General features: G+C 44.7%; 1 protein-coding gene across 1 annotated transcript; it reads left to right on the top strand.

The window, feature by feature from the left end:
• Positions 1–63,051: 63,051 nt before the first annotated feature.
• PIPOX (pipecolic acid and sarcosine oxidase) lies at positions 63,052–218,649 on the top strand. Its single transcript, XM_056559050.1, has 8 exons — positions 63,052–63,208; positions 92,231–92,379; positions 163,543–163,756; positions 175,027–175,209; positions 188,686–188,838; positions 196,717–196,875; positions 213,431–213,506; positions 218,343–218,649. The coding sequence occupies exons 1-8, from the start codon at positions 63,092–63,094 to the stop codon at positions 218,477–218,479; spliced, it is 1,188 nt and encodes a 395-aa protein (XP_056415025.1). The 5' UTR covers positions 63,052–63,091; the 3' UTR covers positions 218,480–218,649.
• Positions 218,650–288,358: the final 69,709 nt, after the last annotated feature.

Here is a 288,358-nt window from a genome sequence, read left to right as displayed (position 1 = left end):
AGGGGCAACGGCAGGAGGTCTGGAACACAGGCTAGGAACACACAAGGGAACGCTTTCACTAGGCACAAGGGCAACAAGATCCGGCGAGGGAGTGCAGGGGAAGTGAGGCATACATAGGGAGTGCACAGGTGAAGACACTAATTGGAACCACTGCGCCAATCAGTGGCGCAGTGGCCCTTTAAATCGCAGAGACCCGGCGCGCGCGCGCCCTAGGGAGCGGGGCCGCGCGCGCCGGGACAGGACCGAGGGAGAGCGAGTCAGGTACGGAAGCCGGGGTGCGCATCGCGAGCGGGCGCCACCCGCATCGCGAATCGCATCCCGGCTGGAGGCGGTATCGCAGCGCACCCGGTCAGTGGATCTGACCGGGGCGCTGCCGTAGCGAGGATGTTGCGAGCGCTCCGGGGAGGAGCGGGGACCCGGAGCGCTCGGCGTAACATTCACATATTTAATTCAGCCATGCGCCCTATGCAAATAGTTTTATTGTCATCTGTACATGAGGTTCTGTGTTTAACATCAATATAACCAAGGGAACTATGACAATAAATACATAAAAATTGCCCTTATGCATTAGGGAGGACTATTAGGTATACAGTGAGTCAATGTGCATATTAACCCTGTACTGTGAGTCACTGTATAGGGTTAATATACAAAATGATGTCACAGTACAGATAATACAAAGCGACGTCACAGTACAAGGATAATACACAGTGATGTAATAGTACAGGGACAGGACTCAGGAAACAGTATGTGGGGAACAGAGTCTCAATAAAAAGGACAAAGGGGTCTGGAGAAAGGGACAGTGGGGTGATGAGGATCTCTGGAAGAGGACTGAGGGGTTGAAAAAGGAGGGAAGAGAGGGGTCTGGAGGAGGATGGGCAATGGCGTAGGGGTCTGGGGTGACTGAGGGATCTGTAGGAGGACTGAGAAGTCTGGGGGTGACTGAGGGGTTGGTGGAGGAAGGGAAAGAGCGGTCTTGAGGAGGACTGGGGGTGACTGAGGGATCTGTAGAAGGACTGGGGGGTCTGGGGGTGATTGAGGGGTTGGGGAGGAGGGGTCATAGGGGTCTGGAGGAGGACTACGGCATTTCAGGTGACTGAAGGGTCTGGGGGTGACTGAGGGCTCAGGGAGGAGAAGACAGGGGTCTGGAGGAGGGAACAAAGGGGTCTGGAGAAGGACAGTAAAGGGGTGGGATTCAGCCAAACTGAAAAGAAACACTGTGTTGCAGTATTTTCAGGGGCATTGTGTTTGGCAGGGTTATATTCATCGGGCACAGTGTCTAACAGGCTCATATTGATTATTTTTTCATATACGGGATAAGGGTCTGCTGACAAAGTGAGGAACCAATGATATCTGGGCATCGAACTCTGCAGAGGAAGATGTAGCTGGACGCCGCCACCCCATCTGGACTAGTTGAAGGAGAAAATGGAGGATAACAGGGAAAACGTAACCTGTGAGCCATTATATTATTGTGTATTCTTTCTGATGAGTTAAACTGTACCCCAATCTGTGGCTTTCCAACTGTTGCAAAACTACAACTTCTATGATGCCTAAGGCTCTAGTAGGTGGAAAGCCACTGGAACTGAGGTAATTGATGGGGGTCCCAGCAGATGGACCCCAACCAAAAAATGGGCTGCATGGTCTAAAATGTCCAGGCCTATGTGAAGGCTTGTTAATTGTCATCATTGAAAACATGCACAGAAAGGTTGAGGTTTAGGGATGTGCCTGTGTCGGCATTGGTTTATTTTCCGGAAAGGGGGGCCCCATCATACTAAAATGCTCCATCCTCCAAGCAGCCATAATCTGGCCCTGGTGATGTCACAGCCCTATATATTTGGCAGCCATTTTGCGGCTCATCATATCATTCATTACACTGCATACAGATAGGACGGATATCGCTGCGTGTGTGTTACACAGAAAAGCTCATTCCAGCAGCATTTCACATCCTAGTCACATCAGCGTTCTGGTGGACAGAGAGCAGTGTTTTTTTCACTGAAAATTATTTTTACTGCAGCCATAAAACTCCCAGTTACTTGCTTTAGCATTGTATTACAGAGAGGGGCCGATAGCTGTTTGTTGCCTCATACATTTCAACAAGCTGCCTCAAAAAATAAATAAATAAATAAATAAATAAACCTTAACAGAGGAGGCAAGAATAATTTTTCAGCGCAATTCTGTGTCTTTGTTCCACAACAAATCATCTGCTGGTTATACTAATCTGTAGACGGTATAATACCCAGCAGTCCATTCCTAATAGTCTTTGACAGAGTGAAATTTTGTGTTTAGTACACAGCTTTTTTGTGCTACAGCACTATTGTGTTGTGTTGTGTTGTGCAAAAATATGTTTTTTTAAGCATACTGTAGCGCATTTTTCTGCTCTCATAAGTGCATATCACATACCCACATCTCTAAGTAGTGTACTATTTGTTACCTGCTAATCTGTCGTGGGCCTACATACTGTTAAAGTCCAGGGGAAAGTAATCACTGACTGGTGTTTTACAAAAATACGTATTTTTAAGCGTACTGTAGCGCATTTTTCTGCCCTCAGAAGTGCATACTACATACCAACATCTCTAAGTAGTGTACTATTTTTTTACCTGCTAATCTGTCATGGGCCTACATACTGTGAAAGTCCAGACAAAAGTAATCACCAGCTGGTATTTTACTAAAATACGTTTTTTTAAGCGAACTGTGCCGCATTTTTCTGCCCTCATAAGTGCATACCTGATACCACATACCTACATCTAAGTAGTGTACTATTTTGTACCTGTTAATCTGTCAAGGGCCTACATACTGTGAAAGTCCAAGCAAAAGTACTCACCAACTGGTGTTGTACTCAGATTCTTTTTTAAAGGGAACCTCTCATCAAAAAAAACTTTTGATATATTATAGATTAATGTATGCAGAATAACTTTACAATTGCATGTTATTAAAAAATATGCTTCTTTCTATTAAATTTTCCACTTTGAAGAAATGACCACTAGGGGTCTCCCTACCAGTCCTGGCAGCAAGCATTTCAGACTCATGCTGGAGTCCTAAACACTACGAGCTGCCTGTCTGCTTTGTTCACAAAGGAGAACACTCAGAGCTGCCAGCCTGCTTTGTTCACAGCCTGTTTGGCTGTGAACAAAGCAGGCTGGCAGCTCTGATTGTTTAGGACTCCAGCATGAGTCAGAAATGCTTGCTGACAGGACTGATCTTGAAAAATACAATAGAAAGAAGCATATTTTTCATTAACATGCTATTTCCCGACCGCAGGCAAAAACGTGGTCGACCACGTTTTTGCCTGCGGTCGGGAAACCGCATACAGCCGAAAAAGCAGCCGACCGGAGGCTGCGGTTCACTCCGGTCGGCTCATAGACATACATTAACTACGGTTCCCAAATACGGCTGAGAAATGCATAATAGAAATTATCTTACCTGTCTTCCAATGTTCCGATCTCTGCGGCTGCCCTCTTTTCCTGCACACACACGCTCCCGCTTAAAAAAGATTTACCCGAATGCACCCGAATACTAAATGTATCCGAAAGAAAATAAAACCCCGAATACCGAATGTATCCGAAAAATCAAACCGAACACCCGAATACCGAATGTATCCGAAAAATCTAAACCGAAAATGTTACCGAACCGAAAATTTTATCCAAAACGAAACGAAAATTTTTCTTGTGCGCAAGTCTATCATCCAATATATGGTTTACTGATGCTTCAGCCACCTCCAGGCTGTGCCATTCAGACACTATATGGTCTCCTAATGCTTCAGCTACCTCCAGGCTGTGCCATTCAACCACTATATGGTCTCTTCCTGCTGCCATAAACTCTAGGCTGTGCCATTCAGCCACTTTATGGTCTCCTAGTGCTTCAGCCACCTCAAGGCTGTGCCATTCAGCCACTATATGGTCTCCTCATACTGCCACAAACTCCAGGCTGTGCCATTCAGCCACTATATGGTCTCCTCATGCTTCAGCCAAATCCAGGCTGTGCCATTCAACCACTATATGGTCTCTTCCTGCTGCCATGAACTCTAGGCTGTGCCATTCAGCCACTTTATGGTCTCCTAGTGCTTCAGTCACCTCAAGGCTGTGCCATTCAGCCACTATATAGTCTCCTCATACTGCCACAAACTTCAAGCTGTGCCATTCAGCCACTATATGGTCTCCTCATACTGCCACAAACTCCAGGCTGTGCCATTCAGCCACTATATGGTCTCCTCATGCTTCAGCCAAATCCAGGCTGTGCCATTCAGACACTATATGGTCTCCCCATGCTGCCACAAACTCCAGGCAGTCATTCAGCCACTATATGGTCTATTCATGTTGCCACAAACTCCAGGCTGTGCCATTCAGCCACTATATGGTCTCTTCATGCTGCCACAAACTCCAGACTGTGCCATTCAGCCACTATATGGTCTCTTCTCATGCTTCAGCCAACTCCAGGCTGTGCCATTTAGCCACTATATGGTCTCCTCATACTGAAGCCACCTCCAGGCTCTGTCATTGTGCTGCCATGTGACATGTGACTCCTTGTTAGATTTGTTCCTTTGTACCCAAATGCCGTGGCCCGGGACACTAAAAAATGGGAGTTAAAATTTCAATTTCAAAATCCTCAATTTCAATTTAAAGATCCTAAATTTCTATTAAAAAAATCTTAAATTTCTCTCATGCTTCTGCCAACTCCAGGCTGTGCCATTCAGACACTATATGGTATTCTCATGCTTCAGCCACCTCCAGGCTGTGCCAGTCATCCAATATATGTTTTACTGATGCTTCAGCCACCTCCAGGCTGTGCCATTCATCCAATATATGGTTTACTGATGCTTCAGCCAGCTCCAGTCTGTGTCATTTAGCAACTACATGGTTTAGTGATGCTGCTGGGCCTATGACATTACCAGAACAGAAGAACAATTGCATTTCTATGGATCAAAAAATCTTTATTGACACAAAATACACAAATGGTACAAACAGAATCAGAAAAGCAATTAAAAAATACACAGATTGGAAGGTAATCCGGAGTTGGTGGTTCGGTGGACCACAATAGACAGGTGGTGACTGGGATCAGGAGTAAATATATGTAATCCAAATCAAAACCTGATCTTTAATGTAAAAAACACCAGGGAAATACAAATAAAGTTCATTAACTGCTCATGCATAGACAAAATTCACATGGGCGTAGTGAGATGAAGTGCATATATCATAAATATCAAAAAGCCCCTTTGCTATTTATTTATTTTTAGTGTCTAGTTTAATCTTACTGTAAAGGAGGGGTGTGAAGGCAATCTGACCATTAAAACAATAACTACTATACCTTTAATTTAATCACATCTGATATCCCTCACTGCAAATGTCATGACTTGTTATAGTTAATTTGTAATCATTTATATATATGCTGTTGTATTTTATCAGCATGGAAATTTACTTGTTTTATTCTATTGTATAACATATTATACTTCCTAGTTTCCTTGAGCTTGATATATTATTCACCTTTTACTTTAATGTTTAATCTAAAATGTATTGTTTATTGTATAATGTAATGTTTGTTGTAAAATGTAATAAAAATATGAATTCGAGTAGAATACAGACATAGCGCACATCTACAATCTTGTATAATGATCTGATTGCTTCTCAGCATAATATCAAAAACTAACAGGTTGTTAGTATACATTTTTGATCAAAAAGTACAAGCCCACTCGCCACGTCAAGGCCACCTATTCAGAGTGGGTCCCTAACGTCCCTAGCATAAAATGGCGCAGCACCAGGCGGCGACCACCACCGCCGCGACACAGGTGCCCTCGGGGGGGGAGCGACCCACTGGCAGAGCGGCCCCAATGCCTCTCAAACCAGTCTATAGGCCGCACCCGCCCGCAGACACAGCACCACGGCAGCAACAGACGCCGCCCCGCACCACACCAGTGTGAACAAGGTGTAATGGCTCACTTACCTTGCTCTCCCAGTCAGACTGGGAGGCTGCTAGGAGTGAAATGGCCCTATTGTGGTTAATTACCACCTATATAGGTTTAGGCTGTGTGGGGTGGGGAAGAGTGCAGCACATGTTCAAAAAAACAAAAAAAAGGGGGGAAGATAGAAATCACAATATGAATTCGAGTAGAATACAGACATAGAGCACATCTACAATCTTGTATAATGATCTGATTGCTTCTCAGCATAATATCAAAAACTAACAGGTTGTTAGTATACATTTTTGATCAAAAAGTACAAGCCCACTCGCCACGTCAAGGCCACCTATTCAGAGTGGGTCCCTAACGTCCCTAGCATAAAATGGCGCAGCACCAGGCGGCGACCACCACCGCCGCGACACAGGTGCCCACGGGGGGGGGGGAGCGACCCACTGGCAGAGCGGCCCCAATGCCTCTCAAACCAGTCTATAGGCCGCACCCGCCCGCAGACACAGCACCACGGCAGCAACAGACGCCGCCCCGCACCACACCAGTGTGAACAAGGTGTAATGGCTCACTTACCTTGCTCTCCCAGTCAGACTGGGAGGCTGCTAGGAGTGAAATGGCCCTATTGTGGTTAATTACCACCTATATAGGTTTAGGCTGTGGGGGGTGGGGAAGAGTGCAGCACATGTTCAAAAAAACAAAAAAAAGGGGGAAGATAGAAATCACAATATGAATTCGAGTAGAATACAGACATAGCGCACATCTACAATCTTGCATAATGATCTGGTTGCTTCTCAGCACAATATCAAAAACTAACAGGTTGTTAGTATACATTTTTGATCAAAAAGTACAAGCCCACCCGCCCGCAGACACAGCACCACGGCAGCAACAGATCAAAAATGTATACTAACAACCTGTTAGTTTTTGATATTGTGCTGAGAAGCAACCAGATCATTATGCAAGATTGTAGATGTGCGCTATGTCTGTATTCTACTCGAATTCATATTGTGATTTCTATCCTTTCTTTTTTTTTTTTTTTTTTGAACATGTGCTGCACTCTTCCCCACCCCCTCAGCCCAAACCTATATAGGTGGTAATTAGCCACACTAGGGCCTTTTCACTCCTAGCAGCCTCCCAGTCTGACTGGGAGAGCAAGGTAAGTGAGCCTTTACACCTTGTTCACACTGGTGTGGTGCGGGGCGGCGTCCGTTGCTGCCGTGGCGCTGTGTCTGCGGGCGGATGCGGCCCATAGACTGGTTTGAGAGGCATTGGGGCCGCTCTGCCAGTGGGTCCCTCCCCCCCCGTGGGCATCTGTGTCTCGGCGGTGGTGGTCGCTGCCCGGTGCTACGCCATTTTATGCTAGGGACGTTAGGGACCCACTCTGAATAGGTGGCCTTGACGTGGCGAGTGGGCTTGTACTTTTTGATCAAAAATGTATACTAACAACCTGTTAGTTTTTGATATTGTGCTGAGAAGCAACCAGATCATTATACAAGATTGTAGATGTGCGCTATGTCTGTATTCTACTCGAATTCATATTGTGATTTCTATCCTTTCTTTTTTTTTTTTTTTTGAACATGTGCTGCACTCTTCCCCACCCCCTCAGCCCAAACCTATATAGGTGGTAATTAGCCACACTAGGGCCTTTTCACTCCTAGCAGCCTCCCAGTCTGACTGGGAGAGCAAGGTAAGTGAGCCTTTACACCTTGTTCACACTGGTGTGGTGCGGGGCGGCGTCCGTTGCTGCCGTGGCGCTGTGTCTGCGGGCGGATGCGGCCCATAGACTGGTTTGAGAGGCATTGGGGCCGCTCTGCCAGTGGGTCCCTCCCCCCCCGTGGGCATCTGTGTCTCGGCGGTGGTGGTCGCTGCCCGGTGCTACGCCATTTTATGCTAGGGACGTTAGGGACCCACTCTGAATAGGTGGCCTTGACGTGGCGAGTGGGCTTGTACTTTTTGATCAAAAATGTATACTAACAACCTGTTAGTTTTTGATATTGTGCTGAGAAGCAACCAGATCATTATACAAGATTGTAGATGTGCGCTATGTCTGTATTCTACTCGAATTCATATTGTGATTTCTATCCTTTCTTTTTTTTTTTTTTTTTTTTTTTGAACATGTGCTGCACTCTTCCCCACCCCCTCAGCCCAAACCTATATAGGTGGTAATTAGCCACACTAGGGCCTTTTCACTCCTAGCAGCCTCCCAGTCTGACTGGGAGAGCAAGGTAAGTGAGCCTTTACACCTTGTTCACACTGGTGTGGTGCGGGGCGGCGTCCGTTGCTGCCGTGGCGCTGTGTCTGCGGGCGGATGCGGCCCATAGACTGGTTTGAGAGGCATTGGGGCCGCTCTGCCAGTGGGTCCCTCCCCCCCCCCGTGGGCATCTGTGTCTCGGCGGTGGTGGTCGCTGCCCGGTGCTACGCCATTTTATGCTAGGGACGTTAGGGACCCACTCTGAATAGGTGGCCTTGACGTGGCGAGTGGGCTTGTACTTTTTGATCAAAAATGTATACTAACAACCTGTTAGTTTTTGATATTGTGCTGAGAAGCAACCAGATCATTATACAAGATTGTAGGTGTGCGCTATATCTGTATTCTACTCGAATTCATATTGTGATTTCTATCCTTTCTTTTTTTTTTTTTTTTGAACATGTGCTGCACTCTTCCCCACCCCCTCAGCCCAAACCTATATAGGTGGTAATTAGCCACACTAGGGCCTTTTCACTCCTAGCAGCCTCCCAGTCTGACTGGGAGAGCAAGGTAAGTGAGCCTTTACACCTTGTTCACACTGGTGTGGTGCGGGGCGGCGTCCGTTGCTGCCGTGGCACTGTGTCTGCGGGCGGATGCGGCCCATAGATTGGTTTGAGAGGCATTGGGGCCGCTCTGCCAGTGGGTCCCTCCCCCCCCCCGTGGGCATCTGTGTCTCGGCGGTGGTGGTCGCTGCCCGGTGCTACGCCATTTTATGCTAGGGACGTTAGGGACCCACTCTGAATAGGTGGCCTTGACGTGGCGAGTGGGCTTGTACTTTTTGATCAAAAATGTATACTAACAACCTGTTAGTTTTTGATATTGTGCTGAGAAGCAACCAGATCATTATACAAGATTGTAGATGTGCGCTATGTCTGTATTCTACTCGAATTCATATTGTGATTTCTATCCTTTCTTTTTTTTTTTTTTTTTTTTTGAACATGTGCTGCACTCTTCCCCACCCCCTCAGCCCAAACCTATATAGGTGGTAATTAGCCACACTAGGGCCTTTTCACTCCTAGCAGCCTCCCAGTCTGACTGGGAGAGCAAGGTAAGTGAGCCTTTACACCTTGTTCACACTGGTGTGGTGCGGCGTCCGTTGCTGCCGTGGCGCTGTGTCTGCGGGCGGATGCGGCCCATAGACTGGTTTGAGAGGCATTGGGGCCGCTCTGCCAGTGGGTCCCTCCCCCCCCGTGGGCATCTGTGTCTCGGCGGTGGTGGTCGCTGCCCGGTGCTACGCCATTTTATGCTAGGGACGTTAGGAACCCACTCTGAATAGGTGGCCTTGACGTGGCGAGTGGGCTTGTACTTTTTGATCAAAAATGTATACTAACAACCTGTTAGTTTTTGATATTGTGCTGAGAAGCAACCAGATCATTATACAAGATTGTAGATGTGCGCTATGTCTGTATTCTACTCGAATTCATATTGTAATAAAAATATATTTGCAAAAAAAAAAAGCCCCTTTGCTTTTCCTCTGAGTTACCAAGGTAAATGTGTACAGTGCTGCCGCGGCAATCCGATCATCCAGCATGGTGGCCGGAGGTCCCCTCACCTTGCTCCGGCCGTCTCCCGGGGTCTTCTGCTCTGATCCGAGATCGAGCAGACCAGAGCAGAAGATCATCGATAATACTGAGCAGTGCTATGTCCTATAAATAGCACTGAACAGTATTAGCAATCAAAGGATTGCTATAGATAGTCCCCTAAAAATAAAAAGTAAAAAAAGTGAAAAATCCCCTCCCCCAATAAAAATGAAAATGGTCTGTTTTTCACATTTTACCCCCAAAAAGCGTAATTTTTTTTAATGAACATATTTGGTATCGCCGCATGCGTAAATGTCCGTACTATCAAAATATAATGTTAATTATCCTGTATGGTGAATGGCGTAAATGTAAAAAAAAAAAAATTCCAAAAATGCAGCTTTTTTGTCACATTTTATTTAAAAAAAAATTCATAAAAAATTATCTAAAAGTTTTATATATGCAAATGTAGTATTGATAAAAAGTGCAGATGATGGCGCAAAAAATGATCCCTCATACCCCCTATATATGGAAAAATGAAAAGTTATAGGTGGTCAAAAGAGGGGGATTTTGGATTACTGATTTTGTACAAAAAGTTTTCGATTTTTTTAAGCGGAACAAAAATATAAAAGTATCTAGCCATGGGTATCATTTTAATCATATTGACCCACAGAATAAAGAACACATGTCATTTTTACCGTAAAGTGTATAGTGTGAAAACAAAACCCTCCAAATTTTGCAAAATTGTGGTTTTCATTTAAATTTCCTCCCTAAATTTGTTTTTTGGGTTTGCCGTACATCTTATGGTAAAATGAGAGGTTTCATTACAAAGTACAATTTGTCACACAAAAAACAAGCCCTTATATGGGTCTGTAGATGGAAATATAAAGGAGTTATGGATTATAGAAGGCGAGGAGGAAAAAACGAAAACGCAAAAATAAAATTGGCCTGGTCCTTAAGGTTAAACTGGGCTTGGTCCTTAAGGGGTTAATCTTAGGGATTGTGAAGCCCTAGTGTCTACTCATGCTGCTGCCAACTCCAGGCTGTGTCATTCAGCCAATATATGGTTTACTGATGCTGCTGGACCTGGGCCTAAACATTTTTTATGGTAGCACTAGTTGCCCTAAATCTTCAATTTAAATTTCAAAATGCATCTTTTAATCTTAGGGATTGCAAAGCCCTAGTGTCTACTCATGCTGCTGCCAGTTCCAGGCTGTGTCATTCAGCAACTATATGGTCTCCTCCTGCTGCCAACTCCAGGCTGTGTCTTTCAGACACTATACGGTCTCCTCATGCTTCAGCCACATCCAAGCTGTGTCATTCAGCCACTATATGGTCTCCTCATGCTGCCAACTCCAGGCTGTGTCATTCAGCCAATATATGGTTTACTGATGCTGCTGGACCTGGGCCTAAACATTTTTTAGGGTAGCACTAGTTACCCTAAATCTTCAATTTAAATTTCAAAATTCATCTTTTAATCTTAGGGATTGCAAAGCCCTAGTGTCTACTCATGCTGCTGCCAGTTCCAGGCTGTGTCATTCAGCAACTATATGGTCTCCTCCTGCTGCCAACTCCAGGCTGTGTCTTTCAGACACTATACGGTCTCCTCATGCTTCAGCCACATCCAAGCTGTGTCATTCAGCCACTATATGGTCTCCTCATGCTGCCAACTCCAGGCTGTGTCATTCAGACACTATATGGTCTCCTCATGCTTCAGCCACATCCAAGCTGTGTTATTCAGCCACTATATAGTCTCCTCATGCTGTCAACACCTCCACGCTGTGTCATTCAGCCACTATATGGTCTCATCATGCTGCCAACACCTCCACACTGTGTCATTCAGCCACTGTATGGTTTCTTCATGCTACCAACACCTCCACGCTGTGTCATTCAGCCACTATATGGTCTCCTCATGCTTCAGCCACATGCAAGCTATGTCATTCAGCCACTATATGGTCTCTTCATGCTGTCAACACCTCCACGCTGTGTCATTTAGCCACTGTATGGTTTCTTCCTGCTGACAACACCTCCACGCTTTGTCATTCAGCCACTATATGGTCTCCTCATGCTTCAGCCACATGCAAGCTGTGTCATTCAGCCACTATATGGTCTCCTCATGCTGTCAACACCTCCACGCTGTGTCATTTAGCCACTGTATGGTTTCTTCATGCTGCCAACACCTCCATGCTGTGTCATTCAGCCACTATATGGTCTCCTCATACTGATTCCACCTCCAGGCTCTGTCATTGTGCCGCTCCACGGCAGTGATTCTAAAAGTGATGCCTCTATTCTGCATGTAATTATGAATTACTGTATTATTTCGTTACCCCAGCGCACTCCATATGCGTGTTAGAACAAAGCAAAGTGTTCTACACCACTATTGAGGCTCTTTGTAGTCCGGAAATGGCCATTTTTAATATAGATTTTGAAAAATTTGTCGAATTGGCTGAATCAAATTTTTCAAAGGTTTGCTCTTCTCTAGTATTTACCACCACCACCCCTTCCTCCATATGTAGTTTTCTCCCTCTAGGTAAGACCACTTTGTATGTAATTTAAGATGGTTTATGTAGTTTGCTTCATGCAGACCGCCTTACAGGAAGATTACGGACCATATAGGTAGTTGTCCCCTGAAGATAGTTTGCCCCTTGTGTGTAGTTTTTCCCCTGTAGGAAGTTTGCCCCCTTTATGTAATCTTCCACTTTGTAGGACCATCTGTAGGAAGTTTGGCAGTACACCCTTTACGTAGGACTTCTCTTTAGTTCCCTCTAGGTAAGATTCCCTGTGGATAGTTTGTGCCACCACAGATAGAACCTTCCTGAAGGTAGTTTGCCCCATGTAGGTAGTTGGTCCCCCTTATGTAGTTTGCCCACTGAAGATAGGACTCACTGGAGGTAGTTTTTCTCCTGTAGGTTGGGCTTTTCTGTATGTAGTCCCCCCCCCATAAGTAGGACCCCCAGTAGGTAATTTGTCCCACTGTAAATAGGACTGCCCTGAAGGAAGTTTGCCCCTTTAGGTAGGACCCCCTGAAGGTTGTTTGCCCCTGTTCGATGCTTCCCCTGTTGGTAGGACCCTCTGAAGATCATTTGGACCCACTGTCCTAGGGACATGTTACTGCAGTGTTTAGTAAGTGTTTGAATGGTTAACCGATCATTTGAATGAGCGGGGGAAGAAGTGCACAACTGCATGCTTCTCTCCCCACTCTCTGTCTATGTGAGCTGGATAGTTTCAATAGACTAACATTAGGAGACCATTCTGATCACATGACACAGAATTTTACTGATTAGCCATGGTCTCAAGAGTCAGAACCTGACCAATCAAAACTTTTTATATGTCTCTATTTGCCCAGAAAAAAAATCTTTAAGAAATAAGAAATATTTGCGATAAAGGAAAATTATTTCTTGACGCTGAAACTATTGAATTAGAGTTGGCCAATGGTTGGTTACATAAACCTATTACATGTGCATATTTGTGCAAGTCCCAGCCTGATCATGGGTCTGAAGACCTCCCACTTTTGCAGTATGTGGTCTAAAATTGACTATATTCAGCACATTTGTGAGCCTATACTATACTCTTTTATTGGAGCATCAAAATATGGTTATCCACACTTTTAAGTTCCACAAACAGACAGTATATATTGGCAATTATGCCTGATACACATACAAATAAATGGATCAGGCAGGGACACACTGTGGTATATGTCAACATCCTCTTTTTCCTTGGTTACCCCTGTATGCCACAGAACTTATCCTTAGCCATTTTTCTGACATATTTTATAATTGTAGTATGGTGTGTGAGATGCAGTGCAGATGGAATTACCCTAGGGGCAGATGGCATTAACCCCTTGTATTTGTGATGCCAGGGCATGGTTTATCCGCAATACCACTTGAAGGTATACCGCTGGATCCTGGGCTAGGCATGGGGGCAATAATGACTCCGATGCCAAGTTACAGAAAACGGTAGCTTTACTGAGTGACAGCTGGTACAGTCTCTACAGTGTAGCCAGGCCCACGGAGGTGACCAATGACTTCAGAGACCTTAAGGGCTTGCAGGGACTTTAGCTTACTTGTACACTTGTAGCTTGTGGCTGCAGACTTGATTTGAGGCCTCCTATGACTCCATACACACTATTCGTCTTGACTGCACCTCAGCAAAGTCTCAGGGACTAAGAGTGATAAGGTACTCCTCCCAGGGCTTTTATGGGGGAGATACAGGTGGGGTCCTATTGGTCACCCTTAAGTCACCTGGTCACTGATACTTCCTGGGTAACAATCACATGACAACTCAGGGCAGCAAGGGTACGGGGGAACAACTCTCGTACTGGGCCACCACATAATACTGTGTATTATGCCTATACTATGATATCACTTTGCAAAAATTTTTGTACTATGACATCATTATGTGTATTAATTCTGTGCTGTGGAGGAATCACTTGTTTCATTATGTGTTCTGTGATATCACTGTATTTTGCCTGAACTGCAATATTTTCCTTGTACTGTGACATTAATTGGTCTTTACCATGACATCACTATGTATTTCCCCATACTGTGACATCACTTTGTGCATTATTGACAATAATAATAATTTTCTTCATATTATTAACTAATTTGCTGTTGAAGGTGACCATAATAGTCTTTGCTATTGGCCCAATATTACTTTCTCATAATGATCGATCTATACAGTCAAATGTGTCTAGCTTAAAATAGTTTATTTTTTCCCTCATAGTCAGTCTTTTCTGAAGTATTCCTTAAAAATTTTGTATCCAACTTTTAGAATATTTTATATGCTACAGAACTATCTTTTAAGTGACACAACTACTATTTTATCCATGGGTGTTGCTACGACCTATAAAGATCAGGGAGAGAGGCAAATGTTTTACCCACATGAAAAGATCTCCTGCACTTGCTTTATAACTTCACTGCACTCCATGATGTACATGGTGCGTTAAGTACCAGACAACAATGCCAAAATCATGGGTCATCTGGGGGTTAAAATAACATTTACTTACCTCTCTGATCCCATGTTGATTCCTTCAATCATGCTCCTGTCAGTCTTTTTTATGAAGCACATGACTGTATTAGTAGGTATCACTGCTCATTGATGGGGGAAATGATGCCCGCAGTAGGGCCTGTGATCTCCAAGGCTGTTGATTGGCTGCCGTGGTCATGTGATGTTCACTACAAAAAGAAGACTGGAGCTTAAAATGGGGGATAAGCTCAGGATCAGAGAGTTAACTATTGGTTTGTTATTTTAATGCATTTTAAAAGTAATATCAGGAAGTATTACTTTACTGAGAGAGTAGTGGATGCATGGAATAGCCTTCCTGCAGAAGTGGTCGTTGCAAATACAGTGAAGGAGTTTAAACATGCATGGGATAAGCATAAGGCTATCCTTCATATAAGATAGGGCCATGGACTTTTGATAGGATTCAGATGATTGGGCAGACTAGATGGGCCAAAGGGTTATTATATGCCAACACATTCTATGTTTCTATGTTATGTTTCTATGTAGGCCCGTAAAAAATAAATAAAATCTAGATAACCCCAAATGATTTAAATATAATGTAAAGAACAATGTCTGTGGCATAAATGTAAGTATCACTTAAACTTCACACGGCTGCGAATAATGTAATTGTTTTGTAATCTAAACAATACAAGATGAAGAATGTTCGACTTGAGTACAGTATAAAACACCATCACTATGTCAAAAATTTAACATCTTGCCACACTTAATGAGAAATGGATTTTCAGCAGATAGATTATTCTTACAATATATGTGCACACATCAGCAACATCCACAGTTCTCTACATAGGTGACTTTCTATAGTGTTAAATAAGTGAGACAATGATGTGAGATAAGACAGCTCAGCACATGGATTTAATGTGCTGGGTTTAGTAATAAGACCCCAGTAAGTGTGCAGCGGAGCTCCTCCAGACGTCTAATTACATCCCGCAGGATGTGACTCTCTCCAGGGTGCTGAATCCGCGCTACCTGTTCCCAGTTCTAGCTGCAGCTGTTCTATTGCTGTGAATACAGTACACCGGAAAGGGTGAGAGTAAGTGTAGAAATGCTGTGTCTAGTGTATGAAACCAAATGTTGTGCTGCACTCTAGATCAATGCCATATGTACCATCTTTTAGTTTTCACTCATTTTCCAATAACTGCAGGTTACTGAGTACATTTGTCACTAGTAAATGTCCCATTAAAGTGACAATTGGCCATAAAGTGTTGTTTCACCCATAAAGTTCTTGTTTCAGGAAAGCCCTCTCGGCATTTATGACAGTCTAAGAGGTTTGGTCTGAATTGAGAATCCTCCCATCTCACCCATCAGCATCATATTAAGTCCCTGGCACAAAACAGCATATGCAGAGATTACAATAGAATTAAAAGCACATGTACCTATCCTTTATAGCTGGACTTGCTACCAATTTTACCCTTTATGATCGAAAACTAACTTGCAATGAGTACAAAAAGAAAGGGTGCACCAATCCCTTAAAAAAGTACTCCCACCCTAGACATCTTATCCCCTACCCAAAGATTAGGGGATAAGATGTCTGATCGTGGGGATCTTGCCGCAGGGGACTTCCGTTACAGCATCGGGTGCAGCGCTGGAGGCTGGTGATGTCACGACCACACCCGGCTTGTCATGTCACGGCCAGCCCCCTCAATTCAAGTATATGGGAGGGGGCATGATGGTCATCATGCCCCCTCTCATAGGCTTGCATTGAGGGGGCGTGGCTGTAATGTCACAAGCGGGGCGTGACTATGACATCACAAGCCTCGGCCCCCGCATCGCCAGATCTTCTGGGTTATAGTGCGGCTGGACAGCATTAAAATGAGGGGTCACCTACATGAATTAATGAAGTATCACCTGGGTTTTGCATCTTAATCTTTCTAGTTGTATTGCACAGCTCTGCTTAATGGAGGTGGGGAGCAGGCTCGCCTTGCTCCTCTGCCTCCTCAATATTTCCCACTCTGCCTGCCCCTCTTATGAATATGCAAAAGTATTCACTTTCACATTTTTTGGACATGAGAGTTTGCTGACGCCTGTACTTTGCTCAGAGCAGAGCACAGACGCAGGGTCTCACATTCTAGTGACATGAGAATGAATACTTTTGCATATTCATATTAATTGTAGGAATATTGAGGGGGCAGGGGAGTAGGGCGAGGCGACTCCCTGCCTCCACTGCGCAGAGCTGCGCAATACAACTAGAAAAATGAAGATGCATAACTCTGTCAAAAACTCTACCTCATTTAGTCACGTAGGTGACTCCTTATTTTAATGCTGTCCCACCTGCACTACAGTTCCGCTTTAATATAGAAAAAAGCAATGACTGCAGCAGGGAACTGCACAGGCACATAAGTCTGCAGGTTCCCATACTTGGTTCAGCACTGCTTTTTCCTGAGCAGCTGAAGTAGGAAGACAGGTATTGCTTGGCTCAACTGAGTGTTTGTCTGACTCTGACAGCAGCTTAGCTCCCCATGAACCTATGAAGACATATTTATTGGAGATAGCATATCTACAAGACAATTGATGGGGAGGAGCCTAAGTTGAGATAGGGGCCCATGAACCTTTCACTACCCCCTGTTTCAGCTCTATCAAGTGCCAATGCATTCCTAACCACCACATCTGTACTTAGATGTCCATTAGAGATGAGCGAATCGAATCTGATGAATCCAAATTAGTTACAAATTTAAGGAAAATTTTTATTCGCAATGAATGCGAATGATGCCTCGATTCTATAGTGTAAATTGCTTCATTAAACTCCATTTAGTGTGGTCCAGGCTCCAGGGCACCTAAAATGGGGGATCTACATGTGACGACATGGGGCAAGGAATCCTGGGAAGGCGGGAACAAGGGTAGGGGGGATGACCCTGAATCACATACAGGATGCAGCCTATCAGCAGCCAGTCATCACTGTGATGTCACAGCCCTATATAATCGGAAGCCATATTGCGGCTCGTCACTTCATCCTTACACTGCAGAGAGATCGATAGGGACAGAAAGCCTGTGTGTTACACAGAAAAGCTTTTTCCAGCAGCGATTTACCTCCTAGTCAAGTCAGCGTTCTGTTGGGCAGTTTGCATGTCACAGAAAAGCATTCTTACTGCAGCGATCCACCTACCAGTCACTGTCTACAGCGTTCTATTATAGAGAGGATCAGAGAGCAGTGTGTTGCACAGAAGAGCAGCAGCTATTCAGCTCAAGCACAAATCCTACCTAGAAGCACTGATAAGGAAGGGAGTGAGAGTGAGAAATTGCAATTTTGGCTGTAGTACACACCAACTGTGTGCTGCAGCACTGGTGTCTACTGCTGGTGTTGGGCACAAAAACTTTTTTAAGCGTACTGTAGCGCATTTTGTGCCCTCATAAGTGCATACCACATACGTACATCTTAGTGTTGTACCATTTTGTTCCTGATAAAGTCTCAAGGGCATAGATACTTTGAAAGGACAGTCAAAAGTGCTCACGTCTGATGTTGTACACATATTTTTTAAGCGTACTGTAGCGCATTTTTCTGCTCACATAAGTGCATACCACATACGTGCATCTAAGTGTTGTACCATTTTGTTCCTAATAAAGTCTTAAGGGCCTAGACACCGTACAAGGCCAGCTAAAAGTATAAACCTGCTGCTGTTCTAGACAAATACTGTTTTAAGCTTAGTGAATCGTATTGTACTCCCCTCATATACGCACTAAGTATGTCAGAAGTTCCAGGACATGCACAGAGAAGTGGTAGAGGCCTAAATTCCTCAGGCTCAGGCAGAGGTCGCAGCAGACTAGTGGCAGCAGGAATCGCAGCAAGATGCCTGATCTCCAGGTATCAGCTAGCGGTCGTTTTTTGACCAGCAACCCATCTGCTGTCATCGATTGGTTAACATGGTAATCCACTTCATCACAAGTGACATCTGATATCCCCAGTCAACAGTTGGTGGGTTTCTCAGACACAACCCTCAGTTGGCATGGCCTGGGAGCAGTCCCTGTCCTCCCATTGCTCCATAAGGCAGCAGTTGAGCCAGCAAGGTGGTTGGCAGTCAGCATGGTGGCAGAAGTGGAAATTCTGGACCCAAACATGCCTGGGGGAGACCACCTGCTTCGCGGCAGCCTACCTTCCCGGGAGGTAGTTGAACAGGGGTTCCTGGAGACGGCAGCAGTAGCAGTCAATTAGTGCCGACTGTTGGTAGGAAAAACAACTACTCGGCGGTGTGGCAGTTTTTCATCCAGAGGAGGTTCACCTGGCCACATGCAAGATGTGTCGGTAGAAAGTAAAGCGTGGCCAGGGTCACAATGTTGGGACCATGGCCCTGTGTCAACATATGCTGCGCCACCATAAAGCGGCCTGGGAGAACCGTGGCACCGATGTGGTGGTCCAGCATGCTGCATCACCCTGTGGCACGACGCTCCCTCTTTCAGCCAACCAAGGCTCCACCACCTCAGCCAAAGGGAGCTATGTGTCATACCATCCTTCTGTCGCTCCAGATGTTTCCGCTCCTCCTACTTTTAGTCAGTCATTCCGCCAGCAATCCATCGGCGAAGCCATGTCCAAGAGACAACAGTATTCGCCCACTCATCCAATGGCACAGAAGCTGAATGTTCTCCTGTCCAAGTTGCTGGTGCTGCAGTCCCTCCCTTTTCAAAGTGGAGGACTCTCACTTTTGAGAGGAATGATGGCTTGTGCCGAGCCGAGGTGGAGAGTGCCAAGCAGTCATTTCTTTGCGAAGAAGGCAGTACCAGCCCTGCACAATTTTGTGGAAGAGAAGGTGGGCTAGTCCTTGAGCCTGTCGGTGTTTACCAAAGTGCACGGCAGTGCCGACATCTGGAGCTGTAACTATGGTCTGGGACAATACATGTCCTTTACGGCACACTGGGTGAAGGTGGTTCCTGCACAGCTACAACAGCAACTTGGACAGGTCATGCCGCTTCCTTCTCCACGCTCTCAGGCCATTGGTCCTGTGACAGTGTGCGCCTCCTCATCCTCCACCGTGTCCTCAGCCTCCACTGCACGGACAAGTCTCAGTGCCCCTTCAGCATACCATGTGTGCAGGGCACGGCGGTGTCACGCTGTTCTTCACATGGTTTGCTAAATGTAATTCATCAAGAAATCAAATCATGGCTTACTCCACGAAAACTGGAAATGGGAACCATGGGGACTGACAACAGGAAGAACATCTTGTCTGCGCGTCGACAAGGAAGGCTGAGCCATGCGTCCTGCATGGCACACATGTTCAATCTGGTTGTCAAGAGGTTCCTGAAGTGTTCTCCCCAAAGACATCTTAACAATGGGATGGAAACTTTGCATGCACTTCACCTGCATGCCGCAAAGCACACCCTCCTTGAGCAGGAGCAGCGAGAGGAGCTAGAGGGTTATGAGAAAGGCGAGACAGAGGACCAAGACACACGGTGGCAGTATGCAGGGGAGATGGAGGCAGGGAGTCCCTCTGAGTCACTTGCACAAATGGCATGATGCATACTCACTTGCTTGCCTAGTGACAGCCAAATTGTCACCATTCCGCAGTGGGATGACTTCTGGCTCTCCACCTTATTGGACCCTCGCTTCCGGCACAAAATGAGGGCCTTTTTTTAACACCCACTGAGAGGGAGGACAAACTGACCTACTACAGAGACATCCTACGTAGTCAGTTGGTCGATGCCTATCGGCGCCATCGTCCATCCTCTCACAGGTCTGACTTGGGTGCCCTCTGCACTCACCTTCCACTGCCATGGTTGCTGGGGAGGGGTGCGGTGGCACGAGCAGTACCAGCTCTATCAGCAGCAGCCCGAGTCTACAGTCGCTGTTGAGTACCTTTCTTAACCCGCACAGTGAAGCAACTCATCAGCAGCAGGTATACCTGGAGCAGGACGTGAACCAGCATGTGGTGGCATACCTTGACATGCCCATGCCAAAACACCTTGAAGATCCACTGGACTTCTGGGCAGCCAAACTTGATTTGTGGCCGCAACTAGCAGAGTTTGCCCTGGAAAAGCTGTCCTGCCCATCCATTAGTGTGCCATCAGAGCGGGTGTTTAGTGCGGTGAGGGCCATAGTCACCCTAAGGAGAACTTGTTTGTCCACGAAAAATGTGGAGAGACTAAGCTTTGTGAAGATGAATCAGGCATGGATCAGCCAGGATTTCCACCCACCAGTGCCTGATGCATCAGAGTAGATTGACCCTGGTGCCACACCAACACTTCACAAATATGGATAGCTCAAAACATATTTAAGAAAAATAGAGAATAAAACAGGGAGTGCTGCTATCAAAACAACCAGATTTTATGGACAGTAAAAATCAGGGATAGGGAAAAGAAGGTTCTAGGATGTGACTTACCTGGTGTAGGTGGTGATCTCTGTTTTAGGGAAATTACCACAAACACCTCCAGAGCCACGTCCGCGTATAATCAATCAATTTTCACTTCTCCACCGAATTGGTATCCAAAAGAGGAGATCGCAGGGGTGTCCAGATATACCACAGGTAGATCCGTAGTAAGTTAGCATATATAAAAGAGAAAAAATTCCCAAGCGCTCAGAGAAGTACTAGGATTCTCAATTACAGTATCTTAAAAGTAAGAACTTACTCCACTGTGGGAGGATTATCAATTACAATATCACTTCCCCCCACTGTGGAGTAAGTCCTTACTTTTAAGATACTGTAATTGATAACCCTAGTGTCACGATTCGGCAGGCTGGAGGTGGATCCTCTGTGTCAGAGAGTGATTGGCGTGGACCGTGTCGGTGGACCGGTTCTAAGTAGCTACTGGTTTTCACCAGAGCCCGCCGCAAAGCGGGATGGTCTTGCAGCGGCGGTAGCAACCAGGTCGTATCCACCGGCAACGGCTCAACCTCTCTGACTGCTGAGATAGGCATGGTACAAGGGATAAGGCAAGAGCAAGGTCGGACGTAGCAGAAGGTCAGGGCAGGCAGCAAGGATCGCAGTCAGGGGCAACGGCAGGAGGTCTGGAACACAGGCTAGGAACACTCAAGGAAAGGCTTTCTCTGGCACAAGGGCAACAAGATCCGGCAAGGGAGTGCAGGGGAAGTGAGGTATAAGTAGGGCAAGGAACAGGTGCAAGCTAATCAGGGTGATTGGACCAGGCACCATCATTGGTGCACTGGTCCTTTAAATCTCAGAGCGCTGGCGCGCGCGCGCCCTAGAGAGCGGAGCCGCGCGCGCCAGAGCATGACAGCCGGGGACCGGGACAGGTAAGTGACCTGGGATGCGATTCACGAGCGGGCGCGTCCCGCTATGCGAATCGCCTCTCCGCCGGCAATGTCAGTGCAGCGCTCCCGGTCAGCGGGTCTGACCGGGGCGCTGCAAGGAGAGAAACGCCGCGAGCGCTTCGGGGAGGAGCAGGGACCCGGAGCGCTCGGCGTAACAGTACCCCTCCCTTAGGTCTCCCCCTCTTTTTGTCGGGATATCGCTCCACCTGGGACGAGGACATTGGGAGCGATAGTAGAGTCTCCTTCTGGGGGACAGTGAAGTCCTGGGTATACTCATGAATGGCAGACCGGTCAGAAGGAGTGGGAATGAGGGGGGGGCAGAGGGTGAGGCTTGGCACGGAGCAGAGTGTCACCAGGACGGGGACTATGAGGAGGCACGGCACAGTCCTGACAGGCCTTGGGGAGAGCAGGCACAGGAGGAGACACTGAGGACCGACAGACGGGGCTGGGAGCTGACGTGAGGCACTCCTTGCGGCAAGCAGGACCCCAATTCTTGATCTCCCCGGTGGTCCAGTCAAGGGTGGGAGAATGGTGCTGGAGCCATGGCAAACCGAGGAGGATTTCAGAGGTACAGCCGGGAAAGACCAAAAATTCAATTTCCTCGAGATGCGGTCCAATGTTCATAAGCAGGGGCACTGTGCGATAACGCACAGTGCAGTGCAGCTTGACCCCGTTGACCGAAGAAATGTAGAGCGGCTTGATGAGACGGGTCACCGGGATGCAGTACCTATCAAGCAAAGAGGCCAGAATAAAATTTCCAGAAGATCCAGAGTCCAAGACGGCCACAGCAGAGAAGGAGGAGTTGGCAGAAGGAGAAATCCGTACGGGCACAGAGAGAGATGGAGAAGCAGACTCCGTACCCAGAGACGCCAGGCCCACATGAGCAGGTTGCGTGCGTGCATTTTCCAGACGTGGAGGACGAATAGGGCAATCCACCAAGAAATGTTCGGTACTAGCACAGTAAAGACATAGATTTTTATCCCTACGGCGAGACCTCTCTTCAATAGTCAGGCGAGACCGATCTACTTGTATAGGCTCCTCGGTGGGAGGCACAGGGGAGGATTGCAAAGGATATTGTGAGAGAGGTGCTCCGAGCGGTGTGGCACATGGCAGGGCCTTCCCAGGCAGGAGACCACGGCAGAGTCTAGAGTCCCCATCAAATTTGTCCGGCAGGGACAAGCGGGGGTTAGGAGCGGCCGGTCGCTGCGGAGGAGTTGCAGGAGCCGGCGGAGGAGATGGTTGTTGCTGTTGCAGCTGCTGTGTCTGTGACTGAAGTTGCTGTATCTGCGGCAGCAGCTGCTGTATCTGTGACTGAAGTTGCTGTGTCACGGTGGTCAAGTATGACAGCTGGTGATTTCGTTGGGTGATCATTAGGGATTGTTGGGCGATCACCGTGGAAATGTCGGCAAGACTTGACAGCGGCACCTCAGCGGAATCCATGGCCGGATCTACTGTCACGATTCGGCAGGCTGGAGGTGGATCCTCTGTGTCAGAGAGTGATTGGCGTGGACCGTGTCGGTGGACCGGTTCTAAGTAGTTACTGGTTTTCACCAGAGCCCACCGCAAAGCGGGATGGTCTTGCAGCGGCGGTAGCAACCAGGTCGTATCCACCGGCAACGGCTCAACCTCTCTGACTGCTGAGATAGGCATGGTACAAGGGATAAGGCAAGAGCAAGGTCGGACGTAGCAGAAGGTCAGGGCAGGCAGCAAGGATCGTAGTCAGGGGCAACGGCAGGAGGTCTGGAACACAGGCTAGGAACACTCAAGGAAAGGCTTTCTCTGGCACAAGGGCAACAAGATCCGGCAAGGGAGTGCAGGGGAAGTGAGGTATAAGTAGGGCAAGGAACAGGTGCAAGCTAATCAGGGTGATTGGACCAGGCACCATCATTGGTGCACTGGTCCTTTAAATCTCAGAGCGCTGGCGCGCGCGCGCCCTAGAGAGCGGAGCCGCGCGCGCCAGAGCATGACAGCCGGGGACCGGGACAGGTAAGTGACCTGGGATGCGATTCGCGAGCGGGCGCGTCACGTTATGCGAATCGCATCTCCGCCGGCAATGTCAGTGCAGCGCTCCCGGTCAGCGGGTCTGACCGGGGCGCTGCAAGGAGAGAAACGCCGCGAGCGCTTCGGGGAGGAGCAGGGACCCGGAGCGCTCGGCGTAACACCTAGTACTTCTCTGAGCGCTTGGGAATTTTTTCTCTGTTATATATGCAAAACATATTTAAGGCGCTGCTCCCCAGTTACAAACAATCCTCCACATTAGACCTTTTTTCACCCACCTTCGTCACCGGGAACTGGTATTGCCACCCATAGCACCACTCTCTCAGCGGGTCTCTTTCAAGACTCATGACGCTACTGCTGCCACCTCCAGGCTGTCTCATTCTGACAATATATGGTCTCTTCATGCTGCCGCCAGCTCCAGGCTGTGTCATTCAGCCACTATATGGTCTCCTCTTGCTGCTGAAAACTCCAGGCTGTGCCATTCAGCCACTATATGTTCTTCTCATGCTGCTGCCAACTCCAGGCTGTGCCATTCAGTCACTATATGTTCTCCTCATGCTACCGGCACCTCCAGGCTGTGTCATTCAGCCACTATATGGTCTCCTCTTGCTGCCGCAAACTCCAGGCTGTGCCATTCAGCCACTATATGGTCTCCTCATGCTTCTGACACCTCCCGGCTGTGTCATTCAGCCACTATATGGTCTCCTCATGCTGCCACAAACTCCAGGCTGTATCATTCAGCCACTATATGGTCTCCTCATTCTTCTGCCACCTTCAGGCTGTGTCATTCAGCCACTATATGGTTTACTCATGCTCCTGGGCCTGGGACAGCACTAGCTACCATAAATCTTCAGTAAAATTTGAAAATTCATCTTTTAATCTTAGGGATTGTGAGGTCCTATTGTCTCCTCATGCTGCCGCCAACTCCAAGCTGTGTCATTCAGCCACTATATGGTATCCTCTTGCTGCCGCCAATTCCAGGCTGTGTCACTTTGCCAGATTGTGGTCTCCTCATGCTGCTGCCACCTCTAGGCTCTGTCATTGTGGCACCATGTGACTCCTTGTTAGTTTGAGTTTTTGGTCATACAGTATTAGTTCAAAGTAAAGGGTGTGACATTAATCTTGGAATCTAATATAAATCTTAAATTTAAAAAAATCAATGTAATCTTTTCAAGACTGAAGCCCTATGGTCATCTACGTCATATTACCTGTTGAATTATTCCAAGAATCCAATGAAACAGCTTGGAGCGATAACAATGAACCATAACTGATTAAATGAAACATTCACACTTTCACAGTAAGGGGGGCGCTGGGAGGCAGGGGCTGGAACAGGTGGTATCTCGCCTGATGGAGGACCGCCAGCTCGATGCTCACCAGAATGGGTATTCAACAAATTCAAATTAAATTAAATAAAAATTACATAAAGAATCTGCCAGATCGAGATGCTCTGCGGCAGTTATTCTAATAGCGATGCCTGTAATCTGCATGTCATACTGAATAACAATATTATTTCACTAACACAGCACACTCCCTATGCGTTTTAGGACAAGGCAAAGTGTTCTACACCCCTATCGAGCCTCTCTTTAGGCCAAAAATAGCTGTTTTTAATAGTGATTAGCCTCGAATAAATTCGGACCGAACCAAATTTTCGGAAACTCCACCATCTCTAGTGTCCATAACAGCTTCTGTTTTAATGTCAGATACCCTATAAAGTTGTAGTTTGCATTAAGTACCATTAGTGGATACAATGTTTTTGAGAGATATTTGCAAATCCTGATAAAATAAATGCCCCAAGCAGCATAAAATACATTTTCAAAATCCATTAACATCTTTTATTTCAAAAAGCCAAATAGTTTCCCCCAGTCATTTCGTGTAAAATGTACCTTTATTTCTCCTGCTTCAAGATTACAAACATTTGGGCGCTGAACTTTGTGATTTGGGGTGACATAATGCTTAGCTATGGTTTAAATACTAAATGGAGCTACTGAATTGCAATGTGTTGTATTGCTAGCAAACTTCTAGATAATGTGTAAATCCAGCAGACCAGGCCTCCATTTAGTCTAGGACACATGAAAAATGCATGGAGCAAGGCTGTGCAGAATACATTTTTCATAAGCGTCCTACATTAAAGTAGAGGTCTGGTCACTTTAAGCATGCTTGACCAAGTGCTACTTTTAACTCCTGCAGCATTTGTTTTCTTATGTATCGAGCTAATGCCTTGCAAATCATTACAGTACCAGCAGTTTGCTCAGCAGAGTATTGGAGAACAACGCTCTGCTCACAAGCAGAAACTGATATATAAATAATGCCACACTTATTATGATTGTGCAAGAAGCTTTACAATGTTTATATTTACTCTGAGACAGTCAATATCATACAATCCTTTGAGGATGCAGCACTCATATTGGCTCTGGCAACAAATGAATTAAGAGACCTGGATCAGATGTTTTCTTCAATTGTAGCCGGATACCATGGGCTCCACTGCTGTGTCTACACACTCAGTCTGCGTTAATGTATGATGGGGCGCCATAAGTGTATAAATGTGAAATTTTGATATCTTCACATAGTAACAATTGGGGGCAAAAATCTGCACCATTATGGAGGTTGTCCCATCATGTATCTGTGGTGGCCCAGTACAGGATGGTGTTGCCTCGTACCTTTCCTGCCCTGTCAGGCAGTGTCCCTCAGTGTCCCCAGGGCCCCCTATGGTTGTTTCCCCATTTGTATATATGATGTATATTAAAAGATGTGTTATGCCTTTAATAAAATGTACCATGTGATTGTTACCCAGGAGGTACCAGTAACCAGCTGACCCCAAAGGTGACCAATGGGCTCCCTGCTAGTCTCCCTCATATAATCCCTGGGTGGAGCTAGCTTCTCTCTCTTGCTCTAATAAAGTCGTGCCTAGTGCGTGTCCAGAGTAGTGGAAGCCTCAAGTCAAGTCCTGCAGCCATAAGTCAAGTGCAATAAGCTAAAGTCACCATCCTGTCAGTCACAAGTCAGTCAAGTCAAGTAATCTGTCTACCCAGCATGGCCTGCATTAAAGTCTCCTGTCCAACTACAAGTCCCAGCAAGCTTGCAAGGTCTCTGTGTCACTGGTCACCTCATTTGGCCCTGGCTGTACTGCATAGACTATTCCAACTGTCTATCCTCAGTAAAGCTACCGTTGTCCGTAACTTGGTGTCAGTGTCTTCATTGCCCCCGTGTCTAGCCCAGGATCCAGCGGTATACTTAGGGTGGTTAAGGCTAAACACCGCCCTGGCGTCATGAACACAAGGGGTTAAAACCATCTACCCCTAGGGTAGCAATATCTGCCATGTACCTCACATCCCGCCATACCACATATCTCCTATTCACAATACAAAGGATAAGTGTATGATTGTGGGGGGTTTGAATGCTAAGGGCCCCCACAATCGATAGAACAAAAGTCCCAAGGCTGCCATTGGAATAAGGTAACAATTTTGCATATACATTGCTGCTCCTTCATTGTCTAAGAGATTGCTGGGGATAGCAGAATACTGTGTTCATTATTATTATTATTTTTTTTGGCAGCCCCTTAGATAATAAATGAAGCCACAGTATGTACCACCATTCTGTTCTGACAGGAGACTTGGGATCCCCATTCTCCTGTTAATAAGGAATAAATATTTTTGGTGTGATGTCTCCTTAGACACCCTAGAAGTGAAATGTAGGTCGGGTCCCATCTGGCTTCATTGTGGTCAGTAGTTACATTTTTGAGGTAATATTTTTTTACTTGGTCTAGCTAGTATGTAAGATTATTGGTATCAGTTTATTAGTGATAGGTATTTTAGGATTATAGGTAATTAATGGGCATATTTGACAGCTGAGATTGCTTCATAGAGGGGGAGTGCTGGCTGCTATCAGCAGTCAACGTCAGACATCAAAGATCATGCTGATACCATTATTTGATCAGTCAATATTGATCACCATATTGAAAAGACTAAATGACAAAGTAACTGATCAATGCTATGCAAACAGAAAAAGAGAGAAAAACAAAAAATTATTTTCTGGACAATTGTAACTTAAAACCATACTAAACATACAATGTTACAGACAGTCCAGATCTGTGAAACGTGTCAATGGTTTTAAGGACTGACCAATCATTTCAAAGGTAAAACCCCTGTATTACTGAAGTGCATGCACTGACTGTCTGTCTGGTAGCACTTAGCTGCAGTACAGGGAGGTACTACATGTTCTGTACTACTCTTTACCAGTGCTGGGGTTAGCTGCTCCTTTGTATTTTTACCTTTTTAAAGGCTAATGTCATGAAAAAAAAACTTTTGACATAGTCATGCAAACATGATTGGTTGTGGTCTCTGTGATAAAAAAAAAAAGCCAGATGAAGCATAGAGCAGCATGCTTCAATCCCCGGCTTGGTACTGATTGCATTCCACTATAGTCTATGAAGCCGTCACCTGCAAATTGAGGGATTGAGCGACAAGCCGGTGAGTAAAGTGCTCTGCCATGCATTTCACCCAGCTGTGTGTAGCAATTGGGAGACATCTTAGATCTAAGACCCTGGCCAATGAAAACATTTGAGATTTCTGCAAGACTATTCCAAAAGTTTTTTTGTTTTTTGTTAATGACATTAATCCTTTGAAGTGGACCTGTCAGTAGGAAAATAGAGTTATAAATGAGCACATGGCTAGATAGGGCTAGTTTTCATAATTCAGGGCATACCTTTTTTAATCTCCAGAATTCTTAGATGTATTCTTTAGATGTATGCCATTTTATTAATATATAAATGAGGTTCAAAAGCCCAAGGGGCATTCCCCAACACAGTAAGAGCCCAGGAAAGTTCAGCTTATGTCCTCTATATCTGAATAGTGGACACGCTTCAGAGAAAGGAGCGCAGGATTTCCGGGCACTGAACAGTCAACACAGGAGTAGGTAACAAAAGTAGTTTAATAGACCATCATAGCATCACAGTTTCACAGCACAAAGGCTGCTTCCTCAGGCATCATGCAAATCCTGCATTCTCTTCTCTGAAGCTTTTCCACTATTCATCCACTATCCCTTGGCAGTAGGGGTGGAGAAGGATTGAAATAGTTTGACATCCTCTTTTCTATTGTTTACGGGCTACACAACATGCTGGGGTAAGCGCAAACTACATTATGTAGTAAACTACCTATTACCTTGCTGGTTTACACTATGGAGCATTCTCTCAATACGGAACGTCTGTATATCTAGTGGCTGTCAGTCAAATGAAATAGGTGGATGCAAACAGGCCAGTGGGTTGTAATATAAAGGACATGGATTAGTCTTGCCCCTGGGCCTTTGATCATTGGATCATTAATGCAACCCTGCACTGACATAACCGAGTCATGCAAAATGTTACTCTAACAAGTGCCAATCTACTAGATAAGACACATCTATAAGGACGCTGCGTTCACACATTGCTGCTAATTAGCGGTACCACAACAAATTACTGCAAGTTAGCTGCAACATGTGAACACAGTCTTTAGCAGCAAGAGTTAGGAATATTGATTAATAGGAGCAGAGTGCTCATTTCTAGCAGTGCAATCCCTCCCCTCATCCCTTTAATCAGCCTTTTCCCGGTTTGGCATGTACTATAAAATGGGATGTCCACACCAGTCAAACTCATCGTAAAATAACTGTAGAATTTCATGATTGAAAAATGTTATAAAGTATCTGGCCGACTGCTTATTGGAAGGTCAGGATGAGCTGGAGAAAAAGATTTGACTTTTTCAAGCACTTAATGAATACTGATTAGATTGTGACAGATCCTTGTTATGCATTATGTATGGGATCCTATATACCCAACAATAAATTATAGAAAAGATCCAAGTCACCAAGGATTCTGTGATTATATAAATTCAGAATACTAAAAAACTAGTGTATATACAGAAAGCTTAGGTCATTTTTAATATGTCAGATATGAAAATAGTGGTGCAGTATCTTTCATCATATGAAAGCTTTACAAAAGTGCATAATTTACAGTTTTTACAATGACGTACATAGAGGAGAAGGGGCCCCATCTAGTTCCACTTTCCATGTTGTTTGGGTTGCTTTCCCTCCCTAGTTTTTTATTATTTAACTTCCCATGGGGATATGGTTGATCAATGGTTCTGAAAACATATTAAAATAAGAGATATGGCCAATCAATGCTGAGCCATCTACCAGGAGACTGTATAGGAGATGCCTCTATGGTATTTACACGGTATAACACGGTATAAATAATATATAACATGGTTTATATGTATTTTAGAAAGTAAAAGGATCGGGCATTGTTTTATATGATATTGTAACACTGGCAGTTGGTAACTGCTGGAGTGTGGCTTGTCCCACCACTCATGACCGCTAGGCTCCAGGCTCCATCTCCACACCAGTTGGTCTGGGCTTCCTCCTTTGTCCTCTCTCCTGCTTCCTCCTACTTGGTTGCAATTCCTAGTCTTCATAATAGGGGCCATACTTGTGCATTGACTGCAACTGGCAGCGCTGGAAGCTCTAAAGTTTCCTCCACCTATTACTGCCTTGCAATATCTATTTTGCTATGCCCGCTCCCCTGAAAAATATTGTGGTTCTGCCGTAGCAAAGGTGTGTTTCTGAACTGTCCCTGACATGTGCCTGTTTACCTGACATATCCTGTCCCTGACATGTGCCTGTTTACCTGACATTGCCACGGCCTGAACCTTGTGTACCATGCTTACCCTCCTATGCATGCCTGTTTTACACCAGCTATTTATGCTTCTGCTAACAAAACACATTCAGCTCTGCTACATCACACCATGAGGCTGCTTAATCCTCACTGGGCTGAATCTCTTGCTGCTGACCAGCACCATCTATTGAAGCTTCTTTCAGCTACTGACTGTTTAACCCACACTGTACTGGTCTGTGTCTCCTGCTATTACTACCAGGCTGTTGACTTTCTGCATTAGCCTCACCACTGTCTGTATCCCAGATGCCTAGAATTAGGGCTAGCTGGTCTTCCTGGCCAACCTCTACCCATGCCTGAACCACTCATGGGGCAAAAATCTGGTATTCTGTAGTCCAACTTCCACATCTTGTATAAAGGGTGAAGATAAAAGTGAAGACCTAGGGGATACTTAGATTCTGGTCCCAAGTTTGGCCTGAAAAGGTAGCACAGCGAGTCAACACCCATAGTGGCCTTACAGTTATAAAGATGACATGCCTGCCATAGGCCAGTGTACAGCAGAGAGTTTAAAGGTGTACTCCTCCCCTAGATATCTTATCCCCTATCCAAAGGACAGGGGAAAAGATGTCTGATTGTGGGGGTTCCGCCGCTGGGGGATCTCCCTGCTGCACCCAGCGCTGGTGCAGCACCGCAGGCTCGTGACATCATGGCTGCGCCCCGCTCATGATGTCACGTCCACGCCCCCTCAATGCAAGTCCATCACACCCCCTCCCATAGACTTGCCTTGAGGGGGCACTGGATACACCGGATGTTGGGGTGCCACAGCCGAGATCGCTGGGGTCCCCAGCGGTGGGATAGGGGATAAGATGTCTAGGGGTGGAGTACCCCTTTAAGGCATATTTCATTTTACACATGAGCAGGCGGATTGTTATATAGTATATTCTGATCTCTCCTTTCAGTACGGTTTAGAGGATGATATTGGATGGCACATGGCACTAGTGACTATCTCATTATGAATACAAATCCCTAATCTCTTCCTCTGTAAATCTGTCATGTTTGGGAATCCACAAATGCTCCTTTGAAGAGATATCAGGCTGGAGAGCTGCCTGTACAGACTTATTCTTTCAAACACAAATGAGATGCACAGTGAGAATGCAGGTGTATTCCTTCTTTCAGATGGGTTCCAGCGAGCTGTCATTAATGCTCCTACATAGACAGGACACTGCAAGCACAATAAAATGCTGCTTAGAAAAAGTAAATGGTGTGTCAGTACTTTATCAGATATAGGCAACAATGGAACAAAAACAGAGGCTGCTTCTAACATGTCGTAATCAACCATCTGTGGACAATTACGGCATTGGTGTCATGAATATTATTTCATTGTTGACTCAAAAGTGTCCCAGGAAATTATCAAACAAACAGACAATTGGTAATTCACACTATTAAATTATCCTGAATCATGGCAAATCTATAATTGCTGCATTAGGGGATGAGGAAAACAACAGTACACAATGGATGGCCTTTGTCAGCAAAGCACAATGCAGAATTGTATGAAACTACTAGTGGCCAGTAAGTGGAAAAATTTGGCCTGATTCTTAGCATTCTTGCCTTGCAGCGCTGGTATCCTGGGTTTAAATCCAAACAATGGCAACATCTGCAGTGAGATTGTATGTTCTCCTTGTGTTTGCATGAGTCTCCTCCCAAAACAAACTGACATAATTTACTGAATAATTTGGCACCCAAATGGAGACAGGAATAGATGTGACTTGATATGATCTGGATAAGTTAGTGTTTTACAATGGATTCAAACATTTTGAGAATAAATGAATTTACACACAATAGCTAAGTAAATATAGAAAGTACACTCATAAGATAAAGACATATACAAAGTAGCAAGATACAAAGAAGTGTGCTGTACTACTGGGGTGATGCACAGTTTGGGATGCCAGGGTAGTGTTAACCACCACGCTCCAAGGTTAGACAGTTCTCTGGGGCCAAGTGCTGGGGACAATAATGACCACAGATGCAGGGTTAGAGAAAACTATATTTTACATAGTAACATAGTTCATAACATCAGGATCACATGGTTTACTCTACAATAGCTCCCTTAAAGGCAAGTTTGACATTTATTAAAGACAACATAACAAACACATTAGATATCAACAGACAATAAACCAGAGTACATTACAATGCAGCACTTTGAGCAGTAGGCCCAGCACAGGCACCCGAGGCAGCATTTACCGGACAGGGCCACATCCTGTATTGGGACACCACAAAAGTAAACAGGGATAAAGCAACGCAATAAAGTTAGCTATAAAGCAAAAATGTGACAACAATCTGGTGGGCCCTCCATTGAATATTCAACACCAAACACTTAGTTGCACAATGATGTTCCACAGGACCCCTGAGAATCATTTGCCTCGAGATGTTATATTTCCTAAACTTAATGCATCCCTGAGGGCTAAGAAAAATAATCAATCTGTGTATTGTGTCAAAAAGTATAATAAAGCAACTTACTAATATAATGTTATTAGCCAGAGTGCACAGATCTTCCTTTATCTGTTCTGCTCTCTCTTGCAGCTGTGAAAGCAGGCTGTGAAAGCAGTCTATTAATTCCCTGCTCCCCCTTCCCCTCCTGTATGCTCAGGATGAGAACAGTGACGTGAAGAGGGGGATCTCATATTACTGCTCATTACATTTATGACTCCTTAGATCAGACAGCAGTAAGCATGTTCTGACGGAAACTACTATAACTGAAACTGTCTTCTTGCTGTCTTATCTAATGAGTCATAAATCTAATGAGTAGCAATATGAGTTCCCCTTCACATCACTGGTGTCGTCCAGAGCAGACAAGAGGGGAAGGGAAACAGACTGACCAGCCTGTGATATCAAAGCAACAAGGAAAAGAACTCAGCTTACATGGAAAGATCTGTGCCCTATGGCTAATAATGTTATATTAGTAAGTTGCTTTATTATGCTTTTTGACCTTACTCAAGTTGTTTTCTTTGCTGGACAATCCCTTTAGGGGCAATCCCTGTCCCCAGCTGTTTGTTTGACAATTATAATTATTGGAGACTGTGTCCCCCTTTGTCATGGAATATTTTCTTTTCAAGGACTGATTTATAGTTCTTATACATCTGTGTCTGGTTCACTGTCTGCAATTACAACATTGAGGGCACCACAAATTCAATAAGGAGTGCCCATGGGGAATTACGACCTACAGTATATCAAAACTGTGCAGCTAATCTTTTATTGTGCCAGCTCACAGAGCATGGAACAATGCTAAAGAAGCTGTATGATAACAACTGTGACAGGCTTAGAACCACAGGTCCCAGCCATCCCACAGACTTTGCCACCTTCTGGTATTAGGTGGTCATAGCCTAATGTATAGAAAATGATTGGCTCAAGTGCCATGGAAAAAAGGGGAAGCACACAGCCCCTCTGCTCTAAGTGGCAACATTTGCCACAATAGTGAGCTACCCATATTTTTAAAGGGGTTATCCAGGAATAGAAAAACAGAGCTAATTTCTTTCAAAAACTGCTTCTTGTCTGTTCCCAGGTTGGGTGTGGTTCTGCAGCTCAGTTCCATTGAAGTGAGTGGAGCCAAGTTGTAATACCACACCCAACCTAAAGACAGACGGGGGGCGGTTTTGAAAGAAATTAGCTTTATTTTTCTATTCCTGGATAACCCCTTCAATAACCATTTCCCTTGATTATTATTGGTCAAATTAATAATATATATATATATATATATATATATATATATATATATATATATAACTGAAATATTATACATAACATTGAATACTAATAATAACCTAAGTGATATATAGCAGTCTTTTAAAATAAATAAGAATCCGATCCATCCAGCCTTACCTCGAAAGAATAAAATGTAGAGTTCAAACTAAACATGGCTGGCTATGAAAACAGATTATAAAGCCAACAGTAGATAATTCAAATATTTGCAAAGAAAAATCCTACAGGCTGGTACAACCCGCAGCTGTATATTAGAGAGTCTATTAAAATGTGCTCAGTAGCTCTCCCATAAAACATGTCTTCAGATATTTATGGCGACAAAATATTATGTGGCAATTGCAATAAATTATAAACATGCTACCGGAGATTTCATTTGTTATTTTTTTTTTAAATTCCTTGACTGGTTATTTCTTTTGAGATGAATTACGGTCAAGCAATTTAATGCAACGTGCATAATATACAGTAGCTATAGACATAATGGTCATAGGTGTGACTGTCCCCATCAGTGTGTGCTGTCATCCGGAATGACCGATTTACTGTAGTATATCATGGTGCCATTGCAATCTGAAAAAAATATATATTGATGTGGATTTCCCCGCAATTGTGATAGAACCACTTTTAGTCTCAGTACATGGTATTTCTTCCAGTTTTAAGTATGATAAGCAGATAAAATGCAAATGAGTGCTGCAGTGCATTGTGCAGAACAGATCATGTAAAGGAGGATTCCTGCATGTGCTTATCTGTGGGAACAAACCATTCAAGCCATTACATATCGTTGTGCCTACATTTATGTGCAGTGATTAAACATCTTTTGAACATGTACAACTGAGTTATAAGGAGGGTCCTATGATTATTTCAATGAATGGATAGAGATTGTACTTTTTTTTTGTATCCCCCTATCACCTACCACACTTTACACTCTGTAAATGGTATTTTATACATTTTTGACTGTTTTATACAGTTCTACTTACTACAAATTCTACTTACTCCTAGTATAGTGCTGTTATGCTGTATATCTTATCTTATTGTAGTATTCTATAAATCAGTGATCTCAAAAATGTGCCCCTCCAGATGTTGTAAAACTTCAATTCCCAGCATGCACAGGTTGACTAGAAAGGGGGCTTGAGCCCCTGTCCTTATGATGTTCCTCCTAAAAGTTCCCTGGGATGTGCTGTGAAGTCTGGCATCATAAGAGTATGTTCACACTGCGGAGTGTGAACGGAATCGCCGCTCACAGAATTCCGCGAGCAGAGATTCCATTCTGGCATCTGCTGCCGGTGGTAGGACCATTGACGGCTATGCAGTGTTCGCGGACTTCCGCGCAAAGAATGAACATGTTCTTTCTTTGCGCAGAACAATTTCAGCTGCGGAATTGTCCGCCGCTGAAATTCTGCAGTGTGAACGGGTCTCGCGGAAGATCCATTCGCACTGATGGTAATGTTCATTGTTCACAGCGCGTAATTCCAATCGCGGAATGCCGCGGGAATTACGTAGTGTGAACATACCCTTATGTGGCCATTTCTATGAATAATCATGAGAAGTGCCCTTTTTTTCGAGTTCAGCCCCTGCCCCCCAAAATGTCTGTTCACATCCCTGGTCTGGTGCATTGATGCCACTATAGATCTCATTTTTACAGCATGCTGTATTCTCTATACACACCAGCAGCAACATAATGTACAACCCATCGGAAGGTCATGCCATTCTGTGTCTGCATTGTAGTGACAGAATACAGCTTTCTGTAAATGGTGCTTGTAACCTACAGATAGACTCTACAGGACAACGGTGGAGAATTAGATTCCTCTAGCTTGTTTAGAGAATTTTTCTTTTCGTTTGTTGGCCTCATTTCCAACTCAGTATGTAAAGGGGCCACAGTGAGTGATGCCAGTAACAATGTATCAAAACTGGACTAAAAAAAACTATTTACTGTTGTTGGTTTTATTGGTCACTAGTGATGAGCGAAGCTACTCAATTTTGGCCTATAAAGTTAGTTCACATTTGTCAGCCAATTTGTATTGTGCATAACAGTCGCTGAGCCAGTTGCAAAGCGCCTATCCAGTTGAGTGTACAGAGTTAAGTGGCAAAGCAAAGAATCATCATATTTTCCTTTGGTACATAAAGTAAGCAGTGATGCATAGTGCATTGCTACTTACTGTACAGAAGTTGAGACTTCTTTCAAAATGAGAGGAGTCCCTGCTTCTCTACATAGTTTCCTTGGTGCTCTACCCTAGAGCACCATGGAAACTATGTACTAAGCAGAGAGGATTACAGACATGCATACATACACAGTTTGCGGTTAATTAAAAGAAGAAATGGGGAATGGGCTGATTCATAATACAGATATCTGCTCCTTCGGCCTCTCCAGGTGACAAATCTCCAGATGACAGGTGACAAATCCTTGGTCCCCAGGTTACTTAAGCAATCAGGTACAGCTCTATTACACTGGATTTACTGCTGGTCATGTTTCTTCCTCAATTGTCCCCAAATTGTGTATCTAAGGCATACAGCATATGATTAGTGTACAGGAGCAGGGAATCCTTGCTCCGTGCCGCTACATAATTTCTATAAAAGCCAAAGTAAATCACAAAAACTTTAGATAAGGACAAATCCATTTTTTTTTTTTTTTTATGAACTGGTTCATTACAAATGAATTCATAAAAATATAAATATAACTCTAGTCACAATAATCAATAATAACCTACTTCTACTAAACATTGTCAGGCACCACTTAAATCTACACCCGTGCTACAGCTATAGACCATATAGTGCATGCAAACCACCAAATATTCTGTGTACATAGATCTTAATTAATTACCACAAAATAGTGTGATAATAAAAAGACATTAAAACAATTTAAAAACACAACTATATATATATATATATATATATATATATATATATATATATATATCCAAGATGAAGCTGCAGCACTCAAAGTTTGAGTGCTGCAGCTTCTTCTTGGATGTGTTACCTGCCTTGACCTAGGATCTTTCATCACTGCTTGCACCATCTACTATCTACTTGGGCGCTGCTCTACATTCTGTTTGCTATATATATATATATATATATATATATATATATATATATATATCCAATACATGTTGTTTCTCAGACTTTGATCCTAAATATTTAGACATATTGTCCTGTCTCAAGATGACTTTATGCTCAAGTATTTTTTCTTATGTCATATAAAAATCTATATAACTAAACAAAGAATTGTGTACAAAGTGCTGCATTAACAATGACAAATAAGAAATAAACCAAACTAAAGTGCTATAATGCAACAGCACACAGACAAATATAGAAAATGTATCACTGTTTGCATTCTTAAAATGTGACTTTTTCAGGGATAACATATAATGCGTATGTCCTATGTGTTTAAATTATTTTTAATGTGTACGTCAGGATATGCCTGTAATGTGATGTGGATGTACTGTACTATCTTAATGGAACGAATAGCCATTTTTTTTTTATTTTTTTTACCAATGGTGAATTCTGGGAAGCTAATCATATGCCCTTGACCATTCTTTGGGTTTCAGGAATAGTTACACTCACTAAGTGCCAAATATCTCACCATGTAAAACCCATAGTACAATTAGGCTATCCTGAACCAGTTTTCCACAATTAATTCATATATAATGGTACATGATCAAGCAATCTGATGCTATCAGTGCAGTAGCTGACCTCATGAGGACAACTGGAAAGTCCATATACAGTCTATTACATAATCAGAATAGTAAGGATGGTTATGGTTACAAATAAAACCTAATGTTTCCTAGTTAGATATTGTAAGCAAACAGTGGCTCATAGTGCTAGTAACATCTTTAGCTTAAGCTACATCTCATGTCTGTGTGTAAGACCTATCACTTGCCTCCATCTTGATGCACAGCTTATTGTACCCATCTTTAAATGTCTATAAAGCATATATAAGAAAAAACATGTGTAAGAAAGGCTCATAGAGTAGAAATGTTGTATCCACAAATGAATAAAAGGACATGTTGGATTTGATACAGAGGAGTGTTATATACAGTATGTAAATAAATAAAGAAAATAGAAATGGGAGACAAAACTAAAACCCCTAAACTTCAGCCATAACTGTAACAAAATGGGAGTACCGGTGAAACATAGTCCAAATAATATATTGTGGAAATGCAGAGGTACTCGGAGATAAGGAACAGTCCCAAAATATATTGTAAAGAAGAAAAATCCAGCAACTCATCGCATCTTCAAACCACAGCACATGGAGACCAGTCTCACTCCCAGTCCTTCATGTTGGTGTCCTGTGGCTTGAAGATACGGTGAGTTGCTGGATTTTTCTTCAGTACATTCCTTTCAAGTTATGGGTTCATATTAGTTAGTTTTTTTACACATGGAGTATGCAAAGTTTTTCATCCAATATTAAACAAAGGTTATGGCTTATCTTTGGCCTGCATTGCTCTTGGTGTCCATGGAATGTTATGAAGCAAGGGACTTCAGCAGCTGTCGAACAGAGAGGATCATCTATATGTGCATTTGCGCCTGTGGCATGTTTTACAATAGTAAAACAAACAAGAAATTTTGAAAACGGATTTTGTAATGCCGATAAAGCAGATGAATGAAGCCAAGGCACTCACCATTAATGCCTCCAGGCTTTATTTTCTATATTGCAGTTGTAGACACAAGTGCATAGAAAAAAGAGAGATGCATGTTTTACACAGCTGTGTGCGTCGCTCTCTTTTACTTTTCACTTATGTCTGTACCTGCAATGTTGAAAATAAAGCCTTGAAGCATTAATGGTGAGTGCTGCTGTCTTCAATCATCTGCTTTATCTGAATAGGAGACTATTAACCTGCATAACTGAGCACCACCACTAGAGGCAATAACACAATGACTGTAAATATTAACTTAGCTAAAGGCAAAGACTAGATAAGAGAAAACAGTGGTGCTAGCTTTTGCCTCTGAATGGAGGATTTTGTAATGTTATTTTAATGTCAATAGCTAGAGAGAAGAATCTGTGTCACATCATATACTGAAGGTAGAGATGAGCGAATTTTAGAAAAAATTTGGTTCGGCTATTTTTGGTCTACAGAGAGTCTCAATAGGGGTGTAGAACACTTTGCCTTGCTGTAACGATCATAGGGTGTGTGCTGGCTTAGTGAAATAATACTGTTATTTAGTATGACATGCAGATCAGGGGCATTGCTATTTGAATCACTGTCGCAGAGTGGCACAATGACAGAGCCTGGAGGTGGCATCAGTATGAGTAGACCATTGTAATGTCTGTTTATTTGTTTTTGCATTTTTCTGTTCTGGTGTGTATTCACACACTAGTTTGTTCAAAGCAGTTGGCTAGTCCACCTGGATAGGCAATGGTGAATGCTCTGGACAAATGGTAACTAGAGTGTGCCTATTTTAAGCCAGACTTCTCTGCAGTTTGGGGGAGGTTATTGAATACCTCAGTCTATAATGTCTGTGTGTGCAATATACTTCCAAGTCTGCTTGAGCATTTATCTTGTCTTTTTATCTGGGTTTTTAGCCATAGTTATATAGCATGCTCCTTGTATTTTAGTCTGTGTTACTTTAGTCGGTTTTAGTATTATGTCTGTTCAGCTTTTCAGTTCAAGTCTTGCTTGTTACCTGTGCTCTGTATTTTATATTCCTGTTTGGTAACCTGGTTCTGTGTCCCAGTGTGAACAGTGTCTTATATTTATATCCTGTTTGGTTGATCCTATCCTTTGTACTTGTACCTACTTGTGATAGTTCTTAGTAACTTACCTGTTGAGTTTAGTGTCTTTGCTCTCAGTTCTTCCGCTATCCCCTTCATCTCCTGGATTCTGCTGTATACTCCTATCATGCCTAGTCTTGTTAATTTTATCATGTCTGCCGTTTCTGATATCTAATTTAGTGAGCTGTTTGTTAATTCACTATATTCTGTTTGTGAGTTTATATTCTGCCCTGTTAGTATTTGTATTGTCTAGTAGGTTTCTGGCCTGTGACTGACTGTTTATTATTTGTTTTTACGCCACTGCACTTTAGCGCAGGAAGGGACCGGCTCCCAGTTGTCGACTCACCATTTAGGGTGAGTGGGCAAGTAGGCAGGGAGAGATGTTTTAGGGTCAGTTTAGGGCTCACTCTCCCTGTCCCCCCGATCGATCCCTGACAACCATATAGTGGCTGAATGACACAGCGTGGAGATGGCGGCAGCATGACGAGACCACATAGTGGCTGAATGACACAGCGTGGAGGTGGCGGTAGCATTATGAGAACATATAGTGGCAGAATGACACAGCCTGGAGGTGGCGGCAGCATGAGGAGACCATATACTGGCTGAATGACACAGCCTGGAGGTGTCAGAAGCATGAGTAGACCATATAGTGCCTTGATGACACATCATGGAGGTGGCAGCAGCATGTGGAGTACATATAGTGGCTGAATGACACAGCCTGGCGTTGGCGGCAGCATGTAGTGGCTGAAGGACACAGCCTGGAGTTTGCAGTAGCATGAGGAGACCATATAGTGGCTGAATGACAAAGCCTGGAGGTGGCGGAAGCATGAGGAGACCATATAGAGACTGAATGATACAGCGTGGAGGTGGCGGCTGCATGAGGAGACCACATAGTGGCTGAATGACACAGCCTGGAGGTGGCATATAGACCATATAGCCTAAATAGGGGTGTAGAAGGGGTGTTTCTAGCATCGCACTGGCGGTCCTCTGCCAGACGAGACACCACCTGTTCCAGCTCCTGCCTCTCAGCGCCCCCCTGACTGTGAAAGTGCGAATGTTTCATTTAATCAGTTATGGTTCATTGTTATCGCTCCATCCTGTTTCATTGGATTCTTATGGTAATTCCGCAGGTAATATATGACGTTGACGACCATAGGGCCTCAGTCTTGAAAAGATGACATTGATTTTTTAAATTTTTATTTAAGATTTATATTAGGTTCCCAAGTTAAATGTTCCGGCATTTACTTTGAACTAATACAGTATGACCACAAAACCCAATCTAACAAGGAGTCACATGACGGCACAATGACAGAGCCTAGAGGTGGCAGCAACCCGATGAGACCATAGGGCCTTACAATAGAAAAGATTAAAGATATTTTGTAAAATTTTAATTGAAGATTTTAGATACATGAATTTTTTTTAAGTTTAATCTAAGGTGCCAAGAGCATAAGGAGATCATATGGTGGCACAATGACACAGCCTGGAGGTGGCAGCAGCATGACTAGACCATAGGGCCTCACAATTCCAAAGATTAAAAGATACGTTTTCAAATTTTAATTGAAGATTTATGGTAGCTAGTGCTACCATAACATTTTTTTGTCAATGTCCCAGCAGCATGATGAGACCATACACCCTCAAAATCCCTAAGATTAAAAGATAAATGTTCACATTTTAATTGAATATTTATGGTAGCTAGTGCTACCATAGTTTTTTTTAGGTAATGCCACAGCAGCATCATGAGACCATAGGGCCTCACAATCCCTAAGATTAAAAGAGACATTTTCAAGTTTTAATTGAAGATTTATGGTAGCTTGTGCTACCATAAACATTTTTAGGTAATGTCCCAGCAGCATTAGGAGACCACATGGTGGCAAAATGACACAGCCTAGAGGTAGCACCAGCATGAGGACACCAAAATGTGGCAGAATGGCCAAGCCTGGAGGTGGCAGCAGCAAGAGTAAACCATGTGGTGACAGAATGATACAGCCTGGAGGTGGTGGCAGCCTGACCAGACCAAAGGGCCTGACAATTTAAAAGATTAAAGATATTTTTTTTTATTGCATGTGGCCATGTTAACATCCTCCGGATACTTGATGAAAAACTGCCACACCACAGAGTAGCTGATTTTCCCCCCAACAGTCCGCACTGACTGACTGCTACTGCCGCCTACTCCAGGGACCCCTGTTCCACTACCTCCCAGGCAGGTAGGCTGCCACGCAGCAGGTGGTCTACCCAAGGCACATTTGGCTCCAGACTTCCCATTGCTGCCACCATGCTGACTCCCAACCATGCTACCTCCTTGTTGGCTCAACTGCTGCCACCCTCTTTTCCTAGTGATGAAGCACCTTCTGCACCTGGCTCCCAAGGTCGATCAACTACATCATCATCGAGTTGTGTCAGCAGGTCACTGATGTCCTCCTCAGGTTCCTCAACAATGTGTGCTTAAGGAGCCTGAATGCTCGCAATACCACCTACCAAGCCACTCTCCTCATCACTACTTGCCCGCCTAGCAAAGGAAGCGGGGGATGTCTCCTCCACTTCTTGGCTGGGCTGCTGACTCTCCTCTAGCAGATCGTCCTGACTAAAAAGTGGAGCTGAACCCACAGCATAGGATACTTCCATGAGGGTGGGAACAGCAATTGGAGGACAGGGCCTGTTCCCGGGCCATGCCAACTGATGGTTGTCTGAGGAACCCACTGACTGTTGACTGGAGGTGTCAGATGTCACTTGTGATAAAGTGGATGACAGAGTTAACCAGTCAATGACAGCAGATGGGTAGCAGATGAGAAACGACCGCTAGCTGATACCAGGAGCTCAGGCCTCTAGCTGCGACTCCTGCTGCATCTCACCCCTAGTCTGCTGCGACTTCGGCCTGCACCTGATGAATTTAGGCCTCTACCACTCCTCTGTTCGCGTCCTGGCTCTTCTCTGCCTAACATACTTAGTGCCGATATGAGGGGAGTACAATACGCTTCACTACACTTAAAACAGTATTTGTCTAGAACAGCAGCAGGTGTATACTTTTGGCTGTCCTTTCACACTTACTAGGCCCTTAAGACTTTAACAGGAACAAAATGGTACTACACTCAGATGTACATATGTGGTATGCACTTATAAGGGGAGAACAATGCGCTCCAGTACGCTTAAAAAAGTATTTGTGTACAACACCAGCCGGTGTGTACTTTTCCCTGGCCTTTCACAGTATCTAGGCCCTTGAGACTTTAACAGGAACAAAATAGTTCACCACTTAGATGAACATATGTGGTATGCACTTATGATGGGAGGACAATGTGCTCCAGTACGCTTAAAAAAGTATTTGTGTACAACACAGTAGTAAACACGAGTGCTGCAGCACACAGTCGCTGTGTTCTACACCCAACATTGCCCTCTCTCAATCTTACTCCCTTCCCATCAGTGCTTCTAGGCAGGATTTGTGCTTGAACTGAGCTGAATTGCTGCTGTTCTATGCAACACACTGCTCTCTGCCCCTCTGTGTAATATAACGCTGTAGTGACTGAGAGGTGAATCGCTGCAGTAAGAATGCTTTTTTGTGCAACACACACTGCTCTCTTTCCCTCTTTGCAACAGAATGCTGACTTGACTAGGAGGTGAAGCGCTGCTGGAAAAAAGCTTTTCTGGCCAACTCACAGCGCTCTCGGTCCCTATCTATCTCTGCAATGAAAGGCTGAAGTGACTAGCCGCAGTATGACTGGAGATTATATAGGGCGGTGACACCACAGGGGTGACTGGCTGCTGATAGGCTGCATGTTGCATGTGATTCAAGGTCATCCCACCTACCCTTGTTCCCTCCTTCCCAGGATTCCTTGCCCCATGCCCTCACATGTGGATCCGCCATTTTAGATGCCCTGGAGCCTGGACCGCACTAAATGGAGTTTAATGAAGTGATTCATGCAATCGAATCATGATGATATTCACATTCGTTGCAAATCGAATTTTGCCCAAAATTCGTAACAAATTCGGATTTAGATTCGATTCGCTCATCCCTTACTGAAGGCACATAAAAGAAATCCTGAGGATTTACTGTAGTTTTGTTATGTTCAAAATGGTTAGGGGTTAAACATGTAAAGGGGATCTAAACCAAAAAAAATTTGAATATATAAAATGTATATAATTCACCCAGTGGGTTACATGATCATCTAGTATTCCCTATATTATGTGTACCAGCTGTTATCAAGAGGAAGTAATGTTGATCCTTAGTTTATGTGTATGGATTCTCTAAAAGTTTATAGACTTTCTTCACCTTTAGGCTACTTGCCCTCCTGGGCAAGTATATCATTTGGTATATAATTTTATTCAAAAGCATAATGTTATTGTAAATGACCATGATAATCAATTATATATTGTACAGTATATCAGTAATGTTTACTTTTATTTTAATTGTATGAGTTCTACCGGTTCCACTATTTGATGAACAGCAAGTATGACTTGGCCTTCTGCGCTTTTGAGCCTTGGTGCTTTGGTGGCCATCAGTAAATTCTTTGGGATTGCGAGCATTTGTGTTGAGTATAATTTTATATTCACTTAGGTGCCTTAAGGGGATTTCATTTTTAGGAGTTCTACTATATAACATTGCCTAATAAAGCCTTATCAAAAACATTCAGCAGAGAAAATAAACAATTGAGGAATATTATTGGTTTCAGATGTGCATAATTAACATTACAGAATCTCCTTTTATTTCCTTTTCACACATTATTTTTCAGTCTGTGCTGTTTACATTGCAGTTGAAGATTGCTGTGCGCCACAACACCCACACACATATGAAACACTACATTCTTTCCTAGCCAGCTGCAGAACCCAGTAAAAATGGCTTACTGCATGAATGTGCTAAGTTGGTGCACATTGAATGAACTTTATTATGTCATGCAGTGATCGGATGAGAAAAAGAATCCTTTCTCTGGCTTTTCTGTGGGAAAACTGAAGTAAAGAAGAGCTACATAAGGGAAATGGAGGGGGAGATAAAAGGCAACTAGATAACCCAGGAGGGGTAACTTCTAAGGGGAGAGATATTGGAACTACTTAACATAGAAATATACATGAAATAGTGTTCAGTGGATGAGTTGAAGGCAGTAAGGGATCTTCAAAGATCAACTCTTTTCTCCCACTTTGCAGCCAGAGTTGTTTTATCTTGGTAGGTCTATGTTTGTAAGTCCTCTTAGATTAATTCTTCATTCTACTTTAAAAGTGTTTTATAAATCCCATAATGCCCAGAAACTCTAGCAAAGGCACGAAAGTCCCTTATGTACTCTCCTTACCACCAGCGAGAACATACACAGGGAGATGTCTACACATAATATGTTATCATAATATCCTATCAAAGTATTCTTACTGATATTTACAGAACTGAGCAAATTTTTCAGAATATTTTACTCAGTTGGCATTAAATATTAACCGGGATGATATATTTCTAATAAAGATAAAAAGATAGTAATGAAGTTTAACTATAACTTTGTCGTGGAACTCCAGGTTTTAAATGTATGTTTAATGGGGTACCGGAGATGACATTTATAGTAAATAAGAGTGTGTGCGGACACCTATTGCAGCAATTATAAAAGTCCATGGGCACATAGAGGTCCTCTGTGTAACGGGACAAGATACATTGGATTTCGTCTTAAGCTATTCTCCACTAATGGTTAGCTCCAAAATCAAGAACTGTAAGGCACACGATGTGGCGGCACACAGTGTGATTATATATGGATTTATATACGTGGCTCTACCATCCACATAAGCCCTCAAAACTTATCCCTGATGGCTGCTTTATGGGATTGCAATTGCCAAAACAACTAACTACTATTTGTGATAGACAACATGTTTTTTTAACTAGGTATACATTTTAAGCATAGGTGGACTTCTGTTTTGCATTTTTTAATTTTTATGCCTTTTTCAATTATTTTTTTTTACTCCTAAATGAGCTGATACTTTTTTTTGGCATGATTTATGCTGGTTTTCCAGGCCTTACTTCTGTATTTTATATTTTGCCACAAACATACAGTATAGGGCTATTTTTCAAAGAAAAGTAAATAATAATAATACTGTAATTGTTTTCTTTCTTATTTTTAACAGAAGTGTGCAAAAAAGGGGAATACATTATAATGTTTTCACTTATAAGTATGCAAATTCACATTCAAATACACTAAAATAAGGTTTGCTCTAGTTTGTATATATGTATTTATTTATTGATTTATGCATATTGATCTGAGCTATGTTGTGTGCCAGTATGTAGCACTTTGTCAAGGCTCATGTATAAATGTTATCAAATATATTTAAATAGTAAAAGTAAAGCATTTACCCATTAGTTGAATAGTCAAGCTTTGGCCTGGAGACTGGAGCCAGTCAGCTGCGAAAGACTGCAATTTTGACAGCTCCAAGAGACCTTCTGCTTCCGAGAGTCCTTTGTAAATACAGGGGCTCTCTTACTTTATTTCAGATGTCATTATATGGGCAATCATCAATGTAATATGTGGGAGTTCTGTGTATTAGGCATTAGGAGGAAGAGTAAGAAAAATAGCAGTTACAGAGGTAAACTTTCCTTTCAGTAAGATCTCTATGCTAAGTGTGCTTTGGTTGCAGGCTAGATGTGTGTTTGTGAGGTATTCAAATTAACCACTTACAAGAAGCTATGTGCTTCTCTGTCAAAATAACTCATTACAGGCTGCTGTGTCCTAGTCTAGCAGATTATCCCTTTACATGTAACTATGTCCTACCCTTGAAGATTTACCTTTTACATGGAGCTATGTCCTTCCCTTAAAGATTTACCCTTTACATGCAGCTATGTCCTACCCTTAAAGCCTACCTGTCATAGTTCCCAAAAAAAAGTGATATGTTACTCAGTACCTAATCCTGATCATGTACATATATGTTTTATGTCTCTAGGATCTTCATATTCAGAGATAAAAGCATTTATCTGCTGCTCAGTTACTTTTCCATCTTGCAGGCTGAAGGGGGTGTGTCTGTCTGTCTCCCTCACAGTGATGACTCATCTGCTCTGAGTCTGGGGAGAGCCTGAGCTGTCATCCAATCACTGCACTCTATTCTGTAACCCTTTCCTCTCTGGTTTTATGCTGTACATGTTACACAGAGGAAGATGCTTGGAGCTTGCCTGCAGTATTCCTAAGACATAATGACGAGTTCATAACAGGATAAAATGAATAAATATAAGATTAGATCTTTACAAAATTAGTGCAAGGATTTTATAGATAAAAGTACTGCATTTTTATCAATATGTTTTCTTTCCTTTTTTTCTTTTCCTAGTGAAGTTGGATGCTAATCAACATAGCTGTCACTGGCTGGCACCAGAGTTCCCCCACAATAGGTACAGGCACCGGAGTTCCCCCACAGTAGCTACAGGCACCCGAGTTCCCCCACAGTAGCTACAGGCACCCAAGTTCCCCCACAGTAGATACAGGCACTTGAGTTCCCCAACAGTGGCTTCAGGCACCCAAGTTCCCCCACAGCAGCTGCAGGCATCGGAGTTCCCCCACAGCAGCTGCAGGCATCGGAGTTCCCCCACAGTATGCGCAGGCACCTGAGTTCCCCCACAGCAGGGGGGTGTAGGGTGAATAGAGTGTGGCTGTGCAATGATGAAAAGGTGTTGCATTAACCCTTAACTGTCATGATGCCAGGGTGCGGGTTCCTCCTCATATATATATATATACCCTACCACCACCCGTCCCAGGAACGATAGGGAGGAATAAAGGATTGTCCACAACCAGGATTGTAGTAAACTGGAATTAACTTTACTGCAGATTTTATGCAGGATGAAATCAGCAAACAGTCTATACAGAGGACCGGTACTTAGGCTCCTCACAGGTTGGTTGGGACCTTGTAGGGAATAAGCTTTGAGGCTTGTTTTACGCTGTTCCACTGAATTTAGGGATTTGATTTAGGTTCAGTAGTCATGTAGGATTTTAGGAGAGAGTTGGATAAACTCACGGTTAGCAAGATGCTGAAGAGATAGGCTTCAGGCCTAGATTTGTCTTGTAGGTATGCACGGAGATGTGTTCTGTTAGTCCGGAACCCAAGAGAGAGATCATTGGAAACAGCGCCCTTATATGGCAAGGGGGCAGGCTCAAAGTTTATTGGATCCCTAAACCTGTCAGTCCTATTACAAAGGATTGTCATACATCAGGTGGCACAATCACTTGACCTGGAAGGTCCTTAACCTTAGCAACACATTTACTGTAGATCCCATGACCTAAGGTCCTGGAAGTAACTTTTATAAAATAAAACATATACAATATACACATTAAATTAAAGAAGGAAGAGGCGACTAGGGGTTATTCCATTAAGAGACTCCTATTAGGACGAAGGAACTCTGACTATGGGGACTTACGACACGAGGTACAGGACCATGTCCAGTACCAGGACACCACACAGGCATCAGAGTTCCCCCACAGCAGCTACAGGCATCAGAGTTCCCCTACAATAGCTACAGGCATCAGAGTTCCCCCACAGTAGCTACAGGCATCAGAGTTCCCCCACAGTAGGTACAGGCATCGGAGTTCCCCCACAGCAGCTACAGGCATCAGAGTTCCCCCACAGTAGGTACAGGCATCGGAGTTCCCCCACAGTAGGTACAGGCATCGGAGTTCCCCCACAGTAGCTACAGGCATCAGAGTTCCCCCACAGTAGCTACAGGCATCAGAGTTCCCCCACATCAGCTACAGGCATCAGAGTTCCCCCACAGTAGCTACAGGCATCAGAGTTCCCCCACAGTAGCTACAGGCATCAGAGTTCCCCCACATCAGCTACAGGCATCAGAGTTCCCCCACAGTAGGCACAGGCATCAGAATTCCCCCACAGTAGGTAAAGGCATCAGAGTTAACCCACAGTACATACAGGCACCGGAGTTCCCCCACAGTAGCACAGTTTTCCCACATTAGGTAGCAGTTCCCCTACATTAGGTAGAAGCTCAATCACAAAAGCAGTTCCCCCACATTAGGTAGCCGTTCCACCACATTAACAGTTCCCCCACATTAGGTAGCAGTTCCCCCTCATTAGGTAGAAGCTCAACCACAAAAGCAGTTCCCCCACATTAGGTAGCCGTTCCACCACATTAACAGTTCCCCCACATTAGGTAGCAGTTTCCCCACATTAGGTAGCAGTCCCCCCAACAAACAGACATATACAGAGACACACACAGAGACACACACACAGAAAGATATACAGACACACACACAGACAAGCTCACCTGTCCTGCACAGCTGGGGGGGTTGTTTGCGGTGGGCTCCCAGAGGCAGCTGGGGGGGGTTGTTTGCGGTTGGTTCCCAGAGGCAGCTGGGGGGGGGGGTTGTTTGCGGTGGGCTCCCGGAGGCAGCTGTGGGGGGTTGTTTGCGGTGGGCTCTCGGAGGCACCGTGAGTGAGGCACCTGTAAGTGGTTTGCCTGCTCCCCTTCTTTATTCACACTGCAGGATTACTCCGCACTGCCTGTGTATGCATGCTTCCTGCACTTGTTCACAGGCAGTACATGCCCGCACATAAGCTGTATGGCATACAGCAGAAATCTCCTATACTGGATACCAGCATGCATTACGGACATTATCTGGTATGCTGCAAAATCAAAACTAGTCTGTCTGGCTAAAGACAGATGACCTCTAGTGGTGGCTATTTTTAAATGTAATTTCTGGGGAAAATTTGCATTTTTTTAAATAAATTTATATTGCAAAAAGCCATCATAGGATTAGTTCTATAACATATAAAAAGTTTTCAACAATGACAGTGCCTCTTTAATTTACTCTCCACATGCAGCTATGTCCTCCCCTAAAACATTTACCCTTTACAAGCAGCTGCATAGTTCTTTAGTTGGGATGTATATTGCACAGGAAAATCTTATTACATGACCAATAAACAATATTCTGTATTAAGTAAAGTTTAGGTTTCTGGTTGCTGGTGATGCTAACTTTTGCTTGATTTACTTTCACTGGATTACTTCACCAGGTATTTAATTTGCTTTTGACAAAAATAGTTGTGAAAATAGGCATATTGATTCTTCCAATTTATTCTATGCACCAACAACTCCATAAAACTTAAAACCGGTACTTAGATTTGTTCATTCCAAACCATGGCCTGATCTGAGAACAAGGCTATTCTGCTATTCAAGTGCCATGTCGGCTTCTCCCCCTTACAGTTGGTATCTCCCGGAGAAGAAAAGAATCAAGAGTTTTTGATCTTCCCTGATTTCAAAAATGGGCCATTATCTCTAGTAGCAGCCTTTTCAAAATATGTTATAAATCTCATTGGAGCTTAGTGTGGTGTTTCGGTACCATATTGCATACCGTACCTAGTGTAGAGGTCCCCAAAGTCAGAGTAGGGTTCCTCATGTGGGACAGCCCATAGTCGCCTCTGCTCAAGTCTATCTTTAATAATAATAAATGTATATATTTAATAATTATATATATTCTATAGTAATACATAGTACTTACCTTGTTCGGCGTCGCAGGACCTTCGGTCATGTGACCATGCTAGTAACCTCTATGGTATGTTGTAGGACCGTAGGAGGTCCTTGGGTCACGTGTTACCCACAAATCTCTGTAATGGTGATTGACATCAGTATGGACCAATTAGCGTTAGTCCAGCCCCTGCCCATATAAGGGAGCTGCGTCTAATTATCACTCTCTTGGGTTGCTGCTCTTGTGGATGCCGGACTAACAGGACGGTGCTACGCAACTTTCAAAGACACGCTAGGCCTCAAAAACCTGCCGGCCTCCGCGGAACCAAAACAGTGAGTTCACATCTAAATCCCCGCTAATGCTAGCGTGACTACTGGACCGCAATTAACCCCTAAATCCAGTGGAACAATGCATAGTACTAAAAGACTCTAAATGCTAAAGTCCCAACCTTTGTCAATCTCCAAGGAAAGCCATTGTTATGCTTAGAGACTGTTGTATTATTGAAGCTTGCAGAAAACATTCAGTAAAAGTTAATACTGTTTCAGAAAACTCTCCGGTTGTGGACAATCTTATTATCTACCTCCCTATCGCTCTTGGGAAGGGTAGCGGTAGGACAAGCATTTCTGAGGAGCCCTCACCCTGGCGTCACGAATAGCAAGGGTTAACAAGCACCCTTTAATTACTGTACAGCTACACTCCCCATACCCTACATCCCCCAGGCTGTCCCATTAGTTTTTCTTATATAAAGCTCAAACACTAAGGGGAGCTTAGTGCATACTGGTAATACATTAAGCTAAATAATTAGCAAAAAGCATTAAAGGAGAACTTCAGCCAAAATGAACTTTTCCTCTACTGTTCAGCTGATCTTGGGAATGGGACCCGGCTCCCAGTGAGTACAGCATTTGGGCATCATAGGCGCTTTGTTAGAGATGAATGAAGCATGTGACGTCTACCAGTAGATGGCAACACCCCTTAGGAAATCACTATGGAGTGATGGAAAATGTGGGGTTTTGGTTGTCCTGTCCTGCACCTGTATCTACCTGTATTAATATTATTTATTCTTTTGCTAAACCATTGTTCATGTGCAGTGTCCTGGTACAGGACATGGTCCTGTACCCTCCCTAAGTCCCCTCAGGAAGAGTCCCTGCAGTCCATAGGGTTCTCCTGCAGGGTTCACCCCTTTGCTCACCTTCTATTGTCTCATATAAATGCATTGTATATATTGTGTATGCATTGTCAATATGTATAAAGTTTGTACAAATGTGTACAGAAGTGTTAGTCATGCGAAACATTGTCATGTGACATACCCAGAGTTCCTTGGGTACAGGACCCACAGGCTTTTCAACCAATGGGCTTTAGTCCAGCCTCCTTAGTATATAAGGGGCTGTAGTCTCTAAACTCTCTCTCTTATCTCCTGGATTTCAGCCAAGCACAATACCTGTACTATCTAAATTCATCTTATCTAGGCCAAAGCCTAAAGAACCTGCAGCCACTTAAAAACGTGAGTTATCAAGCTCTACCTACAATTCTAGTGACTACTACTCAACTCAAGAATAATAATAGTAGCACAGGGGCCTGCCTAAATATTCTCAATACTACAAGTCCCAGCAAGCCTGCGAGGTATCCTGTGTCCTGGTTGCCTCTAGAGAAACTGCATAACTGTAAAGACTGTTTCTTAAGAATTACAAGTAAAAGTTCCTGCTGTGGACATTCCTTTATTACGAAACCGTCATTGGGTTGGTTGACGGCGGTTACCATACCGGAAGAACCACACCCTGGCTTCACGAATAATCAGGGGTTAATAACACCTTACCCCACAGGATTAATACCACCAGACCCTCACCGCACATGCTCAAGGGTATTTATTATTAATGTTCAATTACATATCTGTATTGCTTTTAATGTGCAAACTTGTAGTAACAGGCTTATTTTTGTTATCTTTGCAGGACAGGTTAGAGAAGGGGGTTCATGGCCCCTTCCCATGTTGTGGTTTGCTCATTTGTGAGCCTTTTGTTTTTAGATGTCTATGTTGTCTCATCTAATTTTGTATCTATGTTTATGCATTAAAGATTTTTTTGCATATTTAATATTCAAAATATTAAATATATTTAATATTTTTTTCTGGGTGTGCACTTTATGCAGTGATCTCTTTTTTCCTTTTGTGCTGTATCGGTAGATGGCACATACTCCTCACTGAGACAGTCAGGGTCCCAGTGGTCGGACCCCCCCCCCCCCTCCCCGGCGATCAGCTACTTATCCCCTTTCCTGTGAATAGGGAATAGGTTAATTTTGCCTGGAATTCTCCTTTAAGCTTCTAAACTGCTTAGTGCCTACCGGAGGCAGCCTAAACATTATGTTTTATTTCTATCTATGCAAGGGATTTTGGTCTCCGCAATCGATAAACAAAATCTCCTACCACTATAAAGACGTAATCATAAGTTTATCAGAACAGATTGCTGGACCTAAAAACAGCATTTTGTTAACAGGTGGACATTCAATTTTAAGCATCAACCCTATGGAAAGCGAATTTCAATTGACTTCATAGCATGTGGCTAGTATGACAATTTAATAGTTTGCTTATTTGTCTTTATTTGTGAAATGTTTAGAACTAAGCCAAATTTTGAAAAGCAATTGTTGCTTTCATAACATTGTTCCATTGTTGCTCTGCAGTGTGAGGGGAAATTTGCATATTTATTCAACTGAACAAAAATTTTATTTTATTTAAAAGAATAAGAAAAACATCAAAAGAAATTTGTAAATACACTTAGCACAATTTTCTTGCACAAACAGAATGTTTTGTCATGGAAAGAATGCAAAACAAATTCTAGTACACTGCAAAAATAAATAAATAAATAAGATTTAGAGAACTGAAACACAATTATAAAAACTTACAGACAGAAATTAGTTTTTTATGCATATATCGTGTTGTGAAAAAGAATTTGCTCCCTTCCTGAATTCTTCAATTTTTACTAATTTGTCACCCTTCAGTTTTTCAGCTTCCCAAACTATGTTTCATATTAGACAAAGAAATAGACAAGGAAACAACAAAATGCTGCTTTAAAATAATAGTTTCATATACTGTCTGTTTGTAGGAGGTCCGGTCGCTGGGAACCCTGCTATCTCCATGCTGGTGCCTGGGGCTTCCGTGATGTCACACCACGGCCCTACATTCATGTCTATGGGAGGGGCGTGATGGCTATTACACAACTGTCACGCTTCCTTCCATAGACATGAATGGAGGGGATAGCCAGACAATCGTCATGGAGTGGAGTTTGCTCCCTGCACCGGATAACTGGGGTGCCACACCGGAGGTGGGGTACTCCGATGTAACATAAATATTTTCAAATCAACTGGTGCCAGAAAGTTATACTGATTTGTAAATTACTTCTTTTTAAGCTACTGTATACTACAGAGGAAGTTGTGTAGTTCTTTCCAGTCTGACCACAGTGCTCTCTTCTGCCACCTCTGTCCATGTCAGAAACTCTCCAGAGTAGGAGCAAATCCCCATAGCACTGTGGTCAGGCTGGAAAGAACCACACAAGGATGCATAAGAATTCCCACACCCCCTTCCCCCAAATCAGTATGGTAGAACCACCTTTTGCTGCAATTACAGTTGTACAGGGTGGGCCATTTATGTGGATACACCTTAATAAAATGGGAATGGTTGGTGATATTAACTTCCTGTTTGTGGCAGATTAGTATATGTGAGGGGGGAAACTTTTCAAGATGGGTGGTGACCATGGCGGCCATTTTGAAGTCGGCCATTTTGAATCCAACTTTTGTTTTTTCAATAGGAAGAGGGTCATGTGACACATCAACTCTCTTCTCCCACTCTTCACACACTGATAGCAACACTGCAATAGAAATGCTAGCACAAGCTTCCAGTATCCGTAGTTTCAGGTGCTGCAGAATGGGCACACCAAAAATTGGAACAGGACCCTCAGGTTACACAGAAGATTTTGTTCAGTGATGAGGCAAACTTTTATGTGAATGGTGTAGTTAACAAACAAAACCACCGCTATTGGTCTGACACTAACCCACATTGGATAGATCCCTCCAAGACTGTTGGAACACAAAAAATGATGGTATGGTGTGGTATATGGGGTACAAAGATAGTGGGGCCATTCTTCATTAATGGAAACCTCAAGGCCACTGGATATGTGAAATTGTTACATGATGATGTGTTTCCCTCTTTATGCACTGAAGCTGGCACGTTCCCTGAGTTTTTCCAGCAAGATGGTGCACCACCACATTATGGGTGTCAGGTCCGAGCTTTCCTAGATGAACAGTTTTCTGGAAAGTGGATTGGTCGTCATGGGCCAGTTGAACGACCCCCAAGGTCTCCCGATCTGACCCCCTTAAACTTTTATCTTTGGGGTCATCTGAAGGCAATTGTCTATGCTGTGAAGAAACGAGATGTGCAGCACCTGAAACTACGGATACTGGAAGCCTGTGCTAGCATTTCTTCTGCGGTGTTGCTATCAGTGTGTGAAGAGTGGGAGAAGAGGGTTGCATTGACAATCCAACACAATGGGCAGCACATTGAACATATTTTATAAGTGGTCAGAAACTTGTAAATAACTCATGAAAGAATAAAGTTACGTTAAAACCAAGCACATCATTGTTTTTCTTGTGAAATTCCCAGTAAGTTTGATGTGTCACATGCCCCTCTTCCTATTGAAAAGTTGGATTCAAAATGGCCACCTTCAAAATGGCCACCATGGTCACCACCCATCTTGAAAAGTTTCCCCCCCTCACATATACTAATGTGCCACAAATAGGAAGTTAATATCACCAACCATTCCCATTTTATTAAGGTGTATTCATATAAATGGCCCACCCTGTATATCTCTACTAGCTTTGCACATGTAGAGATAGAAATGTCTGTCTATTTTTCTTTGCTGAAGCTCAGTCTCATTGGATGGACACCGTCTGTCAACAGCAATTTTTAAGTCTTGCCATAGATTCTACATTGGGTTCAGGTCTAACTTTGACTGGGCCATTTAAGGAGATGGCCCATGCCTTGATCTAAATCATTGTCCTGCTGAAAGATGAAACCCTGTCCCAGTCTCAAGTCTTTTTGCCCTGTATTTGGTTCAATTTCCCTCAATTCTGACCAGTTCCTTGTACCTGTTGAAGAGAAGTATGCCCACAGCATGATGGGCTGTGTTGAGTTTCCACCACACAGAGTTTTGCACTGAAGCCAAAAAGTTACATTTTGGTCTCATTCGACCAGAGCACCTTCTTTTCACTCTTCCACAAAGTTCTGACAAATTTTTCCACCTCAGTTGTTGATCTTTGCAATTTTTCCAGAGTTACCAAGAGCCTAAAGAAAACAATAATCTAAAAAAGTTAACTCAAGTTATGATGTTACCAAAGGGTTAAATGGGCACTGTCATGAAATCAAAAAATTGATATGTTGTAGTACTTAACCCCTTAAGGACCAAGGACGTACCGGTACGTCCTTGGTCCTGCTCTCCTGATATAACGCGGGGTTACACAGTAACCCCGCGTCATATCACGGCGGGCCCAGCGTCATAGTGAAGCCGGGACCCGCCTCTAATAGCGCGCAGCTCCGATCGCTATTAACCCTTTAGCTATGAAAGTGAAAGTTGCCAGCTAGCTCAGTCGGGCTGTTCGGGATAGCCACGGCTAATCGCGGCATCCTGAACAGCTTACAGGACAGCGGGAGGGCCCCTACCTGCCTCCTCGCTGTCCGATCGCCGAATGACTGCTCAGTGCCTGAGATCCAGGCATGAGCAGTCATGCGGCAAAATTATCGATCACTGGTATCCTATGAGAAACCAGTGATCAATTATGAAGATAACACTGCAAAAAAAAAGTGAAAAAAAAGTGAATAAAGATCATTTAACTCCTCCCCTATTAAAAGTTTGAATCACCCCCCTTTTCCAATAAAAAAAAAACACAGTGTAAATAAAAATAAACATATATGGTATCACCGCGTGCGGAAATGTCCGAATTCTAAAAATATATCATCAATTAAACCGCTCAGTCAATGGCGTGCGCGCAAAAAAATTCCAAAGTCCAAAATAGTGCATTTTTGGTCACTTTTTATATCATTTAAAAATGAATAAAAAGCGATCAATAAGTCCTATCAATGCAAAAATGGTACTGTTAAAAACTTCAGATCACGGCGCAAAAAATGAGCCCTCATACCACCCCATATACGGAAAAATTAAAAAGTTATAGGGGTCAGAAGATGACGATTTTAAACGTATTAATTTTCCTGCATGTAGTTAGGATTTTTTCCAGAAGTCCGACAAAATCAAACCTATATAAGTAGGGTATCATTTTAATCGTATGGACCTACAGAATAAAGATAAGGTGTCATTTTTACTGAAAAAATGTACTACGTAGAAACGGAAACCCCCAAAAATTACAAAACGGCGTTTTTTTTTTCAATTTTGTCGCATAATGATTTTTTTTTCCGTTTCACCATAGATTTTTGGGCAAAATTGGTGGCGAAAAATTGGTGGCGCAAAAAATAAGCCATCATATGGATTTTTAGGTGCAAAATTGAAAGAGTTATGATTTTTTAAAGGCAAGGAGCAAAAAACGAAAATGCAAAAACGGAAAAAACCCCGGTCCTTAAGGGGTTAAGTACTACAACATATCTCTAATATACTTTAATTAAAAAAAGTGATTTTAAACCAGTTTAAAATCACTTTTAAATTCGGCCACTAGGGTTGCCCTCCTAGTGGCCGAATGCACTACAGAATTTTGACTCATTTAAGCCTGGCAATGAGTCGAATTTCAGTCACTGCAGTGCTCGCTCCCACCTGTCAATCAGACAGGCGGGAGCGAGCGCTTTGAAGGAAGTGGATGCGCGCAGGCTCCCGGGGACAAGGTAAAGTATTATGCCGGGGGGGAGGTTGCGTGTTCACCTATACAATATGCCTCCAGTTTCCCCACTACAACTCCCAGCATGCCCTGACAGCCAATAGATGTCAGGGCAAGCTGGGAGTTGTAGTGGGGAAACAGCTGGAGGGACACTGAATAGGTGAACTATCTCAGTCTGTGAGAAACAAGACTCTCTGGTTTGATGAAACCAAAACTTTCTGGCCTTATTTCTAAGCATCATGTCTGGAGGAAACTAGGAAATGCTCATCAAGTAAAAAAAAAATATAGTGGGAGGAGGCTTGAATATAGCTAATTTTGGCACAAGGCTACAACGTAACAAAATATGAAAAAAGTTAAAGTGTTTTCAAGACAGCTCATAGTGGAAACACAGACATAGCATCCAAGAAAAGCATCCAAAAAATGTGGAGTGAAATCTTAGCTCCAATATAGAAACATGTCATTTTTTTTTTATTATTATTATTATTATTTTTTATTTTTTTTTATCAATTAAGAGTTTATTGATTTTCAACAGAAGTCCCATGCAAATCAATGGGAAATGTATGTTCCCACATAACTTCCGTACAGCTGGAGATATTTCAATAATACCTGGTACACATATTACTTATATGTCAAATAAAAAGATATGATAGTTAAATTAACCCTTATCTACACCCTTATATAAATGATGGTTTTTTGCAAGTATATGGGACTTCCAGTACCTTACTCCACAAGCTCCGCTCTGCATCTCCTGGTGAATGTGTCAATCCAGCTTGCAAGCCACGCCCCATCTCACAAAGACATGCCCGCATTTTAAGCCCGACCCTTTTATTCTCTACCCTTTTTGTCCATCGGTCTGGCTTGCAAATCATGCCCAGTCCCACAAAGCCACGCCCCCTTCTAGTTTCAGCTTACAATATCTTCATCACAAATCAGTCCCACCTGAGGACAGGATATGACGATGGGACATAAGGACGGGATATGAGGTCGGGATATGAGGATGGGATTTAAGGGCGGTATATGAGGTCGGGATATGAGGACAAGATATGAGGATGGGATATAAGGGCGGTATATGAGATCGGGATATGAGGACAGGATATGAGGATGGGATATGAGGACGGAATATGAGGACGGGATAGGAGGTCAAGATATGAGGACGGGATAAGAGTAGTGATATCGGTTCGCGAACAGCAAATGCGAACTTCCGCAAATGTTCGCGAACCGGCGAACCGCCATTGACTTCAATGGGCAGGCGAATTTTAAAACCCACAGGGACTCTTTCTAGTGATTTAAAATTTGTTTCAAGGGGACTAATACCTGGCGTGCTGGAGGGGGATCCATGGCAAAACTCCCATGGAAAATTAAATAGTTGATGCAGAGTCTGGTTTTAATCCATAAAGGGCATAAATCACCTATTATTCCTAAATTCTTTGGAATAACGTGCTTTAGCCCCCTTTAGGCAGCACATAGAGCCCCCCTTTAGGCATCACATAGTTTGATCCCCCCTTTAGGCAGCACATAGATTCCCCCATATTAGGCAGCACATAGTTAGAGCACCCCTTTAGGCAGCACATAGGTAGAGCCTCCCTTTAGGCAGCACATAGATCCCCCTTTAGTCATCACATAGTTAGATCCCCCCTTTTTTAGCACATAGATCTCCCCATGTTAGGCAGCACATATTAAGATCCCCCCTTTAGGCGGCACATAGATTCCCCCATATTTGGCAGCACATAGTTAGAGCCCCTTTAGTTAGCACTGGTTTTATTTCACAGCCAAAAAAGTATTTATTTTTATTTTTTATTTGAACAACTATCACACCAAATGTGATTTGCACTAGTGTGACAATGAGTAAAAAAGGTTGCCAGCGGAGTTCCCCTTTTAAGCAGAGGTCCCCAACCAGGGTGCCTCCAGCAGTAGCAAGACACATGGACTGAACTTATTGCCCTTTTAATACTGTAGTTAGTTGCTTGAAGGAAATTAAGTTTTACACTGGAGTGCCCCTTTTAACCAGCGGTTCCCTCCCAACCAGGGTGCCTCCAGCTGTTGCAAGACACACGGACTGATATTTGAGCCCTAAAAAGGGCTTTTTTGGGTGCTGTCTTTAAAGCAGATGTTAGTCTAGTGCTTTAGGAGTAAAGTGGACCCTGAATACACCACCTAGCAACAACCTAGCTATCGCTTTCCCTATTACAGCAGGAGCAGCTTCTCTGTCCCTCCACTTTCTAAGCCTGCAGCATGCCGAATGAAGGTAAAATGGCGTCCGTGCAGGAGGTAGGAGGGTCTGGAAGGGAGGGACTGCTGCTCATTGGCTGTAATGTGTCTGCTGACTCTGACTCACAGGGTCAAAGTTTACCGCAATGATAAAGTATAGGGGGCGAATCGAACTTCACATATGTTCGCCCGGCGATGCGAACGCGAACATGCTAAGTTCGCCGGGAACTGTTCGCAGGCGAACAGTTCGCTACATCTCTAGATATGAGGTCTGGATAGGAGGACAGGCTATGAGATCAAGATAGGAGGACGGGACAGGAGGTCAGGATAAGAGGACAGGATATGAGGTCAGGATATGAGGTCGACATAGGAGGTCTGGATATGAGGATGGGATATGAAGTTAAGGAAAAACCGGGCAATGCCGGGTACTCAGCTAGTTGTATTTAAAATAAGCGAAAGATATAATATCATAATTAATAATTAAAGTATGGCATAGGAAAAGTGTATGTATATCAATACTACAAGGAAATACCACCCATGAAAAACAGATGTATAATACCAAACACTAAAGCATGGAGGTACTCTATCTACCACACAAAAATCTGACCGAGAATTTAGCCAAGGAGTGATACCCTCTCAGCACTCCAGAAAATAGTATAAATAGACAATCAGTGGTTTGGCTTCTTCTCCAGGCCTAGATATGCTACGAGTGTGTTGGGCTGTATTGGGTGGGTGTATGTATTTATGAGTATGTCAATGTGTATGTATATAAATGTGTGAATGAGTGAGAAGAGAATGAATGAGAGTGACAATATAGTTAATCTGCTTGTGGTTTAGAGGATGGTGGTTGAAAATGTATTGTGGGTTAGTTAGAATGTGACTATGCAGAGGTGTGAAACTATGGAGGTGAAAGATGTGGTGTGACTCTGTATCAAATAAATCAATGTCTATGTCCAAGATATGAAAAATAATAATTTTATTGAGCTACAGTATAAAATTACATAAAATGGGAGTGCAGGATCCTTGCACTCACTAAGGCAATTACACTAATCAGATACAGTAAGTTGCCCAAGTTAGAATTAATAAAACATATGCGGCAAGTGTGATATATGTCCAGATAATAATTAGTACCAGTGGAGTGTGGTAAGAGCGCCTTCCTTGCACTTGCAGGCGCTGGAGGCCCCCTATTTGGAGCCCACTGTTCGTGCAAAGAGCAACTCAGTTCAATAGACAAGTATAGTCAATAGGTTTAGCTGAATCCACCGACCCTCTGGGTCACAACAGAGTGGCGGCTGTATGATAAGGTGAATATAGGCAGCATGGCAGCTGTCAATGACAAATCACAGCACGGCGGCTGTCATGAGATGAAGTCCGGCCGGTACACAGTACCGCTTACCCTTAGATGGAGGATGTGGCGGTCCTCAGTGTTGGAGTCGAGTACAGCGGTGCAGGGTCAGGTTCCAGCGGTCCTGGAGCTGGGCAGTAGTGGAGTCGGAGGATATGGCAGTCCTCAAAGATGGTGTCGGGCGCAACGATGCAGAGTCCGGTTGCAGCGCTGCTGGGGTCAGAGGATATGGCAGTCCTCGGTGGTAATGTCGAGCCCAGCGGCGCAGGGTCCGGGTGCAAGGGAGCACGGTCCGGAGTCCAGATGTAGGTCTTAAGTGGGAACGCCCGCTCCTAGGTCTGGTGCCTATGTGGAGGAGCGGTGCGTGCGGTGGAAATACAGCTGTGATGCTGGTCTGGGTCCCGGTGCAGTAGGGTGAGTTGCAGGGTGCTTCGCTGATGGTGCTAATATTATCTGTGTATGGATCAGACGCGTTTCGGTCCGCCCAGGACCTTCCTCAGTGATCAACTGTATAATACCAACTAAGATCAGTGAAATAAGATACATGTACACTAATCGTGGATTCCAACCAGAAAAATATAATGCAATGTATAAAAAGCAGTACATAAACAATCCATATATACCAAACCACAAATAAATAAGATTACTATATAAACCTTGGAGTCCATCACACATGAAACCAGCCAAAAGATATCTTAGACAAGAAACAAATCAGTCTGACAAGCAGGGCCATATGAAATACTACTTATCCAAGAAGGACAGTAGAAGCTACAATGAAAAAAAATAAGAAAAAATTGAAATGATAAAAACCTGGGACTGGATCGGAAGATACAGAGAAATATAACAGTGAACCAGAGCACTGAGCGGGGACAGGTAAGTATGGTTGTCATCAGTGTCCCCTGCGCCACCTGTCTGTACCGACAGGTTACTGCAGGTGACACTGATGACAGATTTCCTTTAAAACACATGGGCACATGGCAGTGTAGATCAATACTTTTGTGGTACAGTTAATGGGCTCTTATACTTCAAAAATGTTGCTTACTCTGTACTCTATATTGGAGCAAACTTTATACTCCCTCATTTTGGTCCCTTGGAACAAAAATATATGTTGGAGGGTCACTTCTGTAGTGACTGTGAACCAACATATCTCTCATGTTCTTGGATCTTCTGAACATGACTGATGAATACGTTGGTAAAACTCTAGTATAGGCCAATAACATAGTAGAATAGTAATCACTTGGGGACTTCTTGAATAATGATCCAAAATATCTCTTACCTGATTTAATGCCTTTTAATTTGATGTCCATAGGAGTGAGGTTTAGTACTGTGCATGACTAGTTGGTACGCTCGATTAATGGACCTCCTACTATAGCCTCCTTTAACCACTCAAGTATTTTGAAATGAATGTAAAAATTGATCTTTTATACAATGAACTATATAGGTCTCTCTTTTATTTTACAAAAAGGTGGGAGTTAAAGGGGTACTCTGCCCCTAGACATCTTATCCTCTATTCAAAGGATAGGGGATAAGATGTCTGATCGCAGGGGTCCCACCACTGGGGACCCCCATGATCTCCCTGCTGCACCCAGCGTTCATTTAGAGCATTGGATGCAGCGCTGGAGGCTCATGACGTCACAGCCATGCCCCGCTCGTAACGTCAGGGCCACGCTCCCTCAATGTAAGTCTATGGGACGTCACGTCACAACTCTCCACCTCGCATAGCCAGTCATCCGGCATGGAGCGAAGTTTGCTCCGTGCACGGATGTCTGGTGTGCCGCAGCCAAGATCACGGGGGTCCCGCCTTTGGATAGGGGATAAGATGTGTAGGGGCAAAGTACCCATTTAAGACAGTAAAGTAATTAATAGTTATCTGGATTTATAGACAGTTCCATGGAGTATACTAATAAAGGTGCCAATTTAGCTCACGGGGACCACTACAAAATCAATCATGTCCAATTGACAAAGATTGAATAAAGTTGCTTGAAAAGAACATTGGCCTGACAGATATAAAACTTTATTTTAGCATTTAGCAACTGCGAGTAAATATTTACATTTACAAGAAACATTTGGAATAATCATTAATAGAAGAGTTAACAATTCTTTGCAATAGCAGAAAGTGTGAAAGGTAAAAAATACTGTATCTGCAAGACTGTGACAAGGTATTTAGTGCATGCAAACAGTGTTTCAGCAGTAATTGGATATTTCTGCTTTAAGGAATGAGTCCATGATCCCTCCTCCTGGTGGAGTCAGTGTGGGGGCTTGTGGCCTCCTGTTCTCTACACGTTCATTGTGAAGAAGCAAGTAAACATGGCTGTTCCCAGCAGCGCAGTGTTTGACTGTATTGTATTAGGAGCAGGAATCCAAGGCTCCTTCACTGCCTATCACTTAGCTAAAAACCACAAGAAGACCTTACTACTGGAACAGGTAAAATGAAAGGGGGAGGCTGAACACTGAGCCGTCATTTAACCGTGTACTGTGTGTGGGGATAAGTAGCCATTCACTAGAGTTCACAGTAGGAATAAATACAGTGGATTATTTCTAAGGCTTTACCAAATCTTACTTATAAAAAGAATAACAAGAAAAACTCTGACCTTTTCTCAGTTTATTTTGTGTTTACCCGGAATGTTGAACTTTGAAAGATTGGCGCAATTCATCAAACAGTCCTGACCTGCCCCAGTTTGCAGGATAAAACCTTTTGTTTATAAAGTAAGACAACATAGTAAAATTCTTATATATTTATATGACATGCTGCTATCTATGTCCTCTTCATTTATAGCTATAGTTAGTTATAGACTTTTATATGTTACAGGCACGTAATTGATTGCAGCGTAAATCTGAGGATTTTTGTAGGAAATTAATTGTCGGCCTTCATTATACTGTATATCACGTGTCTATTAAATTAACGTAGCAGTGATGTATGTGACGATTTTATAATGGTCACAGTAGATATTCATATTAAATCAGAGGACAATATATTTCTCATTAGGGCTGAATTATTACATTATATTACAACCAGCACATCCAGACGGAATTAAAATATGGATTTTAATAATAAATTATATGTAAATGTTGAGAACGAAAAACTGACAAGCAGCAGACAGCCACTGCTCCCATATTTATCTGTTTCTCATTTCCAGTACTCAATTTGAGAAACTGAAATGAAACTGAAGTTAAAAGATCCCATTGATTTCAATGGACGATTGTTATCCTTGCTATCCTTAGTTATCATCGGTTCCACTCAATTTCCGTTATATTTAACGTACTAATGTACGTTAGTAATTTAACGTTGAATTCTATGGTCAAAAAGGATGGAATGGAAATGGTTAAAAAATAACTGACGTTAAAGTGTACCTGTCATTAGACAGAAACTATTTTAGATAATGTAGATAATGCCATTACATGTATATTTGTAATATACATTGGTTAAAAATGTGTATATTTTGTCCCTGCAGCGATTGTCTGTGTGTCTCTGTGAGGAGGCCAAATACAGGAAGTGTGGGTGGACAAGCAGGGATCTGTACACTGAGGACAAGCAGGGCTCTGTACACTGAGGACAAGCAGGGCTCTGTACACTGAGGACAAGCAGGGCTCTGTACACTGAGGACAAGCAGGGCTCTGTGCACTGAGGACAAGCGGGGCTCTGTACACTGAGGCTCTATGACACACTCCGGCTCACACAGCAGGATGGTTGACAAGCCAGGAGCCCACACAGAGTCCTGCTTCTCCTGCCCTCACTTCCTGTATTTGGACTCCTCATAGAAACTCACAGGCAACAGCTACAGGGATAGCATTTTTTCACCCAAGAATATACACATTTTTTAACCAATGTATATTATTTATGTAATGTTATTATCTACATTAAAGGAGAAGTCTCATAGTAACATAGTTCATAAGGTTGTAGAAAGAGAAGAGTCTATCAAGTTCAATCTATAACCCTAATGAGTCCCTACTGAGTTGATCAAGAGGAAGGCAAAAATACCCTCATACTCGAGGTAAAAATTCCTTCTCAACTCCAATTATAGCAATCAGAATAGATCCCTGGATCAATCTCCTGTCCCTATAGAGCTAGAATCCCTAACCTGTAATGTTATTATTCTTCAAAAATGCATCCAGTCCCATTTTAAATTATTTTACCGAGTTAACCATGACCAACTCCTCAGGCAGAGAATTACACAGTCTCACTGCTCTTACAGTAAAGAACCCCCATCTGTGCTGGTGTATAAACCTTAGTTTCACTAAACGTAGAGGATGCCCCCTTGTTATAGATACAGTCCTGGGTATAAATAGATCATGGGAGGGATCTCTGTAAGGTCCCCTGATATATTTATACATAGTTATTAGGTCTCCCCTAAGCCTTCTTTTTTCTAAACTAAATAACCCTAATTCTGATAATCTTTCTGGGTACTGTAGTCCTCCCATTCCCCGTATTACCCTGGTTGCCCGTCTTTCAACCCTCTCCAGCTCCACTATATCTTTCTTGTACACTGGTTGCCAGTACTGTACACAGTATTCTATGTGTGGTCTGCCTAGTGATTTGTACAGTGGTAGAATTATTTCCTTGTCGTGGGCATCTATGCCCCTATTGATGCTCCCCATGATTTTATTTGCCTTGCCACTTCCCAGTCCAAGCCGCCAACCTATCCAGATCCATTTGTAACAGTGCACTGTCCTCTATTGTGTTTACTGCTTTACAGAGTTTAGTATCATCTGCAAAGATTGCTACTTTACTATTCAACCCCTCTACAAGGTCATTAATAAATATATTAAATAGAACAGGTAACAAGTCGGACCCCTGTGGTACCCCAGTAGTAACAGTCACCCAATCAGAATAAGTACCACCAGAATAAGAGTAACCACCCTCTGTTTCCTATCGCTGAGCCAGTTACTTATCCACTTACAGACATTCCCCCCCAGCCCAATCCTTCTCATTTTATGCACCAACCTTTTATGTGGCACCGTATCAAATGCTTTGGAAAAATTTAGATACATGACATCCAGTGATTCCCCCTGGTCCAGCCTGGAGCTCACCTCCTCATAAAGGCTGATCAGGTTAGTTTGACAGGACCGATCCCCCATAAACCCATACTGATACGGGGTCATACATTTATTTTTATCATGATGCTCCAAAATAGCATTTCTTAGAAAACCGTCAAACAATTTACATACAATCGAGGTTAAACCTACATTCCTATCATTCCTGGGGTCACCTTTTGACCCCTTTTTAAATATTGGCACCACATTTGCCATGCACCTGTCCTGGGGAACAGTCCCTGTTACTATAGTGTCCCTGAATATTAAAAATAGAGGTCTCTCTATTACATAACTTAATTCCTTTAGAACACGGGAGTGAATGCCATCTGGAACTGGTGATTTGAACTTCTGTACTTCTTCCTGGGTTAGACAGGTGACCTGTACTGGGGAGTTTACCTTATCTCGCTGTATTTCACCTGGCATTTCATTTTCCTTGGTGAATACAGTGGAGAAGAATTGGTTTATATATATTTGCTTTTTCCTGATCCCCATTTATAATTTCTTCCTCATCGTTTTTTAAAGGGCCTACACTTTCATTTTTAACCTTTTTGCTATTTAAATTGTTAATGAACATTTTGGGGTTAGTTTTACTCTTTTACAATGAGTTTTACTTTTACTCTTTGGCAATGAGTCTTTCTGTCTCTATTTTTTCAGCTTTTATCTGTTTTTTATATATTTTACATTTTTATCTATAGCTTTTTAATGCTTCGTCACTGCCATTCTGTTTTAGCAGTTTAAATGCTTTATTTTTGTCATGTATTGCCCCTTTAACGTTCTTATTCATCCATATTGGTTTTCTTTTATTTCTGACCCTTTTATTCCCATAAGGTATATACATCTTGTAGCGGGCAGGAGATGTGCAGCGCGGGCGGGTGCGAGACAAGGGGGGGATGTAAAGCAGTGTCCCCATCCCCTCATTAAGTTAGATAGAGTATTGGGGATGGCATCAGATGGAGCTCGGGCGGCTGCAGAGTGATGCCAGCCCAGGCTCCTTTTAACATATGATGGAGCCGCAGAGTTTCTATATCCCATACTGTAATATCAAATTTCCCGCCGTGTTCCGTGATTGGCTGCTCGGTCCTGGCCAATCACGGGACTCAGCGGGAATGTGAAATTACAGTAGAGACTAGAAAAACTCTGCGGCACCGAGGTAGGTTAAAAGGAGCCCGAACTGGCATTACTCTGCAGCAGCTCGGGCTCCGTAATATTTTCTCCCTGCTACCCTAACTTAATGACGAGGACACTGATTTACATTTCCCCCCTTGTCTCCCACCCGCCCGCACCGCACATCTTTTGCATGCTACCTACTACAAGACTACAACTCCCAGCATGTGCTCACTGTAAGGGCATGCTGGGAGTTGTAGTCTTGCAACAGTTAGCAGAAAGATGGGAGATGTGCAGCGTGGGCGGGTGGTAGACAAGTGGGGGGATGTAAATCCGTGTCCTCGTCATTAAGTTAGGGTAGCGGGGAGAAAATATGATGGAGCCCAAGCGGCTGCAGAGTAATGCCAGCCCGGGCTCCTTTGTACAGTTGTTATATCACATTTCCCGCTGGAGCTGTGATTACGGCTGCCAGCGGGAAATATAAAAATTTGCTCTGAAAAGCTGTTTTGTAAGCCAGCTCCGAGCTGGCTTACATTTACAGAGTTTTTGAGGTGTTGCAACTTTTTGCGCGGCTTCCGCACTTGATAAATCCCTGACCACTGCAAAGTGCAAAATTAAATTCACTTTATAAGCTCTTTTGTAGCTTTTTGCTTACAGCCAAAAGTTGCTCAAAAATTTGTTTAGGTGCACATGCGACTTTTTGTGCGACTTTTGTAAGCAAAAAAAGAGCTCTAAATCCCTTGATAAATCCCCCCCATATTCCCAAATGCATACAGAGGTAGATATTAGCTGTGCACAGGAATAATCTGAACACCATGTAAAAGATTATATACAGGACCATATAGAGGTATATTCCAGCTGTACACTAGATCTGCTTACCATAAAGGGTATGTTCACATGTGTGTACTTTCTGCTGCAGATTTTCTGTAGCAGATTTTGCTACCGCTAGTGGTCAGTTAGTGGGCAGCAAAATATAATGAAGCAAATCACAGTAGAAAATATTTACATGTGAATGTAGTCATGTAGTTACATCTAAGGACTCACAGATTACGTCTTTTCTCATCAGCGGTGGCATCTTTCCTTTTCTTCTCCATTTGGATCAGACCGCCATGTCGACTTTTCCCAGCCAAAACTTCATCTTTTCAGCATCTTCAGGAAAACATGTTAGATGTTGCATTTTTCCAGTGCCCTCCTCTTCACAATCTACCCACCTATAAGCCTCCACACTATAAAAATGCCCCCTTGGTGTCCCACTTAAGTAGCTAACTAGGTAGTTAAGTAGTCAGGTATGTAGGTAGGTAACTAGCCAGGTAGTTAACATCCAAACAAAAGTTGGTCACAGCACAGACAAAGGCTAACCTGTAGCCGAAACATTGCACTGCTGATAACCAATAAAAGACCACAGCTTTCTTTATATATTGGAGTCTGCTGTTTCTGTGCTGTGACCAACTTTTGTTTGGATGTTGACATACTGGACTGGTTATCCGGACAATCACTTGCACAACAGCTGGGACCAAGTGTTGTCCTCCACCCTAGCTGCGGAACAACCAAGGTGCCTCCAGATATTGCAAAACTACAACCCTCAGTAGGCCCAGTCTGGGCATGCTGAGAGTTGTAGTTTTTGCATCATCTACAGAGATGGCGGTGAGGAGGTGTGGTTGTGGTGTGGCCTACACCTCTACCCCACCTTCTCACCATGTGGGTCAATTACCTGTGTGATGGCCCTTCTTACACCCACCCCTGACAGATGTTGGGGAAAGAACAGTCAGACATGTTGGATTTCAATCTACTACCATAAGCGGGGTCTGGAAATAGCTTTCTCCCCTCTCCACATTCAGAATGTAATCACACTCGACCAATCTAAATGCCAATCTCAATGTATGGCCAGCCTAAAACCCAGGTGCCAGCTGCATTTGGAAATGTTCAAAAGTCTGTTTACTGACCTAATCCTCCCCCTATTAAAGCAAAACGGTCATCCTATTCATTTACACTAAACCCAATACACTGCGTTATAGTGCGGGTGAACAGGAGATCAATACGGGGTCTCTGACTAATATACATACCTTTAGTGCCTCTGAAGATCAGCTTCTATCTTACTGCGATAGATACCTACTGAGCGCTTACGTGACCAGCGGCCATGAATATTCAAATTCCCCCGGCGGGCCAGCCTCCAGTGCGCAATTCAGCAAAGATATAAGCTGATCTTCAGAGGGACCAGGCGCCGGACTGAAGGTATGTATATTAGTCAGAGACCCCGCATTGGTCTCCTGTTCACTCGCACTATAACCCAGTATTTTGGGTTTAGTGTGGGTGAACTGGATGACTGTTTTCCTTTAAAGTGTTTTTTGAAACAGTGTATGTCCAGCTGTTGCAAAACTACAACTACTAGCATGTCCGAACAGCCATGCTGGAAGTTGTCGTTTTGCAACAGCAGTAGATACACTGTTTGAAAAAAATAAATAAATAACATTGCTCTACTGGCACACAAACATTTGGCTTGACCATGTTTTCATTTTAATAGCTATATGGATTAACACTAAAATGGTTTCCTGTAAGCCTAATACACTTTATTTAATTTGTATATTTTATTTTTACTACTGAATTCACACAATGGTGCCCAAGGACGCCTGCCTGCCATGTGTCATTTACAGTACTGGGATCTTCTTATATGGAAGAGGGGCTTTGATTCCCTGGGCCACAGGGCCCAAGTACAAAGCCGACAAGTGACATCACCAAGGGGGAAGCAATCATCTCACGGTGGTGTCACCCCAGCCCCCGTATCTGCCTCCTTCTCCAGGAACAGATTAAGGCAAAGCAGAATGGTGGAGCCACAGGACCTGTCATTTCCCGCTCCCCATTCACTGCCATAGGCTGCAGCTGCTGGCACTTCCGCTCTGCAGCCTATGGTCATGTTCATATGGTCGATATGTGCAGAATGTTAGCCAGAAAATATAGGCAGACATTCCGCACATTTACTTAATGCGGCGGCACCAGGACCACTCGGAAATGTGCAGTCTCCATAGATGAGCAGAATCCACAGCAACGGATTCAATGTTTCTGTGGATGCCAGAATCAGGCTTTCCATGGCAGAAATTTCGCAGTGCGCACAGTGCAGCAGAATCCTATTGAAATCATAGAAATTCTGCGGTGTGAACATAGCCTATGAGCCGCTCTGATGCGATCCCCTTGCAGGCCAGTGCAATGATGTGACTTATACACTGAAGAGAAGAGCTGCTCCATACATCTTAGGAACATGGACTAGGTAAGTATTATTGGTTTTACTTTTTCTATTAAGACACAATGGGGGTACTATGAGCATATGGGGGGCACAGGGAGGCCTTATATTAAGGTATATTAAGGGGGCACAAGGGGCATTTATTAAATGGGCACTGTCAGATCCCAAAAAAATGTATATGTTGTTACTGATTTTACAATTTTTTCAATATTTAATAATGAACACGGCTCCTTAAAATCCCACCATTAAAGGGGTACTCCGGCGCTTAGACATCTTATCCCCTATCCAAAGGATAGGGGATAAGATGCCTGATCGTGGGGGTCCCGCCTCTGGGGACCCCCGTGATCTTGCACGCAGCACCCCAGTTAAAATCAGTCCCCGAGCATGTTCGCTCTGGGTCTGATTACTGGCGACCACAGGTCCCATAGGTTTGCATTGAGGGGCGGAGCGTGACGTCACACGGGGGCGGAGGCGTGACGTTACACGCCGCCGGCACTGTGGTCGCCAGTAATCAGACCCGGAGCGAACATGCTCCGGGGACTGATTTTAACTGGGGTGCTGCGTGCAAGATCACGGGGGTCCCCAGTGGCAGGACCCCCGTGATCAGGCATCTTATCCCCTATCCTTTGGATAGGGGATAAGATGTCTAAGCACCGGAGTACCCCTTTAAGGGTCCCCATATCTACTGGGACACTAACCAGTCCTGCAACAACATTAGGCTTGTCCATGAGTTATTCATGACGGACCAATCACCTACCACCACCACAAGGAGGGACTCACCCTCTTCCCCTGAGAGGATTTCTAACACTGTGAGCTATTGTAAAGAAGGATTTTTATAATAAATATAGGTGATAGGTGCATACAAATTAGATGTATATGCTCAGTATTAGGTACTGAGTAACATATTCGTTTTTTGTTTTTTTTTGTGAAGTCTGACAGGTACACTTTAAGGTAAAAGGGGGCATGGGGGCATTATATAAATGAATAAAGAGGCACATAGGGCATTATATTAATTTATAAGAGGGCACAGGGCATTATATTAAGGTATAAGGGGGCACAGGGGGCATTAATAATGTATGAGGGGGCACAGGGGGCATTATAATAAGGTATAAGATGGCACAGTGGGGCATTATACTAAGGTATAGAGGGGCACAGAGGAGGCATTACTAATGTATAAGGGGGTACAGGGGGTGTTATATTAAGATATTAGGGGGCACAGGGGGAATTATATCCCTTGGCACTGCTGTTCTTATATCTCCCCTTCTGTTGACCCTGCAGGAAATGCCTCCTCAGCCATTTACTAGCTAAGGAAGGTCACCACTGCATGATGCCACTCACTGAGCAGTGGGAAGCAGGAGCCATTAGAACAGCATTGCAGGGGATTGGAACAGGTGAGTATGGCTACTATTTTACTAACTAAGCGACAAACCCAATTCTAGAAAGAAACATCAAATAAGACCAAAATGGTGCCTCTGCGAGTAGAAAAATATAACCACAGGTTAAAACACTCTTTCAACTTTCAAAAACTCTATCATACTTACTAGCAAGAAAGGTTACCATGTTAATATAAAGCAATTCAATGTAGAATGATGAAATCACATTACATGAATGTATGTATCATATCTAATGAAATAATCTCATTGACTGAATTACGCTTTACTATAATCAAACACTGCTGCGCTGTATTTCAAGGAAGTCCTTCAAAATGTTACTTTTTAATTCTTTTTCTTCTTCAGTGTTCATAGTCTTTTTATAAGTTCCTGTGAGCAAGGGATCGGATATTTTTAGATTCCCATTTTCTAAAGATTAATTACAATAGCGCTTCAAGAGCAAAAGTGAGGAATAATTTTTCAAGTGTATTTTCATAGTTAATATAAAAAGTGTAATGGTCCTTAGCAAGCATTAGAGATTAATGTATATTCAAACCTGCCTATTTCGGAGATATAAGACTTCCCTGAAATCATTTTTAGGGACCAATTCCTTACATTTCTATTTTAATGTTTAGTTTTATTTGCTTTTAATGAGTTGACTAGAAGGTAAATGACAAACATATTCTGTTCCCTAAACAGCATAATCCATGGTGTTCCCTAATCTGGTTTGGGACCTAACCAGGGCTCAAGTCCTGCAGGAACTCATGGGAACGGAGTTCCTGCACTATTTCCACAGCTGGAACGCAGTTCCCATTAGCAGGAGTCATGCCCTTAAAGGGGTACTTTGCCCCTAGACATCGGATCCCCTATCCAAAGTATGTCCAGCAGCAGGACCCCTGCGATCTCGGCTGCGGCACCCTAGACATCCGGTGCACAGAGCGAGCTTTGCTCCATGCCAGATGACTGGTGATGTTGGGCAGAGGCTCATGATGTCACAGTAATGCCCCCTCAATACAATACAATGGAAGGGGGCATGAGACTTACATTGAGGGGCCATGACGTCACAAGTCTCTGGCGCTGCACCCAAACTCTCTAAATGAACGCCGGGTGCAGCAGGGAGAACGTGGTGGTCCCCAGCAGCAGATAGGGTATAAGAGGTCTAGTACCCCTTTAAGTGGAAATCTTGGGTGAGTTCCCACACTTTTTTTCCCAGGACTTGCCGCCTGGACCTAACTATAGGGTTGCTGAGAAAGGAAACAGTTGCACCTGGACCAGGGCCGCCATCAGGGCAGTACAGGCAGAACTGCTGTCAGGGGCCAGGACCTGGAGCGCTGTGTACAGGGGCCCGCTGCTGCAGCTCTGTCACCCTTCTCCTGCACTCCACACTGCATGTCAGTAAAAAGCTCTCCCTGCCCTGCATGGACTCTGCAGAACTTACCTGCTTGGAAACACCCAGGCTCAGCATTTCCTCACACACAGACAGGAAGAGGTACCCAGCCCCTCACCTCTCTCCAGGGCCCATTCCCCTCCCCAGCCTCCTGCTGTATACAGCTCTGCAGTCGGGGAAAGGAGGAGGGAAGGGCTGCAGGCTGGACAGTAAAACTGCCTAATTCTGCATAAAAAGTAAGTGTGTATGTGTGTAAATGTCCTGTGCCTAATTGTTCTTGCATGTCTGTTAGTATTGTAATTGTATACAGGTAATGTGTGTGTATGTATATGTGTATCCACTGTGTGGGTCACTATATGGGTATATGCACTCATCAGGAGACAGGGAAAGCTGGGTGACTGGCAGTACACAGTGCAGGGCTCACACTATTTCCCCAGCTTTATGTGTACTGCCTTTCACTCAGCTTTACCAGTCTCCTGAAGGGAGTATCTGTCTGGTGAAGCAGCCATATTGGAGAGGAGACATGGAGTAAAGTACCACAAATGTCACACTAATACAGTGATTCCCAACCGCGGTGCCGCGGCACACGTGTGTGCCGTTCAGCACTGCCCGTGGTGCCGCGGGATTTTGCCGTGATTTTTTTATTTTTTACTATTATTTTTTTTTAAATGTCCCGCCCCGGCCTGACGGCGCAGGGGGGACGGGAAGTCTGCGTGCGCACTGCGCACACAGCGTCCCCCTGCATCTCCTGTGTTCCCCTCCGTCTGCCGCGTGACCCGTGTTCCCCTCCTTCCCCCTCTGTTCCCTGTGTCCCCCGCGTCCCCCTCCTTCACTCTCCGTCTCCTGCGTCCCCCTCTCCCTTGCGGCGCAGTGAGCCGGATATGGTGCCCTGGGGCGGAACGAGCTGCACCTGCGCCGGACTCCAGTGCCTCCTGTGGAACTGCAAGATGCGCGGGCCGGCTTGATTAAGGTACCGTACCCTTTCCACCCCTCTGTTCACCTTCTCAACCCTGTCTAAATCCCCCCACCGTCACCCAGGTCCACCCTCTACCCCCCCCCGACCCCGTCACTCATGTCCACCCCCCCCTGTCTGCCATGTCTGCCTTGTCTACCTCCCTGTCCATCTCTATCACCCATGTCCACCCCCCTGTCACCCATGTAATCCCTCCCTGTCACCCATGTAATCCCTCCCTGTCACCCATGTAATCCCTCCCTGTCACCCATGTCCACCCCCCCGTCACCCATGTCCACCCCCCCCAGTCACCCATGTCCACCCCCCCCAGTCACCCATGTCCACCCCCCCCAGTCACCCATGTCCACCCCTCCCCAGTCACCCATGTCCACCCCCCCAGTCACCCATGTCCACCCCCCCAGTCACCCATATCCACCCCCCCAGTCACCCATGTCCACCCCCCCCTGTCACCCATGTCCACCCCCCCCCCTGTCAGCCATGTCCGCCTGGTCCACCTCCCTGTCCATCTCTATCACCCATGTCCACCCCCCCCCCTGTCACCCATGTAATCCCCCCCTGTCACCCATGTCCACCCCCCTGTCACCCATGTCCACCCCCCCTGTCACCCATGTCCACCCCCCCCTGTCAGCCATGACCGCCTGGTCCACCTCCCTGTCCATCTCTATCACCCATGTCCACCCCCCCTGTAACCCATGTCCACCCCCCCCGTCACCCATGTCCACCCCCTCAGTCACCCATGTCCACCCCCCCTGTCAGCCATGTCCGCCTTGTCCACCTCCCTGTCCATCTCTATCACCCATGTCCACCCCCCCTGTCACCCATGTAATCCCTCCCTGTCACCCATGTCCACCCCCCCAGTCACCCATGTCCACACACCCCCAGTCACCCATGTCCACACACCCCCAGTCACCCATGTCCACACACCCCCAGTCACCCATGTCCACACCCCCCAGTCACCCATGTCCACCCCCCCCAGTCACCCATGTCCACACACCCCCAGTCACCCATGTCCACACACCCCCAGTCACCCATGTCCACACCCCCCCAGTCACCCATGTCCACCCTTCCCTGTCACCCATGTCCACCCTTCCCTGTCACCCATGTCCACCCTTCCCTGTCACCCATGTCCACCCTTGCCTGTCACCCATGTCACCCATGTTCACCTTCCTGTCACCCATGTCCACCCCCATCACTCATGTCCACCTGCACTCACACATGTCCCCCCACCTATCATCCCCGTCACCCATGTCCACCCTCCTGTCATCCATGTCTGCCTTGTCCACTCCCCTGTCCATCCCTGTCACTCATGTCTACCCCCGTAGTCTACTCTGTCACCCATGTCCACCCTCCTGTTCACCCATCTGTCCCTTTGTTACCCCAGTTCACCCCTCTCTGTCACTCCTGTCCCTCTTTTACCCCCTTGTCCACCCCTCTGACCCCCTGTCCACCCTCCTGTAACCCCTGTCCACCCCCTGTCCACCCCTCTGTCACCCCTATGCCCCCGTCACCCATGTTCACTCTTCTACACCCATCTATCACCCTTGTACACCTCTCTACACCCCTCTGTACACTCCTCTACACCCCTCTGTCACCCATGTTCACTTCTCTACAACCCTCTGTCACCCATGTACACTTCTCTACAACCCTCTGTCACCCATGTACACCCATCTGTCACCCATGTACACTCCTCTCTACCCCTCTGTCACCCATGTACACTCCTCTACACACCTCTGTCACCCATGTACACCCATCTGTCACCCATGTACACTCCTCTATACCCCTCTGTCACCCATGTACACTCCTCTATACCCCTCTGTCACCCATGTACACTCCTCTACACCCCTCTGTCACCCATGTACACCCATCTGTCACCCATGTACACTCCTCTCTAGCCCTCTGTCACCCATGTACACTCCTCTACACCCCTGTCACCTAAGTACACTCCTCAACACCCCTCTGTCACCCATGTACACTCCTCTACACCCCTCTGTCACCCATGTACACCCATCTATCACCCATGTACACTCCTCTACACCCCTCTGTCACCCATGTACACTTCTCTACACCCCTTTGTCACCCATGTACACTCCTCTACACCCCTCTGTCACACATGTACACTCCTCTGTCACCCATGTACACTCCTCTCTACCCCTCTGTCACCCATGTACACTCCTCTCTACCTCTCTGTCACCCATGTACACTCCTCTCTACCCCTCTGTCACCCATGTACACCCCTCTGTCACCCATGTACACTCCTCTACACCCCTCTGTCACCCATGCACACTTCTCTACACCCCTCTGTCACCCATGTACACTTCTCTACACCCCTTTGTCACCCATGTACACTCCTCTACACCCGTCACCCATGTACGCTCCTATACACCCCTTTGTACATTCCTCTACACCCCTTTCATCCATGTATGCTCCTCTACACCCCTGTTGCCCATGTACACTCCTCTACACCCCTGTCACCAATGTACACTCTTCTGCACCCCTCTGTCACCCATGTACACTCTTCTGCACCCCTCTGTCACCCATGTACACTGCTCTATACCCCTCTGTCACTCATGTACACTCCTCTACACCCCTCTGTCACCCATGTACACCCATCTGTCACTCATGTACACTCCTCTACACCCCTCTTTCACCCATGTACACCCATCTGTCATCCATGTACACTCCTCTACACCCCTCTGTCACCCATGTACACCCATCTATCACCCATGTACACTCCTCTACACCCCTCTGTCACCCATGTACACTTCTCTACACCCCTTTGTCACCCATGTACACTCCTCTACACCCCTCTGTCACCCATGTACACCCATCTATCACACATCTACCCCTCTGTCACCCATGTACACCCCTCTGTCACCCATGTACACCCATCTATCACCAATGTACACTCCTCTACACCCCTCTGTCACCCATATACACTTCTCTACACCCCTCTGTCACCCATGTACACTTCTCTACACCCCTTTGTCACCCATGTACACTCCTCTACACCCGTCACCCATGTACGCTCCTATACACCCCTTTGTACATTCCTCTACACCTCTTTCACCCATGTATGCTCCTCTATACCCCTGTCGCCCATGTACACTCCTCTACACCCCTGTCACCCATGTACACTCTTCTGCACCCCTCTGTCACCTATGTACACTCTTCTGCACCCCTCTGTCACCCATGTACACTCCTCTAGACCCCTGTCACCCATGTACACTCTTCTGCACCCCTCTGTCACCCATGTACACTGCTCTATACCCCTCTGTCACTCATGTACACTCCTCTACACCCCTCTGTCACCCATGTACACTCATCTGTCACTCATGTACACTCCTCTACACCCCTCTTTCACCCATGTACACCCATCTGTCACCCATGTACACTCCTCTACACCCCTCTGTCACCCATTTACACCCATGTACACTCCTCTACACCCCTCTTTCACCCATGTACACCCATCTGTCACCCATGTACACTCCTCTACACCCTTCTGTCACCCATGTACACCCATCTGTCACCCATGTACACTCCTCTATACCCCTCTGTCACTCATGTACACTCCTCTATACCCCTCTGTCACCCATGTACACTCCTCTACACTCCTCTACACCCCTCTGTCACCCATGTACACCCATCTGTCACCCATGTACACTCCTCTACACCCCTCTGTCACCCATGTACACCCATCTGTCACTCATGTACACTCCTCTAAACCCCTCTGTACACTCCTCTACACCCCTGTCGCCCATGTATGCTCCTCTACACCCCTGTCGCCCATGTATGCTCCTTTACACCCCTGTCGCCCATGTATGCCCCTCTACACCCCTGTCACCCATGTATGCTCCTCTACACCCCTGTCACCCATGTATGCTCCTCTACACCCCTGTCACCCATGTATGCTCCTCTACACCCGTCACCCATGTATGCTCCTCTACACCCCTGTCACCCATGTATGCTCCTCTACACCCCTGTCACCCATTTATGCTCCTCTATACCCCTGTCACCCATGTACGCTCCTCTACACCACTGTTACCCATGTACGCTCCTCTACACCACTGTCACCCATGTACGCTCCTCTACACCACTGTCACCCATGTACGCTTCTCTACTCCCCTCTGTACACTCCTCTACACCCCTCTGTACACTCCTCTACACCCCTCTAAACCCCTCTGTCACCCATGTCCACCCCTCTACACCCCTCTGTCACCCATGTAAAAAAAAAAAAAGAAAAAAAAGCTTGGCGCCTAATAGGTTTGTTTTGCAGGTTTACCGGTGAAGAATTGTGTGTGGAAGAAATCGTGATGATGGCCCAGACCAGATGGAGAAGAGAAGGCAACGATGCAAATTAGAGAAGACGTCATTGGTGAGTTGCTGTATAAAGCCGCACTTTAAACTACATCCTCACTGATAAATAGATATAGTTAATTGCGTTTTTTACCGTTTTTTCCTTTTTTTTTTTTTCTTGCTCGTCAAAAAAAATTTCCGAGGTGTGCCCCGACCCGAAAAAGGTTGGGAAACACTGCACTAATATTCTGAAGTGTCACATTAGTATTCTGAAGTGTCACACTAGTATTCTGAAGTGTCACACTAGTATTCTGAAGTGTCACACTAGTATTCTGAAGTGTCACACTAATATTCTGAAGTGTCACACTAATATTCTGAAGAGTCACACTAGTACTAGTTACTAGCTTTATAAGTTTCCTGAATGGTAGACTATTAGTCAGGCCCGGATCATCATTGGCGCTATGGAGCACCTGCTCCGGGCTCCGTGCCCGCAGGGGGCCCCCGTCACATCCGGGACATCCCTGTGTCCCAAAAAATCTTTTCAGGACACAAGAATGTCCCGGTGGTTACCTCTGTACAGCGGCCCCCGCGTTAACTGTAAAAATGCAGGGGCCGCCGGGAGATCAATGCATGCGCACGCACGGGACGTCATCGAGGAGGATGTGCGCGCATGGTAAGGGACCAGCGACACATTATCTTCAGTGTTCCGACCTCCGCTCCTACGGTCCCGGGACCTACTGCTATGGCCCATAGGCCCCCGGGGTCCCCGGACTGGAGGAGCGGTGGTCAGAACACTGAAGTGGAGCAGTAAACAGGCATACAGCCTCCAGCCATACACTGAATATGGCTGAAGGCTGTAAGTCTGTGGGCGAACTGTACTGCACCTAATGTGGGGGAGCTAAACTGCACCTAATGTGGAGGAACTATACTGCACCTAATGTGGGGGAACTGTACTGCACCTAATGTGGGGGAACTATACTGCACATAATGTGGAGGAACTATACTGCACCTAATGTGGAGAACTATACTGCACCTAATGTGGGGGAACTATACTGTACCAAATGTGGGGGAACTATACTGCACCTAATGTGGGGAGCTATACTGCACCTAATGTGGGGGAACTGTACTGCACCTAATGTGGGGGAACTGTACTGCACCTAATGTGGGGGAACTGTACTGCACCTAATGTGGGGGATCTATACTGTACCTAATGTGGAGGAACTATACTGCACCTAATGTGGGGGAACTATACTGCACCTAATGTGGGGGAACTGTACTGCACCTAATGTGGGGGAACTGTACTGCACCTAATGTGGGGAATCTATACTGTACCTAATGTGGAGGAACTACACTGCACCTAATGTGGGGAACTGTATTGCACCTAATGTGGGGGAACTGTATTGCACCAAATGTGGGGGAACTATACTATATCTAATGTTGGGGAACTGTACTGCACCTAATGTGGGGGAACTGTACTGCACCTAATGTGGGGGAACTGTACTGCACCTAATGTGGGGGAACTGTACTGCACCTAATGTGGGGGAACTGTACTGCACCTAATGTGGGGGAACTGTACTGCACCTAATGTGGGGGAACTGTACGGCACCTAATGTGGGGGAACTGTACGCCACCTAATGTGGGGGAACTGTACTGCACCTAATGTGGGGGGAACTGTACTGCACCTAATGTGGGGGAACTGTACTGCACCCAATGTGGGGGAACTGTACTGCACCTAATGTGGGGGAACTGTACTGCACCCCTTTTGTGGGGGAACTGTACTGCACCCCTAATGTGCGGGGTCTTATACTGCACCTAATGTGGGGAACTATACTGCACCTAATGTGGGGGAACTGCCGGGGGGGGGGGGGCATCATAATGAAGTGCTCCGTCTTCCAGGCAGCCTTAATCTGGCCCTGCTATAAGTGTGACATCTGGTACTTTATGTCTTTAATAAGGCTGCCTTACAAGACAAATATTCCCTTCAGGAGACTGGGAAAGTTGGGTGCCAGGCAGTACACATAAAGCCAAAGAAGTACTGTGAGCCTTGCACTCTGTACTGTTTGTCACTTAGCTTTCTAAGTCACTAGAAGCCCGAACCCCAGAAGTGATGCTATCTGTCCTCCCTCCACTTATTATGGCCGCTGTACCGTCTCCCTGCCTCCGCTTTCATCGCCCCTCACACTAACTCGGTGACACCACAGCTCACCATGCTGCTCTGAGCCCCTTCTTTCCTCAAACCCCTGGCAGGTATTGAAATAGGTATCAGGGACATTTGCACAAGTACAAAGCTGGCTTTTAGTGATGGAGGTCAATACAATGTGTATCTCCAGAACACAGATCTGGGTAAGTGATACCTCATTGTAATCCAGTTCACTCCCACTATAACCCCATGTATTGGGTTTATTCCCTTTTAAAAACTGCACCACATTTGTACAAGGGGGCACAGAGGGACATTATATTAAGGTATAAGGTGGGACAGACTGCAGCAGAGGTTGTGTGTAGTTTTGCAGCTCAGTTCCATTGAAGTGAATAGAGTTACGTTGCAATACCACACACAACCTGTGGACAGGTGCTGTTTTTGGAAGAAATTAGCTCTGCTTTTCTATTGCTGGATAACCCCTTTAACCTGATAAGGACATAGGCCGTACAGGTATGTCCTTGAGTCCTGGTACTTAAGGACGCAGGGCGTACCTGTACTCCCTGGTCCCATTACTTGGGGTTAAAGCGTGCTCACAAGCTTCAAACCTGATGAGTCCCGACTGCTATTAATAGCCGGGACACAGGGTTAATGCCGGGCATCGCCAATCACGCCGATGCCCGGCATTAACCCTTTAGATGCCGCAAATAGCATTGATCACGGCATCTAAAATTAAAGTGAAACAATCCTGGCAGCCACAAATCTATATATATAAAACTCAACGTGTGTGTGTGTGTGTGTGTGTGTGTGTGTGTGTGTGTGTGTGTGTGTATGTGTGTATATATGTATGTATGTATGTGTGTATATATGTATGTATGTATGTTCCACAAAAACTTCCAAACGGCTAAAGATATTAACATGAAACTTGGCACACATGTTACTTATATGTCAACAACAAACATAGGCTAGGTGATTTAACCCTTACTTACCCCCATTTGCCAGGGGCGGGGTTTATGTTTAAAGTCCTATACAAGTTTATGGGAAATATATGTTACTGCATAACTTCCAAACGGCTGGAGATATTTCGATAATACTTGGTCACATGTTACTTATATGTCCACTTAAAATATAGGATAGTTAATTTAACCCTTAACTACCCCCATTTGTGAGGGAGTCGGGGGTTTTGTTTAAAGTCCCATGCAAATCAATGGGAAATGTATGTTCTCACATAACTTCTGTATGGCTGGAGATATTTCAATACCTGGTACACATATTACAGGTTGGAATATGAGGACGAGATGGGAGGTCGAGATAGGAGGTCGAGATAGGAGGTCAAGATAGGAGGACGGGATAAGAGTTCGGGATAGGAGGTCGGGATATGAGGACGAGATGTGAGGATGGGATATGAGGTTGGGATATGATGACGGGATAGGAGGTCAGGATATGAGGACAGGATATGGGATTGGGATATGACAACAATATATGAGGACGGGATATGAAGTCAAAAGCTTCCTCCTTAGTTTATTTTCCTCCCCAACAAGGATTAGGAAGGAAAAACCGGGCAACGCCGGGTATTCAGCTAGTCTATATATATAAAACTCAACGTGTGTGTGTGTGTATGTTCCACAAAAACTTCCAAACGGCTAAAGATATTAACATGAAATTTGGCACACATGTTACTTATATGTCAACAACAAACATAGGATAGGTGATTTAACCCTTACTCACCCCCATTTGCCAGGGGCGGGGTTTATGTTTAAAGTCCCATACAAGTCTATGGAAAATATATGTTACTGCATAACTTCCAAACGGCTGGAGATATTTCGATAATACTTGCTTACATGTTACTTATATGTCCACTTAAATTATAGGATAGTTAATTTAACACTTAACTACCCACATTTGTGAGGGTCAGGGTTTTTGTTTAAAGTCCCATGCAAATCTATGGGAAATGTATGTTCCCACATAACTACCGTACAGCTGGCGATATTTCAATACCTGGTACACATATTAAAGGTCGGGATATGAGGACGGGATGGGAGGTCGAGATAGGAGGTCAAGATAGGAGGACGGGATGGTCGGGATAGGAGGACGGGGTATGAACACGGGATATGAGGACAGAGATAGGAGGTGGAGATAGGAGGTCGGCATAGGAGGTCGGGATAGGAGGTCGAGATAGGAGGTCGGGATAGGAGGCTGGGATAGGAGGTCGAGATAGGAGGACGGGACAGGAGGTTGAGATAGGAGGTTGGTATAGGAGGTGGAGATAGGAGGACGGGATAGGGGGTTGAGATAGGAGGACGGGATAGGAGGTCGAGATAGGAGGACGGGATAGGAGGTCGAGATAGGACGACGGGATAGGAGGAGGGGATAGGAGGTTGAGATAGGAGGACGGGATAGAAGGACGGGATAGGAGGTCGAGATAGGAGGACGGGATAGGAGGTCGAGATAGGAGGATGGGATAGGAGGTCAGGATAGGATGTCGAGATAGGAGGACGGGAAAGGAGGTCAAGATAGGAGGTCGAGATAGGAGGCCGGGATAAGAGGCCGGGATAGGAGGTGGAGATAGGAGGTGGAGATAGGAGAACAGGATAGGGGGTTGAGATAGAAGGACAGGATAGGAGGACGGGATAGGAGGTCGAGATAGGAGGACGGGATAGAAGGACGGGATAGGAGGTCGAAATAGGAGGACGAGATAGGAGGTCGAGATAGGAGGTCAAGATAGGAGGACAGGATGGTCGGGATAGGAGGTCGGGATATTAGGACGGGATATGAGGACGGGATAGGAGGTGGAGATAGGAGGTGGAGATAGGAGGTCCAGATGGGAGGTCGGGATAGGAGGTCGGCATAGGGGGTGGAGATAGGAGGACGGGATAGGGAGTTGAGAAAGGAGGACGGGATAGGAGGTCGAGATAGGAGGACGGCATAGGAGGTCGAGATAGGAGGAGGGGATAGGAGGACGGGATAGGAGGTCGGGGATGGGATTTGAAGTCAAAAGCTTCCTCCTTTGTTGATTTTCCTCCCTAACAAGGATGAGGAAGGAAAAACTGGGCAACGCCAGGTACTCAGCTAGTTATGATGTCATTACAAAGTACAATTGGTAATGCAAAAAAACAAGCCCTTATATGGTTTTGTAGGTGCAAAATTGAAAGCTTTAACATTTTTAGAAGGGGAGGAGGAAAAAACAAAAATGCAAAAATTAAAATTGGCCAGGTCTTTAAAGGGGATAATGATAGGGGATAAGATGTCTGATCGCAGCGGTCCTGCCGCTGGGGACCCCCGCAATCTCTCATGCAGCACCCACCTGTGTGAACTGGAGGATCCGAGTCTGAAGTCTCACGACCACAGGGCCGGAGTATCGTGACATCACACCCTGCCCCCTCAATGCAAGCCAATGACGGCCATCATGCCCCCTCCCATAGACTTGCATTGAGGGGGTGGAGTCATGGCATCATGATACTCTGGCCCCGTGGTCATGAGGCTTCAGACATTATGGGGTTAATGCTGCTGGGACAAGTGTGATCGGGGGGTGCCTGGCTATGATGTCAGGTGCTGGGACGTATGCATACGTCCTATAGCGGGAATGGGATAAATGGGCACTGTCATTAAAACAAATTTTTGCTATTGCACTCTTATGGTAAATAAAAAATCTTTCTAATGCATTTTGTTTAAAAGAAATGAAGTTTTCTATGTTTTTTTTGTGTTTAAAAAATCTACCACTAGGTGTCTCCCTACTTGTCTAGAGCACATTTTCCCCCATCTCTTGCACAGACTTTGGACTCCTGCTGGCCTGGCAGAAGTCCAAAATCAGGAAATGCAGTCTGGAGTGCTGAGGGGGGGATGTGCAGCCTTAGTCAATCATAGCTCATCTCACACTGAACTGCTCTTGGCTGTGGGTAGCAGAGTGAGAGAGGAAATTCTCCCCTGTATGGCTTCAGGTGATGTCACACCTGCTGGGTAACGCCCCTTCCCAGTCTGTGAATCTTACTGAGACTGAGCAGAAAATACAGAGCAATATCAAGGTAGAAAACTAACAAATAGTAAAAATAAAGGCGTGGGATGGTTTATCATGATGGGGCAGTGAAATGGGAGGATTATAAAATTTAACAAGATCATGACAGGTACTCTTTAAGGGCAAAATGGGCCATGTCTTTAACCCCTTAAGGACTCAGGGTTTTTCCGTTTTTGCACTTTCGTTTTTTCCTCCTTACCTTTTAAAAATCATAACCCTTTCAATTTTCCACCTAAAAATCCATATTATGGCTTATTTTTTGCATCGCCAATTCTACTTTGCAGTGACATTATCCAAAAATGCACGGCAAAACGGAAAAAAAAATCATTGTGCGACAAAATCGGAAAAAAAACGCCATTTTGTAACTTTTTGGGGCTTCCGTTTCTACGCAGTGCATATTTCGGTAAAAATTACACCTTATCATTATTCTGTAGGTCCATACGGTTAAAATGATACCCTACTTATATAGGTTTGATTTTGTCGCACTTCTGGAAAAAATCATAACTACATGCAGGAAAATTTATACGTTTAAAAATGTCATCTTCTGACCCCTATAACTTTTTTATTTTTCCACGTACAGGGCGGTATGAGGACTCATTTTTTGCACCGTGATCTGAAGTTTTTATCGGTATGATTTTTGTTTTGATCGGACTTTTTGATCACTTTTTATTCATTTTTTTAATGGTATAAAAAGTGACCAAAATACGCTTTTTTGGATTTTGGAATTTTTTTGCGCGTACGCCATTGACCGTGCGGTTTAATTAATGATATATTTTTATAGTTCGGACATTTACGCACGCGGCGATACCACATAAGTTTATTTATTTATTTATTTTTTACACTGTTTTATTTTTTTTATGGGAAAAGGGGGGTGATTCAAACTTTTATTAGGGAAGGGGTTAAATGACCTTTATTAACCCTTTTTTTTACATTTTTTTTGCAGTGTTATAGGTCCCATAGGGACCTATAACACTGCACACACTGATCTCCTATGCTGATCACTGACATGTATTAACACGTCTGTGATCAGCATTATCTGCGCTTGACTGCTCCTGCCTGGATCTCAGGCACGGAGCAGTCATTCGTCGATCGGACACCGAGGAGGCAGGTAAGGGTCCTCCCGGTGTCCGGTCAGCTGTTCGGGACGCCGCGATTTCACCGCGGCGGTCCCGAACAGCCCGACTGAGCAGCCGGGTCACTTTCAGTTTCACTTTAGAAGCGGCGGTCAGCTTTGACCGCCACTTCTAAAGGGTTAATACCGCACATCGCCGCGATCGGCGATGTGTGGTATTAGCCGCGGGTCCCGGCCGTTGATGAGCGCCGGGACCGACGCGATATGATGCAGGATCGCGGCGCGATCCCGCTTCATATCGCGGGAGCCGGCGCAGGACGTAAATATACGTCCTGCGTCGTTAAGGGGTTAAGGGGTTAAACTGTTCTTTAAAATTTCTTCTTTTCCTTTACCATTCTGATTTCCTTTATGTATCTAAAAGTTTCTATCATATTCCCTCTGTCTCGTCTTTTTTCCAAGCTATAAATGTTCATCTAAGAAAATGTAAAAATGAATCCAGCTTGGAATCATTCTATATTGTCTCATGCACTTGGACATGTTTCCATCTGTATTCTCACTTCCGCAGCCTTCTGGATGCTTCCACAGGACCTAGAACAAGGACAGCTCCAGGTGTTTAATAAAATTCAATACTGACAAAACCCAATAACGTTCCCTGCTTGTCAGATTTGGCTATTGTCATGTAACGTTATCCTCCACCACTTATTACATTCAACGAGAACATTTCACATGCAAGATTTACATAATATTTTTTCTTTTTTTGTAGCTAGGGCTGCTATGCTTGTCTCTACTTGTCTCATGTTTGGCAGAACTCCCCCCGGCCAAACATATGTCTCATAGACAGCCTCAAATTAAAGCCATAGACTTCTATGTTATTCTGCACCCCCATTCACACTTCTGAATTTCCGCAAGCGGAAATTCAGAAGTGTGAATGGGAGTGCGGAATCCCATAGAAGTCTATGAGCTTTTAATTTGAGGAGGAATTCCACAAGCGGAAATTCTGCCGTGTAAATAGTCCCTAAGGCCCTATTCACATGGCAGAATTTCCGCCCCAATTACGCTTCCGCTTTTGAGGATTTTGTGCTGAATTGGGGTGGAATCCAAGCGGAAATTCTGCAGAAGTGTGAATGGGAGTGTGGGCTCCTATAAGAAGTGTATTGGGTTTTCATTTGAGGAGGAATTCCTCAAGCGGAATTCCGCTTGAGGAAATTCTGCCATGTGAATAGGGCCTAAGGGTCTATTCACATGGGAAGATTTTCCACACCAATTCCACTTCCGCTTCCTTGGGTGGTTTTTGGCTTGTGCGGATTTTGTGTGGAATTGATGTGGAATTGATGTTTAATTGGTGCGGAATTGGTGTGGAAATTCTGCATGCAGAAATTCAGAAGTGTGGAATCCCATAGAGGTCTATGGACTTTCATTTGAGGCAGAATTCCGCCAGCGGAATTCCACTTGAGGAAATTCTACCGTGTGAATAGACCCTCAGGCTAGGTTCACACTGCGGAATCTCTGGACAGAAAATTTTTGCCCAGAGTGTGGCCAGCGCTAGGACCACACTAGGACCACGCGGACACTGCAGTCTCCAATAGACTGCAATGTGTTCCGCAAGTATTTCCGCCTGAAGAATGAGCAACGCCATTTTTCATGCGGAAATTTTAAAGCGGATTTTCTGTTCACAAATTCCACTTCGCAAATTATGAAGTGTGAATTTGTGAACGGAAACCCTTTCACTATACTATACATTTTAGTGAGCGGAATTTTTGCCTGCAATTTCAAAGCAGAATTGCAGGCGGAAATTCCGTAGGGTGAACCTAGCCTAAGGGTCTATTCACACGGGTGGAGTTTCGCCTCAAATGAAAGCCCAGTAGACTTCTATGGGATTCCACATATTTAAATTTCCGCATGCGGAATTTCCGCATGAATTCCGCACCAATTCGACACAAAATCCCCACACGCCAGTAACCAGCCAAGGAAGCAGAAGCGGAATTGGTGCAGAAATTCTGCTCATGTGAATAGACTCTGCTTCAACTTTAGAAATAGCAAGTGTGTTCAGCCGACCCCGTGATGGTGATGGAGGTAACGATCAGTCAGAAAAAAATTGATTGCATAAAAAACATGTAAACTGAAACCTTTGTTCTTTAGGATCGGATGCGTGACACATGTCTTTTAGGAAGACAATGCCGTTCCCTGCAGCCTTCCAGGGGAGGTCTTTCATCACTTTATACCAGCTCCATTTAGCACTCACAGAACCAGCTTCCCCATATGTTGCACTGAAGGGAACTAATGAGTTTGTACCAGCAGAGTATAATAAATCATCCACTGTCCTAAAATGAATGATAGACCCCCGAGTTTGTAGGATTTGCAATGAAAGTGATGTCTATTATTTGTGTCTGCTTTAAGGAGGCAATGTTATAGTTTACAGTCTTTTTAGCTAGTTTCTGATATCTTACCATAAAATGATCGTTTTACCAGCTATCCTATGAACATTAGCTGATATTGATTGTGTAGGTGAACAGTCCCATTCATCTCTTTACATCTGAAATAACAGAAGTACAATATTCAACTTTGGAAATGTCTCCACTTTTGCAGAGCTGCAGCCATCCAGTCCACCTCAGGTTTCTGGCATTAGGTTGCGTTCACACATGTAAAACCCACGTGGTATTTGGCAAGGAAATCCTGATGATTTCTGCATGAAATATTCTGCAGTGTCACTCTAAAAAACCCAGCTACCTGTTTCTTCAGTAGGAGAAGGGAACTGGTTAGGCTCTAAAGCACCCATTAAAATCAATGGGAGCTTCAAGGCTGCCCCCCTCCTTGCTGACCATGCCCAGAGAAAGCATAGGCTTTGTCTGTATAAACACACCCTTCAAGGGGTATTCCAGTATCAAAAAATGGTATTCAAATAAAACTGTCACCACAAAATATATAACTCACTAATAAAGTTTTATCACAAATTGTCCTGGATTGAGTATGCTTTTGCTTGATTCACCTCACCAGGAAGTTGTGTAGTCTTTTCATTCTCAGCGCTGTTCTCAGCAGCTCCCCGCTGTAACGCTGAGCGCTCCGGGTCCCTCTCCTCCCCCGGAGCGCTCGCAGCGTTCATCTCCTGTTTGCAGCGCTGCTCTGATTCCCTCGGCGGGGATGCGATCCACGCGGCGGGACGTGCCTGCCCGCGGGTCGCATCCCGTTCTGTTCACCTGCCCCGTCCTCTGTCTGCTCAGTCCCGATGCGCGCGGTCCCACTCTCTAGGGCGCGCGCGCGTGCGCCGGGTCTCTCATATTTAAAGGGCCAGTGCACCATTAATTGGTGCCTGGCCCAATCTGTTCCAATCACTCCCTAACACATAAAAACCCACTCCCCCTTCCTGTCCTTGCCGGATCTTGTTGCCCTTGTGCCCTGAGAAAGCGTTTAGTGTGTATCCCTAGCCTGTGTATCCAGACCCTTTGCTGTTGCCCCTGACTAGAAACCTTGCCGCCTGCCTTAACCTTTTGCTACGTCTGACCTTGCCTTTGACTTGTCCTTGTGTACCATGCCAGTCTCAGCTGTCAGTGAGGTTGAGTCGCTATCAGGGGATACGACCTGGGAGTTACCGCCTCAGCAAGTCCATCCCGCCTTGCGGCAGGCTCTGGTGAAAACCAGTAACTCCTTAGAACCGGTCCCCCGGTACGACCCACATCATCGCCTCACTGACACAGAGGATCCACTCCCTGTATCCTCCCCGCATACCAGTCCGGATCCTGACACCCGCTTCCTCCTTCTCTCTCAAAACAACAAATCATCCTCTGGAGGTGTGGCTGGATCTTGTCTCAAGTCTTCAGTTACTATTCTCCAAACCTATTTGCCAAAAGGCAATAAATGACCTAAAATGTGAAATAAAACCTAAGTGTTAAGCCTGTATTTGTGCAAGGGGTGTGGGAATATAACGTTTGTTATTGGAAGAACCCTTCCAACCCTCCCTTTTACTATCTACAGAGTATGCCCTCTATAGGCGTGGCCTCGGACACGGTTTATGGCACACTTCAACTGCTATAGCAGGGTCAATAACAACTGTACAGGTACGTATGCAACTTTTGCAGCCATGAGCACAACTTTTATTAACGTGTCATCTTAAATGTGACATCAGAACAAATAAAGTTAAAAAAAAATTATTTCTCCTTATACATTTTAGCTATTGCATAAAGAGAAGCGCATATACCCTAATTTGTATTTAGAATTATGGGAAGAGAGGAAAGAGAATAGCCCTATTCATCTTCCTCCCTTTCCATAATTATACATGCATATTAGTGTATATGCACTTATTTTAATGAAATAACTGAGATGTGGAAAGATCAGTTTTAATTTCACTTTAGTTGTCCTGATGTCATGTTTATGTTAATATGTTAATAAAAGTTATGTTTTATCTTACATTTGTTGGGAAACAAGTTCATTTGTTTATTAATGTAGTAGAAGCAAAAGACCTGGCACTAGTAGTATAGGGCTGGAAAGGTATGTATATGTTCCTGTTAATATGGAATCAGCATAGGAAGCAATGTGCTTGCTGAGGGTGGTGCTCACACAGTGCAGTACAGTCCATACGGTAATAATACAAGAAGAAAGATGAATAGGAGCAACTCACCCAAGACCCAAGAGGAGGTATCAAAGTCTTTACTTTATTGCATATCGTGCAGACATAGATGCAGGCCACGGGGGGCAGATGTCACAGTGGGGGAGTAGCAGGCAACGGCGGGCCACGGTCCGTATCGTGCTATCAAAGCAGGAGCCTGACGAAGTGCTTTGATAGCACGATACGGACCATGGCCCGCCGTTGCCTGCTACTCCCCCACTGTGACATCTGCTCCCCTTGGCCTGCATCTATGTCTGCACGATATGCAATAAAGTAAAGACTTTGATACCTCCTCTTGGGTCTTGGGTGAGTTGCTCCTATTCATCTTTCTTCTTGTATTATTAAGTTCATTTGTTTCCTTTTGGCAAATAGGTTTTTTAGAATACCCCTCTGAGAGATGTCATCACCAGCCCCTTGAGCCTACATCACCATTTCATATACTCATATATCTTTATTGGGACATATAGAGAAGAATAAGGTGTGTTTACAGCATGCTGCCTTGTGCTGAACAGTGCCACAGGCAGAGGAGCAGACAGTAAATGATTACAGCATGGGCTGCAAATTTAATGAAGGCATAGTAATAGTCTGCTGTACACTAAAATGTTCTGCAGCAGCTCTGGGTGGGGAAATGACAGGACTTCTGCGGGAGGGTAGAAGGCAGGATGGGGAACTGTGATGAAGAACTAAGGGGAGTTCTGGGATTTGTAGAACTGAGCAACTGCTCAACCAGGAAGTGGTAAGAGGACATTGAATGTAGAAGGACTACATACCCGCAAAACAAATGTATTTGTGGTGAGCCACGGGGTGTGAGGTGAGGTGTAAGGGGAAGATGGTGTTGCCCAGGGGTAGATGGTATTAACCCCTTCGTGTTTGTGATGCCAGGGCGTGGTTTCCCTATGTAACCACCCAAAGGTAGTACCGCTAGTCCTAGGTTAGGCAGGGGTAAGAAAGAGTCCAAGGTGAGGTTAAGGGTAACGGTCGCTTTTACTGAGGTTAGACAGGTGTTGCAGTTTATACAGTTCAGCCAGTATCCCAGAGAGGTGACCAGTGACACAGAGAAACCTTGCAGGCTTGCTGGGACATGCTGTAGGTAGACTGATTATAATGCAGGCCACGGTGACTAGACAGTAGACTTGACTTAACTCACTTGATCACTGACTATTAGAAGACTTGAGCTTACTTGCAATTAACAGGTGGCTGCAGACTTTAGGCTTGAGGCCTCCAATGGCTGGACACAGGCACTGGGAGAGATAACTGGACTTGACCTCAGCAGGAAGAGAATTACAAGGGAGAGATTGCAGCTCCTCCCTTCCTTATAAAGGGGGGCTGTGCAAGGAGCCCATAGGTTACTAGTGAGGTCACCTGGTCACTGGTGTTCTCAGGGTAACAATACAATCATATGACTTAAACATTTGACATAATCATGTGATTAACAATACAGGTCCTGAAAAACTTACTGGGATACCACATATTTTTGGTTATTTCAGAACTGGGGCAGACAGGTAAGTAATGCTCTATGCTTCTGCAGTTTTTTTTTTTTTTCCTGATCATGATTTGTTGCGCAAGATGAAAAAGCTAGCCAAATAATGTTGACTATTTGTCCGCTTCCTGCTATGAGAGTGGTCATGTTAGAGACAATAGTTGTAATAATATTTTTCTTGGATTATACAGTTGCAGTGCACTCAGGGTTAGTAAGCGGTGAACCTCTCCCTTGCCAGTCTCAAAAGTGACAATTTTTGGATAGCCATGAACATAGCACTTATCCTTAATACCTAGGATTGTAAACGTCTGGAGAATTATCTGTAAATGCCACACTTGGAAGAAAGGAAATGGTTGGTAAAGGGATTATTATTTCTCTTTAATATGTATTTGACCTTGAACTTTGCTCACCAGGGAGGCGCACATAGAAGGCAAATGATTCTTATGATGGAAAATAGGTCTGGAAGTTACCCATTTTAGCATGCTAATGTATTTTACACAGCAGTATACATCGAGATACCGAGATTGAAAAATAATAAGATATACTTGGTAGTCATGGGACTCTCTTCAGCTGAATGTCATATCTCTTTTGAGTCATGAAGACATCTGGTCACCAAGGATGTATGATATGACTATAATTAGTCAGACAGAATAGAAAGTACAGGGACATTAACATCACATAACATAAAAGGAACCTGTATATTGTGCTCCTGGCAGGAATACCATTTAGTAAAAAATTCATTTTTCTTTCAGTTCCCCCTCCCCCACTCCAGAGGCAGCTCTCATGGGCAGACACGAATAATTCGTAGAGCATATGCGGAAGGTTTTTACACCGACATGATGGAGGAGAGTTACCAGCTCTGGGCAAAGCTGGAGAAGGAGTCTGGACTAAAATTATACAGGTGACGTATCAGGAATTGCAGTGAGTCATCAATATGTAAAGTTTAGGCTCATAATGAGGGGGCATTTATGAAATCTGTACTTGCTTCTCGTTCACTTTAGAGCAAAAGAGTCGTGGGGAAATTTATCAAATGGTGCACGGACGTTGATAAATGCCCACAGAACTATTCTGGTTAAGTGTCAGAGAGCAGTGGCGGGCCGTGCGGCAACTGTATTAAAAGTCACACGGAATTGTTGCATAGAGTTATATAGGGCAGGGTTGAATTGCCCTGTGATTTCTTCTAAATCTATCCCATGCTACTTTTTTGCGAGATTTCCCAGAAAAACCGCACATGATAAATTAGTGACCACTGCACAAAGTGATCTAAATCAGATCACTTCATGGTCAGAAAAATTAAACAGTCTAAATGAAATGTGGCAGAAAAAAGTCGCACGGGACCAGCCTGTGACTTTTCCTGCAACAAATTAAGACCAAAAAAACAGTCTAATCAGATTGATAAATTCCCCTCATTATGTCTGGTCAAGTTTGTTTGCCTTATGACTTTGACCATTTTCACATAAAAAGAAAAAAATGCAGTAATGGCCATGTTTAGGTGACTGATTTTGAGCCATTCACCTGACATATGACACTTTCATGATCTGAAGATATTAGGAGTCTAAGGCTGGGTTCACATCACGTTTTTCCCAATAAGGGACCGCATACAGCTGGGGGAGCTAAAACCTTGCGCTCCCGTATCCCTGCCATATGTCGCCCGTATGTAATTCATTTCAGTGAGCCGACCGGAGTGAAATGTTGACTCTGGTCGGCTCATTTCTGCCCCGTATACGGTTTTCCCACCATACCTAATACCGAAGTCGACCACGGTTTGAGGTCCAGTGGAAAACCGCATACTGGGCAAAAATGAGCTGACCGGAGTCAGCATTTCACTCCAGTCGGCTCATTGAAATTAATTACAAACGGGCGGCATACAGCAGGGATACGGGAGCGTAAGGTTTTAGTTCCCCCCAGCCATATGCGGTCCTGTATTGGTAAAAACATGATGTGACTCAATAAATACTGTCTGCCATCTAAGGTGTTGTGTTCCAAATTTACAAGTGACTTGTTGGATTACCCCATGTTCATTTTTGGCACAAACACAGTTTAAAGGGGTCTTCTGGGAAAAAATGTATTGTTGATAAGGTAGCAATATCAGATCAGTAGGGTGCACCTGCCAATCACCTGTTTGCCAGAATCACAGGACCGGCATATGGACCGTATCGGTATTAGGTACCATATGCCGGGAAAAAGAAATAATACTGTTATTAGGTATGACAAGCAGATTACAGGCATCGCTATTAGAATAACTGCCGCAGAGCATCTGAATGTGACAGCAGGGAGACCATATGGCGTCAAAATTGAAGAGATTAAAGAGTTAAAATAAAAAAATAAATGTATGTAATTTTTTATAAAATTTAATTTGAATTGATTTCAATTTTTGAGTACCCATTCTGGTGAACATTGTGCTGGCGGGGTACCACCTGTCCCAGCCCCTGCCTCTAAGACCCCCCACCCCACCCCCCAACTGTTTTACTCTGTGTGTAATTGCATATGTTTCATTTAATCAGTTATGATTCAATGTAATCACTCCAACCTGTTTCATTGGATTCTTGTGGTAATTCCATAGGTAATATATGATTACTAGAGAGGAGTCAATTTTTTCTAAATATGCTTCGTCCGATTTGATTCGCTCATCTCTATTGAGGACCCATTGGAGGGCAAGTCTGGTGCCAGCAGCCATGGTAATTTCAGCTCCAATAGTGTACAATTTGCTGCAGTGTATAAGTCGCTGCAGTGAAAAAGCTTGTATCTTAAAATCGGGCTGGCGGTCTGCCGCGAGACCATCTACTGCCTGTCCCAACCCCTACCGTTCAGCGCACCCCCATGTCCACTTCAAAAAGGAGAGACTGCAGTCCCAGCAACTTGGGCAAGAGCACATTCAGCTTCTGTGCCATTGGATAAGTGGGCCCATAAAACTAGAAGTGGCTGCAGTGAAAAAGCTGGTACTTGTATCTTAAAATCAAGCTAGCGGTCCTCCACCAGGTGAGCTACCACTTGTTCCAGCCCCTGCCTCTCGGCGCCCCCTGACTAAGAAAGTGCAAATATTTCATTTAATCAGTTATGGTTCATTGTTATCGCTCCAACCTGTTTGATTGGATTCTTGTGGTAATTCCATAGGTAAAATATGACATCGACAACAATAGAGCCTCGGTCTTGAAAAGATTACATCGATTTTTTTAAATTTAAATTTAAGATTTTGATTAGATTCACAAGTTTAATGTCCCGAGTGCTTGAAGCGTTTACTTTGAACTAATACTGACCACAAAACCCAATATAAAAAGGAGTCATATGGAGGCACAATCACAGAGCCTCGAGGTGGCAGCAGTCCATAGAGACCATAGGGCCTCACAATAGAAAAATTGAAGATATTTTTGAACATTTAAATTGAAGATTTTAGGTAGATTACAATTTTAAAAGTTTAATTTAAAGTGCCAACAGCATAAGCAGACCATATGGTGGCGCAATGACACAGCCTGGAGGTGGCAGCAGCATAGGGCCTCACAATTGAAAGGATTAAAGATATTTTGGAAAATTTAAATTGAAGATTTAAAACAGATTAAGGTTAAGTTTCATTTAATGTGCACGCAGCATGAGGAGACCACATGGCCATGGTTTGTCTGGGTCCTCTGTCTCATCATCCTCATCACTCTGTAGCTCCACAGCCTGCTCCTGCTCCTCCTCTCCTGTCAGGTGACTATAAAAACCATTCATTTAGCAAAACCTTGCCTGTTCTCCACTGTCCTGTCCCCCCCTCCAGTTCAGCCCCCACAGGGCTCATGTGGCCTTAGGATGTAGGCGCCACGTCACCAGTGCCCTGACCAGCGATCGTTTCCAACAAGTGTTGCAGGATAGGAAGCTGTGGAATGACGTTATTCATCCCGTAATCCTGGCGACTAAAGTGACATTGAAGTTACACAGGGGAATCCCCCTATCCGCTTGGATCATCAAGAAATCGGTGATGGTTTTTCTCTGTTCGTATAGTAGGTTCAACATGTGGAGTGGAATTCCAACGTGTGGAAACATCACAAATCAAACTATGTTGGGGATGCCGTTCTGAAGCTCCAGCTCAAGGAGGTTGTGCTTTGCGGTGTACGAGTGGCTGAAGTGCATGCAAAGTTTTCTTCCCATTGTTAGGATGTCTTGTAGAAGGGGTTACACTTCAGGAATCGCTTGACAACCAGATTGAACATGTGTGCCATGCAGTGCGCATGGTTCAGGCTTCCTTGAAGCAGTGCAGACAAGATCTTCTTCCCGTTGTCGGTTACCATGGTTCCCATTTCCAGTTATCGTGGAGTAAGCCATGATTAGATTTCTTGATGAATGACTTTTAGCAGTTCCTCCCCTGTGTGACTCCATTCTCTGAGGAAAACCATGTGAAGAACAGTGTGACACCGCCATGCCCTGCACACATGGTATGCTTATTTATTATTTAAAATTTTTATGTAATGTCCCAGCAGCATGAGGAGACCATATGGCGGCACAATGACCAATCCTAGAGGTGGCAGTAGCAAGAGGAGACCATATGGTGACAGAATGACACAGCCTGGAGGTGGCGGCAGCCTGACCAGACCAAAGGGCCTCACAATTGAAAAGATTAACTCCTTAACGACGCAGGACGTATATTTACGTCCATTGCCGGCTCCAGCAATATTTGTGTCCTACATTGTATTATCACAAAACAGGTTTTAACGATTGAAATAAGATAACAAAAGTGTAAAAGTATCAATAAAATATGTAATAATTTCGCACATGCAGTGGATATACCATAGAGAGCGGAGCCGCGCGTGCCAGCACATGACAGCAGGGGACCGGGACGGGTAAGTGACCTGGGATGCGATTCGCGAGCGGGCGCGTCCCGCTGTGCGAATCGCATCCCCGACGGCCATGACAGTGCAGCGCTCCCGGTCAGCGGGACCGACCGGGGTGCTGCGGAGAGAGAGACGCTGTAAGCGCTCCGGGGAGGAGCAGGGACCCGGAGCGCTAGGCGTAACAATTATGAAAATAGTACTTAGTTGGTGGTTTGTATTGTGTATAATAAGCTAAGGCTATGTTAAAGGTATGTCTAACAACATTTATTGATGTACCGTATTTTTCGCCGTATAAGACGCACTTTTTCTTCCCCAAAACTGGGGGGAAAAAGTCGGTGCATCTTATACGGCGAATACACCCCTATCGCGGCGGTCCCTGCGGCCATCAACGGCCGGGACCCGCGACCGATCGCGGTGATGCCCTGTATTAACCCTTCAGACGCAGCGATCAAAGCTGACCGCCGTGTCTGAAGTGAAAGTGAAAATATCACGGCTGCTCAGTCGGGCTGTTCGGGACCACCGCAGTGAAACCTTATCTGCCTCCTCGGTGTCCGATCGACAAATGACTGCTCCGTGCCTGAGATCCAGGCAGGAGCAGTCAAGCGCCGATAACACTGATCACAGGCGTGTTAATACACGCCAGTGATCAGCATGAGAGATCAGTGTGTGCAGTGTTATAGGTCTCTATGTTACCTATAACACTGCAAAAAAAAAAGTTTCAAAAAAGTGTTAATAAAGGTCATTTAACCCCTTCCCTAATAAAAGTTTGAATCACCCCCCTTTTCCCATAAAAAAAATAAAACAGTGCAAATAAAAAAAAATAAACATATGTGGTATCACCGCGTGCGTAAATGTCCAAACTATAAAAATATATCATTAATTAAACCGCACGGTCAATGGCGTACGCGCAAAAAAATTCCAAAGTCCAAATAAGCGTATTTTTGGTCACTTTTTATACCATAAAAAAATGAATAAAAAGTGATCAAAAAGTCTGATCAAAACAAAAATCACACTGATATAAACTTCAGATCACGGCGCAAAAAATGAGTCCTTATACCGCCCTGTACGTGGAAAAATAAAAAAGTTATAGGGGTCAGAAGATGACATATTTAAACGTATACATTTTCCTGCATGTAGTTATGATTTTTTCCAGAAGTACGACAAAATCAAACAGATATAAGTAGGGTATCATTTGAACCGTATGGACCTGCAGAATAATGATAAGGTGTCATTTTTACCAAAATATGCACTGCGTAGAAACGGAAGCCCCCAAAAGTTACAAAATGGCATTTTTTCTTCAATTTTGTCGCACAATGATTTTTTTTCCCGTTTTGCCGTGAATTTTTGGGTAAAATGACTGTCATTGCAAAGTAGAATTGGTGACGCAAAAAATAAGCCATAATATGGATTTTTAGGTGGAAAATTGAAAGGGTTATGATTTTTAAAAGGTAAGGAGGAAAAAACGAAAGTGCAAAAACTGAAAAACCCTGAGTCCTTAAGGGGTTAAAGATATTTTTTTGCATGTGGCCATGTTAACATCCTCCGGATACTTGATGAACAACTGCCACACCGCAGAGTAGCTGATTTTCCCCCCCAACAGTCTGCACTGACTGACTCCTACTGGCGGCAACTCCCGGGACTCCTGTTCCACTACCTCTCGAGTATGTAGGCTGCAGCGAAGCAGTTGGTCTACCCTGGGCACGTCTGGCTCAAGACTTTCCATTGCTGCCACCATGCTGACTCCCAGCGATGCTACCGCCTTGCTGGTTCAACTGCCACCCTCTTTTCCTGATGATGATGAAGCCTCTTCTGTACCCAGCTCCCAAGTGAGATCGGCTTCCTCATCATAGAGTTGTGTCAACATGTCACTGATGTCCTCCTCAGGTTCCTCAACAGTGTCTGCTTCACGAGCCTGAACACTCCCAACACCACCTACCACACCACTCTCCTCATCACTACAAGCCCACTAAGTGAAGGAAGAGGAGGATGTCTCCTCCACTTCTTGGCTGGGCAGTAGCTGTTGGCTGTCCTCTAGTACATCGTCCTGACTGAAAAGGGGAGCTGAACCCACAGCACAAGATACTTCTATGGGGGAGGAAACAGCACAGGACAGTGGCAATTGGAAGACAGGAACCCACTGACTGTTGACTGGGGGGTGTGGGATGACACTTGTGATGAAGAGGATGACCGAGTTAATCAGTCAATGACAGCAGATGGGTTGCTGGTTGAGACACGACCGCTAGCTGATACCAGGAGCTCAGGCGACTCCTGCTTCCACTCGCTTCTAGTCTGCTGCCACCTCTGCCTGTGCCTGATGAATTTAGGCCTCTACCACTCCTCTGTGCATGTTCTCTGCCTGACATACTTAGTGCATATATGAGGGGAGTACAATATGCTCCACTACGCTTATAACAGTATTTGTCTAGAACAGCAGCAGGTGTGTACTTTTGCTGGCTTTTCACTGTAACTAGGCCCTTAAGACTTTAACAAGAACAAAATGGTACACCACATAGATGTATAAATGTGGTATGCACTATGCTCCACTATGCTTAAAACAATATTTGTCTACAACACCAGAAGGTGTGTACTTTTGGCTGGCCTTTCACAGTAACTAGGCCCTTGACACTTTAACAGGAACAAAATGGTACACCACTTAGATGTACATACAGGTTACTTTATTGCCTTCCCAGAGTTTCTTGCCCCATGCCCTAACATGTGGATCTGCTATTTTAAATGTCCTGGAGCCTAGACTGCACTGAATCGAGTTTAATGAAGGGATTTGCACGATTGAATTACGGTGATTTTCGCATTCGTTAAGAATCAAATTTTTCCTGAAATTCCGCACGAATTCAGATTCGTCAGATTCGATTCGCTCATCCCTAAATATTACCATTGATGGTAAATGATTCTTAGCTAAGTATATTTCTTGTCCAATTTATATCTAAAGAGGTCAGGTATATAGCAGATATGTGCTTTTAGCTCTTATTGTGCACTTATTTGTCTATGAAATTAATTACATAGAAAATGCAACACATGCTGATAATCTTATATGTCTTAATCTCATATGTTATTATGTATTTACCACTACCGAAGTTATTTCTGCTCTTTCTATAGACCTGCCTTTACATTTTTCCCAAAGGCTTAAAGCTAATAGAATAGAATAAATAGAAATTTTGGCTCTTTATACGGTAATAGATTACATTATACATGTTACACAGATAGCACCTGCAATTGTAGACCCAAGACATTCTATAATTGAGTACCATCTATTTATTGCATTCATGAATGCCTTCTGGGTTTCTTGTTAAAAGAATATTTCTAAATTTTGAAGAACTGCAGCTCCATGATTGTAGTCAAAGTGAACCTTTCCTAAGGACATGTAAAAAGTTCTTGTCAATCAGGGTCTGATGGTTCAGACCCCAACTAATCAGCATATGAGGCAAACAGTCCCATAGGCTTAGATTACGAGTCCACCTCCTTCATGTGACAGAGCCAGGAGACAATGCGCTAAGCGCACATTTCTCCCAGCTTATTGTACTGATTGTTTGGGGAGGGCCAAACTCCCAATCCAAATTGTCAACAAGGCTCATTATTATGACAATATATTTAAATAGCCCAGTCATCTTTTATTCCACTGTACATTAACAAACGTTAAAAAAAATTCCTATGACTTCCTATGCCTATAATTGTTCTGCAGCAAATACGTGAAAATGCAATATGCTACTCTGTGTTCCTATAACCTAAAACTATTTCACCTGAATGAAGAGAGGGCTTCCAATAACATAAAAGAAAATGTAGGTATTCAAGAATAGAATGATGAGTAAATAATTGTAGCTATGAATCATTGAGGTGACCATGGGCACGTGCTTAAAAAACTGACCATATTTAGGACAATGATGGATAATGGCTAAGTTGCTAAAACAATGTTAGGCCATTTTGTTTCATACAATTGGGTATATGGCTTGGTTATGTGTTAAAGTCCTCAAAGATTAGCTCTTTGCAACCCTTCTGGCTGTGCTCAATGCTGTGAGAAGCATAACACTTCATCCCACTGAAATCAATAGGCTGACCATCGATTTCCATTTATGTCCCAGTCCATAAAAGTAAGAACCATTTTCTGCACTGGCCATCCACTCTTTGGAGAGTATTACTTAAATATAATTTAGTAGGACCATTTATGAGAAGTTGGTTGCAGAAGACATCCACGGAAAGGTATTTTTTATATATTTATCAGTAAAAAGAAAAAACATTTCATCACTATCACAATTATTATAAGTTGAGATGACCATAGAAAGAAGAGAGATGATTAAGGAGAGAAAATATAAGAAACTAAAAAGAAAATTAGATAAATATTTCTGAATATCATTCTAATATATATATATATATATATATATATATATATATATATATATATATATATATATATATATATATATATAAAGCTGCAATTGTGGAATCTCAATCCTATAATTTATATTATGCAATATTGTCCCACTGTGGCCATAATGTGGAACATTTTCTGTTTCTGTGTGTACCTCATAGTCAACAGAACTCCTACAAAGCCTATGTCCCTCTATTTTGGGTACCCTCGGGAGTTTATATGGTGGCACGCCACAGCTGTACCGCTCACTGGTAATGTGTTGCGGCAGATAATTATTTCTAGCCGCCAAGGGTTTCGCATAAAGGACAAAGGACTCCAGCAGTCTATCATTAGGTATTAATTATTCTAATTCTGTCATCTCTCTCATCCAAATTAACTTCTCTTTTTATTAATTATCCCAGTTGGTTTCAACAGCTCTCAGAAAGTACATTCTCTTTTGTTCTATTGGCACGTGACCCTTTCTATCAATATCTTTCTCCCGTTTGCTCAGGCTGCCTCGTTGCAGATTTATCATCTGTCTGTATTGAGATACACAAAGGGGGCACACAGCCATCCTTCTGTGCCAATGATTTCTGGACTACTCTGACCTTCAGCCGCCCTCCATATGCCCACAGCAGTTTGTACAATCATTGACAATGGCACAGCTTGCAGCTTTGTCACTCACCTGTCTCAGAGCTTCAGGAAAAAGGACGTTCTTATTGCTGAATTTCACTTCTCTAGCCCTTGAAAGGTTATTGTCCGCATAGATTTTAATATCTTTGATTCCCAAAATTTTCCCTTGAGAAAAACTATTAATGATTTTAACTCGAAGGCTTTAAAAACTGAGTAATAATACCAATGGGAGATGAATGCTTGCTGACAATTTTTACGGTGAAAAAGATTTGTATAGCTAAATATGAATGTAGATAAAGTGAATGTCAACTATTGAATACAATACATTTATTGTCTCCATTGGTTCTAAACTAATGTGTTAAAAACCTGCTTGATTGTTGGTATCAGGTTACACAATACGTGATCAGCTCATGTAAAGGTGCCCACATACCTTCAATTGCTGTTGACCCAACATTCATCCAGCCAACATCTACCTCTTCCAGTCTCCCCGTACAGGTGAATGCAGCCAAGGCTGTACTAAAAAGCAAAATTATAAGCAGTTTTAATTCAATTTTCTTTATACGTTTATATGGTAATTCCTAGCCCAATATTTCTCCCCTCTGATCATATAAGTATGTCAGTATGGGGGGGAAATCTTAAAATAAAAGTATTTAGTTTTATTTTAAGATATAAAATGTAGCATCCCTGTATGCATATATGTTCAAAATTAATAATTTTAGAGGACATTGTTATTTCCATGAAGATTACAAGTAGTAAGCGGTCTGATGATACCAAAAGCTGATTAAGAGGGGTTACAGAAATCATTTTTAGTGATGCTCTAGGTGTGAAGAATGTCTGTCTGGTGAAAAGAGTCTATCATTGACCTCTGTGATAAAGTTAGAACTGACATCCAGCATAAAATGATCTCCCAGTCCCCAAGCAGTATTGATCCTCTTTCCTCCCACACTTCTTCCCCTTCAGCCTTTGACCCAACAGCAGAAGATGTCTCTAAGCTCCTCTCTTCCTCCTGCCCCACTACCTTCCCTATTAAACCTATTCCCACGCACCTCACAGTTCTCACATGCTGTCATCACTCACCCACCTAAAATATTCAACCTCTTCCTTCTGCCATCTTCCCCTTCTCTATTAAACATGTTATCATAAACTTATAACTAAAAAAAAACATCTTTGATTTATCAAAGATTCATGCTAGGGAGGGGGGTAATAATAGGAAGGGTGTCCACTTTGGTAGGGTACATTTTATATCCCAAGAAGCAGCTGTAATGATTTATGACTAAGTGGAGCTTAGGAAGTTAGCTATGGTCAAGAGGATAGCTAAAGTCTATATTATGTTGTCAGCATAATTGAGGATTTTAAAATGTCACACAGGACATAGCGGAGATTGGATAAAGGGTAGTCCTGGGGGATACTAGTATGTATAGCAAAAAATTTGGTATGTGCATAAGGTAGATTCACTGATGCCTTTGGAAAAGAGTAGACGGCCTTCAGAGCCTGTACAAAAAGGCTCATAAAGTCATAACCTTTTATTTCCCAAAACATAAATGGCCAGTCCAGATGGTCAGAGGTCTACCCAGCATTCAAGCTAGGCAGAATAACAACTAAACCTCCATTTTTTGCAGCTTCAACTAAATTAATCACTTCAAAAAGACAAGGCCTGCTTGATCCTTTAGGATAAGCGGGGCCAGCCAAACATTCAGCTGGTCGGCAAGTGAGTTAGTAAGGCTATTGTAAGGCTTAGAATGACTGTAATGTAACAATTGAGCATGGCATCTGGGATCTCATCTCCTGCCATGAATGATGTTAGAGACATATTCTCTAGCAAATGAAGAGGCATTCCGATCTCGATGAACCTTACATACTAAAAGCAAGATGGAGAATACGGACATTATAGGGGATTTATCAGAAATTAACCCAACAGAAACATTAAATAGTTTCATAATGTTTATGAACAAGAAACTTTACACCCAGGAACTTTTTAACTTCTGGTTTGAGCCCTCAGTTGGCAAGACAGAAAGGGAGCAAGAGGAGGGTTATTCATTCAAGGATTGTTTTCTAGCTGCTTTCTTTGGTGACAAGGTTAAGGAGACGTGTAAAGTATAGTAGTTATAAAAAGTTGGGCAACTTTAAAGGGGTACCTGTCAAGTCTATGATATTGTATTGTTTCCACATCTCTCAACTGTCTATAGCTAACAATGTAAGGGATGTACTGTCAGATTTGTAATACTTGTCTAATGTAATTAACCAATGTTCCACTTAAGCTAAAGAGGAGGTTGTTGCCTAAGATTCTAAGCCTGTAACCTTTTTAAGAAAGGATTTATTATGACAAAAAGATAAGGGAAATTTCAACTTGTCAATCCTAGCAAACTATCTATTCTTCACTACAACATCAGCAACTGAACTTTTACTGCAAGCCACAGTCCATGGTTACTTATCGCAGCCATTAAGCCCTTAATGACCTAGGACGTAAACATACGTCCTGGTGCCCTGGTACTTACCGTATATACTCGAGTATAGGCCGAGTTTTTCAGCACGATTTTTCGTGCTGAAAACACCCCCCTCGGCTTATACTCGAGTGAACTCCCCCACCCGCAGTGGTCTTCAACCTGCGGACTTCCAGAGGTTTCAAAACTACATCTCCCAGCAAGCCCGGGCAGCCATCGGCTGTCCGGGCTTGCTGGGAGTTGTAGTTTTGAAACCTCCGGAGGTCCGCAGGTTGAAGACCACTGCGGCCTTCAACATCATCCAGCCCCCTCTCACCCCCTTTAGTTCTGAATACTCACCTCCGCTCGGCGCTGGTCCGGTGCTGCAGGACTGTCCGGTGAGGAGGTGGTCCGGTGGGATAGTGGTTCCGGGCTGCTATCTTCACCGGGGAGGCCTCTTCTAAGCGCTTCGGGCCCGGCCTCAGAATAGTCACGTTGCCGTGACAACGACGCAGAGGTGCGTTCATTGCCAACGTACTTATGCGTCATTGTCAAGGCAACGCCTCTATTCCGGGCCGGAAGCGCGGAGAAGAGGCGCCCCCGGTGAAGATAGCAGCCCGGACCACCTCCTCACCGGACCACCTCCTCTCCGGACAGCCCTGCAGGACCGGACCAGCGCCGAGCGGAGGTGAGTACTCAGAACTAAAGGGGGTGAGAGGGGGCTGGATGATGTTGAAGGCCGCAGTGGTCTTCAACCTGCGGACCTCCGGAGGTTTCAAAACTACAACTCCCAGCAAGCCCGGACAGCCGATGGCTGCCCGGGCTTGCTGGGAGTTGTAGTTTTGAAACCTCTGGAGGTCCGCATGTTGAAGGCCGCAGTGGTCTTCAACCTGCGGACCTCCGGAGGTTTCAAAACTACAACTCCCAGCAAGCCCGGACAGCCGATGGCTGCCCGGGCTTGCTGGGAGTTGTAGTTTTGAAACCTCTGGAGGTCCGCAGGTTGAAGACCACTGAGGGCGAATGATGAGAAGAGGATGATGAAGGGGGGGGTGTGGGGATGATGAAGGGGGTGGGGATGATGAAGGGGGGGGGGGTGTGGGATGATTACAAGGGGATGATGAAGGGGGGATGTGTGGGATGATAAGGGGATGTGTGGGATGATGACAAGGGGATGATGAAGGGGGGATGTGTGGGATGATAAGGGGATGTGTGGGATGATGACAAGGGGATGATGAAGGGGGGATGTGTGGGATAAGGGGATGTGTGGGATGATGACAAGGGGATGATGAAGGGGGGATGTGTGGGATGATGACAAGGGGATGATGAAGGGGGGATGTGTGGGATGATAAGGGGATGTGTGGGATGATGACAAGGGGATGATGAAGGGGGGATGTGTGGGATGATAAGGGGATGTGTGGGATGATGACAAGGGGATGATGAAGGGGGGATGTGTGGGATGATGACAAGGGGATGATGAGGATGTTAATGACGGGTCTGGATGATGACAGGGGGGGATGAGGTATTTCCCACCCTAGGCTTATACTCGAGTCAATAACTTTTCCTGGGATTTTGGGTTGAAATTAGGGGTCTCGGCTTATACTCGGGTCGGCTTATACTCGAGTATATACGGTAACTGTGCTCGCATCATGCTCGGTGGGTCACTGGCTGCTGATGGCACAATTGGGCTATCTAATCACGGGGGATCCACGGGAATCCAATCATCCAAGGGGGTGGATAGAGGTCCTCATCTGCCTCTGTCCATCCTCCAGGCATCTTCTACTTCAGAGAAGTAGATCGCCAATAGCACTTATCAGTATCTGCAATCTAAAGACTGCAAAAAAATGTCCCCAGTGGGGATATAAAAAGTGTAAGAAAATAGTTAAAAAATACTTAAAAAAAAACTTTAAAAAGCCCCTCCCCAATGAGGAATTAAATGGCCCCTTTTTCCCATTTTAACTCAAAAACATAAAATGTTCCAAATATCAAAATATAATGATCTTATTCGGTGGACGCTGTAAACGTTAAAAAAGAAGTCCAAAATTGCTGCTTTTTTGTCACATCATATTCCAAAAAAATATATAACATATACGCATTCATGGTACCGATAAAAAACTACAGATCTTAGCGGAAAAAAATGAGCCCTCAAACATCCCCGTATATAAAACGTTTTGAGTTATAGAAAGTTATAGGAGGTCAAAATAGGGCAATTTTAAACATACTTTTGTTTGAGGTATAATGAGTATAATTTTTATCATATTAACCCACAGAATAAAGTAAACATGTCATTTTTACTGTAAAGTTTACAGCGTGATAAACAAAACTTTCAAAAAATGAGCAAAATTTGGGTTTTCTTTTTTATTTCCCCCAATAATAATATTTTTTTTGCTTTGCCATACATTTTATAGTAAAAGAAAAGGTGTCATTACTAAGTACAATTGGTCACACAAAAAAAAGTCCTCATATGGGTCTGTGGATGGAAATATTAAAGAGTTATGATTTTTGGAATGCGAGGAGGAAAACATTTAAATACAAAAATTTAATTTTCTGTGTCCTTAAAGGGGTGATCCACCATAAGGTGATTTTAGTACATACCTGGCAGACAGTAATGGACATGCTTAGGAAGGATCTGCGCTTGTCTTGGGGCTAAATGCTATGTTGTGAGATTACCATAACACTGTGGCTAGCTTTTTGTGAACTGGTATTTCCTTTTTGAGTTTTCTTCTTGGCCTACAAATCCCATAATTCCATTTTCCTCCCTGCCACACATGAGCCACCCCACCCATTGAAACATAAATTAGCTGCATCCATTCAAAAGACCTGTGGTTTTCAATGCAATATACTGAGGATAGAGTGAGAACTGACCTATAGGGGCACAATGTACTAATAGCAGCTGACAAAGAATGCATTAGATTTTTTTTCTGACATTTTATTTATTTTGTTTTTGTTTTATGAACTTTACACAATAGTAGTGTATGAATTGAACATGCTATGTGAATTGTATATGCTATATGAGGTATATTGGGTAAATGGGTGTAGGAGTAATTTGTACAAAGATACATATTTAATTAAACATATTATTTTTTATTAGAATATAAAATAAAGTCAGTGAATTTTTAAACCTATTAATTCCCAGATTAATCCATTGCTGGGCCCCTTGAGAACTGACCTTATTTTTTTAACTTTATGGGTAATGCTACACACATGTCTATGCACATGGGCTGAAGAAGGTGGGCCACTGTTTGAATTGTACATGCAGCAGGGATCAGAGCCGCACCACAACTTGTATGTCCCAGTAGTATTCAATGGATCCTGGATAAACACTGAGTATTTGGGGAAAATGACCAGCGGTTGTGCTAGGACAACAGCAAATAGCAAATGTCAAAACCAATAATAGAAGAACGTACAAGAAATCTTGCACTCACCACAGTAGTATAGGTTAAATGGCTCCTACGGCAGATGGGCAACAAGGTTAGCGTTGGGCGCTCAGACAACTGCCGGCGGTTTCGTGCAGGATTTCTTGTACGTTCTGCTGTTATTGGCTTTGACTGTTTGAATTGTTTTAACCAGTTTCAACTTATCCACCTTTCTCTGACATGCAAGGTAGTGTACCTTTTAAGTATCTTTTTAACCTACAAGCTAGAACATTTTTTATTTGTCATAGAAAACTGATTTGTTAGCTCCCAAAAGGATCGAGTCGGAGGAGCTGGGTTTGTAAATGATGAACAGCAGACCCAGCAGTGTTTTGATCATCTTGAAGCTGTATAACATGATTGACATCCTGACAGCCCACAATAGGAAGATGCCCTGGAGGAGTAGGGGGCCACTGGGGGAAAAGCAACTATGTTTGAGGCCAGAAGTGGTAGCCGGATGGCACAAAGGCTGTTTGTGGTACAGGCTGTCATTTATTTTAGGCCATAAGAGATAGTGGTTAGAAGTCCCAGGAGTAGTGGGAGAAGCCTATATTGCCGGGTCAGGAGCTGGTAACTCACCACAGGAGGAGGCTGTGCATTGCTCACGTGGAGCTGAGGTTTTGTGCTGTGGCACCATAGGGAATGGAACTTCAGAATCTCCTACTAGAGAGAGGTTTTCAGCATCAGCATATATTTGTCTGTGCTTGAATCAGAAAAAATGGCAAAAAAAGGTGTTTAAGCAAAAACTATGTACTGGTTAGATTCAGCAGATAGGTTCACTTTGTATTAGATCATAATATTTTTCAAAATGTTTCATAATGTTTCAAAAATGCTGCCAAGCCTATGTCTATACAATTGCATTAACTGAGATTAATTCTAAATTCATCACATTGTAAAAACATATACAGTGGTCCCTCAACATACGATGGTAATCCGTTCCAAATGAACCAACGTTTGTTGAAACCATCATATGTTGAGGGATCCGTGCAATGTAAAGTATAGGACAGTGGTCTACAACCTGCGGACCTCTAGATGTTGCAAAACTACAACACCCAGCATGCCCGGACAGCCAACGGCTGTTGGAGGTATTGGAGGTTATACTCACGTGTCCCCGCCACTCTGGACCATCACCGCTCGTCACCGCTGACCTGGATGTCGCCTTCCATCGCTGTCGACGTGTCCCCGGGGTGTCCCCGTCGCTCCGGCAAGGCCTCTGCTTCCCCGGCATCCTCGCTCTCCGTCGCCGCCATCACGTCGCTACGCATGCCGCTCCTATTGGATGACGGGACGGCGCGCGCAGCGACGTGATGACGACGATAGAGAGCGCCGACGATGCAGGGGATCCTGAAGAGGACGCGCCGGAGCCCCGAGGACAGGTGAGTGATCGTCAGCGGACCACACGGGGCACCGTAAATGGCTATCCGGTAGCAGCTGAAGCAGTCTGCACTGCCGGATAGCCATTTATGCGATGGCCCCGACATACAAAAGCATTGTATGTTGATGCTGCCTTCAACATGCGATGGCCTCTGAGAGGCCATCGTATGTTGGAATGATCGTATGTGGCGGCCATTCTTAGTTCGGGGGGGTCACTGTATATATACTATATGTATTATAATATAGTGTTGAAAACTATAATCAAATGCTCTTTTTAATAAGAAAGAAAGAATGAAAGAAAGGTATACCAATGTTACTGCTAAAATGACACTAAGAGAAGTCTATGGAATATATATATATATATATATATATATATATATATATATATATGTGTGTATATATATATATATATATATATATATTACCCTAAAAGAAAAAGACCTCACTGATAAAGGTTATTTCGGTAGAGTCGGGCTCTATGCATAGATTGCCGTTAGGCTACATGGCTACTTGCTATAACCCTGTGAACTCATATAGTGGTTCAGGGAATTCTGGCTACTAGTGACCTTTGCTGCCCAGGTTGTGTGAATATTCATTACAGCAGGCCTTGTATAGGTATTACCTTTCATAGTATAAATTAGTATTGATTGATATATTTTACTTTATTTAACACAATGCACCCAGCTTATTCAGGCAGAATAGAATTTCCCTTCAGAAACTCCATGTGCCGTACATTTATTGGAATCTGTGTTTGTTAATGTTAGGTTGATTCTCTTTTTCAACATTAAGTTAATAGTCTCCATTTATTCCATCCAGCTCTTGTGAGACCTGTTCACAGTAACACATCACAAGGTGTCAGCAGAAGCCTCAAGGCTCCACTATGCCGCCTGGTCAATTTCCATATTTTTATTGCGATGTATGTTTCGCAGCAGGGCTCCATGTATTAAATAGCTTTTGGCTCCATTAGCCGGAGTGTATTTATAATTAACAGGTTACACACCTTTGTTTCTTACACATTAAAACATTTTTGTAAAGTCCATACCTGTGTGAAGAATTAATGGTTACACTGGAATAAGACATAGGAACATTTTTCTTTTTCCAGAGCTGACATGAATATTTAATATGTTTTCATACAGCTGGTGGAGTATTTCATTATTAAAAATATAAGGATATTCAACACAACCCTGACTGTCTGCAAGAGAATTTCAGCTCACAGCCCTATGATAAATATAAGGATTATACTGTGTTTTACTTTAAATAGACGCTGAAGTTTTTGTTCCCTTAAGGACCTTCTTCAGCTCAAGAACCTTAAGAACAGATAAAATATGTGCAGAAAGGCAAGAATTGTAGATGGCAGTAGTTTTTGATTCTCCTAGGAGTACTCACAGACAGGGGTAGTTATCGGTGGATTATTGTCATACCTTTCATTATAGCAGGGGGCAATGCCAAGAAATCCAAAGGTCACACCAGTTATAGGTTATGAGGAGTCTTCAAGACAATAATCAATGTTATTCTGTAATCATGGAGTAAGTGTTAATATTGGTTGCACCTTGAAGCTAAGTACTAGGGGTAAAATATTTTGATTTACTAGGATATTAATATGCTATAATGGTACGGCATACTGCTGGGATAGTCCAACCTGTCAGACCTCCACAGATCATTCAAACTAAGGGAAAGCTGTCCATAGGGCAGTTAGTCTTCTGGCCATTTTCCATACAGGGACAGTTTATGAAAGGGCTTTGACATTTTCAGAAATATAAAATGAGAGCTCTTTTTATTAAATAATGATTTTAGTGATCATCTAGAGTTTTCTAAGTAACATTTTATTTCTAAGCATGTACCAGAGTGCACATCAAATTTATTCTGATAAATCCTAAACTAAATTGAAAAACCATTCAACATATTAGAGTCTCTTATGTAACATAGTTCATAAGGTTGAAAAAAGAGTCCATCGAGTTCAACCTATATCCCTAATGAGTCCCTACTGAGTTGACCCAGAGAAAGGCAAACAAACCTCATACTAAAGGTAAAAATTCCTTCCCGACTCCAAATATGGCAGTCAGAATAAATCCCTGGATCAACCTTCTGTCCCTATAAATCTAGAATCCATAACCAGCAATGTTATTACTCTCCAAAAAAGCATCCAGACCCCTTTTGAACTCTATTACAGAGTTCTCCATGACCACCTCCTCAGGCAGAGAATTCCACAGTCTCACTGCTCTTACAGGAAAGAATCCTCGACTGTGCTGGTGAAGAAAACCTTCTTTCCTCTAAACAAAGAGGATGTCCCCTTGTTATAGATACAGTCCTGGGTATAAATTTTTACACATAGCCTTCTTCGCCCCTAAGCCTTCTTTTTCTAAACTAAATAAAAACCCTAATTCTGATAATCTGATAATTCTGATAAAAACCCTTGGGCAGAATATAGAATATTTGACACAGTCCTGACCTCAGTATCTGAGAAAAGGGATTGAGGAGCAATGATTTCAGAAGACTTAAAGGTAGGAAGACATTGTAATAAAGCAGCAGGAAACACTAACAGAATGCTTGGATGTACAGGGAGAGGTATAAGCAGTAGAAAGAGAGAAGTGCTCATGCCGCTGTACAGAACACTGGTGAGGCCTCAGTTGGAGTATTGTGCTCAGTACTGGAGGCCATATCTCCAAAAGGATATAGATACTCTAGAGAGAGTTCAGAGAAGAGCTACTAAACTAGTACATGGATTGCAGGATAGAACTTACCAGCAAAGGTTAAAGGACCTTCACATGTATAGCTTGGGAGAAAGAAGAGACAGAGGGGATATGATAGAGACTTTTAAATACATAAAGGGAATTAACACGGTAAAGGAAGAGAGCATATTTAAAAGAAGAGAGGGCATAGTTTTAAATTAGAGGGGCAAAGGTTTAAAAGTAATATCAGGAAGTATTACTTTACTGAGAGAGTAGTGGATGCATGGAATAGCCTTGCTGCAAAAGTGGTCGCAGCAAATACAGTGAAGGAGTTTAAACATGCATGGGATAAGCATAAGGCTATCCTTCATATAAGATAGGGCCAGGGACTATTTATAGGATTCAGATTATTGGGCAGACTAGATGGGCCAAATGGTTCTTATCTGCCGACACATTCTATGTTTCTATGTAATCTTTCTGGGTACTGTAGTCCTCCCATTCCCCGAATTACTCTGGTTGTCCATCTTTGAACCCTCTCCAGCTCCACTATATCTTTCTTGTACACTGGTGCCCAGTACTGTACACAGTATTCCATGTGTGGTCTGACTAGTGATTTGTACAGCAGTAGAATTATTTCCTTGTCGTGCCCCTATTGATGCACCCCATGATTTTATTTGCCTTGGCAGCAGCTGCCGACACTGGTCACTACAGCTAAATTTACTGTAAACTAAGACCCCTAAATCCTTTTCCATGTCAGTTGTCCCAATTTTGCTCCCATTTAATACATAATTCCAGCCCAGATGTTTCCCTGCCATGTGCATGACCTTACATTTATCAGTGTTGAACCTCATTTGCCACTTCCCAGCCCAAACCTCCAACCTATCCAGATCCATTTGTAACAGTGCACTGTCCTCTATAGTGTTTACTGCTTTACATAGTTTAGTATCGTCTGCAAAGTGTTACGCCGAGCGCTCCGGGTCCCCGCTCCTCCCCGGAGCGCTTGCAGCATCCTCTCATTCGCAGCGCCCCGGTCAGACCTGCTGACTGGGTGCGCTGCAATATCACTCCCAGCCGGGATGCGATTCGCGATGCGGGAGGCGCCCGCTCGCGATGCGCATCCCGGCTCCCGTACCTGACCCGTTCCCCCTCTGTCTTTTCCCGGCGCGCGTGGCCCCGCTCCTTAGGGCGCGCGCGCGCCGGGTCTCTGCAATTTAAAGGGCCACTGATTGGCGCAGCAGGCTTAATCAGTATGTTCACCTGTGCACTCCCTACTTATACCTCACTTCCCCTGCACTCCCTCGCCGGATCTTGTTGCCATTGTGCCAGTGAAAGCGTTTCCTTGTGTGTTCCTAGCCTGTGTCCCAGACCTCCTGCCGTTGCCCCTGACTACGATCCTTGCTGCCTGCCCTGACCTTCTGCTACGTCCGACCTTGCTCTTGTCTACTCCCTTGTACCGCGCTTATCTTCAGCAGTCAGAGAGGTTGAGCCGTTGCTGGTGGATACGACCTGGTTGCTACCGCCTCTGCAAGACCATCCCGCTTTGCGGCGGGCTCTGGTGAATACCAGTAGCAACTTAGAACCGGTCCACCAACACGGTCCACGCCAATCCCTCTCTGGCACAGAGGATCCACCTCCAGCCAGCCGAATCGTGACAGTAGATCCGGCCATGGATCCCGCTGAAGTCCCACTGCCAGTTGTCGCCGACCTCACCAAGGTGGTCGCCCAGCAGTCGCAACAGATAGCGCAACAAGGCCACCAGCTGTCTCAACTGACCGTGATGGTACAGCAGCTATTACCACAGCTTCAGCAACAATCTCCTCCGCCAGCTCCTGCACCTCCTCCGCAGTGAGTGGCCGCTTCTGGCCTACGATTATCCTTGCCGGATAAATTTGATGGGGACTCTAAGTTTTGCCATGGCTTTCTTTCGCAATGTTCCCTGCACTTGGAGATGATGTCGGACCAGTTTCCTACTGAAAGGTCTAAGGTGGCTTTCGTAGTCAACCTTCTGTCTGGGAAAGCTCTGTCATGGGCCACACCGCTCTGGGACTGCAATGACCCTGTCACTGCCTCTGTACACTCCTTCTTCACGGAGATTCGAAGTGTCTTTGAGGAACCTGCCCGAGCCTCTTCTGCTGAGACTGCCATGCTGAACCTGGTCCAGGGTAATTCTTCTGTTGGCGAGTACGCCATCCAATTCCGTACTCTTGCCTCCGAATTATCCTGGAATAATGAGGCCCTCTGCGCGACCTTTAAAAAAGGCCTATCCAGCAACATTAAAGATGTGCTGGCCGCACGAGAAATTCCTGCTAACCTGCATGAACTTATTCATCTTGCCACCCGCATTGACATGCGTTTTTCCGAAAGGCGTCAGGAGCTCCGCCAGGATATGGACTTTGTTCGCACGAGGCGGTTTTTTCTCCCCGGCTCCTCTCTCCTCTGGTCCTCTGCAATCCGTTCCTGTGCCTCCCGCCGTGGAGGCTATGCAAGTTGACCGGTCTCGCTTGACACCTCAAGAAAGGACACAACGCCACATGGAGAATCTTTGCCTGTACTGTGCCGGTACAGAACACTTCTTGAAGGATTGTCCTATCCCTCCTCCCCGCCTGGAAAGACGTACGCTGACTCCGCACAAAGGTGGGACAGTTCTTGATGTGAACTCTGCTTCTCCACGCCTTACTGTGCATGTGCGGATATCTTCTTCTACCTTCTCCTTCTCTGCTATGGCCTTCTTGGATTCCGGATCTGCAGGAAATTTTATTTTGGCCTCTCTCATCAACAGGTTCAACCAGGTGACCAGTCTCGCCAGACCCCTCTACATCAATTCTGTTAACAATGAAAGATTGGACTGTACCTCACGGAACCTCTCCTAATGTGCATTGGACCCCATCACGAAAAAATTGAATTTTTGGTCCTCTCCAACTGCACTTCAGAAATTCTTCTTGGATTACCGTGGCTTCAACGTCATTCCCCAACCCTTGATTGGTCCACAGGAGAAATCAAGAACTGGGGTACTTCTTGTCTCAGGGACTGTCTTAAACCGGTTCCCAGTACTCCCTGTCGTGACCCTGTGGTTCCCCCGGTATCCGGTCTTCCTAAGGCTTATATGGACTATGCTGATGTTTTTTGCAAAAAGCAAGCAGAGACTTTACCTCCTCACAGGCCTTATGACTGTCCTATTGACCTCCTCCCGGGTACTACTCCACCCCGGGGCAGAATCTATCCTCTGTCTGCTCCAGAGACTCTAGCCATGTCGGAGTACATCCAGGAGAATTTAAAAAAGGGGTTTATCCGCAAGTCCTCCTCTCCTGTCGGAGCTGGATTTTTTTTTGTGTCCAAAAAAGATGGCTCTCTACGCCCTTGCATTGATTACCGCGGACTTAATAAAATCACGGTAAAAAATCGCTACCCCTTACCTCTTATCTCGGAACTCTTTGATCGCCTACAAGGCGCCCACATCTTTACCAAACTGGACTTAAGAGGTGCTTATAATCTCATCCGCATCAGGGAGGGGGACGAATGGAAGACTGCATTTAACACCAGAGATGGACACTTTGAGTATCTGGTCATGCCCTTTGGCCTGTGCAACGCCCCTGCCGTCTTCCAAGACTTTGTTAATGACATTTTTCGTGATCTCCTATATTCCTGTGTTGTGGTTTATCTGGACGATATTCTGATTTTTTCTGCCAACTTAGAAGAACACCGCCAGCATGTCCGCATGGTTCTTCAGAGACTTCGGGACAATCAACTTTATGCCAAAATGGAGAAATGTCTCTTTGAATGTCAATCTCTTCCTTTCCTAGGATACTTGGTCTCTGGCCAGGGACTACAAATGGACCCAGATAAACTTTCTGCCGTCTTAGATTGGCCACGCCCCTCCGGACTCCGTGCTATCCAAAGTTTTTTGGGGTTCGCCAATTATTACAGACAATTCATTCCACACTTCTCCACTATTGTGGCCCCTATCGTGGCTTTAACCAAGAAAAATGCCAATCCTAAGTCCTGGTCTCCCCAAGCGGAAGACGCATTTAAACATCTCAAGTCTGCCTTTTCTTCTGCTCCCGTGCTCTCCAGACCTGACCCATCTAAACCCTTTCTATTGGAGGTAGATGCCTCCTCTGTGGGAGCTGGAGCTGTCCTTCTACAAAAAAATTCTTCCGGGCATGCTGTTACTTGTGGTTTTTTTCTAGGACCTTCTCTCCGGCGGAGAGAAACTACTCCATTGGTGATCGAGAACTACTGGCCATTAAATTGGCGCTTGAGGAATGGAGGCACCTGCTGGAGGGATCAAAATTTCCAGTTATCATATACACTGATCACAAGAATCTCTCCTATCTCCAGTCTGCCCAACGACTGAACCCTCGCCAGGCTAGGTGGTCGTTGTTCTTTGCCCGTTTTAACTTTGAAATCCATTTTCGCCCTGCTGACAAGAACATTAGGGCCGATGCCCTCTCTCGTTCTTCTGATGCCTCTGAAGTAGAGGTCTCTCCGCAACACATCATTCCTCATGACTGTCTGATCTCCACTTCTCCAGCTTCCATCAGGCAAACTCCTCCAGGGAAGACCTTCGTTTCTCCACTCCAGCGTCTCGGGATTCTCAAATGGGGACACTCCTCCCACCTCGCAGGCCATGCGGGCATCAAAAAATCCTTGCAACTCATCTCTCGATTTTATTGGTGGCCGACTCTGGAGACTGATGTTGTTGATTTCGTTGTTGTTGCCTGTACTGTCTGTGCCCGGGATAAGACTCCTCACCAGAAGCCTGCTGGTCTCCTTCATCCTCTGCCTGTTCCTGAACAGCCTTGGTCACAGATTGGTATGGACTTTATTACGGACTTGCCCTCATCCCGTGGCAACACAGTTGTTTGGGTGGTCGTTGATCGATTTTCCAAGATGGCACATTTTATTCCTCTTCCTGGTCTTCCTTCAGCGCCTCAGTTGGCAAAGCAATTTTTTGTACACATTTTTCGCCTTCACGGTTTGCCCACGCATATCGTCTCGGATAGAGGCGTCCAATTCGTGTCTAAATTCTGGAGGGCCCTCTGTAAACAGCTCAAGATCAAATTAAACTTCTCTTCTTCTTATCATCCCCAATCCAATGGGCAAGTAGAAAGAATTAATCAGGTCCTGGGTGACTATTTACAGCATTTTGTTTCCTCCCGCCAGGATGACTGGGCAGATCTTCTACCATGGGCCGAATTCTCATACAACTTCAGAGTCTCCGAATCTTCTGCTAAATCCCCATTTTTCGTGGTGTACGGCCGTCACCCTCTTCCTCCCCTCCCTACTCCCTTGCCCTCTGGTTTGCCCGCTGTGGATGAAGTGACTCGTGATCTTTCCACCATATGGAAAGAAACCCAAAATTCTCTTTTACAGGCTTCATCCCGGATGAAAAGATTTGCTGATAAAAAAAGAAGAACTCCCCCCATTTTTGCTCCCGGAGACAAGGTATGGCTCTCCGCTAAATATGTCCGCTTTCGTGTCCCCAGTTACAAACTGGGACCACGCTATCTTGGTCCTTTCAAAATCTTGTGCCAGATTAACCCTGTCTCTTACAAACTCCTTCTTCCTCCTTCTCTCTGTATTCCCAATGCCTTCCATGTCTCTCTCCTTAAACCACTCATCATTAACCGCTTCTCTCCCAAAGTTGTTTCTCCCACTCCTGTTTCCGGTTCATCTGACGTCTTCTCTGTGAAGGAGATTCTGGCCTCCAAGACTGTCAGAGGGAAAAGATTTTTTTTGGTGGATTGGGAAAACTGTGGCCCAGAGGAAAGATCCTGGGAACCTGAGGACAACATCCTAGACAAAAGTCTTATCCTCAGGTTCTCAGGCTCCAAGAAGAGGGGGAGACCCAAGGGGGGGTACTGTTACGCCGAGCGCTCCGGGTCCCCGCTCCTCCCCGGAGCGCTCACAGCATCCTCTCATTCGCAGCGCCCCGGTCAGACCTGCTGACCGGGTGCGCTGCAATATCACTCCCAGCCGGGACACGATTCGCGATGCGGGAGGCGCCCGCTCGCGATGCGCATCCCGGCTCCCGTACCTGATCCGTTCCCCGTCTGTCTTGTCCCGGCGCGCGCGGCCCCGCTCCTTAGGGCGCGCGCACGCCGGGTCTCTGCAATTTAAAGGCCCACTGCGCCACTGATTGGCGCAGCAGACTTAATCAATATGTTCACCTGTGCACTCCCTACTTATACCTCACTTCCCCTGCACTCCCTCGCCGGATCTTGTTGCCATTGTGCCAGTGAAAGCGTTTCCTTGTGTGTTCCTAGCCTGTGTCCCAGACCTCCTGCCGTTGCCCCTGACTACGATCCTTGCTGCCTGCCCTGACCTTCTGCTACGTCCGACCTTGCTCTTGTCTACTCCCTTGTACCGCGCTTATCTTCAGCAGTCAGAGAGGTTGAGCCGTTGCTGGTGGATACGACCTGGTTCCTACCGCCACTGCAAGACCATCCCGCTTTGTGGCGGGCTCTGGTGAATACCAGTAGCAACTTAGAACCGGTCCACCAACACGGTCCACGCCAATCCCTCTCTGGCACAGAGGATCCACCTCCAGCCAGCCGAATCGTGACACAAAGATTGCTACTTTACTATTCAACCCCTCTACAAGGTCATTAATAAATAAATATATTAAATAGAACAGGTACCAAGACTGACCCCTGTGGTACCCCACTAGTAATAGTCACCCAATCAGAATAAGTACCATTAACCCCTTAAGGAACTCAGGGTTTTTCCGTTTTTGCATTTTCGTTTTTTCCTTCTTACCTTTAAAAAATCATAACTCTTTAGATTTTACACCTAAAAATCCATTTGATGGCTTATTTTTTTACGCCACCAATTCAACTTTGTAATCACAAGTCATTTTACCCAAAAATCTATGGCGAAACGGAAAAAAAAATCATTGTGAGACAAAATTTAAAAAAAATTCCATTTTGTACATTTTGGGGGCTTCTGTTTCTACACAGTAAATTTTTCGGTAAAAATGACATATTCTCTTTATTCTGTAGGTCCATACGATTAAAATGATACCCTACTTATATAGGTTTGATTTTGTCATACTTCTGGAAAAAATCATAACTACATGCAGGAAAATTTATATGTTTAAAATTGTCATCTTCTGACCCCTATAACTTTTTTATTTTTCCTCCTATTGGAGCAGTATGAGAGCTAATTTTTTGCGCCGTGATCTGAAGTGTTTAGTGGTACCATTTTTGTATTGATAGGACTTATTGAGGACTTTTTATTCTTTTTTTCATGAGATAAAAAGTGACCAAAAATACACTATTTTGGACTTTGGAATTTGTTTGCGCGTACGCCATTGACCGTGGGGTTTAATTAACAATATATTTTTTAATTAACAATATATTTTTATAATTCGGACATTTCCGCACGAGGCGTTACCCCATATGTTTATTTTAATTTTTATTTACACAGTTTTTTTTTTTTAAATGGGAAAAGGGGGGTGATACAAACTTTTATTAGGGAAGGGGTTAAATGATCTTTATTCACTTTTTTTTCCCCTTTTTTTTTGCAGTGTTATAGCTCCCATAGGGGGTTATAACACTGCACACACTGATCTTTTACATTGTTTAATGGTTTCTCATAGGAAACCATTGGTCAATGATTCTGCCGCTTGACTGCTCATTCCTGGATCTCAGGCACTGAGCAGTCATTCAGCGATCGGACAGCGAGGAGGCAGGCAGGGACCCTCCTGCTGTCCTGTAAGCTGTTCGGGATGCCGCGATTTAGCCGGGGCGATCTCGAACACCCCCCTGAGCTAACCGGCAATGATTTACTTTCATTTTAGATGCAGTGTTGAACTTTGAATGCTGCGTCTAAAGGGTTAACAGAGTTCGGCACCGCTATTAGTGCCGCGCGCTATTAGACACGGGTCCCGTCCGTTGTTAGAGACCGGGCCCGACCCGCTATGATGCGAGGCCACGCCATGGCCACGCGTTATGGAACGGGAGCGGACTCATGACGTACTGGTACGTCATGGGTCCTGTAGGGGTTAATAACCACCCTCTGTTTCCTTTCACTGAACCAGTTACTTACCCACTTGCACACATTCTCCCCTATTTATTCAGATCATGGAAGTTTAGGAAACTGATTATAAGTTAGGATGGATACATAGTTGAAAGATTTGAACTACAGAGAGTAAACATAGAAACATAGAATGTGTCGGCAGATTAAAACCATTCGGCCCATCTAGTCTGCCAAATATCCTTAATACTATGAATAGTCCCTGGCCCTATCTTGTATGAAGGGTAGCCTAATGCTTATCCCATGCATGCTTAAACTCCTTCACTGTATTTGCAGTGACCACTTCTGCAGGAAGGCTATTCCACGCATCCACTACTCTCTCAGTAAAGTAATACTTCCTGATATTACTGTATAAACTTTTGCCCCACTAATATAAAACTATGTCCTGTTATGGTAGTTTTTCTTCTTTTAAATTTCCTCTCCTCCTTTACCGTGTTCATTTCCTTTATGTATAAAAAAGTTTCTATCATATCCCTCTGTCTCCTCTGTCTTTCAAGCTATACATAGTAAGGTTCTTTAACTTTTCCCGGTAAATTTTATTCTGCAATCCTTGTACAAGATCAGTAGCTTTCTCTTAACTCTCTCCAAAATATCTATAATCTTCTGGAGATACAGTCTTCAGTACTATGCACCACTCCAAGTGAGGTCTCGCCAGTGTTCTGTACAGCGGCATAAGCACTTCTCTCTACTGCTAATACCTCTCCCTATACACCCATGAGCACTTCCCTCTCTACTGCTAATACCTTTCCCTATACATTCAAGTATTCTGGTAGCATTTCCTGCTACTCTATGACATTATCTGCCTACTTCTCAAATAATGACCCCTAAATCACTTTCCTCAGATACTGAGGTTAGGATGTATCACATAGATAGCAGTTAGGAGTATTCATGTGTCTTCTTCCTCAATTTAACCTTTAGACTGGAAAATTTTCCAAAGGTATTTGTTAAAAGGAGGCTGTGCAGTGTGTCTAACAGTGACAATCATCAGTCATAGACTAATATGCATTCCATTAAACAGATACAGATGTATCCAATATACAGATGTCATTAAACCCTGTGAATGATAGATGTCACTGTTAAGCATCTGTTTGACTGATTGGTTGCCCATAGGCTATGATGGCATATGTTCAAAAGATAATTTATAAAACACTATTGAAAAACTCATACATTAAAGCTGTTAAAGAACTACCACAGGCTGTGTGCACATGATATTTTTAGGCTTATTTTGGGCTTCATAATGGTCAGTATTTTTATCCAAAACCAGTAGTGGGTGCAAAACACATAAAAAATCTGTATATCTTTCCATGATCTTTCCAAGAAAAAAAGGCTCAAAATACAGTATGTGCACATAGCCATACTGTGGCATCACCCATATGCCAAAATGATGTCCATTTAATAGACATGATTGTCAGGACCTCATTGTGTAGTATAGCATTGCTTACTATGTGATTCCATACTTCATTCAGGTCGGAATACGGTCTTATACCTGTCAATAGGACACTCTTTGGACTCAGTGTTACAGTGGACCTGTATAGAGACAATGAGCATGTACACTGGGAGCTTTCTCAAGTTTCAGATCGCAGGGGGTCCGGCTGGGACTGGGACCCCCTGCAATCTCCTATATGGGGCCCTAGCTCTCTCTGGGAACAGGGCGTGTCACCCCCACACAAAACATATATCACTATGGGATAGCTGTTCAGGTATCTTCGGCTCTCCCATAGAGATATAAGGAGGGGTGTGTTGGCCGCCACTTGGGGGATGACAAGCTCTGTTTCTGGGGAGATATGGGGCCCTGTACAGGAGATTGCAGGGGGTCCGAGCGCTCGGACCCTCTGCGATCTCCTATATAGGGCTCCAGCTCTCTTCAGGAATCGGGCTATCAAAGCGGCAGCCAACACGCCCCCTCCATATATCTATATTAGAAAGCTGTTCGGGTATCTTCAGCTCTCCCATAGAGATACATGGAGGGGGCATGCTTTGTGCGGGGGTCAACGACCTCTGGGGTCTTGTACAGAAGATCACTGGGGGTCCCAGCGGTCGGACCCCCCACAATCTTAAACTTATCCCCTATGCTTTGGATAGGGGATACGTTTTTGTTCATGATACTTTTCCTTTAAGTTTCTCCTCTCTGCCCTCTCATCTGTCTTGAAGTGCAGTGCAAAGGGCAAACTCCACATAACTTAAGATGAAAGAAACACTAAACAAACCTGGTTTACAGTTTTTTTGCTTTGATTAACCCTTTGTGTCCCTAACCTCTGTAGTGTGATTTACTTTTTTGTTTTAACATTGCAATGCTCGGCACTAATCCAGTTTAGGGACCGTAGTCCAGTCTGTCACTTAGGGAAGATAGTCAAGTAGGCAGGGATAGAGGCTGTAGGTGATCTCAGGGCTGCAAGTATCCCTGCCCAACACGACACCCTGATTATGTAACTGATCTATGCTGCTAACTGTGCTGCAATATTTTCCAACACATTTGGCTTGTGTTCTCTTGGTGCATGTAGCCTCACTAGAGGTGACACCAGGCTTAAATCATATTCACATATAATAACACTGAGCTAACACGATTTCACTGACACTTCCCTTTTAATCACAAAATCCCTTATTTATTTCTTGGTGTATATAATTGTAAAGGAATAACACATTTGCATTTAGTTCACTACTCTAAATGATTTAATGATAAATGTGGCAGATTTTCCATTACCCGGCTTACAATTTGTAAGTAGTTTTTATTAGCCAAATATGGAGTATAGAGAGAACTTTATGGCTGTCCTCTTTTGGATTAATTCCCAGTCTGTTTAAAATAAAAAGTAAATAAAATTTAAAAAAGCACGTAAAAACTTCATCAAAATGAATACAACTCACATGCTTAAAAAAAAAAGAAAAGCTTGTGTGTAATATATCATATAAAAGTTATTTGTGTCCTACATTGTATTATCACAAAACAGGTTTTAACGATTGAAATAAGATAACAAAAATGTAAAAGTATCAATAAAATATGTAATAATTTCGCACATGCAGTGGATATACCATAGGAGCCTTATATGTTCAGCCTACATCTCTGAGATACACATTCAAGAGAACAGGAATTTGTGACCACTTGTGACCACAATGATGTGGCTTTCAGTGTGTGATTTACCCCAATTAAATTATCCGTGGGTCCACATCTCACCCCCAAAGCCACATCATTATGAAAATAGTACTTAGTTGGTGGTTTGTATTGTGTATAATAAGCTAAGGCTATGTTAAAGGTACGTCTAACAACATTTATTGATGTACCGTATTTTTCGCCGTATAAGACGCACTTTTTCTTCCCAAAAACTGGGGGGGAAAAGTCGGTGCGTCTTATACGGCGAATACACCCCTAACGCGGTGGTCCCTGCGGCCATCAACGGCCGGGACCCGCGGCTAATACAGGACATCACCGATCGCGGTGATGCCCTGTATTAACCCTTCAGACGCGGCGATCAAAGCTGACCGCCGCGTCTGAAGGGAAAGTGACACTAACCCGGCTGTTCAGTCGGGCTGTTCGGGACCGCCGTGATTTCACTGCGGCGGTCCCGGACAGCCCGACTGAATAGCCGGGTTAGTGCTTACAGGACACCGGGAGGGACCTTACCTGCCTCCTCGGTGTCTTCTCCGTTCAGGGATCCCCTGTATGGCCGGCGCTCTCCTTCCTCGTCATCACTTCGTCGCGTACGTGCGTCGGCGTGCGTAACGACGTGATGGCGGCGACGGAGAGCGAGGATACCCGTCCGGCAGCAGAGACGTTCCGCAGCGACGGGGACACGGCGACAGCGATAGAGCGACATCCAGGGCAGCGGTGATGGGTCCTGAGCGGCGGGGACACGTGAGTATTACCTCCTATGCAGTGGTCTTCAATCTGCGGACCTCCAGATGTTGCAAAACTACAACTCCCAGCCTACATGGCCCCCCTCGGCGTTTGCCCTGGATGCCTGCTGAAGCATTTCAGCAGGCATCCGCTTCCGATCTCTGCCCGGGGCGCGGCAGAGACCGGAGAAACACCAGGACGTACTAGTACGTCCTGGGTCCTTAAAGCCCAGGGTGCCAGGACGTTCTAGTACGTCCTGGGTCCTTAAGGGGTTAAATCCAATTTTTGTGTTAAATTTTGAGAATTTTTTTGTAATTTTTTTTCTTTTCCATTTAATTGTTTATATTTTAGAATGACCAAGCCCATTTTCACCTTAAGGAGCAGGCCAATTTTATTTTTGCGTTTTGGTTTTTTCCTCCTCGCCTTCTAAAATCCATAACTCTTTTATATTTCCATCTACAGAACCATATAAGGGCTTGTTTTTTGCGTGACCAATTGTACTTTGTAATGAAACCATAAAATGTACGGCGAACCCTAAAAAAAAAACAATCTAAAACTTTTTGTACAAAATGAGTAATCTAAAATCGCCCTATTTTGACCACCTATAACTTTTTCATTTTTCCATATATAGGGCGGTATGAGGGAAAAAAATTTGTGCCGTCATCTGTAATTTTTTTAGATACCACATTTGCATATACAAAACTTTTAGATCATTTTTAATAAAAAATTTTTGAATAAAATGTGACAAAAAAAGCAGCATTTTTTGGACTTTTTTTTATTTTTTACGTTTACGCCATTCACCGTACGGGATCATTAACATTATATTTTGATAGTTCGGACATTTACGCACGCGGCGATACCAAATATGTTTATTAAAAAATATATTTTTCGCTTTTTGGGGGTAAAATGGGAAAAACGGACAATTTTCATTTTATTGGGGGAGGGGATTTTTGACTTTTTTTTTTAACTTTTTTTTTCAACTTTTTTTTTTTACATTTTTCAACTTTTTTTTTTTTACACTTTTTATGTCCCCATAGGGGACTATCTATAGCAATCCTTTGATTGCCAATACTGTGCAGTGCTATGTATAGGACACAGCACTGCTCAGTATTATCAGTGATCTTCTGCTCTGGTCTGCTCGATCTCAGACCAGAGCAGATGACCCCGGGAGATGGACAGAGCCAGGTGAGGGGACCTCCGGCCGCCATGCTGGACGATCGGATTGCCGCGGCAGCGCTGCGGGCGATCCGATCATCCAATTAAAGTACCGCAATGCCGCAGATGCCGTGATCTGTATCGATCACGGCATCTGAGGGGTTCATGGCGGACATCCGCGCGATCGCAGATGTTGGCCATTACGGGCGGGTCCCCGGCTGCTACTAGCAGCCGGAACCTGCCGTGAATAACGCGAGCACCGTTCCGATGCTTGCGGTCATACACAGGACGTAAATGTATGTCCTGGTGCGGGAAGTCCCGCCAAGCCAGGACGTACATTTACGTCCGTGGTCGTGAAGGGGTTAAGGACTCATTTTGGCCTTAAGGACTCTTGTTTTTACGTTTTTGTTTTTTCCTCCTCGCCTTCAAAAAATCATAACTCTTTTATATTTTCATCCACAGACTAGTATGAGGACTTCTTTTTTGCACAACCAGTTGTCCGTTGTAATGACATCACTCACTTTACCATACAATGTATGGTGCAACCAAAAAAATACTATTTGTGTGGGGAAACTACTTAAAATCCTTCTATTTTGAAAACCTATAACTTTTTCATTTTTCCGTATAAGCGGCGGTATGATTGCTCATTTTTTGCACCGTGATCTGTACTTTTTATTGATTTCATATTTGCATATATAAAACTTTTGAATACATTTTTCATAAATTTTTGGGGGAATTAAATGTTATTAAAAAAAAAAGCAGCAATTTTCATTATATTTTAATAGTTCGGATATTTACGCACGCGACAAATACGTTTATTAAAACATTTTTTTTACACTTTTTGGAGGTAAAATGGGGAAATGGAACAATTTACATTTTTATCGGGGGAGGGGATTTTTCTAATTTTTTTTACTTTTAATTTTACATTTTAATAGTCCCCATAGGGGACTATTTATAGCAATCATTCGATTGCTAATACTGTTCAGTGCTATGCATATTGCATAGCACTGATCAGTGTTATCGGTCATCTTCTGCTCAGGTCTGTTCGATCTCAGACCAGAGCAGAAGATACGTGAAAGGCAGTGGAGGCAGGTGAGGGGACCTCCGTCTGCCATTCTGGATGATCAGATCTCCGAGGCAGCGCTGCAGGTGATCCGATCATCGATTTTATTGACTGAAGCGCTGCAGATGCCGTGATCTGTATTGATCACAGCATCTGAGGGGTTAATGGCGGACATCCACGTGATCATGGATGTCGGCCATTACCTGCGGGTCCCTGGCTGCTATCAGCAACCGGGACCTGCCGCGCATAATGAACTAAAAATATGTATATATATCTGAAAATAGAAACTGAAATCAGAAAAAAAAGAATGTTTTATTATCTGGCACTAATGAGTAAAAACAAATATTTAGGTGACATGTTTATTTTAAGGAAAAAGAAGTCTATATAGAATACAATAGAGTATGGTGCTTTTACTTTTATAAATGTTGTTTTTCTTGCAAAAGCCCCTTCAAAGAGAAGGTTATACTTGTATTTTCTCCTCCCCTGCCACTAGGGTGATTAATGTATGATCTCCAGAGGAAACAATATAGTTAAAGGGGTATTCCGGCCTTAGACATCTTATCCCCTATAAGAGGGGATAAGATGTCTAAGGCCGGAATACCCCTTTAACAATCTATAGGGTCCATCTACATAATTCTTCTACTTTTACAGCGTGTTTAAACTCTGCAGAGAACATTGGATAACTAGGAGAACTAGGAAATGTGTTTTGTTGTATCTAGGCTTATCCTAATGATTTTCTTATTGAGGCGCAGAGATCCGGAGAGGCCAGAACAAGTTGAAATAAATTGATTTGTATTTCCTTTGCCTACGTCTTAATTTATCCTGTTGCTTCCAGACGAAAAGTATGATTACATCAAAGCTGATAGAGTAGCAATTCAGTACTAAAGCTAAACTACTATTATATTATAATAGAAGTTATCCAACTTCATTTTGCATGCAAAGCACATGCACACCCATAAATAATGTAAGTGCATTAAAGTAGTACATTTGTTTTTTCTAATTCCTTTGTCCTTTTCCTCTGTCGCCTTAGTTTACGGAGCCCTTTTTCCTATAATTGCGTGTATATATTCTTTCCAATAAGCGCGGAAAGAAAAACCCTGATTATAAATATTTCCTTCCCTCCACATGAGATGAGCTCTAAGTACTTCATTTTGTGTACTGTAAGGAAGCTTAACTGTGCAGGAAAGATTTTAAATCCATTCATTTGAATGGAACACATATCTTCTGCAGCACCGGAGAAGGGCCATGGTGAATGCAGAACAGGGCAGGGCTATGCCTTTACCAGCTGTTTTGATGAAATAAATTCCTCTGACATAAGAAAAACACATTAAATTTATGTTCAATTAGAAAGTTAGATGTACATCTTCCTGTTTGCAAAACCGATGCACAATTACTTGTGAGCAAAACTTTCAAAGGCAGTGTGACATTCACGTGACCTTGACAATGTCATTAGCCTATGCCTAGGCTAAGCAAGCCTTGTCTTATTTATTAATAGTTTTTATTTTCATTGTCTTCGCCCTTTCATTCCCTGTTATACAGAATAGCTATTTCTGGTGTCTTCGGCTGTATTCCACTGTTAAAATGAAAATCACTATGTACTGTGCACGTCCTTTGTCTCTTGTGTGCACATTGCTATTTCTAGCTGAGACTCCCCGTCAAGGACAATTTCACCTCTATGATAAAATTGTTTGAAAAAAAAAATCCCCCATACCCCACCTTACATATTTCATTTCCAAGCTGCCACTCACAGGTCTCCACATGCACTAATGTAACCCCCCACACTTCTGCTGAACAGGGCTGTTGCTGGGCTTCTTCCATAGTCTTTCATCTAACAATACAACTATTTTAAGCTACTTCAGGGATATCACATAAGGAAACATGCATCTCTCTGGAGACTACACCGTGTAATTTCCAAGCAAATGTTAACCCTTGATATCCAACATATGTAATATTTTTTCTTTAGCAAATTCTGACTAATAATTAGAGATGAGCGAAAGTTTGAAGAATTCGGTTCGACAAATTTGCCAAATTTTCTGATAAAATTTGGTTCGGGTTGAATTTATTTGCGGATAATCTATATTAAAAACAGATTTTTCTGGCCTACAGAGAGCCTCAGTAGGGATGTGGAACACTGTGCTTTGTTCTAACACGCATATGGAGTGTGCTGGGGTAGTGAAATAATACTGTTATTCAGTATGACATGCAGATTACAGGCATTGCTAATAGAATCACTGCCGCAGAGCGGCACAATGACAGAACCTGGGGGTGGCATCAGTATGAGGAGACCATATAGTGGCTGAATGACACAGCATGGAGGTGTTGGCAGCATGAGGTGACCATATAGTGGCTGAATGACACAGCTTGGATGTGGCTGAAGCATGAGGAGATCATATAGTGGCTGAATGACACAGCCTGGAGGTGGCTGAAGCATGAGGAGACCATATAGTGGCTAAATGACACAGCCTGGAGGTGTTGGCAGCATGAGGAGACCAAATAGTGAATAAATGACACAACGTGGAGGTGTTGGCAGCATGGGGAGACCATATAGTGGCTGAATGACACATCGTGGAGGTGTTGGCAGCATGGGGAGACCATATAGTGGCTTAATGACACAGCTTGGATGTGGCTGAAGCATGAGGAGATAATATAGTGGCTGAATGACACAGCCTGGAAGTGTTGGCAGCATGGGGAGACCATATAGTGGCTGAATGACACAGCTTGGATGTGGCTGAAGCATGAGGAGATCATATAGTGGCTGAATGACACAGTGTGGAGGTGTAGGTAGCATGACAAGACCATATAGTGGCTGAATGACACAGCCTGGAGGTGTTGGCAGCACAAGGAGACCATAAAGTGGCTGAATGACACAGCATGGAGGTGTTGGCAGCATGAGGAGACCATATAGTGGCTGAATAAAACATTGCGGAGGTGTAGGCAGCATGACAAGACCATTTAGTGGCTGAATGGCACAGCTTGGATGTGGCTGAAGCATGAGGAGCTCGCATAATGGCTGAATGACAAAGCCTGGAGGTGGCTGAAGCATGAGGAGACCATATAGTGGCTGAAAGACACAGTATGGAGGTGGCTGAAGCATGAGGAGACCATATAGTGTCTGAAAGACGCAGCCTGGAGGTGGCTGAAGCATGAGGAGCCCATATAGTGGCTGAAAGACACAGCCTGGAGGTGGCTGAAGCTTGAGGAGAACATATGGTGGCTGAATGACACAGCTTGGATGTGGCTGAAGCATAAGGAGATCATATTGTGGCTGAATGACACAGCCTGGAGGTGGCTGAAGCATGAGGAGATCATATAGTGGCTGAATGACACAGCTTGGATGTGGCTGAAGAATGAGTAACCATGTAGTGGCTGAATGACACAGCCTGGAGGTGGGTGAAGTATGAGGAGACCATATAGTGTCTGAATGACTGCCTGGAGTTTGTGGCAGCATGGGAAGAACATATAGTGTCTGAATGGCACAGCCTGGAAGTGGCTTAAGCATGAGGAGACCATATAGTGGCTGAATGACACAGTGTGGAGGTGTTGGCAGCATGAGGAGACCATATGATTGTTGAATGACACAGGGTAGAGGTGTTGGCAGCATAAGGAGACTGTAACAGCGAGCGCTCCTGTCTCCACCTCCGGACCTGAGCGCCCGCTGCCTCTGTCCTCCGCTCCGGGGTCCCGGCGTCTCCCGGTCAGACGCACTGACTGGGAGCACAGGTCTCACTGTGGCAGGGATGCGGCTAGCGTGGCGGCTGGTCCCCGCTCACGCGCTGCGTCCCCGTTCATCTTACCTGGTCCCCGCGCGGCACTCTGTTCTCCTGGATCCCGGCACGCAGCCCCGCTCTCTAGGGCGCTCGTGCACCGGCTTCAGTAAATTTAAAGGGCCAGCGCACCGGTAATTGGTGTGCTGGTTCCTCACCTCCTACTGTGTTCTCCCAATAAAAGGCATCTGCCCCTTCCTGCCCTTGCCGGATCTTTGTGCCTTGTGCCTCTGAGAAAGCGTTTCCTACTGTGTTTATTGCATTGCCAGTTGCCAAACCCATTGCTACCGTATACTCGCCTGTGAACCCTTGCTGCCTGCCCTGACCTCTGCTGCGTCCGCCTACGCTCTTGCCTGCTCCCTGTGTACCACGCCATATCAGCTGCCAGAGAGGTTGAGTTGCTACTGGAGGATACGACCTGGTGGTTACCGCTGCAGCAAGTCCATCCCGCCTTGCGGCGGGCTCTGGTGAAAACCAGTAACCACTTAGAACCGGTCCTCTGGTACAACCCGCGTCATCGCCTCTCTGGTCCAGAGGATCCACTACCAGTCCTGCCGGTACGTGACAGTAAGATCCGGCCATGGTTCCCGCTGATGTTCCTCTGCCAAATCTAGCGGACCTCACCTCCATTGTGGCCCAGCAAGGTCAGCAGCTGGCCCAGTTGACCGCCATGATGCAACAGCTCCTGCCTGCTCAGCAACAGCCTGCACCTCCACCTGCACCTGCTGCATCACCTCCGCCTGCACTTGCTACTGGAGCCAGGATCCGTTTGTCTCTACCAGACAAATACGACGGAGATCCTAAACTTTGCCGAGGGTTCCTGTCTCAGTGCTCCCTTCACCTCGAGCTACTGTCTTAACAGTTTCCGTCTGAGCGAGCCAAGGTAGCCTACATCCTCATTTTGCTAGCCACAAGGTTTGACAAACGTTTCTCCGAGAGACAAGAGGAACTCCATCTTGAAAAGGAAAAAGCTTGTCCTAAACGCTGCCCTCGTCTGACTCCAGTGTTCCAGCGTCCACCTCTACCTGTCTCTGGGTCTTCCGCTGTGGAGGCCATGCAGGTGGACCGGTCTCGCCTGACCCCGCAAGAACGGAGCCGCCGTAGAGACGAGAACATGTGTTTGTACTGGCTAGTACCGAGCACTTCCTTAAGGACTGTCCACTTCGTCCTCTATGTTCGGGAAATGCTTGCACCTAGTGGATGTGGGAGAGGCATTACTAGGTGTGGATTCTTCCTCTCCATGCCTCATGATATCCGTGCAGTTGTTCCTTTCGTCCAAGTCCTTCTTCTCTGCTGTGGCTTTCTTGGACTCCGGCTCAGCCGGCAACTTCATCCACGCCTCCTTGGTCGACAAGTATCAAATTCCTATAACCCGTCTACCCAAGCCATTCCTTATTTCTACGGTCAACGGGGAGAAACTTTCTGCTACGGTACAATACCGCACCCAGCCCCTGCGGATGGACATTGGGATATTCCATACCGAGACTCTGGAATTTCTTGTTCTTCCCTTCTGCTCTTCCGAACTCCTGCTGGGTTTACCGTGGTTGCAACGCCATTCTCCTGTCTTGAATTGGTCCACCGGTGAGATTCTGCATGGGGATCCTCCTGCTCTGACCGGTGCTTCAAGCCTGCTCCTATTAAACAGATTCCGCCAGTTGCTCCGCCACCAGGTCTCCCCAAGCCTTACGGTACTTGCGACCGTCTGCAGGCATCCTCCATTGTACGCATTTTTTGCTGGGGATATCGCCCTTAGCAACGGTTGACAAGTGCAGGGCCTCCACCCCAGCGAAGGTGCACAATTGCACTTGGGGTTGAGTTTCCTGCTATAGCCATGTTCATGCAAATATAAGCCGGCAAGCGTCTTTTAAGGCTTATACCAATGCGCCCTTTTATCTTATTGGGTAGCGTTGGGGGTTTCACCTGTGAGGCCTGCTATATATAGACCAGCAAGGGTGGGGCTTGTAACCTGTCTCCCCCTCCCATTGTATGTGTGCCTAGTACACACTGGAGGCGACTGGGAAGCAGTCTGCAAGTTGGACCTTAGGCTGCTATATATCTGGTTCCTGGTTATATGTATCTGGCCAGGAAAAAGGTTAGTGGTTAGGTCCCGCATCACATGAGAAACCTTGGCGTGGTATGCGGGCTCAGGTATGTCCTTCATATAAGGATATACTGGCTAATGTCTCATTTTTACATCAGTTTTGAGGATTAGCTAATGTCATTGTATAGTTACCACAGGATTGAAACCCCACTCTTGTCCATAGGTGCAGGTCCTCTGCCCCATTGTATGTGTGCACAATTGCACTTGGGGTTGAGCACCTGTTATCACCTTGAGACTACGTTGTTTTTTTTTGTTTAAAGTTAGTCATGTTGTACACATCCACATACACGTTTATCAGGTGTCAGGATGTGATTGTGGTACTTGTGACCGTCTGCAGGCATCCTCCATTGTACGCATTTTTTGCTGGGGATATCGCCCTTAGCAACGGTTGACAAGTGCAGGGCCTCCACCCCAGCGAAGGTGCACAATTGCACTTGGGGTTGAGTTTCCTGCTATAGCCATGTTCATGCAAATATAAGCCGGCAAGCGTCTTTTAAGGCTTATACCAATGCGCCCTTTTATCTTATTGGGTAGCGTTGGGGGTTTCACCTGTGAGGCCTGCTATATATAGACCAGCAAGGGTGGGGCTTGTAACCTGTCTCCCCCTCCCATTGTATGTGTGCCTAGTACACACTGGAGGCGACTGGGAAGCAGTCTGCAAGTTGGACCTTAGGCTGCTATATATCTGGTTCCTGGTTATATGTATCTGGCCAGGAAAAAGGTTAGTGGTTAGGTCCCGCATCACATGAGAAACCTTGGCGTGGTATGCGGGCTCAGGTATGTCCTTCATATAAGGATATACTGGCTAATGTCTCATTTTTACATCAGTTTTGAGGATTAGCTAATGTCATTGTATAGTTACCACAGGATTGAAACCCCACTCTTGTCCATAGGTGCAGGTCCTCTGCCCCATTGTATGTGTGCACAATTGCACTTGGGGTTGAGCACCTGTTATCACCTTGAGACTACGTTGTTTTTTTTTGTTTAAAGTTAGTCATGTTGTACACATCCACATACACGTTTATCAGGTGTCAGGATGTGATTGTGGTACTTGTGACCGTCTGCAGGCATCCTCCATTGTACGCATTTTTTGCTGGGGATATCGCCCTTAGCAACGGTTGACAAGTGCAGGGCCTCCACCCCAGCGAAGGTGCACAATTGCACTTGGGGTTGAGTTTCCTGCTATAGCCATGTTCATGCAAATATAAGCCGGCAAGCGTCTTTTAAGGCTTATACCAATGCGCCCTTTTATCTTATTGGGTAGCGTTGGGGGTTTCACCTGTGAGGCCTGCTATATATAGACCAGCAAGGGTGGGGCTTGTAACCTGTCTCCCCCTCCCATTGTATGTGTGCCTAGTACACACTGGAGGCGACTGGGAAGCAGTCTGCAAGTTGGACCTTAGGCTGCTATATATCTGGTTCCTGGTTATATGTATCTGGCCAGGAAAAAGGTTAGTGGTTAGGTCCCGCATCACATGAGAAACCTTGGCGTGGTATGCGGGCTCAGGTATGTCCTTCATATAAGGATATACTGGCTAATGTCTCATTTTTACATCAGTTTTGAGGATTAGCTAATGTCATTGTATAGTTACCACAGGATTGAAACCCCACTCTTGTCCATAGGTGCAGGTCCTCTGCCCCATTGTATGTGTGCACAATTGCACTTGGGGTTGAGCACCTGTTATCACCTTGAGACTACGTTGTTTTTTTTTGTTTAAAGTTAGTCATGTTGTACACATCCACATACACGTTTATCAGGTGTCAGGATGTGATTGTGGTACTTGTGACCGTCTGCAGGCATCCTCCATTGTACGCATTTTTTGCTGGGGATATCGCCCTTAGCAACGGTTGACAAGTGCAGGGCCTCCACCCCAGCGAAGGTGCACAATTGCACTTGGGGTTGAGTTTCCTGCTATAGCCATGTTCATGCAAATATAAGCCGGCAAGCGTCTTTTAAGGCTTATACCAATGCGCCCTTTTATCTTATTGGGTAGCGTTGGGGGTTTCACCTGTGAGGCCTGCTATATATAGACCAGCAAGGGTGGGGCTTGTAACCTGTCTCCCCCTCCCATTGTATGTGTGCCTAGTACACACTGGAGGCGACTGGGAAGCAGTCTGCAAGTTGGACCTTAGGCTGCTATATATCTGGTTCCTGGTTATATGTATCTGGCCAGGAAAAAGGTTAGTGGTTAGGTCCCGCATCACATGAGAAACCTTGGCGTGGTATGCGGGCTCAGGTATGTCCTTCATATAAGGATATACTGGCTAATGTCTCATTTTTACATCAGTTTTGAGGATTAGCTAATGTCATTGTATAGTTACCACAGGATTGAAACCCCACTCTTGTCCATAGGTGCAGGTCCTCTGCCCCATTGTATGTGTGCACAATTGCACTTGGGGTTGAGCACCTGTTATCACCTTGAGACTACGTTGTTTTTTTTTGTTTAAAGTTAGTCATGTTGTACACATCCACATACACGTTTATCAGGTGTCAGGATGTGATTGTGGTACTTGTGACCGTCTGCAGGCATCCTCCATTGTACGCATTTTTTGCTGGGGATATCGCCCTTAGCAACGGTTGACAAGTGCAGGGCCTCCACCCCAGCGAAGGTGCACAATTGCACTTGGGGTTGAGTTTCCTGCTATAGCCATGTTCATGCAAATATAAGCCGGCAAGCGTCTTTTAAGGCTTATACCAATGCGCCCTTTTATCTTATTGGGTAGCGTTGGGGGTTTCACCTGTGAGGCCTGCTATATATAGACCAGCAAGGGTGGGGCTTGTAACCTGTCTCCCCCTCCCATTGTATGTGTGCCTAGTACACACTGGAGGCGACTGGGAAGCAGTCTGCAAGTTGGACCTTAGGCTGCTATATATCTGGTTCCTGGTTATATGTATCTGGCCAGGAAAAAGGTTAGTGGTTAGGTCCCGCATCACATGAGAAACCTTGGCGTGGTATGCGGGCTCAGGTATGTCCTTCATATAAGGATATACTGGCTAATGTCTCATTTTTACATCAGTTTTGAGGATTAGCTAATGTCATTGTATAGTTACCACAGGATTGAAACCCCACTCTTGTCCATAGGTGCAGGTCCTCTGCCCCATTGTATGTGTGCACAATTGCACTTGGGGTTGAGCACCTGTTATCACCTTGAGACTACGTTGTTGTTTTTTTTCTCCCCAAGCCTTACCATCAATTTGCTGATGTCTTCTGTAAAAAACAAGCAGAGACTCTTCCTCCTCACAGGCCTTATGATTGTCCCATTGACCTGTTACCGGACTCTACTCCTCCTCGGGGCAGAATTTATCATCTCTCACCTCTAGAGACTCAGGCCATGTCGGACTATGTACGTGAGAATTTACAGAGAGGCTTTATTAGGAAGTCTTCGTCTCCTGCTGGAGCCAGGTTTTTCTTTGTGTTAAAAAGGATGGTTCTCTCCGCCCCTGCATCGATTATAGAGGACTCAATAAAATTACCATTAAAAACTGTTACCCTCTGCCCCTAATCTCTGAGCTGTTTGACCGTCTCAGAGGAGCCAAGATTTTCACCAAGTTGGATCTCCGTGGGGCCTACAATTTGATACGCATTCGTAAAGGAGACAAGTGGAAGACCACATTTTACACCCGGGACGGTCACTTTGAGTACTTAGTGATGCCTTTTGGACTTTGCAACGCACCCGCAGTATTCCAGGAGTTCGTGAACGACATCTTCCGGGACCTTCTCTACACTTGTGTTGTAGTATACCTGGATGATATCCTTATTTTTTCATCCAATCTAGATCAACATCGAGTCCATGTCCGGCAAGTTCTCACCCGACTCAGAAGTAACTGTCTCTACGCTAAAATTGAGAAATGTCTGTTTGAACGTACCTCCTTGCCATTCCTGGGGTATATCATCGCTGCCCAAGGTCTGCAAATGGATCCTGCCAAGCTATCTGCAGTTCTAGACTGGCCACGCCCCTCTGGTCTCCAAGCCATGCAAAGATTCCTAGGTTTTGCCAATTACTACAGACAGTTTATTCCTCATTATTCCACCCTGGTGGCTCCTCTTGTGGCTTTGACTAAAAAGGGTGCCAGTCCCAAATCCTGGCCTCCTCACGCTGAAGAGGCCTTTCAGTCCCTGAAAGCCGCCTTTGCATCTGCACCTGTTCTCTCCTGGCCAGATTCCTCCAAGCCATTTTATTTTGAAGTGGATGCATCCTCGGTGGGAGCTAGAGCAGTATTAACTCAGAAGTCTTCCAGGGGCAAAACCATAACTTGTGGCTTCTTCTCTAAAACCTTTTCTTCCGCCGAGAAGAATTACGCTATTGGGGACAGAGAACTGTTGGCAATTAAATTGGCCTTGGAGGAGTGGAGACATCTTCTCGAGGGTGCTCCTCACCCTGTGACCATTTTCTCGGACCATAAGAACCTAGTCTACCTCCAGTCTGCTCAGAGACTAAATCCCCGCCAAGCCCGTTGGTCCATCTTCTTCGCCCGCTTCAACTTCCAGATTCACTTCCGTCCCGCTGCCAAGAACATCAGAGCAGATGGCCTTTCTCGCTCTTCGGATGTGGTGGGTAACATATCTACTCCTCAACACATTGTCCCACCCAAATGTCTCATCTCGGTTGCACCTGTGGACTTACGGCTTCTTCCTCCGGGTAAGACCTATGTTCGTCCTAGCCAGCGGTTGCAAGTTCTCAAGTGGGGTCATGCTTCCTTCCTTGCCGGTCACCCTGGGATTAAGAAGTCTCTGCAGTTAATTTCTCAAAGATATTGGTGGCCCTCACTAGACAAAGACGTCACTGAATTTGTCCAGTCCTGTGCGATCTGCGCCCGGGACAAGACTCCTCGTCAGAAACCTGCGGGCCTTCTCCTGGCCCTCCCTGTTCCGGAGACCCCTTGGTCACACATCGCCATGGACTTTATCACTGATCTTCCCTTCTCCCATGGTATGACAGTCATTTGGGTCGTGGTTGACCGCTTTTCTAAGATGGCTCATTTTGTGTCCCTGCCTGGTCTCCCGTCTGCACCTCAGTTGGCCAAACAGTTTTTCCTACACATCTTCCGTTTCCACGGTCTTCCTAAACACATCGTCTCAGACCGTGGGGTACAGTTCGTCTCCAGGTTTTGGAGGGCTCTCTGTGGTCAACTCGGAGTCAAGCTGGATTTTTCTTCCTCGTATCACCCACAGTCCAACGGCCAAGTAGAACGGGTGAACCAGACTCTGAGATCTGTCCTCCCGCCAAGATGATTGGTCGGACTTACTCCCTTGGGCAGAGTTCTCTAATAACTTCAAACAATCTTCCGCTACCAATAAGTCTCCATTTTTTTGTGGTTTATGGCCGTCATCCTCTGCCTCCTCTGCTTAGAACTTCTGCTCCCTCCTCTGTACCAGCTGTAGAGGACCTCCTTCTGGACTTCACCTCTATTTGACGAGAGACCCACTTAGCCCTCCTCAAGGCCTCGGCCCGTATGAAGCTCCAGGCTGACAAAAGTCGTAGAGCTCCTCCAGAATTCAATCCCGGTGACAAGGTGTGGCTCTCCTCGAAGTACATCAGATTTAAGGTACCAAGTTACAAGCTGGGTCCTCGTTACTTGGGTCCCTTCAGAGTCAAGAGCCGCATTAACCCGGTGTCCTACCAGCTTCATCTTCCTCCCTCCCTCAGAATTCATAACTCTTTTCATGTCTCCCTTCTCAAGCCTGCTATCATTAATCGCTTCTCTCCCAAACTTCTTTCTCCCACCCCTGTTTCTGGTACCTCTGATATTTTCACTGTTAAAGAAATCTTAGCCACCAAGCTTGTTCGGGGGAAAAGATTTTTTTTTTGGTCGACTGGGAGGGCTGCGGTCCTGAAGAAAGGTCTTGGGAGCCTGAAAATAACATCTTGGACCGCAGTCTCATCCTCAACTTCCTTGGTGCAAAAAAAGAGGGAGACCTAAGGGGGGCGGTACTGTCACAGCGAGCGCTCCACTCTCCACCTCCGGACCGGAGCGCCCGCTGCCTCTGTCCTCCGCTCCGGGGTCCTGGCGTCTCCCGGTCAGACGCACTGACCGGGAGCGCGGGTCTCACTGTGGCAGGGATGCGGCTAGCGTGGCGGCTGGTCTCCGCTCACGTGCCGCGTCCCCTTTCATATTACCTGCTCCCCGCGTGGCGCTCTGTTCTCCTGGATCCCGGCACATGCGGCCCCACTCTCTAGGGCGCGCGTGCCGGCTTCAGTAAATTTAAAGGGCCAGCGCACCGGTAATTGGTGCGCTGGTTCCTCACCTCCCACTGTGTTCTCCCAATAAAAGGCACCTGCCCCTTCCTGCCCTTGCCGTCTCTTTGTGCCTTGTGCCTCTGAGAAAGTGTTCCCTACTGTGTTTATTGCCTTGCCAGTTGCCAAACCCATTGCTGCCGTATACTTGCCTGTGAACCCTTGCTGCCTGCCCTGACCTCTGCTACGTCCAACTACGCTCTTGCCTGCTCCCTGTGTACCACGCCATATCAGCTGCCAGAGAGGTTGAGTTGCTACTGGAGAATACGACCTGGTGGTTACCGCCGCAGCAAGTCCATCCCGCCTTGTGGCAGGCTCTGGTGAAAACCAGTATCCACTTAGAACCGGTCCTCTGGTACAACCCGCGTCATCGCCTCTCTGGTCCAGAGGATCCACTACCAGTCCTGCCGGTACGTGACAGAGACAATATAGTGGCTGAATGACACAGCTTGGAGATGTTAGCAGCAGGAGGATACCATATAGTGGCTAAATGACACAATGTGGAGGAGTTGGCAGCATGAGAAGACCATATAGTGGCTGAATGACACAGCGTGGAGGTGTTGGCAGCATGAGGTGACCAAATAGTGGATGAATGACACAGCTTTGATGTGGCTGAAACATGAGGAGACCATATAGTGGCCGAAGGACACAGCCTGGGAGTGGCTGAATCATGAGGAGACCCTATAGTGGCTGAATGACACAGCTTGGATGTGGCTGAAGCATGAGGAGACCATATAGTGGCTGAATGACACAGCCTGGAGGTGGCTGAAACATAAGGATACACTAGGGCTTCACAATCCCTAAGAATAAAAGAATTTTTAAATTTAAATTAAAGATTTATGGTAGCTAGTGCCCAAGCCCAGCAGCATCAGTAAACCATATATTGTCTGAATGACACAGCCTGGAGGTGGCTGAAGCATGAGGAGACCATATAGTGTCAGAATGGCACAGCCTGGAGTTGGCTGAAGCATGAGGAGACCATATAGTGTCAGAATGGCACAGCCTAGAGGTGGCTGAAGCAGGAGGAGACCATATAATGGCTGAATGGCACAGCCTGGAGGTGGCTGAAGCATGAGGAGACCATATAGTGTCAGAATGGCACAGCCTAGAGGTGGCTGAAGAATGAGGAGACCATATAGTGGCTGAATGGCACAGCCTGGAGTTGGCTGAAGCATGAGGAAACCATATAATGGCTGAATGGCACAGCCTGGAGTTTGTGGCAGCATGAAGAGACCATATAGTGGCTGAATGGAACAGCCTGGAGTTGGCCTGAAGCATGAGGGGACCATATAGTGGCTCAATGGCAGAGCCTGGAGTCTGTGGCAACATGAAGAGACCGTATACTGGCTGAATGGTACAGCCTGGAGGTGGCTGAAGCATGAGGAGACCATACAGTGGCTGAATGAGGCCACCTGGAGGTGGCAGCAACATCAGGAGTGCTGAAAGTGACCCGGTGACAGAGTGGTGTGGTGGGTGGCAATACCAGTACCCAGTGGCGAAGGCGGGTGAAAAAAGGTCTGATGCGGAGGAATGTTTGTAACTGGGGAGCAGCACCTTAAATCTGATTGGCACTATCAGAAATGTTGGTGTGGCACCATGGTCAATCTACTCTGATGCATCAGGCATTGGTAGTTGGAAATCCTGGCTGATCCATGCCTGATTCATCTTCACAAAGGTCAGTCTCTCCACATTTTTCGTGGACAGACGAGTTCGCTTTGGGGTAACTATGGCCCCCCGCCTCACTAAACACCCACTCTGATGGCACACTTCTGGCCGGGCAGGACAGCTTTTCCAGGGCAAACTCTGCTAGTTGCGGCCACAAATCAAGTTTGTCTGCCCAGAAGTCCAGCGAATCTTCAAGGTGTGTTGGCATAGACATGTCAAGGTATACTACCACCTGCTGGTTCACGTCCTGCTCTAGGTGTACCTGCTGATGGTGAGTTGCTTCACTATGGGGGTGAAGAAAAATACTCATCAGCGACTGTAGACTCAAGTTGCTGCTGATGAAGCTGGTCCCCCAGCCCTCCCAGCAACCATGGCATTGGAAGGTTAGCGCAGGGGGCCCCCCGATTCAGAACTTCGAGAGGATGGACGATGGCGCAGATAGGCATCACCAAACTGACTACATAGGATGCCTCTGTAGTAGGTCAGTTTGTCCTCCCTCTCATTGGGGATAAAAAAGTCCCCTGTTTTGTGGCAGTAGCGAGGGTCCATTAAGGTGGAGATCCAGAAGTCATCCCGCTGCTGAATGGGGACAATTCGACTGTCACTACGCAAACAAATAAGCATGCATTGGGCCATTTGTACAAGTGACTCAGAGGAACTCCCTGCCTCCATCTCCCCTGCATACTGCCACGGTGTGTCTGGGTCCTCTGTCTAGACTTCTTCATAACCCTCTAGCTCCTCTGGCTGCTCCTGCTCCTCCTCTCCTGTCAGATTACTAGAAAAAGCGCCCATTTGGCAAAACCTAAACTCCTCCAGTTAAGCCCCCACAGGGCTCATGTGACAGTAAGATGTAGCCGCCATGTCTCAAGTGCCCTGACCAGCCATCGTGTCCAACATGTGTTGTAAGAAATGAAGCAGTCGTTGACGTTGTTCATCCCATAATCCTGGCAACTTACTAATAATGTGGCTTCCTCAAAGGGCCTGAGCAAAAGGCAGGTGTCACGTATGAGCTGCCACTGGTTCACATTGATGTTACACAGGGGAGTACCCCTATCCGCTTGGATCATCAAGAAATTGGTGATGGCTTTTCTCTGTTCCTACAGTCCGTCTAACATATGGAGGGTTGAATTCCAATGTGTGGCAACGTCACAAATTAGACTATGTTGGGGGATACCATTCTGACACTGCATCTCAAGGAGGGTGTGCTTTGCAGTGTACGAGTGGCTGAAGTGCATGCAAACTTTCCTTCCCATTGTTAGGATGTCTTGCAAATGCGGGGAACACTTCAGGAACTGCTTCACAACCAGATAGGACACATGTGCCATGCAGGGCACATGGCTCAGCCTTCCCAGGCGCAGCGCATGCAAGATGTTCTTCCCGGTGTCAGTCATCATGGTTCCCATTTCCAGTTTTCGTGGAGTAGGCCATGCTCCGATTTCTTTACAAATTACTTTTAGCAGTTCCTTCCCTGTGTGACGCCGTTCACCAATGCAAACCATGTGAAGAACAGCTTGACACTGCCTTGCCCTGTACACATGATATGCTGAAGGGCCACTGAGACTTGTCTGGGCAATGGAGGATGAGGAGGCGGAGTCACACACTGTCACAGGACCAACGGCCTAAGAGAGTGGAGGAGGAAGCGGCGTGACCTATTCAAGTTGCTGTTGTGGCTGTGCAGGAACCACATTTACCCAGTGAGCCATACAGGATATGTATTGTCCCTGACCATAGTTATAGATTCAGACGTCGGCGCTGCCGTGCCCTTTGGTACACACCGACATGCTCAAGGACTGGCCCACCTTCTCTTGTACAAACTTATGCAGGGCTGGTACTGCCTTCTTCGCAAAGAAATGACTTCTTGGTACTCTCCACCTCCCCTCGGCACAAGCCATCAGTTCTCTGAAAAGTGCAGAGTCCACCACTTGAAAAGGGAGGGACTGCAGCACCATCAACTTGGACAGGAGCACATTCAGCTTCTGTGCCATTGGATGAGTGGGCGCATACTGTTGTCTCTTGGACATGGCTTCGCCGATGGATTGTTGTCAGAATGGCTGACTAAAAGTATGAGGAGCAGGAGCATCTGGAGAGACAGAAGGAGGGTATTAGAGATGAGCGAAGTTGACGAACCCGAATTCGTTACGAATTTCATGAAAAATTTGATTTGCAACGAATGCGAATATCGCCGCCATTCGATCGCGTGAATCGCTTCATTAAACTCCATTTTACAGCGTTCCAGGCTATTGGAGACCTAAGATGCCGGATCCACATGTGAGTACATGGGGCAGGGGATTATGGGAGGGCGGGAAACAGTGGTGGGAATGAAGGTAGGCGGGCTGACCCTGAATCACATGTGAGATGCAGCCTATGAGTGTTCACTGACCCCTGTGATGTCACAGCCCCTATATAACCGGCAGCCATCTTGTCTCTCTTCATTTCATCTATGCACTCAGATGGAGAGGACGGGACTGCGTGTGTGTGAATAGCTCATACCACAGCGTTACACTGCAACTGCTAGTCACATCAGCATTAGGGAAAGGCAGGAGTGCAGAGTGCTGTGCTGTTACACTGAGAAGGATCATTGATAGCTAAACCTCCTATTCACGTTATTGAGCATTGCAGCAGAGAGGGGCAGATAGCTGTCAGCTGCCTCATACAGATCTCCAAGCTGCCTGAACTTTCTGAAGCATCTTATCTCCTAATTTTTCAGCCCAAATGAGTTTATTTTTTGTTTGCTCCACAAATCTTCTGCTGCTCAGAGTTGTGTTACAGAGTGCAATTTAGGGTTTAATCCCTGTATTTATTTTTTTTTTTTTGTGGTGCTGCACTGTTGGGTCCTTCTGCTGTTCAGAAATACGTGATTGTTCAGTGGACAGTAGTGCATTTGTACCATTTTGTACCTGTTAATCTGTCAAGGGGCTACATAGTGTGCAAGTCCAAACAATAGTATTCACCAGCTGTTTTTTTTTTAAATAGTTTTTTCTGCGTATAGTTATGCATATATAACTGCCCTCATCAGTGCATACCGCATAGGTACATCCAAGTATTGTACCATTTAGTACCTGTTAATCTGTCAAGGTGCTCCAAACCGTCAAAGTCCAAACAATAGTATTCACCGGCTGGTGTTTTACAAAAATACAGATTTTTTTCTGCTAATAGGCATATTACTGCCCCATCAGTGAATACCGCATAGGTACATCCAATTATTGTACCATTTAGTACCTGTTAAGCTGTGAAGGTGCTCCATACTGTCAAAGTCCAAACAATAGTATCCACCGGCTGGTGTTTTACAAAAATACAGAGTTTTTTCTGCGTATAGTTAGGCATATTACTGCCCTCATCAGTGCATACCGCATACGTACATCCAAGTATTGTACCATTTAGTACCTGTTAAGCTGTCAACGTGCTCCATACCGTCAAAGTCCAAACAATAGTATCCACCGGCTGGTGTTTTCCAAAAATACAAATTTTTTTCTTCTAATAGTTAGGCATATTACTGCCCTCATCAGTGCATACTGCATAGGTACATCCAAGTATTGTACCATCTAGTACCTGTTAATCTGTCAAGGGCCTACATACTGTCAAAGGACAGCCGTAAGTAATCACCTGCTGCTGTTCTAGACAAATACTGTTTAAAGAGTAGTGTAGCGTATTGTAATACCCTCATAAACGCAATAAGTAGGTCGGACAGAGAAGTGCCAGGATGTGCACAGAGGAGTGGCAGAGGCCTAAACACTTCAGGCAAAGTTGGCAGCAGACTTGGGGCGAGTGACAGCAGGAGTCGCAGCGAGAGGCCTGAGCTCCCGTTATCAGCCACCGGTCGTGTCTCCACCAGCAACCCATCTGCCGTCGTCGATTGGTTAACACGCTCTTCCACATCATCACAAGTGACATCTGACACCTCCAGTCAACAGTCGGTGGGTTCCTCAGACACAACCCTCAGTTGGCATGGCCCGAGAGCAGTCCCTGTCCTATTGCCTTAGTCCTATGCTGTTCCCTCTCCTAAAGAAGTATCTTATGCTGTGGGTTCAGCTCCACTATTTACTGAAGACGATCTAATAGAGGACAGTCAGCAGCTACTGGACAGCCAAGAAGGGGAGGAGACATGCGCCGCTTGCTCCGCTAGGTGGCCAAGTAGTGATGCGGAGAGTGACATGGGAGGCGGTGTTGCAAGTGTTCAGGGTCCTGAAACAGACACTGTTGGGGAACCTGAGGAGGACATCAGTGACGTGCACACAACTGTTGATGATGATGAAGCCGATCGCAATTGGGAGTTGGGTGCAGAAGGGGCTTCATCATCATAAGGAGAAGAGAGTTGCAGGTTGCCCTTGAGGCAGCAAGGCGGTAGCACGGTTGTCAGTCAGCGTGGTGGCAGGAGTGGAAATTCAGGAGCCAAACATGCCCGGGGGAGAACACCTGCTTCGTGTCAGCCTACCTTTCCGGGAGGTAGTGGAACAGGGGTTCCTGGAGACGGCGCCAGTAGCAGTCAATTAGTGAGGACTGCGGGTGGGAAAATCAGCTACTCAGCGGTGTGGAAGTTTTTCATAAGGTATCCGGAGGAGGTTCACGTAGGCACATGCAAGATCTGTCGGCAGAAGGTGAAGCGTGGCCAGGGTCCCAATGTCGGCCCTACGGCCCTGCGTCAACACATGCTTCGCCACCATAAAGCGGCCTGGGAGAACCGTGGCTCCGATGTAGTGGTCCAGCCTGCTGCATCACCCAGTGGCCATCCACTCCCTCCTTCATCCAGCCGAGGCTCCACCACCTCAGCCAAAGGGAGCTGTGTGTCAAACCCTACTTCTGTTGCTCCTGCTTCTCCCTCTTTTAGTCAGCCATTCCGCCAACAATCCATCGGCGAAGCCATGTCCAAGAGACAACAGTATGCGCCCACTCATCCTACGGCGCAGAAGTTGAATGTGCTCCTGTCCAAGTTGCTGGTGTTGCAGTCCCTCCCTTTTCAAGTGGTGCACCTTTCAGAGAATTGATGGCTTGTGCCGAGCAGAGGTGGAGAGTCCCAAGCTGTCATTTCTTTGCGAAGAAGGCAGTACCAGCCCTGCATAAGTTTGTACAAGAGAAGGTGGGCCAGTCCTTGAGCCTGTCACTGTGTTCAAAAGTGCACTGCAGCGCCGACATGTGGAGCTGTAACTACGGGCAAGGACAATACTTGTCTTTTACTGCTCACTGGGTAAGTGTGGTTCCTGCACAGCCACAACAGCAACTTGGACAAGTCACACCGCTTCCTCCTCCACTCTCTCGCTCCCAGGCAATTGGTCCTGTTACAGCATGCAACGCCACCTCCTCATCCTCCACCGGCCCCCGGCCTCCACTGCACGTCCAAATCTCGGTGGCCCTTCATCGTACCATGTGTGTAGGGCACGGCTGTGTCAAGCTGTTCTTCACATGGTTTGCCTTGGCGAACTGAGTCACACAGGGGAGGAACTGCTAAAGTTCATTCGTAAAGAAATCCGAGTATGGCTTACTCCACGAAATCTGGAAATGGGCACCATGGTTACCAACAACGGGAAGAACATCGTGTCAGCGCTGCGACAAGGAAGTGTGAAACTTGCGCCCTGCATGGCACATGTGTTGAATCTGGTTGTCAAGCACTTCCTCAAGTCTTCACCCCATTTGCAAAACATCCTGAAAATGGCAAGGAGACTGTGCATGCACTTCAGCCACTCGTACACCGCCAAGTACACCTTCCTTGAGCTGCAGCGTCAGAACAGTATCCCACAACATAGTCTTATTTGTGACGTTGCCACACGTTGGAATTCCACCCTCCATATGTTGGACAGACTATACGAACAAAGAAAAGCCATCACTGATTTCTTGATGATCCAAGCAGATAGGAGTACTCCCCTGTGTAACTTCAATGTGAACCAGTAGCAGCTCATACGTGACACCTGCCGTTTGCTAAGGCCCTTTGAGGAAGCCACATTATTTGTGAGTCGCGTGGATTACGCCATGAACGACGTAATTCCACTCCTACATTTCCTACAACAAATGATTGAAACCATAGCTGGTCACAGCAATGAAGACATTGCGCCTACATCTCAAGGCTACATGAGCCTTGTGGGGGCTGAACTGGAGGAGGAGGATGATGAAGGGAAGAGCGGAGCACAGTTTAGGTTGGATGAGATGGCCGGTGTTTCTAGTCTTCGGACAGGAGAGGAGGAGCAGGAGCAGCCAGAGGAGCTGGAGGGTTATGAGGAAGTTGAGACAGAGGACCCAGACACACCGTTGCAGTATGCAGTGGAGATGGAGGCAGGTAGTCCCTCCGAGTCACTGGCGCAAATGGCACGATGCATGCTCAGTTGCTTGCGTAGTGACCCCCAAATTGTCAAAATTCATCAGCGGGAGGATTTCTGGATCTCCACCTTATTAGACCCTCGCTACTGTCCCAAAATGGGGGCCTTTTTTACACCCACTGAGAGGGAGGACAAACTGACCTACTACAGAGAGATTCTACGTAGTCAGTTGGCTAATGCCTATCGGCCACATGGTCCATCCACTCGCAGGTCTGACTCGGGGGGCCCTCTGCGCTCACCTTCCACTGCCATGGCTGCTGGGGAGGGGAGGGGTGGGTGGAGCAGTACCAGCTCAATCAGCAGCAGCCTGAGTCTACAGTCGCTCATGAGTAGCTTTCTTCACCCGCATAGTGAAGCAACTCATCAGCAGCAGGTAGACATGGAGCAGGACCCGAACCAGCAGGTGGTGGCATACCTTGACATGGCCATGCCAACAACCATTGAAGATCCGCTGGACTTCTGGGCAGCCAAACTTGATTTATGGCCACAACTAGCAGAGTTTGCCATGGAAAAGCTGTCCTGCCCGACCAGTAGTGTGCCATCAGAGTGGGTGTTTAGTGCGGCCGGGGCCATAGTCACCCCAAAGCGAACTCGTCTGTCCACAAAAAATGTGGAGAGACTGATGTTTGTCAAGGTGAATCAGGGATGGATCAGCCAGGATTTCCAGCCACCAATGCCAGATGCCTCAGAGTAGATTGACCATGCTGCTACACCAACATTTCCCAATTATGGTTGGTTATGAAACCCTCTTGGGTTATCAATTAGCATTATGAAACCCTCTTTGGTATTGCGATTGCCTGCTCCTGGCTCATCCTGTGTCTTTCAGGAACTACTTGCCTCACTGATGCTTCTGGCCTTGGGCCTTTAATTTTTGGATGTTTAGCAGTAGCTAAATATATGCTTAATGCAAATGTCAACATTGATTTTTAAATGTAAGGGGTTATGAAACCCTCTTGGGTACTGCGAATGCCTGCTCCATACTCATTCTGTGTCTTTCAGGAACTACTTGCCTCCCTGCTTTCAGGCCTTGGGCCTTACATTTTTGGATATTTAGGAGTAGCTAAATACATGCTTAATGCAAATTTCAACATTGATCTTTAAATGTAAGGGGATGGTTATGAAACCCTCTTGGGTACTGTGATTGCCTGCTCCTGGCTCATCCTGTGTCTTTCAGGAACTACTTGCCTCACTGATGCTTCTGGCCTTGGGCCTTTAATTTTTTGATGTTTAGCAGTTGCTAAATATATGCTTAATGTAAATGTCAACATTGATCTTTAAATGTAAGGAGTTATGAAACCCTCTTGGGTACTGCGAATGCCTGCTCCATACTCATTCTTTTATTTTTTATTTTTTTCAAAGTTCAAATTTATTGAAATATATAACATAAGATACAAAAATAATAAATCGTACAATACAATACAGTAAATGTCGACACTGGGCGGACAGTTAGGCCGACAAAATACAAGTGGACAAGGTGTCAAAGGCGAACAATTATATTAAGCATAACAACATTCCTGACCATATATCGCGTAAGCATACTAGCAAATAGGGACAATAAGTGTCCCATTCGGTCCATGTACACCTATATGGCAAACTATAACATACCAAAAATCAACATCACCAATCCATCAGTATAACAGAGAACCAGTGAAGACGGAGGGGGAACAGGAGAGGCAAGGGGAGACTAAAGGGGGGAGGGAGAGAAAAAGATTAGAAAAGAGAAAGGAAGAAAGGGGGAAGAGAAGAGTAGAAGGGGGAAGGGGTTCAGGGGGGGAGGAGGAAACAGAGAGAGAAACGTGGTAGCAGCAGACTTAGTGTAGAGTGTCATGGTGTCTTACCTGGCTGGACGGAGCCGCTCCACCTGTCCATGCAGCAGACGGCATCTGGAGGCAAGCTATTGTGGGGATGGGCAAGGGGGTTGTAGCGTGTTAACGGGCTGATCCAGGTTGTCACTAATGAATTCCTTTGAGTCAACATAGGATAGCCAAGGTGACCAAACAGCATGGAATTTATCGAACTGCCAGGTGGAGTCCGCCCGGAGTTCTTCCATCTTGCAAGTGTGAGTAACTTCCTTAAACCATGAGGAGTAGGTCGGGGGAAGTGGCGATTTCCAAAGCGGGGTATTACTGCTCTAGCGTAGATGAGTAAATGGTGAGCTAAAGTGGCCGACAACCGGGGGCATGGGTGAGGGAGCATGGAAAGAAGGAGAGGTTTAGGGTCCTTGTCTATGGAGAGGGAAGTCAGTCTATTGACAGTGGACAACACCTGCATCCAAAACGTACTCAGTGCCGGGCAAGTCACCCAGATATGGGACATCGACCTTTTCGAGCGTCCGCACCTCCAGCATGCGTCGGAAACCTGTGGGTACATCTGAGCCAAAAGAGACGGTACCCGATAGCATCGTGTGATAAGCTTATAGTTAGTCTCTTGTGCCTTGCACGAGATACTAGATTTGTGGCAGTGTAGCAGGGCCCGCGACCACTCATCGTCCGGGATAGAGCACTGCAATTCCCTTTCCCACCCTACTCGGTAAGGTAAAGGGGTATCAGAGTTGTCTTCAATGATCAGAGCATAGAGGGTTCCGATCGCATGAGAAACAGGAGCGGAGGCCGAACAAAGAGTTTCGAAGGGGGTTAGTTGTCGGTGAAGGCGCAGGGAGATCTTGTTAGTGTTATAAAAATGTAGTAGTTGATTGTATTGGAACCTATGTAAAATGGTAGGCTGTCTGTCGCCCAATAGTTCAGGGAGGGATTTCAAGCCGTGGGTGTCAGTAAAGAGGCAAAAAAGACATGATCAGGCTTCGTACGTGCCAGGAATGAGACCGTTGTCAGGGCAGGCGGGAAGTGCACATTACCAAACAGGGGGAGCAGAGGGCCGTCAGGGAAGTAATAGTGTTTGTTCTTCAGGTCGGTCTGATGTGCACGTAGGATAGATAGAGTCACTGGCGAGAGATGGTCAACTAGGCTCAAGAGAGCGGGTGTTCCACCGGTCCACAGTGCAGGCCTGACGTTCACCGCACAAGTATCCCTTTCAAGAGTGATCCATTGCTTAGCGGATTGACTGTGGTAGCAGTCCAGTATCCTAGCCAGTATCACCGCCGTATAATACGAGAGGCAGTCCGGTAGCGCAAGTCCCCCCGCTCTCTTGCGTCGGTAGAGAACCGACCTCGCCGATCGGGGATGTTTCCCATTCCAGACAAAGTCTGACTGTAATGCAGAGAGGTCTTTAAAGTAAGAGCGGGGCACATGGCAGGGGATACAGGCAAACAAATATAGTAAGCGGGGTAGGACGTTCATTTTAAAAATATTCACTCTACCAATCCATGAAAAGTTTTTTTTTATCCCATTTCGATAGGTCAGTTCTCAAGGTGCGCAACAGAGGGGGGAAATTTAAGTGAAATGTGTTAGTCAGGTCCCTAGGGACAAGGACACCAAGGTATTTCAGTGACGACGTCTGCCATTTGAAGGGGTATGTGGACGCGATGTGGGTGACTAGCTGGGAGGGAAGATTGATATTTAAAGCTTCACTTTTGGAAGGGTTTAGTTTATAGTTACTGTAGTCCGAATACCGCCTGATGGTGGAGAGTTGAGAGGGAAGGGTGGTAAGTGGGGAGGATAGGAAGAGAAGGACATCATCAGCAAACCCCGAGCATTTGCAACCGCCCGAGGAGGAGGAGAAGCCCCTGATATCTGGATTAAATCGTATGGCATTGAGCAGATGCTCCATGCAGAGAACATAAAGGAGAGGTAACAGCGGGCATCCTTGCCTCGTACTGTTGCAAATGCGGAATGGGGCTGATAGTTGTCCGTTGATTCTGGCCTGGGGGGGAGGAGTAAAGGGCTAAAATTCTGCCAAGCATTAGGGGGCCCAAACCTATATGTCTCAAAATCGATCCCATAAACTCCCAATCCACCCGGTCAAAGGCCGCGTCTAGAGAGAGCAAGAACCGAGGAGAGTTTCGTAGGTGTGCACAGTGCACAGCAGAAAATGCACGCAGAGTATTACCTCTCGCCTCTCTCCCGCGGATGAAGCCCACTTGATCCGGATGGATAAGGGAGCCCACAAGAGGTGCCAGCCTATTCGCTATTAATTTCGCAAATAACTTTGTGTCGATGTTAAGGAGCGAAATTGGCCGATAATTAGAACAGTGCAGGGGGTCCTTACCTTCTTTTGGAATAACCGTTATGTATGCATCTAGGAAAGCCTGGGGGATAGAGGAATCAGAGGATACGTCATTGAATGCAACCAGGAGCGTGGAGGTTAGGTCATCCCTGAGTGCCTTATAGAATTTATTAGTATAGCCGTCTGGCCCCGGGCTTTTGCCAGCGGGTAAGGCCGCTATCGCATGATGGAGTTCCTCAGGGGTGAACGGAGCCTCCAGGTCCGAGATCGATTCAGAGTAGAGGGTGGGTAATGCTGTTTCAGTCAAATAGTCTTGCAAGGATGGTCGGGAACTAGTGTGTGAAGTGAGGGCAGTAGGTTTAGGAAGATTATACAGTTCCATATAGTAAGTCCTAAAAACGTTCAAGATATCCGGAGTGGTGTGAGTAGGGGTGCCCGATCGGGAAAGGATAGCAGGGACGTAGAGGGCCGAGCGCTTAGCCCTGAGAGCCCTCGCCAGCATCCACCCCGATTTATTACTCCACTCATAAAACAGTCTACCTGTCGTGGCGATGTTTCTTATTCAGCAACTCCAATAATTCACCCCTGACTCTAAGGAGTTCCCGGTAAGTCGCGTCTTGTTGATGTTGTTTATGTCGTGTCTCTAGTATGTGGAGCTCCTGGTACAGTGACGTCAACTTATTGCTTCATCAATATACCCCTCAGGACACACTTCAATGTTTCCCACTTGATCAGTGGTGAGGAGAGATCCGAAGAGTGGTCCTGAATGAAAAGGGGAATTGCCGATTTCAGTTCCTGAATGCATAGAGCGTCAGAAAGTAGCGATTCATTGAGCTTCCAGGAAGCATGGGGCTTGGCCAAGGCGGGGAGCATGAATGTCCCCTTGACCGGGGCATGGTCAGACATAGTGACAACACCAATCGAGACTGTAGTGAAGGAAGGAAGCAGGGAGTGTGAGCAGAAAATGTAATCTTTCCTACTGTAGGTCTGTCTGGGGTGTGAGAAAAAGGTAAAGTCGCGGTCCTGTGGATGGAGGGCCCTCCAAGCATCAGTCAGTTGCATCAGATGTAGCTTATGTCGAAGGGCCCTGAGTTTAGCGTGTGAAATGCATGAGCGTCCAGAAGAGGTGTCTACATGAGGGAAGAGGGGGGTGTTAAAGTCTCCACACAGGAGAATCTGACCGGAAGCAAAATAGGAAAGTTTCTCCAAGGTCCTTAATAGGAAGGAGATTTGGTTGTGATTCGGAGCATATATAGAGGCTACCGTCAGATTATGTCCTGCGAGGAGGCAGTTGGCGAAAACAAAACGGGCATCTGGGTCGACTAAGGAGGATTGGATCGTGATGGGGAGCAACTTTTGAAATGCGATGGAGACGCCTTTAGTCCTTGAATCAGGGTTGGTACTGTGCAACCATGTATCGTAGTATCTGGTGGGCATGGAAGGGAGGTGATCCTGTTTAAAAGGCGTTTCCTGCAAGGCTATAATATGGGCTCTCTGCTTATGAAGGGAGTACAATACCTGAGCACGCTTCTCGGTGGTATTAAACCCCTTAACATTAACGGTAGTAATGTGAAGGTCAACCGCCATCCCCGTGCATGTGTAAGTGCCAAAACTCACCGTTCCGCAGATAGACAGGTGGAGGATCCGGTCCACCTGCCAGGCAGGTGGTCGAGGTTCCAAGTCTGCATAAAAAGAAGAGCACAAATAAGTAGGGAGAAAGAAGTCGGGAGTGGAAAAAAAATGACAGGGAAAGAAGAAAAACTTCTGCACAGACACAGAAGCCAGGGGACTAAAAGAGGAGACCATAAGGGTCAATAGTAACAACGGAACCAGTCCGAAGTACATGCTAGTGGGGTAACGCAGTAAACAAGCCAGCAAGGCCAGTACTGAGGAGTCCTACATCGGACCTATGGACAACAAAACGGAGCTCCATCCCAACAGGAGGGGATGAGCCGAGAATGAAACGGGCTTAACATACAAGTTGCAGTAACTAAGGTGAGTTAAGACAACTCACAGGCTATGGGCATCGTGAGTACAGGTAAGGAACTATATATGGTAAGGGCAGTAACCAAGGGAGCCAAAGAGACAGGTAATAAACATACAAAGACCAAACGGCTATCAGTAAGGAGAATAGTGACCACACTAAGACAAAATACGAGATATCAGGCAATGTTAGAAGATATACTGTGACTACAATGAGCTACTTCAGGCAGTAGTAATATACTCCAAGAGAAGAACAACACTAATAACAAAGGGCGTCAGGTCAGGTGTTGCGTCTAGATCTTTGCTGCAGCGGGTCCGTCGCAGCAGCTCCAGGTAGGTGTCCCTTGAAGAACGGTCAGCAGACCGCTGTGTTGCATTAGACAGGGGAGTCAAGTACAGGGCTTCCCACTCCGGTAAGCTGACACGGGGAAGGTGGAAAGTTTCAAGAAAGGCAGGCAAATCTTCCGGCCTCCTAAGCGTAGACATGCTGGAGCCATATTTCGCTACGAGGGAGAAAGGAAAGCCCCATCTATAGAGGATTTTAGCATTTTGTAGCAAGCCCAGCAGCGGCTTCAGGGAGGCTCGCAGGCGGAGGGTCCTGAGAAAGAGATCCGGATAGATCTGGATAGGGGAACCATTATAAGTGAGGTTTTTGGCCTGTCTAGCACCTTTCAGAATCGCCTCCTTTTGGAAAAATTGGTGGACTCTGCAGCCCACATCGCTTGGCTTTTTAGGATCAGGATGTTTCGCCTTAAGAGCCCTATGTGTGCGGTCAAGTTCAATAAGCAAGTCCGGCGGGTTCTGTAGTAGCTCATTAAAGAGACGTTGCAAGGTGTCAGGCAGATTCTGAGGTAGAACCGTCTCTGGAAGGCCCTTGATCCTAAGATTATTACGGCGATTTCTGTTATCGATATCATCTAAGTGCTCGATTGTTTGGATCTGGTGTAAAGTCAGTTTCTCCGTAGCTTCCTGCAATTTCTGGAGCTGGGATGAAGCACTAGAGCGAAATGTCTCCAATTTCTGAACCTTCTCATGTAGATCAGACACCTCAGCCTCAACAGGTTCCAGGTCACGGTTCCAAGCACTCTTAAGATCCGTCGCCAGCGTGGCTAAGTCAGCTTTAGTGGGGATCAGTGTCAGGAGGGCTTGTAATTCAGGGTGTCCATGCAAAGTCGAGATTGCCATTTCAGGTGCAAGTGTAAAGGCAGGGGTTGGTCCAGTAGACATGTGCGGCAGAGCGCATCTGCTGTTTAGGAGGAACAGACCATTGTGGGGTATCCTCAGTTGGAGTGTGAGAATCCTCCGAGGAAGAGTGATCGCGCGAGCGGCACCTATTTGGTTTCATTTTTATCGGGGTTCTGAACAGCTTTTTCTTAGCAGGGGGACTGTTTCCCCAGTACTCAGGTGCGTCACTGTCTACGGAAGAGTCCTGAGAGTCTCTGCCTGAATTAGAGTCATCAGAGTACATTTCATTAGCCCAGTCTGTTATATCACGTGCTGGAGGACCTGGGACCTTTTCCGGGGGTACAGGTAACTGGGGCGACACAGGTCCCGCTAACAGGAGAATCAGGTGGAGGTTTATGAGGTTTATGCCTTTTCTTGACTAGTTGCCAGTCGCCATCTTGTGGATGTTGGCTACTCCCCGCTACCGGACTTGCAGAAAGTAGGGGTAAACCAGATGCATTGCCTGTGTTTTGGGGTTCAGAGTGTACTGTCTGAGCAACAACAGGAGGCAGTGGGGGGTGACAAGGGGTCGCCAGGCTGGGAGGACACATGACTGGCACAGTTCTCAATAGTGGAGAGTAATGTCCCATTCTGCAGGGTGGCATGAGCCAGTGATTCAGACTGTATTATCTGCCTGAGTCCAGGAGCAGGGGGTACAGGAGGCTCCTGTAATGTGGGTGACCTGGCATTTGGAGCAGCAGGAGTAAGGAGTGCTGGTTGTGTCAGGGGTTTAGTCCCAGCAGATTTTGAATTGTCTGTCCCTGTCTGCGCCACAGCAAGGTAGGTGGGCGCAGGGTGTACAGTGGCACCCGACTGCTTAGTGGGCTGATGTCGGGGCATTATTGCGCCAGATGAAGCGGGCAGCGGGCAGGCCTCCAGGCAAGCACTTGTGGGCAGGGGAGGGAGAGACACCTAAGCCTCCCGCAGGATCACAGTGGTGAGCGGTCGGGCACGATACTTCACAGGCCCGCGCTGTTACTGGGACCTGTGACGCAGCAGCGTGGGATAGCTGCGGAGGCAGAGGCACGGTGGGGCCCTGGCATTGGAGGGAGGCAGCGCCACTTACTTTGAGAGTCGCGCACGCCGTGCTGCAGGGGGATGCAGACAAGTCCCGTGAGGTGCCGCCAGTCACGATTCACCTCGTCTGCCGGGACGTCTGCTGCTGCTGCCGTGCAGAGTCGGCTCACTCCTCCCTTCCGGTAAGCCCTGCTGTGAGGGAATGACGCCTCGTGGCCGCGTCTCAACCAGGGCTGGCTGGTCTGCTGGTAAAGGGGTGAAATAACGGGCAATACCACCTGGAGGTGGCGCCGAGGGTACCGCTAGCTCCTTCTTTCGTTTGGACTGGGATCTGCCGCCCATAACCTAATATTCAGCCCGTTTTCAGTCCGGTCCGGCGGGAGCTCTCAGAACATGCTTCCTCTTGCTAGCGCGTCAAGCCACGCCCCCCGCTCCATACTCATCCTGTGTCTTTCAGGAACTACTTGCCTCCCTGCCCTAAGGCCTTGGGCCTTAAATTTTTGGATGTTTAGCAGTAGCTAAATACATGCTTAATGCAAATATCAACATTGATCTTTAAATGTAAGAGGATGGTTATGAAACCCTCTTGGGTACTGCGAATGACTGCTCCTGACTCATTCTGTGTCTTTCAGGAAATAATTGCCTCCCTGATGCCTCAGGCCTTGGGCCTTCAATTTTTTGGAAGTTTAGCAGTAGCTAATACATGCTTAATGCAAATTTCAACAATGGTCTTTAAATTCTCGGCGCACTGCTAGGGCCTTCTCCTACCCCGCCGGGGACGATCCGAGGACCTCACTAAACCATCCAATCGGTAGTAGAGACATGCGGTGTGTACAAAGGGCAGGAACTTAATGAACCCGAGCTTATGACCCGCGCTTAGTTGTGATTCTTCTTTCCTGGCAAATAATTGCAATCCCTATCACGAACGGGGTTCAGCGGGTTACCCGCACCTGTCGGTGAAAGATAGACACACGCTGGTCCTTTCAGAGTTGCGTGCGTACAGCCCCGGACATCTGAGGGCATAACACACCTGTTATTGCTCGATCTCGCGAGTGATCGTGCAATGTAAGGGGTTATTAAAGTCTCTTGGGAACTGCTGATGCCTACTCCTGACTGCTCCTGTGTGTTTCAGGAACTACTTGACTTCACGATGCTTCTGGGCTTGGGCCTTTAATTTTAGGATTTTTGAAATACATACATACATGCTTAATTTAAATTTTAACATTTATGGTGTAATGTATGGGGTTATTAAACACTCTTGGGTAGTGTTTTTTTTCAAATTTTCTGATAATTATCACAGTAATAAACTTGAATTTTCCACAATAATAACCATTACACCATTGAACGATTGTTGCGTGTGATTTTTTAAGTAAAATTTTCAAAAAAATACGCAGAGGGATGAACTCTGCTTCTTTATTTCATAAAAAATAATTTTATAGAAGAATGTCTTTTGGGGGTCCACCGTCCTGCATTATAGAGTCTTCTGGACTCTTGGATATGCGCTTGTTCTTAAACAAAGGTACAAAAACAAAAAATGGCCGGTCAGGGCTACGGAGATGTTGTGCCTACATCTTACGGCCACATGAGCCCTGTGGGTGCTTGTGAGATTAGGTCCTTTGTACCCACATGGCAAGGTCCGGGACACAAATTTTGATTTCAATTTCAAATAAAAAAATCACACATTTCAATGGTCTCCTCATGCTGCAGCCAACTCCAGGCTGCATCATTCTGGTAATATATAGAGAGCACTCGCTGTCCTAAATTTTCATTAACATTTTTTGTCAAAAATGTTTGTCTTTTTTATTAGGGATTGTGAAGCTTTGGTGCATACTCATGCATCAGCCAACTCCAGCCTGTGTCATTCAGGCAATATATGGTTTACTGATGGCGCTGCTGGGCCTGGGTCTGGGAATTAAAAATTTTCTCATAGGTAGCACCCGCTATCCAAAAGTCTTCTTCATAAATTTCTACAATTGTTGTGTTTTTTTGGAGGGATTGTGAAGCCCTAGTATGTACTCATGCATCAGCGAACTCCAGGCTGTGTCATTCAGGCAATATATAGGTAGCACCCACCGTCCTAAATATTCTTAAAATTATTTTAGAAATGGTTGTTTTTTCTTTGGGATTCTGAAGCCCTGGTGTGTACTCAATGCTGCTTCCTGCTACACTCTGTCAGCCCGTTGGTCCTGCGACAGTGTGCTACTCCGCCTCCACATCCTCCACTGTGTCTTAAGCCTCCACTGCCCGGACAAGTCTCAGTGGCCCTTCAGCATACCATGTGTGCAGGTCACGGCGGTGTCACTTTGCTCTTTACATGGTTTGCCTTGGCGAGAAGTCTTGGAAACAATGGCCGGTCAGGGCAATGGAGACGTTGCGCCTAAATCTCACGGCCACATGAGCCCTGTGGGGGCTTGTTGGATTTGGTTCTTCGTACCCAAACGCTGGTGTCCGGGACACGCAAAGGTTGTTTTAAATTTCAAATAAAAAAATGATGGCGCTGCTGGGCCTGGGTCTGGGAATTTAAAATTTTCTCATGGGTAGCACCCGCTATCCAAAATCTTTTTAAAAAAATTCTAAAATTGTGGTGTTTTTTGGGGGGGACTCGTGCATCAGCCAACTCCAGGCTGTGTCGTTCAGACAATATATGTGTTACTGATGCCACTGTGGGGCCTGGGTCTGGTGATTTCAAATTTTCTCATAGGTAGCACCCGCTATCCAAAATCTTTTTCAAAAATTTCTAAAATTGTAGTGTTTTGGGGGGGGGGGGAATTGTGAAGCCCTGCTGTGTACTCGTGAATCAGCCAACTCCAGGCTGTGTCATTCAGGCAATATATGCTTTACTGATGTTGCTGTGGGGGCTTGTTGGATTTGGTCCTTCGTACCCACACGATGGGGTCCGGGACACTCAAAGTTTGTTTTCATTTTCAAATAAAAAAAAAGAGGGTGCTGCTGTGCCTGGGTCTGGTAATTTTAAATTTTCTCATAGGTAGCACCCGCTATCCAAAATCTTTTCCAAAAATTTCTAAAATTGTGGTGTTTTTTGGGGGGATTGTGAAGCCCTGGTGTGTACTCGTGCATCAGCCAACTCAAGGCTGTGTCATTCAGCAATATATGGGTTACTGATGCCGCTGTTGGGCCTGGGTCTGGGAATTTCAAATTTTCTCATAGGTAGCACCCGCTATCCAAAATCTTCGGTATAAATTTCTTAATTCATCTTTTAATCCTAGGGATTGTGAAGGCCTAGTGCCTACTCATGCTGCTGGCAACTCCGGGCTGTGCCATTTATCCACTATATGGTCTCCTCATGCTGACAACATGTCCATGCTGTGTCATTAAGCCACTATGTGGTGTCCTCATGCTGCCAACACCTCCACGCTGTGCCATTCAGCCAATATATGGTCTCCTCATGCTGCCAACACCTTCACGCTGTGTCATTCAGCCACTATATGGTGTCCTCATGCTTCAGCTTCATCCAAGCTGTGTCATTCAGCCACTATATGGTGTCCTCATGCTGCCAACACCTCCACGCAGTGTCATTCAGCCACTATATGGTGTCCTCATGCTTCAGTCTCATCCAAGCTGTGTCATGCTGCCAACACCTCCACGCTGTGCCTTTCAGCCACTATATGGTCTCCTCATGCTGCCAACACCTCCACGCTCTGTCATTCAGTCACTATATGGTCTCCTGACACTGATGCCACCACCAGGCTCTGTAATTGTGCTGCTGTGCGGCAGTGATTCTAAAAGCGATGCCGGTAATCTGCATGTTATTCTGAATAACAGTATTATTTCACTAACCCAGCACACTCCATATGCGTTTTAGAAAACAGCAAAGTATTCCATACCCCTATAGAGGCTGTATGTAGGCTAGAAATAGCCTTTTTTAATATAGATTCGCCGTGAAAAAATTTGGATCAAAACAAACTTTATCGGAAAATTCGGCGAATAGGCCGAATCGAATTTTTGAAAAGTTCGCTCATCTCTAGAGGGTATGACACACAGCCCCCTTTGGCTGAGGTGGTGGAGCCTTGGCTGGCTGAAAGAGGGAGTAGCGTGCCACTGGGTGATGCAGTAGGCTGGACCACTACATCGTAGCCACGGTTCTCCCAGGCGGCTTTATGGTGGCGAAGCATATGATGACGCAGGGCTGTGGTGCCAATATTGGGACCCTGGTCACGCTTCACCGACATATCTTGCATGTGGCTATGTGAACCTCCCCCGGATCCTTGATGAAAAACTGCCACAACGCCGAGTAGCTGATTTTCCCACCAACAGTCCGCACTAATTGACTGCTACTGCCGCCGTCTACAGGGACACCTTTTCCACTACCTCCCTGGAAGGTAGGCTGCCGCGAAGCAGGTGGTCACCCCTGGGCACGTTTGGCTCCAGAATTTCCACTTCTGCCACCATGCTGACTGCCAACCATGCTACCATCTTGCTGGCTCAGCTGCTGCCTCACGGGCAACCTGCAACTCTCCTCCTGATGATGATGAAGCCCCTTCATCATCAACTCCCAATTGCAATCGGCTTCATCATCATCAACAAGTGTCTGCACTTCACTGATGTCCTCCTCAGGTTCCTCAACAGTGTCTGCATCAGGACCCTGAACCCTGGCAACATTGCCTTCCACATCACTCTCCTCATCACCACTTGTCCGCCTAGCGGGGGAAGCGGCAGATGTCGCCTCCATTTCTTGGCTGGGCAGTATCTGCTGAATGTCCTCTATTAAATTATCCTCACTGAATGGTGAGGACGATCTAATAGAGGACAGTCAGCAGCTACTGCCCAGCCAAGAAATGGAGGAGACATCTGCCGCTACTTCTTTAGGGGAGGGAACAGAATAGGACAGAGGCAATGGTAGTACAGGGACTGCTCCCAGCCATGCCAACTGAGGGTTGTGTCTGAGGAATCCACCGACTGTTGACTGGGGGTGTCAGATGTCACTTGTGATTAAGTGGATGACCGTGTTAACCAATTGATGGCAGATGGGTTGCTGGTCGAGACACAACTGCTAGCTGATACCGGGAGCTCAGGCCTCTCGCTGCAACTCCTGCTGCCACTCACCCCTAGTCTGCTGTGACCTCTGCCTAATGAATTTAGGCCTCTGCCACTCCTCTGTGCACATCCTGGCACTTCTCTGCCTGACATACTTAGTACATACATACATGGTATGCACTTATGAGGGCAGAAAAATGCGCTACAGTACACTTAAAAAAGTATCTGAGTAAAAACACTAGATGGTGAGTACTTTTTCCTGGACTTTCACAGTATCTAGGCCCTTGACATATTAACAGGTACAAAATAGTACACTACTTAGATGTACGTATGTGGTATACACTTATGAGGGCAGAAAAATGCGCTTCAGTACACTTAAAAAAGTATCTGAGTGAAAACACCGTCCGGTGAGTACTTTTTCCTGGACTTTCACAGTATCTAGGCCCTTGACAGATTAACAGGTACAAAATAGTACACTACTTAGATGTACGTATGTGGTATGCACTTATGAGGGTAGAAAAATGCGCTACAATACACTTAAAAAGTATCTGAGTACAACACCAGCCTGTGAGTACTTTTGCCTAAACTTTAACTCTATCTAGGCCCTTGACAGATTAACAGGTACAGAATAGTACACTACTTAGATGTACGTATATGGTATGCACTTATGAGGGTAGAAAAATGCGCTACAATACACTTAAAAAGTATCTGAGTACAACACCAGCCTGTGAGTACTTTTGCCTAAACTTTAACTGTATCTAGGTTCAGGTACAAAATAGTACACTTCTTAGATGTACATATGTAATATGCACTTATGAGGGCAGAAAAATGCGGTACAGTATGTTAAAAAAAAACGTATGTTAGTTAAACACCAGCGGGTGATTAGTTTTGCCTGGACTTTCACAGTATCTAGGCCCTTGACGGATTAACAGGTACAAAATAGTACACTACTTAGATGTACGTATGTGGTATGCACTTATGAGGGTAGAAAAATGCGCTACAATACACTTAAAAAGTATCTGAGTACAACACCAGCCGGTGAGTACTTTTGCCTAAACTTTAACTCTATCTAGGCCCTTGACAGATTAACAGGTACAGAATAGTACACTACTTAGATGTACGTATGTAGTATGCACTTATGAGGGTAGAAAAATGCGCTACAATACACTTAAAAAGTATCTGAGTACAACACCAGCCTGTGAGTACTTTTGCCTAAACTTTAACTGTATCTAGGTCCAGGTACAAAATAGTACACTTCTTAGATGTACATATGTAATATGCACTTATGAGGGCAGAAAAATGCGGTACAGTATGTTAAAAAAAAAGGTATGTTAGTTAAACACCAGCGGGTGATTAGTTTTGCCTGGACTTTCACAGTATCTAGGCCCTTGACGGATTAACAGGTACAAAATAGTACACTACTTAGATGTACGTATGTGGTATGCACTTATGAGGGTAGAAAAATGCGCTACAATACACTTAAAAAGTATCTGAGTACAACACCAGCCTGTGAGTACTTTTGCCTAAACTTTAACTCTATCTAGGCCCTTGACAGATTAACAGGTACAGAATAGTACACTACTTAGATGTACGTATGTGGTATGCACTTATGAGGGTAGAAAAATGCGCTACAATACACTTAAAAAGTATCTGAGTACAACACCAGCCTGTGAGTACTTTTGCCTAAACTTTAACTGTATCTAGGTCCAGGTACAAAATAGTACACTTCTTAGATGTACATATGTAATATGCACTTATGAGGGCAGAAAAATGCGGTACAGTATGTTAAAAAAAAAACGTATGTTAGTTAAACACCAGCGGGTGATTAGTTTTGCCTGGACTTTCACAGTATCTAGGCCCTTGACGGATTAACAGGTACAAAATAGTACACTACTTAGATGTACGTATGTGGTATGCACTTATGAGGGTAGAAAAATGCGCTCCAATACACTTAAAAAGTATCTGAGTACAACACCAGCCGGTGAGTACTTTTGCCTAAACTTTAACTCTATCTAGGCCCTTGACAGATTAACAGGTACAGAATAGTACACTACTTAGATGTACGTATGTGGTATGCACTTATGAGGGTAGAAAAATGCGCTACAATACACTTAAAAAGTATCTGAGTACAACACCAGCCTGTGAGTACTTTTGCCTAAACTTTAACTGTATCTAGGTCCAGGTACAAAATAGTACACTTCTTAGATGTACATATGTAATATGTACTTATGAGGGCAGAAAAATGCGGTACAGTATGTTAAAAAAAAACGTATGTTAGTTAAACACCAGCGGGTGATTAGTTTTGCCTGGACTTTCACAGTATCTAGGCCCTTGACGGATTAACAGGTACAAAATAGTACACTACTTAGATGTACGTATGTGGTATGCACTTATGAGGGTAGAAAAATGCGCTACAATACACTTAAAAAGTATCTGAGTACAACACCAGCCTGTGAGTACTTTTGCCTAACCTTTAACTCTATCTAGGCCCTTGACAGATTAACAGGTACAGAATAGTACACTACTTAGATGTACGTATGTAGTATGCACTTATGAGGGTAGAAAAATGCGCTACAATACACTTAAAAAGTATCTGAGTACAACACCAGCCTGTGAGTACTTTTGCCTAAACTTTAACTGTATCTAGGTCCAGGTACAAAATAGTACACTTCTTAGATGTACATATGTAATATGCACTTATGAGGGCAGAAAAATGCGGTACAGTATGTTAAAAAAAAAACATATGTTAGTTAAACACCAGCGGGTGATTAGTTTTGCCTGGACTTTCACAGTATCTAGGCCCTTGACGGATTAACAGGTACAAAATAGTACACTACTTAGATGTACGTATGTGGTATGCACTTATGAGGGCAGAAAAATGCGGTACATTACACTTAAAAAAGTATCTGTGTAAAAGCACCAGCTGGTGAGTACTTTTGCCTGGACTTTCACAGTATCTAGGCCCTTGACATATTAACAGGTACAAAATAGTACTCTACTTAGATGTATGTATGTGGTATGCACTTATGAGGGCAAAAAATGCAGTACAGTACGCTTAAAAAGGTATCTGAGTACAACACAAGTTGGTGAGTACTTTTGCCTGGACTTTCGTAGTATCTAGGCCCTTGACAGATTAACAGGTACAAAATAGTACTCTACGTAGATGTATGTATGTGGTATGCACTTATGAGGGCAAAAAATGCGGTACAGTACGCTTAAAAAAGTATCTGAGTCGAACACCAGCCAGTGAGTACTTTTGGCTGGACTTTCAAAGTATCTAGGCCCTTGACAGATTAACAGGTACAAATTAGTACACTACTTAGATGTATGTATGGGGTATGCACTTATGAGGGCATAAAAATGCGCTACAGTACACTTAAAAAAGTATCTGAGTACAACACAAGCTGGTGAGTATATTTGCCTGGACTTTCACAGTATCTAGGCCCTTGACAGATTAACAGGTACAAAATTATACACTACTTAGATGTACGTATGCTGTATGCACTTATGAGGGCAGAAAAAAGAAGTACAGTACGCTTAAAAATCGTATTTTAGTAAAACACCAGCCAGTAATTACTTTTTCCTGGATTTTCACAGTATCTCGGCCCTTGACAGATTAACAGGTACAAAATAGTACTCAACGTAGATGTACGTATGTGGTATGCACTTATGAGGGCAGAAAAATGCGGTACAGTACGCTTAAAAAAACGTATTTTAGTAAAACACCAGTCAGTTGTTGTGGAACAAAGACACAGATTTGCCCTAAAAAATTATTTCTTCCTCATGTGAAAACGTTTCTGCAGCTGAGGCAACACACAGCTCTCATCCCCTCTCTGTAATACAATGGTGTTCACAGTGACTGAGGGGTTAAGCGCTGCAATAAGAATTAATTTCTGTGCAAAACCGCTGTGCTCTGTGTCCTACAGAAGGCTGATTTGGCTAAGAGGTAAACAAGCTGCAACAAACTTTTCTGTGTAACACACACACACATCGATATCCGTCCTATCTCTCTGCAGTGTAATGAATGAAATGACGAGCCGTAAAATGGCTGCCGAATATATAGGGCTGTGACATCACAGGGGTCAGGGGTGACTGGCTGCTGATAGGCTGCATCCTGCATGTGATTCAGAGTCATACCGCCTACTTCCCTTCCCGCCTTGCCTTCCCGCCCCATGTAGTGACATGTGGATTCGCCTTTGTAGGTCTCGAAAATTAGAGCACAGAGAAGGAGAGAATACTGAAAAAACGCTTCTAAGAACGGAGCTGCAATGCATATTTAGATCGAATGCAAAGGGCCCTTTAGGGTTAAATGAGAAGGCTGATACAGTGATATACCTGTGATCTGCTCTGCCTCTTCACAGAAGTTGCAGATCACGTGTGTGGGTGGTCACTAATGGGCTGTAATGGGGTGTATATAGTGTACTTATCCAGACAGTGTGATATGGCCGGATGAAGTACTAAGTACGAAACAGAGCTTGTCGTCTGAGGTATCCCTCCTGCATATGTCCCCTCCCTATGGCATTATATGTGAGTATTTATTTCAACAAAGAAGTCGGAAGAATTTAACTTGGTGAGTTGCCAGTTTTTCCTATATCTCTTGTAACATTATGAAGATTAAATTGTCAAGTTAACCAGAGCACCACCATACACCTGCACCCAGCAGTATATATCTACCTCCACCTGTCTCCGAATATCCTCGTAGTGCCAGACTGCTTAGTGCGCAATCTTTTTAACTACTGATATTAACAGATTTAATGGAATGTCCAATTTGGATTGTTTGAGTTATAAGACCAATGTCCTTTTCCTCTGATGTATGACATGATCCTTGTTGGTCGACTAGAGCTGAGTTGATTTCAGTTTGATAAATTTTAAGAATGTCTTACAATATGTCCACAGGAAAACGGGCCTTGTGGTCATAGCCCCATCTGGTAATGAAGAGTTTCAGACAATATGTAAGAATATGGAAGAAAGGCATTTATCATGGGAGCCTCTGACTCAAGAACAATTCAAGCAGAAATGTCCAGGATTTGTTCTAAAGCCCGGAGAAGTTGTCTGCTGTGAGCATGATGGTGGAGTTCTGAGTGCCGACAAGGCCTTACGGGCTGTGCAGGTATGGTATGAATTCCCTGTACTAATATTCATCAAAGAGCTATTTAATGACTACACAGAACACCAAGGCATGTACACATAATTATGCACCCATACACAAAGTGAGAAACAAAACATTCCAGGTCCCCTGCTAGATGCACATTGGAACGTTCCCCACAATTAAATAAGCTAATGATTAAAATATTTGTATGCATAAGAATTAAAAAATCTCATTTTCAGTACTGACATGTCTTCATTCTATAGAGAGCACATATCCAAAGTGTGAAATTGCTTTGTTCATAAATAGTTCTTTGTTTTACGGTGGAAAGAGCTATGTAACTCTTCGGGGACTAGACCAGATTGCTGTATAGTTCTGTCTCACTTGTTCAGAGTTTCTGTAATGGAAAAAATAAAGGAAAATAAAGGAAAACAGAATCAATTTAAACAAATTTCAGTACATTATATTTGATCTATATCTAATTAAACATCCACACAAATTAAAAGGGCTGTTCACAGTAACTTGACAGATGTATACGAGTTGGGGTTGTCACTATGTGTAATTACACTTTCTCTTATCTCGTGCCTGTATATGAGTGAAATACACCAACTCTTATCTGCTATAGAGGTTGCCATTTACAGCGCCATTAACATCTTCATACTGTAGGTCAGGACTCACTTCTTCATCTTCAAGACATAAAGACATAAAAAGGCATGAAAAATTCAAACATTAGTCATTTGATTGAACACTTTGTTACATATTATACCTTTTATACCTTATTTCTTTATCAGCTGTTGGTGCACTGTAGAATTAAACTGTTGGTTGACCTTTCTTGATTTTACACTTGGATCTCATCCCACATTAGTTGCATGGAGCCATACAACAGCACCCATAAAAATATATGGGACTTTACCTCCATATGCTTTATGCATTATTGCGAGGAAATTAGGATAGGGGATAAGATGTCTGATCTCGGCTGCAGCACCCCAGACATCAGGTGCACGGAGCAAACTTCGCTCTGTGCCAGATGACTAGTGATGCAGGGCAGAGGCTCATGACATCATGGCCACGCCCTGCTCGTGACATCATGGGCACACCCCTTCAATGCAGGTCTATGGGAGGGGGCGTGATGACCATCATGTCCCCTCCTATAGACTTGCATTGAGGGGGCATGGCCGTGACATCACGAGCGGGTGTGACGTCACGCGCCTCTGGCACTGCACCCGACGCTCTAATTGAATGCCGGGTGCAGCAGGGAGAACGCGGGGGTCCCCATTGGCGGGACCCCCGCGATAAGAAATCTTATCCCCTATCTTATCCCCTTTCCCCTTAAAGATCGAGCGTTTTTCCGTTTTTGCACTTTCATTTTTTCCTCCTTACCTTTAAAAAATCATAACCCTTTCAATTTTGCACCCAAAAATCCATATGATGGCTTATTTTATGCGCCACCAATTCTACTTTGTAATGACATCAGTCATGTCACCCAAAAATATAAAGCAAAAAAATTTAAAATCATTGTGCGACAAAATTTAAAGACAATTAAAGACAAAATTTAAGACAAAACACAATTTTGTAATATTTGAGGGCTCCAGAAAGTTAAACAGATTTGTAAATTACTTCTATTAAAAAATCTTAATCCTTTTAGTACTTGTGAGCTGCTGAAGTTGAGTTGTTCTTTTTTTTGTCTAAGTGCTCTCTGATGACACCTGTCTCGGGAACTGTCCAGGGTAGAAGCAAATCCCCATAGCAAACCCATTCTAATCTCTGCAGTTCCCAAGACAGACAGAGATGTCAGCAAAGAGCATTGTTGTCAGACAGAAAAGAACAACTCAAATTCAGCAGCTGATAATTATTGGACGGATTAAGATTTTTTAATAGAAGCAATTTACAAATCTGTTTAACTTTCTGGAGCCAGTTGATATATAAAAAGAAATTTTTTCCTGGAATACCCCTTTAAAATTGTCATTTTCTGACCCCTATAACATTTTTATTTTTCCGCATACGGGGCAGTATGAGGGCTAATTTTTACGCCGTGATCTGAGTTTTTAGCAGTACAATTTTTGTATTGATCAGATTTTTGGATCGTTTTTTATTCATTTTTTCATGATATAAAAAGTGACCAAAAATACGCTATTTTGGACTGTGGAATTTTTTTGCCTGTACGCCATTGACCGTGCTGTTTAATTAACTATATATTAAGTTCGGACATTTATGTATGCGGCGATACCACATATGTTTATCTTTATTTTTATTTACGCAGTTTTTTTTTTTAAATGGGAAGGGGGGTGATTCAAACTTTTATTAGGGGAGGGGTTAAATGATCTTTATTAACTTTTTTTTTTTTTTCACTTTTTTTTTTTGTTGCAATGTTATAGCTCCCATAGGTGACTATAACATGCATTACATTGATCTCTCATACTGTTCAATGCTATACCATAGAATAGCATTGATCAGTGTTTCTGCCGCTTGACTGCTCCTGCCTGGATCTCAGGCACAGAGCAGTCTTCAGTGATCGGAGAGCAAGGAGGCAGGTAGCTTCCTGCAAGCTGTTCGGGAAGCTGTGAATTCACAGCGAAGGTCCCGAACAGCACCACTGAGCTAACCAGCAAAGTTTGATCACCACGTCTTAAGGGTTAATGCCGGACATCAGCCCGATCAGCGATTTCCGGCATTAGCCGTGGGTCCTGGTTGCTTAAAGCAACCGGGATCTACTGGGTGCGCGTCATAACTAAGGAATCACAGATGGACGTTAATGAACGTCCACTTTTGGCAAGGGGTTAAGGTTTGATGGGGTGTCTTTAAAATGCTGTAAGTTTATGACATTATAAATGTATTTTCTGTGTTTCCATGTATTACATGCATGCACTGAGCCTTATGCAGAGTGTAAGGGGGTTAACAGTTTCTACACATAAATCTATTGCACAATGCAAGGACATTAGTAATCTGTCACATGTCTGTCACATGTCCCCCCCAGGCATAGCCAATTAATGCTAAGGACTGTCCTCCTCTATCCCCAAGTGAGAAAAAAAACAAGTTACCATCCCAAGATTAGTGCAAGAACAAGCCAGTCTATGCCTAAAGGAACCATAACTGCCCAGGGAAGACCTATAACACATAACACATACAGCAAGGGAGTAACTTAACCAAACGTGAAGTAGAAATGCAAGCACCAGAACAACCAAAGTAAATATCTGTAAATATCTTCCAAACAGTGGCTAGTGACACTTTACCACTTGCTCCTGAACTAAAAGTATTAAGAACTGTACTACATATATGAGCTATTCCAGAGTATTTTGTATTAATCTGTACCAGGAGTAAAGTACAAGTTGTTTTCCATAAATCCTGGCTTTATAGGTAGGGTCACACCCAGTGCATTGGCAGCATCAGGGGCGGACACAGACAGCAGAGGGCCCCTGTGCAAAGAATGTGCCTTGCCCCCCCCCCCCCCAGCACTGTGCCCCCTCATGTACCTAGACCCCACCGGAGGGCCTCCACTTACGTGTAGTGTCGCCACTTGCCTTGTCCACCACAGGTGGATGGAACGGCTCCTGAGGTGGGCTCCGGGTGGCCCCTGTCCCTCTCAGTGTGCGGCCCAGGCCCCGTGAGTATTCCCCCGGGTCAGGCTGACCCGTATCTAGCTGGGAGGCAGAGGGCAGTGCTCCCCTTTACACTCGCACCCCTGGACTTAGCACAACACCCCTTGTCACCCCCTGGTTCCTTGGCTCCTTAGTAATAGAAGTGACTTACAGGCAGGGCCAGACTGGGACCAAAAATAGGCACAGGCATTTTAAAATAAACAGCCCATTTTAATGGTGGGGATCTGACTCATGGGACCCCCACCAATCACCTTGGTTCAAGTGGCTCCTCAGATGTTGGAAAGCTGCAACTCCCATCATGTCTGAAGTGACTACAGCTGATGGGACAGTCAGGAGACTACACAATGATATCAGTGACTACAGCTCTGATGGGACAGTTAGGAAAATACACAATGATATCACTGACCTGAGTGACATCTTCTCTGTTGTCTTTACTTTTCTTCTTCATCTGGTCCAGACACCAGGATTTCTTCCATCTTCTCTGCAGAGTCTGACTCCTGGACATCATTGGTTCCTTAATTTGTCAGTAGATCCTCATCCTCTGTATGATGACAATAATCATTATAACCTTGCCAAATACTGTACCCTGAATATAATACTGCCAACCACTGTACCCCTGAATATAATACTGCCAACCACTGTACCCCTGAATATAATACTGCCAACCACTGTACCCCTGAATATAATACTGCCAAATACTGTACCCCTGAATATAATACTGCCATCCACTGTACCCCTGAATATAATACTACCACACACTGTACCCCTGAATATAATACTGCAAACCCCCGAATATAATACTGCCAAATACTGTACCTCTGAATATAATACTGCCAAATACTGTACCCCCGAATATAATACTGCCAACCACTGTACTCCATGAATATAATACTACCACACACTGTACCAACCACTGAATCATCCCATACACCCCACGCACTCCATCCTCAGTCTCCTCATCACCCCATACACCCCACGCACCCCATCCTCAGTCTCCTCATCACCCCATGCACTCCATCCTCAGTCTCCTCATCACCCCATACACCTCACGCACCCCATCCTCAGTCTCCTCATCACCCCATGCACTCCATCCTCAGTCTCCTCATCACCCCATGCACTCCATCCTCAGTCTCCTCATCACCCCATGCACTCCATCCTCAGTCTCCTCATCACCCCCATACACCCCACGCACTCCATCCTCAGTCTCCTCTTCACCCCATATACCTTAAGAACCTCATCATTATTACACAGCTGACACCCCCACCCCCCCCCCCCCCCCGGTCCTTCTCATCAGGGCTGCCATCAGAAATTTTGGGGCCCCTTACACAGGTCAAGGCCCCCTTCAACCCCTCCCCGCCCCCAGGTAATTTTTAGATTGCATATACTTACCAGTGCTGTGCCATAGCACAGAATTGATCAGTGTTATTGGCGCTACCTTACTACAGGCTGTTGAAGCTTTCTGCACTAATGGAGCACAGATCAGACGAGCCGGAGGCAGATAGGTACCCTCCGCTGAGTTGATCGGGACACCACAATTTTGCTGTGGTCCTGATCAGCTCCTCTGGGCTATCTGGCAACCTATTTTCATACTTTTAGATGCTGCAATGAACTTTGATTGTGGCATCTAATGTGGTTAATGCTGGACATCACCCTGATTTGTGAACTCTGGCATTAGCCACATGTCCCAGCTCTAACCAACCGGTTATGAAGCATAGAACTGCAGGGGGGGCAGGACGTACATTTACACCCTGCAACCTTAAGAAAATACACATATACAGCCCCATATGCGTACACAGCCTCTATACAGCGCCAATACACACATATAGTCATGGCCGTAAATGTTGGCACCCCTGACATTTTTCTATAAAATTCTCACAGAAAAGGATTGCAGTAACACAGGTTTTGCTATACACATGTTTATTCCCTTTGTGTGTATTGGAACTAACCCCAAAAAAGGGAGGAAAAAAGCAAATTGGACATAATGTCACACCAAACTCCAAAAATGGTCTGGACAAAATTATTGGCACCCTTTCAAAATTGTGGATAAATAAGATTGTTTCAAGCATGTGATGTTCCTTTAAACTCACCTGGGGCAAGTAACAGGTGTGGGCAATATCAAAATCACACCTGAAAGCAGACAAAAAGGAGAGAAGTTCACTTAGTCTTGGCATTGTGTGTCTGTGTGTGCCACACTAAGCATGGACAACAGAAAGAGGAGAAGAGAACTGTCTGAGGACTTGAGAACCAAAATTGTGGAAAAATATCAACAATCTCAAGGTCACAAGTCCATCTCAAGAGATCTAGATTTGCCTTTGTCCACAGTGCGCAACATTATCAAGAAGTTTACAACCCATGGCACTGTAGATAAGCTCCCTGGGCATGGATGGAAGAGAAAAATTAATTAAAGGTGTAAACGCAGGATAGTCCGGATGGTGGATAAGCAGCCCCAAACAAGTTCCAAAGATATTCAAGCTGTCCTGCAGGCTCAGGGAGCATCAGAGTCAGCGCGAACTATCAGCCAACATTTAAATGAAATGAAACGCTATGGAGAGGACCCTAGAGGACCCCACTGCTGACACTGAGACATAAAAAAGCAAGACTACATTTTGCCAAAATGAACTTGATTAACCAAAATCCTTCTGGGAAAACGTCTTGTGGACAGATGAGACCAAGATAGAGCATTTTGTCCACCAGTGACATATGGTGGAGGTCAATGATGTTTTGGGGTTGTTTTGCTGCCTCTGGCACTGGGGGCCTTGTACAAGACATCATGAAATCTGAGGATTACCAACGGATTTTGGGTCGCACTGTACAGCCCAGTGTCAGAAAGCTGGGTTTGCGTCCGAGATCCTGGGTCTTCCAGCAGGACAATGACCCCAAACATACGTCAAAAAGCCCCCAGAAATGGATGGCAACAAAGCGCTGGAGAGTTCTGAAGTGGCAGCAATGAGTCCAGATCTAAATCCCATTGATCACCTGTGGAGAGATCCTTAAATTACTGTTGGGAAAAGGCGCCTTCCAATAAGAGAGACCTCGAGCAGTTTGTAAAGGAAGAGTGGTCCAACATTCCGGCTGAGAGGTGTAAGAAGCTTATTGATGGTTATAGGAAGACACTGATTTCAGTTATTTTTTCCAAAGGGTGTGCAACCAAATATTAAAGGGGTAGTCCAGTGGTGAAAAACTTATCCCCTATCCTAAGGATAGGGGATAAGTTTGAGATCGCGGGGGGTCCGACCGCTGGGGCCCCCTGCGATCTCTATGTACGGGGCCACGAGGCGGCGGCCGACACGCCCCCTCAATACATCTCAATGGCAGAGCCGGAGATTGCCGAAGGCAGCGCTTTGGCTCTGCCATAGAGTTGTATTGAGGGGACGTGTCGGCCGCCGCCTCGTGCGGAGGTCAACACGCCCCCTTCCCGCGGGCTGTCGGGGCTCCGTACAGGAGATCGCAGGGAGCCCCAGCGGTCGGACCCCCCGCGATCTGCAACTTATCCCCTATCCTTAGGATAGGGGATAAGTTGCTCACCACTGAGTCACCACTGGACTACTCCTTTAAGTTAAGGGTGCCAATAATTTTGCCCAGACCATTTTTGGAGTTTGGTGACATTATGTCCAATTTGCTTTTTTTCCTCCCTTTTTTGGTTTAGTTCTAATACACACAAAGGGAATAAACATGTGTATAGCAAAACCTGTGTTACTGCAATCCTTTTCTGTGAGAAATACTTATTTTTCTTGAAAAATTTCAGGGGTGCCAACATTTACCATTATGACTGTATATGGCACTGAATACATAATCTGAGACTTTAAAACCTCACTTTTAATACTACTTCTAAAAATAAATATATCAAAAAAGAAAGTGAATAGAACTGTATTTATACATATCTGCATCTATTTCCGGCCACCATCTTAGTAGCCATATTAATACTTGCCGCCTGTTCACACCGACCATATATACACACACTGCCCCTGTATACACACATGGCCATCATACACATACACAGCTTCTATATGCATATACACTGCCACTATATAGACACACACTGCCCCTGTATACACACATATACAGCCACTATATACACATACACTGCCTCTATATACACACACTGCCCCTGTATACACACATGGCCATCATACACATACACAGCTTATATATGCATATACACTGCCACTATATAGACACACACTGCCCCTGTATACACACATGGCCATCATACACATACACAACTTCTATATACACATACACAGCTTCTATATACACATACACAGCTGCTATATACACACACTGCCCCTTTATACACACATGGCCATCACACACACACACTCTGCCCCCATATATACACACACACACACACAGCCATCATACACTGCCCCCATACAAGTAAGTACCTGTGTGCAGTGTAGCCTGCTGCTCCGCTCCTCTATTGCAGGAACTGGGCAGGAAGAGAAGGGACACGTGAGCTGACGTCACTGGCCAGCTACTACTATCAGGCCCTGCTGGTAACTGAGAGCCGCACACAGGCTTGTCTCATACCAACTGCAGCCCCTGACATTATAAAGTGACAGAGTGCTGCCCTCCATACGGCGCTCGCTCCAGCCCCTGCTGGCCAGTCTGGGCAACAGACAGGACAGGGCTGGAACATAAGAAAAAAGAATGTGATGTAGTCAGTCAGTGTACAGTAAGGCTCCCCCCCCCCCCCCCCCCCAACCGTCAGTGAGTGACAGTCACTCACTGACTCGCAAGAAAGAGTGTTGGGGCCAGTCGGGCCTCCCTGAGGGTCCGGGCCCCTTACTGGGGTACCGGTTGTACCCCCCTGATGACGGCCCTGCCTGTCCGTCTCGCCCGGCCGGTTTAAAGGTAAATTACTGCTGTCAGCGACAGGTTCGGGACCTGTTGCTGCAGCATTTAGTATGAAGTACTGGCAGGGGGCCCTGCAGGGACCCAGACTGTGAGGCCCAGGCTGTGACCTTGGCCACTAGGGGGGCCCCCTAACACGCTGGGCCCCTGTGCAGCCGAACCAGCTGAACAAGTGATATGTCCGCCCCTGGGCAGCATATTTGATGCTGTGGATGCGCTGCCGGAAGGGTGGCAGAGTGAGCTCCCTGCTGGCTGTAGCTCTGTGTCCGCTCGTAGCTCTGTGACTGCCGGCAGCGCATCTTCGGTGTCAGATACACTGCGAATGCGCTGTGTGTGACCCTACCTAAAGGTTTTATTTCCCAAGGCCTTGTGTACGGAACTGGTGCCAGAAAGTTAAACAGACTTGTAAATGACTTCTATTAAAACATCTTAATCCTTCCAGTACTTTTTAGGGGCTGTATACTACAGAGGAAATGTTTATCTTTTTGGATTTCTCTTATGTCACGACCACAGTGCTCTCTGCTGACCTCTGCTGTTCATTTTAGGAACTGTTCAGAGCAGGAGAAAATCCCCATAGAAAACATATGCTGCTCTGGACAGTTCCTAAAATGAACAACAGAGGTCAGCAGAGAGCACTGTGGTCGTGACATAAGAGAAATCCAAAAAGATAAACATTTCCTCTGTAGTAAACAGAGCCAAAAAAGAACTGGAAGGATTACGATTTTTTAATAGAAGTAATTTACAAATCTGTTTAACTTTCTGGTACTAGTTGATTAAAAAAATAAAATAAAGTTTTCCAGGGTTGTACCCCTTTAATTTCCTGGACTAATCATTTTTGGCATAGTTTTAGTCAATAACACTTTTTGTAGTGACTAAAACTAAATAACAACTAGGCTATTATGACTAAAACTTTAACCAAAATCTTTCAACATTTTAGTCACTGGACTAAAACTAGATTAAAATGTTAAGTAGAGAAGGTTTGAGAGTAGATCCTATCAGAACTAATCTTTTTTGTTTGGATTCAATGTTCAAAACTTAAAGGGGTACTCCAGTACATTCAAACGTATCCCTTATCCCACGCCGCTCCATGCATTCTCTATAAGTACAGCGCTCATGTATCTCCGGCCCTCCCATAGACAGTTCATGCAGCGTATGGCAACACAAGGATAGACCATGCAGGGTATGACAACACAACACAAGGATAGACGGGGTCCCGTTCTGAATATTGTGGGGGATCCCAGCAGTCAGACCCCTCATAAGTGGATTGTGACATCACTCCACACCCCCTCCATTCCTGTCTATGGGAAGAGTCATGGTGGTCGTCATGCCCCCTCCCATAGACATGCATGGAGGGGTTTTGGTGTGACTTCACAAGGGAGCGTGGCATGACGTTACACAACCATTGCCATTGGAATGCAGCGTTCATTTAGAATGCCAATGCTGATCAAAGATTGAGGGGGTCCCAGTGGTGGGACCCCACCGATCAGACATCTTATCCCCTATCCTTTGGATAGGGGATAAGATGTATAGCAATGTAGTACCCCTTTAAAGGAGGTACTGGCTGGTAGTTCAGGGGACGCTGATCAATATGGTGTACAAAGGAAGCAGCACATGTGCAGTGGAGTCCTGTCCAGAGCGGGGAGGAGAGGGAGAGGTGACGGGAGGGGATGAATTTTTATAAGCCGGGCGGTAAGCCGGACAAGCAGCGCTGACATCACAATGCCAGATGGAGGCATGTAACTCCGCCCATGCCAGTTAGAAGATAATTTGCATATCAGGAATAATGAAGATAATAGGCGAACGGCTGGACGGATCCGGACATGGTTGGCAGCATATTGATCAGCGTCCCTCGCACTACCAGCCAGTACCTCTGATTAGTGCATGGGGAGTTTATTGACAGTTTTCCTTTAAGCATTTATCTAAAATTTGCATTACACTTTGACCATTACATTTTATTCTACTTAGCCTAAGTTTAGATTTATTTGACTAAAATCTAATCACAGTTAGCTTGCTGAGACTAGACTAAAACAATTCAGATGACAAAAATATAACTAATAAGTCTAAATGTTGTTTTAGTCAAAACACTATGGCTAAAACTAAATAAAAAAATTCTGTCAAAATTAACTCTGCTTTCAACTCAGCCAGCAATAAGCACATATTTGGAAATGTTCATAGAGGTTTGGGGGAAGGAGACCAAGGATTTGTTAAATGGGCACTGTCATTAGCAAAAACCTCTTATATACCGGTAATGTAGATAACATTATATGTATAGTTGTAATGTACACTGGTTAAAAAAGTGAATAATTCACGGTGAAAAAATGCTTCATACGTTTTATCACTAGGGGTCCCTCAACTGTCAAGAACACTGTCTTTCCCTGCAGCTATTGCCTGTGTGTCTCGACCAGCAGCTGTACAAAGACAAAATACAGGAAATGTGGGCAGGGCAAGCAGGGCTCTGTACATGTTCCCAGCATGTCAATCAGGCTTCTCCATGAGCTGGGGGCATGTCACAGAGCTTTGATGCACAAAGAAGCCAGTTGACAGCTCTGAGGAGCAAGGGAGGAAGTTGCTACATGAGATGTGAGGGCAAGCAAGGGAACCCCTCCTCCTCCTCAGTGAACTGAGTGCAGTGTAAGCAACATAAACAAGGAAATTAGGAGTCATATAAAGAATGAAAATCTAACTTTGATCACACAGACAGGATCAGTACCAGTTAAATTGTAAGCCAGGAGATTTGTTTCTTTTTTTTTTTTTTTATCTCAGGACAGGTGCACTTTAATGTATCCAAAAAGTTTTATCTTACCATAAACTTGATTGACCAGTAACTCTTTGATTTACTTGCAGGAACAGTTCCAAAAAATGGGCGGAGTAATCCGTGATGGGGAAAAGGTAAAGCACATAAAACCTGGACAGGTGGTAACTGTGACAACCACCTCCGGTATCTTTGAAGCTGAAAGATTAGTCATTACCGCAGGCCCTTGGGCCCAGAAGGTTCTCAGCCTTCTTGGCCTTGAAGTACCTCTGAAGGTGAGAAATTAGATTTCCTGAGAGTTCCACTGCTAAAACATTTTGGCATCTATCATAAAACCAATGTGGCCGAATAGAGGAATTACTTATTACCTTTTCATTTGATTTACAGTATGAGTCTTTGAAACAGAACTGCATTTAAAAGGTTTCTGGGACTGTCATTCTCCCTTGGGCAATATATATAACAGCGATGTGTTAGAAGCTTCTCTACCAACAAACAGCTTATATTACCAGCCAGGTTCTTTTCCAGCAGCCTTGAGATTCTTGCTAAGTAACAACAGAAAGCCCAAGTTTTGTATGCCTGTCAATTTCCGACCACCTTTAGGGATTATTTTTCCCTTTATATGAACACTCTAGATAGAGAAATAACAGGGTCGTTTATCTTAACTGGTGCCAGTTGCCATTAAAAGAGCAAGACGCTGTAGATGTGTTCCTAATTTATGAACTTCTTCTAAAGAGGTTGATTATTATAGATCAGTCTGACAGTACTTATTTGCTACAGCTTTGCTACTAGAGGGATTCAAAGCACTTTGATCATATAGGTGGCACAGATAATGATGTCATATTACATAAATATTTTATGCTCTGTTTGCACATGTTAGGTCATACAGTTGTCCTGAGTAGATGAGCAAACTTTTTAGTTCTGCTGTTTAGTTCTGCTGGTTTGCAGAATTTTGTCAAAATGTTTGGTTCTGTGCAAATAAGCTTGAGGCAAACTCAGAACTCAACAATAACCTTAAAACTCATGTATAACACTGTCTAGGAGCCATAAAACCCTGTATAATACTGCTAGGTCATCAAGGATTGTATCTAAGTACTTTTGAACTGATTTGAAATGAGTACTCCGCCCCTAGGTTTTAACCTTGTAAGTGAAGAAGCAATTACTTTTTATAATCCATTCAAAAACTCTCCCATTTTGAGGAGAAGCAATAGGATAGGCATCCTGGAAAGGGAAGTAGAAATAGCTTTTTTTGGGATCATCTGGATGTGTAGGCCTGGTAGTAGCAGCTGAAGGGGTGGTGGAAGCAGTAGGTCCATCAGCAGCAGTACTAAAAAAAGGTACAGGAGAGGGGTTCTACATAGGCTCATTAGCAGTAGTAGTAGAGCAATGGATTGTGGTAGTAGCATCGAGTGGACAGCAGGGGTGGTGGACTGGTGGTGCAGTAGTAGCAAGTCTATAGTAGCGGTCATTGGAGTAAGTAGTAGCTAGTAGACAGCAGCATATCTAATTGTTGGTCTCAAACACAGGGGTTTATATTCCTCACTGATGCATGTCCAGTTATAACAAACATGAGATTTTTAATGTTGTTAGCAGACAATCTAGTTTGCTTTGGGGTGACGACATCAGCTTCCATACTGAATATTCTCTATTAAGTTATACCGGACAGTGGATAAGACAGAACACCCATGAAAAACTCGGCAAGTTCTGGCCAATGGTCTATTCTGGTGACCCAAGAGTCCATGGGGTCTGGGCTGATGGTGTCAGGCAGAGAAATGGCATATCTCAGGTGTAAATCAACCTGGTTGTTCAGGTGGTAGTGAATATCCCTTTGGTGACATCTTATGTCAGATTGTTATACTGGATGTTAAAACATAGTCATCATGTAGTCCATCATGTAGAGGGTGGCCCCCAGTTATCCAGGTGTTTGCTGATGAAAAGCTGTGGCTAGCTGGCTTCGTGGCTTATCTCTACAAAAATCCAGTTTGGCCTCTCTCTCGGAAGGCGTAAAAAAATCCCTAATTTTAGTTTTCTAACGAGAGTCTAAGAGTGGGGTTATCCAGTATCCAAGCACACAGCTTGCTAGCTTTTCAGTGGGTTGGTTGGTTCCGTCTTCATCCCCTACTGCCTACTAAGGTTGGTCACCATCATGGTCATCATTATTATCACGGTCATGCTGCTTTCTGTATACTGCTTTGGTTATTGTGTAAGGCTATGTTCACACGTCTGGAATGTCCGCACAGTGCTAGGACCGCACAGGAATTCACTATCTCATAGACTGCTATGCATTCTGTGTGGAGTCTGCAGAAAGAATGAACAGGTTCATTCTTTCTGCGGACATGGAAAACCGAATTTCCATGCCAGAAACATCCAGATGTGTGCACAGCGCATCAGAATCCCATTGAAATCAATGGGACTCTGCTGCTCCGGAATCTCCAGCAGAATTATGCATGGAGATTCTGGACTTGTGAACATGGCCTATCTGCTATCACTGCAGATAAGACACTGCAGATATTATGCAGAACCTGCAGATAATACACTGCAAATACACACTGTCCCTCACACAGATCTGTTCCTTGGAGCTCCTCATCTTAAATTGGCTGCCGCTAAATATTTATATAGGCCTCTGGTGTATGTGACTCACCCCTATACTGCCTAATTAAAGGGGTAGTCCAGTGGTGAAAAACGTATCCCCTATCCTAAGGATGGGGGATAAGTTACAGATCGTGGGGGGTCAGACCGCTGAGGCCCCCCATGATCTCTCTGTATGGAGCCCCGGTTTGCTGGCCAGATAGCGTGAGTTGACCACCGCACAAAGCGGCGGCCGACACGCCCCCTCAGTACAACTCTATGGCAGAGCTGGAGATTGCCAAAGGCAGTGCACCGGCTCTTTCATAGAGATGTATTGAGGGGGCGTGTCAGTCACAGCTTTGTGTGGTGGTCAACACGCACCCTTCCTGCGGGCTGTCAGGGCCCTGTACAGGAGATCGCAGGGGGCCCCAGCTGTCGGACCCCCGCGATCTGAAACTTATCCCCTATCCTTAGGATAGGGGATAAGTTTTTCACCACTGGATATCTCCTTTAACAGGGAGCTGTATACAAGGCATTGTTGGCCTCCCTGCGGTCAGGTGATCCTTCATCCTACTTTCAAGGCTTTGCAAGGCAATTGGCCAAACTGAGGTCATGTGTTCCTCTTACCCTGATGTCATATGTTCCTATCTCCTTTTGCTGTTCTCACCTGGTGCCAATGCCATGTGTTCCTTCTTCCTTTTCTTATTCTCATAAGGCACCAAAGCCATGTTACCAGATTTGGGGCGAAGCAAAGGCCAATGTTCTCCTTCATGCATAAGTGAACATTTCCTTAAGTTCTGACCGAACCCAGGTTCTGCGTAATATCTGCAGTGTATTATTTACATGCACAAAATTTACACACATACTTACCTGCACTCACAATATTTAACCCATTTTTTACTTATATGTGCACATTTAACATCATCATAGGCCTAGAGTGTTCACTGGAAGAATCACAACCAGAAACAAACCGCCATGTCCCCTCCCATAGACTTGCAATGAGGGAACGTGGGGTGATGTCACAAGGGGGCGTGGCCGATGCCCGCAATGTGCACACAGCGCTCGAAACTAAATGTTCCGAATGCTGGTCAATGGAGTATCCCTTTAATCAAAGAACAGTGCACAGACATCAAGCAATGACTGGAAAGTTAACCACCTTACAAAACTTTTCTGGTACTCCTGCTAGATCAGAAATTTCCTCCATGCGACATATGTCTGCCATCTCCTCAGAAAGAGTCTAGGTATAGGTGATGCAGGATAACTTGTCAAGTCGCTGTAAGATGTTTTACTTTCCGTCCCTGATAGAGCCAGGTAAAATAAAGAGAAGGGCAACTTTGGGGTTGTTGTGTACCTCGTTGGTGGCAGAGAGTATAGTAAGTCTCAAAGACCCCCTTCCAAACAGCTGCAATTTGGAACAACCCCACCATACATGCAACATCATCCCAGGTTCGGTTTAACAGAGCCAGCAGAGATCCAGCACAGAGGGGAAGATTCTGAGTAAACAAGTTGGGTACCTTTACTACCAACTGAGAATTTTAAAATGCTTGTCATGGGCCGAGCAGGCCATCGATAGTTTATGAGTAAACAGAAAGAATATCGTGGCCATGCCCCCCTCGTGATGTCACGCCCCCTCTATTCATGTCTATGGGAGGGGCATGTCTTTCAACACGAGGATGGCGGCCTCGTCACGAGGATCGCGGCCACGATGGCATGATCACAGCCGCAGGAACCCTGCGTTTGTTTAGAACAACGGGTGCTGTGGGAGATTGCGGGATACGATGTCTAGCAGCGAAGTACCCTTTTAAGGGAAAACAGGGACAGGTCCGACAGTGTCACAATAAGTAATTCTTTAGTAGCTAGGCTGAAATAGAGACTTAGAAAACAAGGGGGTCAGAGGAGAATGTGGTTGCGAGAGAATTGTCTCCTGCACTAAGGAATCTAACAAGTGGAGAGCAGGTATAGAAAGCAAAGCATGAGAAGGAGGTTGAGGACGGGAGGAGGGCCAAAGCCACAGAAGATGTTAGAGCAATTGAGTGACAGCCATTGGCAGCCCGGGCATGGTGGGGGTAGAAGTTTTAAAGGAAATCTGTCACCAGTATCACCTGCACTAACCTGATGACAACGGTACACACCATGTCCCGTTCCGTGGCGGGGATCTCCGGTAATCTTTGCCGTCAGCTCCAGCTCCAGGCACCCGGGTTGGGGCACAGGCAGAACTTGGTGAAGTCACTTCTGCTGTTCTCTAGCAGCAGGAACCAGCAGGGAACAGCAGCAGTGACGTCACTAAGCTCTGCCCATGCCCCAAGCCGCTGCTGGGTCTCGCAGCAGCGGTGACGTCACTAAGCTCTGCCCGTGCCCCAAGTCGGGTGCCTGGAGCTGGAGCTAACGGGCAAGATTACCGGAGATCCCCACCACGGAACGGGACAAGGTAAGTACCGTTGTCATCAGTGTCACCTGCACCGAAAGGTTAGTGCAGCAGGGGACACTGGTGACAGATTTCCTTCAAAACATCTGGAGGGTCACATTTTAAAACCATTGTCCTAGAACTAATATAAGTACTCAGTATACAAAGATACTGTATTAGCTACATCAGTTTGTACATATTATCATTATATAGTTCTTTGTGTGGGTTGTAGAATTATGACCCTGCACATTATTAGATGGTTTTACAATTAATGTTGATCATTAAGTATGTGTTCGCTGGTTTAATAGGAGAAATAAGGTATAAATATAATAATGATAATTATAGAATGGCTTCATAAGTCGCATTAGGTATTCATAAATAAGACTAATTACTGAAACAGACAATAGTTTGTATTAAGCTCCTTCAAATCCATATGCGCTAATTATATTTAAACAATTGTTCAATCAATAATGAATGTTACATAGCTCCAGACGTATAATGATCAATGTGCTTAGCAACATCAGCACTAGAACTGGTGGGTTCCTGGCCAAGCACTTGCTGATCACCATGTACAATATTTTTTATGCCTTTTTGTCTAGTAAAAGAGTGGACTTAAAAGTACCATTTATATTATTGTCTCACAGTGCATGGCAAACATTCCATATATGTGATCCATTATCATCCATTGTTCAGATAACATTTTTGCGCAACTTTTAAAAAGTGCTCTCCAAAGGTAGTTTTGTAAGCCAGGTCCGGGCTGATTAGATTTGCGTTGCTTTGAAGGGTGTTGCGACTGTTTGTGCGACATTTGATTTTAATAAATTCATGACCTAGTCAAAGTGAAAACTGAAATTGACTTTTGCAAGATCATCTGTAGCTTTTTGCTTGCAACCTAAAGTGACAAAAACAAAAAAAAAAGGGCTTTGGGGTGTGTGCGTTATTTTGCCAAATATAAGCAAAAAAAAAAATGGCTCTAAGGACAATGATAAACGTTCTCTTATTTGTGCCAAAAATTTCCAGACATGCCCTATTTCAGGTTTGTTTTATATTTAGATACTTTTTGCACCCCAATAGGCAGTTTTGAAAAGTCAATATGGCTAAGGGAAGTTTAGAAGTGACAGACTACATTAATATTACACCAACATTTTGTTGCCTAATATTGGTCTATGGTAAACCAACCAAGAGGTGGTATAAGGGAGCAAACATTTTCTACAATGTTAAGCAAGATGTGCCAAATCACACAGCCTGAACCGCGTTAAATTTAGAACACCTTCTGCTGGGCTGGTGTTAATGGTGGCCATCACCAGAGCCATACACACATTACAGTGGAAGATCCCTGAGACTGATCTGTAAAACATGGTCCCTAATGATGTTGTGTTGACTGAAGAAAATGCATTGGACCATAAGGAATGAAGTAAGAACCACATTTGAAAACACAGCTTCACTAATCTTAAGCACTGATGCACTTTTGTTGTTTAACCTTTGCACCATGAACTAGTAAACAGAGATTATCCTTCTGCAGTACATTTTGGATGTGTAATGTTAACCTTCTTGAAGGGTACACAATGTGCACCAGATAGATACTTGCACTAATAACCTTTGTTAATATATATACTTATATCATGTTATGTACCTGATATAAGTATACTTTTGGACAAGTACTGGACATGAATATATGAGACTGTTTTATGTGCACAGAGATTTCGTGCAGAATTTCCTTTCTTCAAGCGGAACAGACTTCCTTGTCAGAATTCTGCTTGAGGAAATTCCTCAGTGTGAACTGAGGGGCAGAAATTCTGCACAACCAGTGGGGTTGTGACCGGGGTGCGGGGGTGCGGACTGCACCGGGTGACACCAGGCTGATGGGGTGACACCACTCTGCCACCACCCCCGGTCCTCAGCGCTGACAGCACACACACCCCCCGGTCCTCAGCGCTGACAGCACTATTGTGTATTCTCCTCACTATAGAGAAGACGTCACCTGTAGTCACTGATATCATTGTGTAATTGTGTATTCTCCTCACTATAGAGAAGACTTCACCTGTAGTCACTGATATCATTGTGTATTCTCCTCACTATAGAGAAGACGTCACCTGTAGTCACTGATATCATTGTGTATTCTCCTCACTATAGAGAAGACGTCGCCTGTAATCACTGATATCATTGTGTATTCTCCTCACTATAGAGAAGACGTCACCTGTAATCACTGATATCATTGTGTATTCTCCTCACTATAGAGAAGACGTTACCTGTAGTCACTGATATTATTGTGTATTCTCCTCTCTATGTCCTATCAGAGCTATAGTCACTTGTAAGTTCTGCAGTTAAGATGAGTGAAACTTAACTCCCAGCATGACCTTACCACTGCTTAAAGTGGTACTCAGCTGAAAAACATTTTCTTTTGAATCAACTGGTGCCAGAAAGTTACACAGGTTTGTAAATTACTTAATTGAAGGATTCAGATCTTAACTTCCTGGCACCAGTTGATTCAAAAGAAAATAATTTCCAGTGGAGTACCCATTTAAGTAATTCTGGGAGTTGTAGTTTTAAATGGTGAAAACCTCTTTAGCGCTTTTCCATTCTGTGGCAGTTGGTATGTTTAATTATTATACTGGCATTTTTCACAATGCGCTACACCAGGGGCATCCGTCACAACAGGCTAAAAACTTTATTATGTGGAGGGGGGGTAGGTATGGGGTGACACCATTTTCTACCGCACCGGGTGACACCAACCCTAGCAACGCCACTGTGCACAACTCTATGGGGATTTTCACTGCTGAATGAATTGGAGAGGAAAAAGCGAGCAGAATTACTCGTGGAAATTCCTCTCCAATTCCTCAGTGTGAACATACCCATAAAGTGATATGAGACCCTCGTAAATGTATTGGATATATAAGACTGTGTCAGAGTACTGACTAGCAAATGTTATGAGTGTCGTATCTGACAACCTACAAGATGCATTCTAACATCACTAACCTCTGTAAGCACATGTATAAACGTGGTGATGCAAAAAAAAAATTATAAAAAAAAAAAAAAAAAAAAATATATATATATATATATAGTGGTGCAGTGCTAATTAACAGGTGACATACAGTATATGCCAGAATTGACTGCTAATAAGGTGGTAACAATTATGTGAAACTACAAAGTTGCATAAGGGTTTATTAAAACCTGAATGGTTCAAATAGAAATATAGATCATCAATGGGTGAAAGTAACCTGACAAGTAGCTTTGGGGTTAAGTTTCAGATCATGGACCCCCATGATCTCACGAATGGGGCCCCTGGCCCATTTGTTTTGCAGGCTGTAGTGTTTATGGTGCTGCTGAAGAGAGCCAAATGGTGTCCGCACCGATACATTCAAAACAAAAGAGTTAGAGCTCTGTTCTGAAGATCACCGGGGGCCCCTGAGGTCAGATCCCCACCACGATCTGATATATATCCCATGCAGGGATAAAGATCTAATGTGCTAAGGATAAATATGGTTGGGCTAATATTTTACAATAAAAGAGGTACAGACATGTATCTGGATAGTTGAGTTCTTATTTAATTTTATGATTATATATATATATTGTAGGCCCCTAAACTGCCCCATATATATATATATATATATATATATATATATATATATATATATATATATATATATATATCATTATAGGCCCCTCTCCTTTATGTCCCCATATATAGTAATTGGTAGGCAGCCCCCGCAGGCATAGTGCACCAAGCAGCCCAGCCAAACTGCCCCCACTGCTTCAATGCTACACTGCTCCTCCAGTCTAGGGTCGAGACCTACTGCTATGGCTGGGCCATTGCAGTAGGTCCCTTAAACAATGAAGCAATGGAGCACTGAAGCTGATGTGGGCAGTAGTTTAGTTACTGTTCCAGTGTTTCCTCCAGGGTCCAGGCTAGCGCAGCTGCTGGGCAGAGCTGACACAATATAGAGTTCAGTGTACAGAGCTGAGCGGGGTGGAATGCAGTCTTAGCTACTCACAGCCCATCTCACACTGAACTGCTCTCAGCTGTGTGTAGCAGAGTGAGGGAGGAAGTTCTCCCCTGCATGGCTGGGGAACACCTCTTCCCAGTCTGTGGTGCTCACTGAGACCAAGCAGAAGATGCAGAACAATATCAAGGTAGAAAACTAAAAAATATTAAAAAATAAAGTGGTGGTTTAACATGATGGGGGGAGTAAACTAGGAGGAAATAAAAATGTATCAAGCTCATGAGAGGTACTCATTAAAATATATCATACATAGTCCCCCAAAAGAAACAATTTATATTACCTAAATGCATTTTTGCCTATTCAGATAACAATCTATGAAGGAGACACAGACACAATATAGTAGTTGCTTTCAAAAAGAAGCTCAATGCACAACCTTGTGTTGTCAATGTACAACCTTCCGTAAATGTGTTTACCCATTCTGCTTGATAGAATAATTTATTATGTTCTTTTAATTCCTTTCATACTCTTCTGTCATGTCCTCCAAGCAATGTATATGACATTCATGTTTCATATAACGCCTGGGGTAGGAATCGGAGTGGTAATGATATTATTATGCACCATTTTGCAATAGTTCCTGACAATAACTATTCCATTGTACTTAGCTTTCACGACTTTACATTAAAATTTACATGAATCCTTATATATCAGAAAGTTTCCATTATTTCTCCCTCATCGTCTCCTGTAGCCTTTGTTCATGTTAATGCGCACAAATCATCCACTTATTACAGAGAACATTACAGAGTATACATAGTATTCAATTGCTCCATGATAATAAAACAATTACAGCCGACTGAATGATGTGTGGGGACTGGGGAACACTAAAATATTATTTTGATTCAGAGGATTTTAAGCTTTGCCAAAAGAACAGAATGTCGCTTTAACAGAGAGCTATTGGCAGTGTATTAAAGGGGTATTCCGGGGTTAACTAACTTTTAACTATCCTGCCCATTATGAATAATTATGCTAGTTTTACATTTACTTGCTATATCGCTCTACCATAGATCGTCTTCTTTTTCTTCATTATATGGTCTAGCGTTTCCTTTCAGGTGCTGATGACGTTCGTCTCACAATCCTTTGCGGCTCAAGGTGGCAGCTGGTAGACGGGGGCTTGGCTATTTCTTGTATTTCCTCACAAGCCAGCCCCTTGATGACATTTGCGGTCTATCTGTACATCCTGACGTTCCGGCGCTCCCTGCGTTCCCTACACAGATTGTGGAGATCAAGGGACTCCGGCACGTGAGGAGGACGTACAGATGGACGTTATCAGGGGGCTGGCTTGTGAGGAAATACAAGAAATAGCCAAGCCTCCAATGCCAGCTGCCGCCTCGAGCCGCAAAGGATTGTGAGTCGAACGTCATCAGGACCTGGGGGGACCATATAATGAAGAAAAAGAAGACGATCAACGGCAGAGCGGTATAGCAAGTACATGTAAAACTAGCATAATTATTCATAATGGGCAGGATAGTTAAGAGTAGTTAACCCCAGAATACCCCTTTAGGGTCTATTCAGACGTCCAGTATTCCGCGCAGATTTTATGCGCAGATTTGTTGCGCAAGATTTTCTGATGCAGATTTCAATGTAAACTGAATGACTTGAAATCCTGTGCATCAAATCTGTTCAGAATACTGTACATGTGAATAGACCATTAAAGAATGGAATAACCGCGCAGTCATAATAGTCAAAGCATTAGATCAGTGCAAATGTTCCAAATGATTCATCCTGCTATTATACAATAGAACACTTACATGAGAAATGATTGGCCAATTTACATGTACACGCCACAATGTCAATTATTAGGCAACTTACAGGGAAGAAACTTTCCAGAGTGCAGCAGATTTCTCCTACAGTCTAATAATACTGACGCAGATTTATTTTGTAGCCCCCGGAATAGGCTCTTCCCATCACTAAAACAAATCAATTCTTTCAATTCTGTCTATTCTTTCTGCAGACTTCGGATTCAGGATTTCCATAGCAGAAACATCTTCGGATTCGGGATTTCCTCAGCAGAGACATCTGCTGTAGAAAATCTCAATAAAATCAATGGGACTCTGCTGCGGTGGAATCTCTGTGTGGAATTCTCATGCAAAATTTCAGGAGACAGCACTTGGTTTACATACTCCCCGCAATCTCTTGTGGTTTCTACTGATTGAAAGATGCCGCTATAGGAGCTACAATTCTTGGCTTTTTAATTTTGTTCATTCCTGCTACAGCTTATAGTGACATGATCCCCCCACCCCCAGCCCTCCCCAGGGTAGGCAGGCATGGCAAGGGCACAATTGGCGGCTAGTTTTTTTTTAAGGGGAATCCATCAGCTGTAAGAGCTGCAGGCGCTGTTGGATAACTATTATTGTATAAAAGCAAACAGGGCCTTTGCTGGAGCTGATGGTGGTTGCCAAACTTATAAAATCACCTTTTTATTTTTCAGCCAAGTGTCAAGAAGGCAGTGCTAAGCTGCTCGAGTGCCACCACCTGGCACACTTACTTTCCTACTTGAGCAGCTTAGAAATTGGCTGAGAAATTAAAAGGATTTAAAAATCCGGCACTGCCATCAACACCAAGAAAGGTACAGGTATTTTTTTTTTACAATAACAGTTATCCAATGGTGTCTACAGCTCTTTGCAGCTAATAGAGTTGATAGATACCCAGTAAGGGTAGGGTCACACGGAGCACATCCACAGTGCAGTTTGCACTGCAGATGCGCCAATGGCAGTCACAAGAGTGAACTCCCTGCTGCGGCCAGTTAACTCTGTGTGTCCATTCTTAGCGGCGGATTTCCCTCTGTGCATTTTCTACAAACGGGCACTGAGTCTACAGTGGGAAATCCGCCACTACGAGCAGACCTTTCACATTTATTTTTAAAGTGATCATTACAGAAGAGGAAGTGTTAGCTTTTTATTATGCCTCATGGCCAGAATGAAAACTGCAAGATTTCTGAACTTTTTTATGATATAGATAGCAGAATTAAAGATTAGAAAAAATTTCACCAAAAATGCTCAAAAATATGTTGAACATAAAAATGTAATAAAAAAAAAAAAAAAAAGGTTGTAATGAAAACAAAAATCACAGAGGGCGGTCCTAGAGGGGTTGAAAATATGAAAGGCACAACTCTTGGACATGTGTCGGACTCAATTCGAAATTGTAAGCTACACATCTTCCCCTCAGAATTCGGTCTTCAGCACTAGGAAGCATTAAGAAGGGTGGACCTTTACCCTGGGTCCTTGGCAAATAACCCCTGTTCTAGAAAATTCACAGTCAATTGTCATGAAGGAACATTATTAAAAGATTTTCTGAAGGAAAAAAAAATCAATTGGTGCCAGAAAATTACAGATTTGTGAATTTTGTCTATTGAAAATCTTATTCCTTCCAGTACTTATCAGCTGCTGTATACTGCAGAGGAAGTTGTGTAGTACTTTTCAGTCTGGCCACAGTGCTCTCTGCTGACACCTCTGTCCATGTTAGGAACTGCCCTTTGCAGGAGCAAATCCCCATAGCAAACCTCTCCTGCTCTGGGCAGTTCCTGACATGGACAGAGGTGGCAGCAGAAAGCAGTGTGGTCAGACTGGAAATAACTATACAACTTCCTATAGAGCATACAGCTGCTGATAAGTACCTGAAGGATCAAGATTTTTAAACAGAAGTAATTTACAAATCTGTATAACTTTCTGCCCCAGTTATATTACGTGTAACTTTCTGATTTATTTTCCAGAGTGCCCCTTTAGTTATATTTCGAAATTTGCTAAAACTTTAATTGATTTAAACAATAGGTAATTTTTTTTAAGACACATTCCCTTTATTATATGGACGTCAAGGCAAAAATGTGGAGACACAGTTATAGTTGAAATGCTAAGACAATGCTGTATGCACCAGATCCTGTCATCCAGGTTTATTAAAGGGGTACTCCGCCCCTAGACATCTTATCCCCTATTCAAAGGATAGGGGATAAGATGTCAGATCGCGGGGGTCCCGCCCCGGTCATGCCCCCTCCCATAGACTTCCATTGAGGGGGCGGGGCGTGACGTCACACAGGGCGGAGTCGTGACGTCATGATCTCCCGCCAACATGGTCATGTGGCGTTAGGATGAGAGCCTCCAACGCTGCCGGAAGCCGCAACAGGTGAGTGCTGCAGCTGAGATCCCGGGGGTTCCCAGCAGCGGGACCCCCGCGATCTGACATCTTATCCCCTATCCTTTTGATAGGGGATAAGATGTCTAGGGGCAGAGTACCCCTTTAAGGAACTTGTCCAGGTGTATTATGTAACATGGAGGTTACCAGCAAACAAGTGGTAAGGGAGATTGTAACAAGGACTGGACATGATCAGCTCAGTCTATAGGCATCCGGCTGAATTGCACAATAACTAGTTATTTAAAGCCAAGATTTAAAGCCAAGAATTATTTCCTCTAACACAGCGCACTTCTTCTTATTGTCTTATGAGTACAGCGCAGACGTTCACAAGAGCTTTCACTTACATGCATCATACCATGTTTTCTGCCCCTATTAAGTATTTTGTTCTAACAATGACTGTAAGAGAAAGCCTTTTCCTTATTACCATGTGATATCGTGAATTATTTAGGCTGTGCTACATGCATGGTTATTATGTTATGCTAAGTAGCATAGGGTAATGCAGTTACATGACAGCAGTGTATGCATATGAGTAATTTAGACTGCAGGTATTTAGCTGCCTATATTAAATCATGCATAGTATGGATTACTTATAATCTTTATGACAGTTCTGTTATCGCATGCCAGTGCTTCATGTCCTTTATTTCATTATCCTTTCCCAGACACTGAGGATTAATGTATGTTATTGGAAAGAAAAGACTCCTGGAACATCTGGACTCCTGGAAACCTTCCCTACCTTCCTAGGTGTAAACCTGAATGGAGAAGAACATGAGGTGTATGGTCTACCCTCCCAGGAGTACCCTGGCCTCTTTAAGGTGCATCTTTTGAAGTCTACATAGGAAGTGTAATTATTTTACTTTTGACCTGTTTATGGCCTGCTTATTTTTATCAATGATGGCTTTTTGGCTCTTTTTGGCTTGATTTTTGTTTATCTCAGCTCTATGTAGGGCAGAGCTGTGATTTGTGATCATCGTATTACTTTAATGCCTCTAATGGCCCCAGCCAGCCAGCAGCCTTCTCTTTACTGATCAGGGCAAAAAAACTTTTTTTAGAGGTACTCTCCTCCCTAGCGTGCGGAACATTTAGTTCCGAATGCTGGGTGTGGGCTTCCGTGGTCGCCCTGCCCCCTCGTGATGTCACGTCCTGCCCCCTCAATGCAAGTCTATGGGAAGGGGGCATGACGGCTGACACGCCCCCTCCCATAGACTTACATTGAGGGGGCGGTGCGTGACGTTATGGGGGCATGATGTGATGTAACAAGGGGGCGGAGTTAAATGTTCTGGACGCTGGGGAGCGGAGTACCCCTTTAAACTGCTGTCTTCAGATGTAGCTTTTCCTTTTGGGGAGTTGATGGCTTGGCTTATTAATTCTACAGTCACGTTCTAAGGCTTCTTAAAGGATTCAGACACTGACTTGAAGGGAAAGCTACCCCCCAAAATGTGGTTTCAGGGTTCTGCTTTGCATATTCTCTTTCCCAGAATTCCCAGTGGAGCATGTATAGCCTATAAGTCTACTCATATTTTTATGATGCTTTGCTCAAGTAAAATTACCTCTTTGGTTTTGCAACTCCATTCTTGTGATTGGTTCATGCAGCAACTCTCAGGATACATACAAGTCAACCTGGTACTGTTTGATAAGGGCATGCAGAAATCTACTGTGTATATAGGTTTCATTGACATACCATTATTGATATGAAATACGTTCACTGACGTGTAATGAATGTGCCCTTAGTTGGGATCATGCAAAAGGTTTACCTTGTAAAGCACAGGACCTCTACCCTAGTGATAATACAACCATTAAACTATTCTACATCTGCATGTATATATTGTTTTAAGATGGTATTCTTTTTTTTTTTTTTTTTTAAATAACCCTCTTCAGAATATTCGCCACTCTTTCCATTATTTCCTTTGAAGACCACTAGATAATTGTTAAAAGGTCCACTTTGCCAAGTTTTCTTATGTCAAGAATGTTTCACTTTTAACCTGACTCATTTCAATTTAAAAAAATTAAATAAAAAAAATTTAATTTTGACAACATATTCAGCAGAACCTAATAATTGACCAAATAGCAAAAAAGTTAAAAGACAGTCAAAAACATGGACAAACAACCTTAAAGAAGCAAAAGGTTGTACAATGTAATGGCTCACTCACATGTGCCTGTCCCTATGGTGTTCCTGCTACAGTCACAACTTTCCTTAAACTCCTTTGGGTGTACAGTGCTGGGGTTCTAGTTACTGCTGCCCCTTCTTTGTAGCACTTTGACTCTGCTCCGAGGCAGCTGCTGCTCCTCTTCTGTGAAGATCTTCTCCTCTCTTAACTGGGCGCAGCTTTGGCAGTGCCAAAATACATGGGTGTCTCTCCAATCATCTGCTGTCCTGGGCTTTTTTATGTTACCATCACTACTGACTCTGGGATTGATCATCAAGGTCCTTTTGTTCTGTGTGATGCAAAGATGTTTTCCAGTCTGCTGCTCACCTTGATCTTCTGTTCTGTTGTACAGTCAGTGGGGGGAAATATTAAAAAACTACTGTAATTTCTGTTCCAGCGATGTTAATCACACCTTTTTTTTCTCCTCACATTTTCAAAGGTCTCTTGTGCTGCTTTGAAAATATTAAAATATGTGAGAGTTCAATTACGTGCGACTTTTGTTTTTTTGCGCAAAAATTGCCAATTTTGCCCCCCCTCCCCAATGTATTTTTTATTTTTTGTTGTCACAAAAAAAAAAAAAAAAAATGAATAAATTACAACCATTTCTGTGATTTTTACACTAGCAACGAGCTGGTGTGAAATCTTTGATTTTGAATGTAGTTGCTTTCTCTGCACCCCAATGGTTTACAGACAATCTCAGGGTCTCTCCAATGCTCATAAAATTATTGATCATGAATAATATAACACATGAACTGATTTGTACATGCTTGAATGTGCATGTCCAACATTATGGGGATCTGCAACATTAATCCAGCTACAATACGGACAAAGCGAAAACAGAATTCTGTTACACTGTTGCAAAATCCTATGCAGCCTAAAGTTCTTAAGTTCTCCCAGCCTTACTTATGTGAATGGGAGTAAGTTGCATATTATACCCAGAAAGTCAGGTTCATCGGTACTGTTGCAGAAGCAACTGCTGCCAAATATTTTGGTAATACAATAATTTAAAATATAATATTTCCAAGGTTTATGCCATTTCCAGGACAGTGTTCACACATTTACAAATAAGGAGTGTCAGGTCCAGGGCCTGATTATGGAATCATACATGTGCATTATTATTGTATTTGTGTATAATGTATAATTCAAGACCTGGGTGAGGGTTCACTCAGACTGTGTATCCTTTGTTTTTGTGTATTCCAGTTTAAAGTCAGGCACTCTGGTCCCATCATAAAATCAAACTGAGATAAGGGACCTGGAAGAGAATAGTCAGGAGGCACTCACCATGGTATACTGTGTGAACGGGAACTTCTTTATTGCATGGTGCGGTTACAACTTAAAAAAGGGCTGACAAGGACGCCAAACACCGGAGGAAGTTATGGCTATTTCACGCCATTAGCTACATAGCTTTTGGCATGAAATAGTTATACTGGTGTTGTGCATCCTTGTCTGCCCGTTTTTAAGTTGTAACTGCTCCATGCAATAAAGAAGTTCCTGTTCACACAGTATAGTGTGGTAAGTGCCTCCTGACTCTTCTATGCTACTTGGATGTGAGCTATTTCTACTGGGATTGAGCACAGTCCTGTGTTGGGATATTGTTTGCTTCACACATGGCTGGCCATGGTGTTATTGTGGGGTGTGTGCATTAAGCACTGTGGAACTGTGCCGGCCATTCATACTTTTCTCATGTTATGGACCTGGAAGAGAGATGCCCCCACCTGGTGGGTCAGAGGGGAGGGGGGAATGGAGATTTCCCTCCAGAAAAGCCACTATAAAACTGAGAGGCTGGACACAAACCTTGGTTCAAGCCTGTGGCAAACATTGCACAAGACACTAAGAAGCAGCTGGAGACTCACTCGCAAGGACTGCTATGCCATTATGCTTTAAGGACTTCATTTTTGTTTTCTAAACTAGTCTTGCTGAACTCTTTTATATATTTTTGTACCTGTATGTCATTTGTTTATTTTATATGTAGCACTGTGATACCTTTTTTTAGATTAAATGTTTAATTTACCAGCTTTGGTCTATGATCTCTATATATATATATAGGAGCTCACCTTTCTGAAGGAAGCTCTGGTAAAACACATTTATCAAAGGGTTAATTTGGTGACTTGCTGAGACTAGTAGTGGATACTCCGAGGTCTTGCAGCTTTAACCCTTGCATCATAACACTCTCTCTAACATCTTGGCTGGACCAATAGGGTGTGATCGTGACAACTGATGGCAGCATAGGGATATATTTAGAGATTTTTAGTGCTTGCTGGATTTTACCTGTAAGGAAATCTTATATTAGCACTAAAAGAAATTGCATACATATTCTTGTGTCCAAATTCCAAAGGCAGAACTCAGTTCTGGTTTAAAGACAAACAAAAGAAAACTGCAAGACAGTTCTGCCCATCTCCTGTTTTACCTTCTCTGTTTCCTCTCGGAAATATGGAGGCATATCGCAAACAGTCCAAGCCTGCACTGGAACTAATGTGCCAAGAAAAGGGCATCCCTACTGTGGGAAAGAACAAGCAACAACTTATTGCTGATCTTGTGGAGTATGATGCCCGTGCCGAAGAGCTGAGTGACATGAGATAAAATCCTACAGCTGGAACTGCCCTCCAAGGACTGATATCTCCTGGGGAATACAACATTACTCCCCATCAGGACAGTACTCCACATGAGGCCTTGGACTCTTATATGCGGACTGCCTTACAACACCCTGGGAATATGGATGCTAATATTAAACTCCAACTGCTTCTCCAGTACCAAACTGCAGAAAGAGAGGCTGGAGCCACAGAGAGAGAGGCATAGGACCGAGCCGATGAGAGAGAGGAGGCAGAAATAGAGGCCCAGTGGAGGCATAAATTGGAGGTTCTGAGGCTGATAGGGGATGCTTTATCTGCACCCAGTGATGTGCATGATCAAGGCGACCACAAACCTTGCTTGGAACATTTCCCCATGTTGGAGAAAGATGGTGATCTGGATGTGTTCCTGAGGTGATTTGAAAAGGTTTGCCGGCAGTTCCATCTACCTAAGGAACAGTGGGGAAGATCTCTAACCCCACGGCTGCGAGGGAAAGCTCTTCATGTGTTTGCGTCTCTTCCCTCTGAAAATGACCAGGACTATGAGGCAATAAAATTTGCTCTGCTAAAAAATTTTTATCTGACTCCAGAGGCTTATTAGAAAAAGTTTCGGACTTTGTAACAAAGAGCCACAGAAAGGTGCACTGAGTATACCAGTCAGCTAAGGACTGCATGCAGGCAATGGACTGAGGGCCTACAAGTCACTACTTATGAGGCCCTGGAGGACTTGATGGTCCTGGATCAGTTTCTCCAAATAGGGAGCTTTGAAGCCAGAGACTAGATTTTGGACCGCAAGCCAAACACAGCAGCAGAAGCAGCAGAACTAGGGGATGACTTTGCTAATAACCAGGCATCAACAGCAAAGTGTGGATCTGTACAAGCTGGAGCAAGTACCTGGAGGGGAGCTACACAACCACAGAGCACCACCAGGCCAGCCGGGAAATTCTTGCCTTCAGCACCAAAGCAACAGGAGCCACATTGTTTCAAGGGGAAACCCGCCGATGTTACAGATGCAATAAGATTGGGCACCTGAGTGCCACTTGCCCCAACTAAAAGAATTATTCACCGGCAGCTGGAGGACACACAGCCTTCTGGTGTCTTCTGGTGTCCGGAGCAGTGGAGGAAAGAAGGGATAACCTGCAGAGTGTAACTGTGAGTGACCGGGTGAAAGTGGGTTTACGAGATTCTGGAGCCTCATTTACCTTGGTGCGGCCTGAAGTGGTGTATACAGTGGACATCATCCCTTGAAGAACCATGGCTTTAAAAGGAATTGGAGGTGTGCAGTCTGCTGTTCCCATGGCTCGTGTGTACCTTGATTGGGGCACAGGCAAAGGTTTGCGGGAGGTGGGGGTCTCTGAGGACATCCCTGTTAATGTTCTGCTGGGGAACTACCTGCACACCAGATGGGCTAGGAAAGAGCCCAGTTCATTCTGAGGTATTGTGCGAGATTTACGGAAACACTGTGAAATGTGATAACTGGGAGGGAGTGGAGGGGATTGATAAATGTTTACCTGTGACTAAACTAGTGATGTTTTTCAAAAGTGAAATGGGGTGTATTGTAAAAAGTGATGACAATGAATTACCAATGCCCAAGCCTAGTGGAGATGGGCTAGGAAGAGGGGTTTGTGTGCCCCTGGTGACATGTAAGGATGAGGGACCAGAAGTGAGTGGCATGTCCCAATCCTGTGAGAATAAGATGGCTGAGGAGGAGGAGAAGGAAAGGAGTGATGGGCCTGTTTATGATGCCTGTAACATTGCTATGTTTGGGATTGAGGGAGTGGAAGGTAAACCCCAGGGAGGCATACCAATGGTGGCAGTGGTAACATGTCAGCAGTGTGCCCAGGCTGCTGCTGTTAAAAGAAGGGAGGATGGTGATGCAAGAGGCAAGCTGTGTGACTTGCAAGCCAAAGCAGAGGAAGGTGGAGATGCTAGTTCACCTGAGGGAAATGTGCTCCCTGATGCCACGAGATGGGGGGAGGGCAATGAGCATTTCCGGGAAGCTCTGCGCAGTGACCCTTCCCTTGAAGGGCTGAGACAACGTGCCGAACAGCCAGGTGCTGACACAGACGGGCAATAGGTATATTGGGAAAAATATCTTGTACTGGGCATCCCTTTCCAAAGGCATGCAAGGGCTAGTTCCTAGGCAGTACAGAAAAGAGCTGCTGAGGTTAGCCCATGAGACCCCCCCCCCCCCCCTGGCAGGACATTTGGGAGTGGCCAAGACAAAGTCCAGGTTGGCACACAATTTCTACTGGCAGGTATTTCTACTGGCAGGTATGCTGTTGCAAATTACTGTAGATCCTGTTGTGTCTGCCAGAGGGTGGGTAAGTCTAGGGATGTTACTCGTGTTCCCCTAGTGCCCCTACCAGTCACATCTGTAAATTTTGAACAAGTGGCAGTGGATATTGTGGGGCCTCTAGCTTTACCCAGCAACACAGGGAAACAAGTTATTCTTACTGTGGTGGATTATGCAACCAAGTACCCTGAAGCTGTTGCCTTATTCTCCTTCAAGGCAGATAAGGTGGCAGATGCACCGATCAGTATATTCTGCAGGGTATGGTACCCCAGAGAAATGCTCACTGATCAGGGCACACAGTTCATGTCCAATCTCATGCAAAGACTCTGTAAGAAGGTGAATGTACAGCACTTTGTAGCTTTTGTGGTGGAGTATGTTCTGAGATTCAGGGACAGGATGCAGGCATTGACTGGGCTGGTACATGACAACCTCACAGCAGCACAGTCCACTCAGAAGTACTGGTATGATCGCAATGCAAGGGGCCGGGTCTATGAAGTGGGACAGAAGGTAATGGTTCTGAACTCCATCAAACAGAATTAGCTGCAGGCTGCCTGGGAGGGTCCCTTGCCCATTTTGCAGCACCTAGAACCCACCACATATGTAGTTGCCCTTGATGAAAAAGATCAAGAGGCAGAGATTTTACCACATTAATATGTTAAAGACATACTATGACCCCGTGGAGGTGGCAATCAGTGTATGCAGTGCACCAGAGGAAGGGCTGGTTAGTGTTCCCTTCAGTGCCATCTTAGCCTGGGAATGCAGGGCCTATGGTGTCAAGAAGAGAAATAGATGGTTAATGGAGACAGATCTATCAGCCTGCAGAGGCAAGATCTCTCTATATCCATCTTAAGGGGGAGGTGTAAAGCCCAGGGCCTGATTATAGAATCATACATGTGTATAATTGTATTTGTGTATACTGTATAATTCAAGATCTGGGTGAGGGTTCACTCAGACTGTGTATCAGTTGTGTTTGTGTATTCCAGTTTTATTGTGGGGGTCTTACGGTTTGTGTTATACCTCCTTTGAAGTCGTCAGGCACTATGGTCCCATCATAAAATCAAACTGAGATAAGGGACCTGGAAGACAGATGCCCCCCACCTGGCAGGTCAGAGGGGAGGGAGGAAGGGAGTTTTTCCTCCAGAAAAGAAGCTATAAAACTTGGATGCTGGACACAAACCTTGGTTCAAGCCTGTGGCAAAAGCTGGACAAGATCCTAAGAAGTAGCTGGAGACCCACTCACAAGGACTGCTATGCCATTATGCTGTAAGGACTTCATTTCTGTTTTCTGAACTTGTCTTGCCGAACTTTTATACATTTTTGTACCTGTATGTCATTGGTTTATTTTATACGTAGCACTGTAATACCTTTTTTCAGGTTAATTAATCAGCTCTGGTCTATGATCTCTAAATATATGAGCTCACCTTTCTGAAGGAAGCTATGGGGAAACACGTTTATCAGGGTTAATTTGGTGACTTGCTGGGACTAGTAGTGGATACCCAGAGGTCTGGTAGCTTTAACTCTTGCACCATCACACTCTCTCTAGTATCTTGGCTGGACCAATAGGGTGTGATCATGACATGGAGTAAGGTCAGCTTGCTATATAAAAGGGCCCTTGACTTCCATACTAGCTTAGATTTTTTTATTTCCAACAAATGTACTAAAATGCTGTCTCCTCTCATACAGATTTGCTTTCATGGTGGAAACGAGGCAGATCCTGAAGAGCGTGAGCTTCAGGACAAACCCAACCAAATAGAAGATATCCAAATACTTTGTCGTTTTATCAGCCAATATCTTCCTGGTCTGCATCCTAAGCCTGCTGTGATAGAACAGTGCATGTATACGGTAAGAGTGTTAAAAATTTTCATACCTATGTGTTTAGGCCTACCTATGTGTTCTCCATAGAACTGACCATGACATGGGTCATCAATGCATAAAGGGTTCTCCAATACAACTAAAAAAAATAATTGCTGCCTGCTAGGCCTGTAATGTTATAAACTACTTTGCACACATCTCGCCCGGGTCCAGTGCTGAGACTTATGTTGGTACCAGTCTCAGTTTACTTACCCTGATGACATGCTGTCCCATCTCTCCGAACCCAATGCAGCCAATCACTGCAGTTTACTAGTTAGTTTAAGAACCCCTATAAACAGTGGGGTCCAACCTTTATTTCCCCACTGGTCAGTACTGTAGAGCTGCAGTACCAGGCACAGCTGCTCATAGTCACTGTGCTTATAATATATATATATATATATATATATATTTTTTTTTATATTCCTTAACAGGAGCTAAGCTGATACCAGGGAACACTACCTGAAAAGGTTGTGTAATGAGCTGCTTTGCATATTCCTATATATATATATATATAGAGAGAGAGAGAGAGAGAGAGAGAGAGAGAGAGAGAGAGAGAGAGAGAGAGAGAGAGAGCAAATGGATACACAGCAGCACTTCCAAATGGTGATTAATTAGTGGCTTTATTAATCACAGAGTGAATATGCGACTTTTCGGCCATCTCTCGTGGCCTTCATCAAGCCTTGGTTGTGTAACCATTTGGAACCACCGCTTTGCACCCCACCACTAATACTTGAGTGCTGCTCCACCTGCTGGAATGTGTATATATATATATATATTAGCCGAGTACCCGGCGATGCCTGGTTTAACCTACCTAATCCTTGTGGGGGAGGAAAAGCAACAGAGGAGGAAGCCTTTGTCCTCATATCCCTTCCTCATATTCTGTCCCCATATCCTCTCCTCATATCCTGACCCCATATCCCCTGCTCATGTCCCAACCTCCTCAGTTCAGGCTAAGATGTGATGAAGATATTGTAAGCCAAAATGGAAGTGGGTATGGCTTTGTAGGAGTGGGTGTGATTTGCAAGCCAGATGGATATACAAAAAGGGTACAAAATAAAAGGGGTGTGGCTTAAAGGGTGGGCAGAGCTTGCAGAGATGGAGTATGGCATGCGGGGAGGGTATGTACCAAGTATGTACCAAGTTTAATGGAAATATCTTTAGCCGTTTGGAAGTGATACTGGAACATACACAAATACAGATATATATATATATATATATATATATATATAGATAGATAGATAGATAGATAGATAGATATACACTAGCTGAGTACCCGGCGTTGCCCAGTTTTTCCTTCCTAATCCTTGTTGTGGAGGAAAATCAACAGAGGAAGCTTTTGACTTCATATCCCGTCCTCATATATTGCTGTCATATCCCAACCCCATATCCCGACCTCCTATCCCGTCCTCCTATCCAGTCATCCTATCCCAATCTCCTATCCCATCCTCCTATCCCATTCTCCTATTCCGTCCTCCCATCCCGTCCTCACATCCCGTTCTCCTATCCCGACCTTCTATCCCGACCTCCTATCCTGTCCTCACATCCCGTCCTCCTATCTCGACCTCCTATCTCGACCTCCTGTCCCGACCTCCTGTCCCGACCTCCTATCCTGACCTCCTATCCCGACCTCCTATCCCGACCTCCTATCCCCACCTCCTATCCCGTCCTCCTATCCCGTCCTCCTATCCTGACCTCCTATCCCAACCTCTTATCCCATCCTGTCCTCCCATCTCGACCTCCTATCCCGTCCTCATATCCCGACCTCCTATCCTGACCTCCTATCTCAATCTCCTATCTTGACCTCCTATCCTGACCTCCTATACCGTCCTCATATCCCGACCTTTAATATATGTACCAGGTATTGAAATATCTCCAGCCGTACGGAAGTTATGTGGGAACATACATTTCCCATTGATTTGCATGGAACTTTAAAAAAAAAACCCGACCCTCAAAAATGGGGGTAGTTAAGGGTTAAATTAACTATCCTATATTTTAAGTGGACATATAAGTAACATGTGACCAAGTATTATCGAAATATCTCCAACCGTTTGGAAGTTATGCAGTTACATATATTTCCCATAAACTTGTATGGGACTTTAAACAAAAACCCCGTCCCTGGCCAATGGGGGTGAGTAAGGATTAAATCACCTATCCTATGTTTGTTGTTGACATATAAGTAACATGTGTGCCAAGTTTCATGTTAATATCTTTAGACGTTTGGATGTGATTGTAAAACGTACATACACAAACACACATTGAGGGACATGTATCAAAGATTTTACCCCTGTTTTGTGTGTATTTTTTTGCGCAAAATTTTGCGCAAGCCCTTTTTTTGCGCATTTTTTTGCGCACGTTTTGGTAGAGCATATCCTCCAGATGTGGCTGAATCGGGGTACCTTGGAGTGACATCTATAGTACTCATGGATTTATTACCTGCGTTCTTTTCCTTTGCACCAAAAATTTTGACGCAAGTGCGTCTTTTTCCCCATAAATATAAGCCAACTTTAACTGCACGTAGCGATCCTTTCTATTTCTGAAGGAAAGTTCTACTAAGGAACCACCAGAATGTTATAACTTTCCTATCTCAATTCCTCCTTTGGTTTGCTTTATATTTTTACTCCTTGGTTATTCCAAAGCACTTTTAAAATAATTTGCATATAGAATATTTGTTTACAGTTCAGTTATTCACTAGATCACTTGTATATTGGTTTTGTTATTTTATGATCCAACAATTTAATACATTTACATAGGAACTTATATTATAACTTATCATTGCACAAGATCCGTCACATTAAAATAGCTTTGTGATAAACTTAACACTGTAGATCATTCTCCTTTTATTTTTACAATTTACTGCTTTCCGTTATACTTTTCCCCAGCGCCTGGTAAGATGGTGGCTATCACTGATAGCCAGCCATCTTACCATGTGACCACGGGGGGTTTCACCGTCTCTCCCCCCCTCCCCCCACCCCCCCCACCCCCCCCCCCCCCAGCGATCGCTGCTATCAGCTAGTCAAATCTGACTAGCTGATAGCAGCGTTTCTCTATAAGAATACTTAGCAGCGCGGTGTGTGAGTCCGGATCACTGGGATCGGGACACACACTGCTCTGCTAAGTGTCCCTTACCCGTCCCCCAGCGCCACTTACCCGGCCATGCGGTGTCCTGAGCAGTCCCAGTGCGAGCGGCGTCCTCCAGGCGGTCCCGGGGGTGGTGCATCCCTGTGGTGAGTTTGCAGCAGCAGGGCGGCATCTTCATTGGCAGCAGTGAGATCGCCGTAAAGCGATCTCACTGCTGCCTCTGGGAGTTTCAAAACTGCAACTCCCAGCATGCCCAGACAGCCTTTGGCTTTCTGGGCATGCTGGGAGTTGTAGTTTTGCAACATCTGGAGGGCCACCGTTTGGAGACCACTGTATAATGGTCTCCAATCTGTGCTCTTCCAGATGTTCCAAAATTACAAATCTCAGCATGCCCACTCTGTCGAGGCATGCTGGGAGTTGTAGTTCTGTAACATCTGGAAGACAACAGATTGGAGACCATTATACAGTGGTCTACAAACTGTGGACCTCCAGCTGTTGCAAAACTACAACTCCCAGCATGCCCAGACTGCCTAAGCATGCTGGGAGTTGTAGTTCGTCAACATCTGACCCTTCAGATATTGCCGAAATACAACTTCCAGCATGTCTGGCCATGCTGGGAATTATAGTTTTGCAACAGCTGGAGGCACACTAGTTGGGAAACATTGTTCGCTTCCTAACTCTTTTTCACAACCCGTGTGCCTACTGTTTCCAAAATGGAGCCTCCAGCTGTTGCAAAACAACAACTCCCAGTATTGCCGGACAGCCATTGACTGTCCAGGCATGTTGGGAGTTTTGCAACAGCTGGAGGCACCCTGTTTGGGAAACATTTTAGGGTCACATATGGGGTATCGCTGTACTCGGGAGAAATTGCCTTACAGATTTTGGGGGGCTTTTTCTCCTTTTACTCCTTATGAAAAGGAACAGTTGGAGTCTACACCAGTATGTTAATGTATAAAAATAATATTATTTACACTGACATGCAGGTGTTGCCGCATACTTTACATTTTCACAAGAGGTAAATGGGAAAAAAGATCCCCATTTTTTGGGACACAATTTAGCCAGAGTACGGAGATACCACATATGTGGGCGCAAAGTTCTCTGCGGGCGCACAACAAGGCCCAGAAGGTAGAGTGCACCATGTACATTTGAGGTGATTTGCACAGGGGTGTCACAGATGTTAAATGAAGAATAAGGACATTGGTATAATTGATGTGTTATAATTGGGTGCAAAAAGTGGTATTATTGTGAGATTAAAACTCTACATAATGAAGAAAAAAATTCTAAAACTAATAACGAGGACACACTTACTGTTTAGGTGCAGATACGCTGCAGATAAAGCTCCTACCAAATAGAGCTGCAGTGTAAATTTATGCTCTGAGGAGAATTCTAAATTTAAACGCAATTCAAGAAAGTAGCTGCACAAGAATGATAAATTTAACGCAGCTGCGCCAAATTTAGACAACAGGCAGAGGGGTAAAAAAATTCTATTATACACTGGAAATGATACATGTCCCCCATTGAGTTTTATATATATAGATACACTAACTGAGTACCCGTTGCCTGTTTTTTCCTTCCTAATCCTTGTTGGGGAGGAAAACAAACAAAGGAGGAAGCTTTTGACTTTATATCCCATCCTCAGATATTGTTGTCATATCCCAACCCCATATCCCATCCTCATATCCCAACCTCATATCCCATCGTCATATCCCGTCCCCATAGCTAATCCTCATTTCTAATCCTTATATCCCATCCTCAGGGGGGTAAAGATATTGTAAATTGAAAATAAAAGGGGTGTGGCTTAAAAGGGTGTGGCTTAAAAGGTGGGCGTGTCTTTGTGAGATGGGACATGGCATGCAGGGAGGGTGTGGCTTGCCAACCGGACTGACTCATTCACCAGGAGATGCAGAGCGGAGCTTGTGAAGTAAGGCACTAGAAGTCCTATACACTTGCATGGGACATGAAACAAAAACCCCATTCTTCACATATGGGAGGGTTACATAAGGGTTAATTTACCTATCCCATGTTTGTAGTTGACATATTAGTAACATATGTACCAAGTTTAATGGCAATATCTTTAGCCAGTTGGAAGTGATGCTGGAACATACACACATACAAAGTTATATATATATATATATATATATATACTAGCTGAGTACCCGGCATTGCTCGGTTTTTCCTTCCTAATCCTTGTTGTGGAGGAAAATCAAAAGAGGAAGTTTTTGACTTCATATCCTGTCCTCATATATTGTTGTCATATCCCAACCCCATATCTCGTCCTCATACCCCGACCTCCTATCCCAACCTCCTATCCCGACCTCCTATCCCGTCCTCCTATCCCGACCTCCTATCCCGTCCTCCTATATCTTTGTGCTAGCAGTGTGCTGCTGTATTCTCCTGTTGCTGTATATTTAGCCCAGCAGCTTGCACCTGTGGGCCAGGTCTATACAATAGTTTGGAGTAAAATAGTGCTGGCCAACTTATTCTTTGGTTGTATTACACATACGGGAGAGTGGCTACCTCCATGTTGGCTCCTGCACCCCACCCACCTCTATTAGGTGTATATAAGGTGCCTTGGATGTTTCAGCCCTTCCAATGCCTGTTGAACTGTTCACACAGAGGCATATTCATAGTGTAGGGTCCGTCCCAGAATGAGGTCACCTTACCGTGGTGGGACGGTCCACGCTATTTGGCCGCCAAATTCGCAAGCTAAGTACCTCATAATTTCATAGTTTCATATTTTCATTTATTGCACTACAGCTGTATAGCTTTTCATGTTCTATCTATATACTCATGTTTTATCTCTATACTCATGTTTTATCTATATCTTTGTGCTAGCAGGGTGCTGTTGTATTCTCCTGTTGCTATATATATACATATATATATATATATATATATACTAGCTGAGTACCGGGCGTTGCCCGGTTTTTCCTTCATAATCCTTGTTGTGGAGGAAAATCAACAGAGTAAGCTTTTGACTTCATATCCAGTCCTCATATATTGTTGTCATATCCTAACCACATATCCCTTCCTCATACCCTGACCTCCTATCCTGGCCTATTATCCCGTCCTCCTATCCAGTCCTCCTATCCCGTTCTCATTTATATATACATATACCAGCTGAGTACCCGGCGTTGCCCGGTTTTTCCTTCCTAATCCTTGTTGGGGAGGAAAATAAACAAAGGAGGAAGCTTTTGACTTCATATCCCGTCCTCATATATGGTTGTCATATCCCAACCCCATATCCTGTCCTCTTATCCTGACCTCATATCCCGTCCCCATAGCTAATCCTCATTCTAATCCTTATATCCCCTCCTCAGGTGGGGTAAAGATATTGTAAGATGAAAATAAACGGGATGTGGCTTAAAAGGTGGGCATGTCTTTGTGAGATGGGACATGGCATGCTGGGAGGGTGTGGCTTTCCAGCCGGACTGACACATTCACCAAAAGATGCAAAACGGAGCTTGTGGAGTAAGGCACCAAGTCCTATACACTTGCATTGGACATGAAACAAAAACCCCATTCTTCACATATGGGTGCAGGTTAGGGGTTAATTTAACTATGATATATTTTTATTTGACATACAAGTAACATGTGACCAAGTATTATCGAAATATCGCCAGCTGTTTGGAAGTTATGCAGTAACATATATTTCCCATAGGGGACTTTAAATAAAAACCCAGACTCTCACAAATGGGGGTGGGTAAGGGTTAAATTACATAACCTATGTTTGTTGTTGATATATAAGTAACATGTGTGACAAGTTTCATGTTAATATCTTTAGCCATTTGGAAGTGATGCTTGAACACATACACACACACATGCACATTGAGTTTTATATATATAGACTAGCTGAGTACCCGGCGTTGTCCGTTTTTTTAAGGAAGCTTTTGACTTCATATCCCATCCCCATATATTGTTGTCATATCCCAACCCCATATCCTGTCCTCATACCCCGACCTCTATCCCAACCTCCTATCCCGTCCTCCTATCCCATCCTCCTATCTAGACCTCCTGTCCCGTCCTCCTATCTCGACCTCCTATCCCGTCCTCATATCCTGACCTCCTACCCAGACCTCCTATCCCGACCTCCTATCCCGTCCTCCTATCTCCACCTCATATCCTGACCTCCTAACTCGACCTCCTATCCCACCCTCCTATCCCAACCTCCTATCCCCTCCTCCTATCTTGACCTCCCTTCCCGACCTCCTATCCCATCCTCCTATCTCGACCTCCTATCCCGTCCTCATATTCCGACCTATTTTCCCGTCCTCCTATCTCCACCTCCTATCTCCACCTCCTATCCCGTCCTCTTATCCTGTCCTCATATCCCGACCTCATATCCCAAACTCATATCCCAAACTCATATCCCGACCTCATATCCATCCTTATATCCCAACCTCATATTCTGTGCTCATATCCCAACCTCATATCCAGACCTCATATCCCGTCCTTATGTCCCATTGTCATATCCCGACCTCATATCCTGTTCTTATGTCCCATCCTCATATCCCATCCTCATATCTCATCCTCATATCCTGACCTCATATCTCGTCCTCATATCCCATCCTCATATCTCGACCTGATATCCCGACCTCATATCCTGTCCTTATAGCCCATCCTTATTTCCCATCCTCATATCCCGTCCTCACATCCTGTCCTTATGTCCCATCCTCATATCCCGTCCTAATGTCCCATCATCATATCCCGACCTCCTATCCCGTCCTCATATCCCGACCTCCTATCCCGTCCTCATATCCCATCCTCATATTCCGTCCTCATATCCTGTCCTCAGGTTGGATTGATTTGTAATGAAGACATTGTAAGCTGAAAATAGAAGGGGATGTGGCTTTGTGGGACTAGGATTGATTTGCAAGCCAGACAGATGCACAAAAAGGTAGAGAATAAAAGGGGTGGGGGGTGGGGCTTAAACACTGGGCATGTCTTTGTGAGATGGGGTTGTGGCTTGTAAGCTGGACTGACACATTCACCAGGAGTTGCAGAGTGGAGCTTGTGGAGTAAGGTACTGGAAGTCCCATATACTTGCATGGGACTTGAAACAAAAAACCATCTTTTATATAAGGGTGTAGATAAGTGTTAAGTTATCTATCATATATTTTTATTTGACATATAAGTAATATGTGTACCAGGTATTAATTAACCCCTTAAGGACCAGGCCATTTTACACCTTAAGGACCAGAGCGTTTTTTGCAATTCTGACCACTGTCACTTTAAACATTAATAACTCTGGAATGCTTTTAGTTATCATTCTGATTCCGAGATTATTTTTTTGTGACATATTGTACTTTAACTTAGTGGTAAAATTTTACGGTAACTTGTATCCTTTCTTGGTGAAAAATCCCCAAATTTGATAAAAATTTAGCATTTTTCTAACTTTGAAGCTCTCTGCTTGTAAGGAAAATGGATATTCAAAATAAAAAATTTTTGGGTTCACATATACAATATGTCTACTTTATGTTTGCATCATAAAATTTATGAGTTTTTACTTTTGGAAGACACCAGAGGGCTTCAAAATTCAGCAGCAATTTTGAAATTTTTCACAAAATTTTCAAACTCGCTATTTTACATGGACCAGTTCAGGTTTGAAGTGGATTTGAAGGGTCTTCATATTAGAAATACCCCATAAAAGACCCCATTATAAAAACTACACAACCCAAAGTATTCAAAATGACATTCAGTAAGTGTATTAACCCTTTAGGTGTTTCACAGGAATAGCAGCAAAGTGAAGGAGAAAATTCAAAATCTTCAATTTTTACACTCGCATGTTCTTGTAGACCCAATTTTTGAATTTTTGCAAGGGGTAAAAAGGAGAAAATGTTTACTTGTATTTGAAACCCAATTATTCTCGAGTAAGGACATACCTCATATGTCTATGTTAATTGTTCGGCGGGCACAGTAGAGGGCTCAGAAGGGAAGGAGCGACAAATGGTTTTGGGGGGGCATGTCACCTTTAGGAAGCCCCTATGGTGCCAGGACAGCAAAAAAAAAACCACATGGAATACCATTTTAGAAACTAGACCCCTCAGGGAACGTAACAAGGGGTAAAGTGAACCTTAATACCCCACAGGTGATTCACAACTTTTGCATATGTAAAAAAAACAAAAAAAAATTTTACCTAAAATGCTTGGTTTCCCAAATATTTAACATTTTTAAAAAGGATAATAGCAGAAAATACCCCCCAAAATTTGAAGCCCAATTTCTCCTGATTCAGAAAACACCCCATATGGGGGTGAAAAGTGCTCTGCTGGCGCACTACAGGTCTCAGAAGAGAAGGAGTCACATTTGGCTTTTTGAAAGCAAATTTTGCTCTGGGGGCATGCCGCATTTAGGAAGCCCCTATGGTGCCAGGACAGCAAAAAAAAAACCACATGGCATACCATTTTGGAAAGTAGACCCCTCGGGGAATGTAACAAGGGGTAATGTGAACCTTAATACCCTACAGGTGTTTCACAACTTTTGCATATGTAAAAAAATAAAAAAAATGTAACCTAAAATGCTTGGTTTCCCAAAATTTTTACATTTTTAAAAAGGGTAATAGCAGAAAATACCCCCCAAAATTTGAAGCCTAATTTCTCCCGATTCAAAAAACACCCCATATGGGGGTGAAAAGTGCTCTGCTGGCGCACTACAGGTCTCAGAGGAGAAGAAGTCACATTTGGCTTTTTGAAAGCAAATTTTGCTCTGGGAGCATGCCGCATTTAGGAAGCCCCTATGGTGCCAGAACAGCAAAAAAAAAACAAACGGCATACCATTTTGGAAACTCACCCCTCGGGGAACGTAACAAGGGGTAATGTGAACCTTAATACCCTACAGGTGTTTCACGACTTTTGCATATGTAAAAAAAAAAAACATTTTTTTTTACCTAAAATTCTTGGTTTCCCAAAATTTTTACATTTTTAAAAAGGGTAATAGCAGAAAATACCCCCCAAAATTTGAAGCCTAATTTCTCCCGATTCAGAAAACACCCCATATGGGGGTGAAAAGTGCTCTGCTGGCACACTACAGGTCTCAGAAGAGAAGGAGTCACATTTGGCTTTTTGAAAGCAAATTTTGCTCTGGGGGCATGCCGCATTTAGGAAGCCCCTATGGTGCCAGGACAGCAAAAAAAAAAACAAATGGTATACCATTTTGGAAACTAGACCCCTCGGGGAACGTAAAAAGGGGTAATGTGAACCTTAATACCCCACAGGTGATTCACAACTTTTGCATATGTAAAAAAAAATTTTTTTTTTACCTAAAATGCTTGGTTTCCCAAAAATGTTACATTTTTAAAAAGGGTAATAGCAGAAAATACCCCCCAAAATTTGTAACACAATTTCTCCCGAGTATAGCGATATCCCATATGTGACCCTAAACTGTTGCCTTGAAATACGACAGGGCTCCAAAGTGAGAGCGCCATGCGCATTTGAGACCTAAATTAGAGACTTGCATAGGGTTGGACATAGGGGTATTCTACGCCAGTGATTCCCAAACAGGGGGCCTCCAGCTGTTGCAAAACTCCCAGCATGACTGGACAGTCAGTGGCTATCTGGCAATACTGGAAGTAGTTGTTTTGCAACAGCTGGAGGCTTCGTTTTGGAAACAGTGGCGTATCAGACGTTTTTCATTTTTATTGGGGAGGGGGCTGTGCAGGGGTATGTGTATATGTAGTGATTTTACTTTTTATTTTATTTTGTGTTAGTGTAGTGTAGTGTTTTTAGGGTACAGTCGCATGGGCGGGGGTTCACAGTAGTTTCTCGCTGGCAGTTTGAGCTGCGGCAGAAAATTTGCCGCAGCTTAAACTTGCAGCCGGATACTTATTGTAAACCTCCGCCCATGTGAGTGTACCCTGTACATTCACATTGGGTGGGAGAAACATCCAGCTGTTGCAAAACTACAACTCCCAGCATGTACGGTCTATCAGTGCATGCTGGGAGTTGTAGTTTTGCAACAGCTGGAGGCACACTGGTTGTGAAACACCGAGTTTTGTAACAAACTCAGTGTTTTGCAACCAGTGTGCCTTCAGCTGTTGCAAAAGCTACAACCCCCAGCATGTACGGACAGCGGAAGGGCATTCTGGGTCTTGTAGTTATGCAACAGCTGGAGGCGTACTACTTTGGCTGGGGATGCTGGGGATTGTAGTTATGCAACAGCTGGAGACACACTGGTTTGCTACTTAACTCAGTGTGCCTTCAGCTGTTGCAAAACTACAACTTTCAGCAGTCACCGATAGCCAACAGGCATGCTGGGAGTTGTAGTTATGCAACCAGCAGATGCACCACTACAACTCCCAGCATGCACTTTAGCTGATTGTGCAAGCTGGGAGTTGTAGTTATACAACAGCTGAAGGTACACTTTTCCATAGAAAAAATGTTTCTCCAGCTGTTGCAAAACTATAAGTCCCAGCATGCCCATAAGGGAATGCTGGGAGTTGTGGTGGTCTGCATCCTGCTGTTGCATAACTACAGCTCCCAGCATGCCCTTTTTGCATGCTGGGAGCTGTTGCTAAGCAACAGCAGGAGGCTGTCACTCACCTCCTGCTGCTGCTCCATGCCGCATCAGGTCAGTCCCTCGCCGCCGCCGCTCCTGGGGCCCCGATCCCAACATTAACGCCGGGGAGCGGGGTCCCCAGCACCCGGGGTGCACGTCCCCCACCCGCTCACGTCCTCCGGAAGAGGGGCAGAGCGGGTTGCGGGAGTGACACCCGCAGCAGGCGCCCTGATTGGTAAACCAGCCGACGAATCAGGGCGGTCGTGAGGTGGCACCAGTGCCACTTCACCCCTGCTGTCTATGGCTGTTCGGGGCCGTCTCTGACGGCCCGATCAGCCAGTAATTCCGGGTCACCGGGTCACTGGAGACCCGATTGACCCGGAATCGCCGCAGATCGCTGGACTGAATTGTCCAGCGATCTGCGGCCATCGCCGACATGGGGGGGGGCATAATGACCCCCCTGGGCGATATGCCGTGATGCCTGCTGATTTCAGCAGGCATCGGGCACCGGCTCCCCTCCGGCTAGCGGCGGAGGGCCGGGAATGGACAGGATGTACTCCTACGTCCTCGGTCCTTAAGGACTCGGAAACGGGGCGTAGGAGTACGTCCATTGTCCTTAAGAGGTTAAATATCTCCAGCCGTACGGAAGTTAATTGGGAACATACATTTCCCATAGATTTGCATGGGACTTTAAACAAAACCCCCGACCCTCACAAATGGACGGTAGTTAAGGGTTAAATTAAAGGGGTTATCCAGCATAAGGTGATTTTAGTACATACCTGGCAGACAGTAATGGACATGCTTAGGAAGGATCTGCACTTGTCTTGGGGCTAAATGGCTATGTTGTGAGATTACCATAACACTGTGGCTAGCTTTTTTTGAACTGGTATTTCCTGTTTGACTTTTCTTCTTTGACTACAAATCCCATAATTCCATTTTCCTCCCTCCCACACATCAGCCACCCCACCTATTGAAACATAAATGAGTTGCATCCATTCAAAAGACCTGTGGTTTTCAATCAGGGTGCCTACAGCTGTTGCATTAGTTGCAGATTGATCTCTCTCCCACCAAGCGATCACTCCACCCATTGAAGCAGACAGGCTCCCTGTCATCAGCTGACTAGTGAATCAGGTCTCGGCCGCATTGCAACCTGGGAAAAATCAGTCAACAGTCATTTTGTATGCTGTTAAAAATAAATATTGGGATGAAAATCACAGAAGAATTGTGAGAAAACCATCACACACAGGTAGAGAGACTATATTATGAACTACACTAACTTGACAGACCCTGTAGCATGGTCAAATAAAAAAAAATCCCGGAATACCCCTTTAACTATCCTATATTTTAAGTGGACATGTAAGTAACATGTGACCAAGCATTATCGAAATATCTCCAGCCGTTTGGAAGTTATGCAGTAACATATATTTCTCTCAGTATGGGACTTTAAACAAAAACCCTGACCCTAGCAAATGTTGTTTACATATAAGTAACATGTGTGCCAAGTTTCATGTTAATATCTTTAGCCGTTTGGATGTGATGCTGGAACATACACACATACAAACACACACTCACACATATTGAGTTTTTATATATAGAGATACTAGTACCCGGCATTGCCCGGTTTTTCCTTACTAATACTTGTTGGGGAGGAAAATAAAGAAAGGAGGAAGCTTTTGACTTCATATCCAGTCCTCATATCCAGTCCTCATATATTCTTGTCATATCCCAACCTCCTATCCTGACCTCCTATCCCGACCTCCTGTCCTCACCTCCTATACCGTCCTCCTATCCCGTCCTCCTATCCCGACCTCCTATCTCGACCTCCTATCCCGTCCTCCTATTCCGTCCTCCTATTGCGTCCTCCTATTCCGTCCTCCTATTCCGTCCTCCTATCTCGACCTCCTATCCTGATCTCCTATCCCGTCCTCCTATCCTGTCCTCCTATCTCGACCTCCTATCTCGACCTCCTATCCTGATCTCCTATCCCGTCCTCCTATCCCGTCCTCCTATCCTGTCCTCCTATCCCGACCTCCTATCTCGACCTCCTATCCCGATCTCCTATCCCGATCTCCTATCTCGACCTCCTATCCCGTCTTCCTATCCCGTCCTTCTCTTCCGTCCTCCTATTCCGTCCTCCTATTCTGTCCTCCTATCTCGACCTCCTTTCCCAGCCTCCTTTCCCGTCCTCATATCTCGACCTCCTATGCTGACCTCCTATCCCGTCCTCCAATCTCGAGCTCCTCTCTCGACCTCCTATCCCGTCCTCCTATCCCAACCTCCTATCCCGACCTCCTTTCCTGTCCTCCTTTCCCGTCCTCATATCTCAACCTCCTATCTCGACCTCCTATCTTGACCTCCTATCCCATGCTCCTATCTCGACCTCCTATCCCGACCTCCTATCCCATCCTCCTTTCCTGTCCTCATATCTCAACCTCCCATCTCGACCTCCTATCCCGACCTCCTATCCTGACCTCCTATCCCGTCCTCCTATCCCTTACTCCTATCCCTTACTCCTATCCCGACCTGCTATCCCGACCTCATATCTCGACCTCCTATCCTGACCTCCCATCCCGTCCTCATATCCCGACCTGTAATATGTGTACCAGGTATTGAAATATCTCCAGCCGTACGGAAGTTTCCCATTGATTTGCATGGGACTTTAAAGAAAAACCCCGACCCTCACAAATGGGGGTAGTTAAGGGTTAAATTAACTGTCCTATATTTTAAGTGGACATATAAGTAACATGTGACCAAGTATTATCGAAATATCTCCAGCCGTTTGGAAGTTATGCAGTTACATATATTTCCCATTGACTTGCATGGGACTTTAAACATAAATCCTGCCCCTGGCAAATGGGGGTGAGTAAGGGTTAAATCACCTATCCTATGTTTGTTGTTGACATATAAGTAACATGTGTGCGAAGTTTCATGTTAATATCTTTAGCCGTTTGGAAGTTTTTGTGGAACATACACACATACATACACACATACATACATACATACATACACACACACACGTTGAGTTTGATATATATATATATATATATATATATATATATATATATATATATATATATATATATATATACTTTAGCATTGGGGACCCTTCATTGTGTCAAATGTCAGACACCCACTGTTTAATCATTGATGGCCAATCCTAAGGTATGTTTTCTTAGTGTGTGTATCCAGTATACACAGAATGTCCTCCATTACGATCCTGCCGACTACAGCTCTATAGGAAAGGAAGGGGAGGGCAGCCAGCAGCTCGTTGGATGCCTGCAGCAAGATGCTGCAGGCTATTGGCTATGGCTGCACTGGGGGGCGGGGCTTACGCGGAGCTCACAGTGGAAGCCTGCGTGAGTTAGCAGGACAGCATGTGAGTAACAGGAGGCAGAACGGGGCACACGGGGCACATTAAACAACTATCTGTCAGTTGCTGAAGTTGTCAGCGCTGTCAGTTAGCTGTTTGTATGATGGCCCGACACACAGCAGCATCATATGTCGATGCTGCCTTCAACATACGATGGGCTCTGAGAGGCCATCATATGTTGAAATGATCATATGTCGAGGCCATCATAAGTCGAGGGGTCACTGTATATAAAACTCAACGTGTGTGTGTGTATGTTCCACAAAAACTTCCAAACGGCTAAAGATATTAACATGAAACTTGGCACACATATTACTTATATGTCAACAACAAACATAGGATAGGTGATTTAACCCTTACTTACCCCCATTTTCCAGGGGCGGGGTTTATGTTTAAAGTCCTAAACAAGTCAATGGGAAATATATGTTACTGCATAACTTCCAAACGGCTGGAGATATTTCGATAATACTTGGTCACATGTTACTTATATGTCCACTTAAAATATAGGATAGTTAATTTAACCCTTAACTACCCCCATTTGTGAGGATCGGGGTTTTGTTTAAAGTCCCATGCAAATCAATGGGAAATGTATGTTCTCACATAACTTCTGTACGGCTGGAGATATTTCAATACCTGGTACACATATTACAGGTCGGAATATGAGGACGGGATGGGAGGTCGAGATAGGAGGTCAAGATAGGAGGACGGGATGGTCGGGATATGAGGTCGGGATAGGAGGTCGGGATAGGAGGTCGAGATAGGAGGACGGCATAGGAGGACGGGATAGGAGGACAGAATAGGAGGTTGAGATTGGAGGTCGGGATAAGAGGTGGAGATAAGAGGACGGGATAGGAGGTTGAGATAGGAGGAAGGGATAGGAGGTCGGGATAGGAGGAAGGGATAGGAGGTCGGGATAGGAGGTCGGGATAGGAGATCGGGATAGGAGGTCGGGATAGGAGGTCGGGATAGGAGGTCGAGATAGGAGTTCAAGATAGGAGGACGGGATAGGAGATCGGGATAGGAGGTCGGGATAGGAGGTCGGGATAGGAGGTCGGGATAGGAGTTCAAGATAGGAGGACGGGATAGGAGATCGGGATAGGAGGTCGGGATAGGAGGTCGAGATAGGAGGACGGGAGAGGAGGTCGAGATAGGAGGACGGGATAGGAGGTCAGGATAGGAGGACGGGATAGGAGGACGGGATAGGAGGACGGGATAGGAGGACGGGATAGGAGGTTGAGATAGGAGGTTGAGATAGGAGGTTGAGATAGGAGGTTGAGATAGGAGGTTGGGATAGGAGGTTGGGATAGGAGGTCGGGATAGGAGGTCGAGATAAGAGTTCGGGATAGGAGGTCGGGATGTGAGGACGAGATGTGAGGATGGGATAGGAGGTTTGGATATGATGACGGGATAGGAGGTCAGGATATGAGGACAGGATATGGGGTTTGGATATGACAACAATATATGAGGACGGGATATGAAGTCAAAAGCTTCCTCCTTTGTTTATTTTCCTCCCCAACAAGGATTAGGAAGGAAAAACCGGGCAACGCCGGGTATTCAGCTAGTTTTATATACAAAATGTATCTAATAGATTCTAACTTCTTGTTATATTTGCAGAGTACACCGGACTGTAATTTTATTTTGGACTATCACCCTCTCCACAAAAACATTGTCATAGGATCTGGGTTTTCAGGTGAGGGAATTATTATGCATATTAATGCGGATTTGCATGCATAGTGGAAAATCTGCAGTAAATCTGTATACATTACCAAGTGGATTAGAAGAGTTATTTCAGAGTTATTAAATTATCAAATTATTTACATAATGATATATACCTTGTACAAGTGATCTCACCCTTAACAGGAATAAAATGTTATAACGGAACATTTCTGGCAAAAAGTGATATACTGGAATCAAGGGACCTCCAGGAAATTCATGCTGTACGAACCAACAGCAGGATGAAATCCTGATAGGTTTCCTGGTTGTAAACATTTACTGTATGTTTTACTTTGAAGTGCTGTGGCGTTCCAGAGAAAACATTGAGAAGGTTTAGTAAGTCTTGTACGTTGGTTTTCTGGTTCAAGAAATCACAATTTTTTTTTGTTCACATCAAAATTGGGTAAAAATGTTGACTTTATCCCTTTTTGGGAAGTTGGTGGGGCCTGGCCTAAATAGTAGAGACATAAAATGTAGTGCAAAACTAGATTTAAAGGGTTAGCCACTTTAGTCCAAATTTAGAAATGTATCTTTATAAATAAAAAATAATTATGACAACTACTTAAAATGATTTCCTATGTTCCCCCTATGTTTTACTGTTCCCCTTTCTCAATATATGAGAAGCCCCACCTTCTCGCTGACCCGTCCTTCTTGACTCTGTGACCAGCAATACCATGCATAAGATAGGGAAGTATATGCACCTACTTTGGTGTCCTCCAGTGGGCCTGCGTATGCCTATTAAGTGTATGTCACATGCTCCTCCATGCTTGGCCATGTTTTGGACAGGACCGCTGTTCACAGTGCTGAGAAAGACAGGAAAGTAAGGGAGAGGGGGCATCTTACATATCAAAGATAGAACATGGTGGGAGCTTTTGGATGTAAATAGCTGTCATAACTACCATATACTACTAAAGTGACATTACTAAATTTAGACTGAATTGGTCACAAGCGGTGCACAGACAGTCACAGATGAAAGAAATGTTGTTTTTTAAACAAAAAGCACACTGGGAATTTTTACATTTTACTGCATTTTGGCTGTTTATGCTGCATTTTTCCCAAATTGTGGTAATGACATTTTTTTTTTTACCACAATTTGCACAAAATCTCACCGTTGTTGCCCTGAAGTAAGAAAAATCATGGGAAAAAATAATGCAATGTGTGAACACAGTCTGAGGAGAGGTGTATAACTACTAATCCTGTTCCCATAAAAATAGCAGCAGCATACAGATGTGGGAGGGGTCTGGAAGGTAGAAAGAGGGGATCTAGTAGGTGATGATATTGTCCTGTAATTCAAAGGAAGTCAGCTGACACAGGGCTGACATCTTCTGGCACACATGAAGGTAGTAACTTTGTATGAGTGAGACTGGTGATCACATGACCAAAATAAAGTATTAAAATGCATAGATGCAGGTGTGCTGAAATAAAACAAATAGCGCTGCAATGGTGAGTGTGCATGATATGGGGAAAAAAAAAAAACTGAATGCTTCTTTAGAAAGCCTTTGCATCCTAATACATTTGACACAGTGTAATTAGGATTAAGACCAGGGTATGAAATGCCAGTTTAAAGGGGTAATCCGCCCCTAGACATTTTATCTCCTATCCAAAGGATAGGGGATAAGATGTCTGATCGCAGGGGTCCCGCCGCTGTGGACCTCCGTGATTTCTGTGCTGCAACCTGGCATTTAGAACGTCGGGTTCAGCGCCAGAGGCTCGTGATGTCACGGCTGCGCGAGGCTCGTGACGTCACGAGCCTCCGCCCCGCATCGCCATTCATCTGGCACCGAGCAAAGCTGAGATCGCGGGGGTCCCCAGTGGCGGGACAACCGCGATCAGACATCTTATCCACTATCCTTTGGATAGGGGATAAGATGTCTAGGGGGAGAGTACCCCTTTAAGTAAATTTCCCCATAGGTAAAAAAAAATGAGTCTGGCGAAAAGTCATGGGAGTAGTTTCCCACAGTATCTATCACCTTTTGATTGACAGGTTACTTCCTATCTGTGTATAGGTTAAGACCCGTCAAACAACCCAAATCAGGTGGAGAGATGCCTGATGAGAGCTGCCCCAGTGACTCTTCTTTTCAATCCTGGCTCACTTCTTAATACTGTAGCGTATCAATAAGAGTAAAAATGTACACAGTTGGGGAGATAAATAAGATCAGGTGTGCATTCTGATGCATATTGGATTTTAGATCTTTTTGTGCCTTGCTTAAAAAAAAAGGATTCTGTATTATCAAAAATGGGCGTGGTTTCCTTTATGGATGTGGCTTAACAGTTAGTGCACAATTTTGGCATAAAATAAGCCAACTAAGTTTCTACTTGTTTTTTTGTCCTGCGTTTATTGGGTTGAAAAAAAGCCAGTGGCGTTTTTTCGGGCGTTTTTTAATTTGTGTGGAAATTGCACCTTGGCAGTTTTTTTTGGGTACCCAAAATTTGTTAGGCACCAAAAAAAAAAAAAAAAATGGATGCAGTAGTGATGGAAAAAAATATGTATTTAAGGAAATTTATATTTTTTATAACTACATTTTAATAAATTTTTAATAAAGTGTGTGTGTTTCACTTTTTTTCAATTTTTTTTACATTTTTAAGGTAGTACTACTACTCCCAGCATGGAACAGACTGTTCCATGATGGGAGTAGTAGTACCTGTACACCTGTACTAATAGACATATCGCCCCGGTTGTCAGTCGTGACACCCGATGCGATCGTCCATAATATAGCAGAGATGCGGAGCGGCTCTATACAGCGCTCACATCTCTGCTCTGTACTCCGGCCGGTGATGTGAATAGAACATCACTCATTCATATTTTCCGCCCAGAGTGGTGATTGGCCGGATGGTTTCAGCCAATCACAGCTCTCTGAGGGAAATATGAATGAGCGATGTTCTATTCCATCACTGGCCGGAGTATAGTGCAGAGATGCGGAGCGCAGGAGAAAGCCGCTCTGCATCTCTGCAATAGAAAGGACGATTGCATCGGGTGTCAGTAGTGATACCTGCTGTGATCTGTTCTTACCTGCAGGTACTACTACTCCCAACATGGAGCACACTCTGCTCCATGCTGGGAGCTGTAGTATCTGCATTAATAGACAGATCGCAGCGAGTGTAACTTCTGACACCCCTTGCGATCTATTAATGCAGGTACTACAGCTCCCAGCATGGAGCAGAGTGTGCTCTATGTTGGGAGTAGTAGTACTTGCAGTTAAGGAAAGATCACAGCGGATGTCACTCCTGACACCCGCTGTGATCCTCCTGTATAATGTATAGATGCGGGCGGCCACTCTTCTATGGTCCCCTGCACTGACGTATATATACACATATTCCTATTTCCCACAGAGAGTTGTGATTGGCTGGAACCATCTGGCCAATCACAGCTCTCTGTGGGAAATATGAATAGGTGTATATACGGCAGTGCAGGGGACCACAGAAGAGCGGCCGGCCGCATCTATACATTATACAGGAAGATCGCAACGTGCGATCTGTCTATTACTACAGGTACTACTAATTCCATCATGGAACAGTGTGTTCTATGCTTGGAGTAGTAGTACTACCTAAAAAAATTTAAAAAAAATAAAGAAAAAAAGTGAAAAACACACTACATTTTTATTATCCCATAGACTTCTATGGGAGAAAAACGCCACGATTTTGACAAAAAAAATCGCCAGTGGCTCAACATGCTGCAATTTTGGAAAACCGCCAAGGAGCTGAAAAACGACAAAAAAGAGTGAAAAAACACCAAAAGGATAAAAAAAAAATGCCAAAGTGAAAAATGCTAAGTGAAATAACATGTGGCCGCAGCGTTTTTTGGCTGATAAAACGCCATGCGGCAGAATTGGTGTTTTTCTTGATATTTTTGCCCCGAATACCCCTTTAATTACTGATAGATTTTAGCTGTTGTCTTGGCTGTCCATGCCCTTTTGCACCTCACTTTTCATCATGTGTTCAATACAGTTTTTTTCTGTGTAATTTCATATTATTACGCATAACTTAATTTCTGAGCTCATGTATTTTTTTTCCCATGTATGTATTTCCTAAATTGTTGCAACATCTGGTGATAACTTCATGTCAACAGCACCTTTGGAAATATATTTAGTGATAAAAATGGTGGTGTGTTCAATACTTATTTTACCTGCTGTACACCCAACATAGTGGAATTTGGATTTATCTCTGGAATAACAATCCCAATCATCCATTAGATTCACTAATAATTATTTAACCTTGACCAGTTCAGGGGGTAATTAGGACGAAAAATGAGGAATTCTGTTCTAGGCTCTGGTCATTTATAATCCCAGTTAATGAATAAATCTAGCAAACGATTCTGTCATTAGCATAAAGCCGCTTAGATGATTTCAGCAAGCAAGAACTCTTTTCTGTAGTGTTCCCCCGATGTGCACTGTTTTTACCACTGAGAGCAAGCCCTGATATTAAATCTACATCTTCCAGCACAGATTCATGCATGGCATTGGCATTCCCCCCCAAAAAAATTACAAGTGGAAACAGCCTAAAAGAGGGTCTGAACTTATAGTAGAATGATGCCCCAAGTTTGAACACAGCATGAGCCACTGTTATAAATCTGGCACATTTTTAGCTGTCTTCGACTATGTTCACATGCCAGAATTTCTGCATGGAATTCTGCTTGAAAATTCTGCATGAATTTATTGCCAGCAGAATTTCCAATGCAGGAGTTCTATAGAAGTCAATTGGCTATAAACTCATGCAGAACTCCATGCAGAACTTTGTGCCGAAATTTCCCCCAGTGTATTATTTTCCTTTAATAAATGAATTTTAACCTTCAGTATTTCCTCTTTTTTTGTAACAGGTCATGGTTTCAAACTTTCCCCACTGGTTGGGAAAATATTATGTGATCTCAGCATTGGGAAGCAGCCGTCACATGATCTCAAGCCCTTCCATATAGGTCGGTTCAAGACCCCTACAATGCAGAGAAAAGAACCATAAATAGAAAATATGTTCTGCTATAAATGTTATCAGTAACCCGAGGCATCACCAATTGCATTTACAGTATGAAACCCACCACACGGAGACAACATTGTTCTGCAGAATAACCAATAGAATCCCCCACAGAGCAATAACATTGTTGTCCAGAATAATAAATCGAGATTTTAAGATTTCTGCTTTCATAGTTTTATTAAAAGTGAAAAAATAAAAGGCAATATCTGATAGCATGCTGCAGATATAATATCATGTTAATCATTTATGTTGTTCTAATAGATTTTGCATGGACATGTAATTTACATACATTGTAATACCGATATGTTAACATTTTCAGGAAATATAAACCTGAACAATACATATTGAAAAGATAATATTTGGCTTTATTTCTTTGATGTATAATGTTCATGATATAACCCCAACACTTTAAGGCCAGTTTCAAATTTGCATAATAGAGCTGGATGTCTGAGCCTGTATCACCCCCTCTAATGTGGTCCAACTGTGTGTCTACGGACCCAAACTGACTGCACTATATAGATCTACGTATCCCCTATCCAAAGGATAGTGGAAAAGTGTCAGATCGCAGGGGGTCTGACCGATGGGACCTCTGTGTTGAAGCAATCAGCCAATCAAAACATATATTTGTTGGCATATCACAGGGTTTTGACCTGTTTAAAAATCCTTGTTTGTCAGCCATGTCCCCCATTCATGCACCAGTACAGAGAAGCGTATCCAGGAAAGTCCTCTCTGACTTGTCAGATAAGCTGGCATTGGTCCAACTTGAGGCTGATAAGGATCATGTGAAATGCAGTACATCTGCACAACTTATCCATTCTTAAGGAAATCCATTTTGTGGCTGAAATTTTCACTGGATCTAGGCTAAGAAACAACTTGGTTGCTGCAGACAGGATAATTGACATGTGGTCTACAGAGGAATTAGCCTGGGTCCGCTACTTATTCTCCTCAGGAATAGCAGCGCTGAGGGACATTTGGCTCTGGCAAAGGCTAGGCCTCAACTACCTAAAACTGACTAAAGGCCACAGGAAGCCCAGAGGCAACAACACACATGAAATTTATAAATAATGGGGGAGATTTATCAATTCCTATGCATAGGGAAAGTGGAGCAGTTGCCCATAGCCAACCAATCAAATTGTGTCTTTAATTTTTCAGAGGCCTTTTTTAACCCCGTAAGGGTTTTCATTATCATTATCATTAGCCGCAGGGACCGACCTGTGACCCCGTTTTAAATACCGGGGCCGGGCGTAGGGCGTAAATGTACTCTCTACATCCTTAAGAGGTTAAAATAAAACAAGCAATCTCATTGGTTGCTATAAGAAACTGCTCCACTTTAACTCTGCACAAGATTTGATAAATCTCCCCCATTATTAGTGTTGAGCGGCATAGGCCATATTCGAATTCGCGAATATTCGCAAATATATGGACGAATATTCGTCATATTCGCATATTCGTAATATTCTCGTTTTATTTTCGCATATGCGAATATTCGCGTGTGCGAAAATTAACATATGCGAAAATTAACATATACATAAATGTGCATATGTGAAAATTCGCATATGCGAAAAGTAGCATATGCAAATTTTCGCATTTGCGAAAATTCGCACGCCAGTCTCACACAGTAGTATTAGAGCCTTCTTACACCACATAAGCTGGAAGCAGAGAGGGATGATCACTGTGATGTGTACTGTGAAAAAAAAAATAAAAAACGAATATTCGTAATTACGAATATATAGCGCTATATTCGCGAATATTCGCGAATTCGCGAAATGCGATATTCGCGAATAAAATTCGAATTGCGAATATTCGCGAGCAACACTACCCATTATCTATGAATTTCATGTGTGCTGTGGCACCTTTGCTTACTTGTGGTTTGACATGTTGGCGATGAGACCTTTTTGCAGGCCATCAGTTGGGACTGAAGCAGCTGATTTATTTGCACTGACATGGGGCTTTATTGCTTTTTAAAGGGGTATTCCAGGCAAAAACATCTTATCCCCTATCCAAAGGATAGGGGGTATGATGTCTGATCGTGGGGGGCCCGCTGCTGGGACCCTCCGTAAATTCCCTGCAGCACCCGCATTCTATGCGGAGCTGCATCTCCAGTTTCAGAAACCTCCAGGTTTTTGGGACTGGAGACGTGACGCCACACCCCCTCCCATAGACATGAATGGAGGGGTCGTGGCGTGACGTCATGTCCCCAGTCCCGGAAACCCAGAGGTTTCCCAAACTAGAGACGCAGCCCGGCATAAAATACGGGTGCTGCAGGGAGATCCCAGCAGCGCTCCCCAACCCCACTACACCCCCACCCCCCGCGATCAGACATCTTATCCCCTTTGGATAGGGGATAAGATATTTTTGACCCGAATACCCCTTTAATTACTGATAGATTTCAGATGTTGTCTTGGCTTTCCATGCCCTTTTGCACCTCCCTTTTCTTCATGTGTAGTGTAATTTCATATTATTACGCATAACTTAATTTCTGAGCTCATGTATTTTTTTTTCCCATGTATGTATTTCCTAAATTGTTGCAACATCTGGTGATAACTTCATGTCAACTTCATGTCAACAGAATTTGGATTTATCTCTGGAATAACAATCCCAATCATCCATTAGATTCACTAATAATTATTTAACCTTGACCAGTTCAGGGGGTAATTAGGACGAAAAATGAGGAATTCTGTTCTAGGCTCTGGTCATTTATAATCCCAGTTAATGAATAAATCTAGCAAACGATTCGGTCATTAGCATAAAGCCGCTTAGATGATTTCAGCAAGCAAGAACTCTTTTCTGTAGTGTTCCCCCAATGTGCACTGTTTTTACCACTGAGAGCAAGTCCTGATATTAAATCTACATCTTCCAGCACAGATTCATGCATTTTATTTATAAGCCATAGAGTAAGCTCTGATGATAAACCTATACTGTATCTCGCAGCTTAGCAAAATAGATAGTGTTTAAACCACATGTAAAGAATTCCCTTTGCTACCTATTAATTATACATAGCAGCTGTGTAAGAACGATGAAAGCAAAATGCATGTTTACGAGAAGAGACTATTTTCCTGATACAAGCATATTTTTTTCTGGTTGTTTTTATTTTTTAGCACTTTTTCTATGCTTTCTTGTCTCCCGACCATTCCACGCTTTATTTCATTCCAACCAGAGTTGCTTATTAGTGGTTTCCTGAAGGTGTCCCGCACCGGGGATTGATCACACTAATAGCCCCACTATACACCATGGCTCTCGCTAGCTGATTTCACGGCCTAGTCACACTGAAAATGTCCTGATTTCACGCATAGCAGTAAGATGAAAAGAAGCAAATTCCTAATGAAAACTCTCTTCCATGGCCCTTCGTGATCCTGTGATGGTTATTTGCTCTGACTAATGTCTAGAAGCGGGCAGACCTGCACATCACGGGAAATGACACACATACTAGAAAAATTACGCCAGTAAATGGGGGCTGAAGGTTACTGTGTACTGAAAAACAAGTCGGGAAATGATATGGAAAGATAATTTATTATGTAAATTGATGCTAAGCAGGGAAATATTGACAGTGTTGTAAAGAAAGCTAGTGAAGCCTATGAAAGAGAACGAGACAGCTTATGAGGATAAGAAACAAGAGGTAGGAGCCACGTTCATAAGGGCATTTTGACTTTAGACAATTTGACTTTCCATGTGGCTAGATATTACAGAGATGTAGGTACTCATGTTTCAAGGGAAGGGACAACTCCAAGATACTGCACCAGATGGAACACAGCACCATTTTAATTTCTGCAGAAAAATAAAAATGCCACAGCATAACAATATGTGTGGTATGCCTCTTTACGGCCATTCAGGCCACCTGTCGCCTTTGGGAATTCAACTGACCCTAAGATCAACGTCTCATGTGGGTAAAAGAAACCTATGAAAATGTTGTTCCTTCATGCACATAAAAAAGAAAGAAAGATACCCAAGCTCTAAAGCAATACATACCTTTTGTGCTCCCCTGCTGCCTCCAGTAACACTTTTCCCAGTCTCCTGTGGTGTTCTTTTATGGATGCTTGAGCTCAATACGTCAATTGCTGCACAACTAATCAGTGGCAGTGGCAGTGTCCCACCTCATTCAGGGACTGGTTGAGAGGCAATGGGACCCATTGAGCCTCAGCCGAAGAAAGAGGATTGCGTCTGACCGTGAATACATCAACTGCCACAGCGGCCAATGATTGGCTGAGCGGCAATGTGACCTATTGGACCCCAGCACAAGCAATGGGGGAGTGGTTGACGCTGAGCCTGAGCTGAAAATGTCAACTGCCGCTGCAGACAGTGATTGGCGGGAAATTACGTATTGGGCCCCATCACCTGGAAGATGAGAGAATTGGAAACTGGGAGCAGCATAACAGTGTTTTTTTTACAGCAGACAACCTGGGCATCTTAAAAAAAAGATTAATTAACTACCCACTAATTCCAAACAATTACAATTAATAGGTAGAAACTCACATAATAAAGTTGCTGAACACCATGATCCTCTCGATCATTTCCATTGATGCATTGCGTGCGGCAGCATTATGCCACTATAACTACACTTGCACCAGCCTCCACCATTAGCCTCCACCGTTAGCCTCCACCATTATTTGGGAGATAAGCAGTCACATGGCCACTAATCTTACCAATCAGCAGAGTATAAAGGAATAATGAAACAGAGGCACTGTTGTGTGAATGAGTGTATAGGAACATTAAAGTGATAAAAGAACACACACAGGCAATGTCCAAAACATACAAACATACGTCATAGTAACAGGTAGACAAAGGGGACTTTGCATCAAACCCCTTAATACGTACTAAATTCACAGAGCTGATACAATGTCCGTTGACATAACTAGTTCACAGAAAATAGACATAAAATTACTATTTATTCCTTGTCATAAAAAGAAACCAAAGGGTTTCTATAATGCTCAGAGAGCCACACCAAATCAAAGCACAACACACAGTGAATGAGCACCAGGCTCACAGTTCCATTATACGACTGATACAGCAAATAACACAGTACATATTATTATTCAGTTAAAATGAAATTTTTTATGCCGTAGATGATTCAGTACAAAAATAATGATAATAATTCCGGAGTATGCGTAATGATGTGATCACTATCATGCCCTATCCCCAGTGGCTCAGGACGGGACAACAGGGTGGGGAGGGGGTATGAACCTACAATTCCCTATGTATATTATTGAACTAGGACCTATACCTAGGCAGAATGGATGTCCTGATAAGGACGGCCCACACAGGAACTTACTAAGATAAGTAAGGCTAGCTGACTACCCGGGCCTATCCCTACTACTAGTCACATTGTATTGCGTGAGTCGGTAGTCACAGGAAAATAGGGATTTACTGTGTGCCCCAATAGAGTACACACAGGGGGTAGTGTTCCTGAAAATAATAAGCACCCCGTCGAGATAGATATAGACCTACAAGCAGGGGTCAAGTCCTGGAAAAAAAGTGTGGGAACTCACCAAAGATTTCTAATACACCCCCCACCCCCCAGATTGCGCAAAAAAAAAAAAAAATGTCCAAGCTAAAACTTGACCTCCTGCACAGTTCTGGGATACTTACAGACCACAGGCATACAGCTGCCTACGGAATATAAGAGTGACACACTGTAACAAACCTACTCCACGTGTAATCTCCTTGCTACTGGGGTAACACACTGTAACAAACCTCCTCCTCATGTAATCTCCTTACTACTGGGATGACACACTGTAACAAACCCCCTCCTCATGCAATCTCCTTCTACTGTGGTGACACACTATAACAAACCTCCTCCTCATGTAATCTCCTTACTACTGGGATGACACACTGTAACAAATCCCCTCCTCATGTAATCTCCTTACTACTGGGGTGACACACTATAACAATCCTCCTCCTCATGAAATCTCCATACTACTGGGGGGACACACTGTAACAAACCTCCTCCTCATGTAATCTCCTTACTACTGGGGTGACACACTATAACAAACCTTCTCCTCATGTAATCTCCTTCTACTGGGGTGACACACTATAACAAACCTCCTCCTCATGTAATCTCCTTACTACTGGGATGACACACTGTAACAAACCCCCTCCTCATGTAATCTCCTTACTACTGGGGTGTCACACTATAACAAACCTCCTCCTCATGTAATCTCCTTACTACTGGGGTGACACATTGTAACAAACCTCCTCCTCATGTAATCTCCTTACGACTGGGGTGAAACACTGTAAACCCCCTCCTCATGTAATCTCCTTACTACTGGGGGGGGGGCACTATAACAAACCTCCTCCTCATGTAATCTTCTTACTACTGGGGTGACACACTGTAATAAACCTCCTCCTCATGTAATCTCCTTACTACTGGGGTGACACACTGTAACAAACCTCCTCCTCATGTAATCTCCTTACGACTGGGGTGAAACACTGTAAACCCCCTCCTCATATAATCTCCTTACTACTGGGGGGGGGGGGACACTATAACAAACCTCCTCCTCATGTAATCTTCTTACTACTGGGGTGACACACTGTAACAAACCTCCTCCTTATGTAATCTCCTTACTACTGGGATGACACACCGTAACAAACCTCCTCCTCATGTAATCTCCTTACTACTGGGGTGACACACTATAACACACCTCCTCCTCATGTAATCTCCTTACTACTGGGGTGACACACTGTAACAAATCTCCTCCTCATGTAATCACCTTACTACTGGGGGGACACACTATAACAAATCTCCTCCTCATGTAATCTCCTTCTACTGGGGTGACACACTGTAACAAACCCCCTCCTCATGTAATCTCCTTACTACTGGGGTGACACACTGTAACAAACCCCCTCCTCATGTAATCTCCTTACTACTGGGGTGACACACTGTAACAAACCTCCTCCTCGTGTAATCTCCTTACTACTGGGGTGACACACTGTAACAAACCTCCTCCTCATGTAATCTCCTTACTACTGGGGTGACACACTGTAACAAACCTCCTCCTCATGTAATCTCCTTACTACTGGGGTGACGCACTGTAAACCCCCTCCTCATGTAATCTCCTTACTACTGGGGGGACACACTATAACAAACCTCCTCCTCATGTAATCTGCTTACTACTGGGGTGACACATTGTAACAAACCTCCTCCTCATGTAATCTCCTTACTACTGGGGTGACACACTGTAACAAACCTCCTCCTCATGTAATCTCCTTACTACTGGGGTGACACACTGTAACAAACCTCCTCCTCATGTAATCTCCTTACTACTGGGGTGACACACTGTAACAAACCTCCTCCTCGTGTAAGCTCCTTACTACTGGGGTGACACACTGTAACAAACCTACTCCTCATGTAATCTCCTTGCTACTGGGGTGACACACTGTAGCAAACCCCTCATAATGTAATCTCCTTACTACTGGGGTGACACACTATAACAAACCTCCACCTCATGTAATCTCCTTACTACTGGGGGGGGGGGACACTGTAACAAACCTCCTCCTCATGTAATCTCCTTACTACTGGGGTGATACACTGTAACAAATCTCCTCCTCATTTAATCACCTTACTACTGGGGTGACACACTGTAACAAACCTCCTCCTCATGTAATCTCCTTACTACTGGGGTGACGCACTGTAAACCCCCTCCTCATGTAATCTCCTTACTACTGGGGGGACACACTATAACAAACCTCCTCTTCATGTAATCTCCTTACTACTGGGGTGACACATTTTAACAAACCTCCTCCTCATGTAATCTCCTTACTACTGGGGTGACACACTGTAACAAACCTCCTCCTCATGAAATCTCCTTACTACTGGGGTGACACACTGTAACAAACCTCCTCCTCATGTAATCCCCTTACTACTGGGGTGAGACACTGTAACAAACCTCCTCCTCATGTAATCTCCTTACTACTGGGGTGACACACTGTAACAAACCTCCTCCTCATGTAATCAACTTACTACTGGGGTGACACACTGTAACAAACCCCCTCCTCGTGTAATCTCCTTACTACTGGGGTGACACACTGTAACAAACCTACTCCTCATGTATTCTCCTTACTACTGGGGTGACACACCGTAGCAAACCCCCTCCTAATGTAATCTCCTTACTACTGGGGTGACACACTATAACAAACCTCCTCCTCATGTAATCTCCTTACTACTGGGGTGACACACTGTAACAAATCTCCTCCTCATGTAATCACCTTACTACTGGGGTGACACACTGTAACAAACCTCCTCCTCATGTAGTCTCCTTGCTACTGGGGTGACACTTTGTAACAAACCTACTCCTCATGTAATCTCCTTACTACTGTGGTGACACACTGTAACAAATCTCCTTCCATGTAATTACCTTACTGGGGTGACACACTGTAACAAACCTCCTCCTCATGTGATCTCCTTACTACTGGGGTGACACACTGTAACAAACCTCCTCCTCATGTAATCTCCTTACTACTGGGGTGACACACTGTAACAAACCTCCTCCTCATGTAATCTCCTTACTACTGGGGTGACACACTGTAACAAATCTCCTTCCATGTATTTACCTTACTGGGGTGACATGTCTCCTACAGCTCAGCCCCTCCTCCTCCACAGGATCCCACAGGTCCTTCAACCACGATCTTTCCTCTCCTCCACAGCTAAGCTCTGCCCGCAACATGTGATGGTGACATCATCAAAGGTCTTACAGGTCCTACATCTCAGCATCTAGCAGTCCGGGCCATTGGAGGAGATGGGGGGGGGGGGGGTAAGAATAATTCAGAGGTCGGTCCTGCAGGACTAATGTAACAGGGACGGCGTTCCTCCTCTGGAAAATGCAAAGGAGCGCCGTTCCTGTGCGTTCCTGCAGGACTCGAGCCCTGCCTACAAGGGGTAATTTTCAGAAAATGTACAAAGCACAATCAGTGGGAGATAGATACAGCCCCATTCAATACTTATATCTGACTGTATGCATCCCCAAGTTAAACTACGATAAGCTGCAGTGCCTATATTAGATGTACTCAATCAACTGGTATATACTACAGTGACATGTCATCAATCATACACAATATAAGGTGTTGTTGCTAGGGTTGCACATAGATGATGTATTCATATAGCAGACCCTAGCATGCAAATGTAACACCGCAGACCTATATTAGATGTCCTTAAGGTATGCACATACCAAAGAAAACATCATTAGCAATAGGGGAGATAGTGAATAAGAACGGATACTTAAGTAATATGATGCATCAGAAAACAGTCCGCACAATGCGTTTCTTCCTGTTACGGATCATCAGGAGAGAGATGATTAAAGATAGGCTCGATCCCTCTGAGCTCTCAACATGGTTGTCCAGCTGTGAGTGGCTCCATTATGCCCCGTACACATTATAAGCGCGTGTGAATTACAGCGTGCCGGTCCGGGGCCATGTCCCCTTATTCCAATTGGTGCCTTTTGGAACACACTACATGCCCTCCCTGTATGCGTATCACTCGCCGGAAGTCGTGCATCGCGTCACTGCCAGAGTTAGCCATTCAGACTGACCGACGGTCTTCAGGATACCCGTATAAACAACACGCGTCAACCACCAGAAGTAGTGCATCGCATCATCGCTAAGGTCGGCATATCATACTGGCCGGCGGTCTCCAGGATACTAACGTAAACAGCCTGAAACAAAGTGTCAGGGTCTGTATCAAATACTGACAATTGATACACTATTGAGCTGTATGCCGAATAGGTATCCAATCATGGCATTTACATTGGCAATAATGCAAGCCCCTAACACTGACACCGGACCACTCCTACCAACCACGTACGTGTCGTAGGCAGATACAATATAAGGGGGAAGCATAATACAACCCCTATTATTGCCATAAGGTTAGATTAGGGGGAGAAATATGGAAGGGAGGTCCTACTATAGATAGGTGCTACTGATATTATAGTAAATTAGATATAGCAATTAGGGGGTAAAATAAAAATTTGCAGGTTGTAAAAGATAAACATACAGGGGGTGGAACTAGGCGAACATGATATAAAAGATAAATATGGTGAGATAAATATGGTGAGCTAAGACATAGTTAATGCACTCGCATGCAGATGCGACAAAATCGGATTGTAGGGTTAGACTAGAAGGACCCTTTATAAAATGAGACATTTCATAAACAAAAAGGGGGCCGAAGAATACTGTGGAATTATCTAACAATCATATAGCACTTGATGACCGATATAGACATATCAGTCATTCATATTAGATAAAACAGTTAAATGGTAGTGCCTCATTCAATCCATATGGGGAAAAAGATCTTCTGAAGATCCATTGTACAGGCTGGGCCATTTATATGGATACACCTTAATAAAATGGGAATGGTTGGTGATATTAACTTCCTGTTTGTGGCACATTAGTATATGTAAGGGGGGAAACATTTCAAGATGGGTGGTGACCATGGTGGCCATTTTGAAGTCGACAATTTTGAATCCAACTTTTGTTTTTTCAATAGGGAGAGGGTCATGTGACACATCAAACTTATTGTGAATTTCACAAGAAAAACAATGATTGGTTTTAATGTAACTTTATTCTTTCATGAGTTATTTACAAGTTTCTGACCACTTATAAAATGTGTTCAATGTGCTGCCCATTGTGTTGGATTGTCAATGCAACCCTCTTCTCCCACTCTTCACACATTGATAGCAACACCGCAGGAGAAATGCTAGCACAGGCTTCCAGTATACATAGTTTCAGGTGCTGCAGAATGGGCAAAACAAAAATTGGAACAGGACCCTCAGTTTACGCAGAAGATTTTGTTCAGTGATGAGGCAAACTCTTATGTGAATGGTGAAGTTAACAAACAAAACTACCGCTATTGGTCTGACACTAACCCACATTGGATAGATCCCTCCAAGACTGTTGGAACACAAAAATTGATGGTATGGTGTGGTATATGGAGTAGAAAGATAGTGGGGCCATTCTTCATCAATGGAAACCTCAAGGCCACTGGATATGCGAAATTGCTACATGATGATGTGTTTCCCTCTTTATGCACTGAAGCTGGCACGTTCCCTGAGTTTTTTCCAGCAAGATCGTGCACCACCACATTATGGGTGTCAGGTCCGAGCATTCCTAGATGAACAGTTTCCTGGAAAGTGGATTGGTCGTCGTGGGCCAGTTGAATGGCCCCCGAGGTCTCCCGATCTGACCCCCTTAGACTTTTATCTTTGGGATCATCTGAAGGCAATTGTTTATGCTGTGAAGATAGGAGATGTTCAGCACCTGAAACTACGGATACTGGAAGCCTGTGCTAGCATTTCTCCTGCGGTGTTGCTATCAGTGTGTGAAGAGTGGGAGAAGAGGGTTGCATTGACAATCCAACACAATGGGCAGCACATTGAACACATTTTATAAGTGGTCAGAAACTTGTAAATAATTCATGAAAGAAGAAAGTTACGTTAAAACCAAGCACATCATTGTTTTTCTTGTGAAATTCCCAATAAGTTAGATGTGTCACATGACCCTCTTCATATTGAAAAAACTAAAGTTGGATTCAAAATGACCGACTTCAAAATGGCCGCCATGGTCACCACCCATCTTGAAAAGTTTCCCCCCTCACATATACTGATGTGCCACAAACAGGAAGTTAATATCACCAACCATTCCCATTTTATTAAGATGTATCCATATAAATGGCCCACCCTGTAGTTCTTTTTGTAATAATAATTTGTCATAATTACCCTTATGTGGGGAAAGGCATACAATTTCTAATGCAAATAATTTTAGGCTCAAACATTCACCTCCATGGTGTTTCATTAGATATGAGCAAATTTTTTAACAATTCAATTTGGCCGATTAGCCGAATTTTTCAAAAAAATTCAATTCGATCCGAATAAATGTGTTTTAATAATGTGTTTAATAAAGTGTGTGTGTTTAACTTTTTTTTCTCAATTTTTTAGGTATTACTACTACTCCCAGCATGAAACAGATTGTTCCATGATGGGAGTAGTACCTGTGTTAATAGACAGATCGCCCCTGGTGTCACTCCTGGTACCCGTTGCAATCGTCCTGTATAATGTATAGATGCGGACGGCTTTCTCGCATCTCTGCAATAGATAATACGATCACATCGGGTGTCAGGAGTGACACCCGCTGTGATCTGTCCTCAACTGCAGGTACTACTGCTCCCAACATGGAGCACACTCTGCTCCATGCTGGGAGCTGTAGTACCTGCATTAATAGACAGATCGCAGTGGGTGTCACTTCTGACACCTGTTGCGATCTGTCTATTAATGCAGGTACTACAGCTCCGAGCATGGAGCAGAGTGTGCTCCATGTTGGGAGCAGTAGTACCTGCAGGTATGGAAAGATCACAGCAGGTGTCACTCCTGACACCCGCTGTGATCGTCTTGTATAATATATAGATGCGGGCAGCCGGCCACTCTTCTCTGGTCCCACTGTAGTATGAGTATATGCTGTATATATACCTATTATTCATATTTCCCGCAGAGAGCTGTGATTAGCTGGAACCATCTGGCCAATCACAGCTCTCTGCGGGAAATATGAATGAGTGATGTGAATTGTATTCACATCACTGGCCGGCCAGAGTATAGACGATTTGTCTATTAGTACAGGTACTTTGCTCCCATCATGGAACAGTCTGTTCCATGCTGGGAGTAGTTTTACTACCTAAAAAAAATTTTAAAAAAAGAGAGAAAAAAAGGGAAACACACATACACACACTTTATTAAACACAATATTAAAATGCATTACTAATAAAAAAATAATAATAATAATTAGAAAAATATATTATTTTTACATTTTAGGTCCCTGCCCGCCCACATAAATTGATCCCTGTTTAAAAATTAACATTAGCATTTTATTTTATTTTTTGTCTTACAATTTTCGGGAGTGGGCAGGGACCAGAAAATTCAGTGCTCAATATTAAAAATGAATGAGGAGTGCATTTCATAATTTTGTTTTCTAGTTTTAGTTCTAAATCATAATTTTATTTTCACTTTACTTTTTTAGCCCCATTTATTTATTTATTTTTGGGCATTTAAATGTGCTGCCATAAATAATTGCAGGGTTCAAAGAATAGCTGAGGACAGGGACATCAGTAATATGTATAATACAGTAGGCCAAAAAAAGCTGAGTTTCCCTAATTTACCAAAAATCCATAAATTTACAGAGGTCTTCTATGAGAAATTAAAGATACTTCAAATTATAATTTGCGGTGGCAGATGGCCGGGACAATAATGTATGTATATATTTAATGTAATTGTGAAGGATGATGTCATTGTAATTATACAATATGAGCTGGTTTTAAATGACAAATTACTGCAAAACTCTTCTTGTAATTCCAATGTCTCTGCATATCTAGGAAGACATGGATGGGAGCTATAATTTCAGTAGGATGGCTGTAAGCTATAGAAGGGAATATGTAACCATGGATGTGGGATTACTTTTTTATATGTGTGAAAAATCTTACATTTTTTATGTAGGGGAAGATGGGAGTTGTAACTCTTGAATTCCAGTTGTCCCCGCATGCAGTTACAATGGTTGCAGCAGGGAGCGGCAGGGAGTCACTGGGGCTGTATGAATGGAAGAAAGAAAGTTTTGAAACATACAGTAGCTGCTCTAATTGGTGCAAATTAAGGTTAATTGAATAATGAGACCTCAGCCACTTAAGGTCAAATAGGTAATAGAACATCAAAGGAATGTAGGTCAAGTGGTATGACCTTAATTGATGATTTCATTATTCAATCAAGGACTTTCCCCCCCCTATTTCCTGTTCTTCATTAATCTGTCTGTGTGAGCGGAAAAAAAATATATATATATACAGATATGATTTATATATCTATAAATATATATATATATATATATATATATATATATATATTTATGGATAGCTATATATACAGTGGTCCCTCAACATACAATGGTAATTCGTTCCAAACGAGCCATCGTTTGTCGAATCCATCGTATGTTGAGGAATTCGTGCAATGTAAAGTATAGGAAGCTGTACTCACCTGTCCCCTCCGCTCGAGATGGTGTCCCCGGGCCTCCGCTGTTTTCTCCGGTCCTCCGCTGTCTTCTCCGGTCCTCTGCTGTCTTCTCCGGTCCTCTGCTGTCTTCTCCGGTCCTCTGCTTTCTTCCGCAAGGCCTTACTGGGCCTGCGTAGCGACATCATTACGCCGCTGCGTACGCCATTCCTATTGTATGACGTGCGCAGCAGCGTATTGACGTCACCGGAGAGGGCCGAGAAGACACCGGAAGACCAGTGCTGGACCCGGAGGGCACCCCGGAGCATCGAGGAGGGGTAAGTAATACTTACCGCACCACACGGGGAACATTAAGCTGCTATCCGGCAGCAGCTTAAGCATTTGGCGCTGCCGGATAGCACTTAATGCGATGGCCCCGACATAAAAAAGCATCGTATGTCGATGCTGACATCGACATGCGATGGCCTCTTTCGGGGCCATCGTAGGTCGGGGGGTCACTGTATATATATATATAGATTTATATATACATATATGACAAATACATATATATATATATATATATATAAAATACAGATATATACCCCGTTTAACTAGTCACAGGCCTCTCTGTGAAGGTGGTGTGGTGAGCTAATTTGCATATTTTTGTACCCAGGAGTCCGAAGAGTGCTATATGGCCTACTTGAATCTCCGTTTTTACACCAGAAGTGGTGTCCTCTCCCTGTGGAAAATACTGACCCCGTTTAACTAGTCACAGGCCTCTCACCTCAGCCATGCCAGATAACCCGGCTCTGTACTGATGAGGGGCAAGCACTCCGAAACAGCTGTCTGCAGATAGGTCCTCTTTCCTTCTGGAAAGAGTTCTGGCTTGGTATAAATCCCAATCAGTTCTGAGACTTCTTAACTGGAGCCTGAGCTGTTTTGCAGGACACACTACCTGTGAAGGTAATGAGCTAATTTCCATATTTTTGTACCCAGGAGCCTGTGGAGTGCTATATGGCCTACTTGAATTTCCTTTTTTACACCAGAAGTGTAAAATATGTTCCTTATATGTGTAACACTCATGTTTCAGAAAACAGGAACCCCGCTGGATGTGGATCCACTGGACCTGTGTGGCAGATGACTCAGACCGTACCAGGTCGCTACCCCTGGCACGGCTCGACCACACAGGTGGCTGAGGAGATGCGAGGCACAGGAGGGATAAGACAGCTTGTAATCAGGATAGCAGAAGGGCAGGTGGCACAGTTGCGTAGTCCGGAACGTATCAAATGGTCAGTAGGCAAGGAGCAAGGTCAGGTTATGGAGCAAAGGATCAGATACACGGCAAGGCAATAACAGGAATTATTTCTCTCAGGCTCAAGGCAACAAAGATCCGGCAGGGAAGTGAGGAGGGTAGAGCAATTTATCAATGAGCCACAGGTGAATTACACTATTGAGCGCATTGGCCCATTAAATCTTAAAGGACGGGGACACGCGTGCCGGAGCAGAGAGGCAGAGGCGGGGGCAGGAGAAGCACTAGGCCAGTGACGGACTGGGGCTCGCATGCGGGCACGTCACGTGATGCGAGTCCCAGTCCTGCCTGGACACAGCAGGTAACGGGACCATGTGCTCAACGTGTGCGGCCGGAGCGCATTACTTAACAGTACCCCCCTCCCCTTTGGTTTCCCCTTCTCTTACAAATCAGAAAACTCCTGAGAATATTACTGTCCAGGATATTCTCCTCAGGCTCCCAAGATCTCTCCTCAGGACCGTAACCCTCCCAGTCGACCCAAAAAAATTGTTTACCTCTCACAGTTTTTGTAGCAAGAATCTCTTTAACCTTGAAGATGTCAGAAGAGCCAGAGACAGGTGTGGGGACAAGATTCTTCTGAGAAAACCGGTTTATGACAAGAGGCTTGAGGAGAGAGACATGGAGACGTGGAAGGAATTGGGAATACGTAACTTAGCAGGTTGGCGGAGTTTGTAGGAGACAGGATTGATTTTTTGTAGAATCTGGAAGGGACCAAGGTTGCGAGGCCCGAGCATGTAACAGGGGATCTTGAAGCATATGTACTTGGATGAAAGCCACACCATGTCACCAGGAGAGAAGGGCGGAGGAGGTCTTCTACTTTTATCTGCTTGCACCTTCATGCGTGAAGAAGCCTGGGATAACGACTGTGGGGTCTGTTGCCAGATGGTAGAGAAATCACGGACAAACTCATCAACAGCAGGCACAGTGGAGGAAACTGGGAGAGGAAGAGGAGGACGGAGATGGAGTCCGTAGACAACAAAAAAGGGGGATGACCTTGTGGACCCTATCCTCTTGGCGAGCTGAAACAAAATGCCAAAGAAAAGTCTATAGGATTTGATTAACCCTCTCCACCTGACCGTTAGACTGAGGGTGGTAGGCCAAGGAGAAGTCCAGACGGTTACAAAGGGTTCATCAGAAACAAAGGATTTTCCCGGAGGAACTTGCTGAATCTCGGCAGGAGCTGCAGGAATCAAACGGTCAGGAGGAATAATATGCCTAGGCGTGGAGTCCAAACCAATAACGTCAAAGGATCTGGAGAGAGCATCAGCCGGAAGTGAATGAAGAAGTTGAACCTAGAAAAGAGCAGTGACCACCTTGCCTGGCGGGGGTTCAAACGCTGAGCAGAATGAACGTATAGAAGATTCTTTTGGTTGGAGTAGATGCTGACCGAACAAGAAGAACCTTCAAATAAATGTCGCCATTCCTCCAAAGCTAGCTTGATACCGAGGAGTTAACGATCTCCAATGGAGTAATTCCTCTCAGGAGGAGAGAAGGCCTTGGAGAAGAACCCACAAGTAACAGTCTTGCCCTTGGCATTTTTCTGAGTAAGAACGGCACCCGCTCCAATAGATTAGGCATCAACCTCCAAAGCAAAGTGCTTCTCCGGATCAGGTCTTGTAAGCACGGGAGCCGAGGCAAACGCAGATTTTAAACAGGAAAAGGCTTCGTGAGCCTCTTGAGGTCAAGATTTAGGATTAGATGCCTTCTTAGTGAGTGCCACAATTGGAGCAGCCAAGGATTAAAAATGTTGGAAAAATTTACAATAATAGTTTGCTAATCCCAGAAAGCATTGAATAGCACGTAGGCCCGAAGGACGAGGCCAATCCAATACTGCAGACAATTTATCTGGATCCATCTACAGGCCCTGGTGAGAGACAATGTAGCCAAGAAATGGAAGACTAGTTTTCTCGAACAGGCATTTCTCCAATTTGGCGTAGAGATGATTCTTCCGTAGTCGCTGAAGAAACAGACGACCATCAGTACGATGCTCCTCTAAGTTGGAAGAGAAGATCAGAATGTCATCTAGGTATGCAACAACACAGTAGTGTTGAGCGGCATAGGCCATATTCGAATTCGCGAATATTCGCGAATATATGGACGAATATTCTTCATATATTCGCGAATATTCGCATATTCGTAATATTCTCGTTTTATTTTGGCATATGCGAACATTCGCGTATGCGAACATTAACATATGCGAAAATTAGCATATACAAAATTAGTATACGCGTATATTCGCATATGCGAAAATAAGCATATGCTAATTTTCGCATTTGCGAATTTCCGTCCGGCAGTCTCACACAGTAGTATTAGAGCCTTCTTTACACCACACAAGCTGGAAGCAGAGAGGGGTGATCACTGTGATGTGTGCTGTGAAAAAAAAACAAAAAACGAATATTCATAATTACGAATATATAGCGCTATATTATATATATATATATATATGCTATATTCGCGAATAATATTCGAATTGCGAATATTCGCGAGCAACACTACAACACACGTGTAGAGAAGATCAAGGAAGATATCATTGACAAACTCTTGAAAAATGGCTGGAGCATTGCAGAGACCAAAAGGCATTACGAGATACTCAAAATGTCCGTCACGAGTGTTGAAGGCCGTTTTCCATTCATCTCCCTTGCGGATACGAATGAGATTATACGATCCACGTAAGTCGAACTTGGAGAAGACCTTGGCACCACGTAGACTGTGATAAGAGATAAGAGGTAGTGGGTAACAGTTCTTGACCGTGATTTTGTTAAGTCCCCTGTAGTAAATGCATGGACGGAGTGAGCCATCCTTCTTTCCAACAAAGAAGAAACCAGCTCCAGCAGGAGAAGAGAACTTATGGATAAATCCCTTTTGGAGATTCTCTGGATATACTCAGCCAAGACTTTGGTCTCAGGAACCGATAGAGGGTATATCCTTCCACGAGGAGGAGTGGTACCAGGCAGAAGATCAATAGGGCAGTCGTAAGGGCGATGTGGAATCAGGGACTCAGCCTGTTTCTTGCAGAAAACATCAGAGAAATCTTTGTAAGGTGGTGGCAGGCCAGGTAAAGGAGGAGGACGAGAAACAATTTTAGACTGAACTTACTGGAGGGAAAGATTTTGGCAGGATTGTCCCCAACGAATAATCTCTCCAGTTCTCCAAACCAGTTGCGGAGAATGGCGTTGCAGCCAAGGAAGGCCAAGAAGAATCTCTGAAGTACAGTGTGGAAGAACATAGAATTCAATCTTTTCTTTGTGCAATACTCTGACTTGCATGACAAGAGATTCAGTACGGAAGTGAACCATACAGTCCAGATTTTGTTCATTAACAGAGTAGATGAACAAGGGCTTGGCAAGCCAAGTAAGGGGAGGATGATACTTGTGGACGAAAAAAGCATCAATAAAGTCACCTGCTGATCCAGAATCCAAAAATGTTGTAGCACTGAAGGAAGACTTGGCTGAAGCGAACACTTGTCCAGAAATAGTTAAAGGGGTATTCCGGTGAAAAACTTTTTTTTTCCAATCAACTGGTGCCAGAAAGTTAAACAGATTTGTAAATTACGTCTATTAAAAAATCTTAATCCTTCCTGTACTTATTGGCTGCTGAATACTACAGCAGAAATTCTTTTCTTTTTGAAGCACAGAACTGTCTGCTGACATCACGAGCACAGTGCTCTCTGATGACATCTCTGTCCATTTTCTGAACTGAAAAGAACAGCATATGTTTGCTATGGGGATTTCCTTTTACCCTGGACAGTTCCTAAAATGGACAGAGATGTCAGCAGTGAGCACTGTGCTCATGATGTCAGCAGACAGCTCTGTGTTTCAAACGGAAAAGAATTTCCACTGTAGTATTCAGCAGCTAATAAGTACAGGAAGGATTAAGATTTTTTAATAGAAGTAATTTACAAATCTGTTTAACTTTCTGGCACCAGTTGATTTAAAAAAAAAAGTTTTTCACCGGAGTACCCTTTTAACCCCTTAAGGACTGAGCCCTTTTTCACCTTAAGGACTCGGCCATTTTTTGCAAATCTGACCACTGTCCCTTTAAACATTAATAACTCTGGAATGCTTTTAGTTATCATTCTGATTCCGAGATAGTTTTTTCGTGACATATTCTACTTTAACTTAGTGGTAAAATTTTGTGGTAACTTGCATCCTTTCTTGGTGAAAAATCCCAAAATTTGATGAAAAATTTGAAAATTTTGCATTTTTCTAACTTTGAAGCTCTCTGCTTGTAAGGAAAATGGATATTCCAAATATTTTTTTTTTATTCACATATACAATATGTCTACTTTATGTTTGCATCATAAAATTGATGAGTTTTTACTTTTGGAAGACACCAGAGGGCTTCAAAGCAATTTTCCAATTTTTCACAAAATTTTGAAACTTTTTTTCAGGGACCAGTTCAGGTTTGAAGTGGATTTGAAGGGTCTTCATATTAGAAATACCTCATAAATGACCCCATTATAAAAACTGCACCCCCGAAAGTATTCAAAATGACATTCAGTAAGCGTTTTAACCCTTTACGGGTTTCACAGGAATAGCAGCAAAGTGAAGGAGAAAATCCACAATCTTCATTTTTTACACTCGCATGTTCTTGTAGACCCAATTTTGGAATTTTTGCAAGGGGTAAAAAGGAGAAAATTTTTACTTGTATTTGAAACCCAATTTCTCTCGAGTAAGCACATACCTCATATGTCTATGTAAAGCGCAGTAGAGGGCTCAGAAGGGAAGGAGCGTCAAATTGTTTTTGGGGGGCATGTCACCTTTAGGAAGCCCCTATGGTGCCAGAACAGCAAAAAAAACACATGGCATACCATTTTGGAAACTCGACCCCTCGGGGAACGTAACAAGGGGTAATGTGAACCATAATACCCCACAGGTGATTCACGACTTTTGCATATGTAAAAAAAAAAAAAATTTTTACCTAAAATGCTTGGTTTCCCTAAAGTTTTACATTTTTAAAAAGGGTAATAGCAGAAAATATCCCCCAAAATTTGAATCCCAATTTCTCCCAATTCAGAAAACACCCCATATGGGGGTGAAAAGTGCTCTGCTGGCACACTACAGGTCTCAGAAGAGAAGGAGTCACATTTGGCTTTTTTGAAGGAAATTTTGCTCTGGGGGCATGCCGCATTTAGGAAGCCCCTATGGTGCCAGGACAGCAAAAAAAAACACATGGCATACCATTTTGGAAACTAGACCCCTCGGGGAACGTAACAAGGGGTAAAGTGAACCTTAATACCCTACAGGTGTTTCACGACTTTTGCATATGTAAAACAAAATAAAAAAAATTTACCTAAAATGCATGGCTTCCCAAAAAAAATTACATTTATACAAAGGGTTAAAGCAGAAAATACCCCCCAAAATTTAAAGCCCAATTTCTCCCGATTCAGAAAACACCCCATATGGGGGTGAAAAGTGCTCTGTTGGCGCACTACAGGTCTCAGAAGAGAAGGAGTCACATTTGGCTTTTTGAAAGCAAATTTTGCTCTGGGGGCATGCCGCATTTAGGAAGCCCCTATGGTGCCAGGACCGCAAAATAACCCCACATGGCATACCATTTTGGAAACTAGAGCCCTCGGGGAATGTAACAAGGGGTTAAGTGAACCTTAATACCCCACAGGCGTTTCACGACTATTGCATATGTAAAAAAAATAAAAAAAATTTTACCTAAAATGCTTCTTTTCCCAAAAACTTTACATTTTTAAAAAGGGTAAAAGCAGAAAATACCCCCCAAAATTTGATTTGAAGCCCAATTTCTCCCGAGTATGGCGATACCCCATATGTGACCCTTAACTGTTGCCTTGAAATACGACAGGGCTCCAAAGTGAGAGCGCCATGCGCCTAGATTAGGAATTGCATAGGGGTGGACATAGGGGTATTCTACGCCAGTGATTCCCAAACAGGGTGCCTCCAGCTGTTGCAAAACTCCAAGCATGCCTGGACAGTCAACGGTTGTCCGAGAATACTGGGAGTTGTTGTTTTGCAACAGCTGGAGGCTCCGTTTTGGAAACCGTGGCGTACCAGACGTTTTTCATTTTTATTGGGGAGGGGGGCTGTGTAGGGGTATGTGTATATGTAGTGTTTTTTACTTTTTATTTTTTTTTTGTTAGTGTAGTGTAGTGTTTTTAGGGTACAGTCGCACGGGCGGGGGTTCACAGTAGTTTCTCGCTGGCAGTTTGAGCTGTTGGACAAAATTTGCTGCAGCTCAAACTTGCAGCCCGATACTTACTGTAAGCCTCCGCCCATGTGAGTGTACCCTGTACATTCACATTGGGGGGGACATCCAGCTGTTGCAAAACTACAACTCCCAGCATGCGCTGACAGACTGTACATGCTGAGAGTTTTAGTTTTGCAACCGCTGTAGGAACACTGGTTATGTATCACGGAGTTTGTGACCTTACTCAGTGTTTCAAAACCAGTGTGCTTCCAGCTGTTGCAAAACTACAACTCCCAGCATGTACGGTGCATGGTGTAAGGTGACTGCTGGGAGTTGTAGTTTGCAACAGCTGGAGGCACACCGGTCGTGAAACACTGAGTTAGGTAAAAAAAAAAAACTCTAAGTTTCACAACCAGTGTTACTTCAGCTGTTGCAAAACTACAACTCTCAGCAGTCACCGACAGCCAACGGGCATGCTGGGAGTTGTAGTTATGCAACCAGCAGATGCACCACTACAACTCCCAGCATGCACTTTAGCTGTTTGTGCAAGCTGGGAGTTGTAGTTATACAACAGCTGAAGGTACACTTTTCCATAGAAAAAATGTGCCCCCAGCTGTTGCAAAACCATAAGTCCCAGCATGCCCATAAGGGAATGCTGGGAGTTGTGGTGGTCTGCCTCCTGCTGTTGCATAACTACAGCTCCCAGCATGACCTTTTTGCATGCTGGGAGCTGTTGCTAAGCAACAGCAGGAGGCTGTAACTCACCTCCTGCTGCTGCTCCATCGCAGGCTGTCCCTCGCCGCCGCCGTCGCTCCTGGGGCACCGATCCCAACATGGACGCCGGGGATCGGGGGCCCCAGCACCCGGGGTCGTCTTCCCGCACCCGCTCACGCCCTCCGGAAGAGGGGCGGAGCGGGTGCGGGAGTGACGCTCGCAGCAGGCGCCCTGATTGGTCGGCCGGTATTCCGGCCGACGAATCAGGGCGATCGTGAGGTGGCACCAGTGCCACCTCACCCCTGCAGGCTCTGGATGTTCGGGGCCGTCAGAGACGGCCCCGAACAGCCAGTAATTCCGGGTCACCGGGTCACTGGAGACCCGATTGACCCGGAATCGCCGCAGATCGCTGGACTGAATTGTCCAGCGATCTGCGGCGATCGCCGACATGGGGGGGCATAATGACCCCCCTGAGCGATATGCCGGGATGCCTGCTGAACGATTTCAGCAGGCATCCGGCTCCGGTCCCCAACCGGCTAGCGGTGGGGACCGGAATTCCCACGGGCGTATGGATACGCCCTGCGTCCTTAAGGACTCGGGATGCAGGGCGTATCCATACGCCCTGCGTCCTTAAGAGGTTAAGCGTGGAAAGGTAGTATTCAACCCAGGGACGCCTCTTTCACAAACCCTAGGTGTGAGCGTTTCCTGGACACTGTGGGCAAGCTGTACATTCCTTGAGGAAGTGCTCTGGGCTAGCACAATGCAAGCACAAATTCTCACTACGTCGTCGTGATCTCTGCTGTTGCGTTAGACGAGAACAATCCACTTGCATAGGAAACAGAAGAGGTGGACATTGAAACACGGGTGCTAGACAAGGATATCTCCTTGTTGGGGCAGGTTAACTCTCTAAGTGCAGTTCCTCGGCAAGAGTGTGGAATTTAACCGCGTAGTCACCAACGGAAGAATTCCCTTGACAGAGGTTCAGCAAAGCCGTCTCAGCAGAAGAGGCACGTGCTGGTTCCTCAAAAACACTGCGAAATTCTGCCAAGAAGGTTGACAAATTGGAGAATACCGGGTGACCAAGGTCCCAAAGGAGTGTAACCCAGGCCAGGGCTTTTCCGGACAGTAGACTAATGACAAAGGCCACCTTTGCACGTTCCGTCGGAAACTGTTCAGACATGAGCTCCAAGTGCATGGAGCACTGTGTAACGAAGCCTCTGCATGACTTGGAATCCCCATCATACTTGAAAGGTAACAGCAGCCGTAGCTGTGAGCCAGAAGACACTGCAGGAACTGGTGGTGGGAGTGGGCCAGGTTGCGGTACCTGCTGCTGTTGTAAGGCCAAAAGCTGTTGCATCATAGCAGAAAGTTGAGAAAGTTGCTACTCCTGTCAGACCAACTGCTACAACTGACATACCACAATGGAGGGAAATTTCCACGACTTCAGTCAGGGGTACCTCAGCGGTATCCATGGCCGGATCTTACTGTAACACTCCCGTTTCAGAAGACAAGAACCCCGTTGGATATGGAACCGCTGGACCTGTGTGGCAGATGACTCGGACTGTAACAGGGAGGGGAGTCTAAAGTGCCGCGGCAGGCGGCACCCAGGTCGCCACCCCTGTCACGGCTCGACCACACAGATGGCTGAGGAGATGCGAGGCACAGGAGAGATAAGACAGCTCGTAGTCAGGATAGTAGAAGGTCAGGTCAGGTAGCACAGTAGCGTAGTCCGGAACGTAGCAAATGGTCACTAGGCAAGTGGCAAGAACCAAGGTCAGGTCACGGAGCAAAGGATCAGATACACAGCAAGGCAATAACAGGAATGCTTTCTCTCAGGCTCAAGGCAACAAAGATCTGGCAGGGAAGTGAGGAGGGTGGAGGAATTTATCAATGAGCCACAGGTGAATTACACTAATGAGTGCACTGGCCCTTTAAATCTTAAAATTCCAGCGTGTGTGCGCCCTAGGGGACGGGGACACGCATGCCGGAGCAGAGAGAAAGAGGCGGGGGGAGGAGAAGCACCAGGTAAGTGACGGACTGGGGCTCGCACGCCCAGTCCCAGCCCCGCCGGCAGCAACATTTTATGGGACCATGCACTCACGGCCAGCGTGTGCGGCAGGAGCGCATGATGTAACAGTATGTCAACAACATAGGATAGGTAATTTAATCCTTACTCACCCCCATTTGCCAGGGGTCGGGGTTTTCGTTTAAAGTCCCATACAAGTCTATGGGAAATATATGTTACAGCATAACTTCCAAACGGCTCGAGATATTTTGACAATACTTGGTCACATGTTACTTATATGTCCACTTAAAATATAGGATAGTTAATTTAACCCTTAACTACCCCCATTTGTGAGGGTTGGAGTTTTTGTTTAAAGTCCCATGCAAATCTATGGGAAATGTATGTTCCACATAACTTCCGTACGGCTGGAGATATTTCAATAATACCTGGTACACATATTACTTATATGTCAAATAAAAATATATGATAGTTAAATTAACCCTTACCTACACCCTTATATAAAAGATGGGTTTTTGTTTCAAGTCCCATACAAGTATATGGGACTTCCAATACCTTACACCACAAGCTTCGCTCTGCATCTCCTGGTGAATGTGTCAGTCCAGCTTGCAAGCAACACCAGATCTCACAAAGACAAGCCTACCATTTAAAAGCCCCACCCCTTTTATTATCTACTCTTTTTGTGCATCAGTCTGGCTTGCAAATTACACCCAGTCCCACAAAGCCACGTCCCCTTCTATTTTCAGCTTCCAATATCTTCATCACAAATCAGCCCCACTGAGGACAGGATATGAGAATGGGACATAAGGACGGGATATAAAGACGGGATATGAGGACGGGATAGGAGGACGGTATATGAGGACAGGATGTGAGGTTGAGATATAAGGACAGGATATGAGGTCGGGATATGAGCTAGGGATATGAGGACAGAATATGAGGATAGGATATGAGGACAGGATATGAGGTCGAGATATGAGGACGGGATATGAGCTAGGGATATGAAGACAGAATATGAGGATAGGATATGAGGACAGGATATGAGGACAGGATATGAGGACAAGATATGAGGTCGAGATAGGAGAACTGGATAGGAGGTCGGGATATGAGGACAGGATATGAGGTTGAGATAGGAGGTCGGGATATGAGGACAAGATATGAGGACGGGATATGAGGTCAAGATATGAGGACGGGATAGCAGGTAGGGATATGAGGACTGGATATGTGGTCGATATATGAGGACGGGATATGGGGTTGGGATATAACAAAAATATATTAGAGTGGGATATAAAGTCAAAAGCTTCCTCTTGTTACATTATGCGCTCCGGCCGCACACACTGGCCGTGAGCGCATGGTCCCGCTACCTACTTCTGCCAGCGGGGCTGGGACTTGCATCGTGGGACGCGCCAGCATGCGAGCCCCAGTCCGTCACTCACCTGATGCTTTTCCTGCCACAGACTCTGCCTCACTGCTCTGGCGCACGTGTGCCCGTCCCCTAGGGCGTGTGCATGTCGGAGCTTTAAGATTTAATGGGCCAGTGCGCTCATTAGTGTGATTCACCTGTGGCGCAATTATATGTTCCTCCACCTCCTCACTCCCCTGCCGGATCTTTGTTGCCTTGAGCCTGAGAGAAAGCATTCCTGTTTCTGCCTTGCCGTGTATCTGATCCTTTGCTTTGTGACCCGACCTTGCTTCTCTGTCGCCTGCCTATTGACCTCCTGCTACCTTCCAGACTACGCAACCGTTCTGCTATCCAGACTACGAGCTGCCTTATCCCTCCTGTGCCTCGCATCTCCTCAGCCGCCTATGTGGTCGAGCCGTGCCAGGTGTAGCGACCTGGGTGCCGCCTGCTGCAGCAAGTCGCTTTGCGGGGGGCTCTGGTGAAAACCAGCGGCACCTTAGACACCTTAAAACCACTGCCAGTTAAGGTCAAACCACTTGACCTACATTCCTTTGATGTTTTATTACCTATTTGACCTTAATTGGCTGTGGTTTCATTATTCAATGAACCTTTATCTTCTCCAATTAGAGCAGCTACTGTATATTTCAAAACTTTCTTTCATTCACAAAGTCCCAGTGACTCCCTGTCGTTCCCTGACAACTGGAATTCAAGAATTACAACTCCCATCATCCCCTGCATAAAAAATAAAAGATTTTCCACATATATAAAAAGGTAATCCCACATCCCTGGTTACATTTTCCCTTCTACAGCTTTCAGCAATGAAAAAGTCCTTTCCATCCTGCTGAAATTATGGCTCCCATCCATGTCTTCCTGCATATGCAGAGACATTGGAATTACAAGAAGAGTTTTGCAGTAATGTATCATTTAAATCCAGCTACTGTATAATTACAATGACATCGTTCTTCACAATTACATTAAATACATACATACATACATTATTGTCCCAGCCATCTGCCTCCGCAAATTACAATTTGAAGTATCTTTGATTTCTGATAGAAGACCTCTGTAAATTTATGGATTTTTGGTAAATTAGGGAAACTCAGCCTTTTATTTATTTTTTTGCCTACTGTATTATACATATTTCTGATGTCCCTGTCCTCGGCTCGTCTCTGACCCCCGCAATTATTCATGAAAGCACATCTAAATGCCCGAAAAAAATAAAATAAAATGAATGGAGCTAAAAAAGAAAAGTAAAAATTAAAAAAATGATTCAGAACAAAAACTAGAAAAAAATTACAAAATGCACTCCTCATTCATATTTAATATTGAATACTGAATACTGAATGTTCTGGTCCCTGCCTGCTCCTGAAAATTGAAAGACAAAAAAAATGTTAATGTTAATTTTTAAACAGGGATCAAATTATATGGGTGGGCAGGGACCTAAAATTGTAGCTAAAAATAATAAAAATTTAGAAAGAGGCCATTTAAATGTAAAAATTATATATTTTTTATAATTAAACTTTTAGAAATTTTTATTAGTAATGGATTTTTATTTTGTGTTTAATTAAGTGTGTGTTTCACTTTTTTCTCTATTTTTTAGGTAGTACAGACTGTTCCATGATGGGAGCATAGTACCTGTACTAATAGACAAATCGCCCCGGGTGTCACTCCTGACAACCAATGCGATTGTCCTTTCTATTGCAGAGATGGAGCGGCTTTCTCCTGCGCTCGCATCTCTGCACCATGTTCTGGACAGCCAGTGATGTGAATAGAATTCACATCACTTATTCATATTTCCCGCAGAGAGCTGTGATTGGCCAGATAGTTCCCGCTAATCACAGTTCTCTGTGGGTAATATGAATGATAGGTATATATACGGCATGTACTCATACTACAGTGGGACCAGAGAAGAGCGGCCAGCCACCCGCTCGCATCTATGCATTATACAGGACAATCACAGCCGGAGTGTCAGGAGTGATACCTGCTGTGATCTTTGCTTACCTGCAGGTACTACTGCTCCCAACATGGAGCACACTCTGCTCCATTCTGGGAGCTGTAGTACCTGCATTAATAGACAGTTCGCAATAGGTGTCAAAAGTGACACCCGCTGCGATCTGTCTATTAATGCAGGTACTACAGTTCCCAGCATGGAGCAGAGTGTGCTCTATGTTGGGAGCAGTAGTACCTGCAGTTAAGGACAGATCACAGCTGTATCACTCATAAAATCCACTGTGATCGTCCTATCTATTGCAGAGATGTGAGAGGAGGAGAAAGCTGCTCGCATCTATACCCCTACCGTGGGGTATCAAACTATATAGTGATTCTACATCGATACTACTGGCCAAATAGGTACATTTATCAACAGGGACATTCTTAATGTGTCTCAGAAAGTCCATAGTGTCCCTTACATAGGATGGTAATGCCGTCACAAATTTCCATAGGATTCTGTCTACATACAGACTGATTCCTTGCGTAAGGGAGTTAATACCTGACATGATTGGTCTTCCTTTAGGTGGCCTTGTACCTTTTTGCACCTTTGGGAGACAGTACAAAGTGGCAATAGTGGGTGTATCTGGGCACATGAATTTATACTCTGCCATGCTGATAAGTTGATTTTCTTTTGCCTCAGATAGAATGGTTCTAAATAGGGATGAGCGAATCGAATCTGATGAATCCGAATTCATTACGAATTTTAAGGAAAAATCTGATTCACAATTAATGCGAATATTGCCGCGATTCCATAGCGCGAGTTACCTCATTAAACTCTATTTAGTGCGGTCCAGGCTCCAGGGCATCTAAAATGGTGGATCCACATGTGAAAACATGGGGAAAGGAATCCTGGGAAGGCGGGAACAAGGGTAGGTGGGATGACCCTAAATCACATGCAGCATGCAGCCTATTAGCAGACAGCCACCCCTTTGATGCCCTATAAAACGGCAGGCATCTTGCAGCCAGTCACTTCAGCCTTTTATTGCAGAGAGATAGAGAGGGACAGACAGCGATGTGTGTTGCACAGAAAAGCATTTTTCCTGCAGCGATTAACCTCCCAGTCACACCAGCATTCTGTTGCACTTAGAGAGGGACAGAGAGAAGTGTGTGTTGCACAGAAAAGCATTTTTCCAGCAGCGATTCACCTCTTAGTCACTACAGCATTCTATTACAGAGAGGGACAGAGAGCAATGTGTTGCACAGTGTGTTGCACAGAACAGCAGCAATTCACCTCAAGCCCAAATCCTGCCTAGAAGCACTAATAGGGAAAGGAGTGAGATTGAGAGAGATTACAATTTTGGGTGTAGTGCACAGCGATTATGTGCTGCAGCACTGGAGTGTACTGCTGGTGTTGTACACAAATTATTTTTTAAGTGTACTGGGGCGCATTGTCCTCCCCTCATTAGTGCATACCACATACGTACATTTAAGTGGAGTACTATTTTGTTCCTGTTAAAACCTAAGAGCATAGATACTGTAAAAGGTCAGCCAAAAGTATGCACCTACTGGTGTTGTACACAAATACTGTTTTAAGCGTAGTGGAGCTTATTGTACTCCCCTCATATACGCACTAAGAATTTCAGGCAGAGAAGTGCCAGGACATGCACAGAGGAGTGGTAGAGGCCTAAATTTATCAGGCAGAAGTCGCAGAAGACAAGGGGCGAGTGGCAGAGGGAGTCACAGTGAGAGGTCAGAGCTCCTGGTATCAGCTAGCGGTCGTGTCTTGACCAGCAACCCATCTGCCGTCCTTGATTGGTCAACATGGTCATCCACTTCATCACAAGTGACATCTGAACAGTCAACAGTTGGGGGGATCCTCAGGCACAACCCTCAGTTTGCATGGCCCGAGAGCTGTCCCTGTCCTCCCATTGACTCTGTCCAATGCTGTTCCCTTCCCCCACAGACGTATCTTATGCTGTGGGTTCAGCTCCACTATTTAGTGAGGAGGACATACAGCACAGTCAGCAGCTACTGCCTAGCCAAGAAGTGGAGGAGAAATCCGCCGCTTCCTCTGCTAGGTGGATAAGTAGTGATGAGGAGAATGGCGTGGAGGTGGTGTTGTGAGGGTTCAAGCTCCTGAAGCAAACACTGTTGAGGAACCTGAGGAGGACATCAGTGACATGCAGACACAACTCGATGATGATGAAGCCGATCGCACTTGGAAGCCGGGTGCAGAAGAGGCTTCATCGTCATCAGGAGAAAAGGGTTGCAGGTTGCCCCTCATGGCCAGCAAGGTGGTAGCATGGTTGGCAGTCAGCATGGTGGCAGAAGTGGAAAGTCTGGAGCCAAACGTGCCTGGGCTAGACCATCTGCTTTGTGACGGCCTACCTTTTCAGGAGGTAGTGAAACAGGGGTTCCTGGAGTGGATAAAAGTAGCAGCAAATCAGTGCGGACAGTTGGTGGAAAAATCAGCTACGCGGTGTGGCAGTTTTTAAACAAGCATCCGGAGGAGGTTAACCTTGCTACATGCAAGATGTGTCGGCTGAAGGTGAAGCGTGGCCAGGTCCCAATGTTGGCACCAAGGCCCTGCGTCAGCATATGCAGCTTTACCATAAAGCGGCCTGGGAGAACCGTGGCTCCGATGTGGTGGTTCAGCCTGCTGCATCGCCCAGTGGCATGCTGCTCCCTGTTTCAGCCAGCCAAGGCTACACCACCTCAGCTGAAGGGAGCTGTGTGTCATACCCATCTTCTGTCTCTCCAGATGCTCCTGCTCCTCCTACTTTGAGTCAGTCATTCCACCAGCAAACCATCGGCAAATCCATGTCCAAGAGACAACAGTATGCGCCACTCATCCAACGGCGCAGAAGCTGAATGTGCTCCTGTCCAAGTTGCTGGTGCTGCAGTCCCTCCCTTTTCAAGTTGTGTACTCTGCAATTTTTAGAGAACTGGTGGCTTTTGCCGAGCTGAGGTGGAGAGTCCCAAGCGTCATTTATTTTCGAAGAAGGCAGTACCAGCCCTGCAGAATTTTGTGGAACAGAAGGTGGGCCAGTCCATGAGCCTGTCAGTGTGTACCAAAGTGCACGCAGCACCGACGTGTGGAGCTGTAACTACGGTCAGGGACAACAGATGTCCTTTACTGCCCACTGGGTTAATGTGGTTCCTGTACAGCCACAATAGCAACTTGGACCGCTCACACCGCTTCCGCCTCCACGCTCTCAGGCTGTTGGTCCTGTGACAGTGTGCGACTCTGCCTCCTCATACTCCACCGTGTCCTCAGCCTCCACTGCACAGACAAGTCTCAGTGCCCCTCCAGCACACCATGTGTGCAGGGTACAGAGGTGTCACGCTGTTTTACACATGGTTTGATGAACAGAGTCAAACGGGAGGAACTGCTAAAAGTTATTCATGAAGAAATCGAATCATGACTTACTCCACGAAAACTGGAAATGGGAACCATGTGACCGACAACGGGAAGATCATGTCTGCGCTAGAACAAGGAAGCCTGAGCCATGCATCTTGCATGGCACACGTGTTCAATCTGGTTTGTCAAGTGATTCCTAAAATGCCCCCCCATCTGCAAGACATCCTAACAATGGGAAGGAAACTTTGCATGCACTTCAGCCACTCATACACCCTCATTGAGCTGTAGCATCAACGGCATCCCCCAACATAGTCTGATTTGTGACGTTTTCCATATGTTGGAATTCCATCTTCCATATGTTGGACTGACTATGCGAACAGAAAAAAAACATCACCAATTTCTTGATGATCCAAGCGGATAGTGGGACTCCCCTGTGTAACTTCAATGTCAACCAGTGGCAGCTCATACGTGACACCTGACATTTGCTCAGGAAGCCACATTATTAGACAGTCGCCAGGATTACGGGATGAACGACGTCATTCCACTGCTTCATCTACCACAACACGTGTTGGAAACAATGGCTGTTAAGGGCACTGGAGACATGGTGCCTACATCTCATGGCCACATGAGCCCTGTGGGGGCTGAACTGGAGGAGGAGGAGGAGGGGGAGGGGCACAGTGGAGCACAGTTTAGGTTTCGCGAGATGGGCGGTTTTTCTAGTCATCTGACAGAAGAGTAGGAGCAGGAGCAGCTAGAGGGCCGAGACACACCATGGCAGTATGCAGTGGAGATGGAGGCAGGGAGTCCCTCCGAGTCACTTGCACAAATGGCACAATGCATGCTCACTTGCTTGCGTAGTGACCGCCAAATTGTCACCATTCTGGAGCGGGATGACTTCTTCTAGCTCTCCACCTTATTGGACCCTCGGTACCGGAACAAAATCGGGGCGTTTTTTACACCCACTTAGAGGGAGGACAAACTGATCTACTACAGAGGCATCCTACGTTTTCAGTTGGCCGATGCCTATCTGTGCCATTGTCCATCCTCTTGCAGGTCAGACTCAGGGGGGCCCTCTGCGCTCACCTTCCACTGCCATGGCTGCTGGGGAGGGGTGGGGTGGCAGGAGCAGTACCAGCTCCATCAGCAGCAGCCTGAGTCTACAGTCGTTGATGAGTAGCTTTCTTCACCCGCATAGTGAAGCAACTCATCACCAGGTAGACCTGAAGCAGGACCTGAACCAGCAGGTGGTGACATACCTTGACATGACTATGCCAACACACCTTGAAGATCCGCTGGACTTCTGGGCAGCCAAACTTGATTTGTGGCCACAACTAGCAGAGTTTGCCCTGGAAAATATGTCCTGCCCAGCCAGCAGTGTGCCATCACAGCAGATGTTTAGTGTGGCGGGGGCTATAGTAAACCTAAGGAGAACTCGTCTGTCCATGAAAAATGTGGAGAGACTGACCTTTGTGAAGATGAATCAGGCATGGATCAGCCAAGATTTCCACCCACCAATGCCTGATGCATCAGAGTAGATTGACCACGATGCCACACCAACACTTCACAAATATGGGTAGTGCTAAACATATTTAAAGGGGTACTGCAGGGGTACTGGTGCCAGAAAATTTAACAGATTTGTAAATTACTTCTATTAAAAAATCTTAATCCTTCCAGTACTCATTAGCTGCTGAATACTATGTTGGAAATTCTTTTCTTTTTGGAACACAGAGCTCTCTGCTGACATCATGACCACAGTGCTCTCTGCTGACATATCTGTCTATTTTAGGAACTGTCCAGAGAAGCATATGTTTGCTATGGGGATTTTCTCTTACTCTGGACAGTTCTTAAAATGGACAGAGATGTCAGCAGAGAGCTCTGTGTTCCAAAAAGAAAATAATTTCCTCTGTAGTATTCAGCAGCTAATAAGTACTGGAAGCATTAAGATTTTTTCATAGAAGTAATTTTCAAATCTGTTTAACTTTCTGGCACCAGTTAATTACAAAAAAAAGTTTTCCACTGGAGTACCCCTTTAAGGCGCTGCTCCCCAGTTACAGACATTCCTCTGCATCAGACCAGTACCATTAACTTTTAACTTATTTACATCCTGCGCCGGCTCCCGCGATATGAAGAGGGATCGCGCCGCGATCCCGCATCATATCGCGTCGGTCCCGGCGCTCATCAACGGCCGGGACCCGCGGCTACTACCACACATCGCCGATCGCGGCGATGTGCGGTATTAACCCTTTAGAAGCGGCGGTCAAAGCTGACCGCCGCTTCTAAAGTGAAAGTGAAAGTGACCCGGCTGCTCAGTCGGGCTGTTCGGGACCGCCGCGGCGTCCCCAACAGCTGACCGGACACCGGGAGGGCCCGTACCTGCCTCCTCGGTGTCCGATCGACGAATGACTGCTCCGTGCCTGAGATCCAGGCAGGAGCAGTCAAGCGCAGATAATGCTGATCACAGGCGTGTTAATACACGCCTGTGATCTGTGTAGAAGATCAGTGTGTGCAGTGTTATAGGTCCCTATGGGACCTATAACACTGCAAAAAAAATGTAAAAAAAAAGTGTTAATAAAGGTCATTTAACCCCTTCCCTAATAAAAGTTTGAATCACCCCCCTTTTCCAATAAAAAAAATAAAACAGTGTAAAAAAATAAAAAAATAAACATATGTGGTATCGCCGCGTGCGTAAATGTCCGAACTATAAAAATATATAATTAATTAAATCGCACGGTTAATGGCGTACGCGCAAAAAAATTCCAAAGTCCAAAAAAGCGTATTTTGGTCACTTTTTATACCATTAAAAAATGAATAAAAAGTGATCAAAAAGTCTAATCAAAACAAAAATCATACCGATAAAAACTTCAGATCACGGCGCAAGAAATGAGTCCTCATACCGCCCTGTACGTGGAAAAATAAAAAAGTGATAGGGGTCAGAAGATGACATTTTTAAACGTATACATTTTCCTGCATGTAGTTATGATTTTTTCCAGAAGTGCGACAAAATCAAACCTATATAAGTAGGGTATCATTTTAACTGTATAGACCTACAGAATAATGATAAGGTTTCATTTTTACCGAAATATGCACTGCGTAGAAACGGAAGCCCCCAAAAGTTACAAAATGGCGTGTTTTTTTCGATTTTGTCGCACAATGATTTTTTTTTCCGTTTTGCCGTGCCTTTTTGGGTAAAATGACTAATGTCACTGCAAAGTAGAATTGGTGATGCAAAAAATAAGCCATAATATGGATTTTTATGTGGAAAATTGAAAGGGTTATAATTTTTAAAAGGTAAGGAGGAAAAAAGGAAAGTGCAAAAGTCCATAAGGGGTTAATAATATTCTTAGGATAAAATGTAAGTACCCAAACTTTTTTTTAAATCAAACAAAAGGAAAGGTGTGCAAAAAACACCATGTGCCACCCACACCACCAAATATTGATGTGATGCTAAGACCTCTAAAAGGTGGAAGGGAGTAACGTATGTTCCATTGTAACCGGTTGGGGTAAAAACATCCCCTGTAAGCCCCTACTCTCGCATGATTAATTCCCTTCCTGGCAAGTGTTACTCGCCCTTAAAAGGGCGGCCCCACACAGGAACCTCTCCCTATTTCTCCCTACAAACACTGCCATTTCCCAGGGTTTTTAGGTGGAAATAGAGAGTTTCCTGTGTGGGGTCGCCCTTTTTAGGGTGTGTAACAATTGCCAAGAAGGAAATTATTAGGGCGAGAGTAGGGCCATACAGGGGAAGTTTTTACCCCACCTGCTACAATGGACAATACGTTGTTCCCTTCCACCTTTTCAAGAGAAATGTTACATGTCTTAAAAAGTGCGGGCCCACACAGGAACCAATCCCTATTTCCACTTAAAAACCCTTGGAAATGGCATTGTTTGTAGGTGGAAATAGGGAGAGATTCCTGTGTGGGGACGCCCTTTTTAGGGCGAGTAACATTTGCCAAGAAGGGGAATTAATAATGCGAGAGTAGGACCTCACAGGGGAAGTACTTACCCCCACCGGTTACAATGAACCATACTTTGTTTCCTTCCAACTTTTAGAGGGCTTTGCATCACATCAATACTTGGTGGTGTAGGTCGCACAGAGTGTTTTTAGCACACCTTTCCTTTTGTTTGATTTAAAAAAAAAATGTGGGTCAATATATTTTATCCTAAGCATATTATTAAAAATTAAGTTTTACGTAATGCATATCCTCAATACATGGGCACACTAACACTTTTACAAAAGAGACCGTTTTCTTCTACCTACCTGCCTCAGCTACTATTCTGATCCTGCCACTCACCTGATGCCGCACATCTGATGCCAAGTTCTCCTTTTTTCACCCACCTTCGACACCGGGTACTGGTATTGCCACCCACCGCACCAGTCTGTCACCGGGTCACTTTCAGGACTCCTGATGCTGTGCTGCCACCTCCAGGCTGTCTCATTCTGCCACCATATGTTCTCCTGCAAACATATGTGCCATTGAGCCACTATATGGTCTCCTCATGCTGCCGCCAACTCCAGGCTGTGTCATTAATCCCCTTTATGTTCTCCTCATGCTGTCACCACCTCCAAGCAGTGTCATTCAGCCACTATATGTTCTCCTCAGGCTGCTGTCAACTCCAGGCTGTGTCATTCAGACATTATATATTCTCATCATGCTGCCACCACCTCCCCGCTGTGTCATTCAGCCACTATATGGTCTCCTCATACTGATTCCACCTCCAGGCTCTGTCATTGTGCGACAGTGATTCTAATAGCGACGCCTCTGTTCTGCATGTCATACTGAATAACAGTATTATTTCACTAACCCAGCACATACCCTATGCGTGTTACAGCAAGGCAAAGTGTTCAACACCCCTATTGAGGCTCTCTGTAGGCCAGAAATTGCCGTTTTTAATAGTGATTTGCAGCAAATATATTCGGACCAAAACAAACTTTTTGGGAAAATTCGGTGAATCGGCTGAATCGAATTTTTCAAAAATTCACTCATCTCTAGTTCTCAATTCAGTTAGATATACATCTGATGTATCCCGTAATAAGATCTCATAATTATCAGGGCACATCAGCAGATCAAGGCACATTTTTCGGTAAGATTCACAGTCCATGACGACCAGATTGCCACCTTTATCTGATTGTTTGATAACAATCTGGTCGTCCTTTTCAAGGTCCAGTAAAGCATGCATCTCTTCTTCCTGTAGATTATGCCTCAGAGGGCCACTTTTGGGAATAGACTCAAGCTCGTTGGTTACCAAATCAAGAAAAATATCAATACTTGTGGTATCTGACATTGGGAGCATTGCCGTGCTCTGCGGTTTCAGATCCATGAATGGTCCCAGTCCAGGTTCCCTTACCCCTTCAGATAACAGTCTGTGCAATAATTGGACATCAGTAATTTCCTCTTCTGTAATCCCTAACTCCAAACATTGGCGCCTATCATGCAGGTGGAAGAACCGGTGCCATTTTAACTTACGGCAGAAGAAGTTTATGTCTTTGATCCAATCAAAGGACTTATATTTCGTCACTGGGATGAAAGACTCATCTTTCTTCAAAACAGATAACCTAGGGGGTAGGTTCATAATTTGTAACTGGTCATCATTAAAAATTTCCGCCAACCCCTGGCTCGTTGCCGTGACTGATATTGAGGGGGGGGGCTCATTGGGGTAGAGAGCCTTTCCCTAAAAAAATACCCCAGAGGAGATAGATGGTACAGGGTATTGTCCAGTATGTATCCCTCCTTCTCCCACTGCGGTGTGCTGTTGATGGAGTACTGTAAGGTCTCCTGCCGTTGTCCCCATCTGTTGTTGGTTGGGAACGTTCTGCCATCTCCTATTTCTGCAATTACTGCATCCTCCTCTACCTCTTTGGATGTCCTGTCATTTAAAGTTTCCTCTTTCTGTATCAGATGTGTCGTATTCTGACAAGGACATGTCTGTACTGGAGATCACCGCGATAGCTGATTGGTCAAAGTTATATGCCCTCTTTTCTTCAAATTCAGATAGATCTTTAAGGAATTGTTTGTGTTTACGATCCTTAACCCCTTAAGGACACAGCCATTTTACACCTTAGGACCCGGCCATTTTTTGCACATCTGACCACTGTCACTTTAAACATTAATAACTCTGGAATGCTTTTAGTTATCATTCTGATTCCGAGATTGTTTTTTCGTGACATATTCTACTTTAACTAAGTGGTAAAATTTTTTGGTAACTTGCATCCTTTCTTGGTGAAAAATCCCCAAATTTTATGAAAAATTAGAAAATTTTGCATTTTCTAACTTTGAAGCTCTCTGCTTGTAATGAAAATGGATATTCCAAATATTATTTTTTTTATTCACATATACAATATGTCTACTTTATATTTGCATCATAAAATTGACGAGTTTTTACGTTTGGAAGACACCAGAGGGCTTCAAAGTTCAGCAGCAATTTTCCAATTTTTCACAAAATTTCCAAAATCACAATTTTTCAGGGACCAGTTCAGGTTTGAAGTGGATTTGAAGGGTCTTCATATTAGAAATACCCCACAAATGACCCCATTATAAAAACTGCACCCCCCAAAGTATTCAAAATGACATTCAGTCAGCATTTTAACCCTTTAGGTGTTTCACAGGAATAGCAGCAAAGTGAAGGAGAAAATTCACAATCTTCATTTTTTACACTCGCATGTTCTTGTAGACCCAATTTTAAAATTTTTACAAGGGGTAAAAGGAGAAAATGGATACTTACATTTGTAGCCCAATTGCTCTCGAGTAAGCACATACCTCATATGTCTATGTAAAGTGTTCGGCGGGCGCAGTAGAGGGCTCAGAAGGGAAGGAGCGACAAGGGGATTTTGGAGCGTACGTTTTTCTTAAATGGTTTTTGGGGGGCATGTTGCATTTAGGAAGCCCCTATGGTGCCAGAACAGGACAAAAAGCCCACATGGCATACCATTTTGGAAACTATACCCCTTGTGGAACATAACAAGGAAAAAAGTGAGCCTTAATACCCCACAGGTGTTTCACGACTTTTGCATATGTAAAAAAATGTTAAAAAAATGTCAATAAAATGTGTGTTTCCCCCCAAATTTCACATTTTTGCAAGGGTTAATAGCAGAAAATACCCCCCAAAATTTGTAACACCATCTCTTCTGAGTATGGGGGTACCCCATAAATTGACCTGAAGCGCACTACGGGCGAACTACAATGCTCAGAAGAGAAGGAGTCATATTTGGCTTTTTGAGAGCAAATTTTGCTCGGGGGCATGTCGCATTTAGGAAGCCCCTATGGTGCCAGGACAGCAAAAAATACCCACATGCCATACCATTTTGGAAACTAGACCCCTTGAGGAACGTAACAAGGAATAAAGTGAGCCTTAATACCCCACAGGGGTTTCACGACTTTTGCATACGTAAAAAAAAAAAAAATCACAAAAATGTGTGTTTCCCCCCCCAAATTTCACATTTTTGCAAGGGTTAATAGCAGAAAATACCCCCCAAAATTTGTAACCCCATCTGTTCTGAGTATGGAGGTACCCCATAAGTTGACCTGAAGCGCACTACGGGCGAACTACAATGCTCAGAAAAGTGGGGGTGAAAAGTGCTCTGTTGGCGCACTACAGGTCTCAGAAGAGAAGGAGTCATATTTGGCTTTTTCAGAGCAAATTTTGCTCGGGGGGCATGTCGCATTTAGGAAGCCCCTATGGTGCCAGAACAGCAAAAAAAAACACATGGCATACCATTTTGGAAACTAGACCCCTTGAGGAACGTAACAAGGGGTACAGTGAGCATTTACCCCACACTGGTGTCTGTCAGATCTTTGGAACGGTGGTCTGTACAAAATTTTTAATTTGCGCAGCCCACTGTTTCAAAGACCTGTCAGACACCAGTGGGGTGTAAATTCTCACTGCACCCCTCATTACATTCCGTGAGGGGTGTAGTTTCCGAAATGGGGTCACATGTGGGTTTTTTTTTTGCGTTTGTCAAAATCGCTGTAACAATCAGCCACCCCTGTGCAAATCACCTCAAATGTACATGGTGCACTCTCCCTTCTGGGCCTTGTTGTGAGCCCCAGAGCACTTTGCGCCCACATATGGGGTATCTCCGTAGTCGGGAGAAATTGCATTACAAATTTTGGGGGGCTTTTTTCCCTTTTACCTCTTGTCAAAATGAAAAGTATAGGGCAACATTAGCATGTTAGTGTAAAAAATTATTTTTTTACACTAACATGCTGGTGTAGACCCCAACTTCACCTTTTCATAATGGGTGAAAGGAGAAAAAGCCCCACAAAATTTGTTAGGCAATTTCTCCCGAGTACTGTGATACCCCATATGTGACCCTAAACTGTTGCCTTGAAATACGACAGGGCTCCAAAGTGAGAGCGCCATGCGCATTTGAGGCCTGAATAAGGGATTTGCATAGGGGTGGACATAGGGGTATTCTACGCCAGTGATTCCCAAACAGGGTGCCTCCAGCTGTTGCAAAACTCCCAGCATGCTTGGACAGTCGATGGCTGTCCGGCAATACTGGGAGTTGTTGTTTTGCAACAGCTGGAGGCTCCATTTTGAAAACAGTGGCGTACCAGACGTTTTTCATTTTTATTGGGGAGGGGAGGGGGGCTGTGTAGGGGTATGTGTATATGTAGTGTTTTTTACTTTTTATTTTATTTTGTGTTAGTGTAGTGTAGTGTTTTTAGGGTAGAGTCACACGGGTAGGGGGGGTTACAGCAATTTTCCTGCTGCGAGTTGCAGCCTGATACTCACTGTAAGCTCCTGCCCATGTGAATGTACCCTGTACATTCACAGGGGGAGGGGGACCTCCAGCTGTTGCAAAACTGCAACTCCCATCATGCACAGTCTATCAGTGCATGCTGGTAGTTATAGTTTTGCAACAGCTGGAGGCACACGGGTTGGGAAACACTGAGTTAGGAAACAGACAATGTTTCCCAACCAGTGTGCCTCCTGTTGTTGCAAAACCACAACTCCCAAACATTCTCAGACATGCTGGGAGTAGCAGTTCGGCAACATCTTTAGAGCCAGATATTGCCGAACTACAACTCCCAGCATGCTTGGAGTTGTAGTTTGCAACATCTGGAAGACTACAGTTTGCAGACCACTAATACAGTGGTTCCCAATCTGTGCCCTTCCAGATGTTGCAAAACTACAACTCCCAGTATGCCAAAACTGTCCAGGCATGCTGGGAGTTGTAGTTCTGCAACATCTGAAGGGCCAGATGTTACAGAACTACAACTCCCAGCATGCCTGGACAGTAAGGGCATGCTGAGGATGTGTAGTTTTGCAACATCTGGAAGAGCACAGTGGTCTCCAAACTGTGGACCTCCAGATGTTGCAAAACTACAACTCCCAGCATGCCCAGATGACAAGGGCTGTCTGGGCATGCTGGGAGTTGTAGTATACAGGGTCCCAGTACAGCAATGCATGTCGCTTTACGGCGACGTGCATTGCTGTAAAGGGCCCGACCGCGGCTGAAGATCTACTCACCTGTCGCCGCCGCCATCTTCCTCGCCAGGATCCGGGTCTTCAGGGACGAGGCACTCCCCCGTCCCCCGCCGCGTCCTCCGGTCTTCCTCCCGTCCTCTCCGGACTTCCAGGGGCTGGGCAGGACGGGAGGAAGTAACCGCCCCCCCCTGCGATTGGTCGGTTAATTAGCCGAAGAATCGCAGGGGATCGGAGGAGGTGGCAGGCTTGCCACCTTGCTCCTATGCTTTAGCATGGTCCTGGCTGTCTGTGACAGCCGGGATCATGCGAAATTACCGGGCGGTCGGGTCCCAGAGACCCGATCAGCCCTGTATCGCCGCAGATCGCAAGGGCGATTTCCCTTGCGATTTGCGGCATGGCCCCCCTCTGCGTTTGCCCTGGATCCCTGCTGAAGGATTTCAGCAGGGATCCGCTTCCGATCTCCGCCGGGTGAGCGGCAGAGACCAGGAAAAGACCATGACGTATGCATACGTCATGGGTCCATAAGACCCAGGGTGTGATGACGTATGCATACGTCATGGGTCCTTAAGAGGTTAATATGAGCTTGAAACCTCTCCACTGCTGTTTGGAGTGAAGCCTCCTGTTTACTATAATCCCGGTCCAACTTGAAGGTTTCAAAGGTTTTGTGCTCCTCCTCTAGGAGCTCTTGGTCGTTTTTTGCTCCCACTTCTCCAGGAGTAGAAGCGTACCGGACTGGATCTTGTTTGATATATAGTTTTCCAGAGAGCGTACTTCCCGCCACGACTTTACATTGGATTTATAACAATTAGTCAATTCCCTAAAGGTGCTCTTTAGGGATGGTGTAGTAAGAGATGTAGTTAATGTCTCACGCTCCGAGAATACTTCCCAGGCCTGTGTCAACCAAGCTTCTGTGTCTACCTGATCCAAAAGTCCTGTCATAACAGTACACCACAAAATTCACAGAGCTGATACAATGTCCACTGACATAACTAGTTCACAGAAAATAGACATAAAATTACTATTTATTACTTGCCCATAAAAAGAAACCAAAAGGGTTTCTATAATGCTCAGAGAGCCACACCAAATCAAAGCACAACACGCAGTGAATGAGCACCAGGCTCACAGTTCCATTACACGACTGATACAGCAAATAACAAAGTATGTATTGTTCAGTTAAAATGAAATTACTGATGCCATAGATGTTTCAGTACAAAAATAATGATAATAATTCAGGAGTATGCGTAATGATGCGATCACTATCATGCCCTATCCCCTTAATACATACTGCAGTTATAGACACTACAGGTAGTAGTATTCATAAATAAATATTTTGCAGCTGAAAGAATGTGTGGGAAATTTAAACTCATTTAGGGGAGATGTCACTACTTTTAACAAATCGACTCATATCTGTCAGGGACCGACCGAGGGTGAGCCCTAAACTGACCCTAAAACCATCTCTCCCTGCCTACTTGCCCATCCGCGGTCTCTGGCCGGGGCGGTGCGTGGGGGGTGCGGCACGGTGGTGGTGGGGGGGGGGGGGTGTGCCGCGGTGCAGTGGGAGGGGGGCATCGGCGGTGATAGGACTCAGGACAGGCAGGGGAGAAAAGCGGGTGGCGGCGGCAGTCTCTGGCCCCGCAAAAGCCACTGCAGTTCATTGATTTAAATCGTCCGCTTTAAATCAATGATCTGCATCGGTTTTGCCCGGGGGGGGATAAATAGCCATTAAATTATATCGGAATGTCGGTATAAGTTATCGGCTATCGGCCCTATCCTCCAGAGAGTATCGGTATCGGCCCTAAAAAAACGATATTGATCGATCCCTAGTTTAAAACACCAGACAGGAAAATGGATTATAGACTATAGGAACAGACAGGAATATAGCATAATCCTCAGAACATCCAGAAGACAAAGTCCCCATGGACCAGAAACAGGATCAATAGCTAAACAGGAATTATCGCAATCCCCCAGTAGAAACAGGAATGTCTTGATACTAGAATGCAATCTCCCAGAGTCCACCTTGGAGCACAGAGATATCTTGTAGTAATTCTCAATTCCCCGGATTCTCCATGGACCAGAAACAGGGATACCTAACACAGGACACTGTTCACACTGGATACACAAACTGGACACCCCAATCCACTATAGGAATAGCCATTAATAATAAATCCAAATAGACTACTGACCAGCGGCACACAAACCGCAGTGTGGTCAGGATGCTTATCCAGTAGGAAAACAGAAATATGAAACACAGAACTTCACATAAACCGATACAAGAGAGTACACAGTGTGAACAGACACATAACAGAAAGGATATACAAATCCTAAAACCGACTAAACAAACACAGCTTAAAATCTACTAAGATCATGCCAAACATGGCTAAAACCAGAAAATACAAAGTGCAGGCTGGAACAGATTAAAAGCTCATATAAGAAGAGTTGCACCCAGCCTCCATTAGTCACATGGCAGGATATAATGAGGATAATCACAGAGGCTATGCTGGGCTGACTATAAATAGACACACCCGAAAGGCTATTGGCTAACAGAGGCCTGGGCTGAAAAGGCCAAAAATCTTTAACCGTTCCCTGGCCAGGAAACATAAAACTTTTCACACACAGCAAAACCAATAGGCTGTGTGTGAACACAGACCAATACAGACATGACAATATCGCTTAACTTCACTTCAATTGTGTTCTTGTTGTGTAGAATCTGGAATAATACACGTAAAGATTAGGGTTACACGCTGACCACACACTTTCACCTTAGTGGATAAATTACAACAAATATAAGAAAATAAGGTGCCATAAAATCTAACATTTGTAACATCAGCGCTCCGGCCAGACAAGCTGGCCATGAGTCCTCTCTTGACTTGTCCCCGCTGCCGACAGGGCTGGGATTCGCATGGCGAGACGCACCCCCATGCGAATACTAGCATGTCACTCACCTCCCTTTTCCTTTCGTTCTCGCGCGTGCCAGAGCTCTTTGGAAGTGGACCGCTTTCGCTTACCCCTGCAGGAAAAAACCTGTTGATGCAATGAGAATTTGTGCCTTTATTGTGCCAGTCCAGAGCACTTTCTAAAGGATTGTTCTATACGTCCTCCGCGTCTGGGAGAACGCTTGCATCTTGGACAATTAAGTGTGGCTTCCCCAGATGAGAATAATATCTCTCCTCATTTGTCCATCCCAGTTCAGGTCTTTTCTCCTGGCAAGACATCTGTCAACACTTCTGGATATTTGGACTCTGGTTCCTCTGGCGACTTCATTGGTGCCTTATGCAAATCTCCTACTTGCAGGATGAGAGGTTTGGTGTGATATAAGACCTTACAGTTCAAATTTTGTCCAATAACAGAGGAAATGTACAAGGGCTTGGCCAGACGAGTCAGTCTAACCAAGCCCTTGTACATTTCCTCTGTTAAAGGACAAAATTTTAACTGTAAGGTCTAATATCACACCGAACCTCTCATCCTGCAAATAGGAGATTTGCAGGAGGAAAAAAAATGTAGTTCTATGTGCTACCGCATTGTACTCCGAGCTGCTCCTTGGCCTTCCTTGGCTTTAACGTCATTCTCCCCAACTATTCTGGAAAACTGGTGAAATCACATGTTGGGGACAGTTTTGCCAAAATCATTGTCTTGTCTCATTCCTGTCTAAAGCTCTTTCTAGGCCTGCTAACAAGAACTACAGTGCTGACGTCCTTTCCAGGTCCTCCGAAGTCGCAGGAGGGGACTCCACGCCAAGACTTAATATTCCCCCTGAGCAATTGATTCCTGTAGCTCCTGTCAATATTCCGCAAATTCCGCCTGTATTATCTTCTGGGCCTGTTAAACTTAGATGTAAAGTCTTGAATTGGGGACTTTCTTCTTTGCCGGCTGGTCTACGTAGAAGACGGAAAACTCTGCGACAGAAACCTTCAGGTCTCTTACAGCCTTTTCCAGAAACACCTTGTTCTCGTGGAGTTGGGAACTTTTTGAGTTCCAAAGAAGAGGGGGAGACCAAAGGGATGGGGGGGGGTACTGTAACATCAGCGCTCCAGCCAGAAACGCTGGCCGTGAGCGCTCTCTTGACATGTCCCCGCTGCTGGTGGGGCTGAGATTTACATCGTGGGACGCGCCCGCATGCGAATCCCAGTCCGTCATTTACCTCCCTGTTCCTTCCGATCTCACAGCCTTGGTGTGCGTTCCCCTGCCTCCTAGGGCGCGCGCTGGAGCTCTTTCACCTTAATTAGTGAAATCACCTGTGTGCTCCGTTATAAGTTCCTGCTCCTCCCACACTTCCCTGCCAGATATTGTTGCCCCTGTCCTGCCTCATCCCTTCTGTACCTCGCATCACCTCAGCCGCCTGTATGGTTGTGTCATGCCAGTGGTAGCAACCTGGGTGCCGCCTGCCGCAGCAAGATCATCCCGCTTTGTGGCAGGCTCTGGTGAAAACCACCAGCACCTTAGACTCCACCAGTGTTCCTGTCTGCTGAAACGTGAGTGTTACAACTTTTACTGTATACAGGGTAAAATCCACCCAAAACTAGTATTTACAAAAATGTGGCAAACAAAAAAAATCACCAATAATTTTGTCAGGGTAACAACACATCCCGTTCTGTAGATGGTAATAAAATACAGTATGATGTCATATAGTGTAACAAATATCTTGATAAAGGAGCATTCAAAAGATTACATAGCAAGAATGTAATAGAAAGAACCCATAAGTGTAACCCAAAGCGTTTCTGTCACGGTTTTAATACTCATACAAACCGAACATCATCAGGATATTATGAATTATAAGGGTGTCACAGACAACAATACAATATGACCAAGATACAGATTGCCCTGAGCAACCACTATCACTGGAGCGAGAATAAGTTATAATTCAGTCACCATGTAAATCAATAACACTTTGTGCTGGGAATAAATAATGAGAAATATAATCCTCCTATATAAGTAATAAGGGTCCCCCGCAGCTCTGCATCACTATACTGGTGTAACCAAAAAATAAAGGCATAATACACACTTCAGTATATAAAACATCATAGCGCTCACTCCTCCTGAAGATTAAACACGGACGGGTATACTAACTGGGGGGAGAGCCTCATACTGTAAGATGGCTGCCTATGAACAAAGCAGGATGCAGACTATAAAAGTTAGCAGCCAATGTTGGCAAACTATTCCTGAAACATAATCAAAGTGCCAGAATACTCAGGCAGAAATTCAGAATAAGTAAATCCACAATACATTCCTGCAGTGGAAGGAAACCCGTACGATAACGGGACCGCGCGCTCCATTGTGCACGCTGGCGTCTTTTTAGATGTGCAGCACTCCTGGAACCGTCGTGTGATCGTGCCCCACGTGACGCAAACGGGGGGCGCGGTACTGAATTGGAGCTTCGGAGCCCCAGGTAGTTCAAATGCTGATGGCAAGTGCTGGATATAAGTCACAGAGCAGTTACTGGTTTGAGGCTAGCTAAAAAGTCTAATGCATAGGAAGGTGAGAGGTCAGTATATGGCATTCAATCTAGAATCATTCTGTCCCATTAGGCCCCTGGACAATACATTAAAGGGAAAATTACAGCCTGTTCACCCTCACTATATCCAATATACTGGGTTATAAGCTGAACAGCATTAAAACCAGTGGTCACCTATTGTAAATGGTGGAGTAGTTGCAGAGTTATACCCGTTTCCTCATCTATTGCTATTGTGGTGCTGTTCACAATAGAGGCAGAGAGCCAGCTCACCGAGCCACTCTGCCTCTTCAATATTCAACGCCCGGCCCGCCCACATGTTGAATACTTTATTCACTCTCCTGTCACTAGGATGTAAGAGCTTGCTTAGCTGTCTGACCAGAGCACAGGTGGTACCGCTGCCTCACTTTGCCTGACTTTCCGGTGTGCTCTCAGAGAGCAGAACACTCACCCCAGGCAGTCTCTCATGTGACCTGAGAGTGAAGACATTTGAATATTCATCACGGGGGCGGGCCAGGTGGTGAATATTGAGGATGGTGGTTTTGAGTTCAAGTATTTTTGATGAGTGGTGGTGCTTTCTGCCACCCCTTCTGCACCTCCTGTTTCTAACTCCACATTCCTCTGGCATTTGCCTAAAAAGAAATCATGGGAATGGTTAGACAAGGATTCCGGGGTGGCCTTATCAGAATTATATGAAAAGAAGCAAAAATTGTCCAATGGTGGCCTATTCTTTGGACACTGTCTCCTACTTCATTTCCCCGAGGACCTAAAAAATAGTTATTGGACTTATACTCTTACCCACTTTATAATTGTCCATAACAGAACAATTTAGTGCTTTTAACATGTTCAATATCCATTTTAAACCGATTCAGCATTTGAACAGTCCATGATTTCCAGTCCTGAGATAATGTTTGGACTAATGTGTGTCCTATTCAGTAACAGATATCATGTATTTGACAAAGGTCTTCTTTAAAAAACAAACAAAAACAAACAAACAATATTTAACAACAGAACATCCAGAGAAAACTTATCTGATATTTGTGCCAGTTGAATGCAGAATTGTTGATTTGCAAGAAATATTGTGGGTCTGAGGAAAGTCCTCAGGCCTCTAGGAAGTCTGTTTAACTTTTAATACTCAATTAGAATATATAGATTAGATAGATAGATTAAAATAGATATCATTTTATTTTGCCCATGAAATTAAAAAATTACAAGTTATGCAGTAAGGCACAATATTATCAAAATAGACAGCAGGTACCATATTGTAATACGTTCCACGGCTGATCATATACCTCAGTGCTCCCAATTACCCACAGTCTACATCCTTCTTAAATCTATTCCAACCCAATTTTCAATGCTACAAATCCTGGTTTAGCCTTTCTCTGTGATTATCCCAAAAATGAGCCGGTCTGTTAGGAGAGTTTAGTCGAATTGTTTAATCAGGCCAGATATTTTCTTTTCTGCTGCCAAATTCTCTCTCTATCTAATAATAGTCATTGAGGCTGACTGTTTTCCCCTCTGTTAAGTATTATATAAAATGCATGAAAGGTTGCAGCATCCTAACATCATGTAGTAATAAACGCTTCACAGCGGGGGAAAAACAAAACAAAAACAAAATTCCAATACCTCAATTGACATCGACAAGCTGTAAGGTTCTAAGTCCTACAATGCGGGCTGTCACAGATCAGAGTTTGCCATGAGCTGTAGACACTTCCAAAGCAAAAAGTAAGTGATTGGAATTAAGGCACTTGGAAGAAATTGCATTGCAATGCCTTATGGGTATTAGTTGTGTAACACAGAGCAATTTGTGAAAGTGGCTTACAGCAAACTGTCACATGAAAAAAGCATAATAGGGCTGCTATTTGTCTGAAGTAATATTTCTTCGCCACACTTTTTGGAAAAAGGTAATTTTATTGCAGTCCCAACTTGTGGAAGAATAATTGATATGTACATATACTTTATTTATACCCAGGAGAAGAAGGTGACATGTTTTAGTGGTTAAGCTATCTTATCACTATGACAGACTGGGAAATTCAGGATATTTGGATGATACGCTAAAACGTTATACTAATGGTTTAATCTAAGGCTCAAGTCCGCAGGAACGAATGGGAATGGAGTTCCTGCACTTTTTTCACTTTTTTCATTAGCAGGAGTCCCAGGACTTGACCCCTGGTTTTAATGAAAATCCCAAAAGTTCTGTGAAGTCACATGATCTCACGAGTCAGTACTGTGTAAGATGATTTATCAATGTTGTCTACCATATTTTTGTTGTGGTTTTTTGTTACTAAAGAAATAGTGACAGGGAACATCACAAGGAAAAATCTGCCTTTGTATAGGACATGTAGCCCATTCCCTAACATTTTTAGAGGATATAGGAAAAGGCCGCGTATATAGAGTCTCTAATACTACCTAGAATTGGAGCAGGCTAAACCAAAGTACATAAAGGAACCCATCCACAGTAGTATTACTAACCACTTAATAACTATAGCACACAGTATTCAAACAGGATGATTTTGTTGCAGAGAAAGCAAAATAGTAAGAAATACCTAAGGTAAGAAAATATTCTTACAAAATGGTCCAAGAAAAGCCAAACCGTGTTACCAGATGAACCATAACATTATGCAGAGATACAGTACACCCTGTTGCAAATATTATGCAAATTCTATTTGTGTCACAAAGATTAAATATTTTGCTTTTCAGTTTAACTCACGGATGGTATTGTGTCTAAGGGCTCTTTTGATCACTGAAAACAATCTCGGACATCTGTGATAATTAGATTGCCAGGTGAACCCAATTTAAGGGAAAACTACTAAAGGTGGGTGTTCCACATTATTAAGTAGACACCATTTTCAAGCCATATGGGGAAGAAAAAGGATCTCTCTTCTGCCGAAAAGAGTGAAATAGTTCAATGCCTTGGATGAGTATGAAAACATTAGATATTTCATGAAAACTTAAGCATGATCATCGCACTATTAAGAGATTTGTGGCTGATTCAGAGCACAGATGGGTTTGTGGAGATAAAGGCAAATTAAGGAAGATTTCTGCAAGATCCATGCATCGGATCAAGAGAGCAGCTGCTAAAATACCATTGTATAGCAGCAAACAGATATTTGAAGCTGCTGGTGCATCAAGGTGTGGAGTCCTCCAGAGTCTTGCAACTGTGCATAAACCTTCTATTCGGCCACCCCTAACCAATGCTCACAAGCAGAAATGACTGCAATGGGCAGAGACTAAATGAAGACTAATTTTCAAACAGTCCTATTCACTAATAAGTGCCGTGCAACCCTGGATGGTCCAGATGGATGGAGTAGTGGATGGTTGGTTGACGGCCACCCTGTTCCAACAAGGCTGCGATGACGTCAGGAAGGCGTTGGTGAAGTTATGTTTTGGGCCGGAATCATGGGTAGAGAGCTGGTCGGCGCCTTTAGGGTCCTCAAAGGTGTAAAGATTACCTCTGAAAAGTATGTGGAGTTTCTGACTGACCACTTTCTTCCCTGGTACAGAAGGAAGAACTATGCATTTCGTAATAAAAATCATCTTCATGCATGACAATGCACCATCTCATGCTGCAAAGAATACCTCTGCATCAATGGCTACTATGGGGATAAAAGTAGAGAAAGTCATGTTGTGGCCTCTATCCTCCCCTGACCTCAATCCGCCCCGGGTGCCGCTCACAAGGGGGGTGCCAGGGGCGGACTGACCCGCCGCAGCTGCCACCACCACTACTACTGAGGATCCGGGAGACTCGTCCCAGATCCCCAGCAGACAGCGGTGCCTTCTCCTGTGTGCGCGATACACGCACATACAAGAGAAGGCGTCCCCTCTGTGTGAGCCGCATCTGCAGCTGCACAGAGGAGACGTGACCTCCGCCCCCACGCAGTACGCAGTACAGGCGCCGGTGACGTCACTCATCTGGTGCCTGTACTGTGGAGGGGAGAAGACGCGGGCCCTGCAGCTGAGGAGATCGCTGCGTGGTATACCAGGTGAGCATCCTTTTTATTTATTTTTCTCAACTCTGCATACACCTATGGGGAAGGGGAGGGGGGGGGTTACTCTACATACACCTATGGGGAAGGGGAGGGGGGGTTACTCTACATACACCTATGGGGAAGGGGGGGTTACTCTATGTATACCTATAGGGGAGGAGGGGGGGTTACTCTACATATACCTATGGGGAAGGGAAGGGGGGGGGTTACTCTACATATACCTATGGGGAAGGGGGGGTTACTCTACATATACCTATGGGGAAGGGAAGGGGGGGACTACTCTACATATACCAATGGGGAAGGGGAGGGGGGGTTACTCTACATATACCTATGGGGAAGGGGAGGGGGGTTATTCTACATATACCTATGGGGAAGGGGATGGGGGTTACTCTACATATACCTATGGGAAAGGGGAGGGGGGGTTACTCTACATATACCTATGGGGAAGGGGAGGGGGGGTTACTCTACATATACCTATGGGGAAGGGGAGGGGGTTACTCTACATATACCTATGGGGAAGGGGAGGGGGGTTACTCTACATATACCTATGGGGAAGGGGATGGTAGTGTTACTCTACATATACCTATGGGGAAGCGGAGGGGGGGCTACTCTACATATACCTATGGGGAAGGGGAGGGGGGCTACTCTACATATACCAATGGGGAAGGGGAGGGGGGTTACTCTACATATACCTATAGGGGAGGGGGGGTTACTCTACATATACCTATGGGGAAGGGGAGGGGGGGTTACTCTACATATACCTATGGGGAAGGGGAGGGGGTTACTCTACATATACCTATGGGAAAGGGGAGGGGGGGTTACTCTACATATACCTATGGGGAAGAGGGGGGGTGTAGCTGCATATACATATGGGAAAGGGGGGTGTAACTGCATATACCTATGGGAAAGGGGGGGGGGTGTAACTGCATATACATATGGGAAAGGGGGGTGTAACTGCATATACCTATGGGAAAGAGGGGGGATGTAACTGCATATACCTATGGGAATGAGGGGGGGGGGTTGTAACTGCATATACCTATGGGAATTAGGGGGGGGTTGTAACTGCATATACCTATGGGAAAGAGGGGGGGTGTACCTGCTTATATCTATGGGAAAGAGGGCGGGGGGAAGGTAACTCTGCCTATACCTATGGGGAAAGGGGAGGAAAGGGGGGATGGTAACTGCCTATACCAATGGGGAAGAGGGGGGGTAACTCTGCCTATACCAATGGGGAAGAGGGGGGGTAACTCTGCCTATACCAATTGGGAAGGGGGGGATCTGCCTATAACTATGGGAAAAAAGGGGTTTAGCTCTGCCTATACCTATGGGAAACGGGGGGAGGGATTTTTTAACTCTACCTATACCTACGGGGAAAGGGGGTGGGGGGACTCTGCTGCCCATACCTAAGGAGAAAGGGGGGTTAACTCTGTTCCTATACCTATTGGGAAGGGGGTTTAACTCTGCTGCCTATACCTACAGGGAAGGGGGGCTACCTAACTTCATACCTGGATACCTAACTACTTACCTACATACCCAGCTACCTAACTATGCACATACCTGGCCTTCATACAAGGCTGCCTTACTACCTAGCTAGCCCCCTACCTACCTAACTTGTCACCTACCTACATATCTGGCTTCCTGATCTACCTACCTAGTTACCTATTTACCTGGCTACCTACCTACTTGCCCGTTTACTGTGCAGGACACCAAGGAGGGCATTATTAGAGTTTGTGGGCCTATAGATGGAAAGATTGTGTAGAGGAGGGCACTGAATACATGCAGAGTCTGACATGTTTTTCCTGCAGATGTTAAAAGATCCACATGGCGATCTTATCCGGATGGAGAAGAAAAGGAAAGAGGACGCCGCTGATCAGAAAAGACATAATTGTGAGTCCCAAAATGTAACTGCAATCACTTATATGGTATACACATCCTGTGTACAGCTGATATCTACCGCCATATGGTCCTTGTTACAGCGAGCGCTTCGATCCCCGCTTCCGGATCGGAGCGCCCGCTGCCTACCTCTGTTGCCCCCGGTCCCCGGCGTCTCCCAGTCAGAGACACCGACAGGGAGTGCAGGTCCTACTGTACAGGGGACGCGGCTCGCGTGGCGGCTGGCCACCGCTGACGCGCCGCGTCCCCCTCCTTCTCACCTGCGCTCCGGCACTCTGCGGCCCCGTCCTCGGCATTAAGGCTCGCGCGGCCCGCGCTCCCCAGGGCGCGCACGCACCATCTATGGTTAATTTAAAGGGCCAGCGCACCAATAATTGATGCGCTGGTTCCTGATTCCCCCACTGTGTCCCTGCCTATTTAAGAGCTCTTCCCCTTCCTGCCCTTGCCGGATTTTTGTGCCTAGTGCCATTTGAAAGCGTTCCCTACAGTTGTGTATTGCCTTGCCCGTTGCCGTACCCGTTGCTATTGTCCTCTCGCCTGTGAACCTTTGCCGCCTGCCCTGACCTTTGCTACGTCCGACCACGCTTCTGCCTTCTCCTTTGTACTTCGCCTGTCTCAGCAGTCAGTGAGGTTGAGCCGCTACCGGAGGACACGACCTGTTTGCTACCGCCGCAGCAAGACCATCCCGCTTTGCGGCAGGCTCTGGTGAAAACCAGTAGCAACTTAGAACCGATCCTCCAGTACGGTCCACGCCAATCCCTCACTGACACAGAGGATCCACCACCAGCCTGCCGAATCCCGACAGTAAGATCCGGCCATGGATCCCGCTGACGTTCCATTGCCTAGCCTGGCGGACCTCACCACCATTGTTGCCCAGCAAGGTCAACAGCTGGCTCAGCTAACCACTATGATTCAGCAGCTCCTGCCATCTCAGCAATAGCCAGCACCTCCGTCTGCATCTGCCGCTTCTTCTCCTCCTGCAGTTGCTTCCGGATCCAGAATCCGTTTGTCCTTGCCGGACAAATACGACGGAGACCCCAAGCAGTGCCGAGGGTTCCTGTCTCAGTGCTCCCTCCATCTCGAGCTACTCTCAGATCAGTTTCCAACTGAGTGAGCCAAGGTTGCCTTCATCCTTAATCTGCTTACCGGGAGGGCCCTGGCCTGGGCTACACCACTTTGGGACCGCGCTGAACCTGCCACCACCTCTGTACAGAACTTCTGCCGGGAATTCCGTAATGTTTTTGAGGAACCCGCCCGGGTTACCTCCGCAGAGACTGCCATACTGAACTTGATCCAAGGAGGTTCCTCTGTGGGGGACTTTGCTATACAGTTCCGCACACTCGCCGCAGAACTTAATTGAAACAATGAAGCCCTATGCGCTACTTTCAAGAAAGGACTAAATTGTGATATTAAGGATGTCCTTGCAGCTCGAGAGCTGCCTTCTACTGTCTGTGACCTCATCTTGCTGGCCACCAGGATTGATAAATGTTTTTCCGAAAGACAAGAGGAACTCCTCCAGGAGAAAGAAAAGACTCGTCCAAGATGTTTTCCTCGTCTGGCTCCCGTTTTTTTTCGTCCACCTCAACTTGTTCCTGGGCCTCCCGCCGTGGAAGCCATGCAGGTGGACCGGACTCACCTGACCCCACAAGAACGAAGCCGTCGTAGAGACGAGAATCTATGTCTGTACTGCGCCAGTACCGAGCACTTCCTGAGAGACTGTCCTCTTAGTCCTCCACTTTCGGGAAACGCCCGCACCTAGTAACCGTGGGAGAGGCGTTGCTGGGTGTGGATTCTTCCTCTCCACGACTCATCTTATCTGTGCAGTTGTTCCTACCGTCCAAGTCCTCCTTTACGGCTGCCGCCTTCTTGGACTCCGGTTCTGCTGGCAATTTTATCCACGCCTCCTTGGTCGAGAAGTACCGAATTCCCATAGTCCGTCTGCCTAAACCCTTCCTCATCTCTACTGTAAATGGTGAGAGACTTTCTGCCATGGTTCAGTACCGTACCTAGCCTCTTCGGATGGACATTGGGATATTTCATACAGAGGCTTTGGAGTTTTTTGTCCTTCCTTTTTGTTCCTCAGAGCTCCTGCTGGGTCTTCCGTGGTTGCAACACCATTGTCCTTAATTGGACCACAGGGGAGATTATTCGTTGGGGTTCTTCCTGCTCTGACCGATGTCTCAAGCCTGCTCCTATTAAACGAGTCCCGCCAGTACTTCCGCCACCGGGTCTTCCCAAGTCTTATCACGGTTTTGCAGATGTCTTCTGTAAGAAGCAAGCAGAGTGTCTTCCACCTCACAGGCCTTATGATTGTCCTATTGACCTGCTACCTGGTTCTTCTCTACCTCGGGGCAGAATCTATCCTCTCTCTCCTCCTGAGACTCAATCCATGTCTGACTATGTACGAGAAAACCTTCAAAGTCTTCCTCCCCTGCCGGAGCCTGTTTTTTCTTTGTCTCTAAAAAAGATGGTTCTCTCCGCCCCTGCATTGACTACAGAGGACTTAATAAGATCACAATCAATAACCGCTATCCTCTGCCCCTGATCTCAGAACTGTTTGACCGTCTCAGAGGTGCTAAGATCTTTACCAAATTGGATCTTCGTGGGGCTTATAACCTGATCCGCATCCGAGAGGGAGATGAATGGAAGACCGCCTTTAACACTAGGGATGGACACTTCGAGTATCTGGTTATGCCCTTCGGTCTCTGTAATGCTCCTGCGGTCTTCCAGGAATTTGTTAACAATATCTTCCGGGACTTGCTTTATACCTGTGTGGTAGTATATTTGGATTACATCTTTATATTCTCCTCTAACCTGGACCAGCACCGGGCTCATGTTCGTCAAGTCCTCACTCGTCTTAGAAGAAACCGCCTGTATGCCAAGATCGAATAATGTCTCTTTGAACATTCCTTCTTGCCATTTCTCAGGTACATCATCTCTGCTCAGGGACTGCAAATGGATCCTGCTAAGCTTTCCTCAGTTCTGGATTCACCACGCCCCACTGGACTCCGGGCCATACAAAGATTCTTAGGTTTTGCCAACTACTACAGGAAATTTATTCCACATTATTCTACCCTGGTGGCTCCCCCTTCCTGTGCCTGAGACCCCCTGGTCTCACATAGCTATGGACTTTATTACTGATCTTCCCTCCTCACGAGGTATGACAGTCATTTGGGTTGTGGTGGAACGGTTCTCGAAGATGGCTCACTTTGTGCCCCTGCCTGGTCTTCCGTCCGCGCCTGAACTAGCCAAACAGTTTTTTCTTCACATCTTCCGCCTCCACGGTCTTCCCAGACACATCGTCTCGGACCGTGGAGTGCAGTTTGTTTCCAAATTCTGGAGGGCTCTCTGTGGTCAACTCGGAGTCAAATTGGACTTTTCCTCCTCGTACCATCCACAGTCCAATAGTCAAGTGGAGCGAATCAACCAAATCCTGGGAGACTATCTCCGTCATTTTGTGTCTTCCCGTCATGACGATTGGTCGAATCTACTCCCGTGGGCGGAGTTTTCTTATAATTTCAAGTCATCCTCCGCCTCCAACAAATCTCCGTTTTTTGTGGTGTATGGTCGTCATCCCCTGCCACCTCTGCCTCTAACCACCACTTCCTCTTCTGTACCTGCTGTCGAAGATCTTCTTCAAGACTTCTCTTCCATTTGGCAAGAGACCCAATCAGCTCTCCTCAAGGCTTCGACCCGTATGAAGATCCAGGCCGATAAGAGTCGCAGATCTCCTCCAGAATTCCGTCCTGGGGACAAGGTGTGGCTTTCTTCTAAGTACGTCAGATTCAAGGTACCAAGTTACAAGCTGGGCCCTCGTTTCTTGGGTCCCTTCAAGGTCAAAAGCCGCATTAATCAGGTTTCCTACCAGCTCCATCTTCCTCCCTCCCTTCGTATCCATATCTCTTTCCAGGTCTCCCTCCTTAAACCCGCTGTCTTTAACCGCTTCTCTCCCAAACTTCTTTCTCCCACCCCTGTCGCTGGTACCTCTGACATCTTCACGGTCAAAGAAATTCTAGCTTCTAAGATCTCCCGGGGGAAAATATTTTTTTTTGGCTGATTAGGAGGGCTGCGGTCCTGAGGAAAGGTCGTGGGAGCCTGAGAGTAACATCTTGGATCGCAGCCTCGTTCTCAACTTTCTTGGCACCAAGAAGAGGGGGAGACCTAAGGGGGGGGTACTGTTACAGCGAGCGCTCCGATCCCCGCCTCCGTATTGGAGCGCCTGCTGGTCCCCGGTGTCTCCCGGTCAGAGACACCGACCGGGAGCGTGGGTCCTACTTTCCAGGGGACGCGGCTCGCGTGGCGGCTGGCCACCGCTCACGCGCCGCGTCCCCCTCCTTCTCACCTGCGCTCCGGCGCGCTGCGGCCCCTATTTAAGAGCTCTTCCCCTTCCTGCCCTTGCCGGATTTTTGGGCCTAGTGCCATTTTGAAAACGTTCCCTACAGTTGTGTATTGCCTTGCCCGTTGCCGTACCCGTTGCTATTGTCCTCTCGCCTATGAACCTTTGCCGCCAGCCCTGACCTTTGCTACGTCCGACCACGCTTCTGCCTTCTCCTTTGTACTTCGCCTGTCTCAGCAGTCAGTGAGGTTGAGCCGCTACCGGAGGACACGACCTGGTTGCTACCGCCTCAGCAAGACCATCCCGCTTTGCGGCAGGCTCTGGTGAAAACCAGTAGCAACTTAGAACTGATCCTCCAGTACGGTCCACGCCAATCCCTCACTGACACAGAGGATCCCCCACCAGCCTGCCGAATCCTGACAGTCCTGTATATAATCACTTATACAGATCCTTTATAGTATAGTGGTCTGTGTATAGTGGTTTTATTCAAAACAGTATGGCGGTATTATCCAGTTATTGTGTGGTGGTATATATTTACTCCTTGTATACCAGTATTATTGGTCTTGGAAATTTACCTATGTTAAAGTGTTTATAATATATATAAATTTGAGTTTATTGTGTGTGGGATTTAGGTGGAATAGGGGCGTGGCAGAAGATTGACGAGCTGCAGAGCCTATTAGGGGCCATTGCTTTTTTTTGGTCTGTGGGCCCTGAGTGTTGTCAGTCCGCTCCTGGGAGGTGGTGTAATTAGGGGGGGAGGAGGGGGTAAATAAAGGGGGGGAGGCAGGGGGGGTGTAATTAAGGGGGGTGTGGGGGGGGAGTGCCAAACAAAGGGTCCTCCCCGGGTTCCAAATGCTCTAGGTACGCCCCTGACCTTTGGAGCATCCTCAAGCAAAAGATCTATGAGGGTGGGAGGCAGTTTACATCCAAACAGCAGCTCTGGGAGGCTATTCTGACATCTTGCAAACAAACTCAAGCAGAAACTGTCCAAAAACTCACAAGTTCAATGGATGCAAGACTTGTGAAGCAGTTATCAAATAAGGGGTCCCATGTTAAAATGTAACGTGACCTGTTAAAATGTTTAAAAAGTTAAAATGTTGTTAAAAGTTTGATTGAAATAGCTTTTGATTTCAGTAAATATGCTGCAAACACAACAAATGACAATTTTCAGTTCTTTACAACCTATGAAGTGTTTTGAAACTTACTGTGCGTAATTATTTGGAACAGTGCATTCTAAATACTGTTATCATTAGAAGGTTTTGTTCAATAAAATTTGATTTGGACTCTTAATAGTTGATAACATGAGAATTATGCTGACTGTTATTTATATCAATTATTTAGGTAAATGAGAAAAATATAATTTGCATAATAATTTGGAACAGGGTGTATATAGGCAAATATATTGGGACACCTACATAATACATGAGCTTCTAGGCCATACATTTCTACAGCCATAGACATTCATATGCAGTCGGTCCTCCATTTGCAGGTAAAACAGCTTATATGCTTCTACAAAGAAGTTCTACAAGATTCACTGGGAATTTTTGCCTATTCATCAAGACAAGAATTCGAGAGGTCAGCCAAGAGGGTATGGCTCACAGTCTCCACTCTAGTCCATCTCAAATATGCTGGATGGGGGCTCTGTGCAGCAAGTCAAGTTTTTCCATACCAAACTTCCCCAACCATGCCTTTATGGATATTACTTTCTGCTGGAACAGAAAAGGCTGAACCCAAACTGTTCCCATAATGGTTAAAACATACAATTACCCAAATTGTAGGCCAACCCCTGGAAAAGCTCCCAATAGCATTATCCCTCCTCCCCAAATTTCATAGTTGGCACAATGTCGTCAAGCAGGTAACGTTTTCCTGGCATTTGCCAAACCTAGACTCCATAAGACCATTAGACTAGCTAGAAAAGGGTGATTTCACACCCATAAACTTGGCTTTGTGCTTGGCAGTGTAAAGTTTGCATTCAGCAATTACCCTTGAGCAAATGAGGTAGAAATTTCCTATGAACTCTATGTTTTTCTCGAGCACTTGGGCAGAAGCTAGTAGAAATGTTGTCTCAATGAGGGTTATATGCACACAAATTGGATCCTCGCAAATCACAATAGTACTTACTTAGTTGAGCTACAATTCTGACCTTGGGGTGCAACTCCTTGAAAAATATGAAGCTTGGCACAGCCTGAAGCCCTGGAAGAACCTAGGGAGCTATGAAGCTCCTGTACAACTTCTCTTCCAAAGTCTCTGTCTCTTTCTGTAGAATCTGTAGACCTCTATCTACTCAAGAATGTGGAAAAGAAATTACACTATAAAATGAAAAATGGAAATCACATGAGCAGATGTGCCCCATACTATCCAAGGCTCTGAGGCCTAGCTATTGAAGTAGGGAGATAAAGCGCTCTTCACTCCTCTTATCTGCTCTTCCTCTTATCTGGGAAGAAAGAGAGTGCTAGAAAAGTTCCCCCACTATCTAAAATGTCTCAAAGCAAAGCAACGGGCCTCTGCAAATGAATGGGTTCCCTTCACTCTCAGTCAATAAAAGGTGCAAAATAGTATAATTTCATAATTTAATACAGTATAACATCTACAGGATCACAAGACGGCATTAACATCAGGAATCCAAATCAATACAGGAGACAAACGACCAACAACCCATTTAATAGTCCTAACTGCACATAGTGGGACACTGCATTTGGAAGTCTGCAGTCAATTAGTCACCTTTTTTTTTTTTTTTATAAATATTTTTATTTTAATAATTACAAAAATACATTGTACAAATCCGATAAAACAACATCACCATTGTACAAATCCGATAAAACAACATCACCAATGGGAAGAAAAGCAGAAGCCATAAAAGCCAAATTGATACTTGTTTACATAGTATGTCAGTTAGTCACCTTAGTATTTTATGCACTTGGTGACCCCCGATCTGTGACTGCACTTAGTGTGCCACTTTGTAGCTGAGCTGCTAGGTATACTAGTGACTTCTTCCTTTCAATAATGAAACATTGGAATTTAATGGTTAAGAAGTGTGTCCCAAAATTGTTTTGCATATAGCATATATTATTGCATTAAGTGTGCTTGCCAGAGGAATCAACCAATGAGAAATAGACCTTTGTTTGCCCCCAAAGAGGTCATCTTTGGATAGACCTTTTCTCCTGAACTGTGGTAGGTTATTCTGACCCTGATGGCAATATCCCGTAGGGGGCTTAGTAAAATTTCCCATCATGACTATTATGCTTTAAAGGAGGCACAGGCACAGTGTACACATGGGGAGCATTGATGGCTAGGATAAGGGATACATAGTAAAACACTATGGCTTTTAAATATGTTATGTGCCAATTTTTCTATGTTATAGATTGATTTCTTTAATTTATTTTAAAAAAAATGTGAGAATATAGGTTCAAAGGGAATGTGTCACAATTGTTTTTATTCATATAATTGTTCTATCAAGGTATAGCATTTCATTTATCTATTTAGTTTTAGGACAATGTCGTTATAATGTTATTTATTAATAAAGTGTATGCTGGGGGCTGCCAAATTGTAGCCTCTTTGTGGTGTGTCACTTACACAGTTGCTTTATGGCAGGTACAAGGGCATAGAAAGGTTAAGACTGAGAGTGTCTCATAGAAAAGCATGGACTGTTTACTGCACATGTGCATAGCACAGGCTGGAGAAATGAAAGGGCGGGCCAGAGCCATTTTCTTAAACTCCCTGAGGAGCAGTGACCTATCAATGGAGCAGAGAGCATCAGAGAGGTGGATCGGGGAGGGGAATCACACAGTCACACACATTACACAGTCCTGCCCCCGCAGATTCTTCCTATATATGTGTGTATATATATATATATATATATATCATTAATCTCTAGCAGCTGTACTTTACCACTGTTCAGTCACCAACAAGATGGTGTGGCACAGTGGAATTTCTCCCCCTTTTCTTGCACAGACACAAGAGGAAGGTGTGAGGTCACCAGCAGGGAGAGGGGTGAGTCAAATTTGCAGCAGCCAAGTTTCAAGTTACTTTCTCTTCACATTCTGATTTTAGCTCCCTCTACTGGTCAACAGGGTAATATTAGAAAACTTTAATAATTATTTTTCATATTTTCTGACAAGTGATTTTTTTTTTTTTAAGATTTCCAAAAATATTTAAAACAAATGTATTTAACCTTTAAGAAAAAAATTATCATTTGGTGACACATTCTCTTTAAACCTCAAGCCGCTCAATATTTTGAGAACATCACACATTGGAGTTAGGATATCGATTGAGAATTCAGCCTTCCCAGATGCTCAATTATCAGTCACTGTTCACAAAGACTCAACGCATATTTTTCACCCTTCCAGACAAACTCTTTTAATAGTTCTGAAGTTACTGTTGTCGTTATCTACAGTTCCTTTTCCCATAGGAGTTTCTTCTTTAGGGGCGAAATGCATGCCCTGTCCTCATTTCTCTCTGTTTTCTCAGTACAGTCCTCTATGGTGCTGACTGTACGAATCTTAATAGCAGCCACAGAGAGAGTTGGATTTGCGTGTTAGCTCGGCTACTAAACACCATACTTACATTACTCCAGAGAACAATACAGACACAATGATTCGCTTTTCAAAGCTTATAATCAAGCAGAACATCAAATTATTGCCTTTCTTTACATTTCAGAACTCTTAGGGCAGAGCCTGTAAAAAGTTCCATTCATATGTAATAGGACGTTGTAAAAGTGTGTAATGTAATCATCTAAATAAATTATTTACTGAGCTCAATGTGTGCTTCTAATGGGGTTGAAACATTGGCACATGGAATTAAAGCAATGCTTTTAGGGGAGACTATCTCTGTTTGGAATGTGGTTGAATTAATATAAAATCAGCAGCATACAGATATACAGTATTGCAATGTACACTTGTATGGGTGCTATATAACAGCTCTGTACATCTCAGAGATTGTTGTGCGTATAAGCCCTAAATCGACAACTATGTCAAACATGTTAAAAACTATAATTTGTGTCACTTTACTAATATATACTTGATAGAAGATCAGTAGTGGATTTTTCCCCCTGTATGTACATGCTCTGCATGCCTCTTCCATCCTAAACATGGCCACTGATGAAGGTCATGGCACCAGCCAAGTGCCATGACTTTGTCTTGGAATGGGAAACTAGTGGAATAGGAAACTAGTATATGTGCACGGCCTGGACTTGTCTGGCCACATGCTTCTCCATCAGTGGCCATCCTTAAAATTGCTGCTGTGCAGGTCATTAGAAAGACTATACAAATGAATTCATCAATTTTAAATGTTTTCCAGTGCATATTAGTAAGTCATGTGACCTGCTCCCCTTTTTAATTTACTAAAATGGATAACACTTCAGTAAAAAGGAATTTTCATCAAATTGCTGTTTATTTTTCAACTAATCATTTTAGAATGATATAATAATAATGAAAACATTTAAGTTGTGTAAGAGTTATGCTCTTTAATTAACTTTTAGTTGAATTTCATCTCTGTTTCATCTCAATGAGGCTTTTGGATCGTATTTGGAAGTTTTTTTTTGTTTGTTTTCTAATTCATATGCTTTATGTAATAACATTATACCTCTTAACCTCTTGTGAACCCAGCCATAATCGAGTTTTCCCACAATTAACATTTACAGCATCTCGCAAGCAGCCCAAACTGATCGCCAGAATCAGAACTTTGTGTCTTCTATTAGAATAGAGTGGTAGCCAAGCATAAAAGCTGCACATCCATTTAATGGCATTTTTTTTTACTCCTAATCTCTTTTACTTTTCACATACAGAGCCACATGAGGGATTTTTTAATGAGACCAATTGTTCTTTTTTAAGACATTATTCCATAAAATGTACTGCGAAACAAAAAAAATATTTGTGGACTGAAATTCTGCAAATTATGAGGGATTTAGTTTTTTCACAATTCATTTTGCAGGTAAACTGATATGTTATCTTTATTCTGAAGTTGGATTACATACTACATTTATTTCATTTTTGTTATGTTTTACAACTTTAACCCCTTCGTGACCCATGACGGTCCTCAGCTGATTTCAGTAGATAATAGCCAGCATGCAGTGATTGCCACAGCCAGCTATTACCCCTTTGGATCACTGCTGTCAAAGCTAACAGCGGCATCTAAATAGACATTTATACCCGGTGCTATAGTGGATTGGATAAACAACCACTCACACACCTACTATTCATGAGGGGGGTAGTTGCTTAGTATTATAGTTGTTTTAAACAACAACAAAGAGGTGGTCTCACCTGGCAGGCAGGAGGTGCTCAACCCCAAATGCGGTTGTGCATATATACTGGGGGAGCAGATCCTGCCCTTGTGGTCTGTTGCTAAGGGTGATCCCCAGCATAAAAATGCATACAATGGGGGATGCCTGCAACAGACTACAAGTGCCAAAAAGGCATCGTACACCAGATAAACAGTGTGGACGTGTAACAATACAATAGTACAATACAGGAATTTAGGTGCACTACTGTGGAAGATGTATACAATGACATTGGCTATCCCTCAACACTGATGTTAAAATTGAGACATTCGCCAGTATATTCCTAGATGAAGGACATACCTTAGCCTGCACACCAACGCCAAGGTTTCTCAAGTGGCACAGGACCTAACACTAACCTACCTGTGTGTGATAAGCAAAACCAGGGGCCAGTGGGCAATTACAGCAGCATTAGGTTCGACTCACAGCCTCCTCTCAGGTAACCTCCATTGTGACTGGGCACACATAGAATGGGAAGAGGGAGGCAGACTACAAGCCCCACCTAAGTTGGCTGATTTGTTGCTGGCCTCACAGGTGGACCTTAATGCTGCCTATAATTGTAATAAAGGTGCATTAAATGTGGAGTTTTTACATCTCCAAGTATAAGATTTAAACAACAACAAAGAGGTGGTCTCAACTGGCAGGCAGGAGGTGCTCAACCCCAAATGGGGTTGTGCATATATACTGGGGGAACAGATCTTGCCCTTGTGGTCTGTTGCTAAGGGTGATCCCCAGTATAAAAATGCATACAATGGGGGATGTACTTGGCACCATAGGCCAGACCACATCAATGTATACTAGACATAATAAACATGAGGTATTAGTAGATGTTGTGGACAAAATATGCAAGCTCACAACCCACTTCAAGGATCCTCTGTCTCAAAAATTACATTGTGACTGACCCACATCATGGTGGGAATAGTTGCCTAACCTGCTCTTTTACCAGTAACCAGTAAGTACGGCCTCTTTTCAGTTTTTTCTGAGTTTATTTTAGCCCTTTTTGTCCCATTTCCTGTTAATTTCCTTTCTGTAATGTTAGTGTAGGGAGTCACGAGAGACTGAGGACCCTTGACGTGGGTTGCAAGCTTGCGCAGATTGGCCAAAATATTTTATTTTTTAAGAGAAAGAAGAAAAATAGTCAAGGAAAAAATTGACAGAAGAAGAAAGTAGAAGACTCTTCATTTGCATTGGGCTAACGTATTTTGCAACAAATTCAGAGTACCGTATATACTCGAGTATAAGCCGACCCGAGTATAAGCCGAGACCCCTAATTTCAACCCAAAATCCCAGGAAAAGTTATTGACTCGAGTATAAGCCTAGGGTGGGAAATACCTCATCCCCCCCTGTCATCATCCAGACCCGTCATTAACATCCTCATCATCATCCCCTTGTCATCATCCCACACATCCCCCCTTCATCATCCCCTTATCATCCCGCACATCCCCCCTTCATCATCCCCTTGTAATCATCCCACACATCCCCCCCTTCATCATCCCCTTGTCATCATCCCACACATCCCCCCTTCATCATCCCCTTATCATCCCACACATCCCCCCTTCATCATCCCCTTGTAATCATCCCACACCCCCCCTTCATCATCCCCTTGTCATTATCCCCACCCCCTTCATCATCCCCACACCCCCCCTTCATTATCCTCTTCTCATCATTCGCCCTCAGTGGTCTTCAACCTGCGGACCTCCAGAGGTTTCAAAACTACAACTCCCAGCAAGCCCGGGCAGCCATCGGCTGTCCGGACTTGCTGGGAGTTGTAGTTTTGAAACTTCCGGAGGTCCGCAGGTTGAAGACCACTGCGGCCTTCAACATCATCCAGCCCCCTCTCACCCCCTTTAGTTCTGAGTACTCACCTCCGCTCGGCGCTGGTCCGGTCCTGCAGGGCTGTCCGGTGAGGAGGTGGTCCGGTGGGATAGTGGTTCCGGGCTGCTATCTTCACCGGGGGCGCCTCTTCTCCGCGCTTCCGGCCCGGAATAGAGCCGTTGCCTTGACAACGACGCATCTGCGTCGTTGTCAAGGCAACGTGACTATTCTGAGGCCGGGCCCGAAGCGCGTAGAAGAGGCCTCCCCGGTGAAGATAGCAGCCCGGAACCACTATCCCACCGGACCACCTCCTCACCGGACAGCCCTGCAGGACCGGACCAGCGCCGAGCGGAGGTGAGTACAGGGGGCTGGATGATGTTGAAGGCCGCAGTGGTCTTCAACCTGCGGACCTCCGGAGGTTTCAAAACTACAACTCCCAGCAAGCCCGGACAGCCGATGGCTGCCCTGGCTTGCTGGGAGTTGTAGTTTTGAAACCTCTGGAAGTCCGCAGGTTGAAGACCACTGCGGGTGGGGGAGTTCACTCGAGTATAAGCCGAGGGGGGTGTTTTCAGCACGAAAAATCGTGCTGAAAAACTCGGCTTATACTCGAGTATATACGGTAAATGTACAAACAAAATTAGATGCTACAAAATAAATAAAAATGAACAATTATAACAAGTGAAATGAGGGCCCTGTATGCAAGAGCTTACAACCTATGGGGATGTAAGGTTGACATAAAATGTAGTCTTTATATAGTTCTGATCGCTCAAATGTACTGATGACCTAAAAAGTAGTGTACAGTATGTAAACAGAGAGCGGCCAATGCACAGTCTCTGGTCTGGTTTGTGGCTTTTTTCATGTACCAGCCTACACAGCTGCCAATTAGTTGCATTCTTGACCAATGACCCATCAGTCTAGAGAATCCTTCTGACTCTGTTGGTCCACTTTGAGCATGTATACTTAATAAGCAGCCAAAAGCAGTGACCTGTTAATAAGCTGCAAGCATAAAATACAAGACAACTGAAAGAGATGGAACGGTGCTAATGGCAGCACATCTCTGAAGAGGCTGTGGGTTCTGCAGGGGGCTACAAACCCCGAAGCTTTCTCTTAACCTTGCTAGATAATCAGATTGAAGCTGGTGGAGGGCATACAGGGCAGAGCAATGTACCTAAATGTCCAATACTTGCTGCCTCTGACTGAACATAAAGAAGCCCACTATTAAGCAAGCGGCAGGCGCTCCTGAATTAGCAAGGTTTTAATAATTAAGATGGCAGAGCACCAGGCCTCTCTCCTGCACCGCTCCAGATTAGCATATTTATTAAGCTTCATAAATGATTCACACAGTGGCCCCGCTCACCCCTCTTCACTCTCTCACCCCCTCCTGCTGAAAAATATGTCTAGCAAATCTGCTGGGAAACATGTTTCCACTGGCCTAATAGCTGGGCATAGGAGCTGAAAGAGGCCAGATCAGAATGAATACTCTATTTAATATATACATGCCAATCTGAGAAGTGTTTCATCTAGCAAAAAAAATCTCATTAGCTCTGTACATTTACGTTGATATAATACATTTAGGGCAACATTAGTGCAGATCCTTATATTTGAGGGGAAAAGATAAGAAGAAGTGGAGCTTGTTTTAAATATGCAAATTCATATGAAAAAACTCGAGTTATGACATGAGACATAGGTGAAAATGGTTACATCAGGCTGTGTTATTTCTTTTTGTCTTAATAGATGAAAAGCTAAAAAATAATGCTTGAATATAATTTTAAGATATTATCTGGATCCTATTGTTTTGATAAATCCTACCCAGGTTTCTCAGTGAACGTCACCTTTCTGTTTATTTGCAGAAGTGGTGGCCAAACAGTTAATTGTGATGCTTCAGTAAACTTCAAGATAGGACCAGTACAGTGTTAGGAGAGAATGCTGTTTTCTGGGGACTAGGAATGAGATGGTTGCTACGATGGGAAATAGGAATGATGGGGAGCCATGTTGGGGACTACCAAGGAGATGTGATGGGGAGCCATGCTGGGAATTAGGGATGAGATGAGGAGCATTGCTGGGCATTATTAATGAGATGGGGGAGCCATGCTGGGGTCCAGAAATGTCATAGTAAGCCATGCTGGGGACCAGGAATGTGATGGAGAGCCATGCTTGAGACCAGGAATGTGATGGGGAGCCATGTTGATGACTACAAAGGAGATGTGATGGGGAGCCATGCTGGGAATTAGGGATGAGATGGGGAGCATTGCTGGACATTATGAATGAGATGGGGGAGCCATGCTGGGACCAGACATTTCATAGTAAGCCATGCTGGGGACCAGGAATGTGATAGTAAGCCATGCTGGGGAACAGGAATGTGATAGAGAGCCATGCTTGGGACAGGGAATGTGATGGGGAGCCATGATTGGGACCAGGAATGTGATGGGGAGCCATGCAAGGGACTACGAAGGAGATGTGATGGGGAGCCATGCTGGGAACTAGGGTTGAGATGGGGAGCATTGCTAGAGATTATGAATGAGATGGGGAGCCATGCTGGGGACCAGGAATGTGATGGGGAGCCATGCTTGGGACCAGGAATGGCATGGGGAGCCATGCTGGGGACTACAAAGGAGATGTGATGGGGAGCCATGTTGGAGAGAAAAAGTGGGGCGGTTGCCCATCTTCCAATCTCCCCCTTCAACCTGTTTTCTGTATAATTTTTTTTTTCTTTGGGAGGACTACCCCCAGAAAAGACCACTTTTGCTTTTTGTTTGGGTTTCGGCTCAAGGAGGTTTCACTGTATATAGGAGTTAAAGGGGTACTCCAGTGGAAAACAAATGTTTTCAAATCAACTGGTGCCAGAAAGTTATACAGCTTTTTTAAATTACTATTTAAAAATCTTAACCCTTACAGTACGTTTCAGCTGCTGTATGCTCCAGAGGAAGGTGTGTTGTTCTTTCCAGTCTGACCACAGTGCTCTCTGCTGACACCTCTGTCCATGTCAGGAACTATGCAGATGAGGAGCAAATCCCCATAGCAAACCTCTCCTGCCCTGGACAGTTCCTGAAACGGACAGAGGTGTCAGCACTGTGGAAAGACTGAAAAGAACTACACAACTTCCTCTTGAGCATACAGCAGCTGATAAGTACTGTAAGCCTTAAAATATAAAAGTAATTTACCAAATCTATTAAACTTTCTATCAACAGTTGATTTAAAACATTTTTTTCCCCCATTGTACCCCTTTAATCATTACAAGAAGCTGTTCAGATTCTATTCAGAGAATAGTCATCCATTAAGTAGAGATAAGGATAACCTGGGGTTGAGGGATTAAGTGCAATAAGTAATGAATGCATTATGGCTATAGTTAGCTTGTAAACATGGTGCCTGGGGGATATTTCTATAGTTAGTGTCTAAACATAGAGCATGGGGGATAATTCTATTGTTAGGGTCAAAAAAAGGAGAATGCAAAAAAAAAACCTGCAGCACCCACAACCCCTCTTTTCACAGCTGTGTGTGTCCAATTCAGAGCCTAAACAGCTCATACTAATAATAAACACTTATGGAGAATCCGTAATTTACTTCCAGGCCCACCCTTAAGCAGCTCCCATACCTAAGCTGTCTCAATGGCTTGCATCTTTAAAGAGTACCTCTCAGGATCTTGTTATATTTCATAATCCTCCCAGTTCACTGCCCTCATCATGAAAAACCACCCCTGCCTTTATTTTTATTATTTTAAAGTTTTCTACCTTGATATTCCTCTGTATTTTCTGCTCAGTCACAGTCAGATTCACAGACTGGAAAGGGGCATCAACCAGCGGGCATGACATCATCTGAACCCATACAGGGGAGAACTCCCTCCCTCTGCTACACACAGCCCAGAGAAGTTCAGTGTGAGATGAGCTATGATTGGCTAAGGAGGCCCCCCCCCCCTCAGCACTCTGGACTGCATTTCCTGATTTTGGACTTCTGCCAGGCCAGCAGAAGTCCGTAGTCTGTGAAAGAGATGGGGGGGGGAGGGGAATGTGCTCAGGACAAGTGTGGAGACACCTAGTGGCAGCTTTTTTAAACACAAATAAAACATATAGAACCTTTTTTTTTTTTTTTTTTTTTTTTTAACAAAGTACATTAGAAAGAATTTTATAATTACCATAAAGGAGTGCAATAGCAAACATTTGTTTTAATGACAGTGCCCATTTAATCTATGCATCCAATAAATGAGGAATTACACTAATCCTTTTTCTACAAATAATTAACAGAAGACTGAACACAAGTCTGGATCACAAAAATTGCAAAGCACTTGGGTCCTTCCAATTGATAATGGTCTTCTGAACATTTTTCGTGGTTTCTGTAGATTGCTGAGATTTACATAGCAACGTTGTCCAAGATATTTCCAAAACATAAGGTGTAACTCAAAGTAAGATGTATTAGTAAGATGATCATTCTGTCTAATCTCTATTAAGAAATTACTACCTGTCATAGAGACTGTTTGTGAGCAAGGCTGGGAGTGACATTCAGTGAAAGTTACCGTATATACTCGAGTATAAGCCGAGTTTTTCAGCACGAGTGAACTCTCCGCCCTCAGTGGTATTCAACCTGCGGACCTCCAGATGTTTCAAAACTACAACTCCCAGCAAGTCCAGGCAGCCATCGGCTGTCCGGGCTTGCTGGGAGTTGTAGTTTTGAAACCTCTGGAGGTCCGCAGGTTGAAGACCACTGCGGCCTTCGACATCATCCAGCCCCCCCTCTCACCCCCTTTAGTTCTGTACTCACCTCCGCTCGGCGGGACGTTAGGGTGCGCTGGTCCAGTGCTGCAGGACTGTCCGGTGGGGAGGTCGTCCGGAGGGATAGTGGTTCCGGGCTGCCATCTTCACCGGGGGGCCTCTTCTCCGCGCTTCGGGCCCGGCCCCGGAATAGTCACGTTGCCTTGACGACGACGTAGAGGGACGTTCATTACCAACGTCCCTCTGCGTCGTCGTCAAGGTAAGGCCTCTATTCTGACCCGAAGCGCGGAGAAGAGGCCCCCCCGGTGAAGATGGCAGCCCGGAACCACTATCCCACCGGACGACCTCCCCACCGGACAGTCCTGCAGCACCGGACCAGCGCACCCTAACGTCCCACCGAGCGGAGGTTAGTACAGAACTAAAGGGGGTGAGGGGGGCTGGATGATGTCGAAGGCCGCAGTGGTCTTCAACCTGCGGACCTCCAGAGGTTTCAAAACTACAACTCCCAGCAAGCCCGGACAGCCGACGGCTGCCCGGGCTTGCTGGGAGTTGTAGTTTTGAAACATCTGGAGGTCCGCAGGTTGAAGACCACTGTATCAGACATTGACAAGCGGTGATGATGAAGAGGGGGGGGGTTGATGACATGTGCTGATGATGACAAGGGGATGATGAAGGGTGGGTGTGGGATGATGACAAGGGGATGATGAAGGGGGGTGTGGGATGATGACAAGGGGATGATGAAGGGGGGGTGTCGGCTTATACTCGAGTATATACGGTATAGGAACATGACAATTAGACATCTATAAGATCGGTGTACAAGACCTGCGGCTTCTCTACTTTACTATGTTATCTACTATCTTGCCAAATAATGATAGCAAATTGATATCCATGAACAGGGGAAGAACATTGACAAGATTGCTGCTTGCCAGGGCCAACATAGTATGACAGTAAATGAAAGTCCCACCATATAATGGTTTTGGAGAACACCATCACTGAAGACTGTGATGCTATGACTAAGCTATATAACATAATTTCCTTTATAAAGTATTTCACTTCCCCCTGTCCTTGGCTGTAATAAAAATAAAAGTACTTACTCTTCCTCTATTCTGTTTTTTCCCCCTGATTTCTCAACAGGAATTTAACCTTTTGTGCAA

This window comes from Hyla sarda, chromosome 2 (assembly GCF_029499605.1).
Source record: "Hyla sarda isolate aHylSar1 chromosome 2, aHylSar1.hap1, whole genome shotgun sequence".
Lineage (NCBI taxonomy): Eukaryota > Metazoa > Chordata > Amphibia > Anura > Hylidae > Hyla > Hyla sarda.
The sequence above is the reverse complement of the archived record's forward strand: the minus strand, read 5'-3'. Positions and strand labels throughout refer to the sequence as shown.

Coding starts and splice junctions, on each gene's coding strand:
- PIPOX (XM_056559050.1), top strand. CDS start 63,092: ATGGCTGTTCCCAGCAGCGCAGTGTTTGACTGTATTGTATTAGGAGCA. Junction 175,210..188,685: donor GCCTTGAAGTACCTCTGAAG/GTGAGAAATTAG, acceptor ATCCTTTCCCAG/ACACTGAGGATTAATGTATG. Junction 213,507..218,342: donor CATAGGATCTGGGTTTTCAG/GTGAGGGAATTA, acceptor TTTTTGTAACAG/GTCATGGTTTCAAACTTTCC.